Source organism: Salvelinus namaycush, chromosome 23 (genome assembly GCF_016432855.1).
Source record: "Salvelinus namaycush isolate Seneca chromosome 23, SaNama_1.0, whole genome shotgun sequence".
Lineage (NCBI taxonomy): Eukaryota > Metazoa > Chordata > Actinopteri > Salmoniformes > Salmonidae > Salvelinus > Salvelinus namaycush.
Window position 1 is genome coordinate 22,324,442 of NC_052329.1, and position 262,235 is coordinate 22,586,676.

Below are 262,235 nucleotides of genomic sequence, written 5' to 3' on the forward strand. Positions count from 1 at the left end.
TTTTAGACAAACACTATTATCTACACTACTGTGTTCACTGGGCCATACTCTGAGTCTACAGTAAGGTAGGCAGAGGAAGTGTCATCCCTCTAGTGCCTCATATGTTTGATCTTTCAACTGATGGGACTGTCACCTACCATCGACTTTCTTTCAGAGGCTTTTACAGCTTTAGACCTTTGTGAATGTCATTGTTAAAAGTGCCTAGTTGTGTTTGAAATCGACTACATTGCAGTCGGTGACAAAATACTTACTGATCTACAAATCATCTTAAATGACTACTCATTATTAGTAGATGTGCCAGTCTGCTCAGTCATTGATCAGCTACTGAGAAAAATTTATGCTCTCGAACATGGCCTCAGAGAAAAAATGTAGAGTTCATAAGGAAAGAGCTCCATCATCTGGTGCAGTTGCAGAATTGGCAAAACCCTGTGAACTTTGTCCAGCAGTGGATTGGCAGTCATGTTTAACAATGCTAGTTGAGATTGCTTGTGTACAGCTAAATCAGAGATAGGAAGTGACATAGTCTGTCATCAGATCGGAAGTCTCACTCTGGAAGCTGGTAGCTAGAATACCACCTTGTTCTTACTTGACCATACAGACTTTTCTGAATGACAGTCTTTAGAAATGGATACTAATGTAATTGTGGAGAGTAGGACGAATGGGAATGAAAGCTCTTCATATTCATTGACAATATTTGGGAACTGTTTGAGATGTATTCGCAGGTTGATTCCTGTTGACTTCAAAAAAGAAATGATTGAATTATCAACATTGGCTGGGCCTGTGGTAAGAAACATCTTTATTACATTTTTTGTGTCCACAATTAGTTCAAAGTTATATGAAACCGTACATTTCTAGATTCAATTATTATTGTTATTTAGCAGTGTTTCTTATATAATATTGAATTCACTTTAAGGCCACTGGCACACTGGCTAATTATAGGTTACTGGCATCTGGCACACTATAGATGTTTTTTCATTGCTTCATCTATCACCTTGCCTGTTTAACCTGAATTACTTTGAATGACCTCAAACCATACATTTGATGCATGTATAACACTTCAGTGTTAGGCCTATTCACTACACATATTCCTGATAGTATACACAACTACATCAACTGATTTATCAAATGTTGTGGTTGTATCGGCACCAGGTTATGGCTCAGCTCATGGTCTTTCTAGTGAGTTTCGTCAGTACAGTTTTCTGTGGCCATTTGGGGAAGACAGAACTGGCAGGGGTGGCTCTCGCCATAGCTGTAAGTATTGATTGACTTATGAGTTTATTTCGACAATTGTGGGTAATATTATACTGGGTACCAGTATGTTTGTGCCATATGTCACGCCCTGACCATAGATTGCTTTGTATGTTTCTATGTTTTGTTTGGTCAGGGTGTGATGTGGGTGGGCATTCTATGTTGTATGTCTAGGTTGTCTATTTCTCTGTTTGGCCTGGTGTGGTTCCCAATCAGAGGCAGCTGTCTATCATTGTCTCTGATTGAGAGCTATACTTAGGTAGCCTGTTTTCCCATTGTGTGTTGTGGGTGATTGTTTTCTGTTTAGTGTATGTTCACCTGGCAGAACTGTTTCATTTTCGTTTTTCCTCGTTGTTGTTTTGTGTAGTGTTCAGTTTTAATTAAATATGACGAACACTTACCACGCTGCATTTTGGTCCTCCTCTCCTTCCACCAACGAAAATCGTTACACCATAATGTGACTTCTGCCACTTCGTGTCATGCCAAACATGATGGCACAAACAGACTGGTACCTAGCTGTGGTAGTATTGCATAAATGTTGAAATTACAGCACACTATGAAATTTACAGTTTCAACCAATTTCAAAATTTCTCAATCTCTGTTCTGGTCTTCCAGGTGATTAATGTTACAGGTATCTCCATTGGGTCTGGTTTATCATCAGCGTGTGACACACTCATATCTCAGGTAGGTATGAAACCTAGTCCGTTTCCTCCTCCTAATACAGACCACTGTCCCCAAAATGTTACCAATAGCATTGTCATCATAGCTCTGGTCCAGGGGGTCATACACAGCTTGCTATTGCTCAGTATCAGCATGATATCAGCATATCAGTATCAGCATCAGTATCAGCATGTAATCACCACTGGGATTATTCTTATTTGACCCTGTTGGTCATCTATGAACGTTTGAACATCTTGGCCATGTACTGTTATAATCTCCACCCGACACAGCCAGAAGAGGACTGGCCACCCCTCAGAGCCTGGTTCCTCTCTAGGTTTCTTCCTAGGTTCCTGCCTTTCTAGGGAGTTTTTCCTAGCCAGCTTGCTTCTACATCTGCATTGCTTTCTGTTTGGGGTTTTAGGCTGGGTTTCTGTACAGCACTTTGTGACATTGACTGATGTAAAAAGAGCTTTATAAATACATTTGATTGATTGATGTAGCACCCTGGACCAGAGCTACAGTATCCTGCCATTCCACTCAAAGATTAACTTGATTATTTCTCCCTGCAGACCTTTGGGAGCCGCAACCTCCTGAAAGTTGGGGTCATACTACAGAGAGCCATCCTCATTCAACTTCTGGCCTGTTTCCCATGCTGGGCTATTCTCATCAACACAGAACCCATCCTCCTGGCTGTCAAACAGAGCCCAGAGGTCGCCAGGTAGGTCAGACTCCTCCAGTCACTGCACACAGTTACCCCAGATCTAATAGATGTCTAAAATGGCACCCTATTCCTTACATAGTGTGGTACTTTTGACCAGGGCCCATAGGGAATAGGATGATATTTGGGACGCAGGCTATGTCTCTGAATGTGTCTGTTTTCTGTGATTCACAAGTGACATGTAGAGATTGGTTTGTAGAATGTGATTACTGTTTTGGATCATTCTGATAGCGCTCTCTTATGTCACTTTAGGTTGTCTCAGATGTATGTGAAGATTTTTATGCCAGCACTCCCAGTGAGTACATCTATCTACCCAGACACATGTGAACACAGTCGATTAAGCAGTAGTGTAAAATAAAAATACTTTAAAGTACTACTTAAGTAGTTTTTGGGGTATCTGTACATTACTTTACTATTACTATTTTTGACAACTTTTACTTCCTAAAGAAAATAATGTACTTTTTACTCCATACATTTTCCCTGACATGAAAAAGTACTCGTTACACTTTGAAGGCTTAGCAGGACAGGAAAATGGTCAAATTCACGTACTTATCAAGAGAACATCCCTGGTCATCCCTACTGCCGCTGATCTGGCAGAATCACGAAACACAAATGCTTCATTTGTAAATTATTTCCAAGTGTTGGAGTGTGCCCCTGGTTATCTGTAAATGACATAAACCAAGAATATTGTGCCTTCTGGTTTGCGTAATATAAGCAATTTCAAAATAATTATTTACTTTTGATACTGAAGTATATTTAAAACCAAATACTTTTAGGCTTTTTCTCAAGTAATATTTTACTGGGTGACTTTCACTTTTACTTGATTTTCTATTAAGGTATCTTTACTTTTCTTTATCTTTACTTTTACTCAAGTATGACAATTGGGTACTTTTTCCACCACTGCAATTAAGATAATAATGAATTTACCATGTCAAAACTGAAACATGTTCATCATACATTTTTTAACAGGCCACTTTTATTTACCAGCTGGAGGCCAGATATCTACAGAATCAGGTTAGAGCTAACCTAGACCTCAGTCAGTCGCCCTGCAAAGAGAATAATCACCTGACCATTTGATCTGAATGAGACTTTATTGTCCTTCAGGGAATCATATGGCCGCAGGTCATCACAGGTGTGGTGGCTAACCTACTGAATGCCCTCATCAACTACATCTTCCTCTATCTTCTGGACCTGGGTGTAGCGTGAGTGTCATCCCCAAACAGTGATTATTCTCTCATTACCATTGAGGGATATAGGATGGGATGGTAATTGTTAGCACTGAGGGCTATAGGATGTAATGTATGTTGTGGATTGTTTTCGGGTGACAGTGGGTCTGCGTGGGCCAACACCATCTCTCAGCTCTCTCTGGCTGCTATGCTCTATACCTACATCATATGGAAGGAACTCCACAAAGCCACCTGGGCAGGTGAGACATGATTACACTAAAGTAGGTCTTATACCACCAAATCCACAAACTCTTTGAACTATCTGCGACTTGAATGGACCCCATACAAAGTGATGCATTTATTAGTATGCATTTATTGCGGGACAGCAGTGCAATGTCAAACCAAGGGCGCTGTTTTTGGCTTCCTAATGTATTAACACAGCATGGTTTTGGTTCAGACCCAAACACCTTCTGTGAGAACATGAGCATGAACCTTTCGGTGAGGATCCCAGTGTCTGAGCCTTGTGTTCCTTATAGGCTGGTCTTGGGAGTGCCTGGAAGACTGGGACACATACGTCCACCTGGCCATTCCTAGCATGATCATGCTGTGTGTGGAGTGGTGGACCTATGAGATTGGAGGTTTTCTAGCAGGTACGGCAACAGATGGAAGCAGGTCTATTTGGTGTCTGGTTATTTTGTTATTTAGCTATCTGGTTGTTTTGCATTGAAGTCTATGAATGTCATAATGTCTCTCTATTGTTATTTGTTTTATGTGAAATGGTGTTCTAGATTTTACTGTTTGCTTGTGGGTATTTCTACACGTTACACACTGTTTAGCTGTTAGTGTTTCTGCTTTGGTTTGATATCCTGTCTCACTACCTCTCAATGGCAGGTCTGATAAGTGAGGTGGAGCTTGGAGCACAATCAGTCGTCTACGAACTGGCAAACATTTGCTACATGGTAAATATATAGATAAGACTTGAAAAATTTTTTGGGGGCAAATGTTCATCCATACCATATTTTCACACTAGTCACATAGAGCATCTGTGTGTGTGTGTTGTCAGTTCCCTCTAGGGTTCAGTGTGGCAGGCAGTGTGAGGGTGGGCAATGCTCTGGGGGCTGGAGATACAGAGCAGGCCAAGCTGTCTGCCAAGCTGGCCATGTTCTGTGCTGGTACGTGTGTAGACCTCAAATAATATTTAAACGCTTGACAAGAGAAAATAAAGCATTAAAACGATAATTAAATGATACGTTTTACTGAAGAAATGTGTTCAGTCTATGTATGACCTTTTGTCTCTGTCCAGGATCAGTTTCTGTGTGCTTGTCGGTTCTTGTTGGGATACTGAAGGACAAAATCTCCTATGTCTTTACATATGATGAGTGAGTAATGTAGTCTGTGGTAATTTACCACTACAGATTTGCTTCTGTGGCTTTGGGATCTGTTGTTCATCACCATGACTTTGCAGTTTTGTTGTGTTTTAATACAACCCTGGTGTGTTGTAATGTATCTGTGTATGAGCGTGAACATTGATGACCTTTCTTTATGACATAACTAAGTCACTCACTGTAATACAGAAGTACACAGTCATGAACTTTGCTTACATATTCCTTCACACTTTAACTAGGGTGAGATGTCTCTGTCATTGATTTACATAACTGAATGTATTTCTTCCCCCTGAATTTCTACCAACAGGCAGATCAGGGAGAGGGTTGCTCAAGTTATGGCTTTCTACGCCCCTTTTCTTCTGTTAGATGCAATATCGGTAAGGAGTCAATGCTGCTACTGTATCACAACTTATAGCTCCCTTTACTCATCACATTACAGATCCACTCTTTATAATATCAAAGGTACTATTATAACAGGAAAGACTTCTTCCACATTTGTTACATTACAGCCTTATTCTAAAATGTATTATACACTTTTTCCCCTCGTCAATCTATACACAATACCCCATAATGACAGAGCAAAACCAGGTTTACATTTTTTCTCACAAATTTATTAAAAAAAAAATATATATATATATATATATATGACATTTACATAAATATTCAGACCCTTTACTCAGTACTTTGTCGAAGCACCTTTTGGCAGCGATTACAGGCTTGAGTCTTCTTGGGTATGATGCTACAAGCTTGGCACAACTGTATTTGGGGAGTTTCTCCCATTCTTCTCTGCAGAGCCTCTCAAGCTCTGTCAGGTTGGATGGGGAGCGTCGCTGCACAGCTATTTTCAGGTCTCAAGAGATGTTTGATTGGGTTCAAGTCTGGGCTCTGGCTGGGCCACTCAAGGACATTCAGAGACTTGTCCCGAAGCCACTCCTGCATTGTCTTGGCTGTGTGCTTATGGTCATTGTCCTGTTGAAGATGAACCTTCACCCCAGTTTGAGGTCCTGAACGCTGTGGAGGTTTTCATTAAGGATCTCTCTGTAATTTTCTCTGTTCATCTTTCCCTCAATCCTGACTAGTCTCCCAGTCCCTGCCGCTGAAAACCATCCCCACAGCATGATTCTGCCACCACCATGCTTCACCATAGAGATGGTGCCAGGTTTTATCCAGACGTGATGCTTGGCATTCAGGCCAAAGTGTTCAATCTTGGTTTCATCAGACCAGAGAATCTTGTTTCTCATGGTCAGAGCCCTTTGGGTGCCTTTTGGCAAACTCCAAGTGGGCTGTTATGTGCCTTTTACTGAGGAGTTGCTTCCGTCTGGCCACTCTACCATAAAGGCCTGATTGGTGGAGTGGTGCAGAGATGGTTGTCCTTCTTGAAAGTTCTCCCATCTCCACAGAGGAACTCTGGAGCTCTGTCAGAGTGACCATTGGGTAAACTCCCTCTTTACCTCTGTAGTCTGGTCTCCTTCACCACCAGCAGTTACCATACCCGGTCTGCTAGGTGGTTGCTACTTAAAGTCCCCAGGACTTTCACAGTATTAGGCAAGACTGCCTTCTCTTCTTGTGCACCAGACAAATGTTGTATTTTTTTAAATTTCACCTTTATTTAACCAGGTAGGCTAGTTGAGAACAAGTTCTCTGTCACGTTCCTGACCTTATTTCCTTTATTTTGTCTTTGTTTAGTATGGTCAGGGCGTGAGTTGGGGTGGGCATTCTATGTTATGTGTTTCTATGTTGGGTTCAATGTATTAGCCTGATATGGTTCTCAATTAGGGGCAGGTGTTTTACGTTTCCTCTGATTGAGAACCATATTAAGGTAGGCTGTTCTCACTGTTTGTTTGTGGGTGATTGTTCCTGTGTCAGTGTTTGTGCCACACGGGACTGTTTTCGTTCGTTTCGTTTGTTTCATTCGTGTGTTCCTTCCTGTTCGTGCGTTCATGTTATATGTTCACAAGTTCAGGTCTGTTCACGTCGTTTATTGTTTTGTAGTTTGTTTAAGAGTTTTTCCGTCTTCGTTATTATTAATAAACAAATATGTATTCAACCCACGCTGCGTTTTGGTCCGATCCATGCTCCTCTTCAGACGAGGAGGAAAACGACCGTTACATTCTCATTTACAACTGCGACCAGGCCAAGATAAAGCAAAGCAGTGCGACACAAACAACAACACAGAGTTACACATGGAATAAACAAACATACAGTCAAAAACACAATAGAGAAAGTCTATATACATGGAATAATCTACAATCCATGCTTCATCTAGATATGTTAGTGCCACTGAATGAATTTAACATATTGATGGGAGACTCTTAGAGAGGAGTGTAAATGCTTTTTTTTAGGTTGGTGTTGTGTATTGTATTCTTCTATGTTTTAATTCTGTAATGTATTGATTGTTGCTGCCTTCTTTGCCAGGTCTCCTTTGAAAAAGAGACTCTGGGTCTCAATGGGCTTTTCGTGGTGAAATAAAGGTTACATTTAAAAAATTGGTCACCTCCCTGACCAAGGACCTTCTCCCCCGATTGTTCAGTTTGGCCGGACGGCCAGCTCTAGGAAGAGTCTTGGTGGTTCTTCTCACATTTAAGAATGATGGAGGCCACTATGTTCTTGGGGAACTTCAATGCTGCAGAAATGTTTTTTTGGTATCCTTCCCCAGATCTGTGCCTCGACACAATCCTGTCTCAGAGCTCTAAGGACAATTCCTTTGACATCATGGCTTGGTTTTTGCTTTGACATGCACTGTCAACTGTGGGACCTTTACATAGACAGGTGTGTGCCTTTTCGAATCAGGCCCATTCAATTGAATTTGACAGGTGGACTCCAAGTTATAGAAACATCTCAAGGATGATCAATGGGAACAGGATGCACCTGAGATCAATTTCGAGTCTCATAGCAAAGGGTCTGAATAATTATGTAAATAAGGTATTTCTGTTTTTTATTTGTAATACATTTGCAAAAATGTAAAAATCTGTTTTTCGCTTTGTGATTATGGGGTATTGTAACGGTGTTCCTCCTCCTCTTCATCCGAAGAGGAGGAGCATGGATTGAACCAAGGCGCAGCGTTGTGAAATGACATAATTTATTAAACAAGACGAAAAAACGAACTACACTTGAATAATAAACAAAACAAATAAACGACGTAGACAGACCTGGACGACGAACTTACATGAAACACGAAGAACGCAATAACAGGAAAACTGACTACACAAAAACCGAACGAACAAACATACCGAGAACAGTCCCGTGTGGCGTAACATACAGACACTGACATAGGAGACAACCACCCACAACAAACAGTGTGAAAACACCTACCTTAATATGACTCTCAATCAGAGGAAACGACACACACCTGCCTCTAATTGAGAGCCATATTAGGTACCCATTAACCAACATAGAAACAGAAAACATAGACTGCCCACCCAAACTCACGTCCTGACCAACTAACACATACAAAAACTAACAGAAAACAGGTCAGGAACGTGACAGGTATTGTATGTAGATTGAGGATTTTTTAAAATTTGATACATTTTAAAATAAGGCTGTAACATCAAGGGGTCTGAATACTTTCCGAAGAAACTGTATGTACAACAGTAACCGTGTCTCTGTTTCTCCTGGTTCCCCAGGCTGCCTCAGGTAGTATTATAAGGGGTGCAGGTAAGCAGAAGGTTGGGGCGATATGCAACATCCTGGGTTACTATGGGGTTGGCTTTCCTATTGGCGTGTCCCTGATGTTTGCTGCCAAACTAGGAATCATGGGTAAGAACATCTATAAATGTGTTTCGCATTTTGTCCTTTGAATATATGGAGTAATATTTCATTCCTTTTTCAGTCTTTTGATTGCTCCCGTATTGCACCTGGGCGCCTGACTGTTTCGTAATTTAACAACATTACATTGTTGGTTTGTGTGGCAAGGTGACAAGTTGGCTTAAGCAAAGACAAACTGGCTCCAATCTCCCTACTGCTTCCTTCAGTTGTCTTCACTTCTTTGACTGTTACCGTTATGTTTGGTCTCCACCCCCAGGCCTGTGGACCGGTCTGTTTACCTGTGTGTTCCTACAGTCCTCCTTCCTCATCGTCTACCTATCCAGAATGAACTGGAAGAAAGCCACTGTAGAGGTGAGGGAACAAAGGCATAACACTCAAGTATTTATTTAATTTAATGTAAATGCCTTGAAGAGGATCTTAATGGTGTTGGGTTGTTTGCAGGCCCAGATCAGAGCTGAGGTACAGGGGAACTCTACATACATGGGTAAGAAAGTCTCAATTTAATCATTGACCCTTCACTTTACTCATTCATCATCATAACTCTTTACATGGCTTTACAAGTGTATAATTTTATTCTTGTTTATGAAAGAATCAATGCTCTGTCTAATAGGTGTGTTTCTGTGTGACAGACATGGCCCCAGAGGCCCAATCAAATGATATAGCTCCCTGTGAGGGCCACACAGACAGAAATGCCCTGGCTGAGGATGGGGCTGACGGTGAGGTTGGGGACAGGGTGGCCCTCAGCAAGGTGGAGGCCCTTCTGGCACACAGGGCCCTGGTTATGCGGAGGGGCCTGGCTCTGTGTGTCATGTTCTTCATCCTGGCCCTGGGAATCATCATCAACCTACTGCTCACCAACCTCACTTGATGAACACAGAGTGAGTTCCAGAGAGGATGGGTTGCAGAGATAGCTCCACTCAACCAGAGTGGTCAGAGGACCACCTAAGCAACGATACAGAGAAGATAGGACTGGAGAGGGGCTGGCCAAACTATGGTGCCAAATTGTTCCAGTACTGTTGGTCTGTGAGGAGCCTAGGGATTATTTATTCTGGGTCTTTTCATTTCTCATCTGAATGAAATTGTATCACATTGTCTGAGCTGATTACACAAACCAATCAAACCTAATGTTTTCTCATCGTAATAATATAGTGCAAACCAAAAAGTAAAGACAGACTCACACTGTACGATCCAAAATGTTTGTATTCTATAAATTAATTCCAAAAACAGTGGTGTCATACCCATAGGGGGCCCAAAGGCACATACCCCCTCATAATATATTTTTTTAATTAACTACTTAACTTTTTTAAGCCAATGTTTTATCCTAATTATTTATAACAAGATCTGTCAGCGGTATTTTGCGGTGGGGGCACACCGACTGAACCAATACCCCCCCCCCCCCCCCCCCCCATTCTTCCTCGTAAGTGTTTCCTTCCAAGGTGCACAGAGGAAAGATATGCTTAGGCAGGAAGCTAGATACTCTAGTGCGTGCAATATCATCAGTGGAGGATGAGAGAGAGAGTGTAGAGTGACACACACAGCATTTGATTTGATTCTAGCTGCCAGTGATGGGCAGAAGGGTATGTTTGTAAATTAATTTGATCAAGCTGTGTAGCCTATTGATTCCTTCTTGAAGTTGTCTTTAGCTAGCCAGCTAGATAGGTTCCCAATCTCCCAACCTCCCCTTTTTGCCATTTTTGGTTCCAGGTAGAACCCTGGGTTATCTATGTTTTTGTTTACATAGAATTAGGCATGACTATGGCTCTAGATTGAAGAAAAAGGCTGTTTCAGGTGTAATAACAGATTCACTGACACAGCATGTCTATAACAGCACCTCTATTGTCTTGCTACAGGGTCTGTTCTGGGTCCCCCAGGTATTACTCCTAGATGAGAACTGTTAACAGGGTGAGTTCAGGGGGGGAGGTAGTGGTAAAGGTAGTGTTGCTCCAGTCTACACTCAGATTGCTCCATGAGCTGATTGGTAGAGGCAGGAGAAGATGTACACTGGTCCCCACAACCAGGATGACAATGGCAGCCAGTACAGTGAGACCTCTCCTCAGGACCAGCTGGGTGGTGGAGAGCAGTCCACTGGGGCTCCCATCCTCCCTCTTCACCTCTGGGGTCCCATTGCTTCCCCTGAGGTCTTCCTGGCCCTCAGTACTCACTGAAATGTATCCATTCACTGTCTGGGTGTGGACGCAGGCACAATCTGGGTTAGAACAATGTTATTCGCGAGAGTATAGTATAAATAATATAGAACATAGGACTGAGCAACATGTTTCTACTCACCCTTCCACTGTTCTCTGTGTGGTCAGGTGCAACTATATTCCTCATTGACACCATATGTCCAGCCTTTCCAGCTCGTTTCACAGCCTGTCACAAACAGATCAACTCAATGATGCTCTCAACTGACAGCAAACCATTTCCTTCACCTGCCACAAGCCACTACTATGCTTCACAGAAACCATAAAGATAGAGGTATGGGCTGTCAGTCTCTCAATCACCTAAGCCATTGTATGTTCCAGATAGGGAAGTGAAAAGCCACTGGTGACGTACCTTCTCTGTCATTCTCTTCCAGTTGAGCCTGAAGATGACAGTGATGAAGAAGGTGGACTGTAGAATTACACAGATGAACAGGCCTAACCAGAACCCTGTGTAGAGGGGAGGAGAGGAGGTTATACCGGCTTTGACCAAAGACACAGAACATTGTGTCATCTTCAATAAAGAATACTCCCGCAATTCATGATTCTTGAATTGGGAATACTAGTGAAAGCAAAATATTTTCCTGAATTTGATCATGACCATACTTCTGTTGCAAGTATCTGGCATGGCAGTAAGCATGAGCAAAGACTCTGGTCTTGAAAAGAAAGTCTAAAATTGTGTTTGGTTTTCATAGAATTCAGAAATGAGTAAATACCTAGGACCCTGAGGCCAGCTGTGAACATCAAAGAGATGCCCAGTGGAAGGCCCACACAGTAGTAGGTGATAAGATTAGCCATCGCTGCTATCTTCTGTTTGCCCGTGCCCAGAATGATGCCCATGCACACACACTGGGACAGACAGACAAATCTAAGATTAGTGGGTGTTTACAGAGAGAGAGACAAACACTGTTAGCTGGCGGTCAACGTGTTCCAGGATCCTGGAAAATTACATAGACTATCTCCATTATTCCAACATACAGTACCAGTCAAAAGATTGGAAACAGCTACTCATCAAGGGTTTTTCTTTATTTTTGTACTATTTTCTACATTGTAGAATAATAGTGAAGACATTAAAACTATGAAATAACACATATGGAATCATGTAGTAACCAAAATAGTGTTAAATAAATCAAAATATATTTTATATTTGAGATTCAGCAATTCGACCATGAAGGTCTGATTCACGCAGTCTCCTCTGAACAGTTGATGCTGAGATGTGTCTGTTACTTGAACTCTGTGAAGCATTTATTTGGGTTGCAATCTGAGGTGCTGTCACGTTCCTGACCTGTTTTCTGTTGTTTTGTATGTGTTTAGTTGGTCAGGGCGGGAGTTGGGGTGGGTATTCTATGTTGTGTGTCTAGTTCGTCTGTTTCTGTGTTCAGCCTAATATGGTTCTCAATCAGAGACAGCTGTCAATCGTTGTCCCTGATTGAGAATCATATATAGGTGGCTTGTTTTGTGTTGGGGATTGTGGGTGGTTGTTTCCTGTCTCTGTGTTTGTGTTCTGCACCAGATAGGACTGTCTCGGCTTTCACGTTTGTTATTTTGTTAGTTGTTAATGTTCATCGTTTATTGTTAAATTAAACATGTTGAACACTAACTGCGCTGCATTTTGGTCCTCTCCTTCATCCCAGGAAGAAAGCCGTTACAGAACCACCCACCTAACCCGGACCAAGCAGCGTGGCAACGGGCAGCAACGACAGCAGCAGTGGTACAAGGAGGAATGGACATGGGAGGAGATTCTGGACGGAGAAGGACCCTGGGCAGAGCCAGAGGAGTGTCGCCGCCCCAAAGCGGAGCTGGAGGCATCTAAAGCGGAGAGGCGGCATTATGAGGCGCTAGCAAGGCAGAGCGGCTGGAAGCCCGAGAGGCTCACCCAAAAATGTCTTGGGGGGGGGGCTAAAGGGTAGTGTGGCGAAGGCAGGTAGGAAACCTGCGCCCACTTCCCATGCTTACCGTGGAGAGCGGGAGTACGGGCAGACACCGTGTTATGCGGAAGAGCGTACGGTGTCTCCTGTACGTGTGCATAGCCCGGTGCGGGTTATTCCACCTCCCCGCACTGGGCGGGCTAGATTGAGCATTGAGCCAAGTGCCATGAAGCCGGCTCAACATATCTGGCCTCCAGTACGTCTCCTCGGGCCGGTGTACATGGCACCAGCCTTACGAATGGTGTCCCCGGTTCGCCTACACAGCCCAGTGCGGGTTATTCCACCTCCCCGCATTGGACAGGCTACGGGGAGCATTCAACCAGGTAAGGTTGGGCAGGCTCAGTGCTCAAGGGAGCCAGTACGCCTGCACGGCCCGGTATATCCGGCGCCACTTTCCCGCCCCAGCCCAGTACCACCAGTGCCTACACCACGCACCAGGCTTCCAGTGCGTCTCCAGAGCCCTGTTCCTCCTCCACGCACTCTCCCTGTGGTGCGTGTCTCCAGCCCAGTACCACCAGTTCCGGCACCACGCACCAAGCCTCCTGTGCGTCTCCAGAGCCCTGTACGCACTGTTCCTTCTCCCCGCACTCGCCCTGAGGTGCGTGCCCTCAGCCCGGTACCTCCAGTTCCAGTACCACGCACCAGGCCTATAGTGCGCATCGAGAGTCCAGTGTGCCCTGTTCCTTCTCCCCGCACTCGCCCTGAGGTGCGTGTCTCCAGTCCGGTGCCACCAGTTCCGGCACCACGCACCAGGCCTACTGTGCGCCTCAGCAGGTCAGAGTCGGCCGTCTGCCCAACGCCGCCTGTACTGCTCGTCTGCCCAGCACCGTCTGAGCTGCCTGTCTGCCCAGCGCCGTCTGAGCCATCCGTCTGCCCAGCGCCGTCTGAGCCATCCGTCTGCCCAGCGCCGTCTGAGCCATCCGTCTGCCCAGCGCCGTCTGAGCCGCCCGTCTGTCCCGAGCCATTAGAGCCGTCCGTCAGTCAGGAGCCGCCAGAGCCGCCAGCCAGTCAGGAGCCGCCAGAGCCGCCAGCCAGTCAGGAGCCGCCAGAGCCGCCAGCCAGTCAGGAGCCGCCAGAGCCGCCAGCCAGTCAGGAGCCGCCAGAGCCGCCAGCCAGTCAGGAGCCGCCAGAGCCGCCAGCCAGTCAGGAGCCGCCAGAGCCGCCAGCCAGTCAGGAGCCGCCAGAGCCGCCAGCCAGTCAGGAGCCGCCAGAGCCGCCAGCCAGTCAGGAGCCGCCAGAGCCGCCAGCCAGTCAGGAGCCGCCAGAGCCGCCAGCCAGTCAGGAGCCGCCAGAGCCGCCAGCCAGTCAGGAGCCGCCAGAGCCGCCAGCCAGTCAGGAGCCGCCAGAGCCGCCAGCCAGTCAGGAGCCGCCAGAGCCGCCAGCCAGTCAGGAGCCGCCAGAGCCGCCAGCCAGTCAGGAGCCGCCAGAGCCGCCAGCCAGTCAGGAGCCGCCAGAGCCGCCAGCCAGTCAGGAGCCGCCCTTCAGTCAGGAGCTGCCCTTCAGTCATGAGCTGCCCTTCAGTCATGAGCTGCCCTTCAGTCATGAGCTGCCCTACAGTCATGAGCTGCCCTACAGTCATGAGCTGCCCTTCAGTCATGAGCTGCCCTTCAGTCATGAGCTGCCCTTCAGTCATGAGCTGCCCTCCAGTCATGAGCTGCCCTCCAGTCATGAGCTGCCCTCCAGTCATGAGCTGCCACCCAGTCATGAGCTGCCACCCAGTCATGAGCTGCCACCCAGTCCGGAGCTGCCACCCAGTCCGGAGCTGCCACCCAGTCCGGAGCTGCCACCCAGTCCGGAGCTGCCACCCAGTCCGGAGCTGCCACCCAGTCCGGAGCTGCCACTAGTCCAGAGTTGTCCCTCTGTCCTAAGCTACCTCTCTGTCCGGAGCTACCTCTCGGTCCTGAGCTACCTCTCTGTCCTGAGCTACCTCTCGGTCCTGAGTTGTCTCCTCTATTTAGGAGGGGCCTTGGTGAAGGTTCCTGGACCATGGTTGGGGGCGAGGGTCGCCACTCAAAGGACGCTAAGGAGGGGGACAAAGACAGTGGTGGAGTGGTGTCCTCGTCCACCGCCGGAGCCGCCACCGCGGACAGATGCCCACCCAGACCCTCCCCTTGAGTTTTAGGGGTGCGCCCGGAGTTCGCACCTTGAGGGGGGGGGGGTTCTGTCACGTTCCTGACCTGTTTTCTGTTGTTTTGTATGTGTTTAGTTGGTCAGGGCGTGAGTTGGGGTGGGTATTCTATGTTGTGTGTCTAGTTCGTCTGTTTCTGTGTTCAGCCTAATATGGTTCTCAATCAGAGACAGCTGTCAATCGTTGTCCCTGATTGAGAATCATATATAGGTGGCTTGTTTTGTGTTGGGGATTGTGGGTGGTTGTTTCCTGTCTCTGTGTTTGTGTTCTGCACCAGATAGGACTGTCTCGGCTTTCACGTTTGTTATTTTGTTAGTTGTTAATGTTCATCGTTTATTGTTAAATTAAACATGTTGAACACTAACTGCGCTGCATTTTGGTCCTCTCCTTCATCCCAGGAAGAAAGCCGTTACAGGTGCAGTTAATTGCCGATAACTGAGGCTGGTAACTCTAATGAACTTATCCTCTGCAGCAGAGGTAACTCTGGGTCTTCCTTTCCTGTGGCGGTCCTCATGAGAGCCAAATTGTCGAAGACCCCAGCCACCCCAGTCATAGGCTGTTCTCTCTACTACCGCATGGCAAGCGGTACCGGAGTGCCAAGTCTAGGACAAAAAGGCTTCTCAACAGTTTTTACCCCCAAGCCATAAGACTCCTGAACAGGTAATCAAATGGCTACCTGGACTATTTGCATTGTGTGCCCCCCCCCCAACCCCCCCAAACCCTCTTTTTACGCTGCTGCTACTCTCTGTTTATCATATATGCATAGTCACTTTAACTATACATTCATGTACATACTACCTCAATTAGGCCAACCAACCAGTGCTCCCACACATTGGCTTACCGGGCAATCTGCATTGTGTACCGCCACCCACCACCCGCCACCCGCCAAGCCCTCTTTTACGCTACTGCTACTCTCTGTTCATCATATGTATAGTCACTTTAACCATATCTACATGTACATACTACCTCAATCAGCCTGACTAACCGGTGTCTGTATGTAGCCTCGCTACTTTTATAGCCTCGCTACTGTATATAGCCTCGCTACTGTATATAGCCTGTCTTTTACTGTTGTTTTATTTCTTTACTTACCTATTGTTCACCGAACACCTTTTTTGCACTATTGGTAAGTAAGCATTTCACTGTAAGGTCTACACCTGTTGTATTCGGCGCACATGACAAATAAACTTTGATTTGATCATATCATAGCGCTTGATGGTTTTTGCGACTGCGCTTGAAGAAACTTTCAAAGTTCTTGAAATGTTCCCGGATTAACTGACCTTCACATCTTAAAGTAATGATGGACTGTCGTTTCTCTTTGCTTATTTGAGCTGTTCTTGCCACAATATGGACTTGGTCTTTTACCAAATAGGGCTATCTTCTGTATACCACTCCTACCTTGTCACAACACAACTGATTGGCTCAAACGCATTAAGAAGGAAAGAAATTCCACAAATGAACTTTTAACAAGGCACACCTGTTAATTGAAATGCATTCCAGGTGACTGCCTCATGAAGCTCCTTCAAGACTGCCAGGTGAAGCTGGTTGAGAGAATGCCAAGAGTGTGCAAAGCTGTCATCAAGGCAACGGGTGGTTACTTTGAAGAATCTCAAATATAAAATATATTTTGATTTGATTAACACTTTTTGGGTTACTACATGAATCCATATGTGTTATTTAATTGTTTTGATGTCTTCACTATTATTCTACAATGTAGAAAATAGTACAAAAATAAAGGAAAACCCTGGAATGAGTCCAAACTTTTGACTGGTACTGTATATGAATGATTTCTAATTATAGCAGTACTATTGTATAAAATGTTATTAATTTTTTCAATGGTTACAAACCACTTGAGTGCACTTACCACTAGCCCATCAAAGAACTGAAGGACACAGTACACGTTAAGAAGTTGAGAGACCAGATCTATGATCTGACTGAAAAGGAATTAAATAATCGTTATTGAGATGGTCAGGTTACAATTTGGGACGGTGTTGGTTTGAATCATTATGTTGACTATATGTACACCCTACTTACTCATCAGAAGTAAACATGAAGGCGATCACTGTTTTAGTAGAGATCAGCACAATTCCCTGAATTACTGCCATTGAACCTAGGACGTGGAATGGAGGAAAAAGACATGCACTACTTCAAAAACAATGACTAGTTTGTCAAAGTAATTATTATCATTTTAGTTCACCATAGTTCACCGTAGTTGTGATGGTTGAAGTAAGGGCCATATGAGCTAGAGTAAGTGTGTGACTGACCTGAGAGGGCGAGGGACACCTTGCTGGTGAGAATGGCCCCAGCTGTGTCTCCGGCCCCAAGAGCATTCCCCACACGAACACATGCTGCAGCCTGGATCCCCATGGGGAACTTTACCCGCACAACACAGCACGTTATCTAGACGCCTCTTAAACAGCTTGCTGTCTTAGTCTAACCATGCCTCAAACAAAGTTCATGTCTGCTTTTAACTCAGATTTTATCTTGATCTGTAGCCTACATGTACAGTACATTTTGGGTTATTCTTCAGCATATTTGGACTGGATAGCCAGTGCATTGGGCTTCATTTGGTTTCCATGATAGGTGTTAAAGTGGGTGTTTAAAGAGTTCTGTACACATTACCATGTAGTTGATGAAAGCCAGCATCATGACCACATGTTGAGCAGCCAGGTCCACTTCACTCAGCATGCCTGAGAAAGAGAGGGGGAAGAATGCAGAGGTGGATGTTACATAGATATGGTTGTTTTGGCCTTTTGAATGTGACTGTTCATTGGTTCATTGGTGTTAACCTTAAGACCTGAAATGTACCTGCAAGGAATCCCCCAAGCTCATAGATCCACCATTCGAAACATAGCATCAGTGTACTGGGGATGGCTAGTTTCATATAAGAGCCCCACTCCTGCAGCGCTTCTGTGGTCCAACCTGTAGGGGGAGACAATGGCCTGTTTTATCCCAACACAAACCGGTCTATTTCAATAGGTCATTCATTAGGCACAATCAGAGAGATGGACTTTCTCTTACCTCCCCATGTTTTCACATGTAGCTTCTTCCAACAAATGTAAGCAAACAAGAAGGAACATATGTAGAGCTGGGAGAGTGTATTAGCTGCTGCCGACCCTCTAGAAAACAAACACACAAACAAAAACACACACTCCATGAAATGATAATGAGCATTGCATACTTACTGGTACATACTTGATACTCTGACTATGTTAGTGACTGTTAAGAATATGGCACTGTTATCAATGTTTCTGGTGTGAGCACACCTACACAACTCCCAGGTCCATCCAGTAGAGCAGGATATAGTTTGTCACCACGTTGGCGATGTTGGCCGCTGCTGCTGTGTACATCTGAGGCAGTATTATCCCCTGAGCACAGAAACACACTAGTTGATATGATCATCAGATTCACACCTAACCAGGGTTACTGTACTCCAAGATGACAGTTTTACTCTGAAACAGTCAGAGGTCACCAAGTGCAACATAGCTTCAGTGTGTAAATCAGCAAGAAAGATGTGTCGGCATCGAGAAATTGTCTCTGGCCCCCTCCCAGTTAGGGGGAGTGATGAGTGATGAGTGATTGAGTCTCACAACTCAATCGCTAGTTGAAAACTGTTTTCTGGCCCTCCCAAGAGATAGAATTTGTAGATAATTGGCCCTCTTTCTGGGACTCACCCACAAACAGGACCATGCCTGGCCTGCTGAGGAGTGACGGACTCCATCCTAGCTGGAGGGGTGCTCTCATCTTATCTATGAACATAGACAGGGCTATAACTCCTCTAGCTCCACTCACTTCTAGATTAGACTACTGCAGTGCTCTACTTTCCGGCTACCCAGATAAAGCACTAAATTAACTTCAGCTAGTGCTAAACACGGCTGCTAGAATTTTGACTAGAACCCCAAAATTGTATCATATTACTCCAGTAATAGCCTCTCTACACTGGCTTCCTGTTATGGCTAGGGCTGATTTCAAGGTTTTACTGCTAACCTACAAAGCATTACATGGGCTTGCTCCTACCTACCTTTCCGATTTGGTACTGCCATACATACCTACACGTACGGTACGGTCACAATACGCAGGCCTCCTTATTGTCCCTAGAATTTCTAAGCAAACAGCTGGAGGCAGGACTTTCTCCTATATAGCTCCATTTTTATGGAATGGTCTGCCTATCCATGTGAGAGACGCAGACTCAGTCTCGACCTTTAAGTCTATATTAAAGACTCATCTCTTCAGTAGGTCCTATGATTGAGTGTAGTCTGGCCCAAGGGTGTGAAGGTGAACGGGGCCACAGTGTCTCCCGACCCCTCTTGTCTCAGCCTCCAGTATTTATGCTGCAATAGTTTATGTGTTGGGGGGCTAGGATCAGTCTGTTATATCTGGAGTATTTCTCCTGTCTTATCCGGTGTCCTGTGTTAATTTAAGTATTTTCTCTCTCTCTCTCTCTCTCTCTCTCTCTCTCTCTCTCTCTCTCTCTCTCTCTCTCTCTCTCTCTCTCTCTCTCTCTCTCTATCTATCTACCCCACCTGCTGTCTCTAACTCTGAATGATTGGCTATGAAAAGCCAACATTTACTCTTGAGGTGCTGACCTGTTGCACCCTCTACAACCACTGTGATTATTATTATTATTTGACCCTACTGGTCATCTATGAACGTTTGAACATCTTGGCCATGTACTGTTATAATCTCCACCCGGCACAGCCAGAAGAGGTCTCAGAGCCTGGTTCCTCTCAAGGTTTCTTCCTAGGTTCCTGCCTTTCTAGGGAGTTTTTCCTAGCCAGCGTGCTTCTACATCTGCATTGCTTCCTGTTTGGGGTTTTAGGCTGTGTTTCTGTATAGCACTTTGTGACATCGACTGATGAAAAAAGGGCTTTATAAATGCATTTGATTGATTGATTGAACTCAGATAACACAAGAGACTGGGATGAGGATGCCATCATAGAAATAAGAATGAATAGAAAGGTCGTCTCCATTCTAGTCAATGATGGCATAATGGGTGGAATGGCAGCCATGTTGAGTGTACCCATGCCAGGAAGTAAAATCCCGAAGTGTACCCTTCAATCTGTGCTGTGATTTGTTGAGTCAACTCAACTGACATTACAAAAAATACATTCCATTGCATGAGCCACATCAGTTGGCATCATTTGAATGAATATTCTTCATTACCATGGTAATCCAGCATCACTTGATAGAACATTCCCAAATACCATGAAGATGATTGCATCACAATTACCAGGCAGCCATTGCGAGTGTACCTATGAGTTTACCAGTCAATTGTAAGGGTTAAAGCATCCAAGGCCCTTCTAATAATTCTTATTTCTTTAGACGCAATGAGGTGTGAGGAACAAAACAAGTAATTTGTAGCCCAGCAGCACGGTCAATGTACCTGGTTCTGGAGATAAGAAGCCTGAAGTTGATGCAGGAAAATAGCCTGAAAGAAAGAGATACAGAGTAAATTATAAATACAGGGAGGAGAGGATGTTTAATGCAATTAAATGAAAAAACACAAAATGTACTATTCATCTGATAAGAATAGGTTAATGGAGCCATCTAGTTGAAAACTCAGACACAATTGAAGCCACTCTAAAGAAGTGGGTGTTTGATAAAACAGATGACTCACTGGTACTGCAGGTAGGTAGGCGATGACATACAGCTGTGCTATTCTGAAAGACAGAGCATGTATTCGCTGTTAAATCACACACCATTACTACACCTGTTTCCATGTATTTACCCTATACACACCACGTACTGCTAAACTCTATCAATTTACCATTATGTTGTCTGTGAAAATCCCCTATTCAGGCAGCAGTGACAGAATGTTTATTGCATCTAGAAACTAACAGCAATCTGTACATCTCATTGAGTAGGTCAATTGGCTGTGAAAACATTGCTGTCATTTCCACTGAATGGAGTGTTTGGGGAATTGCCAGGGGCCACATTTGATGGCGAGAGCAGTCAGAGATGGTGTTATTGCAGCTAAGAGAATGAGGAGTTCTGTTCTCCCTCAATTAGCATACAAACAAGCATATTATCTTTATCCAGCATCAGAGGCACAATACCATGCATTGGCTGTATCTGTGATGTGTCAGGTCTGAGTCATACAGTGTGAGTAGGACCTCATATTTTTCCCGACCTTGTGACCTGGGAGCTAGTCACAGGGTATAACCAGGGTCAGGAACAACTCTGGAGCTAGTAATATGATATAACCAGGGTCAGAAACAACTCTGGAGCTAGTCACAGGGTATAACCAGGGTCAGGAACAACTCTGGAGCTGGTCACAGGGTATTACCAGGGTCAGGAACAACTCTGAAGCTAGTCACAGGGTATAACCAGGGTCAGGAACAACTCTGGAGCTAGTCACAGGGTATAACCAGGGTCAATAACAACTCTGGAGCTAGTCATAGGGTATAACCAGGGTCAGGAACAACTCTGGAGCTAGTAATATGGTATAACCAGGGTCAGAAACAACTCTGGAGCTAGTCACAGGGTATAACCAGGGTCAGGAACAACTCTGGAGCTAGTCACATGGTATTACCAGGGTCAGGAACAACTCTGGAGCTAGTCACAGGGTATAACCAGGGTCAGGAACAACTCTGGAGCTAGTCACAGGGTATTACCAGAGTCAGGAACAACTCTGAAGCTAGTCACAGGGTATAACCAGGGTCAGGAACAACTCTGGGGCTAGTCACAGGGTATTACCAGGGTCAGGAACAACTCTGGAGCTAGTCACAGGGTATAACCAGGGTCAGTAACAACTCTGGAGCTAGTCACAGGGTATAACCAGGGTCAGGAACAACTCTGGAGCTAGTCACAGGTTATAACCAGGGTCAGGAACAACTCTGGAGCTAGTCACAGGGTATAACCAGGGTCAGGAACAACTCTGGAGCTAGTCACAGGGTATAACCAGGGTCAGGAACAACTCTGGAGCTAGTCACAGGGTATAACCAGGGTCAGGAACAACTCTGGAGCTAGTCACAGGGTATAACCAGGGTCAGGAACAACTCTGGAGCTAGTCACAGGGTATAACCAGGGTCAGGAACAACTCTGGAGCTAGTCTCAGGGTATAACCAGGGTCAGGAACAACTCTGGAGCTAGTCACAGGGTATAACCAGGGTCAGGAACAACTCTGGAGCTAGTCACAGGGTATAACCAGGGTCAGGAACAACTCTGGAGCTAGTCACAGGGTATAACCAGGGTCAGGAACAACTCTGGAGCTAGTCACAGGGTATAACCAGGGTCAGGAACAACTCTGGAGCTAGTCACAGGGTATAACCAAGGTCAGGAACAACTCTGGAGCTAGTCACAGGGTATAACCAGGGTCAGGAACAACTCTGGAGCTAGTCACAGGGTATAACCAGGGTCTAGTATAACCATGCTTTGACGGCTCAGGACAGACGGGCGGCTCTGACGGCTCAGGACAGACGGGCGGCTCAGACGGCGCTGGGCAGACGGGCAGCGCAGGCGGCGCTGGGCAGACGGATAGCACAGGCGGCTCTGGGCAGACGGGCAGTGCAGGCGGCACTGGGCAAACGGATAGCGCAGGTGGCTCTGGGCAGACGGGCAGTGCAGGCGGCACTGGGCAGACGGCAGACTCTGGCCGGCTGAGGCGCACAGTAGGCCTGGTGCGTGGTGCCGGAACTGGTGGTACCGGGCTAAGGACACGCACCTTAAGGCTAGTGCGGGGAGCAGCAACAGGGCGCACAGGGCTCTGGAGACGCACAGGAGGCTTGGTGCGTGGTGCCGGAACTGGTGGTACTGGGCTGGAGACACTCACCACAGGGCGAGTGCGTGGAGGAGGAACAGGGCTCTGGAGACACACTGGAAGCCTGGTGCGTGGTGTTGGCACTGGTGGTACTGGGCTGGGGCGGGGAGGTGGCGCCGGATATACCGGACCGTGCAGGCGTACTGGCTCCCTTGAGCACCGAGCCTGCCCAACCTTACCTGGTTGTATGCTCCCCGTAGCCCGACCAGTGCGGGGAGGTGGAATAACCCGCACTGGGCTGTGTTGGCGAACCGGGGACACCATGCGTAAGGCTGGTGCCATGTATGCCGGCCCGAGGAGACGCACTGGAGACCAGACGCGTTGAGCCGGCTTCATGGCACCTGGCTCAATGCTCAATCTAGCCCTGCCAGTGCGGGGAGGTGGAATAACCCGCACCGGGCTAAGCACACGTACAGGAGACACCGTGCGCTTTACCGCATAACACGGTGTCTGCCCGTACTCTCGCTCTCCACGGTAAGATCGGGAAGTTGGCGCAGGTCTCCTACCTGACTTCGCCACACTACCCTTTAGCCCCCCCCAAGAAATTTTTGGGCTTGACTCACAGGCTTCCAGCCTCGCCTCCGTGCTGCCTCCTCATACCACCGCCTCTCGGCTTTAGCTGCCTCCAGCTCTTCACGAGGGCGGCGATATTCTCCAGGTTGTGCCCAGGGTCCTTTACCGTCCAGTATTTCCTCCCATGTCCAGAAATCCTGCGATCGCTGCTGCTGCTTTTTCCCACGCTGCTTGGTCCTTTGTTGGTGGGTGATTCTGTAACGATTGTTCTCCTCCTCGTATGAGGAGGAGCATGGATCGGACCAAAACGCAGCTTGTGTGGAATACATGATGAATTTATTTAAACAAGACGAACACGAAGCACACTTGATAAATTACAAAATAACAAAAACGACGTAGACCGACCTGGACATGAGAACTTACATAACACGAAGAACGCACGAACAGGAACAGACTAAACAAACGAAACAGTCCCGTGTGGTACATACACAGACACGGAAGACAATCACCCACAAACAAACGGTGTGAACAGCCTACCTTAATATGGTTCTCAATCAGAGGAAACGTCAAACACGTGCCCCTGATTGAGAACCATATAAGGCTAATTAACCAATGAACCTAAACAAGAAACAAATAACATAGACTGCCCACCCAGCTCACGTCCTGACCAACTAAACAAAGCTAAAACAAAGGAAAAACAGGTCAGGAACGTGACACAGGAACAACTCCGGATCTAGTCATAGGGTATAACCAGGGTCAATAACAACTCTGAAGCTAGTCATAGGGTATAACCAGGGTCAATAATCAACTCTGGAGCTAGTCATAGGGTATGACCAGGGTCAATAACAATTCTGGAGCTAATCCCAGTGTTACGGCTGTCGTAATCCTCCTCCTCGGACGAGGAGGAGAGGCGAGAAGGATCAGACGAATATGCAGAGTGGAAAGTGGTCATCTTTTAATTCACGTAGACTGAACACTTAACATACGAAAACAACAAACGTGACAAAACCGCAAACAGTCCCGTGTGGTACTAACACTGACACGAGATACAAACACCCACAAAACACATGTGAAACCCAGGCTGCCTAAGTATGATTCTCAATCAGGGACAACGATTGACAGCTGTCTCTGATTGAGAATCATACCCGGCCGAACACAAACAACCCAACATAGAAAATAACACCTCGACAACCCACCCCAACTCACGCCCTGACCAACTAAATAAACACAAAAGGAAAAACAGGTCAGGAACGTGACATAACCCCCCCCTTAAGGTGCGAACTCCGGGCGCACCAGCATAAAGTCTAGGGGAGGGTCTGGGTGGGCGTCTGTCCACGGTGGCGGCTCTGGCGCTGGTGGGGCTGCCACAGGATCCACCAGGCTGGAGAGACCTACAGGAGGCTTGATGTTAAGAGGCACCTGAAGGACCGGGCTGTGAGGGAGCACTGGAGCTCTGGTGCGCAGCCTTGGCACCACTCCCCCAGGCTGGAATACTACTCCAGCCCGTACCCTCCAGAGTGCAGGCACAGGTTGAACCGGGCTGTGGATGAGCACTGGAGATCTAGTGCCTACTACGCGCACCTCTCCCTTAGGCTCCACTCCCACATTTGCCCGGTACGAGCGGAGCGTAGGCATAGGACGCACTGCACCCTCCCAGCGCCCCCGGAGACACAGCACGCAGAGCCGGCGCAGGATACCCTGGACCGAAACTGCGTACCGGAGACCAGACGCGCTGAGCAGGCACAATCCGCCCCGGCTGGATGCCCATACTCACATGACACTTTCGGGGGGCTGCCCTATAGCGCACCGGGCTATGGGCACTCACTGGCGACACCGTGCGCTTAACCGCATAACACGGTGCCTGACCAGTGACGCGTTGCTTATAATAAGCACGAGGAGTGCGCTCAGGTCTGCTACCTGGCTTAGCCACACTCCTCTCTAGCCCCCCCCCCAAAAAAATTATGGGGCTGCCTCTCGTACCTGTCGCGCTGCCGTGCTGCCTCCTCATATCGCCGCCGCTCAGCTTTCGCTTCCTCCAGCTCAGCTTTGGGGCGGCGATACTCCCCAGCCTGTGCCCAGGGTCCTTCTCTGTTCAGGATCTCCTCCCAAGTCCACGAGTCCTGTGTTTTCTTCCACTGCTGTTGTTGCCCTTCTCCACTCCGCTTGGTCCTTTGGTGGTGGGTGTTTCTGTTACGATCGTCTACTTCGTCCTCCTCCTCAGACGAGGAGAGGCGAGAAGGATCAGAAGACCAATGCGCAGCGTGATACTTTGACATACTGATTTATTTAAATGATAGACGAAACACGAAAACACTTAAACAAACTACCAAAACAAATAAACGATGTAGACAGACCTGGACTTGAGAACTTACAATAAACGAAGAGCGCACGAACAGGAACAGACTACATGAAACACAAACGCAACAGTCCCGTGTGGTAGACATACAGACACGAGATACAAACACCCACAAAACACATGTGAAACCCAGGCTGCCTAAGTATGATTCTCAATCAGGGACAACGATTGACAGCTGTCTCTGATTGAGAATCATACCCGGCCGAACACAAACAACCCAACATAGAAAATAACACCTCGACAACCCACCCCAACTCACGCCCTGACCAACTAAATAAACACAAAAGGAAAAACAGGTCAGGAACGTGACACCCAGGGTATAACCAGGGTCAATAACAAATCTGGAGCTAGTCACAGGGTATAACCAGGGTCAGGAACAACTCTGGAGCTAGTAATATGATATAACCAGGGTCAGAAACAACTCTGGAGCTAGTCACAGGGTATAACCAGGGTCAGGAACAACTCTGGAGCTGGTCACAGGGTATTACCAGGGTCAGGAACAACTCTGAAGCTAGTCACAGGGTATAACCAGGGTCAGGAACAACTCTGGAGCTAGTCACAGGGTATTACCAGGGTCAGGAACAACTCTGAAGCTAGTCACAGGGTATAACCAGGGTCAGGAACAACTCTGGAGCTAGTCACAGGGTATAACCAGGGTCAATAACAACTCTGGAGCTAGTCATAGGGTATAACCAGGGTCAGGAACAACTCTGGAGCTAGTAATATGGTATAACCAGGGTCAGAAACAACTCTGGAGCTAGTCACAGGGTATAACCAGGGTCAGGAACAACTCTGGAGCTAGTCACATGGTATTACCAGGGTCAGGAACAACTCTGGAGCTAGTCACAGGGTATAACCAGGGTCAGGAACAACTCTGGAGCTAGTCTCAGGGTATAACCAGGGTCAGGAACAACTCTGGAGCTAGTCACAGGGTATAACCAGGGTCAGGAACAACTCTGGAGCTAGTCACAGGGTATAACCAGGGTCAGGAACAACTCTGGAGCTAGTCACAGGGTATAACCAGGGTCAGGAACAACTCTGGAGCTAGTCACAGGGTATAACCAGGGTCAGGAACAACTCTGGAGCTAGTCACAGGGTATAACCAAGGTCAGGAACAACTCTGGAGCTAGTCACAGGGTATAACCAGGGTCAGGAACAACTCTGGAGCTAGTCACAGGGTATAACCAGGGTCTAGTATAACCATGCTTTGACGGCTCAGGACAGACGGGCGGCTCTGACGGCTCAGGACAGACGGGCGGCTCAGACGGCGCTGGGCAGACGGGCAGCGCAGGCGGCGCTGGGCAGACGGATAGCACAGGCGGCTCTGGGCAGACGGGCAGTGCAGGCGGCACTGGGCAAACGGATAGCGCAGGTGGCTCTGGGCAGACGGGCAGTGCAGGCGGCACTGGGCAGACGGCAGACTCTGGCCGGCTGAGGCGCACAGTAGGCCTGGTGCGTGGTGCCGGAACTGGTGGTACCGGGCTAAGGACACGCACCTTAAGGCTAGTGCGGGGAGCAGCAACAGGGCGCACAGGGCTCTGGAGACGCACAGGAGGCTTGGTGCGTGGTGCCGGAACTGGTGGTACTGGGCTGGAGACACTCACCACAGGGCGAGTGCGTGGAGGAGGAACAGGGCTCTGGAGACACACTGGAAGCCTGGTGCGTGGTGTTGGCACTGGTGGTACTGGGCTGGGGCGGGGAGGTGGCGCCGGATATACCGGACCGTGCAGGCGTACTGGCTCCCTTGAGCACCGAGCCTGCCCAACCTTACCTGGTTGTATGCTCCCCGTAGCCCGACCAGTGCGGGGAGGTGGAATAACCCGCACTGGGCTGTGTTGGCGAACCGGGGACACCATGCGTAAGGCTGGTGCCATGTATGCCGGCCCGAGGAGACGCACTGGAGACCAGACGCGTTGAGCCGGCTTCATGGCACCTGGCTCAATGCTCAATCTAGCCCTGCCAGTGCGGGGAGGTGGAATAACCCGCACCGGGCTAAGCACACGTACAGGAGACACCGTGCGCTTTACCGCATAACACGGTGTCTGCCCGTACTCTCGCTCTCCACGGTAAGATCGGGAAGTTGGCGCAGGTCTCCTACCTGACTTCGCCACACTACCCTTTAGCCCCCCCCAAGAAATTTTTGGGCTTGACTCACAGGCTTCCAGCCTCGCCTCCGTGCTGCCTCCTCATACCACCGCCTCTCGGCTTTAGCTGCCTCCAGCTCTTCACGAGGGCGGCGATATTCTCCAGGTTGTGCCCAGGGTCCTTTACCGTCCAGTATTTCCTCCCATGTCCAGAAATCCTGCGATCGCTGCTGCTGCTTTTTCCCACGCTGCTTGGTCCTTTGTTGGTGGGTGATTCTGTAACGATTGTTCTCCTCCTCGTATGAGGAGGAGCATGGATCGGACCAAAACGCAGCTTGTGTGGAATACATGATGAATTTATTTAAACAAGACGAACACGAAGCACACTTGATAAATTACAAAATAACAAAAACGACGTAGACCGACCTGGACATGAGAACTTACATAACACGAAGAACGCACGAACAGGAACAGACTAAACAAACGAAACAGTCCCGTGTGGTACATACACAGACACGGAAGACAATCACCCACAAACAAACGGTGTGAACAGCCTACCTTAATATGGTTCTCAATCAGAGGAAACGTCAAACACGTGCCCCTGATTGAGAACCATATAAGGCTAATTAACCAATGAACCTAAACAAGAAACAAATAACATAGACTGCCCACCCAGCTCACGTCCTGACCAACTAAACAAAGCTAAAACAAAGGAAAAACAGGTCAGGAACGTGACACAGGAACAACTCCGGATCTAGTCATAGGGTATAACCAGGGTCAATAACAACTCTGAAGCTAGTCATAGGGTATAACCAGGGTCAATAATCAACTCTGGAGCTAGTCATAGGGTATGACCAGGGTCAATAACAATTCTGGAGCTAATCCCAGTGTTACGGCTGTCGTAATCCTCCTCCTCGGACGAGGAGGAGAGGCGAGAAGGATCAGACGAATATGCAGAGTGGAAAGTGGTCATCTTTTAATTCACGTAGACTGAACACTTAACATACGAAAACAACAAACGTGACAAAACCGCAAACAGTCCCGTGTGGTACTAACACTGACACGAGATACAAACACCCACAAAACACATGTGAAACCCAGGCTGCCTAAGTATGATTCTCAATCAGGGACAACGATTGACAGCTGTCTCTGATTGAGAATCATACCCGGCCGAACACAAACAACCCAACATAGAAAATAACACCTCGACAACCCACCCCAACTCACGCCCTGACCAACTAAATAAACACAAAAGGAAAAACAGGTCAGGAACGTGACATAACCCCCCCCTTAAGGTGCGAACTCCGGGCGCACCAGCATAAAGTCTAGGGGAGGGTCTGGGTGGGCGTCTGTCCACGGTGGCGGCTCTGGCGCTGGTGGGGCTGCCACAGGATCCACCAGGCTGGAGAGACCTACAGGAGGCTTGATGTTAAGAGGCACCTGAAGGACCGGGCTGTGAGGGAGCACTGGAGCTCTGGTGCGCAGCCTTGGCACCACTCCCCCAGGCTGGAATACTACTCCAGCCCGTACCCTCCAGAGTGCAGGCACAGGTTGAACCGGGCTGTGGATGAGCACTGGAGATCTAGTGCCTACTACGCGCACCTCTCCCTTAGGCTCCACTCCCACATTTGCCCGGTACGAGCGGAGCGTAGGCATAGGACGCACTGCACCCTCCCAGCGCCCCCGGAGACACAGCACGCAGAGCCGGCGCAGGATACCCTGGACCGAAACTGCGTACCGGAGACCAGACGCGCTGAGCAGGCACAATCCGCCCCGGCTGGATGCCCACACTCACATGACACTTTCGGGGGGCTGCCCTATAGCGCACCGGGCTATGGGCACTCACTGGCGACACCGTGCGCTTAACCGCATAACACGGTGCCTGACCAGTGACGCGTTGCTTATAATAAGCACGAGGAGTGCGCTCAGGTCTGCTACCTGGCTTAGCCACACTCCTCTCTAGCCCCCCCCCCCAAAAAATTATGGGGCTGCCTCTCGTACCTGTCGCGCTGCCGTGCTGCCTCCTCATATCGCCGCCGCTCAGCTTTCGCTTCCTCCAGCTCAGCTTTGGGGCGGCGATACTCCCCAGCCTGTGCCCAGGGTCCTTCTCTGTTCAGGATCTCCTCCCAAGTCCACGAGTCCTGTGTTTTCTTCCACTGCTGTTGTTGCCCTTCTCCACTCCGCTTGGTCCTTTGGTGGTGGGTGTTTCTGTTACGATCGTCTACTTCGTCCTCCTCCTCAGACGAGGAGAGGCGAGAAGGATCAGAAGACCAATGCGCAGCGTGATACTTTGACATACTGATTTATTTAAATGATAGACGAAACACGAAAACACTTAAACAAACTACCAAAACAAATAAACGATGTAGACAGACCTGGACTTGAGAACTTACAATAAACGAAGAGCGCACGAACAGGAACAGACTACATGAAACACAAACGCAACAGTCCCGTGTGGTAGACATACAGACACGAGATACAAACACCCACAAAACACATGTGAAACCCAGGCTGCCTAAGTATGATTCTCAATCAGGGACAACGATTGACAGCTGTCTCTGATTGAGAATCATACCCGGCCGAACACAAACAACCCAACATAGAAAATAACACCTCGACAACCCACCCCAACTCACGCCCTGACCAACTAAATAAACACAAAAGGAAAAACAGGTCAGGAACGTGACACCCAGGGTATAACCAGGGTCAATAACAAATCTGGAGCTAGTCACAGGGTATAACCAGGGTCAGGAACAACTCTGGAGCTAGTAATATGATATAACCAGGGTCAGAAACAACTCTGGAGCTAGTCACAGGGTATAACCAGGGTCAGGAACAACTCTGGAGCTGGTCACAGGGTATTACCAGGGTCAGGAACAACTCTGAAGCTAGTCACAGGGTATAACCAGGGTCAGGAACAACTCTGGAGCTAGTCACAGGGTATTACCAGGGTCAGGAACAACTCTGAAGCTAGTCACAGGGTATAACCAGGGTCAGGAACAACTCTGGAGCTAGTCACAGGGTATAACCAGGGTCAATAACAACTCTGGAGCTAGTCATAGGGTATAACCAGGGTCAGGAACAACTCTGGAGCTAGTAATATGGTATAACCAGGGTCAGAAACAACTCTGGAGCTAGTCACAGGGTATAACCAGGGTCAGGAACAACTCTGGAGCTAGTCACATGGTATTACCAGGGTCAGGAACAACTCTGGAGCTAGTCACAGGGTATAACCAGGGTCAGGAACAACTCTGGAGCTAGTCACAGGGTATTACCAGAGTCAGGAACAACTCTGAAGCTAGTCACAGGGTATAACCAGGGTCAGGAACAACTCTGGGGCTAGTCACAGGGTATTACCAGGGTCAGGAACAACTCTGGAGCTAGTCACAGGGTATAACCAGGGTCAGTAACAACTCTGGAGCTAGTCACAGGGTATAACCAGGGTCAGGAACAACTCTGGAGCTAGTCACAGGTTATAACCAGGGTCAGGAACAACTCTGGAGCTAGTCACAGGGTATAACCAGGGTCAGGAACAACTCTGGAGCTAGTCACAGGGTATAACCAGGGTCAGGAACAACTCTGGAGCTAGTCACAGGGTATAACCAGGGTCAGGAACAACTCTGGAGCTAGTCACAGGGTATAACCAGGGTCAGGAACAACTCTGGAGCTAGTCACAGGGTATAACCAGGGTCAGGAACAACTCTGGAGCTAGTCACAGGGTATAACCAGGGTCAGGAACAACTCTGGAGCTAGTCACAGGGTATAACCAGGGTCAGGAACAACTCTGGAGCTAGTCACAGGGTATAACCAGGGTCAGGAACAACTCTGGAGCTAGTCACAGGGTATAACCAGGGTCAGGAACAACTCTGGAGCTAGTCACAGGGTATAACCAAGGTCAGGAACAACTCTGGAGCTAGTCACAGGGTATAACCAGGGTCAGGAACAACTCTGGAGCTAGTCACAGGGTATAACCAGGGTCTAGTATAACCATGCTTTGACGGCTCAGGACAGACGGGCGGCTCTGACGGCTCAGGACAGACGGGCGGCTCAGACGGCGCTGGGCAGACGGGCAGCGCAGGCGGCGCTGGGCAGACGGATAGCACAGGCGGCTCTGGGCAGACGGGCAGTGCAGGCGGCACTGGGCAAACGGATAGCGCAGGTGGCTCTGGGCAGACGGGCAGTGCAGGCGGCACTGGGCAGACGGCAGACTCTGGCCGGCTGAGGCGCACAGTAGGCCTGGTGCGTGGTGCCGGAACTGGTGGTACCGGGCTAAGGACACGCACCTTAAGGCTAGTGCGGGGAGCAGCAACAGGGCGCACAGGGCTCTGGAGACGCACAGGAGGCTTGGTGCGTGGTGCCGGAACTGGTGGTACTGGGCTGGAGACACTCACCACAGGGCGAGTGCGTGGAGGAGGAACAGGGCTCTGGAGACACACTGGAAGCCTGGTGCGTGGTGTTGGCACTGGTGGTACTGGGCTGGGGCGGGGAGGTGGCGCCGGATATACCGGACCGTGCAGGCGTACTGGCTCCCTTGAGCACCGAGCCTGCCCAACCTTACCTGGTTGTATGCTCCCCGTAGCCCGACCAGTGCGGGGAGGTGGAATAACCCGCACTGGGCTGTGTTGGCGAACCGGGGACACCATGCGTAAGGCTGGTGCCATGTATGCCGGCCCGAGGAGACGCACTGGAGACCAGACGCGTTGAGCCGGCTTCATGGCACCTGGCTCAATGCTCAATCTAGCCCTGCCAGTGCGGGGAGGTGGAATAACCCGCACCGGGCTAAGCACACGTACAGGAGACACCGTGCGCTTTACCGCATAACACGGTGTCTGCCCGTACTCTCGCTCTCCACGGTAAGATCGGGAAGTTGGCGCAGGTCTCCTACCTGACTTCGCCACACTACCCTTTAGCCCCCCCCAAGAAATTTTTGGGCTTGACTCACAGGCTTCCAGCCTCGCCTCCGTGCTGCCTCCTCATACCACCGCCTCTCGGCTTTAGCTGCCTCCAGCTCTTCACGAGGGCGGCGATATTCTCCAGGTTGTGCCCAGGGTCCTTTACCGTCCAGTATTTCCTCCCATGTCCAGAAATCCTGCGATCGCTGCTGCTGCTTTTTCCCACGCTGCTTGGTCCTTTGTTGGTGGGTGATTCTGTAACGATTGTTCTCCTCCTCGTATGAGGAGGAGCATGGATCGGACCAAAACGCAGCTTGTGTGGAATACATGATGAATTTATTTAAACAAGACGAACACGAAGCACACTTGATAAATTACAAAATAACAAAAACGACGTAGACCGACCTGGACATGAGAACTTACATAACACGAAGAACGCACGAACAGGAACAGACTAAACAAACGAAACAGTCCCGTGTGGTACATACACAGACACGGAAGACAATCACCCACAAACAAACGGTGTGAACAGCCTACCTTAATATGGTTCTCAATCAGAGGAAACGTCAAACACGTGCCCCTGATTGAGAACCATATAAGGCTAATTAACCAATGAACCTAAACAAGAAACAAATAACATAGACTGCCCACCCAGCTCACGTCCTGACCAACTAAACAAAGCTAAAACAAAGGAAAAACAGGTCAGGAACGTGACACAGGAACAACTCCGGATCTAGTCATAGGGTATAACCAGGGTCAATAACAACTCTGAAGCTAGTCATAGGGTATAACCAGGGTCAATAATCAACTCTGGAGCTAGTCATAGGGTATGACCAGGGTCAATAACAATTCTGGAGCTAATCCCAGTGTTACGGCTGTCGTAATCCTCCTCCTCGGACGAGGAGGAGAGGCGAGAAGGATCAGACGAATATGCAGAGTGGAAAGTGGTCATCTTTTAATTCACGTAGACTGAACACTTAACATACGAAAACAACAAACGTGACAAAACCGCAAACAGTCCCGTGTGGTACTAACACTGACACGAGATACAAACACCCACAAAACACATGTGAAACCCAGGCTGCCTAAGTATGATTCTCAATCAGGGACAACGATTGACAGCTGTCTCTGATTGAGAATCATACCCGGCCGAACACAAACAACCCAACATAGAAAATAACACCTCGACAACCCACCCCAACTCACGCCCTGACCAACTAAATAAACACAAAAGGAAAAACAGGTCAGGAACGTGACATAACCCCCCCCTTAAGGTGCGAACTCCGGGCGCACCAGCATAAAGTCTAGGGGAGGGTCTGGGTGGGCGTCTGTCCACGGTGGCGGCTCTGGCGCTGGTGGGGCTGCCACAGGATCCACCAGGCTGGAGAGACCTACAGGAGGCTTGATGTTAAGAGGCACCTGAAGGACCGGGCTGTGAGGGAGCACTGGAGCTCTGGTGCGCAGCCTTGGCACCACTCCCCCAGGCTGGAATACTACTCCAGCCCGTACCCTCCAGAGTGCAGGCACAGGTTGAACCGGGCTGTGGATGAGCACTGGAGATCTAGTGCCTACTACGCGCACCTCTCCCTTAGGCTCCACTCCCACATTTGCCCGGTACGAGCGGAGCGTAGGCATAGGACGCACTGCACCCTCCCAGCGCCCCCGGAGACACAGCACGCAGAGCCGGCGCAGGATACCCTGGACCGAAACTGCGTACCGGAGACCAGACGCGCTGAGCAGGCACAATCCGCCCCGGCTGGATGCCCACACTCACATGACACTTTCGGGGGGCTGCCCTATAGCGCACCGGGCTATGGGCACTCACTGGCGACACCGTGCGCTTAACCGCATAACACGGTGCCTGACCAGTGACGCGTTGCTTATAATAAGCACGAGGAGTGCGCTCAGGTCTGCTACCTGGCTTAGCCACACTCCTCTCTAGCCCCCCCCCCCAAAAAAATTATGGGGCTGCCTCTCGTACCTGTCGCGCTGCCGTGCTGCCTCCTCATATCGCCGCCGCTCAGCTTTCGCTTCCTCCAGCTCAGCTTTGGGGCGGCGATACTCCCCAGCCTGTGCCCAGGGTCCTTCTCTGTTCAGGATCTCCTCCCAAGTCCACGAGTCCTGTGTTTTCTTCCACTGCTGTTGTTGCCCTTCTCCACTCCGCTTGGTCCTTTGGTGGTGGGTGTTTCTGTTACGATCGTCTACTTCGTCCTCCTCCTCAGACGAGGAGAGGCGAGAAGGATCAGAAGACCAATGCGCAGCGTGATACTTTGACATACTGATTTATTTAAATGATAGACGAAACACGAAAACACTTAAACAAACTACGAAAACAAATAAACGATGTAGACAGACCTGGACTTGAGAACTTACAATAAACGAAGAGCGCACGAACAGGAACAGACTACATGAAACACAAACGCAACAGTCCCGTGTGGTAGACATACAGACACGAGATACAAACACCCACAAAACACATGTGAAACCCAGGCTGCCTAAGTATGATTCTCAATCAGGGACAACGATTGACAGCTGTCTCTGATTGAGAATCATACCCGGCCGAACACAAACAACCCAACATAGAAAATAACACCTCGACAACCCACCCCAACTCACGCCCTGACCAACTAAATAAACACAAAAGGAAAAACAGGTCAGGAACGTGACACCCAGGGTATAACCAGGGTCAATAACAAATCTGGAGCTAGTCACAGGGTATAACCAGGGTCAGGAACAACTCTGGAGCTAGTAATATGATATAACCAGGGTCAGAAACAACTCTGGAGCTAGTCACAGGGTATAACCAGGGTCAGGAACAACTCTGGAGCTGGTCACAGGGTATTACCAGGGTCAGGAACAACTCTGAAGCTAGTCACAGGGTATAACCAGGGTCAGGAACAACTCTGGAGCTAGTCACAGGGTATTACCAGGGTCAGGAACAACTCTGAAGCTAGTCACAGGGTATAACCAGGGTCAGGAACAACTCTGGAGCTAGTCACAGGGTATAACCAGGGTCAATAACAACTCTGGAGCTAGTCATAGGGTATAACCAGGGTCAGGAACAACTCTGGAGCTAGTAATATGGTATAACCAGGGTCAGAAACAACTCTGGAGCTAGTCACAGGGTATAACCAGGGTCAGGAACAACTCTGGAGCTAGTCACATGGTATTACCAGGGTCAGGAACAACTCTGGAGCTAGTCACAGGGTATAACCAGGGTCAGGAACAACTCTGGAGCTAGTCACAGGGTATTACCAGAGTCAGGAACAACTCTGAAGCTAGTCACAGGGTATAACCAGGGTCAGGAACAACTCTGGGGCTAGTCACAGGGTATTACCAGGGTCAGGAACAACTCTGGAGCTAGTCACAGGGTATAACCAGGGTCAGTAACAACTCTGGAGCTAGTCACAGGGTATAACCAGGGTCAGGAACAACTCTGGAGCTAGTCACAGGTTATAACCAGGGTCAGGAACAACTCTGGAGCTAGTCACAGGGTATAACCAGGGTCAGGAACAACTCTGGAGCTAGTCACAGGGTATAACCAGGGTCAGGAACAACTCTGGAGCTAGTCACAGGGTATAACCAGGGTCAGGAACAACTCTGGAGCTAGTCACAGGGTATAACCAGGGTCAGGAACAACTCTGGAGCTAGTCACAGGGTATAACCAGGGTCAGGAACAACTCTGGAGCTAGTCTCAGGGTATAACCAGGGTCAGGAACAACTCTGGAGCTAGTCACAGGGTATAACCAGGGTCAGGAACAACTCTGGAGCTAGTCACAGGGTATAACCAGGGTCAGGAACAACTCTGGAGCTAGTCTCAGGGTATAACCAGGGTCAGGAACAACTCTGGAGCTAGTCACAGGGTATAACCAGGGTCAGGAACAACTATGGAGCTAGTCACAGGGTATTACCAGGGTCAGGAACAACTATGGAGCTAGTCACAGGGTATAACCAGGGTCAGGAACAACTCTGGAGCTAGTCACAGGGTATAGCCAGGGTCAGGAACAACTCTGGAGCTAGTCTCAGGGTATAACCAGGGTCAGGAACAACTCTGGAGCTAGTCACAGGGTATAACCAGGGTCAGGAACAACTCTGGAGCTAGTCACAGGGTATTACCAGGGTCAGGAACAACTCTGAAGCTAGTCACAGGGTATAACCAGGGTCAGGAACAACTCTGGAGCTAGTCACAGGGTATAACCAGGGTCAATAACAACTCTGGAGCTAGTCATAGGGTATAACCAGGGTCAGGAACAACTCTGGAGCTAGTAATATGGTATAACCAGGGTCAGAAACAACTCTGGAGCTAGTCACAGGGTATAACCAGGGTCAGAAACAACTCTGGAGCTAGTCACAGGGTATTACCAGGGTCAGGAACAACTCTGGAGCTAGTCACAGGGTATAACCAGGGTCAGGAACAACTCTGGAGCTAGTCACAGGGTATTACCAGAGTCAGGAACAACTCTGAAGCTAGTCACAGGGTATAACCAGGGTCAGGAACAACTCTGGGGCTAGTCACAGGGTATAACCAGGGTCAGGAACAACTCTGGAGCTAGTCACAGGGTATAACCAGGGTCAGTAACAACTCTGGAGCTAGTCACAGGGTATAACCAGGGTCAGGAACAACTCTGGAGCTAGTCACAGGTTATAACCAGGGTCAGGAACAACTCTGGAGCTAGTCACAGGGTATAACCAGGGTCAGGAACAACTCTGGAGCTAGTCACAGGGTATAACCAGGGTCAGGAACAACTCTGGAGCTAGTCACAGGGTATAACCAGGGTCAGGAACAACTCTGGAGCTAGTCACAGGGTATAACCAGGGTCAGGAACAACTCTGGAGCTAGTCACAGGGTATAACCAGGGTCAGGAACAACTCTGGAGCTAGTCTCAGGGTATAACCAGGGTCAGGAACAACTCTGGAGCTAGTCACAGGGTATAACCAGGGTCAGGAACAACTCTGGAGCTAGTCACAGGGTATTATCAGGGTCAGGAACAACTATGGAGCTAGTCACAGGGTATAACCAGGGTCAGGAACAACTCTGGAGCTAGTCACAGGGTATAACCAGGGTCAGGAACAACTCTGGAGCTAGTCATCGGGTATAACCAGGGTCAGGAACAACTCTGGAGCTAGTCACATGGTATAACCAGGGTCAGGAACAACTCTGGAGCTAGTCACAGGGTATAACCAGGGTCAGGAACAACTCTGGAGCTAGTCACAGGGTATAACCAGAACCCAGAGTTTTCGCTGATCACGAAAAACTCCTGGCCCTAATATAAGTGGTAGTGTACTATAGTGTGAGTCAGACTCCAGGCCATCTGACTGTAATAGTCACCACTAGCCAGCCTCCACCCAGTACCCTGCCCTGAACTTAGTCACTGTTACTAGCCGTCTACCACCCAGGACCCTGCCCTGAACTTAGTCACTGTTGCTAGCCAGCTTCCACCCAGTACCCTGCCCTGAACTTAGTCACTGTTACTAGCCGGCTACCACCCAGTACCATGCCCTGAACTTAGTCACTGTTACTAGCCAGCTTCCACCCAGTACCCTGCCCTGAACTTAGTCACTGTTACTAGCCGGCTACCACCCAGGACCATGCCCTGAACTTAGTCACTGTTACTAGCCAGCTTCCACCCAGTACCCTGCCCTGAACTTAGTCACTGTTGCTAGTCAGCTTCCACCCAGTACCCTGCCCTGAATGCCCTATGTAGCCTACATAGTCATTGAACACTGGTCAATAATGTTTGCATACAGTACTGTTTTACCCACTTCATATGTATATTGTGTATTCTAGTCAAGGCTCATCCTATATAACTACTGCTCTGCACACGTTTTCTATTCATATACTGTCTGTAACGGCAGCCTTCCCTCTCTTCACTATAAGAGAGGGTGAAACAGGGATCGGACCAACACGCAGCGTAGCCAGTGCTCAACATGTTTAATTCAACAAAAACAGTGAACACTTACAACGAACAAAATAACAAAATGTGGCAAACCGAAACAGTCCTATCTGGTGCAGAATACAAACACAGAGACAGGAAACAACCACCCACAATCCCCAACACAAAACAAGCCACCTATATATGATTCTCAATCAGGGACAACGATTGACAGCTGTCTCTGATTGAGAACCATATTAGGCTGGACACAGAAACAGACAAACTAGACACACAACATAGAATTCCCACCCAGCTCACGTCCTGACCAACACTAAACAAGCAAAACACATAAGAACTATGGTCAGGACGTGACACTGTCCATACAGTCTATACACACCATCATACGCATACAGTACCAGTCAATGTCAGAGTCCGGAATATAAATATATACAGTACCAGTCAAAAGTTGGGACACACCTACTCATTCAACGGTTTTTCTATATTTTTACTATTTTCTACATTGTAGAATTCTTTTAATATATTTTTTTAATTTCACCTTTATTTAACCAGGTAGGCTAGTTGAGAACACGTTCTCATTTGCAACTGCGACCTGGCCAAGATAAACCATAGCAATTCGACACATACAACAACACAGAGTTACACATGGAATAAACAAAACATACAGTCAATAATACAGTAGAAAAATAAGTCTATATACAATGTGAGCAAATGAGGTGAGATAAGGGAGGTAAAGGCAAAAAAAGGCCATGGTGGCGAGGTAAATACAATATAGCAAGTAAAACACTGGAACGGTAGATTTGCAGTGGAAGAATGTGCAAAGTAGAAATAGAAATAATGGGGTGCAAAGGAGCAAAATAAATAAATACAGTAGGGGAAGAGGTAGTTGTTTGGGCTAAATTATAGATGGGCTATGTACAGGTGCAGTAATCTGTGAGCTGCTCTGACAGCTGGTGCTTAAAGCTAGTGAGGGAGATAAGTGTTTCCAGCTTTAGAGATTTTTGCAGTTCATTCCAGTCATTGGCAGCAGAGAACTGGAAGGAAAGACGACTAAAGGAGTAATTGGCTTTGGGGGTGACCAGTGAGATATACCTGCTGGAGCGCGTGCTACGAGTGGGTGCTGCTATGGTGACCAGTGAGCTGAGATAAGGTGGGGCTTTAACTAGCAGAGACTTGTAGATAACCTGTATGTCACGCCCTGACCTTAGAAAGCCTTGTTTATTCTCTATTTGGTTAGGTCAGGGTGTGACTTGGGTGGGCAAATCTATGTTTCTATTTCTTTGTTGGCCTAGTATGGTTCCCAATCAGAGGCAGCTGTTTCTCGTTGTCTCTGATTGGGGATCATACTTAGGCAGCCTGTTTTCCACCTTAGTTTGTGGGATCTTGTTTTTGCATAGTTGCTGTCTAGCCCTGCAGAACTTTACGTTCGGTTTTGTATTTTGTTGTTTTGTCAGAGTTTAGTATTAAAAATCATGAACACTTTCCACGCTGCGCTTTGGTCTCATTCATTTGACGACGGCCGTAACAGAAGATCCCACCACAAACGGACCAAGCAGCGTGGTCAGGAGGAGAGGACACGACGGAATCCCGAGAGGCAAGGGGCAGATGACGTAGGCGTCGGTGCTGAGGGGTGAGTCCGAGACCGTTTGAGCGAGGAGCGGTTGGCAGTGGAGAGGGACGAAAGAGTTTGTAGGGGTTGAAGTCTGGAGCAAGACAGTCGCTTTGAGGAGCGTGTGACCCTTCAGGCACCATGCTTTGCGGTTACACGTACTGTCTCCAGTACGTATCTACAGCCCGGTGTGCTCTGTGCCAGCTCCCCGCAGTTGCCGGGCTAGGGTGAGCATCCAGCCAGGACGCGTTGTGCCAGCTCTACGCTCCAGACCTCCAGTGCGCCTCCTCGGCCCAGGATATCCTGTGCCAGCTCCACGCACCCGGTCTCCTGTTTGTCTGCCCAGCCTGGTAAGCCATGTGCCAGCTCCACGCACCAGGCCTCCAGTGCGTCTCTCCAGCCCGGTGCGTACTGTGCCAGCTCTATGCACCCGGCCTCCAGTGATGATCCATGGCCCGAAGCCTCCAGTGGTGATCCATGGCCCGAAGCCTCCAGTGATGATCCATGGCCCGAAGCCTCCAGTGATGATCCATGGCCTGGAGCCTCCAGTGATGATCCATGGCCCGAAGCCTCCAGTGGTGATCCATGGCACGAAGCCTCCAGTGATGATCCATGGCCCGAAGCCTCCAGGGATGATCCATGGCCCGGAGCCTGCAGTGATGATCCATGGCACGAAGCCTCCAGTGATGATCCATGGTCCGAAGCCTCCAGGGACGGTCTGCAGTCCAGAGCCTCCAGCGACGGTCTGCAGTCCAGAGCCTTCAGCGACTGTCTGCAGCCTAGAACCTTCAGCGGGGGTTCCCAGTCCAGAGCCGCCTGCGAGGGTTCCCAGTCCGGAGCCTCCAGCGACGGTCCCCAGTCCGGAGCCTCCAGCGACGGTCTCCAGTCCGGAGCCTGCAGCGACGGTCCCCAGTCCGGAGCCTGCAGCGACGGTCCCCAGTCCGGAGCCTGCAGCGACGGTCCCCAGTCCGGAGCCTGCAGCGACGGTACCCAGTCCGGAGCCTCCAGCGACGGTCCCCAGTCCGGAGCTTCCAGAGACGGTCCCCAGTCCGGAGCTTCCAGAGACGGTTCCCAGTCCGGAGTCCACGACGACGATCTACGGTCCGGAGTCCGCAACGACGAGCTACGGTCCGGAGTCCCCGGCGACGAGCCCCGCACCAGAGGCGCCACCAAAGTGGGGGGAGCCTCAAGCAGAGCGGGGTCTGCGTACCGCACCGGAGCCTCCACCGAGATGAGATGCCCACCCGGACCCTCCCCTATAGGTTCAGGTTTGCGGCCGGAGTCCGCACCTTTCGGTGGGGGTACTGTCATGCCCTGACCTTAGGAGAGCCTTGTTTATTCTCTATTTGGTTAGGTCAGGGTGTGACTTGGGTGGGCAAATCTATGTTTCTATTTCTTTGTTGGCCTAGTATGGTTCCCAATCAGAGGCAGCTGTTTCTCGTTGTCTCTGATTGGGGATCATACTTAGGCAGCCTGTTTTCCACCTTAGTTTGTGGGATCTTGTTTTTGCATAGTTGCTGTCTAGCCCTGCAGAACTTTACGTTCGGTTTTGTATTTTGTTGGTTTGTCAGAGTTCAGTATTAAAAATCATTAACACTTTCCACGCTGCGCTTTGGTCTCATTCATTTGACGACGGACGTAACACTGTAGCCAGTGGGTTTGGCGACGAGTATGAAGCGAGAGAGCGTACAGGTCGCAATGGTGGGTAGTGTATGGGGCTTTGGTGACAAAACGGATGGCACTGTGATAGACTGCATCCAGTTTGATGAGTAGAGTGTTGGAGGCTATTTTATAGATGACATCACCGAAGTCTAGGATCGCTAGGATGGTCAGTTTTACGAGGGTATGTTTGGCAGCATCAGTAAAGGATGCTTTGTTGCGATATAGGAAGCCGATTCTAGATTCAATTTTTGATTGGAGATGCTTAATGTGAGTCTGGAAGGAGAGTTTACAGTCTAACCAGACACCTAGGTATTTGTAGTTGTCCACGTATTCTAAGTCAGAGCCGTCCAGAATAAAAGTGAAGACATCAAAACTATGAAATAACACAGCAAAAAAGTGTTAAACAAATCAAAATATATTTTATATTTGAGATTCTTCAAAGTAGCCACCCTTTGCCTTGATGACAGCTTTGCACACTCTTGGCATTCTCTCAACCAGCTTCACATGAAATGCTTTTCCAACAGTCTTGAAGGAGTTCCCACATATGCTGAGCACTTGTTGTCTGCTTTTCCTTTACAATGCGGTCCAACTCATCCCAAACCATCTCAATTGGGTTGAGGTCGGGTGATTCTGGAGGCCAGTTCATCTGATGCAGCACTCCATCACGCTCCTTCTTGGTCAAATAGCCCTTACACAGCCTGGAGGTGTGTTGAGTCATTGTCCTGTTGAAAAACAAATGATAGCTAGACTAAGCCCAAATGAGATGGGATGGCGTGTTGCAGCAGAATGTTGTGGTAGCCATGCTGGTTAAGTGTGCCTTGATTCTAAATAAATCACAGACAGTGTCACCCGCAAAGCACCCCCACATCATCACGCCTCCTCCTCCACGCTTCACGGTAGGAACCACACATGCAGAGATCATCTGTTCACCTACTCTGCGTCTCACAAAGACACGGCGGTTGGAACCAAAATCTCCAATTTGGACTCATCAGACCAAAGGACAGATTTCCACCAGTCTAATGTCCATTGCTTATGTTTCTTGGCCCAAGCAAGTCTCTTCTTCTTATTGGTGTCCTTTAGTAGTGGTTTCTTTGCAGCAATTCGACCATGAAAGTCTGATTCACGCAGTCTCCTCTAAACAGTTGATGTTAAGATGTGTCTGTTACCAGTGGTGTAAAGTACTTTAAGGTACTCCTTAATTAGTTTTGGGGGGTATCTGTACTTTACTATTTATATTTTTGACTACTTTTGCTTTTACTTCACTACATTCCTTAAGAAAATATTGTACTTTTTACTGCATTCATTTTCCTTGACACCCAAAGGTACTTGTTACATTTTGAATGCTTAGCAGGACAGGAAAATAGTGAAATTCACGCACTTATCAACCGAACATCCCTGGTCATCCCTACTGCCTCTGATTTGGCGGACTCACTAAACACAAATGCTTCATTTGTAAATGATGTCTGAATGTTGGAGTGTGCCAGTGGCTTTCCGCAAATAAAAAAAACAAGAAAATGGTGCCTTCTGGATTGCTTAATATAAGGAGTTTGAAATGATTTATACTTTTACTTTTGCTACTTAAGTATATTTTAAACCAAACACTTTTATACACTGGGTGACTTTTACTTTTACTTGAGTCATTTTCTATTAAGGTGTCTTTATTTTTACTCAAGTATGGTTGTTGGGTACTTTTTCCACCACTGTCTGTTACTTTAACTCTGTGAAGCTTTTATTTGTGCTGCAATTTCTGAGGCTGGTAACTCTAATGAACTTATCCTCTGCAGCAGAAGTATCTCTGGGTCTTCCTTTCCTGTGGCGGTCCTCATGAGAGCTAGTTTCATCATAGCGCTTGATGGTTTTTGCAACTGCACTTTTTTCCGGATTGACTGACCTTTATGTCTTAAAGTAATGATGGACTGTCGTTTCTCTTTGCTTATTTGAGCTGATCTTGCCATAATATGGACTTGGTCTTTTACCAAATAGGGCTATGTTCTGTATACCACCCCTATCTTGTCACAACACAACTGATATGCTCAAACGCATTAAGGAAAGAAATTCCACAAATTAACTTTTAACAAGGCACACCTTTCATTGAAATGCATTCCAGGTGACTACCTCATGAAGCTGGTTGAGAGAATGTCAAGAGTGTGCAAAGCTGTTATGGAAAAGGGTGGCTACTTTGAAGAATCTCAAATCTCAAATATATTTTGATTTGTTTAACACTTTTTTGGTTACTACTTGATTCCAAATGTGTTATTTCATAGTTTTGATGTCTTAATTATTATTCTACAATGTAGAAAATAGTAAAAAATAAAGATAAACTGTTGAATAAGTAGGTGTGTCCCAACTTTTTACTGGTACTGTATATATCTATATTCCGGACTCTGACATTGCTTGTACTGATATTTCTTAATTTGTTTCTTTCAATGTTGTGCATTTATGTGTATTGTTTTGTATAGTTAGGTATTACTAAACTGTTGGAGCTAGAAGCATAAGCATTTCGCTGCACCTGCAATAACATTTGCAAAATATGTGTATGCGACCAGTAACATTTGATTTGATTTAGACAGTGTAGTTGTTACCTGGCCACCTCAGGCTCCTGGCCCAGAGCCAGCAGGATAGACTGGGTGTTGAGGAGCATGGCCCAGCAGGGCAGACAGAAGAGCAGCAGGATCAACACACTCCTCTGGAGAATCACCCCCACACGCTGCAGGTTCCTACCACCAAATGTCTGCTCAGACACACACACACACACACACACACACACACACACACACACACACACACACACACACACACACACACACACACACACACACACACACACACACACACACACACACACACACACACACACACACACACACACAAACAAACAGCAGCATGAATGACATGAGACATTATCGCTGGGGTCACAGTCTGTGACTGTTGCATATATTTGAACTGCAACGTATACTTCAACTACTGCATTCAAATATATTTACATACCTGAGATACCAAAGTGTCACATGCTAAGGCAAGTCCACCTCCTGTTGCTGCAGTCGTAACATTAATAGTCTGAAGAAGATGATCATCAAACACATTTACAGCACACAGTTACACACAGATTTACATTTTTACGTTACATAAAAAAAAAAAAAAAGAGAATTGATTATATCATTGCTATCCCCTCCATTGTGGTTCTTCAAATGAACACCAGAATCTGTGAGGACCTTAGGTGATGTTGTCATCTTTCTTACCATTTTCCCGCTCTTCTCTAATCACATGCAGAGGAGCCATTTTCTTATCTAAGCTGATAGACCCCAGCAGTTTACACAACATAGCTAGAGGATTGACTCACCGCGCAGGCCAGGCCATAGCCAGCTAACACTGCATTCCCCAGGCGACCACAGAACATAGTGATGACAAACGGAAGCAGGTAGTTTAGGATTCGAGACAGCAGCTAGGGGAAAAGACATGCATAAACAATAACAAACACCCCATTGGGCAAAACTGGTTGAATTTCCACATCATTTCAACCCAAAGAATGTATGTGATGATGTTGAATCAACGTTAAAAAACGTATTGGATTTGTAAAACGTCATCAACGTAAGGACATTCCACCTCACTTTCAACCTAAGTCCAATGACATAGTGACATTTTTTGTTGATTTCACACTGAATTTACAATAGTTGACAACTCAACCAAATGTAAATCCAAACTAAACGCTGAACTGACATCTCTGCCCAGTGGGAGAGACATTACTTCTAAGTTAATCAAGAGAAATCTACTTTAAACACTAGTTCTGATGGGCTTTAGTGACCCTCGGAGTGTACTTTTAATAAATCATAGAGCCATTAGTATGCACTGCACAGTTCATCCTGTAGCCTAGTATTTCATTCTCACATAGTAGTCTACCTATAACCCTAGCAACAGAGCTATCCACTTCCAAACAGGGCCACACAATAGTTGTGTCCCAAATGGTACCCTATATTCCCTATATAAGGCACTACCTGTTAAAAAGTAGTGTTCTATATAGGGAGTATATGGTGCCATTTGGGAAACCCACAATAACACACAACAGGCTAGGTGGGCAGTGCCAGTCCTTACCAAGGGTCCAGTCATCCGGAGAATGTGGTAGAGCTCCTCTCTATGTGCCAGGGGGATTCTGTGCCTCACCCAGCGATAGCAGAACAGTTTGTCACTAGACTCCTCCATTATAGGTAAATTAGAATTAGAAGTGGGCCCAGATGCCAGTGTCGGCCCAGAGTCTTCCATCCCAGCCTCTGTGTCTGTGTGTGTCCCCTCTCAGTCCTATGTAGTGTTACTGTTGGGACTGTGCTGTAACTCCCCTGTCACTGTCAGCCAGACAGCTCCTCTGCAGCTGTGTAAGCACTGCTCTGGTCAGCAGGTCACCAACGCAAAGTTTCAACATCCCAAAAGGCTTACTCATTGAATAAAAGTGTGAGACATCTCAAGTGCTTTGGCATTGCATAATATAAGGAATCAGATAAATAGATAAGTAGAACAAAAATTCTGCCCAAAAGACATCAACAAGGACCAAGAGATACAGACCAATAAATACCACTATTTATTTTATATTAACAGGTCTTTTAACTGAATGGCTAATACTTGTTGGGTATTTATGCTTTGTTTGTATCTCAGGGATGGGGGTGGAGTTGAGTGAATCATTATGCGTGTGCCAACAGAGAGAAACATAAATAGTTACAATGTGGCATAGATGTAATTAACCTTATCCTCTTCCTCTGTACTCAATGTGAATAGAAATTAGATAGGTGATTAAGAGCATACAATGGTTGTGGATAGTATTTTTATGACAACAAACTTAGCTTATGACCAAGCAATCAACCTCAAACCCAAAGTAAATGTCAGACTATTCAACTAGATGTGTGTTGATCATTAGGAAGGATGTAGCATCAAACATAAACGTGGCTGACAATCTCCCTCGTCAGAGGAGCAAAGATACCCCAGCCAGTACACTGGCCTATTGCAACAGAAGATGCAGCCTGTGGTATTGGCAGGGGAAAGCTTAATTTACCTGGCCATCTGTAACACTGCGACAGCAGACGGCAATGCAAATGGGAAAAATATACTGTATCTTATGGATGGAATACATCCTTATTATATTTTTACCTTTATTTAACTAGGCAAGTCAGTTAAGAACAAATTCTTATTTACAATGACTGCCTACTTGTAAAGCACCCCCCCCCCCCCCCCCCCCCCCCCCCCCGGCCAAATCCTCCCCTAACCCGGACGACGCTGGGCCAATCGTGCACCGCTCTATGGTACTCCCGATCACGGCCGGTTGAGATACAGCCCGGGATCAAACCCGGGTCTGTAGAGACGCCTCTAGCACTGCGATGCAGTGCCTTAAACAGCTGTGCCACACTATGTATTCTCATGACAACTTTATGGAAAGGTGCTGTTGTCTGAAGTTCGTTTATGGAGGAGAATTACAAACCAAAACCAGTAGACACACTCAAAAACTATAAAGACACCCATCAGGTAGAGAGAACTGATGACAGTGACAGGGAGATGTAGTATCTATCTGCACTCCCACTCTCTCAGCACAGGAGGGGGCAACAGGGCTGTAAATACTTGGAGGGATGAAAGCTGTCTAAAATCTCAATAGCTATCAAAAGGTTCCAAAAGGGTTCTTTGGCTGTCCCCATAGGTAAACCTTTTTTGGTTGCAGGTAGAACCATTTTGGGGTCCATTTAAAAGGGTTCTACATGGAACCTTCTACATGGAACCCAAAAGGGATTATTCAAAGGGTTCTGCTATGGGGACAGCCGAAGAACCCTTTGGTTCTAGAAAGCACCTTTTTTTCTAAGAATGTACTGTGTCAGTCTCTGGAATGTCCCAGGCTCTAGCCTGACTGAAACAATCAGGTCACATCAGACATCATGTGCCGTGTCACTTGTCATCTTGTCATCTTGTTGCTTCCCCTCTGATGCCCGTCTGTTATTGTGTTGTTTACAATCTCCTGGACTGATGATGGCACTTCATATCCCTGCTCGCCTTGCCTCTCTCGCTCTGCCTCTCTTGTTTGGACAGCTTAGAAACACAGAGACATGTGAAGAGGAGACACAGTGGGAAAATTGGATGCAGAGCGAGTATTGAACCCTCTGGTCGTTATATAAATGATGTGCTAAGAGCTGGCAGTGTTACCACTTGACCACAGGCACTGCAGAGGGAAGCTTTTTCTGTGAGCTATAACATATTATTGTCCGTTGGCTTCCTCCTCTAGGTCTCCAGCCTTCAGGATGAAAATGAACCCCCTGATAAAAGCCCTTCCCCCGCTTCTCTTCCTGGGCTGTTTGTATCAGCTAGCAGCAGGTCAATAAAAAGAACCCTCCTTTATTTAAAAAATACTCTATCGACATCTACCTCTCTGCCATGAAAACTATCCCCTTTCATCACTAAGATAATGTTTATCCAGCACAGTGAGTACCAGTGCTTGGTGTATAATTAATTGACCCTATTATAGATGTGTATGTGTCATGTCTGAGGTGTGTGCATATAGAGTGTGAAACAGGAAACATTTAAATAAAATAGAACAAAGAGGAATAAAAGCCATGGAGGAAAGCCAACACGAGTCACCCAACCTAATTTCACACGCGGTGTCAAAGTCAGTCGGATGGCATAAATTACAGAAAGAAAGAAATAGCTACTGTAAGTACATTACAAAGATGTATTGTAATCATGTCTGGTGTTTTTATAATGGTACCAAAACTAATCCTATTGTTCTCGTCTTGGATGTGCTGTAGGGGCTCGATTCCAACTTAGAAAATGTTGTTTGGTATTCAGACTAACCTTATGGAGGTGCATAGGGGCATAGCCATGGGAAGATGTTTGGGGGTGGGGGTGCTGCGATTTCTTCTAAGAGGGGATGCAGAATTGTGTTCGTTTTTTCATGCTACATCGGTCTGCTAATACAGGACTAGTAAAGGCCCAGTGCTCTACTTTTGTGAGACAAAATAAATAAATAAATATAATTATTATTTGTGTTTAATTCAGATTTTCCCATGGCTATGGTAATGAGCTTTGCAGGCGTGGTTCCCTTGCAGATGCTGAATACATTTAATTTAACTGCTGAAAATCCTATGAAACCCTCCCACAATGACAGTTTCAGCACCAACTGGTGCCCTTACCTCATTCTAAAACTCTCAGCTACCATGATACATGCTCCTTCTCCTAGTTACTCCTATATTCTACAATAACTACATCAAAGAGCAAATAGACCAGTATTTTGTCTAGAACATAGACACCTTGTTTTGTCTGGGAACAGCACCATGTGTATTTCCCCATTTGTTTTATTACAGTTTATCCTAAACACACTTAAATGTGCAACAGATTAGACAACATGTCACGTCCTGACCATAGTTCTTATGTGTGTTGCTTGTTTTAGTGTTGGTCAGGACGTGAGCTGGGTGGGCATTCTATGTTGTGTGTCTAGTTTGTCTGTTTCTGTGTTCGGCCTAATATGGTTCTCAATCAGAGGCAGCTGTCAATCGTTGTCCCTGATTGAGAATCATATATAGGTGGCTTGTTTTGTGTTGGGGATTTGTGGGTGGTTGTTTCCTGTCTTTGTGTTTTGTCTGCACCAGAAAGGACTGTATCGGTAAGCCACATTTGTTATTTTGTATTTGTTTAGTGTTCAGTATTTACGTAATTAAAATCATGTTGAACACGAGCTACGCTGCGTCTTGGTCCGATCCCTGCTACACCTCCTCTTCTCATGAAGAGAGGGAAGGCTGCCGTTACACAACAGCTGCACAGCAACTGCACATGGAAAGATGGTTATTTGCTGGGTTATCTACAACCTAATTTTGTACAAAATGACCTGCTATCTACAACCTAATTTTGGACAAAATGACCTGCTATCTACAACCTAATTTTGGACAAAATGACCTGCTATCTACAACCTAATTTTGGACAAAATGACCTGCTATCTACAACCTAATTTTGGACAAAATGACCTGGAGGGATTCCTTGAATGGAATGATGCAAAATGGAAGCTACAAATGGAAGAAAACAAACACTAAAGTGACAGTTAATAATACATGTATGTGTGTATTACTGATGTTAGTTCCCGATAGTGGCTAATATTTAACATGATACAAATTGTAAAATAAAATAGAAAAAAGCCCTGGTATTAAATTAAAACATTAAAACATCAACCCTGCAGGTCCAGCCCTATGTATGTATGTTAAATATGTTATATGAAAGTGTTATTTTTATTGTAATTGTAACAAAAATGGGGTCGTGCCATGTGTGATAACAGGTGGGATATTATTAATAAGAAACTCGTTTTCCTACTATAGGTAGTAGGTTGCATAGTGATAGCAACATGGTAACTCTCAGATGCAGGGGTTAAATATAATTTGAGCTTATTTCTTAATCTTCCAATAAATAAGTGGTAAGCCTACTTTTTTGACAGACACAATTATCCTCCATAGATGTCGATATAGCCAAATACACTGTCGCATGCACTGATTAAATACCTCTGTGTCTGGGAAGGGCTTGGTGTGTTTGACTAAAACCAGGGCTCTAATTTGAGTGCGGGTATCACATACCCTGTGTTAAAGAAAAGGGCAAAAAGGATATCTATTGTTTGCTTTATATTTTGAAATAAACACATACAACGTATCCAGATTATATCAAGCGCTTTATAACAATGCTTAACTCTGTGATGCTTTATGGTAGAAACAAGCTCCAAAATGCCCGCGAAAGACGTGACCGATGCATATGGGGATATATTGATTCCTCACTATGACAATCTGAATCTAAACTGCAGCCTATAATATTTGAGGAGATAAAAAAATGTACTTTGCTATTCTGTCCCTATTAATTGGGCTTTTCTCTTCCTGAAAAGAGAAGATGTTTGTTTAAACCCATGCAGCTTTTAGGGAAGCACTTCTGTTGTTGGGTTATACAACGGACGAGTAGCCAGCAGTTTATTGCAGATAATTGTCTTGCCTAGAGCGACTGAATGTCCAGGACCGGCCCTGCCAGGGATCATAAGGAAAAATTATCTAAAACAATTGCTATGTGTATTCCCCTTCTCCAAACGGATTACTCATTTACCTAGCTGTTATCAATAGCTCCTATCAATGTATAAATGACATTGCATGGAGAATGCTGTTATTTCTATCTGAAAAAAAATCTTAGATGCTTTTTCCACTTAGAACCGGCAGGTTCACTCAATCTTATTCATTGTTTCCTTGTGTGAAAATGTGGTGGAATTATGAGGGAATTAATTCAAGGTCAATATACAGCGTATCTGTAGACACCTCCGCCACACATCAATTAATTACTTAGATCTCCACACTAACGAATAGCGGGTGAATATGATTATATTGGCATGCTTAAATTCAAGGTCAGAGTACGGATAGAGAGAAAAGTGCATAAAAGGGAATTATGTTCCATTTACACGTGCGGTCAGAATCGGGGCGGGTGATGTGGGGCACGGAGACGTGGACGTGGAGGGTACAGAAAGGGGGGGCAGGGGGAGGAGGAGCTGCAGTGGTACCAGGCAGGGCTGCAGGTTAGTCTCAGTAAAGGAAGGGAACATGCTAAACTCTAAATCTTATTCTGTTAACAAGTATACGGGTACTTGGAACCAGAAATCTGCTGTGGGATATATTTAAGATACTTTTGGAAGAGGTAGGGTTTCAGATGTTTTCGGAAGATGGGCAGGGACTCTGCTGTCCTAGCTTCAGGGGGAAGCTGGGTCCACCATTGGGGTGCCAGGACAGAGAAGAGTTTGGACTGGGCTGAGCGAGAACTACCCTCCTGTAGGGGTGAGAGGGCCAAGAGACCAGGGGTGGCAGAACGGAGTACTCGAGTTGGAGTGTAGGGTTTGAGCAGAGCCTGAAAGTAGTGAGGGGCAGTTCATCTTGATGATCCATAGACAAGCACCATTGTCTTGTATTGGATGCGAGCTTTGTCTGGAAGCCAGTGAAGTGTGCGGAGGAGCGGGGTGACATGGGAGAACTTGGGAAGGTTGAACATCAGGCGGGCTGCAGCGTTCTGGATAAGTGCAGGGGTTTGATGGCACAAGCGGGGAGACCAGCCGACAGTGAGTTGCAGTAGTCCAGACGGGAGATGACATGTGCCTGGATTAAGACCTGGTGGGTGGTGGGCCGACATATCTGCCAGGCACGCAGAGATGCACGTGTCCACCTGGGTGTCAGAAGAGGGGAAGGAGAAAAGTAGTTTAGTGTCATCCGCATAGCAATGATAGGAGGGAGAGACCATGTGAAGACATGACGGAGTCAAGTGACTTGTTGTGTAAAGAGAAGAGGGGAGGGCCTAGAACTGAGCCCTAAGGGACACCAGTAGTGCGATTACGTGGTGCGTGAATTTGATGGTTCACGGTGTCGAAGGCAGCGGATAGATCGAGGAGGATGAGAACAGAGGAGAGAGAGTCAGTTGTGGCAGTGCGGAGAGCCTCCATGATACAGAGAAGAGCAGTCTCGGTTGAATGACCCGTCTTGAAGCCTGACTGGTTAGGGTCAAGAAGATCGTTCTGAGAGAGATAGCGAGAGAGTTGGTCAGAGACAGCACGCTCAAGTGTTTTGGAAAGACAAGAAAGAGGGGATACCGGTTTGTCGTTTTCAGAGGGGCCGTGTTGTTGTTTTTTAGGATGTGAGCGACTGGCCACCTTGAAGTCAGAGGGGACGCAGACAGTGGTCAGGGATGAGTTGATGAGGGAAGTGAGGAATGGGACAAGGTCTCCAGAGATGGTCTAGAGAAGGGAGGAGAGGATGGGACTGAGTGGGCAGGTTATCGGGCGGCCGGACCACACTAGTCTCAGGATTTAATCTGGAGAAAGAGGGGAGAAGAGGTCAAGGTGTATGGTAGTTCTGTGTGAGGGGGACCAGTGGATGAGTGAATAGGCTGAGTGAATGAGGAGCGGATGTCATCAACCTTTTCAAAGTTGAGGGAGGAGGGATGACACAGCAATCATTTCTACATAAATAATATTGTAGAGATAAGATAATTCTTAATGTACATTTGCAATAGAATTCATAGCATGATAAATGTGTGCATGCCTTAGCACACACTCAATTACATTGGAGAGCCCTATCGATCCCTATCATAGAATATTTGTCTCCTCCTGATCTCTCTATTCCTCTCCTCCTCCTCTTCCTCCTGTTCCTCTCCTTCTGCTGTCCCCCCAAATATGTCAGGGACAGACAATGTGACAGTGGAGGAGTTTAGTGACATGGTGCTGTCCTGTCCCGTCTATGCCAACCCCCCTGTGACGGTGTCGTGGCTGCTGGACGGGGAGGCCCTAGACCTGGTCAGCGGTGGTTACACCCTGTACCAGGACGGCAGAGAGGCCAAGGTCACATCACCAAAGCCCTAAGCGACCTCCAGCCAGGACTCTTCAGCTGTATGGCAACATCCATAAAGTATGGAGACACCACCAAGTTCATCCAGCTCACTGTGGAAGGTTAGAGCTGTTATGGAGAGATCAGAGAGAACTGAATGGTGCTATTATACTGTGGAAAACATATAGTTCAAGTCTGGGTTAAACTGAGATTATTATGCTTTTATATCACGTGAACAATAGGTAATTGCATGAGAGAGGTAGCTTGTGAAATTACTGTCTGTCTGGTTGTTGTAGAATCTAACAATTACAGTGTATACATTTACAGTCTGAAAGAAGATAAAAAGTCTGGGATACTATGACATTATTGTCATAATTTCTATCAGAACAAACAAACAGAACAAACTTACTTTTATGAGAGAGCTAGCTTGTGAAATTACTATGTCTGCTTGTTTTATTGTAAGGCGACAACTGTTGGAATCAGAGTCATATGTACAGTATATACGTAGGGATAAAAGCCGACGTTCTGTATATTACTTTGGAAATAGAGGATGACGCAGCGGGACGAGGCGGACCCAAAGTTAAAAGTTAATCGAGTGTTTTCATGTGCTGAACACATTCAAATACCATACATTTTCAGCCAGCAGCATACCACCCTGCAACCCATTGCTGGCTTGCCTCTGAAGCTAAGCACGGTTGGTCCTGGATGGGAGACCAGATGCTGCTGGAAGTGGTGTTGGTGAGGATGTGGAATTGGAGACAAATGGGAGTGGAGTTGCTGTGCGGGAGATGATGGACAAACATACAAGTAAAAAATAAAGTCAAAATAAAAAGTATGTTTGAATGACACTGAGGAGCAGTGTTTTTACAGCTAATGCCAGTTTGTCTGAGGCTGATGCCGTGCAGGTGTTTGTACACGTGCATATGCACACACATTCAAATAAACACATACAAGAACACACACATACATGTAATAGTGCCAGACATGCACACAAACATATACAGTTGGCATTGCTGTTATGATTTTAGTTGTCCTTGATGTCCTTTGTTTTTTTATATCTATATATATTTTTTGCATTGTTGTTTGCTGTTTTCTTCTGTCTTTTGATTTTTTCTCTTTAGTTCATTCTCTTGGTTGTTGGTGCATTGGGGGGGTTCTCGGGGGTGGGGAATGGAATTAATTGTATTTTTTATTTTTATTTTTATTCTTGGGGGGACTGTGGGAGGGGTCTCAAATGGTTGAGGGACAGCTATTGGGGAACTGTGGGGGGGTTCTTGGAGGGTTCGGGTTCAATTCTTTTGGCCTGGTGGGAGATCTGTCAACGTGCCCTTGACCAGGACATTGACCCTGGATGCTTCTGTGTGTCACTCTGAATGGGAGTCTGTTGGATGACTGGTATTGTCAGAGCTACTAGGAGTACTGGGTGGATGGAGTCAAGCGCAGAGAGCAGGTTTAAAGAACGTGGATTTATTTTCCAATACACAGGGAAAATGATCATGCCCTAAAACACACGGGCGCATGAAAAGACGAGTCCAAAACACCGGACTAAACTGTTCCGAGAAAATCACAAAATCCACTTCACAATCCAGCACCAACATAACAGAAAACAAGCCCGCACAACAGCCAGCGGGCTACCTACCCTTAAATAGCCTACCCACCAAACTAAACTCAAAACAGGTGCACCCAATCAGCCCAAACTAACAGAAACAAAAAGAAAGGAATCGATGGCAGCTAGTAGGCCGGTGACGACGACCGCCGAGCGCCGCCCGAACAGGAAGAGGCACCATCCTCGGCGGGATTCGTGACAGGTATGGTGTAGTTGTTGAGCGGCTTCACTGCAAGTATATTGTATGTTTCGGATATTCAATAATATATATATATTTTTAAATAAATAAATAGTGGTGTTGGTGGGCCAGTAGGTCGTACTTTTTCCTCTGTTGTATTTTTTGAATCCCAGGGCAGGGATTGGGGACATTTCCCTGTGTAGGTTGCTGCCTTTTTGATGGAACATTAAACGGGTGTCTTGACTCTCTGTGGTCACTAAAGATCCCATTGCACTTATAATAAGAGTAGAGGTGTTAACCCCGGTGTCCTGGCTAAATTCCCAATCTGTCCACCTAATCATCCCCAGCTTCCAATTGGCTCATTCATCCCCCCTCCTCTCCCCTGTAACTATTCCCCAGGTTGTTGCTGTGAATGAGAATGTGTTCTCAGTCAACTTACCAGGTAAAAACTAAAATAATTCACAGTGCTGAAAGTAAGAGATACAGTATGTTCTACAACGGTACCTACATAGTTACGGAAATGTTGCAACTAATTGTTTTATTTTGTATAACACCCTGCCGATAAGAAACATCATGTATTTCACCTGAGTAATAAAGAACTGAAGCCTTAAAATACTTTGATTTCTGGTCGATTATAAAAATGAATAAGTGACTGAAGGAACTTATTTTCTATTATATTCTTTGCTTATTGAAGGCTTGTGGCGCAGCGGTCTAAGGCACTACATCTCAGTGCAAGACCCTACATCTCACTACAGTCCCTGGTTCAAATCCAGGCTATATCACATCCAGCCATGACTGGGAGTCCCATAGGGCGGTGCACAATTGACCCAGTGTTGTCTGGGTTTGGCTGGGGTAGGCTGTCAATGTAAATAAGAATTTGTTCTTAACTGACTTGCCTAGTTAAATAAAATCTTACCATGCCTGGACCAGACAAAGATAATGATTCAGCTACATTCTCATGAATGTGATTCTATGACGTTACATATTCATAGGCTACATGCGAAGTGAAAAGACATTTTGGTCATGAGCTCAAATCAGATCAGAGGAGACCATTCAAACTGGCTGTCAAATCCAAAGAAGTAACCAGTGTGGGAATGGTCTGATAAATGACAGTGCCAGTTTTGTGGCTCGGGTGCGTGACCTTTTTCTTCTAAAGGGCATTTATTCAAATCCATTTTAAGGCAATTTCTTTTTTGTCCTCTGAGCTTAAATAGAAAGCAGAGACCAAATGAATTCTATTTCAAAATAGAACATTTACGTTTAGAAAGTCATTTGATGGAAAACACTATATAAGAGTAAGTAAAGAATACATAAAGTCATCTAAAGAATGAATTGCCAATGTAATGCCCTTCTAAGGTGTATTAGCCTTAAACTAATATTAGCCTCTGTAAAGAAAGCACAGCAGTATATGTTTCCCACGCTGGATTGTCAGGGGAAACTTTATCTGTATGGCCTTGCTGGGTTGTCCTTTTTAATTGGGGGAATGTGCTTCATCGGAGTGTGCGGTGTGTGTGAGAGAGAGAGTCTGGCTGGCCCTCAGATTTCTCTCTCTCTCTGTCTGGACTGCACTGGGCTGTTAATCTAAGCAGAGTTTAAAGCATGTCATCCCAGCTGTGTCATCACAGGACAAATTAAGCCTTGGATTGGTGTCCAGGAATAACAATCCCACTGATTCAGCACTGGCATGTGGTGGCATGCTCTGTAACTACCTGCCATAGAGAGGTTAAGTAGAGAGTTGTGCTGGTGCTAAATAATTCTGGCAAAGTATGAGCTGGAATGTTACTGCTGTGCAAGTAGACCTACAGTATGTGTACTGTGAATAACAATTCTGATATACTAGTCAATAATATTTTGCATGACAATGAACAAAACATGATCTGTTGCTGCACGCCTTCTGAGTTCTCCAATCCCCTGTTTGGCTGCTTTAATCTTCTGTTTCACAACCAAGACCTGCACATATTTCCTCAGTCATTATGAGTACTGAAGTGCTGTGCTGCTAGGGGCTATTTCAGTTCACATTCTACAAATCATAACAACCGCTTTCAGTGGGAATCCATAGCGGTCTTGAGACCACTTTCAATCACATACATGGATTACATAACGTGTTACCAAGGTCACCTATTGTATCATACAGTATATTTTTTTATCATTTTTTATTTAGCCTTTATTTAACTAGGCAAGTCAGTTAAGAACAAATTCTTATTTACAATGATGGCCTAGGAACAGTGCCTTGTTCAGGGGCAGAACAACAGATTTTTACCTGGTCAGCTCGGGGATTCGATCTAGCAACCTTTCGGTTACAGGCCCAACGCTCTAACCACTAGGCTACATGACCAAAAGAATGTGGACACCTGCTCGTCGAACATCTCATTCCAAAATCATGGGCATTAATATGGAGTTGGTCCCCCCTTTGCTGCTATAACAGCCTCCACTCTTCTGGGAAGGCTTTCCTCTAGATTTGGAACATTGCTGAAGGGACTTGCTTCCATTCAGCCATAAGAGCGTTAGTGAGGTCGGGCACTGATGCTGGCCGATTATGCCTGGCTCACAGTCGGCGTTCCAATTCATCCCAAAGGTTTTCGATAAGGGTTGAGGTCAGGGCTCTGTGTAGCACAATCAAGTTCTTCTACACCTATTTTGACAAACTTTTTCTGTATGGACCTCGCTTTGTGCATAGGGGAATTGTCATGTTGAAACAGGAAATGGCTTTCCCCAAACTGTTGCCACAAAGTTAGAAGCACAGAATTGTCTACAATGTCATTGTATGCTGTAGCTTTAAGATTTCCATTCACTGGAACTAAGGGCTCTAGCCCGAACCATGAAAAACGGCCCCAGACCATTATTCCTCCACCACCAAACTTTATAGTTTGGGGCAGGTAGCGTTCTCTTGGCATCTGTCAAACCCAGATTTGTCCATCGTATTGCCAGATGGTGAAGCGTGATTTATCACTCTAGAGAACCCTTTTCATCTGCTCCAAAGTCCAATGGTGGCGAGCTTTACACCACTCAAGCCGACGCTTGGCATTTCGCATGGTGATCTTAGGTTTGTGTGCGGCTGCTTGGCCATGGAAACCCATTTCATGAAGCTCTCGTCTAACAGTTATTGTGCTGACGTAAGGCCATTCTACTGCCATGTTTGTCAATGAAGATTGAATGGCTGTGTGCTCGATTTTATACACCTGTCAGCAACAGGTGTGGCTGAAATAGCCGAATCCACTAATTTGAAGGGGTGTCCACATACTTTTGTATATATAGTGTATGTGCTGTGATGAGTGAGTATGTTGTTGTCTTTTCAGTCCCCTCTCTCCCGTTGTGTGAGCCATATTTCAAAGTGATTGCATGATGGCCCTCTGCTGTGCTGTTGACCATTTAAGTGAATAGCTTTGCAGCCAAAGAATTCAAGAGCAGTTAATCAAACTGAATGAGATGGAAGTCACGACTCCTATCAAAGGAACAACCCTGTCAGGTTTCAAAAAGCCTTTAAAACTAAGGGATTTTTTTTATGTGGCTAGAAGAGAGGTAATGGTGGAACTCTAATAAACTATTCAAAATAACAATAGTTACTACATACTGTAGGACTGGTAACTGTGAATGAGGATAAATAGAGTTGCAGTGATCATAATCCCTATACTATAAAGTCTAAAAAGCTTTTGTATTTGATGGACAGGTCAATGTTTGTTTGACTTTGTCATTACCAGTGACAATGAGTACATGCGTCTTATAGGGAAACTGCCTTGTTTCCAGATATTGACCGGCTAGAGGGGCTTGGCAGTATGACAAAATGTGTCAAAAAGTAGGCACTACTTTCTACAGACTTCCTGTGAACTAACTTTTCTCCCTATTTATATATCAAGGACAAATTAGATTCATAACACCACGGATAAGGACACAGGAAGTCAAAATAAGAGTGTGATGGGGAATTGGTTGCCTAGTTTTAAAAACCTAATTAAGCATTTAGGGTAACATTTTACAATGTGGGCTATCTGGTAAAGCTTTCCAAATAGCTGTGGATTAGCATAAATATTAAGAAGAGGTCTGCACAAAGATGTGTGATAATAGGCTTGATGGAGTCATTAGAATGATGGGATAAAGTTCCCAGGACTGATTATTAGAGCTGGAGAATAAGCTGGAGGAGACAGCTCAGTTTATCACAGACATCTCAGGTCACAGTACCAAACCTATTTAGCTCAAAGGTATAGTGTATTTAGCAGCTAGCTTTTCAGTACAGGAATCAAGTACTGAGGGTCTATAAGAGTAGCTTTAAAGAAACAAAAGCATTTGTTTGTGCTCTATCAGATCAGAGTAGCAAAGGAATATACTTGAAGTTCATAGGTATTAGCATCTAGTACTTCACTACAGGAATTAGGTGGCTGTGAATGGCTCTGAATGGTACCTTACTAGCTTTGAAGGTTATTAATAAAGACCAGTGGCAGTCGGTGCCGTTTAAGATGGAGAACAATTATTTTTTCATGAGCATGGCCTTATTTCTATTACAGCATATTGGATGACTGTCGTTCATATTTCATTCACCCAGTTAAATGTAACATCGATAGGTTTAGGCTACTACATGATAGTCAAATTTTCCCTATACCCATCATGAGGTTGCTACAACCTAGCCTATGAATGAAAGTTAACAACATAGGTGCAGACAGGTGGAGAGAAAGATTTGAGGTGACAGACAGTTATACATTCAATACTGCCTTGCACATTCTTGCCTGCGTCTAGCTGATCTAGGGTGTAGTCATTGGTCCAACAGTTGCAAACGAGAGTTTCTATTGGACAAAATCAGGTATGTTTATCACTATTTCATTCTGTTTACTTTCGTTTAAGAAACGTTTTTCAACGGAATTAATACACCCCTGATCACACGCAGTTAACTTCCATAGCTACATACAAACAGTTTGTTGTGTTCCTTCTCGCATCTAAGAGCTCTCCTCCTCTCACCTTTTCCCTTCGCTTGTGGACTTCAATACACAACACATCAGCTGTCTGTGACCAGGCTAAAAAACATTTCCAAGCCAAACCTTCATATCATAACTGCTACACACAGCCTACATCGTTGTTACCATATTAGCTAAAGTAACATCGTAGTCAACATAGCTAATAGAACGTTAGTAAACCCGCTACAATCATGCAGTACAGTGTTCAGTCAGTAAGTTGTTAACAGTTACACAGGCGGCCCCGGTGGCAATAAATTAGTAAAGCTTACCTTGACTTGGAAGAGTTCCAGTGTTGGAGTCATTGCCAGCTACAGTAGCTAACATAGCATCCCTCTGTTTGAGACAGGTGTTTGAATAGGCAAAACTAGCTAGCTCCATTTGCTAGCTAAGTGAAAGTGAAATAAAAATTGACTAAATATATCTAGCTGTCTCTTGCTCCTCCTTCATTTTTGAAGTAATGAATTTGTTCAAAACTGTTCAACTATTGTGTCCAGGAGTGACAGATGAGACACAGGTGTGCGTAATGATGGTTACCAGGTGTGCGTAAAGATGGATTGCCTGGACTGGTGGTTAGTAGACCGGCGACGTTGAGCGCTGGAGAGGGGGTAGACGTGACAGTTTTAATTTATTATTTGGTGACGTGAATATATTTTGTATAGTTTTATCTAAAATGTATAACTTTTTATTTTTATGAAATTCACTGAAGATGATCCATGTAACGGCAGTCTAGCTCTTCCTCCTCCTCGGACGAGGAGAGGCGAGAAGGATCGGAGGACCAATGTGCAGCGTGGTAAGTTTCCATGATTTAATATACACGAAGACAAGACACTATACAAAATAACAAACGTACTAACCGTCACAGTCCCGTGTGGCACAAACACTGACACAGGAAACAACCACCCACAAAATCCCAACACAAAACAAGCCACCTATATATGATTCTCAATCAGGGACAACGATTGACAGCTGCCTCTGATTGAGAACCATATTAGGCCGAACACAGAAACAGACAAACTAGACACACAACATAGAATGCCCACCCAGCTCACGTCCTGACAAACACGAAAACAAGCAAAACACATAAGCACTATGGTCAGGACGTGACAATCCACCCCTTCCTGCTCTGAGGAGCCTCCACTTACACAGACACAGGAGTATTGGAGTTTTAAAACCAAGTTTAGCCTCTGTCTGTGCTCTTTATACATGTATTGTTCCTGTGTTTATGGGTAGACGCTTCTGTTATGTTGTCACGTTCCATGTTAGTTGTTTTATTAAACTTTTCACCTGCTTCTCGACTCTCCGTTACAATACAGGAGCGTCTATAGCGACAGCTGTGAAGGCAATTAATATAGACACAGGAGCATTGGACCAAATTGAGCCTCTGTCTGTGCTCTTTTTCTTTTTATTACTGACAGGATAGTGAGAGATGGTTGAAGTCCAAGAACACAATTACAGGAAACCATATCATATAAACAAATGTTTCCACTACATTAAATCTGAACAAAATGTTCTATTGGATTTCTGCAGCAGTGCAACTCTGACCATATAGTTTACCTAAAGATAGAATAGCATGACAATAAATAAACAAATATCACTTAATTTACATAAATTATGTAAACTATTTAATGGCAATTTATTTTTTCCTTTCACATCAGATTTTATAGGAAACAGGCCAGCTGAAATCAGAATCACTGTAAATGTCTTAGTGTATAACGCCTATGGTAGTGTCGTCGAAAATACATTATCATACAGTGTACAACACATTATATTGATGGGAATGATCAGATGACATTGTCATGATCAAGATACAAATCACAAGTCAAACTGTATATCATACTATCAACAGTATTCACCCAGACCAGGACATTGTTGCTGGTATGTTATTGACATTATTATAGGGATGGAGTTACTGGGACCTTTTTACATTCATGTTTTAAATATAGCTACTGTTCTGTCATTAGTTTAGTAAGCTTAGATACTGTCCCAAAGCTGTGTTTCTCTATGTGGTTAAACAAAATAGGAAAGCGAACAACTCTCTCTCTCTCTCTCTCTCTCTCTCTCTCACTCTCTCTCTCTAAGCTTCTGATTTCAACCAACAGAGATTCTTCTCCAGTCAATGGGTTTGAAACTAAACCCTGAGGCAACGCTAAAGCTCTTGCTCTTTCTTGACAGTTATAAAAACCTTGCCAGTGTAATCGTTGGTGAAACACTCATCTTAAATCTGAACCATACTCCTGCTTTTAACAGGCAACACTGAACAACCTTCTCCTTCCAGAATACATGGTCTTTACTTTCATGTTCAGGAGCATATTGGAGCTCCAGGTATTTACACCATAAATACTTGATTATACAAAAACGTAATACTTAAATATACAGAAACGTACACATAAGCACACGCACACACACACACACACACACACACACACACACACACACACACACACACACACACACACACACACACACACACACACACACACACACACACACACACACAGTGCATACATGAAGCATGACTCCATTCCAGCATATACTTAAAATGTATACAAGACAAAATATCAAGTAGATACAATGTACTTTCTCATGAATGTCAAACTCATACTTTGGTCAAGCAATTAGGTTAGTAACATAATTTTCATAATTCTACACAACAACAAAATACATATTAAGGCAAAAGTAACTATCAGTCACATTAAACAACAAAGTTTAAAAAACACACTTTTAAAATATTTCTGCACACAGTTTTTCATCATAGAAAAATATGTGTGTTGCACAGAGAGGTGAGATCTTTTCCTAACCCACCATAGTACAATGTATGATACGGTGACATGGTATCTCATCAATAGACATGCCCCTTCATTAGTCCCAATGACCCTCACAGTTCAACATGTAGCTTTCCTAAAATGGATGCTAACTATAGCATTCTGAATGATGTTATTTCACCTGACAAGAAAGTTAGGATCTATTGCAAGATGTAACGTTAATAGGACTTATTCTCTTACAACTGTCAGTTCCATGTCTTAGACTTTTGACCGTAACAAAATCAAATAATTGATTTCATCATTCCTCATGAGAGGTCGTCATGACTACTCTGATGTCTGTGTCTATCTCATCACAAACCTGTAAACAATTTCAGTCAATTCAGTACAAGCCTTCCCTCAAACAGCTTTACAAAGCATATCATACAAGCCCAGAAACTCGACAGAGAAGGAGTAAAACATGTAGTTCAACATCTGCGGACAGATATAAGATCACAACAGCAAGCAAATCCCGCTATCGTATCTGAGCCAATAGGAGTAACAGCATTCCACAGGCATTCCACAGAACTACAGCCCACCAAGCACCACGGTATACTGTAGTACTTGTATAGTGCAAGTCAGAGCAACCAGTGGCCATGGACCCCCTACCAGGCTGCTGTCTGAAGCCATGTTCTGCCTCAATGACTGACTGAATGAGAGAGGGAGAGATGGATGGATGGCTATAGGGCTGAGACTGGAGTGGGGTTAGTTTAGGTCAGCCGGGCTGAGGAACATAAGGTTAATGTCCCCAGCGTGAAGCAGCCAGAGGCCACACAGCGCTCCTGGGGATACAGACCATAGAGAGGGACAAGATGTCTGTCCTATTTACATAGAGAATAATTGCAAGAGTCAGTCGGTGTAGCTCTGCCACCTGTCAACACAGCAGGTCAATGAACACACTGTCTGGAACATCTCCTGGTGGTGTATTGCTTGGGCTAGAACATTCCGCCATAGGTTTCAACAGGATCTTCTCTGTTACTCTTCCCAGTGGGGGATGAGAGGGAGTCTTCTGGCATATGACTCTGGTTGCATCTGTGTGTTGATCTAATGTTCTGCAGCAAATGTTTCTGCACCATTTTACAAATGACCAAAGTGTCTCTCTCTCTCGGCTTGACAAAAGATAACACATTGATTCATTAGCACTGCCACTGAAAAAACTTTTGCCACATTGGACATAATTTGAGCTTGAGAGACAGCATTAGAATGAATCCATGGCTGTTTCAAGCATTAGGAGAAAGCTTGAGGAATTTCATCTACTGAGTCCTGGGAGTGGAGAAGGGCAGCTGTTGAAGAAGTGTAGAGGGCCAAGCAGCCAAGCAGGAGGTTAACACAACTGATACCAGCAGAAGATCCAATATAGGTGACGACACTGCCAAAAGAAAGAGAGATTCAGTTCCAATCAAATCCCAAAGCCATATATATATACAGTGCATTCGGAAGGTATTCAGACCCCTTGACTTTATCCAAATTTTGTTACGTTGCAGCTTTATTCTAAAATGGATTAAATTGTTTTTTCCCCTGATCAATCTACACACAATACTCCATAATGACAAAGCAAAAACAGGTTTTTAGAAAATTGTGCTAATGTATACAGTTGAAGTCGGAAGTTTACATACACCTTAGCCAAATACATTTAAACTCAGTTTTTCACAATTCCTGACATTTAATCCTAGTAAAAATTCCCTGTTTTAGGTCAGTTAGGATCACCACTTTATTTTAATAATGTGAAATGTCAGAATAATAGTAGAGGGATGTAACGGCTTTCTTCTGTGGACGAAGGATCGGACCAAAGTGCAGCGTGGTTAGTGTTCATCATGTTTAATTAAAGCCAATAAACGTGAACATTACAAAATACAAAACAACAAAAATGTGAAAAACCGAAACAGTTCTGTCTGGTGCAGACACACGAAGACATGAAGACAACCACCCACAAAACCCAACACAAAACAGGCTACCTAAATATGGTTCCCAATCAGAGACAATGACTAACACCTGCCTCTGATTGAGAACCATATCAGGCCAAACATAGAAACGGGAAAACTAGACACACAACATAGAATGCCCACTCAGCTCACGTCCTGACCAACACTAAAACAAAGAAAACACAAAAGAACTATGGTCAGAACGTGACAAGGGAATGATTTATTTCAGCTTTTATTTCTTTCGTCACGTTCCCAGTGGGTCAGAGGTTTACATACACTCAATTAGTATTTGGTAGCATTGCCTTTAAATTGTTTAACTTGGGTCAAACATTTCGGGCAGCCTTCCACAAGCTTCCCACAATAAGTTGGGTGAATTTTGGCCCATTCCTCCTGACATAGCTGGTGTAACTGAGTCAGGTTTGTAGGCCTCCTTGCTTGCACACGCCTTTTCAGTTCTGCCCACATATTTTCTATAGGATTGAGGTCAGGGCTTTGTGATGGCCACTCCAATACCTTGACTTCGTTGTCCTTAAGCCATTTTGCCACAACTTTGGAAGTATGCTTGTGGTCATTGTCCATTTGGCAGATCCATTTGTGACCAAGCTTTAACTTCCTGACTGATGTCTTGAGATGCTGCTTCAATAAAACCACATAATTTTCCCTCCTTATGATCGCATCTATTTTGTGAAGTGGACTAGTCCCTCCTGCAGCAAAGCACCCCCACAAAATGATCCCCGTGGTTCACGTTGGGATGGTGTTCTTTGGCTTGCAAGCCTCCCCCTTTGTCCTCCAAACATAACGATGGTCATTATGGCCAAACAGTTCTATTTTTGTTTCATTAGACCATAGGACATTTCTCCAAAAAGTACGATCTTTGTCCCCATGTGCAGTTGCAAACCGTAGTCTGGCTTTTTTTTATGGCCAGGCTTCTTCCTGGCTGAGCTGCCTTTCAGGTTATGTCGATATAGGACTCGTTTTACTGTGGATATAGATACTTTTGAACCTGTTTCCTCCAGCATCTTCACAAGGTTCTATGCTGTTAATCTGGGATTGATTTGCACTTTTCACACCAAAGTACGTTCATCTCTAGGAGACAGAACGCGTCTCCTTCCTGAGCGGTAACAAGGCTGCGTGGTCCCATGGTGTTTATACTTGCATACTATCAAGCAAAGGGACACTGAGTTTGAAGGTAGGCCTTGAAAGACATCCACAGGTACACCTCCAATTGACTCAAATTATGTCATTTAGCCTATCAGAAGCTTCTAAAGCCATGACATCATTTTCTGGAATTTTCCAAGCTGTTTAAAGGCACAGTCAATTTAGTGTATGTAAACTTCTGACCCACTGGAATTGTGATACAGTGAATTATAAGTGAAATAATCTGTCTGTAAACAATTGTTGGAAAAATAACTTGTGTCATGCACAAAGTAGATGTCCTACCGACTTGCCAAAACTAGTTTGTTAACAAGAAATGTGTGGAGTGGTTGACAAACGAGTTTTAATGACTCCAACCTAAGTGTATGTAAACTTCCGACTTCAACTGTATATAAAATTTTAAAAAATGAAACATAACACATTTACATAATTTACATAAGATTACAGCCTTGAGTCTTATTGGGTATGACGCTACAAGCTTGGCACACCTTTATTTGGGGAGTTTCTCCCATTCTTCTCTGCAGATCCTCTCAATCTCTGTCAGGTTGGATGGGGAGCGTCGCTGCACAGCTATTTTCAGGTCTCTCCAAAGATGTTCGATCGGGTTTGTCTGGGCTCTGGCTGGGCCACTGAAGGACATTCAGAGACTTGTCCCTAAGCCACTCCTGCATTGTATTGGCAGTGTGCTTAGGGTCGTTGTCCTGTTGGAAGGTGAACCTTCACTCCAGTCTGAGGTCCTGAGAGCTCTGAAGCAGGTTTTCATCAAGGATCTCTCTATACTTTGCTCCGTTCATCTTTCCCTCGATCCCGACTAGTTTCCCAGTCCCTGCCGCTGTAAACATTCCCACAGCATGATGATGCCACCACCATGCTTTACCGTAGAGATGGTGCCAGGTTTCCTCCAGACGTGAAGCTTAGCATTCAGGCCAAAGAGTTTCATTTTGGTTTCATCAGACCAGAGAATCTTGTTTTTCATGATCTGATAGTCCTTTATGTGCCTTTTGGCAAACTCCAAGCGGGCTGTCATGTGCCTTTTACTGAGGAGTGGCTTCCGTCTGGCCACTCTACCATAAATGCCTGATTGGTGGAGTGTTGGAGAGATGGTTGTCCTTCAGGAAGGTTCTCCCATCTCCACAGAGTAACTCTGGAGCTCTGTCAGAGTGACGATCGGGTTCTTGGTCACCTCCCTGACCAAGGCCCTTCTCCCCCGATTGCTCAGTTTGGCCGGGCGGCTAGCTCTAGGAAGAGTCTTGGTTGTTCTAAACTTCTTCCATTCAAGAATGATGGAGGCCACTGTGTACTTTGGGAACTTCAACGCAGCAAAAAAAAATTGGGGACAATTCCTTCGACCTCATGGCTTGGTTTTAGCTCTGACATGCACTGTCAACTATGGGACCTTATATAGAAAGGTGTGTGACTTTCCAAATCATGTCCAATCAATTGAATTTACCACAAGTGGACTCCAATCAAGATGTAGAAACATCTCAAGGATAAAACATTTAAACAGGATGCACCTGAGCTAAATTTTTAGTCTCATGGCAAAGGGTCTGAATACTTATGTAAATAAAGTATTTCTGTTCTTCCATTTCAATACATTTGCTCAAATTTGTAAAAACCTGTTTGCACTTTGTCATTATGGGGTATTGTGTGTAGATTGATGAAGACAAAATTATATTTAATACATTTTAGAATAAGGCTGTAACGTAACAAAATGTGGAAAAAGGGAAGGGGCCTGAATACTTTCCGAATGCACTGTAAGTGAACAGTGAATTATCCTATACACCTGTGCATTACTGTGACCAACGAATGCCAACTATACTGAACAAAAATAAAAACGCAACATGCAACAATTTCTAAGATTTTGCCGAGTTATAGTTCAGATAAGGAAATCAGTCAATTTAAATAAATAAATTAGGCCCTAATCTATGGATTTCCCATGACTATTTTTGTTCAGTGTAGATTAGTTCCTACAGGCCCACTGAAGTGACACAGTACCCATGCTCCAATCTCCTTAATTGCAGAAACACTATTCCCAAATCTAGAAATGAGTGGATTTCGTGCTTGACTAGACACTCCAGTTGTAGCTCATCAGGCCCTCTATTCGGCTCTGTTAAATCGGAAAATAGGAGGCAGTGGGCTTTGAAAATAAAGGAACTGTTCCTAATAATAGCACAGCTACCTCAGGTTCCTGCATGAATATTTATGAGGGAGTATACAGACTGATCTCTGCTCTCTCTCCGTTTCTCTGTGTCTGCTCTCCCCCTATCTCTATATCTTCCTGCCTGCTTTCTTTCTCCATCTCTCGTTCTCCTTCATCTCTCTCCATCTTTCTGACTGCAGACTCTCTCTCCATGTTTCACTTTTTCAGTTGTATCTCTCTCCTGCTCCATCTCTGTCTTCTCTCCCTCTCTGCCCCTCTCTCCTTCTCTCAGACAGTAAAGCTGTTATTATTATGATTTTGTTTAGCTGTATAAATCATAATGTCTGGGCCTCCCAAGTGTCGCAGTGGTCTAAGGCACTGCATCGCAGTTGCTAGCTGTGCCACTAGAGATCCTGGTTCGAGTCCAGGCTCTGTCGCAGCTGGCCGCGACTGGGAGACCCATGGGGCGGCGCACAATCGGCCCAGCGTCGCCTGGGTTAGTGGAGGGTTTGGCTGGCAGGGATGTCCTTGTCACATCGTGCTCTATCGACTCCTGTGGCGGGCCGGGTGCATGCACGCTGACACGGTCGCTAAGTGTACGGTGTTTCCTCTGAATCATTGGTGTGGCTGGTGTCAAGTAGCAGTGCGGCGTGGTTGAGTTGTGTTTCGGAGGAAACATGGCTCTCGACCTTCGCCTCTCCTGAGTCTGAACGAGAGTTGCAGCGATTAGACAAGACTGTAACTACTTATTGAATACCGCGAAATCGGGGAGAAAAAGGGGTAAAGTTTAAAAAAAATCTAATAATTCAAATCAAGCCGTCTGCAGCTCCTATTACAGCTGTGATGACCCATCAAGGTGAACATTTATTGACTGCACTAGAGTAGAATATGAGCAAAGCAAATCAATCTGTGTTGGAGTCAAAGCTTTCCAAAGCCTTATGTTCTCAAAGGCTTAGGCCACAATGCTGAAGAGCCAAAAGTCAACATCTAAATTATTCCAAATGAATAATTTATTCACATTACATAATTGCCAATATGCTGCAGTCTACACAAATTACACAATGGAAGAGGGAACAAGGTATTTTCACAGCCTCAAGTACACCAACACAGAAACAGGTTCTGGGGGGATATTTTCAGTGTGTTGCTATTATAGAGAGATGGTATGATCATATAGTTCTAGGAGTATAATATAGGGCAATTTAAACCATTTAAGTGTGAATGTTCACCTTGACCCTGGACACTGAGACCCCTGTCCTCCTACTCTTCCATCATCCCTCCATCTCTCTCTATCCGTCAGGGTGTCGTGTCCCCACGGTGCATGGAGGCCCGCCCCCAGACACCATAGCCGCCGCCCCCTCCTCCCCCGGGGTCCTGGTCAGACTCTGGTTGGCTCTGGGCCCGCTCAGGCTTGGGGTTGGGGGTGCAGGGAGGATCAGGGTGTTGGACAGACATGGTTCTCCTGAGGTGGGTGCGTTTACACAGGAAGTCAGGTTTGGCAGAGAGGCCGAAGGAGCCTTTCTTCAGGACCATGCGCACTGAGGAAAGCTTCTTGGGTCTGGCCCGGTGGCCAAACTGCAGTGAGGAGAGGTGCACTGCATAGCCATCACTTAGGAACTATGGGAAAGAGTGAGAGTGAGAGTGAGAGAGAGAGAGAGAGAGAGAGAGAGAGAGAGAGAGAGAGAGAGAGAGAGAGAGAGAGAGAGAGAGAGAGAGAGAGAGAGAGAGAGAGAGAGAGAGAGAGAGAGAGAGAGAGAGAGAGAGAGAGAGAGTTAGAGTGGCCATGTTAGATAAAAGAATAGAAGACTAAACAGGTAGATAGAGCTGGAGAGTGACAGGAAAGACAGACCAGAATAGATACATCAAAACACGATCGATAACTATTAGTGAATCAATGCCATTAGCTTGATCGTTAAAGAAAAGTAGAAGAGTGTACAGTCCCCTGATGTCTACCTGACACTGATTCTGGTACTTCTTGGAAGGCCTGCCCACAATATAAATCTGGGAAGGACTCAGACCCAGCATGTTGTACACGGAGATGTCCTTCATGGAGCCATAGGCTGAGTTGATCTTAATGTGACACTGGCAGAGAGAGAGAAGAGAGAGAGAGAGAGAGAGAGAGAGAGAGAGGGAGGGAGAAAGAGAGAGAGAGAAAGAGGGAGAGAGACAAAGAGGGAAAGCGAGAGAGAGAGAGAAAGAAAGAAAGAAAGAAAGAAAGAAAGAAAGAAAGAAAGAAAGAAAGAAAGAAAGAAAGAAAGAAAGAAAGAAAGAAAGAAAGAGAGAGAGAGGGATGGAGGGAGCGAGAGAGAGATAAGAAAGAAAGAGACAGAGAGGGAGGGGGGGTAACACTTGATGATGGGTTTGGCACTTTCATGCAGTGCGACCAGAGGTTATACTGCTGTGCCTACAAAGTCAATGTCAATGTGAGAACCAAAGAAGTGTGCGTGAGAAATAGGGGAGGAAGAGAGAGAGAGAAAAAGAGAGAGAGAGAAAGAGAGAGAAAAAAAGAGAGTGAGAGACATATAGAGGGTGAGAGAGAGAAAGAGAGGAAGAAAAAGAGGAAGAGACATACACAAAGAGAAGGAGTCGAGATAGAAAGATAAAGAGATCCACAGTATTATGAAGGTATTGTACCTCCTGCACTAGGTTCCTGAGGAAGATGGTTTTCTGTCTCAGTGGGTCGTGGACCAGGCCCTCAGAAAAGAAGATCATGCCCTGGGGGAAGTTGTGTTGGGACAGCCATAACACCACACGCTGCTTCTGCATGTCTGGCCTCCCTGTGATGTAGATGATAAGATAGCCCAGGTCCTGCCAGTGTCTGGACACAAAGATAAATAGATACATTGCTCTGAGAATTATCGTTTTCACTGAACATAACGACAGATTGACATCAATAATATTCCTCTGAGATTTATGGTTTATTAAAAATAAAATAAAATATATTTTTAGTGTTTGTTTTCTTCCTTCATGTATTAAAGGGATACTACAGGATTTTTTACAATGAAGCCCTTTATCTACTTCCCCAGAGTCAGGTTAACTTGTGGAGACATTTGCTATGTATCTGTGTCCAGTATGAAGGACGTTAGAGGTAGTTTTGCAAACCAGTGCTAACTAGCATTAGTGCAATGACTAGAAGTCTACAGCTTTTTATGTAGACTTTCAGTCTTTTCGCTAATGCTAGTTAGCAATTGCGCTAATGCTATTTAGCAACTTCCTTCAAACTCCCTTTAATGTGACAAAATAAAAGGATACTATTTTAAGCTGAACAGATGACTTCTTGGCGTTGCAATTTAGTTATCATTTTCATTCCATTAATAATTTCTCTCTGCTTGAACTGCTCCTTAATCAAACAAAAGCTGGAAGGCACATTCACAAACATACACACAAACAATTGTACACACACACACACACACACACACACACACACACACACACACACACACACACACACACACACACACACACACACACACACACACACACACACACACACACACACACACACACACACGGAGGCATCAGTTACCTGACGACGTCCACAGCTCCGGGACGGACTTTAGGGTCGCTGCCCATGATGGAGACGCTAGCAGCGAAGGAGCCATCGATGCTGAAGACCACACACTCCATCCCCCTGGGCAGCACCGTCAGGTAGGCCTCCGCACTCGTCTGATCTCCCCTGGGGAGAGAGAGGAAAAGAGAGGGGGCGAGGGGGAGGATGATTAATAGGTATGGTGGTAATTCACAGCAGCAGCACCTCTGGGGCTCCTTGTTATTCAACAACCTGTGAGTACACTGTTAGAGCTTCACAGCACTTTACCTCCATCACTGATATGTGCCGTAATTGAATTCAGTACTCCTCCACTTTCATGGGAACTCGTCCCAACCCACATCCATTTCATTATTGATAGAACCTCTAACATACTCTAACAAACATACTGTGGTTGCATCTCAATAAGGAATAAAAAAGGAGCTGTTTGATTACTTGACCACCATTTTGATAGGGTAGACCCCGGTGGCCAGCTTCTTGCTCTTGGGGATGGTGTAGACCACTCTGCCACTACTGGTGGTCACCTCTGTGTCAAAGTGGACCCAGCGGCCGGACTGGGGCTGGGTCATCAGGAGAATGTCCACCTGTGAGAGGACAAGATAGATTCATGATAATATTATAAGGTTCAGGGCAGCAATTTAATTCCTTTCAATAAACGTTAGTGTTGACGTCTGTCAAAGCAAACTCCTTTGTCAGACCACTCACTTTAAGAGAAGTATCAATTTAACTTTATTGACACGCAGACACTTTTAAAAGTGTTGCAACTATAGTGTTGTAAATAGTGCAACTAGTGTTTGCAAATTATGCAAAAAGGTTCAGGAGCAAGATCCTTCGTCAGAGCAATATGGGTTAATCTTTATTGACATGCAGACACTTTTAATTAATAATGTTTATTGCTGAGGCATGTTGTGTGGTGTCGTCACCTTCTCTCCAGTCAGAGTCACCATGTCCAAGGGGCCGTACATGAACCGACCAACCAGAGTCTGTGGTCCCTCCTCTGTGGTGATGACATCATTCACCCTGTGGTTGCCAGTCACATTCTGCATGAGGAGAAGCAATTTACTTTCACTTCACTTTGGGTTTGTATGCATCCCAAATGGAACCCTACACTCTTAGAAAAAAGGTGCTATCTAGAACCTAAATGGAGAATCCTTTGAATAACCATTTTTGGTTCCAAGTAGAACCCGTTTGGTTCCCGGTTGAACCCTTTTGGGTTCCATGTATAACCCTTTCCACAGACGGTTCTACATTGAACCAAAAAGGGTTGTACCTGGAACTAAAAAGGGTTCTACCTGGATCCAAAAAGGGTTGTCCTATGGGGAGAGCCGAATAACCTTTTTGCAACCCTTTTTCTAAGAGTATTATCTATATAGTGCACTACTTTGACCAGAGACCATGATCTCTGGTCAAATGTAGTGCACTATAAAGGGAATAGGGTGCCATTTGGGGCTACACATTTGTCTTTCATTACTTTCTGCATCACTCCTCTTCAGACGTAGTGTTTACATCGGCAGAATGGGGTGTCAAAAGAACGATGACAAATAGCCCTACTTTTCAATTTTTCCCTGTTTTGATGCGATTTCATCACATTTGAGACGTATGGCGAATGAGTCTCAGAAGAAATGTGCACTACAGGACCTTACCAAAAGAGGCTGTCAAATCTCCATGAACCCCTGGTTACAGTAGGAGTGTGGTTCTGGTTCCCCTTCACTACATCTCATTTCAAAGAGCAGGATGAATAACCCTAACTGAGCTGAGCTAAGGAGAAATCCTCTAACTCTATGAAGGCATCCCAAAAGGCACCCTATTCAATATGTAGTACACACTACCTTTGACTAGGGCCCATATGGCTAGTCAAAAGTAGTGCACTACATAGAGAATAGCGTGCCATTTGGGACATAAAACAACTTTATTGCTGAGCTGGTGGGATTTTAATAGGAAATGAAAGCAGAGGAGTTTGCAGATGTAATTCCCTGGCTATGTTACAGTGATGCCATGCTGCATTACCTCAGTCATAACCACAGGTGGTTGGTGATAGAGTAATTGGGGACGGGTTTGACTGAAGGAAACTTTCAGGAACACTTAAAGGGCCATTTCTAAGGGTTGTGGTGCAGTAGCGTATGTACATTAAGGGCTCTATTTGAGCAAACCTAATGCAATGGTACATTTTTCGCTGGCGGTAGCATTATAGGTTTGGGGTTGTGTCAGAAATATTTTTGCTATTTTCAAAACCGGAATTATGGGAGCAGTAGCTGGTGGTGCGTAAGGGCTGAGTTTTGATGAATAAACAAGTTGTGGGTGTGTCGAGGCTTGACACCTCACTGGACAATCAGAACGTGCTCCATGGATAAATATATGGTTCCTTCAAGTTATGTATTTACGTATTGTATTGTCACTCCAATTCAATGTTAGGATGAAACAGTCAGAGGTCACCAAGCGCAACATAGCTTCAGCGTGTAAATCAGCTAGAAAGATGTGTCTGCATCGAGTAATTGTCTCTGGCCCCCTCCCAGTTATGGGGAGTGATGAGCTCTACAGCAGAGTCTAACAACTCAATTGTTGGTTGAAAACTGTTTTCTGCCCCTCCCAAAAGATAGAATTTGTAGATAATTGGCCCTCTTTCTGGGACTCACCCACAAACTGGCCTGTTGAGGAGTGACGGACTCCATCCTAGCTGGAGGGGTGCTCTCATCTTATCTACGAACATAGACAGGGCTCTAACTCCCCTAGCTCCACAATGAGATAGGGTGCAGGCAGCAGGCTGTTAGCCAGCCTGCCAGCTTAGTGGAGCCTGCCACTAGCACAGTCAGTGTAGTCAGCTCAGATATCCCCATTTAGACCGTGTCTGTGCCTCGATCTAGGTTGGGCAAAACTAAACATGGCGGTGTTCGCCTTAGCAATCTCATTGGAATAAAGACCTACTCCATTCCTGCCACTATTGAAAGAGATTGTGATATCTCACATCTCAAAATAGGGCTACTTAATGTTAGATCCCTCACTTCAAAGGCAGTTATAGCCAATTAACTAATCACTGATCATAATCTTGATGTGATTGGCCTGACTGAAACATGGCTTAAGCCTGATGAATTTACTGTGTTAAATGAGGCCTCACCTTCTGGTTACACTAGTGACCATATCCCCTGCACATCCCGCAAAGGCGGAGGTGTTGCTAACATTTACAATAGCACATTTCAATTTACAAAAAAACAAAACGACGTTTTCGTCTTTTGAGCTTCTAATCATGTAATCTATGCAGCCTACTCAATGACTTTTTATAGCTACTGTTTACAGGCCTCCTGGGCTCGCTGAGTTCCCTGAATTCCTATCGGACCTTGTCGTCATGGCAGATAATATTCACATTTTTGGTGACTTTAATATTCACATGGAAAAGTCCACAGACCCACTCCAAAAGGCTTTCGGAGTCATCATCGACTCAGTGGGTTTTGTCCAACATGTCTCCGGACCTACTTACTGCCACAGTCGTACTCTGGACCTAGTTTTGTCCCGTGGAATAAATGTTGTGGATCTTAATGTTTTTCCTCATAATCCTGGACTATTGGACTACCATTTTATTACATTTGCAATCACAACAAATAATCTGCTCAGACCCTAACCAAGGATCATCAAAAGCCATGCTATGAATTCTCGGACAACCCAAAGATTCCTAGATGCCCTTCCAGACTCCCTCCACCTACCCAAGGACGTCAGAGTACAAAAATCAGTTAACCATCCAACTGAGGAACTGAATTTAACCTTGCGCAATACCCTAGATGCAGTAACACCCCTAAAAACTAAAAACATTTGTCATAAGAAACTAGCTCCCTGGTATACAGAAAATATCCGAGCTATGAAGCAAGCTTCCAGAAAATTGGAACGGAAATGGCGCTACACCAAACTGGAAGTCTTCCGACTAGCTTGGAAAGACAGTACAGTGCAGTATCGAAGAGCCCTCACTGCTGCTCGATCATCCTATTTTTCCAACTTAATTGAGGAAAATAAGAACAATCCAAAATGTATTTTTAATACAGTCACAAAGCTAACTAAAAAGCAGCATTCCACCAGATGGAATTAATTTCACTTCAGCAGTGATAAATTCATGAACTTCTTTGAAGAAAAGATCATGATCATTAGAAAGCAAAATACGGTTCTTCTTTAAATCTGCGTATTCCTCCAAAGCTCAGTTGTCCTGAGTCTGCACAACTCTGCCAGGACCTAGGATCAAGATAGACACTCAAGTGTTTTTATATATATATCTCTTGACACATTGATGAAAATAACCATGGCCTCTAAACGTTCAAGCTGCATACGGGACCCTATTCCAACTAAACTACTGAAAGAGCTGCTTCCTGTGCTTGGCCCTCCTATGCTGAACATAATAAACAGCTCTCTATCCACCGGATGTGTACCAAACTCACTAAAAGTGGCAGTAATAAAGCCTCTCTTGAAAAAGCCAAACCTTGACACAGAAAATATAAAAAACTATCGGCCTATATCGAATCTCCCATTCCTATCAACAATTTTAGAAAACATTTAGAAAAAGCTGTTGCGCAGCAACTCACTGCCTTCCTGAAGACAAACAATGTATACGAAACACTTCAGTCTGGTTTTAGACCCCATCATAGCACTGAGACTGCACTTGTGAAGGTGGTAAATTACCTTTTAATGGCGTCAGACCGAGGCTCTGCATCTGTCCTCGTGCTACTAGACCTTACAGTCGTCGTCAAATGTTTTGAGAATGACACAAATATTAATTTCCACAAAGTTTGCTGCTTCAGGGTCTTTAGATATTTTTGTCAGATGTTACTATGGAATACTGAAGTATAATTACAAGCATACAAGGCTTTTATTGACAATTACATGAAGTTGATGCAAAGAGTCAATATTTGCAGTGTTGACCCTTCTTTTTCAAGACCTCTGTAATCCGCCCTGGCATGCTGTCAATTAACTTCTGGGCCACATCCTGACTGATGGCAGCCCATTCTTGCATAATCAATGCTTGGAGTTTGTCAGAATTTGTGGGTTTTTGTTTGTCCACCCACCTCTTGAGGATTGACCACAAGTTCTCAATGGGATTAAGGTCTGGGGAGTTTCCTGGCCATGGACCCAAAATATAGATGTTTTGTTCCCCGAGCCACTTAGTTATCACTTTTGCCTTATGGCAAGGTGCTCCATCATGCTGGAAAAGGCATTGTTCATCACCAAACTGTTTCCTGGATGGTTGGGAGAAGTTGCTCTCTTAGCTGTGTTCTTAGGCAAAATTGTGAGTGAGCCCACCTATTTGGCTGAGAAGCAATCCCACACATGAATGGTCTCAGGATGCTTTACTGTTGGCATGACACAGGACTGATGGTAGCGCTCACCTTGTCTTCTCCGGACAAGCTTTTTTTCAGATGCCCCAAACAATCAGAAAGAGGATTCATCAGAGAAAATGACTTGACCCCAGTCCTCAGCAGTCCAATCCCTGTACCTTTTGCAGAATATCAGTCTGTCCCTGATGTTTTTCCTGGAGAGAAGTGGCTTCTTTGCTGCCCTTCTTGACACCAGGCCATCCTCCAAAAGTCTTCGCCTTACTGTGCGTGCAGATGCACTCACACCTGCCTGCTTCCATTCCTGAGCAAGCGCTGTACTGGTGGTGCCCCGATCCCGCAGCTGAATCAACTTAGGAGACGGTCCTGGCACTTGCTGGACTTTCTTGGGCGCCCTGAAGCCTTCTTCACTACAGTTGAACCGCTCTCATTGAAGTTCTTGATGATCTGATAATTGGTTGATTTAGGTGCAATCTTACTGGCAGCAATATCCTTGCCTGTGAAGCCCTTTTTGTTCAAAGCAATGATGACGGCACGTGTTTCCTTGCAGGTAACCATGGTTGACAGAGGAAGAACAATGATTCCAAGCACCACCCTCCTTTTGAAGCTTCCAGTCTGTTATTCGAAATCAATCAGCATGACAGAGTGATCTCCAGCCTTGTCCTCGACAACACTCACACCTGTGTTAACGAGAGAATCACTGACATGATGTCAGCTGGTCCTTTTGTGGCAGGTCTGAAATGCAGTGGAAATGTTTTTGGGGGATTCAGTTCATTTGCATGGCAAAGAGGGACTTTGCAATTAATTGCAATTCATCTGATCACTCTTCATAACATTCTGGAGTATATGCAAATTGCCATCATACAAGTTGAGGCAGCAGGCTTTGTGAAAATTAATATTTGTGTCATTCTCAAAACTTTTGGCCACGACTGTAGTGCTGCTTTTGATACCAGCGATCACCACATTCTTTTGGAGAGATTGGAAACCCAAATTGGTCTATACGGACAAGTTCTGGCCTGGTTCAGATCTTATCTTTTGGAAAGATATCAGTTTGTCTCTGTGGATGGTTTGTCCTCTGACAAATCAACTGTAAATTTCGGTGTTCCTCAAGGCTCCGTTTTAGGACCACTATTGTTTTCACTATATATTTTACCTCTTGGTGATGTCATTCGGAAACATAATGTTAACTTTCACTGCTATGCGGACGACACACAGCTGTGCATTTCGATGAAACATGGTGAAGCCCCAAAATTGCCCTCCCTGTAAGCCTGTGTTTCAGACATAAGGAAGTGGATGGTGGCAAATGTTCTACTTTTAAACTCGGACAAAACAGAGATCCTAGTTCTAGGTCCCAAGAAACAAAGAGATCTTCTGTTGAATCTGACAATTAATCTTGATGGATGTACAGTCGTCTCAAATAAAACTGTAAAGGACCTCGGCGTTATTCTGGACCCTGGTCTCTCATTTGACGAACATATCAAGACTGTTTCAAGGACAGCTTTTTTCCATCTACGTAACATTGCAAAAATCTGAAACTTTCTGTCCAAAAATGACGCAGAAAAATGTATCCATGCTTTTGTCACTTCTAGGTTAGACTACTGCAATGCTCTACTTTCCAGCTACCCGGATAAAGCACTAAATAAACTTCAGTTAGTGCTAAACACGGCTGCTAGAATCTTGACTAGAACCAAAAAATTTGATCATATTACTCCAGTGCTAGCCTCTCTACACTTGCTTCCTGTTAAGGCAAGGGCTGATTTCAAGGTTTTACTGTTAACCTACAAAGCATTACATGGGCTTGGTCCTACCTATCTTTCCTTCATGGGCTATACTCGGCCTTGTCTCAGGATGGTACGTTTGTGGTTGAAGATATCCCTCTAGTGGTGTGGGGGCTGTGCTTTGGCAAAGTGGGTAGGGTTATATCCTGCCTGTTTGGCTCTGTCCGGGGGTATCGTCGGACGGGGCCACAGTGTCTCCCGACCCCTCCTGTCTCAGCCTCCAGTATTTATGCTGCAGTAGTTTATGTGTTAGGGGGTCTAGTATATCTGGAGTATTTCTCATGTCTCATCCAGTGTCCTGTGTGAATTTAAGTATGCTCCCTCTAATTCTCTCTCTCTCTCTCTCTCTCTCTCTCTCTCTCTCTCTCTCTCTCTCTCTCTCTCTCTCTCTCTCTCTCTCTCTCTCTCTCTCTCTCTCTCTCTCTCTCTCTCTCTCTCTCTCTCTCTCTCTCTCTCTCTCTCTCTCTCTCTCTCTCTCTCTCTCTCTCTCTCTCTCTCTCTCTCTCTCTCTCTCTTTTTTTTTTTTCTCCCCGGGGACCTGAGCCCTAGGACCATGCCTCAGGACTACATGGCCTGTTGACTCCTTGCTGTCCCCAGTCCACCTGGTCATGCTGCTGCTCCAGTTTCAACTGTTCTGCCTGCGGATATGGAACCCAGACCTGTTCACCGGATGTGCTACCTGTCCCAGACCTGCTGTTTTCAACTCTCTAGAGACAGCAGGAGCGGTAGAGATACTCTGAATGATCAGCTATGAAAAGCCAACTGACATTTACTCCTGAGGTGCTGACCTGTTGCACCCTCTACAACCACTATGATTATTATTATTTGACCCTGCTGGTCATCTATGAACGTTTGAACATCTTGGCCATGTTCTGTTATAATCTCCATCCGGTACAGCCAGAAGAGGACTGGCCACCCCTCATAGCCTGGTTCCTCTATAGGTTTCTTCCTAGGTTCTGGCCTTTGTAGGGAGTTTTTCCTAGACACCGTGCTTCTACACCTGCATTGCTTGCTGTTTGGGGCTTTAGGCTGGGTTCTGTACAGCACTTTGAGATATCAGCTGATGTAAGAAGGGCTTTATAAATACATTTGATTGATTGATTGAATGTTAGTCTGCTATAGCCTAGTTCCTTAAATAGCCTGCCCCATATTTGCTAAATATGTTGAATATGTTTGTATTCCACATGTTCTAATTGCATTTCTTCAATATGGAATGACACTATTAAACATAGGTTATAGCATGCACACTGATATAAAGGCCTACTGTAAATTGCAGTCTGGACATGGACATGCCACACGTAATTCATAAGCAAGATTAAATTCACTAGGCTTTTGATAAGGCCTAAAAAGAGTATAATTCAAATTTTAAAAAAACAAGAAACAACTTGTTTTAAATAGGCTATGTTTAAATAAAGTTACATGCACCATAATTGCTCCTCGTGGGCTTATAATACAGACAAGGCAATTTAGAATATGGGTTTTACGCACATCCAAACTTTTCACAGGAGCTGGATAAAGATCCAATATAAAGAGAAAGAGGGAATGTAATGTTACACTGCTCCCAATTGTAATGTTTTATAAACATCATGAAACCATCTTACAGATCAGATTTGCATTTATTTGCAGATGAAATTACATTGCATTCGAGCCATGAACGTTTTCTCAACATAAACCCATGGATGGTGAATCTTTCTAGTAAGTTTGATTTTTTATCAAATTAAACGGAAAACAATCAATCTGTTTTTTAAAACAACAATTATTTCTAAATATGATCGGGTCAGAAGCATCATAAATCACATCTCTCGTTACATGAGCATAAGGTAATGTGTGCACACATACACTACCATTCAAAAGTTTGGGGTCACTTAGAAATGTCCTTGTTTTTGAAAGAAAAGCACATTTGTTTCCCATTTAAATAATATCAAATTGATCTGAAGTACAGTGTAGACATTGTTAATGTTGTAAATGACTATTGTAGCTGGAAACGGCTGATTCTTTATGGAATATCTACATAGGCGTACAGAGGCCATTATCAGCAACCATCAGTCCTGTGTTCCAATGGCACGTTGTGTTAGCTAATCCAAGTCAACAGTGAAGAGGCGACTCTGGGATGCTGGCCTTCTAGGCAGAGTTCCTCTGTCCAGTGTTTGTGTTATTTTGCCCATCTTAATCTTTTATTTTTATTGGCCAGTCTGATATATGGCTTTTTCTATGCAACTCTGCCTAGAAGGCCAGCATCCCAGAGTCGCCTTTTCACTGTTGACGTTGAGATTGGTGTTTTGCGGGTACTATTTAATGAAGCTGCCAGTTGAGGACTTGTGAGGCGTCTGTTTCTCAAACTAGACACTCTAATGTACTTGTCCTCTTGCTCAGTTGTGCACTGGGGCCTCCCACTCCTCTTTCTGTTCTGATTAGAGCCAGTTTGCGCTTTTCTGTGAAGGGAGTAGTACACAGCGTTGTATGAGATCTTCAGTTTCTTGAAAATTTCTTGCATGGAATAGCCTTCATTTCTCAGAACAAGAATAGACTGACGAATTTCATAATAAAGTCCTTTGTTTCTGGCCATTTTGAGCCTGTAATCGAACCCACAAATGCTGATGCTCCAGATACTCAACAAGTCTAAAGAAGGCCAGTTTGATTGCTTCTTTAATCAGGACAATAGTTTTCAGCTGTGCTGAAACATAATTGCAAATAATTGCATAATTGCAAAAGGGTTTTCTAATGATCAATGAGCCTTTTTAAATGATAAACTTGGATTAGCTAGCACAACGTGCAATTGGAACACAGGCGTGATGGTTTCTGAAAATGGGCCTCTGTACGCCTATGTAGATAATCCATAAAAAATCTGCCGCTTCCAGCTAAAATAGTAATTTACAACAGTAACAATGTCTACACTGTTCTGATCAATTTGATGTTATTTTAATGGACAAAACATTTGCTTTTCTTTCAAAAACAAGGACATTTCTAAGTGACCCCAAACTTTTGAATGGTGGTGTAGGCCTAAGGGCTCTTTGGCAGGAGGCATGGATGTTTGTCTTATCCATTGAAGATAGTTTATTAAATAGTATACAGTAATCCTATAATAGGCCTAGTTATAACAAACATGTAGCCTATCTACTTTTGTTATTGACTTCAACATGGAAATATTCCACTACACACATTGCATTCACTCTTCGAAAACGCACTGCATGTTCGAGCCATGGACAATTGGACATTGCCCAAATGTTATAATGAGATAAGCCTACCATCGCCATTGATATGGCTTGTTAGTGACTTTGCCACGTGAAAGGTAAACAAACAAACAGGCAAATAGCCTAGGCTACAAGTGGATACAGCACCAAGGACAGTAATCGGAATTCCCGAAATTTGACAGTTCAGTCCAACAGATGAAAATGGAAGATGCAATTTTTTTACAAAATGATAAAGGAAAAACAATAAGCAAGTCTATTGTGATAACTTTATGTTCCTTAACAGACTTCCTACAGTCACTAAAACCTTTCATTCAATGAGTATTGCACATATGACTAATGAAGAACAACCTGCATGGATGTCCAATATAAAGAAAGGAATGCCTGTTGACTGTTATGCTGCTCGTGAAATAATAAAACATTGGTCATAGGCTACTGATTAGGCTACTGTGCGCTTCCACTGACAAAATTGATGTCATAACCAACAGCACCAGAGTTGGAAAATAGCAGAGTGCTGGCTTTTACAAGTTAAAACTGCCGTTAAGGGGGCGCTCTTAACGCAAGCCGTAAATAGAGGCCTAAGTATCTAATGAAACCTATTATGCTTTTTGGGGCATTTCTGAGCATATTCGATGTCACAGAAATACGCAGTGTTACCAAATGGTACATTGTTTATTGTACATAAACTACCACATCATATGCAGCAGAACTGTATAAAGGCTACATAATACTCTTAAAACATAGCTCCATGAGCCTAGTTTGAGCACACTAACCAATGTTGTAGACTGATGTGATGTGTTAGTCTCTGTATCATGAATATTGGGACTCCAGTTATTGTCATCTAATGAAGCAGGTAAACAGATTAAGTTTGTCAATAATTAATCCACACACACACACACACACACACACACACACACACACACACACACACACACACACACACACACACACACACACACACACACACACACACACACACACACACACACACACACACACACACACACACACACACACACACACACACAGAGTTTTACACACTGGCACATTTGCAGCACTGTCTACTGCTGTGAACAGGCTGAAAGGCCAATATCAGGCCAGTAACCACATTCCTCTGCTACAGGTCACTGCTGAATCTCTCTGCATGAATGCCTGTCTTATGGGAAAATAGCAGAACATATCACTATCACACTGGGTGAGTGGTGAGTTCACCTTGCCCTCCAACACACACTGAGAGGAGGAGATGGAGAACTTTGGAGAGGCAGAGCCCCGTTTTACTGGTCACAATGGTGCTCAGGAAAGAGCACAGACAGCGGTGGCCCCAATCCATCAGTGACAAAGAGCCCCTTACTAGGAGAGTGAACTGAAGTCACAGCATCACTGACACCAGGCAGGGCCCTCTGAATGGTATCACTATCCCCTGGATGAGCTGGCAGAGCCCAGATAAAGTCTATACAGGGCACCAGGAGAGTGTATAGCAATACAGCTATACCAGATATCATATTCAGGTCATATTCTCCAAGCTGCTTCTCCTCCAGCTGTCTCTCATCTACCACTTACACAAGAGACAGATCACAGGCTTGGAGGCTGGAGCAGAGCATGTAAGACACAGTCCAAAAATAAAACCTATGGCCGGTTTCCTTAAATGTAGATATGTTCCAGTTGGCCACGCAGTACATAATATAACTGGACAAAAGCCCATTGTTAATTCATTATTTCCTTTGAATATACTGTGAATAAAAGATGGCTCAGAAATAGACTGGGCTGACTTTTCAGCCTGGCAGTAGTCATATTGTCTTTTATGCTGGAGTATCAGTTAATTGTGGTGTTGTGCTAGCATCTTTTTTCTGACATTCAGGACTCAGCCCACACACTGACACACAAGCAACAATTTCACAAGATTGCAGAAGCTCTTCGCCCATTCAGTGTTGGTGTATTTCTTGGTTCAACTAAAAGAGACCAATGCTATTGAGGCAGAAATGATTAAAACTGTGAAAAGATGTGTGACGCTGATGGTAAGAGTGCTTGTGTAACTGTGTGTGTGTGTGTGTGTGTGTGTGTGTGTGTGTGTGTGTGTGTGTGTGTGTGTGTGTGTGTGTGTGTGTGTGTGTGTGTGTGTGTGTGTGTGTGTGTGTGTGTGTGTGTGTGTATGCGCACACGTCCTTATCCCTTTGTTTCTGACTGAGATTCAATTAGAAAACGTTTGAAAGTCTCAAGCAGATTTCAGCTAAAGATTATTAAACATTTATTGGAATTTCTTCATACAGGGATTGAACAGAATATAATCTGTGTCTTTCTCCAGTACATAGAGTAGGGTCTGTCCATATATTGATAAAGGCGCAGGAGGGATGGCTGCCGTTTTATGGGCACCTAACCAACTGTGCTATTTTGTTCGTTTTTTCATATTGTTTGTAACTCATTTTGTACATAATGTTGCTGCTACCGTCTCTTATGACAGAAAAGAGCTTCTGGACATCAGAACGGCGATAACTCACCGTGAACTGGACAAAAAAAATACATGTAACGAGTCCGACGCAAAGGATGTACTGCTTTGTCGAGACACGGCCAAAATCCCTGTCATCCGCGTGAAGAAAAGACAGAGAAAAATGGAGAGGAGGGCGGTGCCTTGTAAGAATTCGCAGACGAGTAGGTAAACCACCACTACCCTCTGTATTATTGGCCAACGTGCAATCATTGGAAAACAAACTGGACGATCTACGATTAAGACTATCCTACCAACGGGACATTAAAAACTGGAATATCTTATGTTTCACGAGACTTGGCTAAACGACAACATGGATAATATAGAACTGGCTGGCTTCTCCATGCATCGGCAGGACAGAGCAGCTACGTCTGGTAAGACCAGGGGTGGGGGAGTGTGTCTATTTGTCAATAACAGCTGGTGTGCAATGTCTAATATTAAAGAAGTCTCAAGATATTGCTCGCCTGAGGTAGAGTACCTTATGATAAGCTGTAGACCACACTATCTACCAAGAGAGTTCTCATCTATATTATTTACCACCACAAACCGATGCTGGGACTAAGAACACACTCAACGAGCTGTATAAGGCCATAAGCAAACAAGAAACTGCTCATCCAGAAGTGGCACTCCTAGAGGCCGAGGACTTTAATGCAGGGAAACTTAAATCCGTTTTACCTCATTTCTACCAGCATGTTAAAAGTGCAACCAGAGGGGAAAAAAATCTAGACCACCTTTACCCCACACACAGAGACGCGTACAAAGCTCTCCCTCACCCTCTATTTGGCAAATCTGACCATAATTATATCCTCCTGATTCCTGGTCAGGTGACGCAGATGCTAAGCCACAGGACTGTTTTGCTAGCACAGACTGGAATATGTTCCGTGATTCTTCCGATGGCATTGAAGAGTACACCACATCAGTCTCTGGCTTCATCAATAAGTGCAACAATGACGTCGTCCCCACAGTGACCATACGTACATACCCCAACCAGAAGCCATGGATTACAGGCAACATCCGCACTGAGCTAAAGGGTAGAGCTGCCGCTTTCAAGGAGCGGGACACTAATTCGGACACTTATAAGAAATCCCGCTATGCCCTGTGATGAACCATCAAACAGGCAAAGCGTCAATACAGGACTAAAGTTGAATCCTACTACAACAACTCTGACGCTCATTGAATGTGGCAGGGTTTGAAAACTATTACAGACTACAAAGGGAAACCCAGCGGCGAGCTGCTCAGTGACGCGAGCCTACCAGATGAGCTAAATGCCTTTGATGCTCGCTTCGTGGCAAGCAACACTGAAGCACGCATGAGAGCACCAGCTGTTCTGGACGACTGCGTGATCACGTTCTCCGTAGCCAATGTGAGCAAATCCTCTAAGCAGGTCAACATTCACAAAGCCGCGGGGCCAGATGCATTACCAGGACGTGTACTCAAAGTATGCGCGGACCAACTGGCAAGTGTCTTCACTGACATTTTCAAACTCTCCCTGACCAAGTCTGTAATACTTTCAAACAGACCACTATAGTCCTTGTGCCCAAGAAAGCGAAAGTAACCTGCCTTAATAATTACCACCCCGTAGCACTCACGTTAGCCATGAAGTGCTTTGAAAGGCTGGTCATGACTCACATCAACACCATCATGCCGGAAACCCTAAACCCACTCCAATTCGCATACTGCCCCAACAGATCCACAGGTGACGCAATCTCAATCGCATACCCTACTTCCCTTTCCCACCTGGACAAAAGGAACACCTATGTGAGAATACTGTTCATTGACTACAGCTCAGCGTTCAACCCCATAGTACCCACGAAGCTCATCACTAAGCTAAGGACCCTGGGACTAAACACCTCCCTCTGCAACTGGATCCTGGACTTCCTGACAGGCCGCCCCAAGGTGGTAAAGGTAGGCAACAACACATCTGTCGTGCTGATCCTCAACACTGGGGCCCCTCAGGGGTGCATGCTTAGTCTCCTCCTGCACTCCCTGTTCACCCACGACTGCGTGGCCAACCACGACTCCAACACCATCATTAAGTTTGCTGACGACACAACAGTGGTAGGCCTGATGACCGACAACGATGAGAGAGCCTAAAGGGAAGAGGGTCAGAGACCTGGCCGTGTGGTGCCAGGACAACAACCTCTCCCTCAATGTGAGCAAGACAAAGGAGCTGATCGTGGACTATAGGAAAAGGAGGGCCGAACAGGCCCCCACTAACATCGATGGGGCTGAATTGGAGCGGGTCGTGAGTTTCAAGTTCCTTGGTGTCCACATCACCAACAAACTATCATGGTCCAAACACACCAAGACAATTGTGAAGAGGGCACGACAACACCTTTTCCCCCTCAGGAGACAAAGATTTGGCATGGGTCCCCAGATCCTCAAAAGGTTATACAGCTGCACCATCGAGAGCATCACCACCTGGTATGGCAACTGCTCGACCTCTGACCGTAAGGCGCAATAGAGGGTAGCGCGTACAGCCCAGTACATCACTGGGGCCAAACTTCCTGACATCCAGGACCTATATACAAGGCCAGGGGTGGGAAATTCCAGTCCTCGAGGGCCTGATAGCTGGGGCAAAACTGTGACACCTAACACACCTGACTCCAATAATCACCGAATCATGATCTTCAGTTTAGAATGCAATTTGATTAACCGGCTGTGTTTGGTAGGGATGGAGAAAAAGTGTGACACCAATCAGGCCCTTGAGGACTGGAGTTGCCCACCCCTGTACTAGGCGGTGTCAGAGGAAGGCCATAAAAATTGTCAAAGACTCCAGTCACCCAAGTCATAGACTGTTCTCTCTGCTACCGCATGGCAAGCGGTACCGGAGTGCCAAGTCTAGGACCATAAGGCTCCTTAACAGCTTCTACCCCCAAGCCATAAGACAACAGAATAATTAATCAAATGGCCACCCGGACTATTTACATTGATCCCCTCCCCCTTTGTTTTTACACTGCTGCTGCTCGCTGTTTAATATCTATGCATAGTCACTTTACAAATTACCTCGACTAACCTGTACACCCGACTCGGTACCGGTACCCCCGTATATAGCCTCGTTATTGTTAGGTAATCTTCTGTTACTTTTTAATTTGATTAGATTTTTTCAACTTTAGTTTATTTAGTAAATATTTTCTTAACTCTATTACTTGAACTGCACTGTTGGTTAAGGGCTTGTAAGTAAGCATTTCACAGTAAAGTCTACACCTGTCGTATTCAGTGCATGTGACAAATAAAGTTTGATTTGATTTGAAATGGCACCCTATTCTCTATATAGTGCACTTATTTTATCCCAGGTCAAAAGTAGTACTGTACACTATATAGTGAATAGGGTGCCATTTAGGACATAGCCATTGAATCCAGTGTGGGGATAAAGGTGATATTGACACTTCCTACTGAACTGTCCTTTATCTTCCATGAATAACTCATCTTGGTTTCCTCACCCTCAGTTTGACAGGCGTCCTCCTGCGAAGCCACTTCTCCCGTGGGCTAGATGGAGAGAAGGGGGCTGAGTCCTTGCTGTCAGCTTCCTGGGTCTTCACACTGTCGCATCGCATGAGCTGCATGAACACACACAAGCATGGACACACACACACGGTTCACTAATCCACCGCCTGCTTAGTCCACTCAGTATGATGGCACTTCTCAAACAGAATCCCTAGTCTACATTTAGGCACCTGATGCACATTTCTCAGTGGAGTGGCATACATACACTAGACAAAACAATTACATGGAATATTCATCCTCTGGTGCTCGAACACACTGGACAGAGAATGAAACTAGGACTGTCATTATCTTTAGTCGTACACTGTCACAGCTGCTAATAGGAGCTCATTTGTCAAGAGGAAGATTCAGGCTTATTAACAGGCTAGCCTTTGGATGATTCGTTATGAAGTGGACCACATGTACATTTCATCTCAGAAGTTGAGAGAAAATAACCTGTCTTTAGCCTAATCAATGTGCTGCCAGGCTAATGAAACAGCCAGGCTAATGATGTGTTTTCAAAGAGGAGAGGAGAGGACAGGACAGGTCGCAATGAGAGAAGGAGTTTAACTCCATGACTGCATTAACGAGATCCTAGTTTAAGGTTCAACCTCTTATTACACAGCAATGATAAGAATAGGTCATTGATTTTACTTAATTCAAACTTGACTAGGCGTTAAGTATGGTACAGTAAGTAAATGAAAAGGGCAGTAAGTTTGTGTGAACCACTGGGAGTAAGTTTGTGTGAACCACTGGGAGTAAGTTTGTGTGAACCACTGGGAGTAAGTTTGTGTGAACCACTGGGAGTAAGTTTGTGTGAACCACTGGGAGTAAGTTTGTGTGAACCACTGGGAGTAAGTTTGTGCGAACCATTTTTTATTTTTTTTAACCTTTATTTAACCAGGTAGGCCATTTGAGAACAAGTTCTCATTTACAACTGCGACCTGGCCAAGATAAAGCAAAGCAGTGCGACAAAAACAACACAGAGTTACACATGGGATAAACAAACGTACAGTCAATAACACAATAGAAAAATATGTATACAGTGTGTGCAAATGAAGTAAGGAGGTAAGGCAATAAATAGGCCATAGTGGCAAAGTAATTACAATTTAGCAATTAACACTGGAGTGATAGCTGTGCAGATGAGGATGTGCCAGTAGAAATACTGGTGTGCAAAAGAGCAGAAAGACAAAAACAAATATGGGGATGAGGTAGGTAGTTGGATGGGCTATTTAAAGATGGGCTGTGTACAGCTGCAGAAGCTGCTCTGACAGCTGACGCTTTAAGTTAGTGAGGGAGATATAGGTCTCCAACTTCAGTGATTTTTGCAATTTGTTCCAGTCATTGGCAGCAGAGAACTGGAAGGAAAGGCGGACAAATGTGGTGTTCGCTTTGGGGATGACCAGTGAAATATACCTGCTGGAGTGCGTGCTACGGGTGGGTGTTGCTATGGTGACCAGTGAGCTGAGATAAGGTGGAGCTTTACCTAGCAAAGACTTATAGATGACCTGGAGCCAGTGGGTTTGGCGCTGAATATGTAGCGAGGACCAGGCAACGAGAGCATACAGGTCGCAGTGGTGGGTAGTATATGGGGCTTTGGTGACAAATCGGATGGCACTGTGATAGACTACATCCAATTTGCTGAGTAGAGTGTTGGAGGCTATTTTGTAAATGACATCGCCGAAGACAAGGATCGGTAGGATAGTCAGTTTTACGAGGGTATGTTTGGCAGCATGAGTGAAGGATGCTTTGTTGCGAAATAGAAAGCCGATTCTAGATTTAATTTTGGATTAGAGATGCTTAATATGAGTCTGAAAGGAGAGTTTACAGTCTAGCCAGACACCTAGGTATTTATAGTTGTCCACATATTCTAAGTCAGAACCGTCCAGAGTAGTGATGCTAGTCGGGCGGGTGCGGGCAGCGATCGGTTGAAGAGCATGCATTTAGTTTTACTAGCATCTAAGAGCAGTTAGAGGCCACGGAAGGAGTGTTGTATGCCATTGAAGCTCGTTTGGAGGTTTGTTAACACAGTGTCCAAAGAAGGGCCAGATGTATACAGAATGGTGTTGTCTGCGTAGAGGTGGATCAAAGAGTCACCCGCAGCAAGAGCGACATCATTGATGTATACAGAGAAAAGAGTCGGCCCGAGAATTGAACCCTGTGGCACTCCCATAGAGACTGCAAGAGGTCTGGACAACAGGCCCTCCAATTTGACACACTGAACTCTATCTGAGAAGTAGTTAGTGAACCAGGCGAGGCAGTCATTTGAGAAACGAAGGCTTTTGAGTCTGCCGATAAGAATACGGTGATTGACAGAGTCGAAAGCCTTGGCCAGGTCAATGAAGACGGCTGCACAGTACTGTCTGGCGGTTTATGATATCGTTTAGGACCTAAAGTGTGGCTGAGGTACGGTGGGATTCGAAATGGTCGGTGATCTGTTTATTAACTTGGCTTTCGAAGATTTTAGAAAGGCAGGGCAGGATGGATATAGGTCTATAACAGTTTGGGTCTAAGGTGTCACCCCCTTTGAAGAAGGGGATGACTGCGGCAGCTTTCCAATCTTTGGGGATCTCAGACGATACTAAAGAGAGGTTGACCAGGCTAGTAATAGGGGTTGCAACAATTTCGGCAGATCATTTTAGAAAGAGAGGGTCCAGATTGTCTAGCCCAGCTGAATTGTAGGGATCCAGATTTTGCAGCTCTTTCAGAACATCAGCTGTTTGGATTTGGGTGAAGGAGAAGCAGGGGGGGGGGGGGTTGGGCAAGTTGCCGCAGGGGTGCTGAGGTGTTGGCCGGGGTAGGGGTAGCCAGGTGGAAAGCACGGCCAGCCGTGATTTTTTTTAAATTGAAAAATAGATTTATCGGTGGTGACAGTGTTTCCTATCCGCAGTGCAGTGGGCAGCTGGGAGGAGGTGCTCTTATTCTCTCTCTTATTAATCTTTTTGGAATTAGTGCTACAGGAAGTATAACCAGCCAGCTGTATGTTGATAGTGTCGTCGTTCAGCCACGACTCCGTGAAGCATAAGATATTAAAGTTTTGAATGTTCCGTTGGTAGTTTAATCTTGTGCGTAGGTCATCGATTTTATTCTCCAAAGATTGCACGTTTGCTAGCAGAATGGAAGGAAGTAGGGGTTTATTCGATCGGCTACGAATTCTCAGAAGGCAGCCTGCCTGTAACGGCTGTCAATGTCGTTCTCCTCCTCAGACGAGGAGGAGCATGGATCGGACCAAGATGCGGATTGGTAAGTATTCATGATTTAATGGCAAACCAACAAACACTACAATTTAACAAAACAACAAACGTGACTAACCTGACACAGTCCTGTGTGGCCCAAACGCTGACACAGGAACAAACACCCACAAAACACAAGTGAAACCCAGGCTGCCTTAGTATGATTCTCAATCAGGGACAACGATAGACACCTGTCTCTGATTGAGAATCATACCAGGCCGAACACAAAATCCCAACATAGAAATAGAAAACATAGACTGCCCACCCAAAACTCACGCCCTGACCAATAAACACATACAAAACAAGAGAAAACAGGTCAGGAACGTGACATAACCCCCCCCTTAAGGTGCGAACTCCGGGCGCACCAGCACAAAGTCTAGGAGAGGGTCTGGGTGGGCATCTGACCACGGTGGTGGCTCAGGCTCTGGGCGAGGTCCCCATCCCACCATAGTCACTCCCCGCTTCCGTATCCCCCTCCCAATGACCACCCTCCAACTAAACCCACCTAAATGAAGGGGCAGCACCGGGATAAGGGGCAGCAGCTCCGGGATAAGGGGCAGCAGCTCCGGGATAAGGGGCAGCGGGTCCTGGCTGAGGGACTCTGGCGGGTCCTGGCTGAGGGACTCTGGCGGGTCCTGGCTGAGGGACTCTGGCGGGTCCTGGCTGAGGGACTCTGGCGGGTCCTGGCTGAGGGACTCTGGCGGGTCCTGGCTGAGGGACTCTGGCGGGTCCTGGCTGAGGGACTCTGGCGGGTCCTGGCTGAGGGACTCTGGCGGGTCCTGGCTGGACGGCTGGCTCTGGCGGATCCTGGCTGGCGGCTGGCTCTGGCGGATCCTGGCTGGCGGCTGGCTCTGGCGGATCCTGGCTGGCGGCTGGCTCTGGCGGATCCTGGCTGGCGGCTGGCTCTGGCGGATCCTGGCTGGCGGCTGGCTCTGGCGGATCCTGGCTGGCGGCTGGCTCTGGCGGATCCTGGCTGGCGGCTGGCTCTGGCGGATCCTGGCTGGCGGCTGGCTCTGGCGGATCCTGGCTGGCGGCTGGCTCTGGCGGATCCTGGCTGGCGGAAGGCTCTGGCGGATCCTGGCTGGCGGAAGGCTCTGGCGGATCCTGGCTGGCTGGCTCCGGCAGCTCCTGACTGGCTGGCAGCTCCTGGCTGGACGGCTCTGGCTGGTCCTGGCTGGACGGCTCTGGCAGGTCCTGGCTGGACGGCTCTGGCAGGTCCTGGCTGGACGGCTCTGGCAGGTCCTGGCTGGACGGCTCTGGCTGGTCCTGGCTGGACGGCTCTGGCTGGTCCTGGCTGGACGGCTCTGGCTGGTCCTGGCTGGACGGCTCTGGCTGGTCCTGGCTGGACGGCTCTGGCTGGTCCTGGCTGGACGACGGCTCTGCAGGCTCAGTCCAGACGGGTAGTTCATGCGGCGTTGGGCAGACGGGCAGTTCAGGCGCCGCTGGGCAGACAGCCAGCTCTGACCGCTCGGGACAGACGGGCAGCTCTGACAGCTCAGGACAGACGGGCAGTTCTGGGCAGACTGGCAGACCTGTAGGGAGGAGACGGAGAGACAGCCTGGTGCGTGGTATAGGCACTGGCTGCGCTGGAGAGGAGGAAAGCTCTGACAGCGCTGGACAGGTGGGAGCAGCTGGAGAGAGAACCCGGAGAGACAGCCTGGTGCGGGGGGCTGCCACCGGTGGACTGGTACTTGGAGGTGGCACCGGGTATACCGGACCGTGAAGGAGGACACGTGCTCTTGAGCACCGAGCCTGCCCAACCCTACCAGGTTGAATGGTGCCCGTAGCCCTGCCAGTGCGGCGAGGTGGAATAGCCCGCACTGGGCTATGCTGGCGAACCGGGGACACCATCTGTAAGGCTGGTGCCATGTATGCCGGCCCGAGGAGACGCACTGGTGGCCAGATGCGTTGGGCCGGCTTCATGACATCCGGCTCGATGCCCAACCTAGCCCTCCCAGTGCGGCAAGGTGGAATAGCCCGCACTGGGCTAAGCACGCGTACTGGGGACACCGTGCGCTTTACCGCATAACACGGTGTCTGACCAGTACGACGCCCTCTCACTCCACGGTAAGCACGGGGAGTTGGCTCAGGTATCCTACCCGGCTTTGCCACACTCCTCGTGTGCCCCCCCCCCAAGAAATTTTTGGGTCTGACTCTCGGGCTCCCAACCGCGTCGCCGCGCTGCCTCCTCATACCAGCTCCTCTCTGCCTTCGCTGCCTCCAGCTCCGCCTTGGGACGGCGATATTCCCCTGGCTGAGCCCAGGGTCCTTTGCCGTCCAGGATCTCCTCCCATGTCCATTCCTCTTCTCTCCATTGCTTTTGTTCCTGCCGTCCTTCTCCAATCCGCTTGGTCCTGGTTTGGTGGGTGTTTCTGTAACGGCTGTCAATGTCGTTCTCCTCCTCAGACGAGGAGGAGCATGGATCGGACCAAGATGCGGATTGGTAAGTATTCATGATTTAATGGCAAACCAACAAACACTACAATTTAACAAAACAACAAACGTGACTAACCTGACACAGTCCTGTGTGGCCCAAACGCTGACACAGGAACAAACACCCACAAAACACAAGTGAAACCCAGGCTGCCTTAGTATGATTCTCAATCAGGGACAACGATAGACACCTGTCTCTGATTGAGAATCATACCAGGCCGAACACAAAATCCCAACATAGAAATAGAAAACATAGACTGCCCACCCAAAACTCACGCCCTGACCAATAAACACATACAAAACAAGAGAAAACAGGTCAGGAACGTGACACTGCCCTACTGCCCCTTTTTCTCTGCCTCCTCTTCACGCAAATCACGGGGATCTGGGCCTGTTCCCGATAAAGCAGTATATCGTTCGCGTCGGGCTCGTCAGACTCGTTAAAGGCAAAAAAGGATTCTGCCAGTCCGCGGTGAGTAATCGCAGTCCTGATGTCCAGAAGTTATTTTTGGTCATAAGAGACGTAGTGGACTATATAGGGAATAAGGTGCCATTTTAGACACTTTGTCACGTTCCTGACCTGTTTTCTCTTGTTTTGTATGTGTTTATTGGTCAGGGCGTGAGTTTTGGGTGGGCAGTCTATGTTTTCTATTTCTATGTTGGGATTTTGTGTTCGGCCTGGTATGATTCTCAATCAGAGACAGGTGTCTATCGTTGTCCCTGATTGAGAATCATACTAAGGCAGCCTGGGTTTCACTTGTGTTTTGTGGGTGTTTGTTTCCTGTGTCAGCGTTTGGGCCACACAGGACTGTGTCAGGTTAGTCACGTTTGTTGTTTTGTTAATTTGTAGTGTTTGTTGGTTTGCCATTAAATCATGAATACTTACCAATCCGCATCTTGGTCCGATCCATGCTCCTCCTCGTCTGAGGAGGAGAACGACATTGACAGCCGTTACAGAAACACCCACCAAACCAGGACCAAGCGGATTGGAGAAGGACGGCAGGAACAAAAGCAATGGAGAGAAGAGGAATGGACATGGGAGGAGATCCTGGACGGCAAAGGACCCTGGGCTCAGCCAGGGGAATATCGCCGTCCCAAGGCGGAGCTGGAGGCAGCGAAGGCAGAGAGGCGCTGGTATGAGGAGGCAGCGCGGCGACGCGGTTGGGAGCCCGAGAGTCAGACCCAAAAATTTCTTGGGGGGGGGGCACACGAGGAGTGTGGCAAAGCTGGGTAGGATACCTGAGCCAACTCCCCGTGCTTACCGTGGAGTGAGAGGGCGTCGTACTGGTCAGACACCGTGTTATGCGGTAAAGCGCACGGTGTCCCCAGTACGCGTGCTTAGCCCAGTGCGGGCTATTCCACCTTGCCGCACTGGGAGGGCTAGGTTGGGCATCGAGCCGGATGTCATGAAGCCGGCCCAACGCATCTGGCCACCAGTGCGTCTCCTCGGGCCGGCATACATGGCACCAGCCTTACAGATGGTGTCCCCGGTTCGCCAGCATAGCCCAGTGCGGGCTATTCCACCTCGCCGCACTGGCAGGGCTACGGGCACCATTCAACCTGGTAGGGTTGGGCAGGCTCGGTGCTCAAGAGCACGTGTCCTCCTTCACGGTCCGGTATACCCGGTGCCACCTCCAAGTACCAGTCCACCGGTGGCAGCCCCCCGCACCAGGCTGTCTCTCCGGGTTCTCTCTCCAGCTGCTCCCACCTGTCCAGCGCTGTCAGAGCTTTCCTCCTCTCCAGCGCAGCCAGTGCCTATACCACGCACCAGGCTGTCTCTCCGTCTCCTCCCTACAGGTCTGCCAGTCTGCCCAGAACTGCCCGTCTGTCCTGAGCTGTCAGAGCTGCCCGTCTGTCCCGAGCGGTCAGAGCTGGCTGTCTGCCCAGCGGCGCCTGAACTGCCCGTCTGCCCAACGCCGCATGAACTGCCCGTCTGGACTGAGCCTGCAGAGCCGTCGTCCAGCCAGGACCAGCCAGAGCCGTCCAGCCAGGACCAGCCAGAGCCGTCCAGCCAGGACCAGCCAGAGCCGTCCAGCCAGGACCAGCCAGAGCCGTCCAGCCAGGACCAGCCAGAGCCGTCCAGCCAGGACCTGCCAGAGCCGTCCAGCCAGGACCTGCCAGAGCCGTCCAGCCAGGACCAGCCAGAGCCGTCCAGCCAGGACCAGCCAGAGCCGTCCAGCCAGGACCAGCCAGAGCCGTCCAGCCAGGACCAGCCAGAGCCGTCCAGCCAGGACCTGCCAGAGCCGTCCAGCCAGGACCTGCCAGAGCCGTCCAGCCAGGACCAGCCAGAGCCGTCCAGCCAGGAGCTGCCAGCCAGTCAGGAGCTGCCGGAGCCAGCCAGCCAGGATCCGCCAGAGCCTTCCGCCAGCCAGGATCCGCCAGAGCCTTCCGCCAGCCAGGATCCGCCAGAGCCAGCCGCCAGCCAGGATCCGCCAGAGCCAGCCGCCAGCCAGGATCCGCCAGAGCCAGCCGCCAGCCAGGATCCGCCAGAGCCAGCCGCCAGCCAGGATCCGCCAGAGCCAGCCGCCAGCCAGGATCCGCCAGAGCCAGCCGCCAGCCAGGATCCGCCAGAGCCAGCCGCCAGCCAGGATCCGCCAGAGCCAGCCGCCAGCCAGGATCCGCCAGAGCCAGCCGCCAGCCAGGACCCGCCAGAGCCAGCCGCCAGCCAGGACCCGCCAGAGCCAGCCGCCAGCCAGGACCCGCCAGAGCCAGCCGCCAGCCAGGACCCGCCAGAGCCAGCCGCCAGCCAGGACCCGCCAGAGTCCCTCAGCCAGGACCCGCCAGAGTCCCTCAGCCAGGACCCGCCAGAGTCCCTCAGCCAGGACCCGCCAGAGTCCCTCAGCCAGGACCCGCCAGAGTCCCTCAGCCAGGACCCGCCAGAGTCCCTCAGCCCGGAGCTGCTGCCCCTTATCCCGGAGCTGCTGCCCCTTATCCCGGAGCTGCTGCCCCTTATCCCGATGCTGCCCCTTCATTTAGGTGGGTTTAGTTGGAGGGTGGTCATTGGGAGGGGGATACGGAAGCGGGGAGTGACTATGGTGGGGTGGGGACCTCGCCCAGAGCCTGAGCCACCACCGTGGTCAGATGCCCACCCAGACCCTCCCCTAGACTTTGTGCTGGTGCGCCCGGAGTTCGCACCTTAAGGGGGGGGTTATGTCACGTTCCTGACCTGTTTTGTATGTGTTTATTGGTCAGGGCGTGAGTTTTGGGTGGGCAGTCTATGTTTTCTATTTCTATGTTGGGATTTTGTGTTCGGCCTGGTATGATTCTCAATCAGAGACAGGTGTCTATCGTTGTCCCTGATTGAGAATCATACTAAGGCAGCCTGGGTTTCACTTGTGTTTTGTGGGTGTTTGTTTCCTGTGTCAGCGTTTGGGCCACACAGGACTGTGTCAGGTTAGTCACGTTTGTTGTTTTGTTAATTTGTAGTGTTTGTTGGTTTGCCATTAAATCATGAATACTTACCAATCCGCATCTTGGTCCGATCCATGCTCCTCCTCGTCTGAGGAGGAGAACGACATTGACAGCCGTTACACACTTACTGTACTGAGTGGCTGCTCTGGTCTCTTCTCATTGCTCTCTAATTACCAAGTTAAAAGGCTGTCAGTGGTCAGGATGGGTTTTAATAGGTAATGACACCCTGGCTAGTTTTAATCACTCTGTGAGGGTCTGAGGACACCACGAGCAGACGCACACACACCTCCTACATACACATAATACAAGCGCACACAAACACCTAGTTACATTTGACATTTTAGTAATTTAGCAGATGCTCTTATCCAGAGTGACTTACAGGAGCAATTAGGGTCAAGTGCCTTGCTCAAGGGCACATGGACAGATTTTTCACCTTGTCAGCTCGGGGATTCAAAACAGCAACCTTTCGGTTACAGGCCAAATCTTTTAACAGATAGGCTACCTGCTGCTCATATGCATGCAAGCACACATAACCACAATCCACAGCACAAATAATAGTATACAAGATCCGAATTCCAGTCTCAATAGTCAGGACACAGACACACATACATATAGTTACCTGTCGGAGCACAAACGCAGCTACATCAGTGGACTCCCAGTAGGAGGCATGGAAGAGATGAGGCAGTGCCACAGTGGGGAAGGAGGTCAGGACGTCTGGACAGTACAGAGAATAGTCCAACCTCTTAGAGCCCCACCAGCTACTGGAAACTGAGGCAGACGCGCAGAGAGAGAGAGAGAGAGAGAGAGAAACACACAGAAGGGAGATAATTAACACATGCATATCAAGATAAGGTTTTCTTGGAGTTATTTAAAGTGATTTGTGGGTACTAATTGGTATTATTCATCTGGTCTTTTAGCCACCACAATATTAGATTAGCAATAGAAGTAGGTTAATGTGAGGTAAAATCTGGAGAGGCAAAGTTGGGTCTCATGAGTCTGGCTATATCTACCCACTGTAGATAATTGATTAAATAATGTACAAAGCGTAGCCCGAATGTGACCTTTTGTTCTGATTGCTAATGAGCAGTCTCCACCCCCTTCTCTCTCTCTCTATGCCCCCCCTCTCTCTCTATGCATCTTTCTCTCTCTTTCCCTCTTGTTCTCTCTCCACCTCTTTCTCTCTCTCTATCTTTCTCCCGTGCCCTCTATCTCTTGCCTTTCTCTCCCTCTCTGCCTGTCTCTCTTTTGTTCTCTCTCCCACTCACTGTTGGTGATGATACTACTCATCCGGCCCACAGAGCAGAAGGACGTCTCACTGTCCATGCTGGACACACTGGCCCTGCGCCCACTTCCTCCCCTCCCACTGTCTGTTTCAGGGGAAGGGGGCACGGTCGGGGCACCAGGACTGGGCTCTGCCTCCAGGAACACCTCTGGGTGGCTCTGGATACCGTCAGCTAGAGAGTGAGAGGGAGAGGGGGGGAGAGAGAGAGAGAGAGAGAGAGAGAGAGAGAGGTAGGTAGAAAGAGTTAGAGAGAGGGAGAGGGAGAGGGAGAGAGAATCCAATTATATAACAATGAACTAGTAACGTTCTCTGTGAATCAATGCTGTTACATGGTCTAATAGGAGAGTATGTGGTATTGGCTTGTTCTGTGTGTCCCAGAGGAAGGCCTTGGACACACACATTGTCAGGTAATTAGGTTGGGCTTGTAGTGATCCAGGGATTGTGACCGATGGTGATGACCAATCAACACACCAACCCCAGGAGCTGAGAGAGAGAGGTCAGTGAGGGAAACTGTTAACAACTACACTACAGCCCAGATGGACCTAGTTACTCATCACCTTTAACCCTGTATGTTTGGATGGATGTGTTTGTTTTGTCCCCCCACTGTACAAGCATTATTTCCTCTGTAGACCTGTAGATGGAAGGAGGAAACTTGTATTTCCCCTGTGATATATATGGTTGTATCAGAGAACATGGAAATAAAGGATAGTCTCTAAGAGACATGGCATAGTAGTAGCAGATCACATAAATAATATAATTCTTAGAGAGACAAGTGACCACTCCTTCTGTTTAATTATACATTTATGTTGAACTTCACAGGAGCCTCTCTGGAATAAAGAAGGAGGGAGGGAGGGAGGGAGGGAGGGAGAGCAAGAGAAAGAGTGATGAAGAGAAAAGAGAGAGACAGATAGACTACAAGGGAAATGTGTCATTTCCAAGACATGTTGAGCCCAATGTATTTTCTCTTCATCCAACTCAACTCAACTGTTCATTCTACTTGTAATTGTTCCTTTCCCCTTATTTTAGCAAGAGTTGTAATCCCTTTTCTTCTATTTCCTTTCCATTCTATATGTCTGTAATAGCTTGACAATATGTTACCCGTTTCAGGAAACTAGGCGTATGTCACGATTCACTACCTCACAGGAGAACCGTTTGAACAGAAACTTTTTTTGATCAAAATGTTTTTTGGGGCAGAAATGCCTTCTCGAACACGTGAACTTTCATGTGCCTTAATAACAAACTTGCATGCCATCTGTAAATACAAATAAAATTGTTAAATAACGAGCTTAGTTGGTTAAGCCACAGAAAAAGCCAGCAAACTTCCTGCTACCCATGATTGGCTGAGATAATGAGTGGGCTGGACAAGCCGAGAGATGAGTTTGGATTGGTCTGCCATATAGCACACTTCTGTCTATTTGAGCTGGTCAGTTTGTGTAGGTAATCCTGTCTAATGCGGCTTTTTTTTAATGTATCGCATAGTAAAATTTAAGAAAAGACTCATCTATGTAAGTATCCATTTCAATAGAACGTCACTGCAACAACTGTTTCAGAGCACTCTTGTCTGAGTGTGCCAGAGCACAGAACAACTGATGAATTTACCAACACTCAACACCGGTTGAATATGGCCGGTGTCAGTAAACGTTGGCAAAAAAGCGTAATTAAATTGTTACCAGGAGCATAGTTACACTATCTATTTCTAGTCATTTGGCTGTACTTTACAATGAATATTTTTGGCAACTTTTACTTCACTACATTCCGAAAGAAAAAAAATGTAATGTACTTTTTACTCCATACATTTTCCCTGACACCCAAAAGTACTCGTTACATTTTGACAGGAAAATTGTCCAATTCACACACTTATCAAGAGAACATCCCTACTGCATCTGATCTGCTGGACTCTCTAAACACAAATGCTTCATTTGTAAATTATTGCATAATATAAGGATTTTGAAATGATGGTTTATACTTTTACTTTTGATACATAAGTACATTTTAGCAATTCCATGTACTTGTGATACCTACTTTTTAAAACCAAACACTTTAAGACTTTTACTCAAGTAGTATTTTACTAGGTGACTTTTACTTGAGTCATTTTCTATTAAGGTATCTTTACTTTTACTCAAGTATGACAATTTAGTACTTTTTCACCACTGGATGTGGCTGGGGGTTATAGCATTTCTTTGGAAAGACAGTACCGTGCAGTATCGAAGAGCCCTCACTGCTGCTCGATCATCCTACTTTTCCAACTTAATTGAGGAAAATAAGAACAATCCAAAATTTATTTTTGATACTGTTGCAAAGCTAACTAAAAAGCAGCATTCCCCAAGTGAGGATGGCTTTCACTTCAGCAGTAATAAATTCATGAACTTCTTTGAGGAAAAGATCATGATCATTAGAAAGCAAATTACGGACTCCTCTTTAAATCTGCGTATTCCTCCAAAGCTTAGCTGTCCTGAGTCTGCACAACTCTGCCAGGACCTAGGATCAAGATAGACACTTAAGTGTTTTAGTACTATATCTCTTGACACAATGATGAAAATAATCATGGCCTCTAAACCTTCAAGCTGCATACTGGAACCATAATCCAACTAAACTACTGAAAGAGCTGCTTCATGTGCTTGGCCCTCCTATGTTGAACATAATAAACGGCTCTCTATCCACCGGATGTGTACCAAACTCACTAAAAGTGGCAGTAATAAAGCCTCTCTTGAAAAGCCAAACCTTGACCCAGAAAATATAAAAAACTAATCGGCCTATATCGAATCTTCCATTCCTCTCAATTTTTTTTGAAAAAGCTGTTGTGCAGCAACTCACTGCCTTCCTGAAGACAAACAATGTATACGAAATGCTTCAGTCTGGTTTTAGACCCCATCATAGCACTGAGACTGCACTTGTGAAGGTGGTAAATTACCTTTTAATGGCGTCAGACCGAGGCTCTGCATCTGTCCTCGTGCTACTAGACCTTAGTGCTGCCTTTGACACCATCGATCAACCCATTCTTTTGGAGAGACTGGAAACCCAAATTGGTCTACACGGACAAGTTCTGGCCTGGTTTAGATCTTATCTGTCGGAAAGATATCAGTTTGTCTCTGTGAATGGTTTGTCCTCTGACAAATCAACTGTACATTTCGGTGTTCCTCAAGGTTCCGTTTTAGGACCACTATTGTTTTCACTATATATTTTACCTCTTGGGGATGTCATTCAAAAACATAATGTTAACTTTCACTGCTATGCGGATGACACAGCTGTACATTTCAATGAAACATGGTGAAGCCCCAAAATTGCCCTCGCTAGAAGCCTGTGTTTCAGACATAAGGAAGTGGATGGCTGAAAATGTCTACTTTTAAACTCGGACAAAACAGAGATGCTTGTTCTAGGTCCCAAGAAACAAAGAGGTCTTCTGTTAAATCTGACAATTAATCTTAAAGGTTGTACAGTCGTCTCAAATAAAACTGTGAAGGACCTCGGCGTTACTCTGGACCCTGATCTCTCATTTGCCGAACATATCAAGACTGTTTCAAGGACAGCTTTTTTCCATCTACGTAACATTGCAAAAATCTGAAACTTTCTGTCCAAAAATGATGCAGAAAAATGTATCCATGCTTTTGTTACTTCTAGGTTAGACTACTGCAATGCTCTACTTTCCGGCTACCCGGACAAAGCACTAAATAAACTTCATTTAGTGCTAAATACGGCTGCTAGAATCCTGACTAGAACCAAGACATTTGATCATATTACTCCAGTGCTAGCTTCCCTACACTGGCTTCCTGTTAAGGCAAGGGCTGATTTCAAGGTTTTACTGTTAACCTATAAAGCGTTACATGGGCTTGCTCCTACCTATCTTTCCGAGTTGTTCCTGCCGTACATACCTACACGTACGCTACGGTCACAAGACGCAGGCCTCCTAATTGTCCCTAGAATTTCTAAGCAAACAGCTGGAGGCAGGGCTTTCTCCTATAGATCTCCATTTTTATGGAATGGTCTGCCTACCCATGTGAGAGACGCAGACTCGGTCTCAACCTTTAACTCTTTACTGAAGACTTACCTCTTCAGTAGGTCATATGATTGAGTGTAGTCTGGCCCAGGAGTGTGAAGGTGAACGGAAAGGCTCTGGAGCAACGAACTACCCTTGCTGTCTCTGCCTGGCCGGTTCCCCTCTCTCCACTTGGATTCTCTGCCTCTAACCCTATTACAGGGGCTGAGTCACTGGCTTACTGGTGCTCTTTCATGCCGTCCCTAGGAGGGGTGCGTCACTTGAGTGGGTTGAGTTACTGACGTGATCTTCCTGTCTGGGTTGGTGCCCCCCCTTGGTTTGTGCTGTGGTGGAGATCTTTGTGGGCTATACTCGGCCTTGTCTCAGGATTGTAAGTTGGTGGTTGAAGGTATCCCTCTAGTGGTGCGGGGGCTGTGCTTTGGCAAAGTGGGTGGGGTTATATCCTTCCTATTTGGCCCGGTCCGGGGGTATCATCGGATGGGGCCACAGTGTCTCCTGACCCCTCCTGTCTCAGCCTCCAGTATTTATGCTGCAGTAGTTTATGTGTCGGGGGGTTAGGGTCAGTTGGTTATATCTGGAGTACTTCTCCTGTCTTATCCGGTGTCCTGTGTGAATTTAAGTATGCTCTCTCTAATTCTCTCCTTCTCTCTTTCTTTCTCTCTCTCGGAGGACCTGAGCCCTAGGACCATGCGTCAGGACTACCGGGCATGATGACTCCTTGCTGTCCCCAGTCCACCTGGCCTTGCTGCTGTTCCAGTTTCAACTGTTCTGCCCGCGGCTATGGAACCCTGACCTGTCCACCGGACGTGCTACCTGTCCCAGACCTGCTGTTTTCAACTCTCTAGAGACCGCAGGAGCGGTAGAGATACTCTTAATGATCGGCTATGAAAAGCCAACTGACATTTACTCCTGATTATTATTTGACCATGCTGGTCATTTATGAACATTTGAACATCTTGGCCATGTTCTGTTATAATCTCCACCCGGCACAGGCAGAAGAGAAGAAGGCCACCCCTCATAGCCTGGTTCCTCTCTAGGTTTCTTCCTAGGTTTTGGCCTTTCTAGGGAGTTTTTCCTAGCCACCGTGCTTCTACACCTGCATTGCTTGCTGTTTGGGGTTTTAGGCTGGGTTTCTGTACAGCACTTCGAGATATTAGCTGATGTACGAAGGGCTATATAAAATAAACTTGATTTGATTTGATTTCACATGACCCATCAATTTAGACAAGTGTGTCTGGGTAAGTGTCATCTAATATTTATAAAATATTTTTATCTGGACACTTTCTGTTTACCTGGAATTTTTCCTTATTGTAGGCTACTACTTTTACCACTTTTAGTCTTAATCTTTACTACACTACTCACTGTTTAGCACATGAGATGGGTGGGGCTGGCTTAAGAGGGTGTGAATAATGCTGAATGGGTGTTGACAAAGGAGAGCTCTCCAGTAGGTACCAAAACATTCAAAGGCCATTTTCTCAAAAGTGAGTTTAAAAGTTTATCAACTTTCAGAGCAGAATTACTTTCCCATTGTTCCTCAAAAATGCAGTGTATGATAACATTTTGTAGCTCTGAGTCTCTACTTTTATCCAATGTAAAAAAAAATGTGGCTACATAAGACCGATTTCAGCCGGTTGGTCACATATGCTCTCTTTCTCTGGCAGTATGATAACTAGGGCTCAGGTCTGGTTGGCATGGTTACAGTTCAGTGTTGTTGTTTATAGTCATACAATCTGTAGTATAGGCTATCTGAGTGCATCAATATTGTTCCAATCAATTCTCCAGCTCTGGCAACATTATCATTAGCCTTCTGTAACAACTATGCTATGGTGTACTGTACTGTAGACAGAAAGAGGGAGGGGAAGGACAAAGACAGTGAATTGAATGTAAAAAAATAAATAAGAAAAATAAGAAGAAAAGCATCGACATAACAATATCCATAAAAGCAAACCAATAACAATATCCAACTTTGTGTCTCCCAAATGGCACCCTATTCACTATATAGTGCACTACTTTTGATCAAGGTCGTGATCAAAAGTAATGCAATATAGGGAATAGGGTCCCATTTGAGATGCAGACACAGTCTGTTGTCGGTCTGTCCTCTGTCTCAGTTATATGTAAGACACTTGCCGTATAGCATGGTAATCTCTCTCATTACATTTAACATTGACTGACTGTTCCTCTGAAAGGAACAGACAGTCTGAGTGTCTGCCTGGGAAACATTCCATTAAGCACAGCCATATTTAAGGGCAGGTCTGTGTGTGTATAATGTATGTGTGTGTCTGTGTGTCTGTCAGAAGATGTGTGCATGCATCTGTCATGCATGTATGTGGATTTTTGTATTTGTATTTTTGTATGTGTGTGTGATTACTGGTTACCGAGCAGTGAAGTACTGGATGCCACAGATGTTGAGGGTGGACCAGACCCTGTTTGATTACATGTTCTCAGCAGGATATGTCCTCTCCGTGTTGAACCAGCGAATCCATCAGTAGTCAGGAATTTCATTTTTACATTATGACAGGGCCAGTAGAACACAAAGGCTGGATGATTTCTATTATGGGCAGCAGGGGGGAGGGGGTGAGGGGGGAACAGTTTGAGAGAGCAGCATGGATGGTAGGATATGGAGATACACAATGAGAGCATGTACCTGTATCAGAATGCTAAACAGGGAGCAGTGCATCTCCACTTCTACTGGTCATCTGTTAGAGGACCCCCGTTTGTATTCCTCTATAAACCAGCTATCTGTGGAGAGGCAATTTGTGTGTTGGATGCTTGTTTTCATGATGCTTCTGTGTTTATGTGTGTGTGTGTATGTATGTATAAGTGTGTATTTACTTTATGTAATTATATTCCTGTGTGTTTGCATGTCTGCATATCAAAATGTGTTATTGGGAGCCATCATCTATCACCTCGGTCCTTAAAGGATGTCTACTTTCAATATGCAATCCATTCCAGTGAGGTTAACTCTTTGTGTGTTGCTGCTGTTGTGATCTTTAGCGGGCGTTTAAACAAAGCATCGGATGCTTCTCCACGCTATCCGGCTGTCAGTCTAATTTCCCCTGTCTGTAAGGGACTGGCAGCCGCAGCGGAATACCAATTCCAGGCCGCTTTCCCAGGCAGGAGTGTGGGGGAATCAGGTGGAGCTAATACAGGCCTGCGGTTATGGTGGCCAAGAAAAACCAACAGTTTGGACTGGTCTTTTTAAAGGCATGGGGAAAGGTGCCATGGATGGTCAAATACATCTTGATAGTGTCACACAGGGCTAAGTAAATGTTGGAAAATAAACAATCAGCATACTAGAGTGTGTGTGTCTATGGGAGAGTGAAAATAGTGTTTTGTTGTATGGCAATTGGTGTAAAAATGTGACTGGGTGTGACAGATATTTTCTTTCATCTGTTGTATCCTTTCACGTGCGCGTACGCAAGCACATGCATGAACACACGTGCGCGCACACACACACACCAGAGTTTCCGTTACATTGTAAAAATTAAATAAAAGCTCATAAATGAAACTGCCACTGGCCAATTGCCCGGAAAAAAAAAAAATCACATTGTAAAATAATGCATTTTATCCTATTCATTGTTGGAAATACCAGTCGATGGAAATACATTTGACCAGTCATCCTTATCTATAGGTTAATTTGCATAATTTAGTAGAATTAAATTGGCGCTTGGTTATTTTTGTTAGTCGTTATGTTTATCACAGGAGCACAGCACACAGATACAGAGCCTACAGTATCCGCAGAGCTGCTGCTACAGCTTCTCAAACAGCTCATGTTGCTGCTGGAGTGAAACATATGCTTTTATAAGCCCAATCATTGCTTAACAGTTCTAAATGCAATCGCGTGTTAAAAACTGTTTCTATAGCCACGATTAAAAAGAGCTACTAAAAATAGCTTTATTTCGCAATTGGTAATTGAAGCGCACTTACCATTCTCCATTCAAGTGCATATAAGAAACGGTAGGGAGGCTTCAGTGCGTCACACACCACTTTGTATTGAGCTGGAGGCAGTTAGCATTTTGAAAACATATACTTAATTGTTTGAAACCTAAATGTTTTACTTTATATTATGAGGCATGTCTTACCTTTCTTCAAAGTTAAATAAGACCAATATGCCATTGAAACCAGGAGCATAATTCTCTCATGTTTTCAAATCATGTCACGATCGTCATCAGGGTGGAAATGACCGGACCAAGGTGCAGCGTGGTGAGCGTACATTTATTTTTATTATGAATGTCGCCAACAAAAACAAGAAACAACAAAAAACAAACGTGAAGCTGACTAGGGCTATACAGGCCACTAACACAGACAACTACCCACCACTAAGGTGGAAAAACAGGCTGCCTAAGTATGATTCCCAATCAGAGACAACGATAGACAGCTGTCCCTGATTGAGAACCATACCCGGCCAAAACATAGAAACAGAAAACATAGAAATAAAGAAACTAGAATGCCCACCCTAGTCACACCCTGGCCTAACCAAAATAGAGAATAAAAGCCTCTCTATGGCCAGGGCGTGACAAATCAACTTGTTTCTTTGTCCAGTAGCCAAAGGCACAATCCTGGTCATATTAGCAACCCATGCTAGTTGTTGCATCTTTAGATCTCCCCTTTTCTAAATTTCATTGCATTCTTGAGTTGCATGTTCTGTTATGAATAACCATAATCTAAATGTGATTTATGTCATTCTGAGCATCGTTACGCACCCAATGCATATGGTCTGGTAAATTTCTCAAATATCCTTTAAATTAAAATGCTGCAAGTAAAAATTTCGGCACCACCTTCTACTAACGCACACACAAACAAAGGGGCGGCAGGTAGCCTAGCGGTTAAAGCGTTGGACTTGTAACCGAAAGGTTGAAAGATCGAATCCCAGAGCTGACAAGGTAAAAATCTGTTGTTCTGCCCCTGAACAAGGCAGTTAACTCCCTGTTTCTAGGCCGTCATTGAAAATAAGAATTTGTTATTTAATTATTTAACTGACTTGCCTAGTTAAATAAAGGTAAACTAAATAAAAAAAAATAAAAACACACACACACAATCAATCATCTGCTATCTTTAATGAGCCCTGTTACTTCTACTCTGTGGAGCCCTCATCCTCTGTCACTTCAGTGTTGTGGGGACTTTGTCTTTCACAGCACACTGCACACAGACAGGGGACACTGACTGTGACGCACTCTCTGTCGAAGGAAAGAAACACCACCAGGATTTTAACGATGTGTGCTGGAGGAGAAACAGAGGTTGAGAGAGTGACAGAGAGAGATGGATGAGAAAGAGAGAGAAAGAGAGAATCTTCTGAATGTTGGTGACTGTCATATAATGCAAAATATAAAATAAAATATTTGAAAGAAAGTAAGACTGTGGGTGAAACAGAGAGGGATAAAGAGGGTCAGATGCTTGAGTTTTATGTTCTGAGAGAGAGAGAGCAAAAGAGATAGAGAAAGATAGAAAGAGAGAGTGAGAGAGGCAGGAGGTAGAGAGAGAGAGAGAGAGAGAGAGAGAGAGAGAGAGAGAGAGAGAAATTGGGAGAAAGATGACAAAATCTGAGGGGGAGGTAATGACAGGGAGGTAGGAGAGGGGTGAGAGGAGAGGACAAGGAGGTAGGAGAGGGGTGAAAGGGGAGGACAGGGGGGTAGGAGAAGGTGAGGGCAGAGGGCAGGGAGGTAGAAGTGGGGTCGGAGATGAGGGCAGGGGGGTAGGAGAGGGGTGAGAGAAGAGAGCAGGGGGTAGGAGAGGGGTGAGACAAGAGGGCAGGTGGTAGGAGAGGGGTGAGACAAGAGGGCAGGGGGTAGGAGAGGGGTGAGACAAGAGGGCAGGGGGTAGGAGAGGGGTGAGAGAAGAGGGCAGGGGGGTAGGAATGGGGTGAGAGAAGAGGGCAGGGGGTAAAAGAGGGGTGAGAGAAGAGGGCAGGGGGGTAGGATAGGGGTGAGAGAAGAGGGCAGGGGGTAAAAGAGGGGTGAGAGAAGAGGGCAGGGGTTTAGGAGAGGGGTGAGAGAAGAGGGCAGGGGGTAAAAGAGGGGTGAGAGAAGAGGACAGGGGATAGGAGAGGGGTGATAGAAGAGGGCAGGTGGGTAGGAGAGGGGTGAGGGCAGAGGGGTAGGAGCTACCAGGAGAACCAGGAGATAGATTAGAAACCACAACACCACTATCAGGAGGGTCTGAGCTATAAATAGGGATTAAGGAGAATGCACCAAGGTTGTGGTGGACAGCATACAGAAGGAGGAGATTTTCATGATTATACTGTGGCCTTCACTACACCCCAGCTTCAAAGGTATACTGTTCTCTCTCTCTGTGTGTGTGTGTGTGTATGTGTGTGCGTGTAACGGTGTTCCTCCTCCTCTTCATACGAAGAGGAGGAGTAGTGATTCGACCAAGGCGCAGCGTTGTGATATGACATGATATTTATTTAAACAAGACGAAAACAAACTATACTTGACTAACTAACAAAACAATAAACGATGTAGACTGACCTGAACGTAAGAACTTACATGTAACACGAAGAACGCACGAACCGGGAAAACAGACTACACAAAAACCATACGAACAAACATACCGAAAACAGTCCCGTGTGGCGCAACATACACAGACACGGAAGACAATCACCCACAAACTAACAGTGTAAAACAGCCTACCTATATATGATTCTCAATCAGAGGAAATGAATAACACCTGTCCCTGATTGAGAACCATATAAGGCTAATTAACCAACACACTCCCACATAGAACAAACAACACAGACTGCCCATCCCAACTCACGCCCTGACCAACTAAACACATACAAAACAAGAGAAAACAGGTCAGGAACGTGACAGTGCGTGTGTGTGTGTGTGTACGTGTGTGCGTGTAGAATATTGCTGCAGTGCAATGCAAGGACTGAACTGTCCCTGTGCGATATGAAAGGCATAACTCCATACAAACCCAGAAGTTGACAGTTCCAAAGCATTAGCTGTTTATCTATTACAGTACCAGATGTTCCTCATTCACATCCAGCTCTAAGCTTAGTCAACAGAAACACAACCAAACAGAAAGCATATTTTCTCTGTATTACTGCCCTTCATCACAATAAAGCCTCCACAATGTGGATGGGTATTGATGGTAGAGCCTTACCCATAGGAGTAGGATTTGATCGCTTCTCCATCTCATCATCGCTTTAACTAATTACCACATTATAGCACCAAGGGAAATGAGTGGGGTGTTTCAGTGTGTGTGTGTGTGTGTGTGTGTGTGTGTGTGTGTGTGTGTGTGTGTGTGTGTGTGTGTGTGTGTGTGTGTGTGTGTGTGTGTGTGTGTGTGTGTGTGTGTGTGTGTGTGTGTGTGTGTGTGTGTGTGTGTGTGTGTGTGTGTGTGTGTGCCTGCATGGGTGTGTTTTCATTTAACTCATAATTTGACAGCCTCTGAGCCTGATCAATAGATTTAGTGGTGTAATTAAAACTCAGTAAAGCTGTGAGAGACTGTGGCTGTGTCCCAAATGGCACCCTATTCCCTATATAGAGCACTGCTTGTGCACTGCTTGTGCTCTATATAGGGAATAGGGTACCATTTGGGAGGGAGACTGTGAGAGTGTGAAAGTGTCTCCTTGCACAACACCAGTCTCTCAAACTACTGATGCACCATGAGACTCCTCCCCTCTAATTAAACATAACGTTTTCTAACTGAGAGGGCACTTCTGAATAGGATGACACATATTGTGAGTAAGCAGTTTCCTAATATGGGGAGTTGCTAACAGCTAATTTGCTGTTGTTGATGTTGCTGTGACATTATTGTAATTATTTGCGGTTACTTCATGAAGTAGGTGTATTTGAACATTTTAAGTCTGTGGCACTCCCTTATGAACCATAAGTAAGCCGTGTCCGAGCCAGAATGTTCCATAGGGCAGGAGCCTTTCTCCTGTTTCGGTAGCGTGAAGCAGCTTGATGTACAGGTTCGCCCCCTTGACAGAACCAGAACGGCTGTAGGTTCCAGTATACTGTACAGCCTTCGTACTACTTCCTCTCAGTGATTTACCTTGAGAGAGGCAGGGGCAGAGGCAAGGTGTTTAAGTCTCAATGTCCCAAAAGGAGGCTAAAAACATTCTTTAAATAAGTCAGGGCTTTATTAGGGTGTTAAAGCCAGCCCTCCTGTCCCCGGTGGGATTATTGTGCTACCTAGAACTTACCTACCCTGACACATCTAGCCCAGTAATACCACACAAACACACACACATAGACACACACACAGGTCTGTACGTGTGCAGTCTAAGGGTAACGTACCACACCAGAGGATGAATTATAATGACTTTGAAACGCAATGCTTCTGCTATGTTTCTGTAAGGCTAACAGACAGTGAGAGCCTCAGTTCCACCACTGTGTGTGTGTGAGAGTGTGTATGTGCACGCATTTGTGTGTGTGTTTCAAAATCTAAGAAATCCTAGCATTACCCCTGCCTTCTCACTACAAAACAAATAAAATGATTCTGTCACATGCACAGAATACAGCAGGTGTACTTTCCTGTGAAATGCTTACTAACGAGCCTTTTCACAACAATGCAGAGTTAAAAAGTAAGAACATTTTGAAAAATAAAAAAAGGAAATAGTAAGACAATAAAATAACAATAACGAGGCTATATACAAGGAGTACCAGTACCGAGTCAATGTGCAGGGGTACGAGTTAGTTGAGGTAATTTAGGTAAAATGTACATGTTAGTAGGGATAAAAGTGACAAGGCAATCACAATAGATAATAAACAGAGTAGCAGCAGCGTATGTGAAGAGTGTGAAGGGAGTGTGAAAGTGTGTCTACGTGTGAGTGTGTGTGGCGTCAATATGCATGTGTGTGTTTTGTGTGTGTGTGTTTTGTGTGTGTGAGCGTATGTAGTGTGTGGGTGTGTGTCGTGTAGGTGTGTGTTGGAGTGTCAGTGTAGTATGTGTGAATGTGTGGGTAGAGTCCAGTGTAGTATGTGTGAATGCCTGGGTAGAGTCCAGTGTAGTATGTGTGAATGTGTGGGTAGAGTCCAGTGTAGTATGTGTGAATGTGTGGGTAGAGTCCAGTGTAGTATGTGTGAATGTGTGGGTAGAGTCCAGTGTAGTATGTGTGAATGTGTGGGTAGAGTTCAGTGTAGTATGTGTGAATGTGTGGGTAGAGTTCAGTGTAGTATGTGTGAATGTGTGGGTAGAGTCCAGTGTAGTATGTGTGAATGTGTGGGTTGAGTCCAGTGTAGTATGTGTGAATGTGTGGGTAGAGTCCAGTGTAGTATGTGTGAATGCCTGGGTAGAGTCCAGTGTAGTATGTGTGAATGTGTGGGTAGAGTCCAGTGTAGTATGTGTGAATGTGTGGGTAGAGTCCAGTGTAGTATGTGTGAATGTGTGGGTAGAGTCCAGTGTAGTATGTGTGAATGTGTGGGTAGTCCAGTGTAGTATGTGTGAATGTGTGGGTAGAGTCCAGTGTAGTATGTGTGAATGTGTGCGTAGAGTCCAGTGAGTGTGTGTGAATGTGTGGGTAGAGTCCAGTGAGTGTGTGTGAATGTGTGGGTAGAGTCCAGTGTAGTATATGTGAATGTGTGGGTAGAGTCCAGTGTAGTATGTGTGCATGTGTGGGTAGAGTCCAGTGTAGTATGTGTGAATGTGTGGGTAGAGTCCAGTGTAGTATGTGTGAATGTGTGCGTAGAGTCCAGTGAGTGTGTGTGAATGTGTGGGTAGAGTCCAGTGTAGTATGTGTGCATGTGTGGGTAGAGTCCAGTGTAGTATGTGTGAATGTGTGGGTAGAGTCCAGTGTAGTATGTGTGAATGTGTGCGTAGAGTCCAGTGAGTGTGTGTGAATGTGTGGGTAGAGTCCAGTGAGTGTGTGTGAATGTGTGGGTAGAGTCCAGTGTAGTATGTGTGAATGTGTGGGTAGAGTCCAGTGTAGTATGTGTGAATGTGTGGGTTGAGTTCAGTGTAGTATGTGTGAATGTGTGGGTAGAGTCCAGTGTAGTATGTGTGAATGTGTGGGTAGAGTCCAGTGTAGTATGTGTGAATGTGTGGGTAGAGTTCAGTGTAGTATGTGTGAATGTGTGGGTAGAGTCCAGTGTAGTATGTGTGAATGTGTGGGTAGAGTCCAGTGTAGTATGTGTGAATGTGTGGGTAGAGTTCAGTGTAGTATGTGTGAATGTGTGGGTAGAGTCCAGTGTAGTATGTGTGAATGTGTGGGTAGAGTCCAGTGAGTGTGTGTGAATGTGTGGGTAGAGTCCAGTGTAGTATGTGTGAATGTGTGGGTAGAGTCCAGTGAGTGTGTGTGAATGTGTGGGTAGTCCAGTGTAGTATGTGTGAATGTGTGGGTAGAGTCCAGTGTAGTATGTGTGAATGCCTGGGTAGAGTCCAGTGTAGTATGTGTGAATGTGTGGGTAGAGTCCAGTGTAGTATGTGTGAATGTGTGGGTAGAGTCCAGTGTAGTATGTGTGAATGTGTGGGTAGAGTCCAGTGTAGTATGTGTGAATGTGTGGGTAGAGTCCAGTGTAGTATGTGTGAATGTGTGGGTAGAGTCCAGTGTAGTATGTGTGAATGTGTGGGTAGAGTCCAGTGAGTGTGTGTGAATGTGTGGGTAGAGTCCAGTGTAGTATGTGTGAATGTGTGGGTAGAGTCCAGTGAGTGTGTGTGAATGTGTGGGTAGTCCAGTGTAGTATGTGTGAATGTGTGGGTAGAGTCCAGTGTAGTATGTGTGAATGCCTGGGTAGAGTCCAGTGTAGTATGTGTGAATGTGTGGGTAGAGTCCAGTGTAGTATGTGTGAATGTGTGGGTAGAGTCCAGTGAGTGTGTGTGAATGTGTGGGTAGAGTCCAGTGTAGTATGTGTGAATGTGTGGGTAGAGTCCAGTGAGTGTGTGTGAATGTGTGGGTAGAGTCCAGTGTAGTATGTGTGAATGTGTGGGTAGAGTTCAGTGTAGTATGTGTGAATGTGTGGGTAGAGTCCAGTGTAGTATGTGTGAATGTGTGGGTAGAGTCCAGTGAGTGTGTGTGAATGTGTAGGTAGAGTCCAGTGTAGTATGTGTGAATGTGTGGGTAGAGTCCAGTGTAGTATGTGTGAATGTGTGGGTAGAGTCCAGTGTAGTATGTGTGAATGTGTGGGTAGAGTCCAGTGTAGTATGTGTGAATGTGTGGGTAGAGTCCAGTGTAGTATGTGTGAATGTGTGGGTTGAGTCCAGTGTAGTATGTGTGAATGTGTGGGTAGAGTCCAGTGTAGTATGTGTGAATGTGTGGGTAGAGTCCAGTGTAGTATGTGTGAATGTGTGGGTAGAGTCCAGTGTAGTATGTGTGAATGTGTGGGTAGAGTCCAGTGTAGTATGTGTGAATGTGTGGGTAGAGTCCAGTGTAGTATGTGTGAATGTGTGGGTAGAGTTCAGTGTAGTATGTGTGAATGTGTGGGTAGAGTCCAGTGTAGTATGTGTGAATGTGTGGGTAGAGTCCAGTGAGTGTGTGTGAATGTGTAGGTAGAGTCCAGTGTAGTATGTGTGAATGTGTGGGTAGAGTCCAGTGTAGTATGTGTGAATGTGTGGGTAGAGTCCAGTGTAGTATGTGTGAATGTGTGGGTAGAGTCCAGTGTAGTATGTGTGAATGTGTGGGTAGAGTCCAGTGTAGTATGTGTGAATGTGTGGGTAGAGTCCAGTGTAGTATGTGTGAATGTGTGGGTTGAGTCCAGTGTAGTATGTGTGAATGTGTGGGTAGAGTCCAGTGTAGTATGTGTGAATGTGTGGGTAGAGTCCAGTGTAGTATGTGTGAATGTGTGGGTAGAGTCCAGTGTAGTATGTGTGAATGTGTGGGTAGAGTCCAGTGTAGTATGTGTGAATGTGTGGGTAGAGTCCAGTGTAGTATGTGTGAATGTGTGGGTAGAGTCCAGTGTAGTATGTGTGAATGTGTGGGTAGAGTCCAGTGTAGTATGTGTGAATGTGTGGGTAGAGTCCAGTGTAGTATGTGTGAATGTGTGGGTAGAGTCCAGTGTAGTATGTGTGAATGTGTGGGTAGAGTCCAGTGTAGTATGTGTGAATGTGTGGGTAGAGTCCAGTGAGTGTGTGTGAATGTGTGGGTAGAGTCCAGTGTAGTATGTGTGAATGTGTGGGTAGAGTCCAGTGAGTGTGTGTGAATGTGTGGGTAGTCCAGTGTAGTATGTGTGAATGTGTGGGTAGAGTCCAGTGTAGTATGTGTGAATGCCTGGGTAGAGTCCAGTGTAGTATGTGTGAATGTGTGGGTAGAGTCCAGTGTAGTATGTGTGAATGTGTGGGTAGAGTCCAGTGAGTGTGTGTGAATGTGTGGGTAGAGTCCAGTGTAGTATGTGTGAATGTGTGGGTAGAGTCCAGTGAGTGTGTGTGAATGTGTGGGTAGAGTCCAGTGTAGTATGTGTGAATGTGTGGGTAGAGTTCAGTGTAGTATGTGTGAATGTGTGGGTAGAGTCCAGTGTAGTATGTGTGAATGTGTGGGTAGAGTCCAGTGAGTGTGTGTGAATGTGTAGGTAGAGTCCAGTGTAGTATGTGTGAATGTGTGGGTAGAGTCCAGTGTAGTATGTGTGAATGTGTGGGTAGAGTCCAGTGTAGTATGTGTGAATGTGTGGGTAGAGTCCAGTGTAGTATGTGTGAATGTGTGGGTAGAGTTCAGTGTAGTATGTGTGAATGTGTGGGTAGAGTCCAGTGTAGTATGTGTGAATGTGTGGGTAGAGTCCAGTGTAGTATGTGTGAATGTGTGGGTAGAGTCCAGTGTAGTATGTGTGAATGTGTGGGTAGAGTCCAGTGTAGTATGTGTGAATGTGTGGGTAGAGTCCAGTGTAGTATGTGTGAATGTGTGGGTAGAGTCCAGTGTAGTATGTGTGAATGTGTGGGTAGAGTCCAGTGTAGTATGTGTGAATGTGTGGGTAGAGTCCAGTGTAGTATGTGTGAATGTGTGGGTAGAGTTCAGTGTAGTATGTGTGAATGTGTGGGTAGAGTCCAGTATAGTATGTGTGAATGTGTGGGTAGAGTCCAGTGTAGTATGTGTGAATGTGTGGGTAGAGTTCAGTGTAGTATGTGTGAATGTGTGGGTAGAGTCCAGTGTAGTATGTGTGAATGCGTGGGTAGAGTCCAGTGTAGTATGTGTGAATGTGTGGGTAGAGTCCAGTGTAGTATGTGTGAATGTGTGGGTAGAGTCCAGTGTAGTATGTGTGAATGTGTGGGTAGAGTCCAGTGTAGTATGTGTGAATGTGTGGGTAGAGTTCAGTGTAGTATGTGTGAATGTGTGGGTAGAGTCCAGTGTAGTATATGTGAATGTGTGGGTAGTCCAGTGTAGTATGTGTGCATGTGTGGGTAGAGTCCAGTGTAGTATGTGTGAATGTGTGGGTAGAGTCCAGTATAGTATGTGTGAATGTGTGGGTAGAGTCCAGTGTAGCGTGTGTGAATGTGTGGGTAGAGTCCAGTGTAGTATGTGTGAATGTGTGGGTAGAGTCCAGTGTAGTATGTGTGAATGTGTGGGTTGAGTCCAGTGTAGTATGTGTGAATGTGTGGGTAGAGTCCAGTGTAGTATGTGTGAATGTGTGGGTAGAGTCCAGTGTAGTATGTGTGAATGTGTGGGTAGAGTCCAGTGTAGTATGTGTGAATGTGTTGTGAATGTGTGGGTAGAGTTCAGTGTAGTATGTGTGAATGTGTGGGTAGAGTCCAGTGTAGTATGTGTGAATGTGTGGGTAGAGTTCAGTGTAGTATGTGTGAATGTGTGGGTAGAGTCCAGTGTAGTATGTGTGAATGTGTGGGTAGAGTCCAGTGTAGTATGTGTGAATGTGTGGGTAGAGTTCAGTGTAGTATGTGTGAATGCCTGGGTAGAGTTCAGTGTAGTATGTGTGAATGTGTGGGTAGAGTCCAGTGTAGTATGTGTGAATGTGTGGGTAGAGTTCAGTGTAGTATGTGTGAATGTGTGGGTAGAGTCCAGTGTAGTATATGTGAATGTGTGGGTAGTCCAGTGTAGTATGTGTGCATGTGTGGGTAGAGTCCAGTGTAGTATGTGTGAATGTGTGGGTAGAGTCCAGTATAGTATGTGTGAATGTGTGGGTAGAGTCCAGTGTAGCGTGTGTGAATGTGTGGGTAGAGTCCAGTGTAGTATGTGTGAATGTGTGGGTAGAGTCCAGTGTAGTATGTGTGAATGTGTGGGTTGAGTCCAGTGTAGTATGTGTGAATGTGTGGGTAGAGTCCAGTGTAGTATGTGTGAATGTGTGGGTAGAGTCCAGTGTAGTATGTGTGAATGTGTGGGTAGAGTCCAGTGTAGTATGTGTGAATGTGTTGTGAATGTGTGGGTAGAGTTCAGTGTAGTATGTGTGAATGTGTGGGTAGAGTCCAGTGTAGTATGTGTGAATGTGTGGGTAGAGTTCAGTGTAGTATGTGTGAATGTGTGGGTAGAGTCCAGTGTAGTATGTGTGAATGTGTGGGTAGAGTCCAGTGTAGTATGTGTGAATGTGTGGGTAGAGTTCAGTGTAGTATGTGTGAATGCCTGGGTAGAGTTCAGTGTAGTATGTGTGAATGTGTGGGTAGAGTCCAGTGTAGTATGTGTGAATGTGTGGGTAGAGTCCAGTGTAGTATGTGTGAATGTGTGGGTAGAGTTCAGTGTAGTATGTGTGAATGTGTGCGTAGAGTCCAGTGTAGTATGTGTGAATGTGTGGGTAGAGTTCAGTGTAGTATGTGTGAATGTGTGGGTAGAGTCCAGTGTAGTATGTGTGAATGTGTGGGTAGAGTCCAGTGTAGTATGTGTGAATGTGTGGGTAGAGTCCAGTGTAGTATGTGTGAATGTGTGGGTAGAGTTCAGTGTAGTATGTGTGAATGTGTGGGTAGAGTCCCGTGTAGTATATGTGAATGTGTGGGTAGTCCAGTGTAGTATGTGTGCATGTGTGGGTAGAGTCCAGTGTAGTATGTGTGAATGTGTGGGTAGAGTCCAGTATAGTATGTGTGAATGTGTGGGTAGAGTCCAGTGTAGCGTGTGTGAATGTGTGGGTAGAGTCCAGTGTAGTATGTGTGAATGTGTGGGTAGAGTCCAGTGTAGTATGTGTGAATGTGTGGGTTGAGTCCAGTGTAGTATGTGTGAATGTGTGGGTAGAGTCCAGTGTAGTATGTGTGAATGTGTGGGTAGAGTCCAGTGTAGTATGTGTGAATGTGTGGGTAGAGTCCAGTGTAGTATGTGTGAATGTGTTGTGAATGTGTGGGTAGAGTTCAGTGTAGTATGTGTGAATGTGTGGGTAGAGTCCAGTGTAGTATGTGTGAATGTGTGGGTAGAGTTCAGTGTAGTATGTGTGAATGTGTGGGTAGAGTCCAGTGTAGTATGTGTGAATGTGTGGGTAGAGTCCAGTGTAGTATGTGTGAATGTGTGGGTAGAGTTCAGTGTAGTATGTGTGAATGCCTGGGTAGAGTTCAGTGTAGTATGTGTGAATGTGTGGGTAGAGTCCAGTGTAGTATGTGTGAATGTGTGGGTAGAGTCCAGTGTAGTATGTGTGAATGTGTGGGTAGAGTTCAGTGTAGTATGTGTGAATGTGTGCGTAGAGTCCAGTGTAGTATGTGTGAATGTGTGGGTAGAGTTCAGTGTAGTATGTGTGAATGTGTGGGTAGAGTCCAGTGTAGTATGTGTGAATGTGTGGGTAGAGTCCAGTGTAGTATGTGTGAATGTGTGGGTAGAGTCCAGTGTAGTATGTGTGAATGTGTGGGTAGAGTCCAGTGTAGTATGTGTGAATGTGTGGGTAGAGTCCAGTGTAGTATGTGTGAATGTGTGGGTAGAGTCCAGTGTAGCGTGTGTGAATGTGTGGGTAGAGTCCAGTGTAGTATGTGTGAATGTGTGGGTAGAGTCCAGTGTAGTATGTGTGAATGTGTGGGTTGAGTCCAGTGTAGTATGTGTGAATGTGTGGGTAGAGTCCAGTGTAGTATGTGTGAATGTGTGGGTAGAGTCCAGTGTAGTATGTGTGAATGTGTGGGTAGAGTCCAGTGTAGTATGTGTGAATGTGTTGTGAATGTGTGGGTAGAGTTCAGTGTAGTATGTGTGAATGTGTGGGTAGAGTCCAGTGTAGTATGTGTGAATGTGTGGGTAGAGTTCAGTGTAGTATGTGTGAATGTGTGGGTAGAGTCCAGTGTAGTATGTGTGAATGTGTGGGTAGAGTCCAGTGTAGTATGTGTGAATGTGTGGGTAGAGTTCAGTGTAGTATGTGTGAATGCCTGGGTAGAGTTCAGTGTAGTATGTGTGAATGTGTGGGTAGAGTCCAGTGTAGTATGTGTGAATGTGTGGGTAGAGTCCAGTGTAGTATGTGTGAATGTGTGGGTAGAGTTCAGTGTAGTATGTGTGAATGTGTGCGTAGAGTCCAGTGTAGTATGTGTGAATGTGTGGGTAGAGTTCAGTGTAGTATGTGTGAATGTGTGGGTAGAGTCCAGTGTAGTATGTGTGAATGTGTGGGTAGAGTCCAGTGTAGTATGTGTGAATGTGTGGGTAGAGTCCAGTGTAGTATGTGTGAATGTGTGGGTAGAGTTCAGTGTAGTATGTGTGAATGTGTGGGTAGAGTCCAGTGTAGTATATGTGAATGTGTGGGTAGTCCAGTGTAGTATGTGTGCATGTGTGGGTAGAGTCCAGTGTAGTATGTGTGAATGTGTGGGTAGAGTCCAGTATAGTATGTGTGAATGTGTGGGTAGAGTCCAGTGTAGCGTGTGTGAATGTGTGGGTAGAGTCCAGTGTAGTATGTGTGAATGTGTGGGTAGAGTCCAGTGTAGTATGTGTGAATGTGTGGGTTGAGTCCAGTGTAGTATGTGTGAATGTGTGGGTAGAGTCCAGTGTAGTATGTGTGAATGTGTGGGTAGAGTCCAGTGTAGTATGTGTGAATGTGTGGGTAGAGTCCAGTGTAGTATGTGTGAATGTGTTGTGAATGTGTGGGTAGAGTTCAGTGTAGTATGTGTGAATGTGTGGGTAGAGTCCAGTGTAGTATGTGTGAATGTGTGGGTAGAGTTCAGTGTAGTATGTGTGAATGTGTGGGTAGAGTCCAGTGTAGTATGTGTGAATGTGTGGGTAGAGTCCAGTGTAGTATGTGTGAATGTGTGGGTAGAGTTCAGTGTAGTATGTGTGAATGCCTGGGTAGAGTTCAGTGTAGTATGTGTGAATGTGTGGGTAGAGTCCAGTGTAGTATGTGTGAATGTGTGGGTAGAGTCCAGTGTAGTATGTGTGAATGTGTGGGTAGAGTTCAGTGTAGTATGTGTGAATGTGTGCGTAGAGTCCAGTGTAGTATGTGTGAATGTGTGGGTAGAGTTCAGTGTAGTATGTGTGAATGTGTGGGTAGAGTCCAGTGTAGTATGTGTGAATGTGTGGGTAGAGTCCAGTGTAGTATGTGTGAATGTGTGGGTAGAGTCCAGTGTAGTATGTGTGAATGTGTGGGTAGAGTCCAGTGTAGTATGTGTGAATGTGTGGGTAGAGTCCAGTGTAGTATGTGTGAATGTGTGGGTAGAGTCCAGTGTAGTATGTGTGCATGTGTGGGTAGAGTCCAGTGTAGTATGTGTGAATGTGTGGGTAGAGTCCAGTGTAGTATGTGTGAATGTATGGGTAGAGTCCAGTGTAGTATGTGTGAATGTGTGGGTAGAGTCCAGTGTAGTATGTGTGCATGTGTGGGTAGAGTCCAGTGTAGTATGTGTGAATGTGTGGGTAGAGTCCAGTGTAGTATGTGTGAATGTGTGGGTTGAGTCCAGTGTAGTATGTGTGAATGTGTGGGTAGAGTCCAGTGTAGTATGTGTGAATGTGTGGGTAGAGTCCAGTGTAGTATGTGTGAATGTGTGGGTAGAGTTCAGTGTAGTATGTGTGAATGTGTGGGTAGAGTTCAGTGTAGTATGTGTGAATGTGTGGGTAGAGTCCAGTGTAGTATGTGTGAATGTGTGGGTAGAGTCCAGTGTAGTATGTGTGAATGTGTGGGTAGAGTTCAGTGTAGTATATGTGAATGTGTGGGTAGAGTCCAGTGTAGTATGTGTGAATGTGTGGGTAGAGTCCAGTGTAGTATGTGTGAATGTGTGGGTAGAGTCCAGTGTAGTATGTGTGAATGTGTGGGTAGAGTCCAGTGTAGTATGTGTGAATGTGTGGGTAGAGTCCAGTGTAGTATGTGTGAATGTGTGGGTAGAGTCCAGTGTAGTATGTGTGAATGTGTGGGTAGAGTCCAGTGTAGTATGTGTGAATGTGTGGGTAGAGTCCAGTGTAGTATGTGTGAATGTGTGGGTAGAGTCCAGTGTAGTATGTGTGAATGTGTGGGTAGAGTTCAGTGTAGTATGTGTGAATGTGTGGGTAGAGTTCAGTGTAGTATGTGTGAATGTGTGGGTAGAGTCCAGTGTAGTATGTGTGAATGTGTGGGTAGAGTCCAGTGTAGTATGTGTGAATGTGTGGGTAGAGTTCAGTGTAGTATGTGTGCATGTGTGGGTAGATTCCAGTGTAGTATGTGTGAATGTGTGGGTAGAGTCCAGTGTAGTATGTGTGAATGTGTGGGTTGAGTCCAGTGTAGTATGTGTGAATGTGTGGGTAGAGTCCAGTGTAGTATGTGTGAATGTGTGGGTAGAGTCCAGTGTAGTATGTGTGAATGTGTGGGTATAGTTCAGTGTAGTATGTGTGAATGTGTGGGTAGAGTCCAGTGTAGTATGTGTGAATGTGTGGGTAGAGTCCAGTGTAGTATGTGTGAATGTGTGGGTAGAGTTAAGTGTAGTATGTGTGAATGCGTGGGTAGAGTCCAGTGTAGTATGTGTGAATGTGTGGGTAGAGTCCAGTGTAGTATGTGTGAATGTGTGGGTAGAGTCCAGTGTAGTATGTGTGAATGTGTGGGTAGAGTCCAGTGTCGTATGGGTGAATGTGTGGGTAGAGTCCAGTGTAGTATGTGTGAATGTGTGGGTAGAGTTCAGTGTAGTTTGTGTGAATGTGTGGGTAGAGTCCAGTGTAGTATGTGTGAATGTGTGGGTAGAGTCCAGTGAGTGTGTGTGAATGTGTGGGTAGAGTCCAGTGTAGTATGTGTGAATGTGTGGGTAGAGTCCAGTGTAGTATGTGTGAATGTGTGGGTAGAGTCCAGTGTAGTATGTGTGAATGTGTGGGTAGAGTCCAGTGTAGTATGTGTGAATGTGTGGGTAGAGTCCAGTGTAGTATGTGTGAAAGTGTGGGTAGAGTCCAGTGTAGTATGTGTGAATGTGTGGGTAGAGTCCAGTGTAGTATGTGTGAATGTGTGGGTAGAGTCCAGTGTAGTATGTGTGAATGTGTGGGTAGAGTTCAGTGTAGTATGTGTGAATGTGTGGGTAGAGTTCAGTGTAGTATGTGTGAATGTGTGGGTAGAGTCCAGTGTAGTATGTGTGAATGTGTGGGTAGAGTCCAGTGTTGTATGGGTGAATGTGTGGGTAGAGTTCAGTGTAGTATGTGTGAATGTGTGGGTAGAGTCCAGTGTAGTATGTGTGAATGTGTGGGTAGAGTCCAGTGTAGTATGTGTGAATGTGTGGGTAGAGTTCAGTGTAGTATGTGTGAATGTGTGGGTAGAGTCCAGTGTAGTATGTGTGAATGTGTGGGTAGAGTCCAGTGTAGTATGTGTGAATGTGTGGGTAGAGTCCAGTGTAGTATGTGTGAATGTGTGGGTAGAGTCCAGTGTAGTATGTGTGAATGTGTGGGTAGAGTCCAGTGTAGTATGTGTGAATGTGTGGGTAGAGTCCAGTGTAGTATGTGTGAATGTGTGGGTAGAGTCCAGTGTAGTATGTGTGAATGTGTGGGTAGAGTCCAGTGTAGTATGTGTGAATGTGTGGGTAGAGTCCAGTGTAGTATGTGTGAATGTGTGGGTAGAGTCCAGTGTAGTATGTGTGAATGTGTGGGTAGAGTCCAGTGTAGTATGTGTGAATGTGTGGGTAGAGTCCAGTGAGTGTGCATAGAGGAAAAAACTAAAATGCAAATAGTCTGGGTGGCCATTTGATTAACTGTTCAGCAGTTTGGGGGTAGAAGCTGTTCAGTTTGGTCCCAGTCTTGGCGCTCCAGTACCACTTGCCGTGTGGTAGCAGAAATAACAGTCTAAGTCAAGATGCTCTCAATGGTGTAGTGTAGAACCAACCTACTTAGAATTATCCAAATATTTCACACTGGCTTTGAAATGCAAAACCCAAAAGCTGATGAATACAGTACGGCGATACAATTATAACAGAAACTACGCTGGTATCTCCTCCATAGTTGAATTGATTTTCTATTAACACTTTCCCTCTGACTCACCTATTAGTGTGCAGCGTCCGTCTCCCAGGGGGTAGCGCTGGTAGCGTGGCATGGGGAAGGGGGGCAGCTTGTGGAAGAGGGGCTCCAGCAGGGGCTCCAGTCTGGAGGCAGAGGGGTCCGAGGGATAGAACAAGTTGAAGATCTGGTTGCAGGCAGGACGGAGTTGGCTTACTGAGGGACACAGGACAGCAGACAGCAGAGATTGGTGTGTGTACAAAATGTGTAATGTGATGTGCAGTGGTGTAAAGTACTTAAGTAAAAATACTTTAAAGTAATACTTAAGACATTTTTGGGGGTATCTGTACTTTACTATTAATATTTTTGCAAACTTTACCTTTTTACTCCATTAATTTTCCTGACACCCTAAAGTACTCGTTACATTTTGACAGGAAAATTGTCCAATTCACACACTTATCAAGAAAACATCCCTGGTCATCCCTACTGCCTCTGATCTGGCGGACTCTCTAAACACAAATGCTTCATTTGTAAATGATGTCTGAGTGTTGGAGTGCCCCTGGCTATCCGCCAATAAAAAAGTAAAAAAATAAAATGATGCCCCGTCTGGTTTGCTTAATATTTTAAATGGTTTATACTTTTACTTTTGATACATAAGTACATTTTAGCAATTCTATTTACTTTTGATACTTAATTATATTTAAAACCAAATACTTTTAGACTTTCACTCAAGTAGTATTTTACTGGGTGACTTTTACTTGAGTCATTTTCTATTAAGGTATCTTTACGTTTACTCAAGTATGACAATAGAGTACTTTTTCCTCCACTGGTGATGTGTGGGAAAGGCAGCCCTCAAAATATATCTATAGTCTTAAAAGGCTCTAAAAAGCTGCATCTGACATAGTGTTATATTCAAGCAAAAGAAGTATGATGATCGATCTGGTCCATCAGCGAGGTAGCTACAAATTATGAGGAAGGTGTTGCATCAGGGTCTGCCTAGACACAGAGGTGTGTGAGAAGTGTGTGTGTGTTTCTCTAACAACACCTACCCTGGACAGCAGGCAGTACTGTACGTCTCATGGCCAGCACCAGGCCCAGTGGACAGCCCAGCAGGAAACATTCGGAGACCTCAAAGTCAAACCTCCCTGGGTTCAAAATCAGACTACTGCTGCTGCCGGGACGCAGTTCCACCCCTTCCTGCATCAGACTGGGAGAATGGGAAGGAGGGAGGGATGGAAGGAGAGAGGGAGATGAAAGAGAAGAGAGAAGTAGAGAGAATTTGTGTTTTATTTTTATAGACCAAATCTACAAATGTTGCAATCCCTGTAGAAAAAGAGGAAAATGGATGGGTATACCAAACAAGAAATATACTACCTCATTCTTAGAGAGACTGACTCAAATTCAAATACTGCATCTCCCCTACTCAGTATAATGGATTTTACTACTCAAGCCACTGTGTGTGTCCTGAGTGGGCATGTAAATAACAGGTGGATGAGCATGTGTGTGGTAAGCACATTTTATCTGGGAGACAAGACTGGGGCCTTAGTAGGCAGAGCAGAGAGATGGATGGGGCTTGTGGATGTTTGAACAGCCAAACTAGCCTTAAACCTACTGCATGGCTATAAACCTACAGACCCTGCAGCTGTAGAAGACCTCTTGACCCTGCAGTTTAACCAAAACGAACACTTCCATCACAAAGGCCAGCATGGAGAGAAGGATTATGGTCTGTGGCCAGCCTAAAAGGGAAAATCAATCTGCCTTGGATTGCCGGCTGCTCTATTTGTCTTTCATCTTCCCACTTCCTGCCTCTCTCACTTGCTCTAACTTCCAAACTACTTTCCTGTCCTCCATCAATTCACCTCTTACTGCTGGGGTCTGAACTAGTGGTGCGTGGGTCAGCTGTTTGTTCACCCACACCCAATTGCTAATAACCTATCTGCAACTGCCTGACTATATGATAAAGTAAAAACATAATTGCAAAAGTGTTTTCTAATGATCAATTAGCCTTTTAAATGATAAACTTGGATTATCTAACACAATGTGCCATTGGAACACAGGAGTGATGGGTGCTGATAATGGGCCTCTGTATGCCTATGTAGACATTCCACAAAAAATCTGCCGTTTCCAGCTACAATGCTCATTTACAATATTATCAATGTCTACACTGTATTTCTGATCAATTTGATGTTATTTTAATGGACAAAAAAAAAGTGCTTTTCTTTCAAAAACAAGGACATTTCTAAGTGACCCCAAACTTTTGAAGTAGTGCATATATAAATTGACAGTTATGACAGAATCCTGGAGGTTTTCTCCAAGGTGTGAAGATATTTCAACAAGTCCAGGCAATAACAGGCTACACTGATAACTCGAGCTTGACTCCCAAGTTTCTAAACCGTACCAAACCATATTTGGTATAGTGTCGCCATAATATTTGAATTGAGGAAGTGTGAACATAATTATATTTTAGCGATCCGCAGTAGAAGACGTCCTAAATGCCCCCAGCCTTCAGATCAGATGTGAGTTTAACAGCTAACTTGCACTTGTTATGCCTTTTTAGGCTATGGATGAGAAAGTGAACTAGTTCCAAACGCGTAGCTCAGTTGAATGCAGCTTTGCGATCTATTGACATCAAGGGTTGCATTAAATAGGCACAATGTTTTTTATGATGCATTTGGCGATGTTCAATTAATTTGCACAAAACGTATAAACAAAAGCATTCACTGTGAAAGTTGATACACGTAGGCCATTCATATATAGGCTATGCGCAGCACTACGTGTTCTTGCTCAAACCTCGAGCAACACCTGTAAAACTCAAGACATTTTCTCTCAAAACACAGGGATGTCGATTCGCACGGGACTAGTATTATCAGAAGTTTGCCAAAAAACTGTAGGTTATTCTGGTTAGATGTCCAGATTTCAGTTTTAATTTAACCCATATTAACAATAGGCTACAGTTCCCTTGACATGCCATAGGCCTATTTGAAGTCCCGTTTTCTGACTGTGGAATTTGTATAGCGACTCACAATCATCACACATAACAGCCGGTGTTGTGCCCAAAATCTCCCCCCTGACATAATCACCCCCCCCCCCCCCACCCCACCCCCCCCCCCCCCTTCGCGTTCTTCATTGCTGCGACTTGCATGCTAGTTGAGATTTCTGCTCTTCACTCCATTGACAGTTTAGCCTACATTTCCCTGATCTTAGTAACAGAAAGCATTTTTGTCTGCAGTTTTCGGTTTGGCTATTTGTTTCAATATGGTGCCCTGGGCGAACCCCCCTTCAGCGCCCGCGCCCTGTCCATGTCGCCCGTACCTAAATCCGCTACTGATTTGTATTAGTCTATAAATAAATATTTTTGTCAAAATTCGTCATCTCTCCAATGTCTTATTCGACTAGTATTTTTGAAAGTGTAAGGATAATAATTCAGCAATAGCTGTTCTGAAATGTTTATTGCTTGCCAACATTTTACTCCCTCTGTGTTTAATATAACACACATACATGAATTATTCATTTCGGTTGATTATCCTGACGTGAAGTTTGTTCTATAGAAAGTATTTGACTCTGTGTGCAACAGAAAGTATTTGAATCTAGCCACAAAAATTAAGGAAAATAGAAGGGGGGGTTCTGGCAGGGGCTGCTATCATCCTCTTTTACCACTTCACCAAATCTTTTCCAAACATGACTTTTCTGTCCCGCCCTTCTCTTTATTTTCAACTCTCCTTTCGCTGCTTTTGTCTTATTGAATTAAACTTCGACAATGTCCGTTTTTCCACCATGTATTGATGTTAACATTTTCTGTGTCACGCCCTGACCGTAGAGAGCTTTTTATGTCTCTATTTTGGTTTGGTCAGGGTGTGATTTGGGTGGGCATTCTATGTTCTTTTTTCTATGTTTTGTATTTCTTTGTTTTGGCCGGGTATGGTTCTCAATCAGGGACAGCTGTCTATCGTTGTCTCTGATTGGGAACCATACTTAGGTAGCTTTTTCCCACATGGTTTTTGTGGGTAGTTAATTTCTGTTTAGTGTTTTCACCTTACAGGACTGTTTCGGTTATTCTCTTGTTTATTTTCGTTATAGTGTTCAGTTTTATAAAACAAGCATGAACACTTACCACGCTGCGCTTTGGTCCGATGATTCCTCTTCTTCATACGACAAATACCGTTACAGAACTACCCACCACAAACGGACCAAGCAGCGTGGTAACGAGGAGCAGAGGGTTCAGGACTCCTGGACTTGGGAGGAGATATTGGACGGACAGGGACCTTGGAGACAGGCTGGGGAATATCGCCGCCCGAAGGAAGAACTAGAGGCAGCTAAAGCTGAGAGGCGGCGATATGAGGCAAGGCAGCGCAGCAGGCATGAGAGGCAGACCCCCAATTTTTTGGGGGGTGGGGGCACACGGGTAGATTGGCAGAGTCAGGCGATAGACCTGAGCCAACTCCCCATGCTTACCGGAAGCAGCGTGGTACTGGTCAGGCACCGTGTTATGCGGTGAAGCGCACGGTGTCTCCAGTGCGCGCTCATAGCCCGGAGCGCTATATGCCAGCCCCCCGCAAGTGCCATGCGAGAGTGGGCATCCAGCCAGGGCGGATTGTGCCAGCTCAGCGCGTTTGGTCTCCGGTGCGCCGTTTCGTTCCAGGGAATCCTGCGCCGGCTCTGTTTACTGTGTCTCCGGGTCGCTGGGAGGGTTCAGTTCGTCCTATGCTTGCGCTCCGCCCGTGCCGGGCAAAAGTGGGCATTGAGCCTAATGGAGAGGTGCGAGTGTTAAGCACCAGATCTCCAGTGCTCCCCCACAGCCCGGTTCGACCTGTGCCTGCACTCTGGAGGGGCCGGGCTAAAGTGGGCATTCAGCCTGGAGGAGTGGTGCCAAGGCTGCGCACCAGAGCTCCAGTGCTCCCCCACAGCCCGGTTCATCCGGTGCCTCCTCTACGCACCAGGTCTCCTGTAGGTCTCCCCAGCCTGGTGGGCCCTGTGGCAGCCCCACGCACCAGGTTGTCTCTGCGTCTTCTCCCTCCAGAGTCGCCCTCCAGTCCGGAGCCTCCAGCGACGCCCTCCAGTCCGGAGCCTCCAGCGTCGCCCTCCAGTCAGGAGCTTCCAGCGACTCCCTCCAGTCCAGAGCCTCCAGTGTTGCCCTTCAGTCCGGAGCTTCCAGAGGCACCCTTCAGTCCGGAGCTTCCAGAGGCGCCCTTCAGTCCGGAGCTTCCAGAGGCGCCCTTCAGTCCGGAGCTTCCAGAGGCGACCTTCAGTCCGGAGCTTCCAGAGGCGCCCTTCAGTCCGGAGCTTCCAGAGGCGCCCTTCAGTCCGGAGCTTCCAGAGGCGCCCTTCAGTCCGGAGCTTCCAGAGGCGCCCTTCAGTCCAGAGCTCCCAACGAGGGTCCCCAGTCCGGGGCCCGCTACGAGGGTCCCCAGTCCGGGGTCGGCGGTGGTGGAGCGGGGTCTACGTCCCTCACCAGAGCCGCCACCGCGGAGAAATGCCCACCCAGACCCTTCCCTATGGGTTCAGGTTTTGCGGCCGGAGTCCGCACCTTTGGGAGGGGGGTACTGTCACGCCCTGACCGTAGAGAGCTTTTTATGTCTCTATTTTGGTTTGGTCAGGGTGTGATTTGGGTGGGCATTCTATGTTCTTTTTTCTATGTTTTGTATTTCTTTGTTTTGGCCGGGTATGGTTCTCAGTCAGGGCAGCTGTCTATCGTTGTCTCTGATTGGGAACCATACTTAGGTAGCTTTTTCCCACATGGTTTTTGTGGGTAGTTAATTTCTGTTTAGTGTTTTCACCTTACAGGACTGTTTCGGTTATTCTCTTGTTTATTTTTGTTATAGTGTTCAGTTTTTATAAAACAAGCATGAACACTTACCACACTGTGCTTTGGTCCGATGATTCCTCTTCTTCAGACGACGAATACCGTTACATTCTGCCCCTTCTCAAAAGCATTATTTGGCGATTGTCTGTGTCGGCAATTTGGCGCGTATACATTTAAGTACTAATACCTGATAGCCTAAAATAATGAAAGAAAAACGTCAACGTAGACTATAAAAATTTCACAATAATGATACATTTACGGATTTTTTAAAGGTATTGTTTCTCTTTATTCAACCCGCCCACCAACCACCCGCCCTTCAGACACGCAATATTTAATTACCCTAAATCCACACTGCAGATATAACTGCAGGGACTGCGGGTAGAGTAAAATCCCCTGGTTTAGGTGAAAAAGGAAGCTTTTGACAGGCAGGTGACCCAGAGATAGGCAGAGGCCCCTGATGAGTGGGCTGATGCCTGGGTATCACAGCTCTAAAAACAGCCTAAACTGAACCAGAGCAGAGCCCTCCCTGTGAGGGGGTGGGGATACCCTGTGGGAAGGGCTGGGGGAACTTTCATAGGGAATAGGGTGTCATTTAGGATTCAGCCTAGGTTGCCAGGGACCTGGCTACTGTAGCCTTAGAAATAAAATGGTATTTCTCTGACTATAACTACGTGAGCCTCACTGGAACATGTGATTTGGAATGGGAACACTGGTTGCTTGGTGCTGGTTAATTGGTAGCATGGTAGTGAGCTGGGAGCTCCCCGTCCAGCCAGCTTTAGCTGCAGTAGTCAGTCTCCTACAGTATTCACACTGGCTATTTATAGCCCTCAGCAGGCCGACAGGGAGTCAGGCAGACAAGCAGACAGGCAAGAAAGCCAGGCAGAAATGCAGACAAGCAGGCAGGTAGACAGGCAGGCAGAAAGGCAGGCAGAAAGGACCATATTGCAGCAAATATTGATGACAGAGTGACACACACAGAAATAAAACATCCCATGACAACCGGGATGAGGGCCAGATAGCTACAGTACATCTGGGTTATCCCATCACACCACAGAGAACATAGCTAGATGGATAGATGTGCACTCATACACACATCATTCAAAATGTCACTAGAAATGTCTGGAATAAACATCGGGTATAGAACTATGTGATAAGAAAACATGTATTCAGATATGATTCTAATGACAGTGGTATATGGCAAGAATGTGATGGTAGGAGTATACTATTATGGGATTTTCCCTAAATCTGAGTATCTACAGTATTTAACCTTTATCTTAATTGAATCGGAATGTCAATAGAGTCCTTGCCAAGAGAGCTAAAAGGCAGAATAATCCCCACTGTGTCTATCACAGTGAGCAAAGGGAAAAGTATACTGTTACTACTGCCTCATAATCCAACCATGGTGCATGAATTGTGCTTTTGTAGGTATTGTCCCCCACTTTTGGAGGACAATAGACATTGAAATTAGAGTTAGGGTTGAGCCAGGTGTGGACATGAAGCGAGGGTTAGGGTTATGGCTAGGGTGGAACCGGGATGTGGACATGAAGCTAGGGTTAGGGTTGTGGTTAGCTTCCATCGGAGAGCTGTTCTCTGTCTACAGTACCTGCTGAAGAAGCTGTGTTGTCCTGTAGATGTGTCTCCATCGTACGAGTCACTCTGTTTCCTGCTGAGGGGCTGTCTGGCCTGGCTGTGTCCATCGCTGGGCATTGCAGAGATATCAATGTTGCTCTTACTCAGCCTCTTACTGGAGCTGAGGCCCAGGCTGGGGCTGTGACAGGGGCTGTCCTCAGGGTTATCCTGCGTGGGAGGAAGAGAGCGAGGGACACAAGCCTTCACGCTTCACTCACACTCAAATACCATAACTGTACACAAACGAGCAGCTCATTGCTAATCCCTCTCTCTCAGCACATATGAGAATGTGGGAGCTGGCTAGCTACCAGACCTGGATTTAAATACATGTGTATTTGAGTATTTCTATTTGAAATACTTATTTTCTGTGTATGAGTATTTTTGTTCAAATTCTTGTTTCTAAATACATTATTTAAAATACCCCTAGGACCAAACAGACCCGAGTTTAAATGCATGGAGTATTTAAATATTTGTATTTAAAAATACACTTGTCTGTGTTTGAGTATTTTTCAAATACAAACCAATACTTTCCATGTGTACAGTATTTCCAAATACATTCTAATATTCAACTACTTACTTTGAAATGTCTCTGAAAGTAATTGAAATACCCTCAAAAGTATTTCAACCCATGTCTGCTAACTCCAGAGAGATTTTGATCCTGTTTTATGTTTGAGGTTACAGGAGAGTAGAAGTGGGCAAAGTAGATTTGAGGTTAGAGAGAGAGAGGGGAAATAGGAGAACAGATATAGAGTGAGCGAGAGAAAGAGAGAGATAGCAGAGAGGGGAGAGAGGAGGGGCTAGGACAGAAAGAGCAGCCCAGGGGATCATGCAATGCTACTGTAACTGGGTGTAAACAAACAGGAAAAGACAGGCCAGCTCAGGATGGAGAGAGAGGACACCGAGTAATTTCAAGGTCTTGGCCGGGATAGCATGGGGTAGGAGAGATTTTCTGAGAGGAAAGCTGTCTGAACAGAGAAGAACTTACACAATTCTAGCTACACGCCATGGGGAGATAGTTGAATAGCACAGAAAGCACAAACTGATATTGTAATGCCTCAATTCAAAATTCTCTTAGGGGCATCCAAAAGTGCAGTTTTACAGAACATGTTAGAGAGCAAGTTGATTGAGTTGTAATGTGTCATGCTCCTACCTTGAGGCTCTCAGTGCTGTTGTTCCTGCTGCTGCTGTGGCTGGGGCTGCTGTGCTGCCTCTGGCTGCTACTACTGCTGCTGCTGAAACATAGGGCGTCGAAGCACAACACACCTCCCACACAGTCGCCCATCACACACACCTGGACGGGAACACACACACACACACATGCACGCACACACAGACGCACATACAGTACACACACACCGTTTTAGAAAACCTTGCTCCACTCAATCAATGTAGGCTGCCAAGCCTTCCCAGCAGGCAGATTTGGGCCCCGTGCCTGTTCAGATCCACAGTTGAATCTGAATGTCAATAGCACACTTCATTAGGACTGACTCAGTCTGAGGGAACAACACAATTTTCTCCTTAATTGGTTTGGCGTGCAACCATTGTACTTGGCTTCCTGACTAAGAATTGCGTTATGACCACAAATCTTGTCAAAGTTATGCAAGGAGAGGAAGTTCAATTTAATAGAGTTTAAACATTGTATGGTTTTGCCAATAATGCGCTCTTTAAAATTACAGTGCTTAATTAGAACACAGGTCCTTATCAGAGAGGGGATTGTCCACAGGTGTGTGAAAGTTAATGGGGTCTGCAGACGGCATGATAAAGCTGCAGGCCTCTGGCGACACTAGTCCCCACAGTGAACACAGAAGATTACCCAGCCCTCTCTATCCCAATCATCACTTCCTCTGGAAATTATTGGCTTCCATTAAATGGACTGCAGCACATTATTGGATTTGGCATGAGAGATTAGAGACAATGAGATCTTCCTTTCTCTCTCTCCTCTTCTCCTCCCTTGTTCCTTACAGTATGACTCATCTCTAGTGAGTCAGTGTGACCCTGTGGGAGCCGAGGGGACACTTTAGAGGATGGACCCACCTCGCCAGTGAAGACCTTTATGGGGGGACACTTTAGGAGGACGGACCCACCTGGCCAGTGAAGCCCTATATTGGGGGACACTTTAGAGGGGTGGACCCACCTGGCCAGTGAAGACCTATATTGGGGGACACTTTAGAGGGACAGACACACCTGGCCAGTGAAGCCCTGTCTGGGGGGGGACACTATAGGACAGACCCACCTGGCCAGTGAGGCCCTGTCTAGGTGGGACACTAGAGGACGGACCCACCTGGCCAGTGAAGCCCTGTCCGTCCTGGGACTCGAGGAAGCTGTGGTAGACCTGGTTGGTGCGGGTGATGAGAGTTGCCACGGCGTCCTGGTAGTTTGGCGCTGCGATGGCAAGGAGCGGGAGGGCAGCCAGGGGCAGGTGGTCAACGCTGCTGGATACACAGCTCTCGTCATAGCTGTACGGGTTCAGACTGGAGGGGATAGGAAGGAGGGAAACACACAACAGGAAGTGAGTCATTTGTGTGCCTTGAATAACAATCAATTCAATTCAAAATCTTATTTATCCCTGAAAAATGACTTGAGTTGCCATAGCTTTGTGTCTTACATGGAAAATGGAATGTGCCTATATGGTGAATGGAGAGCCCTCTGACATTTACAGTATTAACAGGCATTCCTTCATCAAGCGTTTCCACTGCACAAAAATGTCATGGGAAATGGAATTTGGAAAAAGTCTTGTAATTGGCTGTTTCTGATAATCCAAGGTTATTTTGGGAAAAAGAGCGAACAAAATGATTTGTTACCATGGAATGTATAAATATGATGAATGAGCCTGTGGCTATTCACCCCCCCCCCCCCCCCCCCCCACACACTATCTCTCTCACTCTCTCTCTTCCACTCACTCTCTCTTCCACTCTCTTTACAGGTGCAGGCTGGCAGACTCTCCCCTGCTGGCACAACCTCGCCTCCTCTGAATGTCTGATAGCACCCTATGCTCTGTTTATCTGATGTGTGTGCATGTGTGTGTGAATCAGAGTGACAGTGCGCACGCCAGTGTCCAAGATCCATTATCCAACAGTGTGGGGAAACAGTGAACAATAGCCTTGCCCTTGCCAGCACTCCTTGAACAGCTGTACCTATCACCATCCATCAGCAGCTCAGATTACAGGAACTGGCCAAATCTGTGCCAAGGCTGAAATATGGGTGCAGTCATGGATAGGATGGGGTCTGCGTGGTGTGAAGACTCCATCTGTAGAGGAGGTCCCTACCCAGCAGTATCCATTGATGAGACTAGCCAGGAAAGGAGCTTCCCAGGTAAATGGCAAGCTGAAGCTGTGATGTCATGCGCCATGTTCCCCACCCTCTCTCTCTCTCTGTGAACAGATCCCCTGTGTCTGTGGTGGGGAACATGGAGCAAGAAACTGTGACACCACTATAATAAGACACCTACAATATGCAGGTGATAGGAACAGTTTTCTGTTCAGTTATTTCACAGGTATAGGTAGGCAATGTGCTAGGTAAAAACTGCCATTTGACTAGAATGTATCTGACCCCAGAATGGCCGACTGTCTGCTTTTAAAGCTGAGTACTGTAAGTACTTACACTGTAACTGCATTACTGCAGTATATATCAGTGGAGGCTCCTCAGAGGAGGAAGGGGAGGACCATCCTCCTTGGTGAATTTCATAATTATTGAAATTATAAAACATTTTCTTTTTAAAGTTACCCTTTTAAGATAAAACTATACTAAATGTATTCATGTCACCAAATCATTTATTAAAACACACTGTTTTGCAATGAAGGTCTACAGTAGCCTCAGCAGCAATCTGTAGGGTAACACCATGGTGCTAGCTTATGTCTTCCTCTGGTACATTGACTTCAATACAAAACCTAGGAGGCTCATGGTTTTCACCCCCTTCCATAGACTTTCACAGTAATTATGACAACCTCTGGAGGATGTCCTCCAACCTATCAGAACTCTTGCAGCATGAACTGACATGTCTACCCATGTAAAGGTCCTGTGTGTAGCTGGTGTAGAGAATCAGGCGCAGGACAGCAGATATGAGTAATCAACGTACTTTACTGAAAATTTAAAAAATACAAAGCAACATAGCGAGCCCACGAAAACGGACCGATGTACAAAGAACAATCACTCACAAACAAAACATGGGGAACAGAGGGTTAAATAATAAACAAGTAATTGGTTGAGTGAAGCCAGGTGTGAAAGACAAAACAGACAGAACAAATGGAAAATTAAAAGTGGATCGGCGGTGGCTAGAAGGCCGGTGACGTCAACCGCCGAACGTCGCCCGAACAAGGAGAGGGACCGACTTCGGCGGAAGTCGTGACAATCCAATCAAAGGATCAGAGAATGAATCTAGTACTGAAAGCATAAGGGCCATTCCGCCAAATCGGTGCCATTTGAATGTTGAAACTTTTCGAAATTAAACTTCATTCTTTATCTTTTTTCAGCACTGTATCTAATAACACACGTTTAACTATTCAAAATGTGTAATGATCAATCTTAGACAAATGTATGATTTTTTTTTACAAGGCTTCTAAATGGAAGATGGTTGCATTTTTCTCAGTCCTGTTACCAAAACTCTGTTTAAATATCAATTAAAAGTCATGCCCACTAGTTGCTTTGTTTTCCCCTCAATAAAGTGAGTATTTTAAATAAATAATTGGTTACATGTTAAAAAAATATATATATCTGTAGCTAAAAAGTCACAACATATCTTTTTTTAACACAAAGCCATTTTTTTTTTTTAAGGGAGACCCCAACCTCAATTTTATAAAAAATCTATAATGTGATTTATCAAACAATTGTTTAAAGGATAGACCAAACATATTTGAAAAATAAGTGGTTTATCTTTATTTGTTTTAATAAAAAACAATGAAGTAACAGGAATGAGCACTGGGTCACAGGAATGAGCACCTGGTCACAGAAATGAGTGTCTGTGTGTGTGAGAATAACTGGATGTCACAGAACTTCCTTCAATTAAACAAAGATAATACAGAGGTCATTATATTTGGCAAAAAATATCTTAGTCTAAATAGCAACATAAAAGCAGTAACAATTGTGTGTGCGTGTATGTGAGCGTGTGCTTGTGTGTGTGTGTGTGTGTGTGTGTGTGTGTGTGTGTGTGTGTGTGTGTGTGTGTGTGTGTGTGTGTGTGTGTGTGTGTGTGTGTGTGTGCGGGATTGGCGGTGGAGAGAGAGAGAAGGTGTGAGTATTGCTCCTCCCCTGCAGCATGTGTGTCTGGCTCCTGCCTCTGCACAGTATGGGTTCTCCATCTTCCTCTACAAAAGGCAAGAAAGACAACAAATACAAAAAGCTGAGCATATTAAGCAGATCCTCAGATCTCTACATTGACTGCCAGTACCTAATATTAACTTGAAAATACTATTTTCTGCATATAAAACACAACATTCACTTGTAAACACGACATACAATTTTATTTCATATTGAATTGCAATAAATTAATGAACAAAAACTAGCCTTTTCTAAGAAACAATCTCTAGTTTGGCCGTTGTCAGTTTCCATGTAACGAGCTGTGACTTGCCTCGCTGGTGGGATGGTACACAGGATGTCTTGAAACGGGTACCAAAGGATGTCTTCGCGGGCTGGCCAGCAAAACCTGTTGGCCCCAATCCTTTCATACAACGAACCGTGTGTGTTTGTCTGTGATGATGCCAGGGTACAGTTGACCGTCGTACTTCAGCACACACCATTTGCCAACAACCTCAGGACTTTGACATTGATTTTCTGTGGTTGTGGTAGCCTTCTGTCAATTAAATGTGGAGCCTTCTGTCAATTAAATGTGAAATGATTTGCATTAAAGCACTCACAGTTCAGATGTTGTCTTGCTGTGCACAAGCAGCTGACATCCCTGTAGGTCAGCTCTCCATGGCTGTAGGTCACTTAAAAAGTGTTACTGCCTGATGCATCTTCATCGTAGATGGAACTAGTGGCACATCCTTGGGCATCTCTGACACTGCTCTGTCGACTGCTTCCTCTTCCACAAAAACAACTTGATTGCTGTACCTGTCTTGCTCAACACAGAAAACAGCTCTGAAGCATCAGGGATATCTGTCACCTTGCTGACAATAATGTCAGCCATCCTCTTCAGGGCCCTACCACTCCATCCGGGGCACCCTTGCCGTGGCTTGCCTCAAAGAAATTCCACGATCCAGCAGTGAATCCTCTTCTGAACAGCTTAGTACCAAAACAGGAAAATTCCCTCGCTACTTGTGCTGAGTTCAAGGGCCATCACTGTAAAAATGGATAGTGGAGACCTCTGGATGTGCACTCTACACATAATCAAGCACTGGTGACAAGTGCTGCCAGATTGCTGGTGGGCCCTTCTGTCTAGAGGGGCACACTGTGCAGAAGGACACCGGTCGGGGGATTGTATGCACATAAAGCACACCTGTGTGCAATGTTGCCTGCTGGTGTGATGCTCTGAAGTGGACCACCTGTATTTCTGTGCCGTACTTATAGAGGTAATTTTCCGGAAAAGTCAACATGAATTAAGCATTCATGTGCTTTCAAGCCTTGTTTCAGTGCCCTGTAGTGGGTAAACGGATTCTTGATATTGTAAGTGTGCCTCTTAAACTTGCGCAGCATCAGGTTCAGCTGTTCCAGCAGTTGCTCTTGGGTGGTCTGGAACTCTTTTTTGATGGTGGATGTTCTGCCATTGGGGTCATTCTTGTGCTCCTTATCTACAATTGCCCACTGGACATAAGTAACTTCATTCTTATCATTGTATATATTGGCCAGAGACGGGGCAAGAGAGGTCCTTGCACACCGCACATGCACTTCATGCACCGTGTTGCATGTGATGGATTTTAGAAGTTCATCAGGATTGAAAGTGTTGATGATCTTCAGGTGGTGCAGTTTCTGTACGATAAAACTGAGATTTTCGTGCAGCTCGCACATGCAAGTCTCCCGGTCACTTGGGTGAACAACCCAAAAGGGGTGCAGTGAGCAGAAGAGGGCGTATGAGATCGACCCATCATGTTCTGCCAAAAACTTCACATGTAGATTTTTCATTGTGTTCAAAAGGAACCTCTTCTGATTTTTGATTTTCTTCTGGGTGAGGGTCTGCCTCTTCCCAGTCGTAATTCGACTGACATCATCCCTGGTGTAAAAATCTCTTTGTTTATGAAGCCATCTACCACCCTATGGTTTCTCTTCCTTTGGAAGTTTAAGTTGAGTTCTGCATTCTTTGCATTCATCAGCCACCTTTTCTTTGAAAACCCAAATGAACCTTGGGAGAGACATTGCAACCTATATTTTTATGTTTTCCTGTCACTATCTTTGAGATTAGTTGCCTTCCCCTTTCTCCCCGTGAGTTGCTGTACCTCTGTCGGATGTCCTCCACTAAGGCCTCATGGAAGAGAGGGTATTTTGTATTGTAGCTGTCTCATTTGTTTGTCAATTTTTGTATGTGGAGATGGATTATTCTGTTTCATACGCAGAATTTTTTCCTTATACCCCTCCTTTTTTTCGGGTTTGTGTCTGTAGCTGCTTTTGTAGCTTTTCAGTTTGTTTCTGGAGCTTCTGTCTTTCACCTCCTTTTAAGCCCTTCATCTTTTTGCCTAAAACACACAAGTACATCACAATTACAATAGTTAAGCACTTAATCGATTGGCTCCCTGTAAGTAATGTGTTCACATTGTAAAACTGAAAACACCTTCAGTAATTCCAACTGTGAAACTTAAAATCAAGAGAATAGTATTATAATGAATCAATGTATATACCAGATACACATTTAAAATGTCTATTTCATTCAAACTTCTCACTCCTGTTACTCTTATTCAGTCCTGTTACCCTTCATATGAGTAACAGGACTGAAAGTAACAGGACTGAGTTTTTAGTATAGCATTTGCAAGTACATGAAATGTAGCCACATGGCATCAATGCTAATAGCACGAGAACACTTAGCACCTTCAAGTTGTTTACCAAAACTATCTTTAAAAAACAAACATTCTCAATCATACTTACAAAATGATACAAAATACAGAAAAAAGAGTGAGAAAACTTACTTTTGGTCTTCCCATGGCCTTCTGGAGACTCAAATGATGCTACTTCCGGTTGATCATGTGATTTGTCGAATGTCCCACATTTTTAGAGGGGGGAATGTGTCAGGGTAACAGGACTGAGTGAAAACCTGGGGGCATGACTAAAATGTGTATTTTAACTAACATATTATGAATTTCCGATGAGAAAATGTATTTTATGTCTAAATTGGAAATAGTCACACAATAATAAAAAAAAATACGATTTCTGAAGGGTTCTAATCATTATATTTCATGATGAAGTGTAGTGTTAGAGAGTGGGGACGGGCTCAAATCAAATTTTTTCAGTGTTCTAGGTAGTTTTTATTAGGTTTTACATTATGTATCTTCAAATTGCAATTAGGACAAAGAGCAGGACACTTTGCTTGATAATATAATGTATTATACAGATACTTTCATGCATATTTATGCATGTAATGTCCTTGGGACAGAAAAGGCATAGATTTGTTGGAATGGCCCATAAGATACAGCTAGCTAGCACTGCAGTGCATAAAATGTGTGTGAGTAGTTGATTCAAAGAGAGAGAAAGACAATAGTTGAACAGTTTTGAACAAATCAATGTTTTCCAAAATGAAGGAGAAGCAAGAGAGAGCTGGAGAGCGATTTTGTCAATTTTTTTCACTTCAGTATCACTTACTTAGCTAGCAAATTCAGCTAGCTAGTTTAGCCTACTCAAACATCCTGCTCAAACAGAGGGATGCTATGTTAGCTAGCTATGACTATCCAACACAACACTGAAACTCTTCCAAGTCAAAGTAAGCTTTTGGTTTTACAAATGTATTTCCACTGGGGCTCACCGGTGTAAATGCTAAACTGCTAACTGACTATACACTGTTAAGTTACTGCATGATTGTAGCGGGTTACTAACGGGTTACTAGTAATTCTATTAGCTTTTAAAATAGTGCCTTAGACCGCTGCTCCACTGGGGAGATTTGTTGACTATGACGTTACTTTAGTTATGGTGACAACGGCGTAGGCTGTGTGTAGCAGTTATGACATGGTGTCACGAGCGTCGTCTTGAAAATGACCGGACCAAGGTGCAGCATGGTAAGCGTACATTTTTCTTTATTTTTTAAATGTCGTCAACAAAACAATAAACAACAAAAACGAACGTGAAGCTCCGTAAGGCTATACATGCATTAAACGAAGACAACAACCCACAAATGAGAAAAGGAAAAAAGGCTGCCTAAGTATGATTCCCAATCAGAGACAACGATAGACAGCTGTCCCTGATTGAGAATCATACCCGGCCAAAAACAAAGAACCAGAAAGCGTAGACTTTCCCACCCGAGTCACACCCTGACCAAACAAACATAGAGAATAAAAGGATCTCTACGGTCAGGGCGTGACACATGGTTTGGCTTGGAAATGTTTTTTTGCCTGGTCACATACAGCTGATGTGTTGTGCATTGAAGTCCACAAACAAAGTGAAAAGGTGAGAGGAGGAGAGTGCATAGATGCGAGAAGGAATACAACATGGCTGCTTTGAATGTGAACAGTGTTAACGCGTGACCAGGGGTGTATTTATTCTGCCGATTCTGCTGAAAAACATTTCTTAAACGGAAGCAAGTGGAACGAAACAGAGATAACCATACCTGAATTTGTCCAATAGAAACTCGTTTGCAACTGTTGGACTAATGATTACACCCTATATCAGCTAGGTGCATGCAAGAGTGTGCAAGGCGGTATTGAATGTGTCGCAACCTCATGATGGGTATAGGGACAATTTGAGAATAATGTAGTAGCCTAAACCTATCGATGTTACATTGAACTGGGTGAATGAAATATGAATGACAGTCATCCAATATGCTGTAATAGAAATAAGGCCATGCTCATGAAAAAAATAAAAAAAGGTCCTCCCTCATCATAAACGGCACTGACCTCCACTGGTATGTAGGTTATCCATCGGTAGTCACTCTCAAAGGCCTGTGTAATGTACTGCTATAGCTGTACTGTGTCATGCTGTTCCTGTCGTGTTAACAGAGCCCTGTAGAGCCCCCTGCTGCTGGCCAGGACACACACATTACCATAACACACCTGGACAGGCAGTTACATGGCCAAGACCAAGGTCAAAGACCATCTAGACACAACAAGACAACACAAAGCCACCCACCCAGCTTCTCTCATCAGCATGTTCTTTATTTATTTCTAGAGATGGATAATTAGTCATCTACTTATGTTGTTGGTAATACTGTGGGATATTTATTCTTCACCTGATATAGAGTCCAGGTAATGCTTTGTTACTGAGTTTCACTGTAATTGGATGTAGAATATACAGCTCTACCAATCTAATTTCTTGGAAGAACGCAGAAGGTGCTGTTTGTTTTGTAGAGAATCAATACAACGAATTAGAAGTAGAGAGACAGCAACATGTTCTTCCAGGTGTAAAATGATTACTCAACCAGGGGCTCCTTAAGATCTTAATTGCAATAGGAATCAGGTTGGATTCTCCAGATTCTCTCCAGATTCTCAATTAAGACAACATGTTCAGCCTTAAAGATGCTCAAATGAGGCAAAAAAGCTAATGAGGTTGACATAGAACTATCTTTCTCAGTCTGCCACATCAACACCGCAGAGCCTATAGGAGCACAGTGGGTTTCAAGTCTTGACAATGGGTTTCAAGTCACTATGAGAAAGTATCTCTGGTGTGTGAGATGAGACTTTCTCACACACACACAACACACACACAGTCACACACACACGCACGTACACGCACCCACACACACATACATTCTCATTAGGAGAGTGTTCATGCTAGCCGGGGTAGAAGCTGAGGATATACTGTGGTATACCATCAAGGCAGAACAGACCTCCAGAGAGCCTATTTGTAAGAAGACAAGGGCTCCTTGGCTACTCGCTCTCTGCCTCTGTGTAACACTTCTAACAAAAGTAGGCTTACAGTTGTGTTCAACATACAGCAAGCCTGTCAGCCTATTCCTACAGTACATGAATGAACCTCTTCAATAATACAACTAAGAAAATTGTATCAAGGCCATTTACATTGAAGACTGCCGATTAAAACAAAAAACTGTTTGAATCAGATTTGGGTTCCGTCCCAAATGGCACCGTATTCCTTATATACTGCACTACTATTGACCAGAGCCCTATGGGCCCAAGCAGTGCACTACATTTGGGACACAATGTCTATCATCCTTTCTCCCATCCATTTCTGTAGTGTCTGATTCTACAGATTTACATAGTAATGTGCTGATGAAGAGATGTCACGCCCTGACCTGAGTATTCTTTGTTTTTTTTAAATATTTTGGTTAGGTCAGGGTGTGACGAGGGTGGTTTGTGTGTTTTTGTCTCGTCTAGGGTGTTTGTACTGTCTAGTTTTTTTTTTGTAGATTTATGGGGTTGTGTTCATTCTAGGTGTTTATGTAAGTCTATGGTTGCCTAGATTGGTTCTCAATTAGAGGCAGGTGTTTATCGTTATCTCTGATTGGGAACCATATTTAGGCAGCCATGTTCTTTGGGTATTTTGTGGGTGATTGTTTCCTGTGTCAGTGTTTGTGCCACACGGGACGTTTATTGTTTTTGTATTTGTGTTCATGTTCAGTTTTCCCTATAAAAACATGGACACCTACCACGCTGCGTATTGGTCCGATCCTTGCTACACCTCTTCAGAGGAAGAAGAGGAAGACAGCCGTTACAAGAGATGCCTAGCTAGCTGCCATTAACAGGATCTATCCATTAGGAGTGGCGTGGCAAGAGAGAGGAGATAGGGCTGATTGAACAGATATACCCCTAAGCCAGCATCAGCAAGCCAGCATCCCTCCTCAAAGCCAAGAAGGTTACACTATATCATATTCTCTCTCACTTCATCTGATGTCACAGAGCGGGCAAGACTGAAATACGCTCTAACTTCAGAGAGGGTTAGATTCCAGGCTGTATCACAATTGGGAGTCCTATAGGGCGGCGCACAATTGCCCCAGCGTAGTCCGGGTTAGGGTTTGGCCGGGGTAGGCCGTCATTGTAAATACGATTTTGTTCTTAACTGACTTGCCTAGTTAAATAAAAGTTAAATAAAAACAATTTAAATATAAAAAAATTACGGGGCACACAGTTTACAAAGCTAACGAGGGAGAAGCAGAGACATAGACAGAAGGAGAGGCCGAGGGAGGGGCAAATGGAGGGGCAGAGGGAGGGGCAGAGAAAGGGGCAGAGGGAGGGGGAGATGCAGAGGCAAACCACACGGTGAGCTTAATTAGGCAGAGATGTGCGGAGTAGACTGAGAGCTGCTGCTCCCTGGCTGTGTGTGCTGTGAATGAACAGAACATGAGTGGTCTCCTTGTCCTCAGGTCACTGTCAGGTCAAACTCCCTGTCTGTCTCTGTCCTCAGCTAAAGTAATACAAGACCAACACCATCAGGAAAGCCATTTTAGGACATCACATGAGATTGAGTTGTTTATTAGTTTAGCTGTAGACACTGTTTTGTATATCTTCAACTGTCACAGAGGAAATGCGTCTTGTCGCAGGAAAATAAATCAATTGAGGCACTTTATTTGTTGTCACTTGTTAATTGAATGTGAGACGGCGAGGAGTCAGTCTAACTTTCTGTGTTCCAAAAGGGTTCTTCGGCTGTCCCTATAGGATAACTCTTTTTGGGTCCAAACCAGTCACTCTGGCATTCCCTTTTGGGTTCCAGGTAAAAGAACCCTTTTGGGTTCCATGTAGAACCCTGTAGAAAGGTTCTACACGAAACCCAAATTAGTTATACCTAGAACCAAAAAGGGTTATTTTTAGGTTCTAGATAGCATCTTTCTTTCAAAGAGTGTAAATGGAGCAGCAATTGAGAAATGTGGCAATAACTCACACACACACACCCAGTAGAGACCCATAGGATGTTGTTCCTTTCAATATTTCATCCCTGGCCATTGCTGTGCCATGCAGGGAGGCAGGCAGGAAGATGTCAAGCCAGCTGCTGAGGAAACACCACAGCCCTCACATCTATTTAAGCTCTCGCCTCCAGTCATTGTCTCTCACCAACGGCAATCACTGCACCAGACAGACAGACGGATGGAAGTCTCAGGGTGCGTCCCGAACGGCACCCTATTCTCTACTGATCTAAAGTTGTGCACTATGTGGGGAATAAGGTGCCATTTGGGACTCATTCTCAGAACCCAGTCTGCCAGCTCCCAGTCAACACATACCAATTAGTGGAAATATAGACACAAACATTCTCACAGGCATATCAATGGAAAAAGAGCTGTGCAAAACAAAGTGACATTCTACCAAAGACAATATATGCAGCAGGGAGCTGAAAAATGTGTGCATTTGTCTGAAAGGATTCCCCCCGGAAAGACTGGCAGCTTTAAATGCGACATGAAAAGATTAGTCACTGCACAGCCAGCAGCCTGACACATACAGTACTGCCTACAATCACCCGAACAGAACAGAGAGATGCTGCTTCGGGCTCCTCCTCAAAATGGAGCAAAAACTCAAGATAGCCTGCAGATTCCTTTGGTCTTCACCTCGCCAAGGTCTTCATTACTTAACGGATGTGATTTAAAGAAGAGGATTCAAAGAGAGTGAAAGCTTCTTTAAGCTCATGTGTGATTGAAGACTTGCAGGCAGCCATCATCATCTGCTTTCAAGGCAGCCAGCCACAGTAACTACTGTAACTGTAGCTGATTTATTGAACGGGACAACATTGACAAGCGGGCAGCAGCTTATTCTGGAGGTAACAGCTTCCACATACGTCTCATCTTAAATTCAGTTCCCTCTATTCCACAACCAGATAAAGGCACAGAAGCCCAATAATAAACAACAGCCGTTAATTAGGTAAACAGATCATAGTGAGTCATCAAAAATAATTTTCCTTTCCACAACGGCCTGTAAATAGCACCAGAACACTAATGCAATTGAAACCAGTCACTCTGGCATTCTGTTTCATCTTTCATTCTCTGTCCCCTGAATAGAGCTAGGGTCTTCAGGGTTCTTCAGGGGGCTTCAGGGTTCTTCAGGGGGCTTCAGGGGGCTTCAGGGTTCTTCAGGGCGCTTCAGGGGTAGATCAATTAAAACAGTGAGCAGGTTATGAGTTTAGTATTCCACATGCCTCGAAAGGCTGGGAAATGTCAATGGCATGCTAATTAACATCGCAACGTCTGTTTAAAGGCTGCCTGCTCAATATATTTTCCAATTTAACCTTCAACAGAATTGGCAGCCTGGTATCTCTGGCCCGACGTCGCTGTTGATTCATTTGACTCCCGAGACCGAGATCTGTGAATTGGAAATGGTCACTTGGGTATTCTGCCATGCCTCCTTAAAAATGACAAACATGCCTAAACGGTGCACTGTCATTCTGACTGTCAGACTAAATCGCTGGGTGGTGAATTCACCTCAATAGAAATGCTATCAAATAGAGCCCACATATCACAAGCTACTATTGCTTTATAACCATCATGATTCCCCACTGTGCTTCAGCTATACATCTCAGCAACGCTGAGGCAATCTGAAAGGGGTGAAAGGCCAATACAAACTGCTCTTCAATGCCAAACAGAAAGCAAAAATCAAAATTAGAAAATTTAAGAAATGTTACGAATTTCAAGATTTTTACCCCCCTTGACGTGTCGTGTGATTGACTCACTTAGAGACAAGGGAGAAGGCCTCGGCACACACAGCTGGGCAGGCCACTAGCTTGATCATCACATGTTCTGCAGCGGCCTGGAAGTGTGCCCGAGCCACCTTCTCCAGCACAGAGGACAGCGTGGTGGCATCGCCAGCCTTGGTGCCAGGGTCTCCCCCTGCCGTATCCAGGATGTTCCCACCATGCATCACCAGCAGCAACACGTGGGTCTTACACTGGGTCTTCTGTAGAGTGGAGGAGAGGAAGAAGTAACCAATGAGGGGTAGGGAGGTAGAAAAGAGGAGGATGTGAGAGGAGAGGAGAGAGAAGTGGATTAGTGGTATAAGCCACTATAAATAACAGAGACACCTCATGAGCAGCCAGAGTAGTTATGCTGGTTATTTATATATCAGAGTTTATATTGTGATTCTCCTACCTCCATGTCCTCTAATCCATCAATGCTGCTCTGAGGGACACAGCGAGGACGCCCCAGGCGATAAAGGCTCTCTACAGATTTAAGATAGGAGAGATGGAGAGAGAGATAGAGAGAGAGCAAGAGAGGAAAAGAGAGAGAGGGAAAGAGAGAAATATAGATAAAGAAAGAGTGAGGAAGAGAGAGATAAAGATACAGAAAGGAGAGAATGAGAGAGGAAGAGAGTGAGAGCAATAAAGAAAGGAAAGACAGAGGAAGAGAGAGAGAAAGGAGTGAGAGACGATGGCGAGAGAGAGAAAAGTCATTACATAAGCCACTTCACACAGATGCACTGATAACGGAATGATTATTGATCTCAGGAGCTAACCAATTTCAGTATTACTAAAGCCTTAACTTTTCTCTTTATTCCTTCCATAACTGGGAGATGGGCCCCAAATACTGCACGCCTTTAAGCTCAACTCTCCTAAGCACATACTCCAGAAAAGTCAATACTGACTCATCACACAGAATCCTGCCATATCCAGGCATATGGTTCTGTCACGATCACCGTAACTGCCTGGCACTGTCATATTTTGGATCTTGGCTTGTCAGAAACAGTCGAAACAATGCAAATACACCTTGGGATGAGGAAGATGGAGAAAGGACGAATGAGAGTTATGGTTATTTTCCCAACCACCTGTATGGTGTCTTTCTGTGTTCCTGTGTGAAGTGTGGCAAGCCATTGGCTCCTGGCCAAACTCATTATCCTCCCTGAAGCCTCTGCATGCTCTGTCATCTTATTCCTGAGCTCCTCTCTCTCTCTCTCCCCCTCTCCCTCCCTCTCTCTCTCTCTCTCTCTCTCTCTCTTTCTCTCTCTCAGCTCTGTGATTTACTCACTGCTTGTTTATCTGTTCTCCCCCGGCTGGTAGCATCTGCCACGGGAGGCTTTCACACACTCACAGCCTGTCAGTTCCCAGCCCACAGCCTGTCAGTTCCCAGCCCACAGCATGTCAGCTCCCAGCCCACAGACTGTCAGCTCCCAGCCTGTCAGCTCCCAGCCCACAGCCTGTCAGTTCCCAGCCCACAGCCTGTCAGCTCCCAGCCCACAGCCTGTCAGCTCCCAGCCCACAGCCTGTCAGTTCCCAGCTCACAGCCTGTCAGCTCCCAGCCCACAGCCTGTCAGCTCCCAGCCCACAGCCAGTCAGCTCCCAGCCCACAGCCTGTCAGCTCCCAGCCCACAGACTGTCAGCTCCCAGCCTGTCAGCTCCCAGCCCACAGCCTGTCAGTTCCCAGCCCACAGCCTGTCAGCTCCCAGCCCACAGCCTGTCAGCTCCCAGCCCACAGCCTGTCAGTTCCCAGCTCACAGCCTGTCAGCTCCCAGCCCACAGCCTGTCAGCTCCCAGCCCACAGCCAGTCAGCTCCCAGCCCACAGCCTGTCATCTCCCAGCCTGTCAGTTCCCAGCCCACAGCCTGTCAGCTCCCAGCCTGTCAGCTCCCAGCCCACAGCCTGTCAGTTCCCAGCCCACAGCCTGTCAGCTCCCAGCCCACAGCCTGTCAGCTCCCAGCCCACAGCCTGTCAGCTCCCAGCCCACAGCCTGTCAGTTCCCAGCTCACAGCCTGTCAGCTCCCAGCCCACAGACTGTCAGCTCCCAGCCTGTCAGCTCCCAGCCCACAGCCTGTCAGTTCCCAGCCCACAGCCTGTCAGCTCCCAGCCCACAGCCTGTCAGCTCCCAGCCCACAGCCTGTCAGTTCCCAGCTCACAGCCTGTCAGCTCCCAGCCCACAGCCTGTCAGCTCCCAGCCCACAGCCAGTCAGCTCCCAGCCCACAGCCTGTCATCTCCCAGCCTGTCAGTTCCCAGCCCACAGCCTGTCAGCTCCCAGCCCACAGCCTGTCAGTTCCCAGCCCACAGCCTGTCAGCTCCCAGCCCACAGCCTGTCAGCTCCCAGCCCACAGCCTGTCAGCTCCCAGCCCACAGCCTGTCAGTTCCCAGCTCACAGCCTGTCAGCTCCCAGCCCACAGCCAGTCAGCTCCCAGCCCACAGCCTGTCATCTCACAGCCTGTCAGTTCCCAGCCCACAGCCTGTCAGTTCCCAGCCCACAGCCTGTCAGCTCCCAGCCCACAGACTGTCAGCTCCCAGCCTGTCAGCTCCCAGCCCACAGCCTGTCAGTTCCCAGCCCACAGCCTGTCAGCTCCCAGCCCACAGCCTGTCAGCTCCCAGCCCACAGCCTGTCAGTTCCCAGCTCACAGCCTGTCAGCTCCCAGCCCACAGCCTGTCAGCTCCCAGCCCACAGCCAGTCAGCTCCCAGCCCACAGCCTGTCATCTCCCAGCCTGTCAGTTCCCAGCCCACAGCCTGTCAGCTCCCAGCCTGTCAGCTCCCAGCCCACAGCCTGTCAGTTCCCAGCCCACAGCCTGTCAGCTCCCAGCCCACAGCCTGTCAGCTCCCAGCCCACAGCCTGTCAGCTCCCAGCCCACAGCCTGTCAGTTCCCAGCTCACAGCCTGTCAGCTCCCAGCCCACAGCCTGTCAGCTCCCAGCCCACAGCCTGTCAGCTCCCAGCCCACAGCCTGTCATCTCCCAGCCTGTCAGTTCCCAGCCCACAGCCTGTCAGCTCCCAGCCCACAGCCTGTCAGTTCCCAGCCCACAGCCTGTCAGTTCAAAGCCCACAGCGTGTCAGTTCCCAGCCCACAGCCTGTCAGCTCCCAGCCCACAGCCTGTCAGCTCCCAGCCCACAGCCTGTCAGTTCCCAGCCCACAGCCTGTCAGCTCCCAGCCCACAGCCTGTCAGCTCCCAGCCCACAGCCTGTCATCTCCCAGCCTGTCAGTTCCCAGCCCACAGCCTGTCAGCTCCCAGCCCACAGCCTGTCAGCTCCCAGCCCACAGCCTGTCAGCTCTCTGCCCACAGCCTGTCAGCTCTCTGCCCACAGCCTGTCAGCTCCCAGCCCACAGCCTGTCAGTTCCCAGCCCACAACCTGTTAGCTCTCTGCCCACAGCCTGTCAGTTCCCAGCCCACAGCCTGTCAGTTCCCAGCCCACAGCCTGTCAGTTCCCAGCCCACAGCCTGTCCGTTCCCAGCCCACAGCCTGTCAGCTCCCAGCCCACAGCCTGTCCGTTCCCAGCCCACAGCCTGTCAGCTCCCAGCCCACAGCCTGTCCGTTCCCAGCCCACAGCCTGTCAGCTCCCAGCCCACAGCCTGTCCTACTCTGCCTGCCTGTCTGCTTGCCTGCCAGCCACTCTGTCTCCGGCCACTTCTTGCCTCCTGCCTGCCTCCCCCATCCAATTTAACACTCAGGAGACCCACTGCACAATTTTGGTCAAAAGGTTAGCTACAGCAAATCAATTGAGAAGTTTCTTTGTAAGTGGGATGTGGAATAACATTGGACCAGTACAGGGAGCACAGTGCCAGATTAGTCATACATTTAAAATGAATGTGTCATCAGAGGTTCTCTGCATATTTACAAAGAAGTCTTTCTGCTACTTACGTAACATTAATTGCAACCAAAACAAACCTCTCAATTATTGAGTAGTTGTAACATGGAGTAACAGAATGGGTTGAGTGAACCCAACTCACAGTCCCTAGTGATCTTCAATTTGCTTTTAATTGGTGAACAGATTTTCAATTAGGTACAACCCTGAAAGCTATGCTAAAACATAGCCATGGTAGACAGGGGAGACTTTCGTGTAAGCGTCAGTGGAAGCTACATACAGTACAAGCACAGCTGGTTGTAGACAGACAGAAGCCTACTTTACTATAAATAAGACATATTTTTTTAAATGTTGAAGTGCATTGACGTAATCCTATTTGTGACAGGGAAGCGGAGTGGTGAAAAACAGTCTCCTGTGGCCCTCTGTAAGCCTCTCCTGCAGCTTGACAGCCTAGCTAACAGCAGGGGATCCATCCAGGTTACCAAGAGAGTCTAACTCTCCCTCCCTCTTTCTTATACATTTTACCTTTCTTTTTTATCTCTCCCTCACTCTCTCTCACAGCGCCGTCCCTCTCTCGTGTTGTGCCAATCAATATGTGCATTACAAGGCTCAGAGGCACATATGGTCACTGTCTGCCTCTCTCACTAAACTAATGAATTTGCCCAGAAAGCCCTCTCTAGACTCCTCCAAGTCAGGAGCTAAGGGTGCCAGAACTCAGAAGCAATGTCTGTTGTCACCACCACATCTCAACCATACTCTCAAAGCCGTCATATTCACTTCAGTTTCAGACTCTTGAGTCATTTAATAGTGCAGTAAAAAACTGGACATTTGGTTTGTTTGCTAGTACTAAATGTGGACATTTTTCATTTAGTAAAATGCTGTATAATAAATTGAATCATGGAAATTGTGTTCTGTAGGACAACCATAACCAATATTAGTTTAATATTTAATAGTGTGAACAAACTGTAAACAAATAAGAATATTCTGGATAATTGCATATCTATGACCTTTAGAGAGAGAGAGAGAGAGAGAGAGAGAGAAACAGACAGACAGACAGACAGACAGACAGACAGACAGACAGACAGACAGACAGACAGACAGACAGACAGAGACAGACAGACAGACAGACAGACAGACAGACAGACAGACAGACAGACAGACAGACGGGGAGAGGGGAGAGGGGAGAGGGGAGAGAGGAAGCAGTAGAGAAAGAGATCAGCAGGAAGAGAGAAACTGGGAGAGAGAGAAGCAACAAGGAGAAAGGATATTGGCAGTATGTCAGTGCTAGCTAGTGAAGGAAGGGTGAATTATTGATTTGCGTCCTGATCCCTCGGTGCCGTTCTGTCTTGACCACTGTGTCTTAGAATGTCATTCCTCCATAAATTCAATGAAGGCATGTTGTTGTCCTTCCATGTCTCCTGTCCCTGTCAATTGCAGAGTACTCTCTCCCTACAACTACTGCCACACTGACAGATTTCTATCAGCTTAGAGGCAGCAGAGAGAGCGAGCGAGAGAGAGAGAGAGACTCCTAACGTTGCCACGTTGCTGTGAGGCCAAAGACAGAAAGAGTGAGTTTACAGAATACAGATTTCCAATAAAAAGTTGTACACACTCCAAAATATATTTCCCAAAGTATCACCAACAGGGCTATGTAATGTCAGCTCCACTTCGACTGAGGGTTTGTGAATTGTGAGGCTAACTCTTAGAGAGGCCTCACTGGAGAGGTAGACCCTGAGAGAACCTACCCAGAACAACACTTAAAGGTGAGCCCTGTTTGACGACGAAGGCCCCGTGTACACTTAGTGCTGGAGGGAATGTATGAATTCAATGTGACAACTCACTCATCGCATGCCCCCACTGTTTTGTGTAGAGCACTAAGCACCTTAACTACATTCACCTAGCTTGGTCCAGCCAGGGAATGCTAGCTATGTACTAGCCTCCCAATACCACAATAGAATCACAATAGAATCACAATCAATTCTAACAAAGTTAGATCCCTTAACATGATTGCCAGTTTGCCACAGTCAATGAACTAGGTTACGTAATACATTTTCCAGAGCATGTCGTTGTTAATTAACCATATATTGAACGAGTACAAATCATGAAAATGAGTGATGGATAGAAATGGTTAGGAACCAGTCAGGGTCTGCATCAGAAATGGCACCCTATATGCACTGTCTACTCTTGACTATGGCTCGCATAGGACTCTGGTCAAAAGTAGTGCACTATATTGAATAGGGTGCCATTTTGGATGCTGATCCTAATGAAAGTGTCACGCCCTGACCATAGATTGCTTTGTATATTTCTATTTTTTGTTTGGTCAGGGTGTGATGTGGATGGGCATTCTATGTTTGTATGTCTATGTTTTCTATTTCTATTGTGTTTGGCCTGGTATGGTTCCCAATCAGAGGCAGCTGTCAATCGTTGTCTCTGATTGAGAACCATACTTAGGTAGCCTGTTTTCCCACATTGAGTTGTTGGTGGTTATTTTCTGTTTAGTGTTTTTGTTGTACCTTTCAGAACTGTTCGTTTTGTCGGTTTGTTGTTTTTGTACGGGTGTTCATATTTATTAAAAGTATTATGAATACTTATCACGCTGCACTTTGGTGCTCTTCTCCTTCTCCCGACGACAATCGTGACAGAAAGATTGTTTTCAGTATGATCTGACATGGAGCTGTGACCTCTGTGACCTGGCCCTGGAACAGTGGAGGTATGCTAACATCCAGCTTCGTCTGTTCATTAAGGCTGGGAATGGCCATGGACCTCACTCTATGATATTACACGATACATCAAATCAATTCAGATGGTATTGGTCACATACACATGTTTAGCAGATGTTATTGGTCACATACACATGTTTAGCAGATGTTATTGGTCACATACACATGTTTAGCAGATGTTATTGCGAGTGTAGCAAAATGCTTACCTAACTCCAACAGTGCAGTAGTATCTAATAATTCTGCCGATTTGATATACTGTATATTGCGATTCTCACGATTTGATATGTATTGCGATTCTCACGATTTGATATGTATTGCGATTCGATACTGTGATCCAATAGCCCAGATAGCCTAGGCTATAGCTGTCTCCTTCATAAACTATATCGCTTGTTATCATTATCTCTGCTCTGCTCTGCCTTTCTTTTTTGACACACTTTTATTATTCCAGACAGAGAAGGTCTTTGTCTCCCCAGCTCTCATGCTTTGGGTATTTTCTGTTTAAAGAGGGAAATAGCAATAAGGCAAAAATGGAAAAAGTAATTAAACAGGAATTAGCGTAAAAGGGAGATTGTGCCTGCTAGGGTAGCAGTGTATTGAAAACTTGGCTGGCCAGGGGCGAGAATGATGCAATGAGGAGAATACAGATGAGGATAGAGAAGATGCTATTCCCACTACATGTGTACATGTCTGAGAGCAGCTAGCTACAGAGTGTAGATAGGGATAAAGAGAGCAGCTAGCTACAGGGTGTAGGTAGGGCTAGAGAGAGCAGCTAGCTACAGGGTGTAGGTAGGGCTAGAGAGAGCAGCTAGCTACAGGGTGTAGGTAGGGCTAGAGAGAGCAGCTAGCTACAGGGTGTAGGTAGGGCTAGAGAGAGCAGCTAGCTACAGGGTGTAGGTAGGGCTAGAGAGAGCAGCTAGCTACAGGGTGTAGGTAGGGCTAGAGAGAGCAGCTAGCTACAGGGTGTAGGTAGGGCTAGAGAGAGCAGCTAGCTACAGGGTGTAGATAGGGCTAGAGAGAGCAGCTAGTTACAGGGTGTACGTAGGGCTAGAGAGAGCAGCTAGCTACAGGGTGTAGGTAGGGCTAGAGAGAGCAGCTAGCTACAGTAGACAGGGATAGAGAGAGCAGCTAGCTACAGGGTGTAGGTAGGGCTAGAGAGAGCAGCTAGCTACAGTAGACAGGGATAGAGAGAGCAGCTAGCTACAACACTCCTCTCTTTCAGTCCCATCCCAGAACCTCAAATTGGCTGGGGTGATAAATAACATGTGTGGTGCCATCATGAGAAGGGTGTGGACTCTCTGTGGACCATTCAGCTTCCATAATAGTGAAGAAATCAAAACTATGTAATAACACATATGGAATCATGTAGTAACCAGAAAAGTGTTAAACAAATCAAAATATACTTTATATTTGACATTCTTCAAAGTAACAACCCTTTGCCTGGATGACAGCTTTGCACTCTTTTGTGGAGCGATAGGTAACGATGCTTCGAGGGTGACTGTTGTTGATGTGTGCAGAGGGTCCATGGTTCGAGCCCAGGTTGGGGCGAGAGCTGTAAGCAATACTGTTACATTTAGTTATTTTACTTAGTCATCTTAAGTACTTCCTTAGTGCAGTGGTAGAAAAAGTACGCAATTGTCATACTTGAGTAAAAGTAAAGATACTTTAATAGAAAATGACTCAAGTAAAAGTGAAAGTCACCCAGTGAAATACTACGAGAGTAAAAGTAAAAGTATTTGGTTTTAAATATATTTAAGTATCAAAAGTCATTTTAAAAGTATAAATCATTTCAAATTCCTTATATTAAGCAAAGCAGATGGCACCATTTTCTAGTTTTTAACGTTTACCTATAGCCAGGGGCACACTCCAACATCATTTACAAACAATGCATTTGTGTTTAGTGAGTCTTCCAGATCAGAGGCAGTAGAGATGACCACATGTTCTCTTGGTAAGTGCTTGAAATGGACCCTTTTCCTGTCCGGCTAAACATAAAAAAATTCCTTTTGGGTCTCAGAGTAAAAAGTACATGATTTTCTTTAGGAATGTAGCGAAGTAAAAGTTAAAGTTAAAATACAGATACCCCAAACAACTACTTAAGTAGTAATTACTTTACACCACCGCCTTAGTGTTGACACAGTGATGTAAGCTAATGTTTCACAAGCCTGGCAGCACTGAGCCACTGTGACAACAGCCAAATCCCAATCCATTGTTTTCTTGTTTTCCATACACTCCATAATTCCCAAAATATCAGTTATGTAATTACGCTATTTTAGGCTGAGACTATGCATCAATCACAGAGTGAAGTGGAAAAACATAGCGATCTAATGTAGTCACAGCTGCGTTGCAGAAATATGCTGATAAGACTTTGTTTATCCAGGTGGAGAGGTGGATAGGCCTAAAGACATGAGACAGATCTATAATGTTAGAAAGATAGGAGGGCTCTGTTTGTGGCTTCGCTGGGCAGGCTGTGGAGGGGGAACAGAGGACTGCTACAGTACATTAGAAGCAGGGATGCTGCAGGGAAGCCTGTCAGTGCTGTTATCCATTGCTGTGACTCTGTCACGGTAGAGAGCTGAGTGCTGATAGTGGGGGGTTTAAGATGGCTTTATTAATGTAGGAACAGATAGAGAGAGAAAATTAAGAAATCAAGAAAGAGGGAGACTGAGAGAAAAAGACTTGAGAGAGATTAAGAGAGAAATTGAGAGACAGAAACTTTGACAGAGGGACTGAAAGAGCGATAGAGACAGAACATGACTAAGAGAGAGTGAGTTAGTGAAAGAGAAATTGAGAGATAGATACAAAGTAAAGTCAATGCCAGTGCTGGCTGCAGGGCCTGAGAATACTCTATAGCCTCTTGTTTCTCAGGGAGGTTAGTCAGGCTGAGTTTGTGTGGCATAAAGCCTCTGGACTTATATTAAGGGAATGGAGTGTATATTAGTGTAATGGAGGCTGTTGTATTGGATTTACCCTTTGTCCACCATGTCTCCTAAACGTCTGAACCAGGAGTTTGATTTCAGACCATTTCTTACATGAATATGTTACGTTGGTTTGTCTTGCCATCCAGGTCTCCACTTGGTAATATTGTACATATGCATATATTCCATTTTCTGTGAGTACTACGTGCCCATCTCATTGATTTCAATTTATTTGAGGTACGCAAGTTGTTATTGAAATAGGTCACTGTAATTATATCTACAGCCACTGCATGTCCTGGGCTTAATGGTTATATGGGTGGTATTCCAACAGCTTCCAGAGTAAGCTTTTCTACTGTTGCCTAGGTATTAACTAGGACCGATTTGTATGTAAATAATATTTTATGACCATATGTGCCTCTGTGATGAATTATGATTGACTATACGCAAAAGTTGAATATAAATGTTTTCACACCCACCATGTGTCATGTGTGTAATGGTCATGTGAGGTGAAATGTGTATATTTTGGGATGTGAGTTTGACTTGATGAAGATCTGTTTTGGATTGAAACGTTGTCAATAAAGCGGTGAATTGGGAGCAGAAACAGTGTGCGGGCCTTCCTGTTCTTTACAGGAATTGAGGCTGTGACAGATCTTAACTGTTGCACATTACTAGCCCAGGGTAACCATTGTTTTCTCCAAAAGCATACTCCAACCTAGTCCAGTGAATTCACTTAAGCACTTAGCTATCCCTGTTCAGCTCAGTTCCTCATCCCTGCATGGGTAACCAGAATGATCAGCCATTGACACCAATTAAACAGTAATCAAGTGAGTAAGTAAAAGAGCAGAGAGGAGCTGTCAGGTGCCTACCTGGCATTCCCAACATACAAATCAAATCAATTGGTCGCAAACACATATTTAGCAGATGTAATTGCAGGTGTAGCGAAATGATTGTGTTCCTAGCTCCAATAGTGCAGAAGTATCTAACAATATACAACAATACACACAAATCTAAAAGTAAAAGAATGGAATTAAGAAATATAGAAATATTAGGACGAGCAATGTCGGAGTCCGGAGTATAAATAAATAAATAAATATATATATATATATATATATACACAGTACCAGTCAAAAGTTTGTACACACCTACTCATTCAAGGGTTTTTCTTTATTTTTACAATTTTCTACACTGTAGAATAATAGTGAAGACGTCAAAACTATTAAGTAAAACATATGGAATCACGTAGTAACCAAAAAAGTGTTAAACAAATCAAAATATATTTGATATTTGAGATTCTTCAAAGTAGCCACCCTTTTCCTTGATGACAGCTTTGCACACTCTTGGCATTCTCTCAACCAGCTTCATGAGGTAGTCAGTCTTGAACTAGTTCCCACATATGCTGAGCCCTTGTTGGCTGCTTTTCCTTCAGTCTGCGGTCCAATTCATCCCAAACCATCTCAATTGGGTTGAAGTTGGGTGATTGTGGAGGCCAGGTCATCTGATGCAGCACTCCATCACTCTTCTTCTTGGTCAAATAGCCCTTACACAGCCTGGAGGTGTATTGGGTCGTTGTCCTTTTGGAAAACAAATGATAGTCCCACTAAGCGCAAACCAGATGGGATGGCGTATCGCTGCAGGATGCTGTGGTAGCCATGCTGATTAAGTGTGCCCTGAATTATAAATAAATCACTGACACGGTGGGAACCACACATGTGGAGATCATCCGTTCACCTACTCTGCGTCTCACAAAGACACGGCGGTTGGAACCAAAAATCTCAAATTTGGACTCATCAGATCAAAAGACAGATTTCAACCGGTCTAATGTCCATTGCTTGTGTTTTGAGGCTCAAACAAGTCTCTTCTTCTTATTGGTGTACTTTAGTAGTGGTTTCTTTGCAGCAATTCATCCATGAAGGCCTGATTCACACAGTCTCCTCTGAACCGTTGATGTTGAGATGTGTCTGTAACTTGAACTCTGTGAAGCATTTATTTTGGCTGCAATCTGAGGTGCAGTTAACTCTAATGAACTTATGCTCTGCAGCAGAGGTAACTCTGGGTCTTCCTTTCTTGTGGCGGTCCTGTGGTGGATGAATCAGAATTAGTTGGGTAACATAAGTAATTAAGATGTCATATCTGCATAATATTCTTATGTGATATACTTTTTATTAGAATGTATTTCTAATAGACTCTAGTGTTGGCAGTTGCATTTCTTCCCTCAGCTGGGGCTCAGTCACTTGGGGCCCAGAGAGTGGAGAGATCAGGCTTGTCTTTTACATGTCCCTGGTGCTATGCAGAATATCAGAAAGGAAAGAGGACAGGATGGAACATTGTCTTCATATGTGAATGTATCTGTTAACTTCTTAGCGCTAGGGGTCAGAATTGTTTTTAAAATTTTAAATAACGTGCCCAACGTAAACTGACATTTTCTCTGGCCCAGATCGTAGAATATGCATATAATTTACAGATTAGGATAGAAAACACTCCAAAGTTTCCAAAACTGTCAAAATATTGTCTGTGAGAAAAATAATACTTATTCTGCAAGCGAAAACCTGAGAAAAAGTAACCCGGAAGTGATATTTTTTTTTTTTTATCTGTGTTTCCTGGCCCATCTAACCTCCATTTAAAGGGGTATCAACCAGATTCATTTTCCAATGGCTTCCTTAGGCTGTGACCAGGCTTTAGACATAGTTTCAGGCTTTTATTTTGAAAAATGAATGAGTTTTTTCAAAACTAGTCAAGTGTCCTGCGAATATTTCCTGTGCGCGAGAGGGGCACCCCATTTTCCTTTTGTCTCTTAATGAATAGGTTATGCTCCAGTTGAAATATTATCGATTATGTTTGTTAAAGACAACCTGAGGATTGATTATAAAAAACATTTGAAATGTTTCTACGACCATTTCGGATACTTTTTGGGATTTGTCGAACGAAACACGGCTTTTGTTTTCTCAAAATAATGCGCAACCCAAATGGCGTTTTTTTGTGATAAAAGTAATATTTATCGAACAAAAAGAAGATTTGTTGTGTAACTGGGAGTCTCGTGAGTGGAAACACCCGAAGATTATCAAAGGTAAGCGATTCATTTTATTGCTTTTCTTACTTTCGTGACCAAGCTAACCAAGCTAATATAAGGCTAAGCTGTTGTAGCATTGAAAGCTACACTCACAAAAGCTTGGATTTCTTTTGCTGTAAAATATATTTTCAAAATCTGACACGATAGGTGGATTAACAACAAGCTAAGCTGTGTTTTGGTATATTTCACTTGTGATTGCATGATTATAAATATTTTTTGTAATATTTTTTTATCTGATACGTTTGGAAATTTTCATCTTCCTTTCAGGACCGGAACGAGGCTGTAGTTTTCTCATCATAACGCGCAACCCAAATGGCGTTTTTTTGTGATAAAAGTAATATTTATCGAACAAAAATAAGATTTGTTGTGTAACTGGGAGTCTCGTGAGTGGAAACGTCCGAAGATTATCTAAGGTAAGCGATTAATTTTATTGCTTTTCTGACTTTCGTGACCATGCTAATTTGGGGCTAGCTGTTGTAGCATTGAAAACTACACTCACAAAAGCTTGGATTTCTTTCGCTGTAAAATATAAATTCAAAATCTGACACGATAGGTGGATTAACAACAAACTAAGCTGTGTTTTGGTATATTTCACTTGTGATTGCATGATTATAAATATTTTTTGTAATATTTTTGAATTTGGCGCCCTGCAATTCAGCGGTTGTTTAGGAAAGTGAACCCGTATTCGGTATCCGTAGCGCAGTGAAGTTAAACCATGTGAAGGGATGGCGTGATTAATGGGGAACCAATTACTTGTCTCCACAATGTCTGTGTGCAAGTCACTCCCTCCTTTGGCATTGGGAGAGGATTATGGCAGTGTCTGGAACCATTATATGTCCTCTCTGATGTTGTACTTATCCTGGGATAGTGTATGACCTAGAGGCTCACTCCCCTCAGTGAGCTTGTCCAGGAGTGGAGTCAAGAGGGGGTTTACTTGAGATGGGAGTATCTAGAGTTAACATTTGTTATGCCATTGGATGAGGTAATGGTTCTGTGCTATGAAGTACCAGGAACGAGATTAGAACCTCATTTTAGGGACCAAACTGAACGATAATTTATAGTGAATGCTACCTGGATATGGGATACTCCTCTCTCTCAAGTAAAAGTCTTTCTTTGTGAACAGTTCCTAAGATCTGTGGTTCGTCATGTAAGTTGAGAGGGGTGTATCTTGGCTATAAAAGTTCATTAGAGATAGTGCATCATTGAAAGTCAAAGGCTATTGCAAAGCTCGTATTATTAAAGATGTAGTTTAAGTATAACTCTGACTGGTGTGGGAAGTTTGTAACTCTCCTCATTTGGTAAAGCAGAAATATGCCACCACATTTGGCGACGGGGATGGGATGTGAATCTTCACTCGGTGACCGCTCCCGACGATCTGGGCAAATCGTGCACGAGGGATCCCTCAAACTTGGGATCTCAGAGAAACCACACTTCGGGAACGAAGCAGATGGACCCACCTTTGATCTGAGAGGCAGCGAGCCGAGTGGATACCACATCTCGAACTTAGTTTTTTTAAGAAAGAGGTGAGCGAACCACACTTGAAGTCGAGTTTTTAAATAAGCCTCTGTTACGTAGGCTCTGAGTGTGTATTCCTTTGTGAGGGGGGCACCTTGGAGGCGTAAGCAGGGCCGAGTCAGTGGAGGATGAGTTGAGAGTCAGTCAACTCAAAGACACCTATCATTGGTCGGTTGCGGGCGACCTAGAGCCGTCCTGACACTGAATTGATCACAGTGGGTATTGGTGCGGTCTGTGGGGGTGAGGGGCCAGGGTGACTGCGCGTTCTGTGTGAAACACGGTACTTGGTGAAGCCCTATTGGAAGAAGGACCTCGTTCTGAAAGTGTCTGTGTGACTGTCTAAGTGACCCTCAGAGGTGGTGAATTCCAATTATTTTAAATGTGCTAGCCAGGTATGCCCTGGGTTACTCTGTGTGAGTATTTTGTTTTGGGACCACTAGGTATTATTTTGATTACATTATGGGTTTCCCTGTACATATAGACAGGGTGTGAAATCCTGTGTGGGTAATCTTTGAAGGAGCGTTCTGTGTGGGCGCAGTAGGTTGACTCTGTGTGGGTAACCTTTCAATTATGGTCTGATGTTCTGTGTGGACATCTGACCAATCCTGTGTGGGTGATCCTTAAAGTTCTGTGTGAGTACATAAGAATTTCTTATGTTTTATATGGATTCTGTGAATATATGGAAATATGAACAATTGTATTTGTGTATAATCGATTACTAGAGATTTGATAAAGTAATGCTGAGAATATAATTAGATACAATTTAAACCACCCATTCGTAGACGTACGTAGGTTTTGAGTTGGTATCTTTAATGGATAATTTGATAAAGATGATGTTTTAAGCACTATTAAACTGTCTACAAAATCTGGGCAATTGTGCTCTAGAAACTGATTGGAGTGTGTCCACTTTTGGTTAATTTACCGTAACGATGTAACTATAAAGTTCTTATTGGATTATCTCCGTCTGGGTACAACATTTTAAATAAAACTGCCCTTAAAGTCAGATTTTTTTTTTTTTTTTCTTCCCAGTATGAGTGGAGTTGTGGGATTTATTGAATAAACCTTTTCCCATAAAGTTAGAGCGAATTAAGATGGAATCTCGACGTAATTTATAATCTCGTTCAAAGCCTAGGGTATCCATCAAACAAATTATCATTGCGTGATTAATGTGATGTAGTAAAGTAATCAAAATACGTTGCATGAGAAAACATAATCTACTTTTATTAAAATGTGTAAGATCTGTTTCCTAGTCTATGAATGTCGATTTTACTCTTTGACTGCTAATCATTTGGCATGTGAGAATCATCGCTGGAGTAACGCTTGGACCTTTAAATTAGGGTTATTTTCTGGGAATTGTCTCGGTAGTACGTGCCGACTACAGACAATTGTAAAGTGGGTTTATTTGCGGGGAGTCTTAGTCATTTAAATAGCATTGGTGGTTCCATGGTAGAATCCTGCCATGCGGGAGGCCTGGGTTCATTTCCTGGCCAATGCACTGACTAAAATCTGAGTTTCTGATTGTAATTCAACTATTGGTATGTTATGCCTGGAAAGATACGGTCGCTCGTGTTTGTTTAAGATATAAACTGAACGTTTTAATAGCTTGTTTGGTTCAAATTGAAAGACAAATTCATTCAACTTAAATAGCGAGGCGAGTTTGATGTAATACGTTGTCTGTTGCCTGCTGAAATAACATATTGAGAAGAATAGGAGTCGTATTTAAATAACTGAATCAAGGAAGAGACAGTTACCTAAATCTAATGAATAAATTTGGCGTTTTACATGTTATTTTTAAAGTCTTGGACATTTCATAAGTGTGAAGCCGAAAGAGAAGAGAAAGTTGTAAAGTTAGCTTTTAATCTTACGATAGAGGTAAGGCAGAACGTTGTTTGAGTAGGGGTTATATTTTTACCCACTGGTAAAATATAGGAGGGTTGGTTGTGAGCGCTGGGATATGTTGGGCTGTAAGGGATTCAGGTGTGAATAAGGAAACATTTTGTGATAATGTATTCGGATGATTATTGATTCTTGGTTTGATTGTTTAGGTAACACCACTGAATTTGAGCAGGAAGTTAATGTATTCTAACATTATAATCTGTTTCCATTACGTGGAACAATGTCAGGTCATTAAAGTGGATTGCAGTTTGAGTTAATTTTTATTTTTACAGGGACAGTGCACATTAATCACAGTTGTGTGTGTCTAATGGCAGGGTATTCCAGACATGGGAAGCTCTCACACTGAAAGCAGATTGACTAAAGGTGCTTTTCCTTAAGGGAACTATACAGTCATCTCTCATGGCGGATCTTGTGGATCTGCTGCCATAAGGTTTGGGTTTTCTGCTTAACAAAAGTACTGAGTAGAGGGGGAGCCTGGACATTTAGAATCTTAAATACAAGATATGCGTCAGTGTATTGCACAAGATTTTTTCCAACTCAGGAGCATATGCTTTCTATAGCTATTGGGCTTCCTATCAAGCACTTTGAGAGCCTGTTTGTAGACAGACTGAATGGGTTTTATTGTTGAAAAGCAAGCTTGGGCCAAACTAGTCAAGTGGTATGTTAAGTGGGGGAGTATCATAGATTTGAAGTAAAGTTTTGTTACCTCTGTAGTCAAAAAATGTAATATGTTTTGGAAATTAGCTAGGTTGAATTTGATTATTTGAGTTACCTTTTTTATTTGCTTTTTAAAAGAGAGGTTGGAATCAAGTATGATGCCGTGGTACTTAAAATCAGATACCACCTGGAGCTTTTCCCCTGATACATAGACCTCTGTCTCAGGGGCATCAGATACCACCTGGAGCTTTTCCCCTGATACATAGACATCTGTCTCAGGGGCATCAGATACCACCTGGAGCTTTTCCCCTGATACATAGACATCTGTCTCAGGGGCATCAGATACCACCTGGAGCTTTTCCCCTGATACATAGACATCTGTCTCAGGGGCATCAGATACCACCTGGAGCTTTTCCCCTGATACATAGACCTCTGTCTCAGGGCATCAGATACCACCTGGAGCTTTTCCCCTGATACATAGACATCTGTCTCAGGGGCATCAGATACCACCTGGAGCTTTTCCCCTGATACATAGACATCTGTCTCAGGGCATCAGATACCACCTGGAGCTTTTCCCCTGATACATAGACATCTGTCTCAGGGGCATCAGATACCACCTGGAGCTTTTCCTCTGATACATAGACATCTGTCTCAGGGCATCAGATACCACCTGGAGCTTTTCCCCTGATACATAGACATCTGTCTCAGGGCATCAGATACCACCTGGAGCTTTTCCCCTGATACATAGACATCTGTCTCAGGGCATCAGATACCACCTGGAGCTTTTCCCCTGATACATAGACATCTGTCTCAGGGGCATCAGATCCCACCTGGAGCTTTTCCCCTGATACATAGACATCTGTCTCAGGGCATCAGATACCACCTGGAGCTTTTCCCCTGATACATAGACCTCTGTCTCAGGGCATCAGATACCACCTGGAGCTTTTCCCCTGATACATAGACCTCTGTCTCAGGGGCATCAGATACCACCTGGAGCTTTTCCCCTGATACATAGACCTCTGTCTCAGGGGCATCAGATACCACCTGGAGCTTTTCCCCTGATACATAGACCTCTGTCTCAGGGGCATCAGATACCACCTGGAGCTTTTCCCCTGATACATAGACATCTGTCTCAGGGCATCAGATACCACCTGGAGCTTTTCCCCTGATACATAGACATCTGTCTCAGGGGCATCAGATACCACCTGGAGCTTTTCCCCTGATACATAGACATCTGTCTCAGGGGCATCAGATACCACCTGGAGCTTTTCCCCTGATACATAGACATCTGTCTCCGGGCATCAGATACCACCTGGGGCTTTTCCCCTGATACATAGACATCTGTCTCAGGGGCATCAGATACCACCTGGAGCTTTTCCCCTGATACATAGACCTCTGTCTCAGGGGCATCAGTTGTTTTCTTTGAGGGACATGTAGACTGTGTATTTTTATTTTTTATTGAGATGCAAACATGAGTCTCTGAGCAACTTTGTCATCTGAACCATTACAGTAGTGGGTTCTTGTGTAGCTTGTTGTTTGTTATTTGCATGCATTTATCACTGTATCATCTGCATACATTGGAACTTCAGACCCTGTACAGACTGAAGGAAGATCATTAATGTACGAGCTGAACAGTATTGACCTTTGGGGAATGCAAACATTGTAGATATGAGTGGAAAAAAGTTAGTTTTGACTCTTACGCTGATGAGACAGCACCAACTTTTGAAAGATTTTAGATTTGTTAAAAATCAGGTTTGTTTTTACTAAACATATCAACAGGTTGAAATGATTAGATTGCTGGAAAGGGGTTATGGGTTTGTTTATTGTTTATTGTTTACTGTTTAGTGTTTAGTGTTGATTTTAGGTGTTGACTTTGCTTAATTAAACGTTTTATTATCTGATGTGTTTGAATAGGATTCTTAAAGTATGAATAAGTCACCTAAGTATGTATGTTAAAGGAGCCATGTTAGAACACATCTCAAACAACATTTTTATTAAATGCCTGGGATTAAATATCACAGATTCCTTACGCTGAGAAATTTACTACTTTTGCGATAGAGGATAATTGTATCTAAGGGTAGCGCATGTTCAATTAAGCATACATATACATTAATGTAGATTAAAACTAATGATTAATGATTTGAGGGAGTACAGTGGAATTATCATTATTATTAGGTTTTGTTTGCAATTTCCTTTGGGTTTGGTGAGTTTTCCATTTGTTTTAGTGTCTTAAAGGGGCACGCACGCACATGGAATTTTTATACGTTTTTATTTTCTGAGTTTTAATTAAACACGTGAATTCTTTAAACACGTGAACCTGGGATACAACATGTAGGAAATGTTTGGCAATATTTTTAAATTGGTCTAATATAGTAAGAAAAACTTATTTGAAGGGGTGGTGTGACTTTTGACCTCTATCATGACTTTCCGTTGTGGCTTGAAAGCCATTTGGATAATGAATTTAAGGTAATTTGTAATACTGATTTCAAGGTAATTTGTGTAATTGATAATTATTGTGGAGTTCTTTTATAGTTCTTAGCCATATGTAACGATCGTCGTAATCCTCCTCCTCGGACGAGGAGGAGAGGCGAGAAGGATCAGACCAATATGCAGAGTGGTTAGTGTCCATGATTATTTAATGAAAACAGACTGAACACTAAACATACAAAAACAATAACCGTGACAAACCGCAAACAGTCCCGTGTGGTGCGACATACACAGACACGCGATACAACCACCCACAAAACACACGTGAAACCCCGGCTGCCTTAGTATGATTCTCAATCAGGGACAAACGATCTACAGCTGCCTCTGATTGAGAATCATACCAGGCCGAACACAAAACCCCAACATAGAAAAACACACATAGACAACCCACCCCAACTCACGCCCTGACCAACTAAATAAATAAAAGGAAAAAGGAACAATAGGTCAGGAACGTGACACCATATTTGTAATTTGGACCAATGTGAAGAAGGAGAGGGCATTGCCTTTAACTAAGGTTAGGCTGCTTTAAGTCTATTTTCCTATGACCATATGGGTACAATATTTTTTCTTTGTGGAGTTTTTCAGAGTAGTGATTTTAATTTGATTAGGTTATTTGAAATGTTGTTTTATCTTTTGACCAGTAGTAGTGTTGTTTTATACATTACTCTCATGGAGAGTTATGTGCTAAAAATGGGGGAGGATTCAGTTCTTTGAGGTTTTGGATTGAAGATTACACACCTTGAGTGATATGTGAAGGAGTGTATTGTTGTGTTGTTTGTTCTGTTCTATTCCCGATGGGTTATAGGTCTAACTTCCTGATCCTGTGGCTCTGCGATGAAGTTGAAATTGTGATGGGGAGTATAAGCCAATTTGAAAGAATAGTTTCAATAGAATGTGTTGTTATTCTCTTTGAAATATGTTTAGACATTTGTATTAAGAATAATTGGTAAAAGTAATAATTTATCATGTAGTTAATGAACTGAACTAAACTGTTGTTCTGATCTGTTCTTTCGAGGTTATCATGAAAAGTGACATCCAAAGGTATCTTAATGCATGGAAGAGATAATTGGACCGAACAGTGTGTGTACCTCAAAACCCCCTCTAACTGGCTGAAGAAGAGTGACAAAGGCGTTGAATAAGGCCCTGTCTGAACCACTTCTACCGAGAGAAAGGAGCCGAGCCAGAAATCGGTGTACAGTATCCGATCTAAGCTATCAACTGCTTTTCGCTCATGTTTTTCTCAGGAGTGTGAGAGGAGTCCACGTGGAGTGAGCATGGAGAGAAATCTGTTCTAAACTTCTCTTATGTTGCTGGTATACTGGTTGACGAATGGACAAGACATAATGGGTGGTAAAGGTGATGGTGTCTAAGGTGAAACATTGAAAGTGGGACATTATCATGGGCCATCCACTATGAACTGTAAAGCTATCTGAAGAAGTACGAAAAGGACGCCAGAAGAAACAGTGCCTGAATGAGGGGGTTGGTCAACTGTGCCCAAATTCTTTTTAGACTTTTGGGGTATCAGGTTGATTGTAGAGGTCTACACCACGTAAAATTATAGTAATTTAGATTAAGAATGCATTGAGATACTGATCTGTATTATAATCGTGATGAAAATGTTAATAGTAGAATTATGGGATAATTATACTGGATGTTAATATAAATGTACATTCTGCCAATGTCGATGTGTGTTAAATTGAGTTTTTTTACTTTGAGTGATAAGACCAATTTGAATCATTGAGCAATGTCATTCTAAATTTTGGTTGGATAATTAGTTGGGTTTTTAATTATGATTTGGAATATGAATGATTTCCCTGACCTATTCTCTATTCCTGACTACATCTCTGATGGTGAGGACCCCAATTCTGAGCATGAGGACTCAGAGGGATGACTGTCCTTTCTGTTGTGATGAGGCCTGTGTTTAGACACTGGTTGTCCTGTAACTTAGGGAGCATTTATATGTTATGTTTTATTTTTTATTTTCCTCAACAATGTATTATTCTGTGTGATTAAACATGTGCAAGTCTGTCTTGTAGAATAAAGGTTGTACACTTAGTTTCCGAAGGGAGAAAGCTTACATATAAGCTAAAGTACTCGACATTGAAGGGATTTGATTCTTTATTTTATTTAAAATATTGATTATGTAATTTTTTCATTATTCATATTTTTATTTATTTATTTCACCTTTATTTAACCAGGTAGGCAAGTTGAGAACAAGTTCTCATTTACAATTGCGACCTGGCCAAGATAAAGCAAAGCAGTTCGACACATACAACAACACAGAGTTACACATGGAGTAAAACAAACATACAGTCAATAATACAGTAGAAAAATAAGTCTATATACAATGTGAGCAAATGAGGTGAGATAAGGGAGGTAAAGACAAAAAAAGGCCATGGTGGCGAAGTAAATACAATATAGCAAGTAAAACACTGGAATGGTAGATTTGCAGTGGAAGAATGTGCAAAGTAGAGATAGAAATAATGGGGTGCAAAGGAGCAAAATAAATAAATAAATACAGTAGGGGGAGAGGTAGTTGTTTGGGCTAAATTATAGATGGGCTATGTACAGGTGCAGTAATATGTGAGCTGCTCTGACAGCTGGTGCTTAAAGCTAGTGAGGGAGATAAGTGTTTCCAGTTTCAGAGATTTTTGTAGTTCGTTCCAGTCATTGGCAGCAGAGAACTGGAAGGAGAGGCGGCCAAAGGAAGAATTGGTTTTGGGGGTGACCAGAGAGATATACCTGCTGGAGCGCGTGCTACAGGTGGGTGCTGCTATGGTGACCAGCGAGCTGAGATAAGGGGGGACTTTACCTAGCAGGGTCTTGTAGATGACCTGGAGCCAGTGGGTTTGGCGACGAGTATGAAGCGAGGGCCAGCCAACGAGAGCGTACAGGTCACAGTGGTGGGTAGTATATGGGGCTTTGGTAACAAAACGGATGGCACTGTGATAGACTGCATCCAATTTATTGAGTAGGGTATTGGAGGCTATTTTGTAAATGACATCGCCGAAGTCGAGGATCAGTAGGATGGTCAGTTTTACAAGGGTATGTTTGGCAGCATGAGTGAAGGATGCTTTGTTGCGAAATAGGAAGCCGATTCTAGATTTAACTTTGGATTGGAGATGTTTGATGTGAGTCTGGAAGGAGAGTTTACAGTCTAACCAGACACCTAGGTATTTGTAGTTGTCCACATATTCTAAGTCAGAACCGTCCAGAGTAGTGATGTTGGACGGGCGGGCAGGTGCAGGCAGCGATCGGCTGAAGAGCATGCATTTAGTTTTACTTGTATTTAAGAGCAATTGGAGGCCACGGAAGGAGAGTTGTATGGCATTGAAGCTCGTCTGGAGGGTTGCTAACACAGTGTCCAAAGAAGGGCCAGAAGTATACAGAATGGTGTCGTCTGCGTAGAGGTGGATCAGAGACTCACCAGCAGCAAGAGCAACATCATTGATGTATACAGAGAAGAGAGTCGGTCCAAGAATTGAACCCTGTGGCACCCCCATAGAGACTGCCAGAGGCCCAGACAACAGGCCCTCCGATTTGACACACTGAACTCTATCAGAGAAGTAGTTGGTGAACCAGGCGAGGCAATCATTTGAGAAACCAAGGCTATCGAGTCTGCCGATGAGGATGTGGTGATTGACAGAGTCGAAAGCCTTGGCCAGGTCAATGAATACGGCTGCACAGTATTGTTTCTTATCGATGGCGGTTAAGATATCGTTTAGGACCTTGAGCGTGGCTGAGGTGCACCCATGACCAGCTCTGAAACCAGATTGCATAGCGGAGAAGGTATGGTGGGATTCGAAATGGCCGGTAATCTGTTTGTTGACTTGGCTTTCGAAGACCTTAGAAAGGCAGTGTAGGATAGATATAGGTCTGTAGCCGTTAGGGTCAAGAGTTTCCCACCCTTTGAAGAGGGGGATGACCGCAGCTGCTTTCCAATCTTTGGGAATCTCAGACGACACGAAAGAGAGGTTGACCAGGCTAGTAATAGGGGTTGCAACAATTTCGGTAGATAATTTTAGAAAGAAAGGGTCCAGATTGTCTAGCCCGGCTGATTTGTAGGGTTCCAGATTTTGCAGCTCTTTCAGAACATCAGCTGACTGGATTTGGGAGAAGGAGAAATGGGGAAGACTTGGGCGAGTTGCTGTGGGGAGTGCAGTGCTGTTGACCGGGGTAGGGGTAGCCAGGTAGAAAGCATGGCCAGCCGTAGAAAAATGCTTATTGAAATTCTCAATTATAGTGGATTTATCGGTGGTGACAGTGTTTCCTATCCTCAGTGGAGTGGGCAGCTGGGAGGAGGTGTTCTTATTCTCCATGGACTTTACAGTGTCCCAGAACTTTTTTGAGGTTGTGTTGTAGGAAGCAAATTTCTGCTTGAAAAAGCTAGCCTTGGCTTTTCTAACTGCCTGTGTATATTGGTTTCTAGCTTCCCTGAAAAGTTGCATATCACAGGGGCTGTTCGATGCTAATGCAGAAAGCCATAGGATGTTTTTGTGTTGGTTAAGGGCAGTCAGGTCTGGAGAGAAGCAAGGGCTATATCTGTTCCTGGTTCTACATTTCTTGAATGGGGGATGCTTATTTAAGATGGTGAGGAAGGCATTTAAAAAAAATAACCAGGCATCATCTACTGACGGGATGAGATGAATATCCTTCCAGGATACCCCGGCCAGGTCGATTAGAAAGGCCTGCTTGCTGAAGTGTTTCAGGGAGCGTTAGACAGTGATGAGTGGAGGTCGTTTGACCGCTGACCCATTACGGATGCAGGCAATGAGGCAGTGATCGCTGAGATCTTGGTTGAAAACAGCAGAGGTGTATTTATAAGGCAAGTTGGTTATGATGATATCTATGAGGGTGCCCGTGTTTACGGCTTTGGGGTGGTACCTGGTAGGTTCATTGATAATTTGTGTGAGATTGAGGGCATCAAGCTTAGATTGTAGGATGGCTGGGGTGTTAAGCATGTTCCAGTTTAAGTCGCCTAGCAGCACGAGCTCTGAAGATAGATGGGGGGGCAATCAATTCACATATGGTGTCCAGAGTACAGCTGGGGGCAGAGGGTGGTCTATAGCAGTTGGCAACGGTGAGAGACTTGTTTTTAGAGAGGTGGATTTTAAAAGTAGAAGTTCAAATTGTTTGGGTACAGACCTGGATAGTAGGACAGAACTCTGCAGGCTATCTTTGCAGTAGATTGCAACACCGCTCCCTTTGGCCGTTCTATCTTGTCTGAAAATGTTGTAGTTAGGGATGGAGATTTCAGAATTTTTGGTGGTTTTCCTAAGCCAGGATTCAGACACGGCTAGAACATCCGGGTTGGCAGAGTGTGCTAAAGCAGTGAATAAAACAAACTTAGGGAGGATGCTTCTAATGTTAACATGGATGAAACCAAGGCTATTACGGTTACAGAAGTCATCAAAAGAGAGTCCCTGGGGAATAGGAGTGGAGCTAGGCACTGCAGGGCTTGGATTCACCTCTACATCACCAGAGGAACAGAGGAGGAGTAGGATAAGGGTACGGCTAAAAGACGAATTGGTCGTCTAGAACGTCCGGAACAGAGAGTAAAAGGAGGTTTCTGGGGGGCGATAAAATAGCTTCAAGTTATAATGTACAGACAAAGGTATGGTAGGATGTGAATAGAGTGGAGGTAAACCTAGGTATTGAGTGATGATGAGAGAGATATTGTCTCTAGGAACATCATTGAAACCAGGTGATGTCATCGCATGTGTGGGTGGTGGAACTGAAAGGTTGGATAAGGTATAATGAGCAGGGCTAGAGGCTCTACAGTGAAATAAGCCAATAAACACTAACCAGAACAGCAATGGACAAGGCATATTGACATTAAGGAGAGGCATGCTTAGTCGAGTGATCATAAGGGTCCAGTGAGTAGTGAGGTTGGTTGGGGTAACAGCGATTCAGACAGCTAGCCGGGCCATCGGTAGCAAGCTAGCAGAGGATGGAGGTCTGTTTGTAGCCACCTCGTGCGTTTCCGTCGGTAGATTAGTGGGGTTCCGTGTGGTAGAGGGGATCAATCCAATTGGCAAAATAGATATACAGTGGGGCAAAAAATAAGTATTTAGTCAGCCACCAATTGTGCAAGTTCTCCCACTTAAAAAGATGAGAGAGGCCTGTAATTTTCATCATAGGTACACTTCAACTATGACAGACAAAAGGAGAAAGAAAAATCCAGAAAAACACATTGTAGGATTTTTTATGAATTTATTTGCAAATTATGGTGGAAAATAAGTATTTGGTCACCTACAAACAAGCAAGTTTTCTGGCTCTCACAGACCTGTAACTTCTTCTTTAAGAGGCTCCTCTGTCCTCCACTCATTAGCTGTATTAATGGCACCTGTTTGAACTTGTTATCAGTATAAAAGACACCTGTCCACAACCTCAAACAGTCACACTCCAAACTCCACTATGGCCAAGACCAAAGAGCTGTCAAAGGACACCAGAAACAAAATTGTAGACCTGCACCAGGCTGGGAAGACTGAATCTGCAATAGGTAAGCAGCTTGGTTTGAAGAAATCAACTGTAGGAGCAATTATTAGGAAATGGAAGACATACAAGACCACTGATAATCTCCCTCGATCTGGAGCTCCACGCAAGATCTCACCCCGTGGGGTCAAAATGATCACAAGAACGGTGAGCAAAAATCCCAGAACCACACGGGGGGACCTAGTGAATGACCTGCAGAGCTGGGACCAAAGTAACAAAGCCTACCATCAGTAACACACTACGCCGCCAGGGACTCAAATCCTGCAGTGCCAGACGTGTCCCCCTGCTTAAGCCAGTACATGTCCAGGCCCGTCTGAAGTTTGCTAGAGAGCATTTGGATGATCCAGAAGAAGATTGAGAGAATGTCATATGGTCAGATGAAACCAAAATATAACTTTTTGGTAAAAACTCAACTCGTCGTGTTTGGAGGACAAAGAATGCTGAGTTGCATCCAAAGAACACCATACCTACTGTGAAGCATGGGGGTGGAAACATCATGCTTTGGGGCTGTTTTTCTGCAAAGGGACCAGGACGACTGATCCGTGTAAAGGAAAGAATGAATGGGGCCATGTATCGTGAGATTTTGAGTGAAAACCTCCTTCCATCAGCAAGGGCATTGAAGATGAAACGTGGCTGGGTCTTTCAGCATGACAATGATCCCAAACACACCGCCCGGGCAACGAAGGAGTGGCTTCGTAAGAAGCATTTCAAGGTCCTGGAGTGGCCTAGCCAGTCTCCAGATCTCAACCCCATAGAAAATCTTTGGAGGGAGTTGAAAGTCCGTGTTGCCCAGCAACAGCCCCAAAACATCACTGCTCTAGAGGAGATCTGCATGGAGGAATGGGCCAAAATACCAGCAACAGTGTGTGAAAACCTTGTGAAGACTTACAGAAAACGTTTGACCTCTGTCATTGCCAACAAAGGGTATATAACAAAGTATTGAGATAAACTTTTGTTATTGACCAAATACTTATTTTCCACCATAATTTGCAAATAAATTCATAAAAAATCCTACAATGTGATTTTCTGGATTTCTTTTCTCATTTTGTCTGTCATAGTTGAAGTGTACCTATGATGAAAATTACAGGCCTCTCTCATCTTTTTAAGTGGGAGAACTTGCACAAGTGGTGGCTGACTAAATACTTTTTTGCCCCACTGTAGTTATAGTGATCCAAGAAAGATTCTCCGATAGACCTATTCAGATAGCAGCCGATAAGACAGCTAACGATTAGCGGGCCGCAGATGGGCGTTCAGGTAACGTCGCGACGGAGGGGCCAGTTGGATAACTCCCTCGGGCAGATAACGTCGGTAGTCCAGTCGTGAAGGCCCGGTGGGGCTCCGCATCGTCAGTAAAACGGGTCTGGATAGGGGATTGTAGCCCAGGAGTGGCTGATGGAACTCTTCAGCTGGCTAGCTCCCTGAATAATTGATGTTTGCTCCGGGATCGACGTAAGCCAATAGTCACACGGATAGCAGCTAGCTAGCTGTGAGATCCAGGTGTAAATGTCCAGAGCTTGCGGTTGAAATCCGTGGATATGGAGAGAAAATAGGTCCGGTATGCTCTGGTCTGAGTCGCGTTGTACAAAACTGGCGATAGCTTTTCGAGCTAAAGGATAGCTGATGACCACAAACCGTGGTTAGCTGAATACTAACGTTAGCCACTAAACTGGTTAGCTTCTGGTTAGCTTTTGGCTAGCTTCTGGTTAGCTTCTGGCTAGCTTCTGGTTAGCTTCTGGCTAGCTTCTGGCTAGCTTCTGGTTAGTTTCTGGTTAGTTTCTGGCTAACTTCTGGTTAGCTTCTGGCTTGCTTCTGGCTAGCTTCTATTGTGGATTTCAGATTTGAGGTAAATAATACTTTTTTATTTTTTATTGGTGAGGCGGGTTGCAGGAGAGTGTTTTGAAGTTGAGTTTTTGGAAAAGAAAATATATAAAAGATATGCGAAGAAATATGTAAATATATACACTGCTCAAAAAAATAAAGGGAACACTAAAATAACACATCCTAGATCTGAATGAATGAACTATTCTTATTAAATACTTTTTTCTTTACATAGTTGAATGTGCTGACAACAAAATCACACAAAAATTATCAATGGAAATCAAATTTATCAACCCATGGAGGTCTGGATTTGGAGTCACTCAAAATTAAAGTGGAAAACCACACTACAGGCTGATCCAACTTTGATGTAATGTCCTTAAACAAGTCAAAATGAGGCTCAGTAGTGTGTGTGGCCTCCACGTGCCTGTATGACCTCCCTACAACGCCTGGGCATGCTCCTGATGAGGTGGCGGATGGTCTCCTGAGGGATCTCCTCCCAGACCTGGACTAAAGCATCCGCCAACTCCTGGACAGTCTGTGGTGCAACGTGGCGTTGGTGGATGGAGCGAGACATGATGTCCCAGATGTGCTCAATTGGATTCAGGTCTGGGGAACGGGCGGGCCAGTCCATAGCATCAATGCCTTCCTCTTGCAGGAACTGCTGACACACTCCAGCCACATGAGGTTTAGCATTGTCTTGCATTAGGAGGAACCCAGGGCCAACCGCACCAGCATATGGTCTCACAAGGGGTCTGAGGATCTCATCTCGGTACCTAATGGCAGTCAGGCTACCTCTGGCAAGCCCATGGAGGGCTGTGCGGCCCCCCAAAGAAATGCCACCCCACACCATGACTGACCCACCGCCAAACCGGTCATGCTGGAGGATGTTGCAGGCAGCAGGACGTTCTCCACGGCGTCTCCAGACTGTCACGTCTGTCACATGTGCTCAGTGTGAACCTGCTTTCATCTGTGAAGATCACAGGGCGCCAGTGGCGAATTTGCCAATCTTGGTGTTCTCTGGCAAATGCCAAACGTCCTGCACGGTGTTGAGCTGTAAGCACAACCCCCACCTGTGGACGTCGGGCCCTCATACCACCCTCATGGAGTCTGTTTCTGACCGTTTGAGCAGACACATGCACATTTGTGGCCTGCTGGAGGTCATTTTGCAGGGCTCTAGCAGTGCTCCTCCTGCTCCTTCTTGCACAAAGGCGGAGGTAGCGGTCCTGCTGCTGGGTTGTTGCCCTCCTACGGCCTCCTCCACGTCTCCTGATGTACTGGCCTGTCTCCTGGTAGCGCCTCCATGCTCTGGACACTACGCTGACAGACACAGCAAACCTTCTTGCCACAGCTCGCATTGATGTGCCATCCTGGATGAGCTGCACTACCTGAGCCACTTGTGTGGGTTGTAGACTCCGTCTCATACTACCACTAGAGTGAAAGCACCGCCAGCATTCAAAAGTGACCAAAACATCAGCCAGGAAGCATAGGAACTGAGAAGTGGTCTGTGGTCACCACCTGCAGAACCACTCCTTTATTGGGGGTGTCTTGCTAATTGCCTATAATTTCCACCTGTTGTCTATTCCATTTGCACAACAGCATGTGACATTTATTGTCAATCAGTGTTGCTTCCTAAGTGGACAGTTTGATTTCACAGAAGTGTGATTGACTTGGAGTTACATTGTGTTGTTTAAGTGTTCCCTTTATTTTTTTGAGCAGTGTATATACACGGGACACGACAAGACGAGGACAAAGGACGTCTGACTGCTATGCCATCTTGATAAGAATGTACTCTGCAACTACTGTTAGTAAGGTGTAACGTTACTGTTCTGATTCTCCAGAAGGGACGGAGTCCCTTGAGAGGGGAATGTGGTGGATGAATCAGAATTAGTTGGCTAACATAAGTAATTAAGATGTCATATCTGCATAATATTCTTATGTGATAAACGTTTTATTATAATGTATTTCTAATAGACTCTAGTGTTGGCAGTTGCATTTCTTCCCTCAGCTGGGGCTCAGTCACTTGGGGCCCAGAGAGGGGAGAGGTCAGGCTTGTCTTTTACATGTCTCTGGTGCTATGCAGAATATCAGAAAGGGAAGAGGACAGGATGGAACATTGTCTTCATATGTGAATGTATCTGTTAAACCATGTGAAGGGATGGCGTGATTAATGGGGAACCAATTACTTGTCTCCACAATGTCTGTGCGCAAGTCACTCCCTCCTTTGGCATTGGGGGAGGATTATGGCAGTGTCTGGAACCATTATATGTCCTCTCTGATGTACTTATCCTGGGATAGTGTATGACCTAGAGGCTCACTCCCCTCAGTGAGCTTGTCCAGGAGTGGGGTCAACAGGGGGTTTACTTGAGATGGTAGTATCTAGAGTTAACATTTGTTATGCCATTGGATGAGGTAATGGTTCTGTGCTATGAAGTACCAGGAACAAGATTAGAACCTCGTCTTAGGGACCAAACTGAACGATAATTTATAGCGACTGCTATCTGGCTATGGGATACTCCTCTCTCTCAAGTAAAAGTCTTTCTTTGTGAACAGTTCCTAAGATCTGTGGTTCGTCATGTAAGTTGAGAGGGGTGTATCTTGGCTATAAAAGATCTTTGTACTTTTCTGTTGACACTTTCAATGGTTCATTAGAGATAGCGCATCATTGAAAGTCAAAGGCTATTGCAAAGCTCTTATTATTAAAGATGTAGTTTAAGTATAACTCTGACTGGTGTGTGAAGTTTGTAACTCTCCTCATTTGGTAAAGCAGAAATATGCCACTACAGTCCTCATGAGAGCCAGTTTCATCATAGCGCTTGATGGTTTTTGCGACTGAACTGGAAGAAACTTTCAAAGTTCTTGAAGTTTTCCAGATTGACTGACCTTCTTAAAGTAATGATGGACTGTATTTTCTCTTTGCTTATTTGAGCTGTACTTGTCATAATGTGGACTTGTTCTTTTACCAAATAGGGCTATCTTCTGTATACCACCCCTACCATGTCACAACACAACTGATTGGCTCAAACACATTAAGAAGGAAATAAATTCCACTAATTAACTATAAACAAGGCACATCTGTTAATTGAAATGCATTTCAGGTGACTACCTCATGAAGCTGGTTGAGAGAATGCCAATAGTGTGCAAAGCTGTCATCAAGGCAAAGGGTGGTTACTTTGAAGAATCCAAAATATAAAATATATTTTGAATTGTTTAACACTTTTTTGGTTAATACATGATTCCATATGTGTTATTTCATAGTTTTGACGTCTTCTACAATGCAGAAAATAGAAAAAATAAAGAAAAACCCTTGAATGAGTAGGTGTGTCCAAACTTTTGACTGGTACTGCATGTTTTCCTGCATGGTATTGCATTTTATGATGTTATAGCCAACCAAGAAATGTTCTCTGAGTACAATACAGTCAGCGAGATCAATCAGTAAACCTTGAGCTGGCAATGAAGGGTTTCTCAGTGAAGCCTTAGAGAACAGAAAACTAATGAAGAGACTGCAATATCTGTGAATGTGGACTATCTGACTTTGATCCTTCCTCAGACTTCAAAACTCACTCACTAACTTCAGCTCTGAAGTGCTGACAAGATTCACATCCTTTGATTTATCATGTATAATTCATGTGCTGTAATTAGTAATAGTGATGGTTGTATGTCTCGAAAAACCAGTGGCGACCCGTCATTCAGGGCAGGTGGGGCAGGCTTGTGTAACGACTCCCACCGAAGGTGGCTCCCCTCACCGGCCTACTAGCTGCTACTGACTTTTCCTCCCCCTCCCTTTTTGTTTAGTGGTTACACCTGTTTGTGGTTAGGGTGATTAGTGGGGCTTTATTACCCAGCAGCCCGGCCTGCTGGGTGTGCGGGATTGTTGTGTGTACAGTTAGTACATTCTTGTGTGTCACGGTTCGTGTACGTTGTGTCTTGTGATTTCGTGTTCTCACTTTATGTGGTGGAGCATTACTTTTAGAGTAGCGTCGTGTTTCACCCGTGTTGGGAATTAAATTGGAACGCTACTCTGAACTCTCTGTCTCCTGCGTCTGACTCCTTCATCCACTACACCCCGGGCATTACAGCTTGCATGTTATTTTGGCATTAATACGTGTCACATATCAGTTTGCAAACAATGTAAAATATATATATATATATATTAACATTGAGTTAATAAAGTCGCATGGTGGGGCAGCCAGTGGAAAATACGGAGCGTAGGTGTTGGTAATGTTCTCTAGTTGTGGCATGATTAGCTCAGTGTTCTGTCACTCGTGGGGACACTCGTCACCACCAAGTCTAAGGGTAGAACTTGAAAATTCAAGCCCCTTGGGTGCTGCCATAGAGTTACATTAGAAGTGCCCATCCAAGAAGGCTTCAAGGTCATTGGCCACAGATAAAATTACAGTAGCCTTGATTGGACTGATCATGTCAACATCATACTTTCAAAATCTTAGCTAGCAGTCATCTTCACGAATCAAGTTGACAATCTACTGGCAAATGCTTTTTAATCCTTTTCTTATGAAGAGAAATAATGAAGAGAAATTACAGATAAAACATATCGGCGCTCATCGGCGCTGTTGCGCCTTCGTCTGTGTGGGTGGACCATTTCAGTTTGTCCGTGATGAGTACGCTGAGGAACTTAAAACTTTCCACCTTCTCCACTGCTGTCCCGTCGATGTGGATAGGGGTGTGCTCCCTCTGCTGTTTCCTGAAGTCCACGATCATCTCCTTTGTTTTGTTGACGTTGAGTGAGAGGTTGTTTTCCTGACACCACACTCTGAGTGCCCTCACCTCTTCCCTATAGGTTGTCTCGTTATTGTTGGTGATCAAGCCTACTACTGTTGTGTTGTCAAATTTGATGATCGAGTTGGAGGCGTGCATGGCCACGCAGTCATGGGTGAACAGGGAGTACAGGAGGGGGCTGACCGCACTTGTGGGGCCCCAGTGTTGAGGATCAGCGAAGTGGAGGTGTTGTTTCCTACCTTCACCACCTGTGGGCGGCCGTTCAGGAAGTCCAGGACCTATTCGCACAGGGCAGGGTAGAGACCCAGGGCCTCAAGCTTAATTATGAGCTTGGAGGGTACTATGGTGTTGAATGCTGAGCTGTAGTCAATGAACAGCATTCTTACATTGGTATTCCTCTTGTCCAGATGGGATAGGGCAGTGTGCAGTGTGATGGCGATTGCATCATCTGTGGACCTATTGGGGGTAGTATGCAAATTGCAGTGGGTCTAGGGTGACAGGTAAGGTGGAGGTGATAGGATCCTTGACTAGCCTCTCAAAGCACTTCATGATGACAGAAGTGAGTGCTACGGGGCGATAGTCATTCAGTTGTTACCTCTGCCTTCTTGGGTACAGTAACAATAGTGGTCATCTTGAAGCATGTGGGGACAGCAGACTGGGATAGGGAGAGATTGAATATGTCCGTAAACACACCAGCCAGCTGGTCTGCGCATGCTCTGAGGCCATGGCTAGGGATGCCGTCTGGGCCGGCAGCCTTGCAAGGGTTAACACGTCTAAATGTCTTACTCACATCGGCCCCGGAGAAGGAGAGCCCACAGTCCTTGGTAGTGGGCCACGTCAGTGGCACTGTGTTATACTCAAATCGGGTGTTTAGTTTGTCTGGAAGCAAGGCGTCGGTGTCCGTGACGTGACTGATTTTCTTTTTGTATTCCGTGATTGTCTCGTGTCCGAGTCATTGAATTGTGACTCCACTTTGTCCCTACTGACATTTCGCTTGTTTGATTGCCTTGCGGAGGGAATAACTACACTGTTTGTATTCAAACATATTCCCGGTTTTCTTTTTCATGGTTAACTGCGTTGTTTCTCGTTTTCAGTTTTGCGCCAATGCCACCATCTATCCACGGTTTCTGGTTAGGGTAGGTTTTAATAGTCACAGTGGGTACAACATCTCCTATGCACTTCCTTATAAACTCACTCACCGAATCAGCGTATAAATCTATATTATTCTCTGAGGCTACCCGGAACATGTCCCAGTCTGCGTGATCAAAACAATCTTGAAGGGTGGATTCCAATTGGTCAGACCAGTGTTGAATGGTCCTTGTCACTGGTGCATCCTGTTTGAGGGTCTGCCTATAGGAGGGGAGAAGCCAAATGGAGTCGTGGTCAGATTTGCCGAAAGGAGGGCGGGGAAGGGCCTTGTATGCATCGCGGAAGTAAGAGTAGCAGTGATCCAGTATTTTGCCAGCCCGGGTACTACGATCCATATGCTGATAGAATTTAGGTAGCCTTGCTTTCAAGTTTGCTTTGTTAAAATCCCCAGCTACAATAAATGAAGCCTCAGGATATATGGTTTCCAGTTTGCATAGAGTCCAGTGGTGTTCCTTGAGTGCCGTCGTGGTATCGGCTTAAGGGGAGATATACATGGCTGTGACAATAACCGACGAGAATTCTCTTGGGAGAAAATACTATCGGCATTTGATGGTAAGGAATTCTACGTCAGGTGAACAGAAGGACTTGAGTTCCTGTATGTTGTTACAATTACACCATGAATTAATCATGAAACATACACCCCCGCCCTTCTTCTTCCCGGAGAGATGTTTATTCCCGTCGACGCGACGCACAAAGAATCCAGGTGGCTGTACCGACTCCGACTGCATGTCCCCAGAGAGCCATGTTTCCGTGAAACAGAGTATACAATCCAGGATGTCTCTTTGGAAAGCAACCCTTGCCCAAATTTCGTCTACCTTGTTATCTAGAGACTGGACATTAGCGAGTAATATACTCAGAAGCGGTGGGTGGTGTGCGCGCCCTCAAAGTCTGACCAGAAGACCGCTCCGTTTACCTCTTCTGCGTCGACATTGTTTTGGGTCAGCCTCTGGAATCAGTTTGAACGCCTTGGGTGGTTCGAACAAAGGATCCGCTTCGGGAAATTCGTATTCCTGGTCGTAGTGCTGCTGCTGCATACATTATGTAATATGCCAGGGAGGTATGTATACTGTAGCTAAGAAAGTAATACTAAGTGTATGTTGTGTAGTATGCTGTTAGTAGCCCATGTGCCTCACCCTAATAATGTGGTATATTTCCCCATCTTAATGCCGCCTACTGACTTGGTGGTGCACATTTAGCCGAAAAGCTGTTTTAGAAAAATGTAATCATTGAATATTGTAAGAGCTTTCATTGTCTGCTTATATGCCCCCTTTATTTATCCTACGGTTCTGACTTGGTGTACAGGGAGAACACTGTAAGAACGGCCCATGTTCTGAATTCTGTCCCTGTACTTTTCAAAGGCGCTAAACAAATAGTTATATTGACTACGTCCGTCCTAGCTCGCTCATTAATGTCTTGATCTAAATAACGGATTGCCTCTTATCCGCTTGTCATCCCTTTATGCCATAGTCTGTACATCTTAATTGTCATTAGAAACAACATTTGTTTAATTAAGCAAGTCAGACATGTTTTTTTAAAAGGCAGTAAATGAGGTTGAATTAACTGTTTCGCTGCCAGACAAGGCTCCGCTGATAGCCAGGTGTAGCAGTGGTAAGATGTTGAAACTGCTGTTGGGACAGCTTTATGTAAGGCCCTAACAGTTTGTGGGCACCGTTTGTCACCGTTATAGTGAAATAAATGCATTGTTTAGTGTTGTGTTGTGGCTTTGCTGGCATGCATCCCACTTTTTATTTTTTGCCCCACCAAGATTTACATGTTAAAATCGCGACTGCATAAACTCGCAGAAAGTATAATAATGTCTGTATTCAGCAGGAAAAAACAATCCCCAAATAGTTAACATTGATACCCATCTCTCCTTCATCTAACAATGTTTTGGAGATGTTTGATGTGCATATTTTGGCAAGTGAAGTCCCCCCCACCCTTCCCACCTGCACAGTGCGCACAAGGACTGGGGCCAGCCAGAAATTAGGGTATTTCTATATGGTGGCATGGGAGAAAGAGAGGGAGAAACTAGCAGGCATGATGCATGGCCCAGTGATTGCTTCTTCATCACTCTGTAAGGACTGCTTAAGACCTCATTTTCTTAATTCCCCATTGTCTTGCCCAATAGAGAAATTCTGCTGGATTTTCATTGGCTGTTGGGGTAAACACTCAAGTTCTTTCCCAAAAAGCACACTGTTCCTTATGTAATGCACTAGTTTTGACCAGGGGCAATAGGGCTCTAGTCAAAAGTAGTGTACTTCAAAGGGAATAGGGTGCCGTATGGGATGCGTCCTAAGACTATAGACAGGGCTTATTAACTGGGTGGCTCAGTGAGTCATCTGTTTTGAGCCGCTGTTTTCGTTGCAGTCTCTAAACTGAGCTGGTAAACTGGTAATTTTCAGAGAAGGTAGTTGAATTACTGTAGCTGCTTCCAGTAGGCATGCATGGATTTGCCTCTAGAAAAGGGCCTGTCAATCTTCAAAGACCAAAATATTAACCAAGAGAGGGAGTTACTTAAGACTAAATAAATCCCTGGGGTTTGCAAATCAGAGCACTGAGATTAAATAAATAAAAATAAATTAAACAAAAATCAACCATAAGAACAAACTAAATTGTTTGTGGGAGATTGTATTGACCGATAACAAGGAGGAAAATTCTAATTTTACAAATCAATACATGCAGCAGAGCATCAAGCCCTGTCTGATTTCTGTTAAACTAACCGAATGTACAAACACATAAATGGATGTTTGAATTTGTTTTAATTTGAATGATTCAAAGGCCTAATTTGTGTTTTGTTGTGTGAAATTCTTTGTTTAACTGCACAAAACAGTGTGAATGTGTACATGTGAGTTTGCGCTTTTTTGTGTTAGAGCGTGCATGTATGTCTTAGAAAGCGAGCAGCTCCGCAGTACTACAATAGGAGATGGAGAGAGTTGAAAAGATGTTCAGGGGGCATTAGAGCCCTCTCATGCCCCCAGTATACCCTGCGTGTAACATACCTTGTGATTGGTCCATGTGTCCCAGGGTCTCGATCTGCTCCACCAGGTCGTTGGAGTTCCACTGACTCATCCCCAGGAGGATGGCACTCTTCCCATCCAGGACATCTGCTGGGACACACAGACACACAGGGAGGAGGGTTACAATCTGTCTGCTGGAACACAAAGACACACAGGAAGGAGGGTTACAATCTGTCTGCTGGGACACAGACACACAGGGAGGAGGGTTACAATCTGTCTGCTGGGACACACAGACACACAGGGAGGAGGGTTACAATCTGTCTGCTGGAACACAAAGACACACAGGAAGGAGGGTTACAATCTGTCTGCTGGGACACACAGACACACAGGGAGGAGGGTTACAATCTGTCTGCTGGGACACAGACACACAGGAAGGAGGGTTACAATCTGTCTGCTGGGACACACAGACACACAGGGAGGAGGGTTACAATCTGTCTGCTGGGACACACAGACACACAGGGAGGAGGGTTACAATCTGTCTGCTGGGACACAGACACACAGGGAGGAGGGTTACAATCTGTCTGCTGGGACACACAGACACACAGGGAGGAGGGTTACAATCTGTCTGCTGGGACACAGACACACAGGGAGGAGGGTTACAATCTGTCTGCTGGGACACACAGACACACAGGGAGGAGGGTTACAATCTGTCTGCTGGGACACAGACACACAGGGAGGAGGGTTACAATCTGTCTGCTGGGACACACAGACACACAGGGAGGAGGGTTACAATCTGTCTGCTGGGACACACAGACACACAGGGAGGAGGGTTACAATCTGTCTGCTGGGACACACAGACACACAGGGAGGAGGGTTACAATCTGTCTGCTGGGACACACAGACACACAGGAAGGAGGGTTACAATCTGTCTGCTGGGACACACAGACACACAGGAAGGAGGGTTACAATCTGTCTGCTGGGACACACAGACACACAGGGAGGAGGGTTACAATCTGTCTGCTGGGACACACAGACACACAGGGAGGAGGGTTACAATCTGTCTGCTGGGACACACAGACACACAGGAAGGAGGGTTACAATCTGTCTGCTGGGACACACAGACACACAGGGAGGAGGGTTACAATCTGTCTGCTGGGACACACAGACACACAGGGAGGAGGGTTACAATCTGTCTGCTGGGACACACAGACACACAGGGAGGAGGGTTACAATCTGTCTGCTGGGACACACAGACACACAGGGAGGAGGGTTACAATCTGTCTGCTGGGACACACAGACACACAGGGAGGAGGGTTACAATCTGTCTGCTGGGACACACAGACACACAGGGAGGAGGGTTACAATCTGTCTGCTGGGACACACAGACACACAGGGAGGAGGGTTACAATCTGTCTGCTGGGACACACAGACACACAGGGAGGAGGGTTACAATCTGTCTGCTGGGACACACAGACACACAGGGAGGAGGGTTACAATCTGTCTGCTGGGACACACAGGCACACAGGGACAGCAGATAGAATCTACTGGGACACATACACACAGGGACAGCAGATAGAATCTACTGGGACACATACACACAGGGACAGCAGATAGAATCTACTGGGACACAGATACACAGAGAGTGGGGTTAGAAGAACAGTTGCCACAAAAAAATTCCATATTTGATTCTGTCAATACAGACATTTCCATACAGTTTATTTCTGTCCTTTGCTACATTTCCCCTAGTTTAACCAAACCCAGCCACAGCAGGTGTGGAAAGAGACTACATCAGTGACACACGGCGTGTAACTACCAATCAGAGGATTAACAGACTCCCATTGGACCGTCATCAGAGCCAGTTGAAGCACCAGCGTGATGTGCTAATGATGAGCATGCGCCATGGTTGCTCTGGGCTGCTGCAGTCACAGTACCATGGTCAGAGTGGTTGTCTGCTGTGATGGTCGCTACGGGCTGCTGCAGTCACAGTACCATGGTCAGAGTGGCTGTCTGCTGTGACGGTCGCTCTGGGCTGCTGCAGTCACAGTACCATGGTCAGAGTGGTTGTCTGCTGTGACGGTCGCTCTGGGCTGCTGCAGTCACAGTACCATGGTCAGAGTGGTTGTCTGCTGTGATGGTCGCTACGGGCTGCTGCAGTCACAGTACCATGGTCAGAGTGGCTGTCTGCTGTGACGGTCGCTCTGGGCTGCTGCAGTCACAGTACCATGGTCAGAGTGGTTGTCTGCTGTGACGGTCGCTCTGGGCTGCTGCAGTCACAGTACCATGGTCAGAGTGGTTGTCTGCTGTGACGGTCGCTCTGGGCTGCTGCAGTCACAGTACCATGGTCAGAGTGGTTGTCTGCTGTGACGGTCGCTCTGGGCTGCTGCAGTCACAGTACCATGGTCAGATGGTAGTCCTTCATGGGCTGGCTTATAGAGACAGAGTGACACACCATGTCCAATACACTGCTCTCTCTCTCGCTCTCTCACACACACACACTCGTACATGCTTGGCATCTCAGAGTGTCTGTGACACTGTTCTGCCAGGCCTGTCCACTACGATCACACTGGGAGGCCTACTGGTCACTGTCTGTCTCTTCAGCCCTTTATCTTCCTTCTCTTTCTTTCTCTGTCTTTCTCTGTCAACACACACATGCAAATACACAAACATGTGTAGATGCATTTCAAACAAATTTACATAGGTATGCAAATACTGTACATTAACATGTGTAGATGCAGACAACACATACACACACATTTCAGCATCCAGATCCCAACAACACCCTGCAGGAGTTGAGAAAGGCCAGAGTTAAGACAGGAAGAGTTATTTCCCAGAGAGCAGCGCTGATGAGAGCAGCTTACAGCCACAACGGAAGAACACAACTGTGAGGTGGAAACATGTTTAAAGTAGAGAGAAGAACACAACTGTGAGGTGGAAACATGTTTAAAATAGAGAGAAGAACACAACAACTGTGAGGTGGAAACATGTTTAAAATAGAGAGAAGAACACAACGACTGTGAGGTGTGAAACATGTTTAAAGTAGAGAGAAGAACACAACGACTGTGAGGTGGAATCATGTTTAAAGTAGAGAGAAGAACACAACGACTGTGAGGTGTGAAACATGTTTAAAGTAGAGAGAAAAACACAACGACTGTGAGGTGGAAACGTTTAAAGTAGAGAGAAGAACACAACAACTGTGAGGTGGAAACGTGTTTAAAGTAGAGAGAAGAACACAACGACTGTGAGGTGGAATCATGTTTAAAGTAGAGAAGAACACAACGACTGTGAGGTGTGAAACATGTTTAAAGTAGAGAGAAGAACACAATGACTGTGAGGTGGAAACATGTTCAAAGTAGAGAGAAGAACACAATGCCTGTGAGGTGTGAAACATGTTTAAAGTAGAGAGAAGAACCCAACGCCTGTGAGGTGTGAAACATGTTTAAAGTAGAGAGAAGAACACAATGCCTGTGAGGTGTGAGACATGTTTAAAGTAGAGAGAAGAACACAATGCCTGTGAGGTGTGAGACATGTTTAAAGTAGAGAGAAGAACACAACAGAAAGCGTGGTGCTCCGAGCAGAGGAAAGGAGATTTCAGCTATGCAAACAGATCAAATATACAAGCAGCCAGAACCAGATAACACAGACTAACTAAAAGCCTCCACTGCCCTAGCCCAGCACCAAGAGGACCAGAAGGAAAGCCAAAATAAAGCAACATCTGATTCAGAGAAGGAATGAATGAAGGATGAGACTACCCTACAACTGACAGCCCTAGATGAGAAAGAAGAGAGTGGGAGGGATGCAGGAATGTCCTTCAACCAGACAGCACGGAGAGTTAGGGAGAGAAGAAAAGGAAGACATTGATTGTGTAGAGCAGGAGGTATATAGTCAGAACGGATGTAAACTCTGGATGACAATGATCACTATGTCAACAACATCATCCCAACATCATCCCGATGGCTCCCGTGTAGCACAGCGGTCTAAGGCACTACATCTCAGTGCTAGAGGTGTCACTACAGACACCCTGGTTCGAATCCAGGCTGTATCACAACCGGCCGTGATTGGGAGACACATAGGGCGGCTCACAATTGGCCCGGCATCGTCCAGATTTGGCCAGTGTAGGCCGTCATTGTAAAGTTAAAGTTGCCTAGTTAAATAAAGGTTCAATTTTTTTAATATTACATTTAAAAAATCATGGTTGCAAACAGGACAGCACAAAAATACCCACTGCAGCCTAGCTACAGCGTACGATGATGGTTATTTATTTAGTGTGTTTTTTTAGGGGGCAGATAGATTGCAGACAGATTGTGGCTTCCATCAATGTAATTGTCTGCATCAGTTCCAATCCCCCATATACTTTTTTGTAAATACCGTACATACAGCATATATTGTTTTTAATATATGTTCATTTATTATGTTCCCCTACCCTACCATCCCTCCTCTGACTGGAGTAAACTAATGGACAACGACTTAGGCTTCTACTTCCAGCTTATACAGTGCATTCAGAAAGTATTCAGACCCCTTGACTTTTTCCAAATTTTGTTACGTTACAGCCTTATTCTAAAATGGATTACATTTTTTTAAATCCTCATCAATCTACACACAATACCCAATAATGACAAGGCAAAAACAGGTTTTTAGAAATGTGTGTAATGATGATGCTGTTTAATCAGCTTCTTGATATAATACACCTGTCAGGTGGATGGGTTATCTTGGCAAAGGAGAAATGCTGACTAACAGTCTCTTGACCATAGCATGGGTCAAGAGACAACAAACAATTACATGGAAAACCAGTGGCATGGTGTCTGTTGGCTGTGTTTCAATTTCAAGTAAAATATCAAAATATAGAGAGTCGCACACTCCATATATAAACTCCCAGTAATTTATTGAGTATTTACCAACGTTTCGGCATCACTGTGGCTTCTTCAAAACGTTGGTAAATACCCAATAAATTACTGGGAGTTTATATATGGAGTGTGCGACTCTCTATATTTTGATAGTTTACTTGAAATTGAAACACAGCCAACAGACACCATGCCACTGGTTTAATTGTTTGTTGTCTCTTGACCCATGCTATGGTCGAGAGACTGTCAGTCAGCGTTTCCCCTTTGCCAAGATAACCCATCCACCTGGAATGGAGAGCACTCACTCAGAATGATGGGAGATTTTCATAGCTTGTGAAATATACAGAGTCATTGGTAAAGGGGGGGGGGGGGGGGGTTGTATGAAGATGTAAGTTGTCTGGTGTGCAAAGGGTGGAAAAGGTGCATCTCTCTATCGATCAGAGCGAAGTCTATTACACCAATCCATCTTCATAAAGCTGATAGCCAAGCACTGAGCCTTTGTTTATTCCTTTAGATACATTAAAGGGATGAGGTGATGAGGTGAGACCTAGTGACAGCACGTTAAGTCAAAACAGTGGCAGACACAGCCACGCAGAGGCAAAGCATTACATGGGAGAATCCACATTCTATTGAAGGTATATCAAATGAGACAGTCCCATAATAATTTATGTATATTATAGGACAAGTTGATTTACACTATCTTGATTTGACATACTCTAACACACTGTTATTATTCAAATTCAAGTCCTATCAAAGCTGCATTATCATATGAAAAGTGAATGGAATGAGCATTAGTCAACGCTGTGCTTCAGTGAGAGTACTCAATAAACGTAGACTAAAACTGATTCATACATCATGAATAATATAAATAAATTAACTTTAATTTGTTTGGTTTCATCAGGGGTCCTATATCTACTCAGGCCTTCTCAGATAGTTGTAAATCTTGCAAAGCAGATACCAAGCCAACTGGAAAATATATCGCTCTTGCGAAACATATTGGGGAATCTACATCTTCCATTCTCATACCAATCTTCTCTCAATAGAGCAGCCTCGCCGGAGAAGACTGTGGCAGAGACATTGTTTTATGTCAGATAGCATGACGTCTCCATCTGACGTCATGTAGGAGTGACGTCATGTAGGAGTGGCGCCACCTGATTAGAAAACAATGGTGGCAGAGATTTGGGATGCACTGTAGGCATACTTTAGACAAGGGGTATTCAACTCTTACCCCAGGAGGTCCGAAGCATGCTGGGTTTCTGTTCTACATGATAATTCATTACACAAACCTGGTGTCCCAGGTCTAAATCAGTCCCTGATTAGAGAGGAACAATAAGGTCCAGAGTTGAGTTTGAGGGCTGTAAACCATTATAATCAGACACAATTGGGCCTCCTCATTCAGTCTGAAACCTCTAGATCTGAGATAGGTTTTGCTATACAAACAGAGTATGATTTTTTCAGTTTTCTAGAGACTATCATGAATATTCCTACAGGACCTTGGTGGAGCCCACTTGCATTAATTTACCACTGGGTAGAATGGAAAGAATGATATGAAAGCCAGATGAACACAGAGGAGCAGCCAAACACCTCCAGAAGAGAGCTGGCCAGGCAGCCTCTTCAGTGAGTTCACAGATGTGTTCCAAATGTCACCCTATTCCCTACATAGTGCACTACTTTTGACCAGAGCCATGTGAGCCCTGGTCAAAAGTAGTGCACTATATAGTGAATAGGGTGCCATTTTTGACATAACCTATGGGTCATCTCTTTAGCATATCAGAGAAGATATTTCTGACAGTTTAATACAATCTCATGGTATTACTGGCCTGGAGCTTTATGATGTGGGTGACGGCATTAATCATCCAGGAGCTCATCGTGATGGCTTGGGTGGTATAATCCAGTACACTCCCACTCTCTCTCTCTTACTCACTCACTCCCTCTTCATTTCACTCTCAAACATTCTCTTCCCCCATTTCTCTCTATCCTCTCTCTCTTTTTCTCTCTCTCTCTCTCTCTCTCTCTCTCTCTCTCTCTCTCTCTCTCTCTCTCTCTCTCTCTCTCACTGTGTCCCGGGGTTAGATGAACAGTTGCCACAAAAAATTCCATATTTGATTCTGTCAATACAGACATTTCCATACAGTTTATTTCTGTCCTTTGCTACATTTCCCCTAGTTTAACCAAACCCAGACACAGCAGGTGTGGAAAGAGACTACATCAGTGACACACGGCGTGTAACTACCAATCAGAGGATTAACAGACTCCCATTGGACCGTCATCAGAGCCAGTTGAAGCGACAGCGTGATGTGCTAATGATGAGCATGAGCCATGGTTGCCCTGGGCTGCTGCAGTCACAGTACCATGGTCAGAGTGGTTGTCTACTGTGACGGTCGCTCTGGGCTGCTGCAGTCACAGTACCATGGTCAGAGTGGTTGTCTGCTGTGACGGTCGCTCTGGGCTGCTGCAGTCACAGTACCATGGTCAGAGTGGTTGTCTGCTGTGACGGTCGCTCCGGGCTGCTGCAGTCACAGTACCATGGTCAGAGTGGTTGTCTGCTGTGACGGTCGCTCTGGGCTGCTGCAGTCACAGTACCATGGTCAGAGTGGTTGTCTGCTGTGATGGTCGCTCCGGGCTGCTGCAGTCACAGTACCATGGTCAGAGTGGTTGTCTGCTGTGACGGTCGCTCCGGGCTGCTGCAGTCACAGTACCATGGTCAGAGTGGTTGTCTGCTGTGATGGTCGCTCCGGGCTGCTGCAGTCACAGTACCATGGTCAGAGTGGTTGTCTGCTGTGATGGTCGCTCCGGGCTGCTGCAGTCACAGTACCATGGTCAGAGTGGTTGTCTGCTGTGACGGTCGCTCTGGGCTGCTGCAGTCACAGTACCATGGTCAGATGGTAGTCCTTCATGGGCTGGCTTATAGAGACAGAGTGACACACCATGTCCAATACACTGCTCTCTCTCTCGCTCTCTCACACACACACACTCGTACATGCTTGGCATCTCAGAGTGTCTGTGACACTGTTCTGCCAGGCCTGTCCACTACGATCACACTGGGAGGCCTACTGGTCACTGTCTGTCTCTTCAGCCCTTTATCTTCCTTCTCTTTCTTTCTCTGTCTTTCTCTGTCAACACACACATGCAAATACACAAACATGTGTAGATGCATTTCAAACAAATTTACATAGGTATGCAAATACTGTACATTAACATATGTAGATGCAGACAACACATACACACACATTTCAGCATTCAGATCCCAACAACACCCTGCAGGAGTTGAGAAAGGCCAGAGTTAAGACAGGAAGAGTTATTTCCCAGAGAGCAGCGCTGATGAGAGCAGCTTACAGCCACAACGGAAGAACACAACTGTGAGGTGGAAACATGTTTAAAGTAGAGAGAAGAACACAACTGTGAGGTGGAATCATGTTTAAAGTAGAGAGAAGAACACAACGACTGTGAGGTGTGAAACATGTTTAAAGTAGAGAGAAGAACACAACGACTGTGAGGTGGAATCATGTTTAAAGTAGAGAAGAACACAACGACTGTGAGGTGGAATCATGTTTAAAGTAGAGAGAAGAACACAACGACTGTGAGGTGTGAAACATGTTTAAAGTAGAGAGAAGAACACAACAACTGTGAGGTGGAATCATGTTTAAAGTAGAGAGAAGAACACAACGACTGTGAGGTGGAATCATGTTTAAAGTAGAGAAGAACACAACGACTGTGAGGTGTGAAACATGTTTAAAGTAGAGAGAAGAACACAACGACTGTGAGGTGGAATCATGTTTAAAGTAGAGAGAAGAACACAACGACTGTGAGGTGGAATCATGTTTAAAGTAGAGAGAAGAACACAACGACTGTGAGGTGGAAACATTTAAAGTAGAGAGAAGAACACAACAACTGTGAGGTGGAAACGTGTTTAAAATAGAAAGAAGAACACAACGACTGTGAGGTGGAATCATGTTTAAAGTAGAGAAAAGAACACAACGACTGTGAGGTGTGAAACGTTTAAAATAGAGAGAAGAACACAACGACTGTGAGGTGGAATCATGTTTAAAGTAGAGAGAAGAACACAACGCCTGTGAGGTGGAATCATGTTTAAAGTAGAGAGAAGAACACAACGACTGTGAGGTGGAATCATGTTTAAAGTAGAGAGAAGAACACAACGACTGTGAGGTGGAAACGTTTAAAGTAGAGAGAAGAACACAACGACTGTGAGGTGGAATCATGTTTAAAGTAGAGAGAAGAATACAACGCCTGTGAGGTGTGAAACATGTTTAAAATAGAGAGAAGAACACAACGACTGTGAGGTGGAATCATGTTTAAAGTAGAGAGAAGAACACAATGACTGTGAGGTGTGAAACATGTTTAAAGTAGAGAGAAGAACACAACAACTGTGAGGTGTGAAACATGTTTAAAGTAGAGAGAAGAACACAACGACTGTGAGGTGGAAACATTTAAAGTAGAGAGAAGAACACAACTCCTGTGAGGTGTGAAACATGTTTAAAGTAGAGAGAAGTACACAACGACTGTGAGGTGTGAAACATGTTTAAAGTAGAGAGAAGAACCCAACGCCTGTGAGGTGTGAAACATGTTTAAAGTAGAGAGAAGCACACAACGACTGTGAGGTGTGAAGCATGTTTAAAGTAGAGAGAAGAACACAACGACTGTGAGGTGTGAAACATGTTTAAAGTAGAGAGAAGAATACAACGCCTGTGAGGTGGAAACGTGTTTAAAATAGAGAGAAGAACACAACGACTGTGAGGTGTGAAACATGTTTAAAGTAGAGAGAAGAACACAACAACTGTGAGGTGTGAAACATGTTTAAAGTAGAGAGAAGAACACAAAGACTGTGAGGTGGAAACATTTAAAGTAGAGAGAAGAACACAACTCCTATGAGGTGTGAAACATGTTTAAAGTAGAGAGAAGAACACAACGACTGTGAGGTGTGAAACATGTTTAAAGTAGAGAGAAGAACACAACGACTGTGAGGTGTGAAGCATGTTTAAAGTAGAGAGAAGAACCCAACGCCTGTGAGGTGTGAAACATGTTTAAAGTAGAGAGAAGAACCCAACGACTGTGAGGTGTGAAGCATGTTTAAAGTAGAGAGAAGAACACAACGACTGTGAGGTGTGAAACATGTTTAAAGTAGAGAGAAGAACACAACGACTGTGAGGTGGAAACATGTTTAAAGTAGAGAGAAGAATACAACGCCTGTGAGGTGGAAACATGTTTAAAATAGAGAGAAGAACACAACGACTGTGAGGTGTGAAACATGTTTAAAGTAGAGAGAAGAACACAACAACTGTGAGGTGTGAAACATGTTTAAAGTAGAGAGAAGAACACAACGACTGTGAGGTGGAAACATTTAAAGTAGAGAGAAGAACACAACTCCTGTGAGGTGTGAAACATGTTTAAAGTAGAGAGAAGAACACAACGACTGTGAGGTGTGAAACATGTTTAAAGTAGAGAGAAGAACACAACGACTGTGAGGTGTGAAGCATGTTTAAAGTAGAGAGAAGAACCCAACGCCTGTGAGGTGTGAAACATGTTTAAAGTAGAGAGAAGAACACAACGACTGTGAGGTGTGAAGCATGTTTAAAGTAGAGAGAACACAACGACTGTGAGGTGTGAAGCATGTTTAAAGTAGAAAGAAGAACACAACGACTGTGAGGTGGAAACATGTTTAAAGTAGAGAGAAGAACCCAACGCCTGTGAGGTGTGAAACATGTTTAAAGTAGAGAGAAGAACACAACGACTGTGAGGTGTGAAGCATGTTTAAAGTAGAGAGAAGAACACAACGACTGTGAGGTGGAAACATGTTTAAAGTAGAGAGAAGAACCCAACGCCTGTGAGGTGTGAAACATGTTTAAAGTAGAGAGAAAAACCCAACGCCTGTGAGGTGTGAAACATGTTTAAAGTACAGAGAAGAACCCAACGCCTGTGAGGTGTGAAACATGTTTAAAGTAGAGAGAAGAACCCAACGCCTGTGAGGTGGAATCATGTTTAAAGTAGAGAGAAGTACCCAACGACTGTGAGGTGTGAAACATGTTTAAAGTAGAGAGAAGAACCTAACGACTGTGAGGTGTGAAACATGTTCAAAGTAGAGAGAAGAACACAAACTCTCACTGTGTCCCGTATTCACTCACTCCCTCTTTCCCTCTTAATTTCACTCTCAAATGTTCTCTTCCCCCATTTCTCTCTATCCTCTCTCTCGCTGTGTCTCTCTGTCTCTCTGTTTCTGTGTCCTCTTTCTCTCTGTGTCCTCTTTCTCTCTGTGTCCTCTTTCTCTCTGTGTCCTCTTTCTCTCTGTGTCCTCTTTCTCTCTGCCTGTCTCTTACTCCCTCCCTCCCTCCCTCTTCATTTCTCTCTCTCTCCCTCTCCCTAAAAGTAGTACTATGTCAGGAGAAAACAAGTTGTCCTGACATTTAGAAGTACCTGAACAATACCAAATTACATGCTCCAAAGAATATAACTTTTAGAGCCATCCATCCCTCCTGTTAAGAGCAAGCCCATCCCTTTAGTAGCCAGGACATTTTACCACAATTTAATTAGATTGCTCTGGTTTCTTTTTTAGAGATCGCATCCCCAAGAGGGCTTCTCTGCAGGACATCACATCTACATTCTCCAGGTCACCAGAGACTTTTTAACAATTACTCTCCCTCTTGATATTTTCATGAATATACTACACTGATAACGCTGTTATGAACATAAAATATGTTTCAAAATTGTTTTCTGCGTAAGAGGTTTTTCATTGATTGAGATAGGGAAGCTTTCATGTAAGCTTGAAAGGTTTTTCCTGTCACATTTTACTGCTTCAAAAACAACAGGCGGGCAGCCACCAAGTTATTCCAATATTATGCATCAATCAAAGACTACCGGATGAGGCGCGATTGGTGAGCCGCAATGCTGCAAAGCACAGACCAATCAAAAGACTATAATGACATCCAGAGAGGAAAAGCCTCGGAGAACAACTGGCTGGCACTTTCCCCAATTCAACTGACGGCGGGCGCTAACATCTGGACTTTTCATTTAAATCCCCTGTTGTGTGATGGGCCAGAAACCCCTAATTACATATGAATGAGAACTGTGTCTCATGAAAGATTGATGTGGAAACATGCAGGTAAATGAGTGTTACCAGTTCATTCTGCAACTACAATAACATCATACTCATTCTGTTTGCAGAGGGGAAGGGACACAACACATTTCAATAATGCACTGTGAGCGGAGGTTTGTTCAAAAACTATCATACTTCCCATGGAGACAATAATAAATACTGTGTCACTGAAAAAATACCCCCCATAATGATGAGAGAGAAAATTGCTTCAAAATACATATTGGTCCATTTTATCTGGTGCCATTTTCCAAATGGAGCCACCCCCTTCCCTCTTCCCACTGTTTACTCTCCATGTTTTGCAGTAATTAAGCGTCTCTCTAAGCATGGGTATTTCATGCTGCAGTGAGAAATAGTGGCGGGAGAGATATGGGGATGCCAGGGTAAATCTGTTACACTTTATAAGCCATGCTATCTTTACCTTGGTGACTCTGCCAGTCAGATGGAATATATTTCTCAGCCAGCTCTGCTCTGTGACACAGCACAGTGATAAGGGATGCACAGCTCAAACATGACAACCAAATATGTGTGGAGATGTGTGGGTGTGTATAAACAGGTATGTGTGTATGTATACAAGCTGTATACTCCAGTGCACTATTCATTATCGTCAGTCAGATTTGTTCACAGTTTGTCCGTGAATTTTGTTTAATTACACAGGGTGAATTCACACCGCTTAGGGGATAACACACACACACACACACACACACACACACACACACACACACACACACACACACACACACACACACACACACACACACACACACACACACACACACACACACACACAACACACACAACACAGACACAACACACACAGACACAGACACACACAACCCAGACACACACACACACAGAGAGACACACACACACACACACACACACAACACACACAACACAGACACAGACACAGACACAGACACACACAACCCAGACACACACACACACACACACACACACACACACACACACACACACACACACACACACACACACACACACACACACACACACAGACATAGACACACAGACATAGACACACACACTCGCACAAACAACCACACAGACACCCCCAGACACACACACACCCTTGCACACACATAGGCCTTCACAGACACACATGTGAAAAGTCAGTATAAATAAGCAAGCCATTAATCACGTTACCAGTCAAAACAAACATGTGATGTAGGTTGCAGCAGAGACAACATTTGTTTCTGCAACCACTGGCATTCATTAAAACTTCCACTCTCAGCAGGGGAGAACTGGGGCAAGAGAGAGGAAGACTAGGAGTTAGATATGGTCCCTGAGAAGTAGAACTAACCAACTTAAACCTGCTAAATCATGCTCCACTATTCCCTAAACGACAGATATAACCATATGAATTATTGATCAAAAACACGATATGCATGATGATGCATTTCCCTGGCTGTTATATCAACATGCAGGCGACGGCCCATACTACTGATGTGATGCCTCAGTGCTTCATGTGTGTGCATGTTATGCTCCATGAGGATTTCCCTCCCTGGAAAGCCTCTCCTCTCCACAGTGCTTATAATCCTTCACACTTTTAACTACCACCTCTAATGATGATTATCTGCTTAATCACAGGGATATTCTTAGACTACAGACACAGCAGATGGAGACTGCCAGGATGACCTCACTGGTAGAAATACCCTCTGTGCTTTAGAAATGATCAAGAAAACAAAAGGAGCACTGATTAAATTTGTCCCTAGCGTTTCCACATGAAGTATAGTGAGGGTTGTGGGTCACATCCAGGAGAGGATTTATCTTCCTCAGGTTCCATGTATGCATCCCAAATGGCACCCTGTTCCCTATATAGTGCAATACTTTTGACCAGAGCCCTATTTGCCCTGGTCCAAAAGTAGTGTACTACATACACTACCGTTCAAACGTTTGGGGTCACTAAGAAACCTCCTTGTTTTTTAAAGAAAAGCAAAAAAAAAATGTCCATTAAAATAACATCAAATTGTTCAGAAATACAGTGTAAACATTGTTAATGTTGTAAATGACTATTGTAGCTGGCAGCTTCATTAAAGAGTACCCGCAAAACACCAGTCTCAACGTCAACAGTGAAGAGGCGACTCTGGGATGCTGGCATTCCAGGCAGAGTTCCTCTGTCCAGTGTCTGTGTTCTTTTGCCCATTTTAATATTTTATTTTTATTGGCCAGTCTGAGATATGGCTTTTTCTTTGCAACTCTGCCTAGAAGACCAGCATCCCAGAGTCGCCTTTTCACTGTTGACGTTGACACTGATGTTTTGCGGGTACTATTTAATGAAGATGCCAGTTGAGGACTTGTGAGGTGTCTGTTTCTCAATCTAGACACTCTAATGTACTTGTCCTCTTGCTCAGTTATGCACCGGGGCCTCCCACTCCTATTTCTGTTCTGGTTAGAGCCAGTTTGCGCTGTTCTTTGAAGGGAGTAGTACACAGCATTGTACGAGATCTTCAGTTTCTTGGAAATTTCTCGCATGGAATAGCCTTCATTTCTCAGAACAAGAATAGACTGACAAGTTTCAGAAGAAAGTTATTTGTTTCTGGCCCTTTTGAGCCTATAATCGAACCCACAAATGCTGATGCTCCAGATTCTCAACTAGTCTAAAGAAGGCCAGTTTGATTGCTTCTTTAATCAGGACAACAGTTTTCAGCTGTGCTAACATAATTGCAAAAGGGTTTTCTAATGATCAATTAGCCTTTTAAAATGATCAACTTGAATTAGCTAACACAACGTGCCATTGGAACACAGGAGTGATGGTTGCTGATAATGGGCCTCTGTACGCCTATGTAGATATTCCATTAAAAATCATCCGTTTCCAGCTACAATAGTCCTTTACAACATGAACAATGTCTACAATGTATTTCTGATCAATTTCATTTTATTGGACAAAACATTTGCTTTTCTTTCAAAAACAAGGACATTTCAAAGTGACCCCAAACTTTTAAATGGTAGTGTAGGTACAACTAAGGCCTGGAGATGTATTGATCCAGAGAGGGAAATTAGTGAAGAAAGACCATGCAATTGGGTTGGACAAATCTGTCAGGACAGAGCATACAAGCAACATGCAACAGACAGGGTCAACATTCCAGACAGGGACAATAGTTCCAGACCACCTATGATTTTCACCATGAGCTTATTGTGTGAAAGCCTGGTGTTAAGAGCAACAACACACCTGTTACTATGGAATCCACTCTATCTTCCCACCGGGGGTCTAGCATTAGCAATCAGCCTCTCTTCTAACCTGGAGATAGACTTCTCTCCAATCAAAACAGCAATCATGGACCCACCCAATAGCTCCCCTGACCACATCCCAAAGCGCATGCAAATTCCCTGATGACGTGTGATTCTAACGTTACAGTTGGCTTCAAATTATTTCCCCTTTCACTGTTCAAAATACCTGTAAAAGAAATGTCCATGTTAGGAACCCTGAAGATATATCAGCCTGGCCTGACCCATGTGATGGGATAAGGCACTTTTCAGTGTGCTCACAAAGGAAGAGAGATCAGGGGAAGATGAGAGAGGAATAAAGACAGGAGAGAGAGAGAGAGTTGAACTAAGCTCTCTGGGTGTTATCAAAGGAAAATATGAAACTAACCTCTGGCATCGAAAAACTCCTCATCTGAGCTGTCAACGGACTCCTGTGCAATGTCCTGCATCCGCCAGTGGGAGATACTGTGCTTGCGGGAAGCGGCTGAGAGGTAGAAAGAGAAAAACACGTCAATTTCTACTTCAGGAGAAGCGTCTATGTATGTCATCATGTCATTATTCAGAGTATTCAAGGTCAAATTCATTATGTGAATCTATATTTTTTTCCTTTCAGCTTCAAGTGCATTGTCTGTCTATAAAAGGCAGTAGAATAATTGCATTGGCTTTTAGGGCCTTGAGCAGAGAGGCTCTATTGGTCTCCAGTGTCACAGAGCACAAATCAAGCAAACCAGAGCCCTAGATTGAGAAATGTAAGGAGGCACATATAAATATATATAAGGCTCTGAAGCTAACCAATTGAGCTCAGAGGTTAGCCAGCTAATCTTATCTATGAACCATGAAACATTGGAGATGAAGGCTCCATATCTAGGTAGACTACTGTCCCTCAACAACACCCATTACCTGAGATATTGAATCAATCTTTAGTATTACACAGGAGGGTTTGGCCAGGGAGTTCCTGTTACGGGATTTTTGTGTTTAATGACTAAAATATGTATACATTTGACTTAGAATTATAACTCATAAATGTTGAATGTTATGTGTTCCTTGTTAGAAAGAATGGGTTTATCTTCAGACAGGCTAGAATGATGTCTCTACCCAGGGAGGGGAAAAACCTTGAGTTGGTTGTAGATAGTTGAACAGGTGGCAGACAGTAATGAGAACTCGAACTGTATTGCCATTGTATCCGAGAGGAGGTTGGACATTAAAACCTATGACATCATCTTTATTATATAACCTGATGTAAAATGTATTATGATCAGTACTCTTGAGAATAAACGCTATTGATTGATTGATTTTAAGACTGGTATCTGTCCATTTTATGCAGATAATTATCTTACAAATTCTTATTTATGGGCAGAGTGTTTTAATTGAATTGGTTAATAAACAGGAATCAAAATTCCTTTAACAGTTCCTCAAATTCCCATTCTTCAGGACTAGAACGAGGGAGTATTTAGAGAGATCCCTCAAGCTCTGTTCCTCTAAGATCAGTGTTAATAAATTAATGCCAGATAAAGGCAATAACGTTGATTATAAATGACTTTCAGACAACCAACGAGTCTTCCTTTAAGTGCTATTGAATTTAAACAAAATCAATAACAAGTGAAAGTGACCAAGCAAATTGTTCCCTTGCTCTAACCTCCAGAGAACTGCAATTGGAGAGAAAAATATCACCTAATTGAGTTGTGTGGGCTTTCCCGTCCCTACACACAGAGAGCGAGTGTCCCAGAATCTAAGAGCCTTTACTCCACAACAACACCAGACTGCTTGTGTTTGATCTCAGCTCATTTCATCCCTCTATCCCTTCCTCCATTATCCACTTCCAGAGGCATTTGCAGAGTGCCATACTGCATGTTGAAATGCTGAGTTCATGGCTTCCATTACACCATGCCACTTTCTCTGCCCTCACTGTTTTCACTCTCTTCATCTCTTTCTTTCTCTCCTACGGCTCTGCTTCTCCTCATCGCTATACAGGAATTAATTAGCTTTTAATTTCTTACATGACTCCATCAGTTCAAATGTTTTCACTATTAATATCTCATTGAGGAATGGGTGTCTCAACCTTTGGAGTTCTCAATTAGAGTCATGAAATGGAGGATAGGATAGTCCATGAACAGCAGATGTGTTACAAGGCGTTGCTCAACCTCAGCCTGGGGTAGGCCAGCACCGTTCAGGACAGAACCCTGGTATTTCTGTTTGCTTTTTGCACTGTCTATGCACCCTACACACTCGCGCACACTGACACGCCAACACACACACACAAACACCCACTTCATAACACACACACAATATGCACATACATTTATACTGACTCTACTGTACACACACCCACTCACATTCAATCATCATATAGGCTGCTGCTACACTGTTTATCATACATCCTGATGCCTAGTCACCTTACCCCTATACATATCTACCTCGATCACTCCAGTATCCCTGCACATTGTAAATATAGTACTGGAACTGACTGACCTTGTATATAGATTACTTAATTTATTGTGTTGTTCTTATTTCTTATTTCTATGTCTCGTGTGTTTTTGTTCTACCTTATGTTATTTTTACTATGACATTGTTATTGAATACTGCATTGTTGAGTTTAGAGCTTGCAAGAAAAGCATTTCACTGTACTTGTGCACGTGACTTTAAAACTTGAAACTACGGTAAGCAGATCCTAACAGTTGTCATAATATTGAAAATGTGAACTAACACACTGATTCATGGGTTCACCCTGATTAATTTCATTGGACTAGATTTGATTACAGCCAAGTGTATGGAGACACACCATATGGCCCTGGTCAAAAGAAGTGCACAATATAGGGAATAGGGTGCCATTTGGGACACAGTCACAGTGTTCAATATACACTCTCATGATGAAAATGTGAATACTAACTATGTCTTAATGACAAATTGATGATTGCAAACAGGGGCATTAACCAATCACCTGAAATCTATACGCTATTCTGTAATGTATTCTGAGTGATTAACTTTAAATCCAATTTCTCAATACATTCAATACCTCATTTGCACATCCAATGTACACTACCATTCAAAAGTTTGGGTTCACTTAGAAATGTCCTTGTTTTTGAAAGAAAAGCACATTTTTTGTCCATTAAAATAACATGAAATTGATCAGAAATACATTGTAGACATTGTTCATATTGTAAATGACTACTGTAGCTGGAAACGGATGATTTTTAATGGAGTATCCACATAGGCGTACAGAGGCCCATTATCAGCAACCATCACTCCTGTGTTCCAATGGCACGTTGTGTTAGCAATTTATTTTTTTATTTTTTTATTTTTTTATTTCACCTTTATTTAACCAGGTAGGCTAGTTGAGAACAAGTTCTCATTTGCAACTGCGACCTGCCCAAGATAAAGCATAGCAGTGTGAACAGACAACAACACAGAGTTACACATGGAGTAAACAATAAACAAGTCAATAACATGGTAGAAAAAAGAGAATCTATATACAATGTGTGCAAAAGGCATGAGGAGGTAGGCAATAAATTACAATTAATTACAATTTAGCAGATTAACACTGGAGTGATAAATCATCAGATGATCATGTGCAAGTAGAGATACTGGTGTGCAAAAGAGCAGAAAAGTAAATAAATAAAGCAGTATGGGGGGTGAGGTAGGTAAATTGGGTGGGCTATATACTTGGACAAATTGGACAAATATAATCCAAGTTGATCATTTAAAAGGCTAACTAATTATTAGAAAACCCTTTTGCAATTATGTTAGCACAGCTGAAAACTGTTGTCCTGATTAAAGAAGCAATCAAACTGGCCTTCTTTAGACTAGTTGAGAATCTGGAACATCAGCATTTGTGGGTTCGATTATAGGCTCAAAAGGGCCAGAAACAAATAACTTTCTTCTGAAACTCGTCAGTCTATTCTTGTTCTGAGAAATGAAGGCTATTCCATGTGAGAAATTTCCAAGAAACTGAAGATCTCGTACAATGCTGTGTACAATGCTGTCCTTCACAGAACAGCGCAAACTGGCTCTAACCAGAATAGAAATAGGAGTGGGAGGCCCCGGTGCACAACTGAGCAAGAGGACAAGTACATTAGAGTGTCTAGTTTGAGAAACAGACGCCTCACAAGTCCTCAACTGGCATCTTCATTAAATAGTACCCATAAAACACCAGTCCCAACGTCAACAGTGAAGAGGCGACTCTGGGATGCTGGCCTTCTAGGCAGAGTTCCTCTGTCCAGCGTCTGTGTTCTTTTGCCCTTCTTAATCTTTATTTTTATTGGCCAGTCTGAGATATGGCTTTTTCTTTGCAACTCTGCCTAGAATGCCAGCATCCCGGAGTCGCCTCTTCACTGTTGACGTTGAGACTGGTATTTTGCGGGTACTATTTAATGAAGCTGCCAGTTGAGGACTTGTGAGGCGTCTGTATGAAAAATAATTGCCATTTAAACAGGATCTGGAGCATGCTAAAATCAAGCTGCAACAAGAGCGGCTAGAGTTGGTTAGGGAAGGAAAGCTCTAAGGGGAGAGTTTGCTCTGGGAAGGTGACCCAGATTTACCTAGGGGTCGCTCCTCTCTCGGTCATGCCCCGGACTCATTTGATATTGTTGGAAACTTATGGTTGTTGCCTAAATTTAATGTGAAGGACCCTGAGACGTTCTTTTCGTTGGAGCTTGTTGCTGACAGGCTGTCTCGTGTGCCCTATTCCTGAATGTCTACATGACTGACCGTTGTTTATTTTGTTTGGTATTGTCCTGTTCTGTCGCTCCTGTCTGTTCCCTTCTGGTCTTGTTTTCTTCTTTCCTCTTAACGGTTGCTTCCAGTGTGCAAAGGTTGCTGAGGTCTGGGGAGGACGAGGTTGGCTGGGGAACACGTACCCCCTAATGGATTTGGGACGCAGGCTGGGTCATTTGGGATGCAGTGCAGGGTCATTTGGGACACAGACTGGGTCATTTGGGACGCAGGCTGGGTCATTTGGGATGCAGTGCAGGGTCATTTGGGACACAGACTGGGTCATTTGGGACGCAGACTGGGTCATTTGGGATGCAGGGCAGTGTCACTTGGGACGCAGACTGGGTCATTTGGGATGCAGTGCAGGGTCATTTGGGACGCAGACTGGGTCATTTGGGACGCAGAATGGGTCATTGGGATGCAGTGCAGGGTCATTTGGGATGCAGACAGTGTCATTTGGGACGCAACCTGTGTCATTTGGGATGCAGTGCGGGGTCATTTGGGACGCAGGCTGGGTCATTTGCGACGCAGACTGGGTCATTTGGGATGCAGAGCAGGGTCATTTGGGATGCAGAGCAGGGTCATTTGGGACGCAGACTGGTTCATTGGGATGCAGTGCAGGGTCATTTGGGATGCAGACAGTGTCATTTGGGACGCAGAATGGGTCATTGGGATGCAGTGCAGGGTCATTTGGGATGCAGACAGTGTCATTTGGGACGCAATCTGTGTCATTTGGGATGCAGTGCAGGGTCATTTGGGACGCAGGCTGGGTCATTTGGGACACAGATCAGTATTATTTGTTGTTTGTGTGATTGGTGTGGTGTTCCGGGATCCTTGTTGGTTCCCGGTTTATGGACCAGAAATCCAACATGGATGGATAACCTAAGATGTTTCACTGTTTTCCTCTGAGGAAGCACATCAAGAATGACAGGGAGGAGAAATTGCTCAAGTAGTTTTTAAACAAAAGAAATAGCCAAAAGAGTGGCATCATTGAGTTTAAGTAGGCGATGAAGTAATCAAAAAGACTTAACAGCCATCTTAAAGCACTCTAAACATATTCCCTTATCGATAAGTAACCACCAGAATCTGTGGTCAATATTGAAGTCATTTTGAAGATATTTAAGAGAGACTAATATGGGAGTGATAAAAACCCTTCCTCTAAAATATCTCCCTCTCTCCCTACCTCTCCCTCTCTCCCTCTCGCCCACCCACCCGGCCGCCAGCCAGCCAGCCAGCCAGCCAGCTAACTAGCCAGCTTCTGGCTCCTGGTTAGGTAAATAGGCAGCACTCGCCAACCCAGTGCACCCTCATGACAAACGGCCATTCAATTCTAATTAACACTACTTTGCATGCTTGAATAAATAACTGAGGTCAGGGGCTGAATGCATTATCACACGCCTGAGTAGGGTTTAGGGAACACTGTGCTGCTGCCTGTGAAGGGCTTGGCAGCACTGCCGAATAGAGGCCAAACCTAAGATTTCACTTATGACACATAAGATTGTAACATTAGATGATACTCGTCAGTTATTGAAAAATGACAAATGTCTTCATGGCTCAAATATTCCATGGACAATAGGGCTATTTGAGGGCTTACATGAGGTTGCAAAAGATACATAAATAATACATGGAAACAATAATTGTGAAAACTTATCAAAAAGGTAACACAAACTGAAATGTGTTTGGCATTGTAATTTGTCGGTAGAAAGTCAGCCAGGCATATCTATAATTTATCTGGCAAAAATGAATGTAGTGACTGAATTAGCAAACATGAGGGGTTGTGAAACTAACTGAGCTCTCCCTCTGAGGAATGAGAAAGAGCGAGAGAGAGAAAGGCCTACAGCAGCACCTAGATCTTCTGCACAGATTCTGTCAGACAGTGAATCTCAGTAAGACAAAATTAATGGTATTCCAAAAAAGGTCCAGTTGCCAGGACCACGAATACAAATTACATCTAGACACCGTTGCCCTAGAGCACACAAAAAACTATACATACCTCGGCCTAAACATCAGCGCTACAGGTAATATCCACAAAGCTGTGAACAAGCTGAGAGACAAGGCAAGAAGGACCTTCTATGCCATCAAAAGGAACATAAAATTTGACATACCAATTAGGATCTGGCTTAAAAATACTTGAATCAGTTATAGAACCCATTGCCCTTTATGGTTGTGAGGTCTGGGGTCCGCTCACCAACCAAGAATTCACAAAATTGTACAAACACCAAATTAAGATTCTCCATGCAGAATTCTGCAAAAATATCCTCAGTGAGCAATGTAAAACACCAAATAATGCATGCAGAGCAGAATTAGGCCAACACCCGCTAATGATCAAAAACCAGAAAAGAGAGGTTAAATTCTACAACCACCTAAAAGGTAGCGATTTCCAAACCTTGGATAACAAAGCCATCACCTAAAGAGAAATGAGCCTGGAGATGAGTCCCCTAAGCAAGCTGGTCCTGGTCCAGGACAGCAACACAATTAGACCCAACCAAATCATGAGAAAACAAAAAGATAATTAGAATGTACAATAAAACTGAGCAAACTAGAATGCTATTTGGCCCTAAACAGAGAGTCCACAGTGGCAGAATACCTGACCACTGTGACTGACCCAAAATTAAGGAAATCTTTGACTCAGTGAGCATAGCCTTGCTGTTGAGAAAGGCCACCGAAGGAAGACCTGGCTCTCAAGAGAAGACAGGCTATGAGTTGAAAACTGAGCTGCACTTCCTAACCTCCTGCCAAATGTATGACCATATTAGAGACACATATTTCCCTCAGATTACACAGGCCCACAAAGAATTCGAAAACAAATCCAATTTTGATAAACTCCCATATCTACTGGGTAAAATACCACAGTGTACAATCACAGCAGCAAGATTTGTTACCTGTTGCCACAAGAAAAGGGTAACCAGTGAAGAACAAACACCATTGTAAATACAACCCATATTTATATATTTTTATTTTCCCTTTTGTACTTTAACTATTTGCACATCATTACAACACTGTATATAGACATAATATAACATTTGAAATGTCTTTATTCTTTTGGAACTTTTGTGAGTGTAATATTTAATGTTATTTTTTTATTGTTTCTATTTCACTTGCTTTGGCAATGTAAACATATGTTTCCCATGAAAATAAAGCCCTTAAATTGAAATTGAGAATTGAGAGAGAGAGAGTGAGTGTGTATCTAATGTCTGTCACTGCCTCCTCTCATACAGGGCTATTTTTAGCTCTGTGCTGAATTCCGATCATTGTGCAAATTAGGAAGGACACAATCATTTGGGCAGAAACTGAAAAACCCGATTGGAGTTGGCCAATTTGAGACTAATTCAAGTTACATGTTACAGCAACTGCACATAAATAAATAATCTATACTCAGTGAGGACATGATTCCAGCTCCAGGAATTAAGATAATTACAATACAAATATTTTTATAACATCAATTGATCAGCTGCAAGAGGTGCGCCGGCAATAGCCGACAACACCAAAAGCTTGCCTAATGTTGATGGTCATAAGCACAGCAGTGCAGGGTCATTTAATAGTCATTTACTTTCCTTGCGTCTTAGTTTCAAACGTAGTCCAAACTTAAAAGAAAGAATAACGAGGCTGCATTTTCTTCCTTGTTTCAGTTACCTATCAGCCAGTCAGGTGGCAGCTGGTAGCTGTTTGAGAAACTGAAAACAGAGGGATCTCACTAATATCATTCAGCCCATCACACAGCAAAGCTGCCAGAGAAGAATTACAAAAACTATCTACATACATTTATTAAACCGCAATCATTGGTCTTGAGTATTATTCTACAGCAGTCAATTTTGAACTTATCAACAAGCAGAGTTCATTATGTTTAGTATGCTTGAAAATAAATGAAGGAACGAAACTCAGACCATTACAGGTACAATGCCAGCCGAAGCCATTAATGCAGAAAACAATGTTGTCTAGGGAATGTGTTTGTCTGGGTTATTGATTGCACTGCTTACTTTTTCAAATGAATTCTGAGGACAAAGCTGCTTGTCTGCTCAACCCTCAAACTGTATCTGTGATAATCACCATCTCTCCTCTTTAACTTTCACTTTAATAGTGAAATGGTTATTCTGAGTAGTGTTACAAACAGGAATCACAGATGACAAGGACTGTCTGTTGTCTCTGTGCTTATTTGTCTGCAGACTGACAAAAGCCTTTGAGATCCAGACATAATAATCAAATGAAAATGTAAACAATTCAACAGTGCCAGTTCAATTTACAATATCACTTTTGAAATACAATAGATTTCGCCTATCAAAGAAAATTCCACCAAAAATGCATGCAGAGCACACAAAGAGATTGGTACAAAGCTCTCCCTTGCCCTCCATTTGGCCAATCTGACCATAATTCTATCCTCCTGATTCCTGCTTACAAGCAAAAACTAAAGTAGGAAGCACCAGTGACTCTGTGAATAAAAAAGTGGTCAGATGAAGCAGATGCTAAGCTGCAGGACTGTTTTGCTAGCACAGACTGAAATATGTTCCGGGATTCTTCCGATGGCATTGAGGAGTACACCACATCCGTCACTGGCTTCATCAATAAGTGCATCGGTGACGTCGTCCCCACAGTGACTGTACGTACATACCCCAACCAGAAGCTATGGATTACAGGCAACATCCACACTGAGCTAAAGGGTAGAGCTGCCGCTTTCAAGGAGCAGGACTATAACCCAGAAGCTTATAAGAAATCCCGCTATGGCCTCCAACGAACCATCAAACAGGCAAAGCATCAATACAGGACTAAGATCGAATCGTACTACACCGGTTCCGACACTCGTCGGATGTGGCAGGGCTTGAAAACTATTACAGACTACAAAGGGAAGCACAGCCGAGAGCTGCCCAGTGACACAAGCCTACCAGACGAGCTAAATTACTTCTATGTTCGCTTCGAGGCAAGTAACACTGAAACATGCATGAGAGCATCAGCTGTTCTGGACGACTGTGTGATCACGCTCTCCGCAGCCGATGTGAGTAAGACCTTCAAACAGGTGTGAGAAAAGGTGAGAAAAAAGACCTTTTCAACATTCACAAGGTCGCAGGGCCAGACGGATTACCAGGACGTGTACTGCGAGCATGCGCGGACCAACTGGCAAGTGTCTTCATTGAAATTTTCAGCCTCTCCCTGTCTGAGTCTGTAATACCAACATGTTTCAAGCAGACCACCATAGTGCCTGTGACCAAGAACACTAAGGTAACCTGCCTAAATGACTACCGACCCGTAGCACTCACGTCTGTAGCCATGAAGTGCTTTGAAGGCTGGTTATGGCTCACATCAACAACATTATCCCAGAAACCCTAAACCCACTCCAATTTGCATACCGCCCCAACAGATCCACAGATAATGCAATCTCTATTGCACTCCACACTGCCCTTTCACACCTGGACAAAAGGAACACCTATGTGAGAATGCTATTCATAGACTACAGCGTTCAACACCATAATGCCCTCAAAGCCCATCACTAAGCTAAGGACCCTGGGACTGAACACCTCCCTCTGCAAATGGATCCTGGATTTCCTGACGGGCCGCCCCCAGGTGGTAAGGGTAGGTAACAACACATCCGCCACTCTGATCCTCAACACGGGGGGCCCTCAGGGGTGCGCGCTCAGTCCCCTCCTGTACTCCCTGTTCACTCATGACTGCACGACCAGGCACGACTCCAACACCAATATTAAGTTTGATGATGACACAACAGTGGTAGGCCCGATCACCGACAACGACAAGACAGCCTATAGGGAGGAGGTCAGAGACCTGACCGTGTGGTGCAAGGACAACAACCTCTCCCTCAACGTGATCAAGACAAAGGAGATGATTGTGGAGAAGAGGACCGAGTGGAAAAGAGGACCAAGCACGCCCCCATTCTCATCGACGGAGCTGAGGTGGAGCAGGTTGAGAGCTTCAAGTTCCTTGGCATCCACATCACCAACAAACTAACATGGCAAGCGGTACCGAAGCGCCATGTCTAGGTCCAAGAGGCTTCTAAACAGCTTCTACACCCAAGCCATAAGACTCCTGAACATCGAATCAAATGGCTACCCAGACTATTTACACGCCCCCCACACCTTTTTTTACGCTGCTGCTACTCTCTGTTATTATCTATTCAGAGTCACTTTAATAACTCTACCTACTCTGTACCGGTACCCCCTATATATAGCTTCACTATTGTTATTTTACTGCTGCTATTTTATTATTTCTTACTTTTATTTCTAACTTTTTTTTAGGTATTTTTCTTAAACTGAATTGTTGGTTAAGGGCTTGTGAGTAAGCATTCACTGTGAAGTCTACACCTGTTGTATTGGGCACATGTGACAAATAACATCTGATTTTTTTTGAAAAACTATCTTTAGGTATTAGTTTAATTTGCCCATTGTTGATATTGTCTTAAAAAAATGTTGCATGTCAGCAATCAAGATTTGAAGATATATGACTTTCAAAATACAGAAATACAGCAAAATGCATCATACCGGCTGTATTTATATATTTTGAAAGTTATATACAGTTGAAGTCGGAAGTTTACATACACCTTAGCCAAATACAATTAAACTCAGTTTTTCCCAATTCCTGACATTTAATCCTAGTAAAAATTCCCTGTCTTAGGTCAGTTAGGATAACAACTTTATTTTAAGAATGTGAAATGTCAGAATAATAGTAGAGAGAATGATTTATTTCAGCTTTTATTTATTTCATCACATTCCCAGTGGGTCAGAAGATTACATACACTCAATTAGTATTTGATAGCATTGCCTTTAAATTGCTTAACTTGGTTCAAACATTTCGGGTAGCCTTCCACAAGCTTCCCGATTCCTCCTGACAGAGCTGGTGTAACTGAGTCAGGTTTGTAGGCCTCCTTGCTCGCACACGCTTCTTCAGTTCTGCCCACAAATTTTCTATGGGATTGAGGTCAGGGCTTTGTGATGGCCACTCCAATACCTTGACTTTGTTGTCCTCAAGCCATTTTTCCACAACTTTGGAAGTATGCTTGGGGTCATTGTCCATTTGGAAGACCCATTTGCGACCAAGCTTTAACTTCCTGAATGATGTCTTGAGATGTTGCTTCAATATATCCACATCATTTTCTTTCCTCATGATGCTATCTATTTTGTGAAGTGCACCAGTCCCTCCTGCAGCAAAGCACCCACACAACATGATGCTGCTGGTCTTCTTCGGGCTTGCAGGCCTCCCCCTTTCTCCTCCAAACATAACTATGGTCATGATGGCCAAACAGTTCTATTTTTGTTTCATCAGACCAGAGGACATTTCTCCAAAAAGTACGATCTTTGTCCCCAAGTGCAGTTGCAAGCCGTAGTCTGGCTTTTTTATGGCGGTTTTAGAGCAGTGGCTTCTTCCTTGCTGAGCGGCCTTTCAGGTTATGTCGATATAGGTCTCGTTTTACTGTGGATATAGATACTTTTGTACCTGTTTCCTCCAGCATCTTCACAAGGTCCTTTGCTGTTCTTCTGGGATTGATTTGCACTAAAGTACGTTCATCTCTAGAAGACAGAACGTGTCTCCTTCCTGAGCGGTATGACGGCTGCGTGGTCCCATGGTGTTTATACTTGCATACTATTGTTTGTACAGATGAACGTGGTACCTTCAGGCGTTTGGAAATTGCTCCCAAAAATGAACCAGACTTGTGGAGGTCTACACATTTTTTTCTGAGGTCTTGGCTGATTTCTTTTGATTTTCCCATGATGTCAAGCAAAGAGGCACTGAGTTTGAAGGTAGGCCTTGAAATACATCCACAGGTACACCTCCAATTGACTCAAATGATGTCAATTAGCCTATCAGAAGCTTCTAAAGCCATGACATCATTTTCTGGAGTTTTCCAAGCTGTTTAAAGGCACAGTCAACTTAGTGTATGTAAACGTCTGACCCACTGGAATTGTGATACAGTGAATTATAAATGAAATAATCTGCCTGTAAACAATTGTTGGAAAAATGACTTGTGTCATGCACAAAGTAGATGTCCTAACCAACCTGCCAAAACTATAGTTTGTTAACAAGAAATTTGTGGAGTGGTTGAAAAACTAGTTTTAATGACTCCAACCTAAGTGTATGTAAACTTCCGACTTTTTAATTTAATTTTACCTTTATTTAACTAGGCAAGTCAGTTAAGAACAAATTGTTATTTTCAATGACAGCCTAGGATCAGTGGGTTAACTGCCTTGTTTAGGGGCAGAACGACAGATTTTTACCTTGTCAGCTCGGAGATTCAATCTTGTAACCTTTCGGTTTCTAGTCCAACGCTCTAACCACTAGGCTACCTGCCGACTTCAACTGTATCTTGAAAACTTGATTGCTGACATACACAACATTTGTATTAAAGTAGTCAAAGTTTTAGTGTTTGGTCTCATATTCCTAGCACGCAACAATTCCATCATATTGATGACTCTACAAACATGTTGGATGCATTTGCTGTTTGTATTGGTTGTGTTTCAGATTATTCTGTAACCAAACAAAATGAATGGTAAATTATATATTGTGACATTTTGGAGTCACTTTTATTGTAAATAAGAATAGAATATGTTTCTAAACACTACGACATTAATGTGGCTGCTACTATAATTACAGAGAGTCCTGAATGAATCGTGGATAATGATGAGTGAGAAAGTTACAGACGGACAAATATCATACCCCCCAAAAAATGCTTGGGGGTTTGATTTCAAATCCAAAATGGTGGAGTACAGAGCCAAAAAAACAACTAAAAAGACACTGTACATGCCTGAGGTCTACTTCTGTCTCCAACCTAAGGTTTTGATCAAGTAGAAATTGAAGAGTGAAAGACCGCATGTCACCCCTAAACCCCTGATGTTCTTCACTTCAATGAGGAGATCATGTTTTTAGGAGAAGCTGAAACAGAAATACTGTATCATCATGTTCCAAGTACATATGATATGGCATGTTTGGTAGAGCCTCTGCTAAAATCAAAACGGATGTTCCCATCTCCTCTTATCAAAAATGCAATTTCCTTACTCCAGCTGCTTTTTGGTAATGAAATACTTTCTATAGAGAAAAGAGGAAAAGGGTATGTGGCAGAATCCTTAGAGACAAACTAAAAAAAGCTACAGATCCACTGAGAGCAGATCTCAAATAAGGATGAAGCAGATAAGAAAAACGTGTGTAATTATAAGAAAGATTACAATAAAGTCTATATCTAGGCCAAGTTGTTCTCCTGTAAAGAAAGTAAAAGGAGAAAAAATGTCCTATCTACAAACCACAATGACACAGAGATTACACACTACAGTCAAAGGTGCAACAATATTGAAAGAAAACAGATCATGGAGATATGGAAGTAGGAACAGTAACCCTTATACATATTGCAGTTTGCCATCAATCTTGTACCAGTGTGTTCAAGCATTGCAGGGTTCAAATGATCTTCATGAGCAGAACAGCGACCATGGCTGGAATGATGGCTGTGGCCATAGATTTGCCATTAGCTCAGCGAGGGATAATCACTCACATCATATTGTGACTATTATGACAAACTGAAAAAAGGACTGCAGTTACAGCTACTTACAATTCAATTAGTCTGTTAGTTTCAAGGAAATCTATTGTCGATTATAAACTGGGGAGCAATGCTTTCCTCTCAATCATATTACAGCATATCATGAATAATCTGCACTGCACAACTGGTGACAGAGTGAAAAGCTTCCTGCTACAATGTACTGAGGACTCTATTAACCCTCTAAGAACAAGTTTCCCACTGGGCACAAACGTTATTTCAACGTCTAGTTTTGATTTAATTTTGGTTGTGTTGTCAACCAGTCAATTAAACACAAAATCAACAAAACATTTCACCATGTCATTGGATTTAGGCTAAAAGTTGTGTGAAAAAAAAACTAAATTCCATTACGTTGATGGCTTGTTGCAAATTCAATCCGTTTTCCACGTTGATGCAACAACATCACATAGATTTTTTGTTGTTGAAATGACGTGGCAACAACGTCGAATCAATAAGTTTTTGCCCAGTGGGTCATGAGCTCTTGAAATAATCTATCTGTCTGTCTCTCTCTATGTCTGTCTCTCTATCTGTCTCTCTCCCTTCTGTTGCATCTCTCTTTACTCATTGAATCAACTGCTAATTGAGCTGAATCAGTAAATTAGCAGACGCAATTGCGACATGGCTGGCATGTGATCTGGATAGGTTTCTACTATACAGAGCTGAGCTCCCTCTCCTAACACCTGGGCTGGTTCAAAACATACTGCCACTGTGTGTCCCAAATGGCACCCTATTATTTTGGTCAGAGCCCTGGTCAAAGGTAGTGCACTATAAAGGGAATAGAGAGTCATTTGGGACACACTCACTGTATTTCAGTCAGCAGCCAGTGGTATAAGCGCATGTTCCTCTAGGAAAATGTTTTATTCAAGTGCATTGGGTAGTCTCCCTACATGTTTTGTTGTTGTTGGTATTTATAGGATAACATCACATAGCTGTTGTGTACTTATTGTACCCGCCAGGTAGGACATTAGCCTCCCTCCTGTAAGGCAGGTGGTGAGGGAGATTCTTAAAATTGTATTGTTTTCATTATAAAAACTAATTTCAGTTCTACCTAAATTACATTATTGGAAAGCCTGGAAAAAGTAACCTCATCCTCAGGCTCAAATGCGAGAGAGAGCCGGCTGGGTGAACGAGACTAAGTGGTAAGACCATAACTTGGCCTTATTTTATGCAATTGAATTATGTCTCTGGTGTTCAGTTCCTGAGATTATGGTCCAATCATCAGCCAACCAGCAGTGACTGTATAAGACAAATTAGACTAACCTCAATAACTTATGTGACCTTGACTTCATGGTTTTAATTACCTCCATAACAAATTATTGCACCCTATAACAAAATCATCATTGTTGGGCACTGCGAAAAGAGACATTGGGCACCACCAAGAGTCATGCATAATTTGAATACTGCTTGACTGACTGAAACTGGATAATAACGGCCTACAATGGGTATTTTATTATCATTCAGCTCACAAATATGACCAATTTACGTCACGTCTCCAGAGTCGAGTCAAGGTTAAATATATAATGGAACAGTCATGAAATATTAAATCAATTCAAAAAGCATAGCTAACGCCGTTAGAGAAAGCGTTATGATGAATACAAAACTAGGATGGGTCTGACTGGGTCACTCTAAAGAAAACTCACCAGTTGCTCATCAATCTTTTATCACTCTACTTTCAGGAAAGTTGGACAAAATCAGACAGGGTCTACATCCCAAATGGCACCCTATATTCCTTACATAGTGTACTACTTTTGACCAGATCCCCAGTGGCCCTGGTCAAACGTAGTGCACTATTTAGGGAATTGGGTGCCTTTTGTGACACACACCCATGCTGTCCAAAGCCCATTGCTTCATGTGTTGTTGTTGAGGAAGTCACTATAGCACTGGAAAGCACACAATCTGTCATGCGATCGTTATCTAATTAAATTCATTAGACCAAAGATGGGCCCAAGTATTTCACACATAGTCATGTTTTCAAGACACTTTATTGTGTATACCTCAAAAACATTCATTCAACAGCAACATTTACTTAGGATTCCACCATCTCAATCACCTTCCATTGCCCCTTGCCACCTTCTTCCTCACCTACCATAAGACTTATCAAGGTCTTATGGAAGGTATTTAGAAGGTGGAATACTGAATTTCATTATAAAGGTGAACCAAATGTAGTCTACACTGAACTTTTCATATTTCATTAAATCAAATCGAATGTATTTATATAGCCCTTTGTACATCAGCTGATATCTCAAAGTGCTGTACAGAAACCCAGCCTAAAACCCCAAACAGCAAGCAATGCAGGTGTAGAAGCACGGTGGCTAGGAAAAACTCCCTAGAAAGGCCAAAACCTAGGAAGAAACCTAGAGAGGAACCAGGCTATGAGGGGTGGCCAGTCCTCTTCTGGCTGTGCCGGGTGGAGATTATAACAGAACATGGCCAAGATGTTCAAATGTTCATAAATGACCAGCATGGTCAAATAATAATAATCACAGTAGTGATTAAATGCACTGAATCATGAAGAATAGACTATCAATTTCCATAATCAACAGAACACATCTCCCTGGGGAATGCTATATAGTGGCCTTGATACACTGTATTCATTTCAATTGTATCAATGTGTGCATTGGTGTTTTAGTAAGCAGGGGTGGACTGGCCATCTGGCAGGGTCGATGCCAGGGTCGATGTCTGGTCCCAGTCCGCCCCTGTCAGTAAGTTATTGAACCCCATGGTGATCAACTGGATATCAATCAGGTATAATGAAACTGCAGTTAAAACAGTTATAACACCTTCATTACAACATTAATTTAACTGTATCACCTGCATGTTAGCGTTTTTGATAATGAATCTTGTTCTGGAGGCAGCTCTGCAGTGGTCACTAGCTGGCACAACCATAAAGTCATAGAATCTAATTTTAAACATAACCCTAACCACAATGCTAACACTAACGCCTAACCTTAAAATAAGCCCAAAAGGCAATTTTTTTGTTTTCATACATTTTTACAATATAGCCCATTTTGACTTTGCAGCTGGCCTATCTAAGAGGAACTCGCTCAGTTCTGCCTCCAGGACAAGACTAATGACAATAAACGTCGACCTGCGTATCAACTCGTGTGTCGTTTTACTTCTGGAAAGTCCAGTTTTACTTTTATAATACACAAATTCATACGGTTAAATATTTGTGTGGACAACAATAGTCAAACTAATAGCCTACTAATAATAGCCTATCCACTAACAATGTAATTTTCCTTGAATGCATGCTTGTCAACAAAGATTGATGAGCGTTTGAGTCTCTCAGGAACTAAAAAGGGTTTACCCAAATAATTTAATATGCTCAATATATGTGATTAACGAGGCCCAAATCTAAGTTTGGCGCGCGCTTTTTCCCGTCGTTAATGGTCAGGATGACCGTATCACACCTTAAATTTGTCAAAATAATTTACAATAAACGTACTCAGACAACATCGACAAAACACGTCACACCGTTTGACAAACATCTCAGAGGACACGGGTTGCTTTTTATTCGGATAGACTACTGAACGGTAACATCACGCATTCCAACAGATTGGCAAGAGCCAGCGGGCTATTGCGCGCATGCATCGTTTTACATGATTTAGGTTGAGACGTTGACTTATGCGACCTGATAACCTCATAAGCTTTGACACCGGAGGAGACATGGTAGGCTATATACAAAATATTGAACCGAGCACCTTACCTTTCCCTCTCGTTTCCTTCGCCATCCCAACCTCTATGTCTCTACCAAGGTAGGTGCGGAGTCACCGGGGTGTAATTTTGTCAGATAGTTTTAACCGAGTGGGCGCTCCCTCCCTCGTCTCCGCACCTTGACGCCAGCCAGGCAGAAGATAGGTAGCCCTGAGGCAGTGAGGATGCGCTTTTTCTCTCGTCTTGAATTCTGCAGCTGAGATCCTCTGGCTCATCAGTGACAAGACCCACATCCAGTGGATCTGCCTCTTGTACTGAACACACTTTCAGTTTTTGTATCTGTGCAGACTTTGCTACTGCCCTCCCCCCCACTACCGTCACATCAGTAGAACTGTTTCAAGGACCAGTGTTAGACTGCCTCCAGTGGCTCGCTGGTGTGCCACCCAAGGGCGTCCGTTGTATGAATTGGCTCTGCCGCCTGCAGTTGGGATTCCAATAAGATAAATTAGTCGACAGTGACACATTGATGCAAACTGAATTGCATGGGATGCATTTCTAACCATTGACGTGAGGTCTAGAAATAAATATAGCCCAATTGGAAAACGACACATCTACAAAATCGCACTCCTGCCTATTCAATTAGGTAGTTACAACTGTTATGATTGTAGAGTAAAATAATAAAGATAAGATAACCTATAAGCCTATAAACAACAGACTGAGGTTAATGTTTCAGTATGTTGAACCATAAGTATGCTGCACGCAGCAGACATGACAAATAGCTTGACAAAGGCTCTTTATTGACCTAAAAGACATGATGATGATAATGACTGTCTCCAAGCCACAGATGGGGGCCTAAAGGGCAAGGACCGGATCTCACCTTGTCATCACGCTAGCTTTATTTCCTGCAGCCTTGGCTCCTCCACAATGTTAGGTCAGTGACCCAGCTATAAAACATACTGGAACCAGAGTTCAACAGCATAGCATCACAGCACATTCCTCATGGTCCACAGACGGCTCACATCACATCTTAGGCTTTGTGCGGAGTGGACTGTTGCTTTTGAGAGAAACTGTTATTAGCCACATGGATCAGATGCATGCATTAATGGCCTGCATGGTGAGGGATGTAGGGTGAGTCCCAAATGGCACCCTATTCCCTACAAAGTGCACCATAGTGCAATTTTGCTCTCGTCTGGTCAAAAGTAGTGCACTATAAGGGCAAAGGGTGCCATTTCGGATTCTGTCAAACTGTTATTAGACACATGGATAATCAGATAAGTTAATGGATGCATTACCATTAGGGATGTAGCCTATTGTATGTGAAGTGTAGAAACACAGCACAGGGGAGTAAGGCTGGCTGGCTTGCTTCAGACATTCAGTGCCTAATCTATGATGTTTTATAGATTTCCCTGCTCTGACATTGTCAAAAAACATGGGCTAACTCTCACAACAGGCAAACACATCTATCAAACTATACGCTATATTAATTTAGATCACTGTCATATCTATCAAATAATGAGATATGACAGTGATCTAAATGAATATATCTCATTATTTGATAGATATGACAGTGATCTAAATTATTATATCTGTCAAACCAAATCTATTCATTTAGAATAGACCATTTTGAATATGCTGAAACTATGACACCTGCTGTCTATATGTGAAGAGCCCATTCAGATAAACATAGTATCATATTCACCCCTACATGTATAGAAATCGTATTACCAAAGGACACCCATGTTCCCAACCCTTTCAACAGAAAACAAGATATTGTACTATAACACAAAAACCCAAAGTAGATTCCCAACCTGAAAATCTCATTGTAGATTCCCAACCTGAATACAACCTGAAAATCTCATTGTAGATTCCCAACCTGAATACAACCTAAAAAAATCTTTGTAGATTCCCAACCTGAATACAACCTGAAAATCTCATTGTAGATTCCCAACCTGAATACAACCTAAAAAAATCTTTGTAGATTCCCAACCTGAATACAACCTGAAAAACTCATTGTAGATTCCCAACCTGAACCATCTACCAAGCGCAGAGGGAAACATGGGAGAGCAGTGATTGTCTGTTGTTATATAGTATATATATATATAGTTATACCCTCGTTCTATCCTCTAGCTAGCACATGACCACAGAACAGGTCATAACGTGGGATCAGAGCAGCACCAACATCCCTCTATCTGCAGCTCTGCACCCTGGTGCCATTTAATGACTATCGATGGAGCCAAATGCCTGAGGCTGAGCCATCTCCCTCCATTCTGAGTACTGGCCTGGCCACAGACACACTATATTACCCAACCCCATGAGGGCCCAGGCTATTTGAACCAGTCAGGATGACCAATGACAAAATACTTCTGGCTCAAGATACTGTATTGTGATTCCAGCAGGAGAGTGAAAGAAAACAGCCTGCAGGGCCAGGAAGACAGCGAGAGATAGCATTGATTACACCCAATGGGCTCACTCACAAGAAAAAAAAGGTCATTCAATTTAGGCAGAATAACTTTTTTCTTTAGAAGCAATCTCATCCTATGCCAAGGCAGTGTGCCAAGTCTACAGCAGGCTCTACTTTGAGCTGCCCCCCCCTCCCCCACAATCATAAAAAAACAGTTAATTCAAAAACAAATATAAATACATGATAACATTAATTGCCCAACATCAGTGCCTAACCTCACTAATGCTCTTGTGGCTGAATGGAAGCAAGTCCCTGCAGCAATGTCTCAACATCTCGTGGAAAGAATTCCCAGAAGAGTGGAGGCTGTTATGACAGCAAAGGGGGGAACCAACTCCATATTAATGGCCATGATTTTGGAATGAGATGTTCGGCGAGCAGGTGTCCACATACTTTTGGTCATGTAGTGTACATTGAGCGTACAAAACATTAGGAACACCTTTCCATGACATAGACTGACCAGGTGAATCCAGATGAAAGCTATGATCCCTTATTGATGAACCTGTTAAATCCACTTCATTCAGTGTAGATGAAGGGCAGGAGACAGGTTAAAGAAGGTTTTTTAAGCCTCTAGACAACTGAGAAATGGATTGTCTATGTGTGCCATTCAGAGGGTTAACGCCTTTGAACAGGGTATGGTAGTAGGTGCCAGGCGCACCAGTTTAGGTATGTCAAGAACTGCAATGCTGCTGGGTTTTTCCCGCTCAACAGTTCAAGAATGGTCCACCACCCAAAGGACATCCAGCCAACTTGGCACAATTGTGGGAAGCAATGGAGTCAGCATGGGCCAGCATCCCTGTGGAACACTTTCACCACCTTGTACAGTATATGCTCCAACGAATTGAGGCTGTTCTGAGGGCAAAAGGGGTGCAACTCAATATTAGGAAGCTGTTCCTAATGTTATGTACACTCAGTGTATATCCACGTATCCAGATACCTGAGAAAGCACCTGATCTCAGCACTCAGAACCAATTGTCTTTCTGCACTACTGGATTTGTTCCATTTATGTACCAGTCTGTCATAAGAGACATGGGGCTGCTTCAGAGTGAGGGCCAGTGGGTTCTAGCAGAAAAGCAGCCAAGAGATGACCCCATGTGCAGATCGTCTACTAACAACAATGAACTTTGCACCTCAAGTCTGAAATAAGACTCTGGACACAAAGACTTAGCTTTCAATACATCTTAATTCTACTAACCATGAGTCATGACACAGCAAGGATAAGTGTTTCACATTTGATAGCTGCCAATGCTATAAGATTACCCACTGCGTTGTGGGGGAAACAAGTTTGTTTCTCTCTCGTTTCTGAAGCAGAGAATTTATAGGTCAGACTATCTGATGACATCAGGGAGATTACTGCCCAGGGAGGGCACATACTGTACGGATCAATTTCTTAACTGGAGCAGCTGCATTCCTCTCTCATATCCACACCCAGAGCATGGATCTAACTACTACAATCTCTTCAGTAGTTGTTCAGAGAAGGAGAATATCACTGGTTCTGTAAATAGCTAAATATGTCCATGTGGGTACTATAGAGAGAAGATTTGTCTCACTTGGTTGAAGATCATATCCAATTTTCTAAGAATTGTGAAAAGTGCCAGCCATTAGCTGAACTGTCTCTGAGTGAAACCTAAAATGATTCTATCCAGCCTGAATGGGCATCGTTGCCTCAAAATACGTCACTGTGTGTACCACATAATTCATATTACCATGACTACTAGTCAATACTCACGGTCACATGAATTCTGTCTTTGACAAGGATAATTATGCTGGCTAACATACTGTAGGAACAGGCCCTTTTCACCATTAGAACAGTGGAAAAGGAGACACAGCTCTATATCTGATGGCTGTATTGATAAAGCAAGATACATCTCATTTTTTTTAAATGATGTTATAATACTAATATCATTAAGATTATCAAGGTTATCAATACCTCATTTTGACAAAATAAAACAATCTTTACATATTGTACCAGAAAAAAGGCATTACAAAATAAACTTTGGGCATCAGTATCAAACAGTCTGCTATGAATGTGTCATAAAACATCACAAAAATAAATATATCAAAGCACCACAAAACCAATGTCATTGTGTTCTGTGTTATGTGCAAAACAGATCAGAATAGATCATAGACAGATCTTGTTGTTCTGTTTGTTAATTGTGTTGAAAATACATTTCTGTGATGAGTCTGTGTTGGCTGTCTGGGGCGGGAGGTGACACATTCAAAACCTAGGTATCAATAGACAGCATTCAGCACCATGAAAATGAAAAATAATTTGAAATTAGCCACCCTGACTCTCACAGACAAACAATATATTTTTCAATTTCAAGTATTCTTCAATTCAAAAACTCCTATTATAAGGGTGCGATGGCTCCTAGATTCCAATTTGTGCCGAACTCTGTGACGAAACAGAACTGTGAGAGTGAGTCATGTGTACGTGCATAAGCCTGTGTAAACCTGCATGTATTCTGACACCCACACAAAACACAGTTGGCAGAGAGAAAGAGGGTCTGATTCAGAGTGAGCTAATTCACTCAGTCACTCTCTGTCCCCTGTCACAGTCAGTTCCGCTCGGGGCCAACTCAACATCTGGATGTGTCTCTCTCCTCCTTCACAGCTGCTTTCAAGTCTCTCTCCAGGGCCTGAGAACATCCGCCACACCAGTAAAGGCTCCCTCATCCAATGTGCACTCATGATATATGCATTCTTATTGAATTGAAATCACTCATTTGGCAAACATACAGTATTTGGTGCATGCCATGGCAAGTCAATCACACAATTTCAATGAATGCAATATGCTATCCGGATTTCCTATTAAGCAATGAATGGTGCCCTTGGCTTGCTGTATTAATTCACCAAACAATTCATTTAATCCATGTTTCAATGTGGAAATGGAAAGCGTGAGTAATCCTGTGGGAGAGGTTTATATATGGAAAGAGAGGAGACCCTCTGTAATGTCGTAATGTTCTCTCTGAGCTTATCAAAACCAACTTTCCCAGTGAAATTCACCCATCCCTCTGGAAGAATTACAGAATTGAACCTGTGTCACGTTCTGACCATAGTTCTTATGTGTTTTGCTTGTTTTAGTGTTGGTCAGGACGTGAGCTGGGTGGGCATTCTATGTTGTGTGTCTTGTTTGTCCGTTTCTATGTTTGGCCTAATATGGTTCTCAATCAGAGGCAGATGTTTTGTGTTGTCTCTGATTGGGAATCATATATAGGTGGCTTGTTTTGTGTTGGGGATTGTGGGTGGTTGTTTCCTGTCTCTGTGTTTTCTCTGCACCAGCTAGGACTGTATCGGTTTGCCACTTTTTGTTATTTTGTATTTGTAAGTGTTCTCTGTTTATCATTTAATTAAACATGTTGAGCACTGGCTACGCTGCGTGTTGGTCCGATCCCTGCTACACCTCCTCTTCTCTTGAAGAGAAGGAAGGCTGCCGTTACAGAACCACCCACCAATCTCGGACCAAGCAGCGTAGCAACGGGCAGCAGCGACAGCAGCAGCAGCAGCGAGTTCAGGAGTGGACATGGGAGGATGAGCTGGACGGAAAAGGACCCTGGGCAGAGCCAGAGGAATGTAGCCGCCCTAAAGCAGAGCTGGAGGCAGCAAAAGCAGAGAGGCGGCATTATGAGGCGCTAGCAAGGCAGAGCGGCTGGAAGCCCGAGAGGCTCCCCCCAAAATTTCTTGGGGGGGCTAAAGGGGTGTGTAGCTGGGTCAAGTAGGAGACTTGAGCCAACTCCCCCTGCTTACCGTAAGGAGCCAAGGATGGAACCAGAGCCAGTGAGGGCGGTATTGGAGGTGAGCGAAGTAGAGACTGTGAAGGATCTAATGGGGAAATTGGAGGAGAGAGAAATGAGGGATTTGCTGGTTTGGAGCATGAGGCACGACATCCGCCTGACGGAACATGTCGGGGATTTGATGTCACCTGAGTCAGCTCTCCATACTCGTCCTGAGGTGCGGGATAGCCGTCTGGTGAAGACTGTGCCAGCCTCACGCACAAGGCCTCCTGTGCGCCTTCCTAGCCCTGCACGTCCTGTGCCAGCTCAGCGCACCAGCTCTCCTGTGGCAGCCCCATGCACCAGCTCTCCGGTGCCGGCGCCACGTACCAGGCCTCCAGTTCCAGCACCCCGCACTCCCCTTGAGGTGCGTGCCCTCAGCCCAGTACCACCAGTGCCTACACCACGCACCAGGCTTCCAGTGCGTCTCCAGAGCCCTGTTCCTCCTCCACGCACTCTCCCTGTGATGCGTGTCTCCAGCCCAGTACCTCCAGTTCCGGCACCACGCACCAAGCCTCCTGTGCGTCTCCAGACCCCTGTACGCACTGTTCCTTCTCCCCGCACTCTCCCTGAGGTGCGTGCCCTCAGCCCGGTACCACCAGTGCCGGTACCACGCACCAGGCCTATAGTGCGCCTCGAGAGTCCAGTGTGCCCTGTTCCTGCTCCTCGCACTAGCCTTGAGGTGCGTGTCTCCAGTCCGGTACCACCAGTTCCGGCACCACGCACCAAGCCTCCTGTGCGTCTCCAGAGCCCTGTACGTACTGTTCCTTCTCCCCGCACTCGCCCTGAGGTGCATGCCCTCAGCCCGGTACCACCAGTGCCGGTACCACGCACCAGGCCTATAGTGCGCCTCGAGAGTCCAGTGTGCCCTGTTCCTGCTCCCCGCACTAGCCTTGAGGTGCGTGTCTCCAGTCCGGTACCACCAGTTCTGGCACCACGCACCAGGCCTACTGTGCGCCTCAGCAGGTCAGAGCTGCCCGCCTGCCCAGCGCCATCTGAGCTGCCCGCCTGCTCAGCGCCATCTGAGCTGCCCGCCTGCTCAGCGCCATCTGAGCTGCCCGCCTGCTCAGCGCCATCTGAGCTGCCCGCCTGCCCAGCTCCATCTGAGCTGCCCGTCTGCCCAGCGCCGTCTGAGCTGCCCGCCTGCCCAGCGCCGTCTGAGCTGCCTGCCTGCCCAGCGCCGTCTGAGCCGTCCGTCTGCCCAGCGCCATCTGAGCCATCCGTCTGCCCAGCGCCATCTGAGCCATCCGTCTGCCCAGCGCCATCTGAGCCGCCCGTCTGTCCCGAGCCGTCAGAGCCGCCCATCAGTCAGGAGCCGCTAGAGCCGTCCGTCAGTCAGGAGCTGCCAGAGCCGCCAGCCAGTCAGGAGCTGCCAGAGCCGCCCGCCAGTCAGGAGCTGCCAGAGCCGCCCGCCAGTCAGGAGCTGCCAGAGCCGCCCGCCAGTCAGGAGCTGCCAGAGCCGCCCGCCAGTCAGGAGCTGCCAGAGCCGCCCGCCAGTCAGGGGCTGCCAGAGCCGCCCGCCAGTCAGGAGCTGCCAGAGCCGCCCGCCAGTCAGGAGCTGCCAGAGCCGCCCGCCAGTCAGGAGCTGCCAGAGCCGCCCGCCAGTCAGGAGCTGCCAGAGCCGCCCGCCAGTCAGGAGCTGCCCGCCAGTCATGAGCTGCCCGCCAGTCATGAGCTGCCCTCCAGTCATGAGCTGCCCTCCAGTCATGAGCTGCCCTCCAGTCATGAGCTGCCCTCCAGTCATGAGCTGCCCTCCAGTCATGAGCTGCCCTTCAGCCCGGAGCTGCCCCTCAGTCCGGAGCTGCCATTAGTCCGGAGCTGCCCCTCAGTCGGGAGCTGCCCCTCAGTCCGGAGCTGCCCCTCAGTCCGGAGCTGCCCCTCTGTCCTGAGCTGCCCCTCTGTCCTGAGCTGCCCCTCTGTCCTGAGCTACCTCTCTGTCCTGAGCTACCTCTCTGTCCTGAGCTACCTCTCTGTCCTGAGCTACCTCTCTGTCCTGAGCTACCTCTCTGTCCTGAGCTGTCTCCTCAATCTAGTGGGGACCTTGGTGAAGATTCCTAGGCCAAGGTCGGGGGCGAGGGTCGCCACTCAAAGGACGCTAAGGAGGGGGACAAAGACAATGGTGGAGTGGTGGCCTCGTCCTGCGCCGGAGCCGCCACCGCGGACAGATGCCCACCCAGACCCTCCTCTTGAGTTTTAGGGGGTGCGTTCGGAGTCCGCACCTCAGGAGGGGGGTACTGTCACGTTCTGACCATAGTTCTTATATGTTTTGCTTGTTTTAGTGTTGGTCAGGACGTGAGCTGGGTGGGCATTCTATGTTGTGTGTCTTGTTTGTCCGTTTCTATGTTTGGCCTAATATGGTTCTCAATCAGAGGCAGATGTTTTGTGTTGTCTCTGATTGGGAATCATATATAGGTGGCTTGTTTTGTGTTGGGGATTGTGGGTGGTTGTTTCCTGTCTCTGGGTTTTCTCTGCACCAGCTAGGACTGTATCGGTTTGCCACTTTTTGTTATTTTGTATTTGTAAGTGTTCTCTGTTTATCATTTAATTAAACATGTTGAGCACTGGCTACGCTGCGTGTTGGTCCGATCCCTGCTACACCTCCTCTTCTCTTGAAGAGAAGGAAGGCTGCCGTTACAACCTGCCAATTAGGAATAATCTGCATTGCTTTAGTTCCATTCTATTCTGAATCTATTCTGAATGTTGTCAGATCAATGCAATCATGTTGTTTTTCCCCCCAAAATGAACTTGTTTTACATAGTTCTTTCATCGTTTTAGTATTTAGTAAAACCGATGCATCACGCTGTATTTAACACACATAGATACATATATAAACATTAACCCAGTCAAAACTAAAATCTTAGCTGGCTAAACACTGAAGAGTAGGCAAGCTCGTTCTACATCGCCCGATGGCCCAGGTGGGTGGAGTTACCACATTGTTGACAATTCTGTTGGTGCTGAATTGAAATATCCACCTACGCAGTACACCGGGCGATGCAAACCGAACTCGCCCAATGTTCACAAAGAGGAAGAGGTCTATTGGCTGTCTAATGTTGGAACTGAAGCAGGAGGGGATGTGATTGGCTGAAGGAACTCGGAGGTGAAGACAGCCTCTGCATACTCCTCACAGACGCCCTGGAGCTCTGGTGCAACGTCAGCCAGGGCCTCGGACATAAGCTCCTCTGACAGACTGGGAGCAGAAGAAAACATGTAAGAAGTCCCTGAACCCTGTGCTTACCCAAAAAAGTATTGCAAGAGTGCACATCCAAAAAATACAAGTTTGTTCTTGTTTAGTCTTTTAAATCAGACAGAGGGAGGGAGCACACATCAGGGACAACAACACACACTGACTGGTATGGGCAGCTTATTACCAACATCTGACTGATAGACAGGTTACTCTGATGAGTGAGAATAGCAGGATAATTGACGTGACATTTCCCCCCATCTGTCCCTTGATACTGAAGCAATTGGACTGGTCCCCCTGAAACTTCCCTTCCCAAAAAACTGAAAAATATTTGGTTTTTTTCTTTCTGAACATACAAAATTCAGATGCATAGCTCAAGAGGATGGCATATGATTTTATCTCCTGTCATCTCACTCTCTAAAAGTAACGAGGCAACAATAGTAGTTCTCCCTTGGGCTGGTTTTCTTAGCTCACTTTTTTTTGCAACAATTCACACTCCCACACACAGATATGGTGAGAGGAGAGAGAGGCATCTCCAAATGCCAGACCTAAGTATCTGTCCTTTAGTACCGTTAAGAACATTTGCCGTATTATTCAATTACATCTGCTTCTCTTTGAAATGTCTGAATATGATGCGTTTCTGATCTATCACACTCAAATGCAATCAGTATGCTCATAGAGACAAGGGGGATTCTCTGCATTGCACCAAATTGAGAATTATTTTAAATATGCACTCACACGCACCCCACAACTAGTCAAACACTGGACCTAATGTTTGAATAAGCAAAGAGCACTATGTTTGAGGAAGAGTTGTGTAGCCCTGGGCAAGTGAATAATCCATCCTCCTACACACGGTGGCATTCAGGGACTAACTGGGTAGCAAATACATCTGTTGAGATGGCTTAAGGAACAACCAACCGCAGATACAGTTGAAGTCGGAAGTTTACATACACTTAGGTTGGAGTCATTAAAACTAGTTTTTCAAACACTCCACAAATTTCTTGTAAACCTGTTTGGGCTGCAGGGGCAGTATTGATTACCCGGATAAAAGGTGCCCATTTCAAATGACCTCGTACTCAATTCTTGCTCGTACAATATGCATATTATTATTACTATTGGATAGAAAACACTCTCTAGTTTCTAAAACCGTTTGAATTATATCTGTGAGTAAAACAGAACTCATTTTGCAGCAAACTTCCTGATAGGAAGTGGAAAATCTGAAATCGATGCTCTGTTCTAGGGCCTGCCTATAAATGTCCTTGATATATATCAGTATACATGCACTTCATACGTCTTCCACTAGATGTCGACAGGCAGTGAGAGAAGAAATGGAGTGTATAACTTGATCTGGGGTCGAACAAAAGCTCTTTGTATGACGTGTCACCAGTTTCCTGTTTTCTGGAGAGCGCGTGAAGGGACCTGGTTTTGCCTTCTGTACAGCTGTCGTTATAGACGACTAATATCTCCGGCTTTGATTTTATTTGATACATGTGACAATATCATCGTAAAGTATGTTTTTTCAATATAGTTTTATTAGATTATTGAAATTTTTTCGGGACGTTAGGCGTGTTGCGTTGTGTGCCTTTGTTCAGGAAGGAGAGCTTCGCGCCACTTTGCTAGCTTTCCGTGCTAATTGACTGGAGAAGAGGACATTCTAAATCCAAACAACGATTGTTCCCGACAAAGGACCCCTTGTACAACATTCTGATGAAAGATCGTCAAAAGTAGGACCCATTTTATGATGCTATTTCATATATCTGTCAAACATGTGAAATAGTCGTTTGCGCCCAGATTTTGGGTACTCTCTCGCTATACCTAAGCTGGATGTCGTAATGAAGTTATTTTTAGAATTCTAACACGGCGATTGCATTAAGAACTAGTGTATCTATCATTTCCTATACAACATGTATTTTTTAGTAACGTTTATGTATAGTTATTTGGTCAGAATAGTTGAGTGCCATAAAAATATCCGCACATTCTGGGAAAAAGCTGCTACGTTAGCACAATGTATAACCACTAATTTCAGCTCTAAATATGCACATTTTTGAACAAAACATAAGTGTATGTATAACCTGATGTTATAGGACTGTCATCTGATGAAGGTTTATGAAGGTTAGTGAAAATTAATATATTTTGCTGGTTTATTCGCTATCGCTAACGTGCCTATTGCTATCGCTAACGTGCCTTGATGAATGAATGAGGTAGTGTGGTAGGCTATTGTAGTAAGTTAATATAATGCTATATTGTGTTTTCGCTGTAAAACACTTAAAAATCGGAAATATTGGCTGGATTCACAAGATGTTTGTCTTTAATTTGCTATACACCATCGATTTTTCAGAAATGTTTTATGATGAGTATTTAGGTATTTGACGTTGGTGTCTGTAATTACTCTGGCTGCTTCGGTCCTATTTGTGACGGTAGCTGTGATGGTAGCTGCAATGTAAAACTGATTTATACCTCAAATATGCACATTTTTCGAACAAAACATAGATTTATTGTATAACATGTTATAAGACTGTCATCTGATGAAGTTGTTTCTTGGTTAGTTTGGTTGGTTCTTGGTTAGTTAGGTTGGCTTTGTGCATGCTACCTGTGCTGTGAAAAATGTCTGTCCTTTTTTGTATTTGGTGGTGAGCTAACATAAATATATGTGGTGTTTTCGCTGTAAAACATTTTAAAAATCGGACATGTTGGCTGGATTCACAAGATGTTTATCTTTCATATGCTGTATTGGACTTGTTAATGTGTGAAAGTTAAATATTTCTAAAAAATATATTTTGAATTTCGCGCCCTGCACTTGAAGTGGCTGTTGTCATATTGTGCCCGGCTTCGGGCTTGCAGCCCAAAGAAGTTAACAAACTAAAGTTTTGGTAAGTTGGTTAGGACATCTACTTCGTACATGACACAAGTCATTTTTCCAACAATTGTGTACAGACAGATTATTTCACAATTCCAGTGGGTAAGAAGTTTACATACACAAAGTTGACTGCCTTTAAAAAGCTTGGAAAATTCCAGAAAATTATGTCATGGCTTTAGAAGCTTCTGCTAGGCTAATTTACATAATTTGAGTCAATTGGAGGTGTACCTGTGGATGTATTTAAAGGCCTACCTTCAAACTCAGTGCCTCTTTGCTTGACATCATGGGACAATCCAAAGAAATCAGCCAAGACTTCAGGAAAAAAATTGTAGACCTCCACAAGTCTGGTTCATCCTTGGGAGTAATTTCCAAACACCTGAAGGTACCACGTTCATCTGTACAAACAATAGTACGCAAGTACAAACACCATGGGACCACGCAGCCATCATACCGCTCAGGAAGGAGACGCGTTCTGTCTCCTAGAGATGAAAGTACTTTAGTGCGAAAAGTGCAAATCAATCCCAGAACAACAGCAAAGTACCTTGTGAAGATGCTGGAGGAAACAGGTACAAAAGTATCTATATCCACACCAAAACAAGTCCTATATTGACATAACCTGAAAGGCCGCTCAGCAAGGAAGAAGCCACTGCTCTAAAACCTCCTTAAAAAAAGACAGACTATGGTTTGCAACTGCACATGGGGACAAAGATTGTACTTTTGGAGATATGTCCTCTGGTCTGATGAAACAAAAATAGAACTGTTTGGCCATCATGACCATCGTTATGTTTGGAGGAGAAAGGGGGACGCTTGCAAGCCGAAGAACACCATCCCAACCGTGAAGCACGGGGGTGGCAGCATCATGTTGTGGGGGTGCTTTGCTGCAGGAGGGACTGGTGCACTTCACAAAATAGATGGCATCATGAGGAAAGAAAATGATGTGGATATATTGAAGCAACATCTCAAGACATCAGTCAGGAAGTTAAAGCTTGGTCGCAAATGGGTCTTCCAAATGGACAACTACCCCAAGCAAACTTCCAAAGTTGGGGCAAAATGGCTTAAGGACAACAAAGTCAAGATATTGGAGTGGCCATCACAAAGCCCTGACCTCAATCTTATAGAAAATGTGTGGGCAGAACTGAAAAAGCGTGTGCGAGCAAGAGGCCTACAAACCTGACTCAGTTTCACCAGCTCTGTCAAGAGGAATGGGCCAAAATTCACCCAACTTATTGTGGGAAGATTGTGGAAGGCTACCAGTAACGTTTGACCCAGGTGAAACAATTGAAAGGCAATCTACCAAATACTAATTGAGTGTATGTAATCTTCTGACCCACTGGGAATGTGATGAAATAAATAAAAGCTGAAATAAATCATTCTCTCTACTATTATTCTAACATTTCACATTCTTAAAATAAAGTGGTGATCCTAACTGACCTAAGACAGGGAATTTTTACTAGGATTAAATGTCAGGAATTGTGGAAAAACTGAGTTTAAATGTATTTGGCTAAGGTGTATGTGAACTTCCGACTTCAACTGTACATTTGCATTTGGGAAAGTGAAACATTGAAAAGTACTACAGTCCCAAATGGCACTGGTAAGAGTGTACTCATAGGTCCCTGGTCAAAAGTAGTGCCATGTGTTAGTCCCTCTCACCTGTCTGCAATGGCGCAGGGGTTGAAGCTGCCCACAGCCTCGTGGGAAACCAGGCGGAGGTAAACCTCGTGGTCCTGTCTGTACTGCTGGATACTCCTCTGCATGCTGGCTGGCACAGAGAGTCACGTCCCCTCTCTCCTCCTCTCACCTGGGGCTGGGAAGGTGCTGCTGCGGCCAGGTAGACCTGGGGTGTCCTCCTCCCTGATGCTATTCCCAGACAGGACACTGTGGCGAGATGGAGAGACAGACAGGGCGTTCAGGCTGTGGAGTTAGAGAGACAGACAGACAGACAGACAGACAGACAGACAGACAGAGTATGCTTGGGTTCTGGATAGATAAAAACAGACAGACAGAGTATGCTTGGGTTCTGGATAGATAAAAACAGACAGACAGAGTATGCTTGGGTTCTGGATAGATAAAAACAGACAGACAGAGTATGCTTGGGTTCTGGATAGATAAAAACAGACAGACAGAGTATGCTTGGGTTCTGGATAGATAAAAACAGACAGACAGAGTATGCTTGGGTTCTGGATAGATAAAAACAGACAGACAGAGTATGCTTGGGTTCTGGATAGATAAAAACAGACAGACAGAGTATGCTTGGGTTCTGGATAGATAAAAACAGACAGACAGACAGGATGCTCAGGCTGAATACCAGACTGATGGCGCTTCACCCCGTCTTTTCATTACATTGTCCTCATCTCCATTCAGCCTGTTTCAATTAGGTACATATGTCAATGGAAGTGAAAAAGCAGCAGCCTGGAATATAACTGCTATTAATCAAGATAGGGGCCAGAGCGTGCACACGCGAGAGAGAGAGACAGAGAGCTGGTAGTCCCATCCACCAAACTACCAGGTGTGAAACAGGGAAGAGAATCAGGGGGTATGCTAATTTGGCATAGAGCAGACTTAACCCACTCTATTAAATTAGTTAAAACAGGAACATTTTACATTTGACTAATTAATAACGAAATTATCTCAATAGAGAAAAATGTTCTCATGTGTGCTACCTATATCCCCCCAATAGAATCCCCATACTTTAACGATGACAGCTTCTCCATCCTAGAGGGGGAGATCAACAATTTCCAGGCCCAGGGACATGTACTAACAAGTCTGTGGCGACCTAAATGCCAGAACTGGACAAGAACCTGACACCCTCAGCACAAAGGGGGACAAACACCTACCTGGAAGTGACAACATTCCCTCCCCCATATGCCCCCCTAGACACAACTGTGACAACATAACCAACAAAAACGCGTCACAACTCCTGCAGCTCTGTCGGACGCTGGGTATGTACATAGTCAATGGTAGGCTTCGAGGGGACTCCTATGGTAGGTACACCTATAGCTCATCTCTTGCCAGTAGTACTGTAACCTACTTTATCACTGACCTCAACCCAGAGTCTCTTAGAGCATCCACAGTCAGTCCACTGACACTATCAGATCACTGCACTACTTGAACAGAGCTTTGCTCAATCATGAGGCATCAAAGCCAAAGGAGCTGAATAATATTAAGAAATGCTATAGATGGAAGGAGTGTAGTGTGAAAATCTACCAAAAAACAATTACGCAACAACAAATTCAATAACTTCTAGACAATTTCTTGGACAAAATGTTTAACTGTAATAGTGAAGGTGTAAACCTGGCAGTAGAAAATCTAAACAGTATATTTGACCTCACAGCTTCCATATCAAATCTAAAAATTTCAAGCAGACAAAAAAAAGAAAATTAACAACAGTCCAATGACAAATGGTTTGATGAAGAATGCGAAAACCTAAGAAAGAAATTGAGAAACCTATCCAACCAAAAACATAGAGACCCAGAAAACCTGAGCCTACGGCTTCACTATGGTGAATCACTAAAACAATATAGAAATACACTACGGAAAAAGGATCAGCACATCAGAAATCAGCTCAATGTAATTGAAGAATCCATAGAATCTAACCACTTCTGGGAAAATTGGAAAATTCTTAACAAACAACTACACGAAGGGTTATCTATCCAAAACAGAGATGTATGGATAAACCACTTCTCCAATGTTTTTGGCTCTATAACAAAGAACAAACAGCAAAAACATATACATGATGAAATACAAATCTCAGAATCAACTATTAAAGACTACCAGAATCCACTGGATTCTCCAATAACGCTGAATGAACTACAGGACAAAACACAAACCCTCCAACCCAAAAAGGCCTGTGGTGTTGATGGTACCCTACATGAAATTATAAAATATACAGACCACAAATTCCAATTGGCTATACTTAAACTCTTTAACATCATTCTCAGCTCTGAGATCTTCCCCAATATTTGGAACCAAAGACTGATCACCCCATCCACAAAAGTGGAGACAAATTTGAACCAAATAACTACAGTGGGATACGCGTCAAAAGCAACCTTGGGAAAATCCTCTGCATTATCATTAACAGCAGACGCGTACATTTCCTCAGCGAAAACAATGTACTGAGCAAATGTCAAATTGGCTTTTTACCAAATTACTGTACAACAGACCACGTATTCACCCTGCACACCTTAATTGACAAACAAACAAACCAAAACAAAGGAAAAGCCTTTTCATGCTTTGTTGATTTCAAAAAAGCTGTTGACTCAATTTTGCACGAGGGCATGCTTTACAAATTGATGGAAAGTGGTGTTGGGAAAAACATACAACATTATAAAATCCATGTACACAAACAACAAGTGTGCGGTTAAAATTGGCAAAAAACACACACATTTCTTTCAACAGGGCCGGGAAATGAGACAGGGATGCAGCTTAAGCCCCACCCTCTTCAACATATATATCAACGAATTGGCGTGGTCACTAGAACAGTTTGCAGCACTCCTCACTCTACTAGAATCTGAAGTCAAATGCCTACTGTTTGCTGATGATCTGGTGCTTTTGTCCCCTACCAAGGAGGGCCTACAGCAGCACCTAGATCTTCTGCAGATTCTGTCAGACCTGGGCCCTGACAGTAAATCTCAGTAAGACAAAAATAATGGTGTTTCAAAAAAGGTCCAGTTCCCAGGACCACGAATACAAATTCCATCTAGACACCGTTGCCCGAGAGCACACAAAAAACAATATATACCTCGGCCTAAACATCAGCGCCACAAGTTACTTCCACAAAGCTGTGAACAATCTGAGAGACAAGGCAAGAAGGACCTTCTATGCCATCAAAAGGAACATAAAATTTGACATACCAATTAGGATCTGGCTACAAATACTTGAATCAGTTATAGAACCCATTGCACTTTATGGTTGCGAGGTCTGGGATCTGCTTACCAACCAAGAATTCACAAAATGGGACAAACACCAAATTGAGACTCTGCATGCAGAATTCTGCAAAAATATCCTCTGTGTACAACGTAAAACACCAAATAATGCATGCAGAGCAGAATTAGCCGATTCCCGCAAATGATCAAAATCCAGAAAAGAGCCATTCAATTCTACCACCACCTAAAAGGAAGCAATTCCCAAACCTTCCATAACCTACAGAGAAATAAACCTGGAGAAGAGCCCCCTAAGCAAGCTGGTCCTGGTGCTCTGTTCACAAACACAAACAGACCTCACAGAGCCCCAGGACAGCAACACAATTAGACCCAACCAAATCATGAGAAAACAACATTGGAAAGTAATAGCAAATGCTATCTGACCCCAAATGCTATCTGACCCTAAACAAAGAGTACAGTGGCAGAATACCTGACCACTGTGACTGACCCAAAATTAAGGAAATCTTTGACTATGTACAGACTTGCTATTGAGAAAGGCCGCCAAGGGAAACCTAGCTCTCAAGAGAAGACAGGCTATGCACACAGCCCACAAAATAAGTTGGAAACTGAGATGCACTTCCTAACCTCCTGCCAAATGCACACCCTGACCAAACACATATTTCCCTCAGATTACACAGACTGTCACGCCCTGACCTTAGAGAGCCTTTTTATGTCTCTATTTGGTTTAGTCAGGGTGTGATTTGGGGTGGGCATTCTATGTTTTGATTTCTATGTTTTTGTATTTCTATGTGTTGGACGGGTGTGGTTCTCAATCGGGGACAGCTGTCTGTCGTTGTCTCTGATTGGGAATCATAATTAGACAGCCTTTTTCGCTTTTGTCATTGTGGAAGTTATCTTTGTTAGTGGCACTTAGCCCTGTAAGCTTCACGGTTGTTTCTTCGTTTGTTGTTTTGTTGGCGACATTTACTAAAATAAAAGGAAAATGTACGCTCACAACGCTGCACTTTGGTCCACTTCTTTCGACGGCCGTGACACAGACCCACAAAGAATTTGAAAACAAATCCAATTTTGATAAACTCCCAAATCTATTGGGTGAAATATCACAGTGGGGATCACAGCAGCAAGATTTGTGACCTGTTGCCACAAGAAAAGGGCAACCAGTGACACCATTGTAAATACAACCTATATTTATGTTAATTTATTTTCCTTTGGTACTTTAACTATTTGCACATCATTACAACACTGTATATAGATATAATATGACATTTGAAATGTCTTTATTCTTTTATAAGTGTATGTTAACTGTTCATTTTTTTATTGTTTTTTCACTTTTGTTTATTATCTATTTCACTTGCTTTGGCAATGTAAAGATACGTTTCCCATGCCAATAAAGCCCTTAAATTGAAAATTGAATTGTGAGAGAGAGAGAGACAGAGAGAGGTGTGATGCTACATTCTAAAGTCTGTGTGCTCCCCTCACACCCCCACTCTCCTCTGCCCCAAGTGGAGGGTGTCAGCTGGGGGCTCATTTGGGCAATATTTTTTTCTGTGAGCAAATCAGTTCAGCTCTGGCAACAGCTCTGGCTGCTACTATATTTAGAGACAGACACAGCAGTTCCACAAGCAAAGTGCCTCTAATGTTCTCCCCACACACCAACCCAGGTCCAGCCCCATTTGCTCCTCCTGCTCATGGGGTCTGCACATCATGGGGCCAGGCTGTGGGCAGACAGAGACACAGCGAGAAGTGCCAGGGTGGGTATTTCACTGTTAGCCCTGCCAATCCCCTCCATCCCTGGACTACACACAGCGCCCATTTATGCTCTGATAGGTCATTTAAGGGCCATTGAGGCGATAACACAATCATTTCCCTTCTCCCCTTGTGCAAGATTTCCTTTATGTCCACACAAAATGGAATAACACACTTAGATTAAAAGCAGTGTGAAGGCGCCCAAGGGTTATGTGCAACTTTAAGAGTGTGGGCATAAGGGCACCAGTCAGGAAACACCTTTCACAAATTCAAGTGGCAGTACATTTTCACAAAAGAGAAGATTTTCACATTGGTAGGGTTTGAGCATGGTAAGGTGATGTGAATGCTGATGTATACAAGCTGCACTACTCTTTCTCCTGGCTCTACAAGGATGCTTAGAAAGCTTAGAGACACTGAGGACACACTCACTGACACGTGTTAATCGTCAGTGGTGAATATTTTGCGGTCTGTTCACTGTTGTGAGTGTGGGCAGCAGTTGCTGACAGGGGGAGAGGAGAGGGTAGCTGCAGTCTGATCATAGCCTGACAAACCCAGCCCTCTCACATCCACCTACTACAGTAAGGCCTAACACAAACAACTCAAATTGATGAGCAGCCTGAGCCATAAATCCCCACAGCGAGGTGTGTGATATCGACTTCAAATGACTTTCAAGTTAGTTTGTCGTTCTTCTCCAACAACTGCATAAGTCTATCGCCAAGGAAACAGAGAAAGCGGCAAAGCACCAGCTCCATATGTGATATATCAAACAGGAAGCAAACTGAGCTGGGCTTGATTCCGAGAGAGAGAGTGAAAGAGAGAGAGAGTGAAAGAAAGAGAGAGAGAGAGCGATAGAGAGAGAGAGACCCAAATCTGTTTCAGAGATAGTGGGGGGTGATTCAGGGAAGAGGCTGGCTACAGCTCTACCGCTAGAGAAATGGTCCTTAGGTTCTGAGAGCAGAGAAACAAATCAATGCACTAAGAAAACAGGTGGATGGAGAAAACAGTGCAGAGAAAAGAAAGTGAATCATTGCAATGTGGTAGCAACTTTTATTTTCCTTCTGCCTACAACAATAACAGATGGTTCTACCTATCAGGGCCAATCGCAGAGACAGGGGCAGCAGTGGAGTTTCTTGGGAGCTAGAGGTCATGATTAGATGGGCTGGTAACAGCCATCAGCGCACCAAATCTATTGAGAGACCAATCTCCTGTAACAAGGTTATGGCTTAGAAGAGATTGTTCTGAGAGAACAGTACAAGAGAGTGAAGGTTTGAGAGAACATTACAAGAGAGTGACGGTTTGAGAGAACAGTACAAGAGAATGATGGTTTGAGAGAACAGTACAAGAGAGTGAAGGTTTGAGAGAACAGTACAAGAGAGTAATGTTTTGAAAGAAAAAGGAACACACCAGGGACAAAAGCAGGGCTCTCCAACCCTGTTCCTAGAGAGCTATCGTCCTGTAGGCTCTCTCCAACCCTGTTCCTAGAGAGCTATCGTCCCGTAGGCTCTCTCCAACCCTGTTCCTAGAGAGCTATCGTACTGTTTGCTCTCTCCAACCCTGTTCCAAGATAACTATTGTCCTGTAGGCTCTCTCCAAACCTGTTCCTAGAGAGCTATCGTCATGTAGGCTCTCTCCAACCCTAATCTAGGACACCTGATTCTAATAATTAGCTGGTTGAAAATCTGAACCGGGTTAGTTACAACTGGGGTTGGAGCGAAAACCTACAGGAGGGTAGCTCTCCAGGAACAGGGTTGGAAAGCCCCTGACAAAAGACTGGAGATAACAGAAAAACATCAGTCTTCAGACAGTAGCAGAGTGACCAGTCTTTAATCTGACCATTGATTTGTTTGTCTTGGTGGTGGTGGAGCTGTGGTCAGTCAGCATCAGTCAGAGAGGGACCAGTAGGGCGGGTGTCAACCTCCCTCCACTAGGTCTTCTCACCATGGAGACCTCTTATCCTCCGCTCCAATGATGCATGACCTCCCCCTACCCACGTTGCTCTCACCACACACATACTGAGGATTAGACTCTCTACCCACCCATCATCTCCATCATTTTCACCCATCATAAATCACCCACCCCAATTCAACCCAGGTCACAGAGAGAGACGATGATCTACAGCTAGTCTAATGCGTGTTGAAATATTATAATTAAAAGCAATGCATTTGGACTGAGTACTGAGTGTTTCCCAGGGTGTCTGAAGTATCTCCATTAAAGCTCTAGCCTACAGCAGCTAATTCAATTTAAGTTTAACTATTAGTCTAGACTCAATAGCTACAGCGGCTTGCGAAAGTATTCACCCCGTTGGCATTTTTCCTATTTTGTTGACTTACAACCTGGAATTAAAATAGATTTTTGGGGGTTTGTATCATTTGATTTACACAACATGGCTACCACTTTGAAGATGCAAAATATTTTTAATTGTGAAACAGACAAGAAATAAGACAAAAAACTTGAGGGCATAACTATTCACCCCCCCAAAGTCAATACTTTGTAGAGGCACCTTTTGCAGCAATTACAGCTGCAAGTCTCTTGGGGTATGTCTCTATAAGCTTGGCACATCTAGCCACAGGGATTCTTGCCCATTCTTCAAGGCAAAACTGCTCCAGCTCCTTCAAGTTGGATGGGTTCCGCTGGTGTACAGCAATCTTTAAGTCATACCACAGATTCTCAATTGGATTGAGGTCTGGGCTTTGACTAGGCCATTCCAAGACATTTAAATTTTCCCCTTAAACCACTCGAGTGTTGCTTGAGCAGTACGCTTAGGGTCTGCTGGAAGGTGAACCTCCGCACCAGTCTCAAATCTCTGGAAGACAAACAGGTTTCCCTCAAGAATTTCCCTGTATTTAGCGCCATCCATCATTCCTTCAATTCTGACCAGTTTCCCAGTCCCTGCCAATGAAAAACACCCCCACAGCATGATGCTGCCACTACCATGCTTCACTGTGAGGATGGGGTTCTCGGGGTGATGAGAGGTGTTTGCCCCAGACATAGCATTTTCCTTGATGGCCAAAAATCTCAATTTTAGTCTCGTCTGACCAGAGTACCTTCTTCCATATGTTTGGGGAGTCTCCCACATGCCTTTTGGTGAACACCAAACGTGTTTGCTTATTGTTTTCTTTAAGCAATGGCTTTTTTCTGGCCACTCTTCCGTAAAGCCCAGCTCTGTGGACTGTATGGCTTAAAGTGGTCCTATAGACAGATACTCCAATCTCCACTGTGGAGCTTTGCAAGCTCCTTCAGGGTTATCTTTGGTCTATTTGTTGCCTCTCTGATTAATGCCCTCCTTGCCTGGTCCGTGAGTTTTGGTGGGCGACCCTCTCTTGGCAGGTTTGTTGTGGTGTCATATTCTTTCCATTTTTTAATAATGGATTTAATGGTGCTCAGTGGGATGTTCAAAGTTTTTTATATATTTTTTATAACCCAACCCTGATCTGTACTTCTCCACAACTTTGTCCCTGACCTGCTTGGTCTTCATGGTGCCACTTGCTTGGTGGTGCCCTTTGCTTAGTGGTGTTGCAGATTCTGGGGCCTTTCAGAACAGGTGTATATATACTGAGATCATGTGACACTTAAATTGCACACAGGTGGACATTATTTAACTAATTATGTGACTTCTGAAGGTAATTGGTTGCACCAGATCTTATTTAGGGGCTTCATAGCAAAGGGGGTGCACGCAGCAAATACATATGCACGCACCACTTTTCCGTTTTGAATTTTTTGAAACAAGTTTTTTTTTTCATTTCACTTCACCAATTTGGACTATTTTGTGTATGTCCATTACATGAAATCCAAATAAAAATCCATTTAAATTACAGGTTGTAATGCAACAAAATAGGAAAAACACCAATAGGGTGAATACTTTTGCAAGGCACTGTAAGTGGTTCATTGGAGTGAAAGGGGGCTAGATATTTGTAAATGAACTTCCTCATCATCAACTATAACCACATTTTCTAAGGAGAGCTTTGAGCAAATGATACCTTAACAGAAGTGTACATTTGTCAGCGAGATTACTTTCCAACAGCTGTTTCCAAGTGCTGCTCAAACCTACAAGACGATGTTATACCACACACATACACGTGATGATTGGAAAAGGCTGACTATTGGGGAGTGTAGGCTTTTCTCCTACTTAGGTGATCTCAACACAGCACGACACAGGCTTTGTACCTCCCAAAAATGAAAGTTACACTTGATTTAATAATGCAAATAACAAAACACCTAAAAAAAACGGAATGGGGGAGCAATGAGTTCCTATGAATTCCAGAACAAATCAGATGAGAGTTGTGCTTTGAGGATTGTGTACTATAACAACATTGTGTTCTATTCTCAACAGTGGTGGAAAAAGTACCCAATTGTCATACTTGAGTAGATGTAAAGATTCTTTATTAGAAAATGTACTCAAGTAAAAGTGAGAGTCACCCATTAAAATACTACTTGAGTAAAAGTCTAAGTATTTGGTTTTAAATATGCTGTACTTAAGTATCAAAAGTAAATGTAATTGCTAAAATATATATTAAGTAAACCAGACGGCAACATTTTCTTTTTTTCTTTTTAAGGGGCACACTCCAACACTCAGACAGCATTTACAAACGAAGCATGTGTGTTTAGTAAGTCCACCAGATCATCAGTAGGGATGACCAGGGATGTTCTCTTGAATAACTGTGTGAATTGGACCATTTTCCTGACCTGCTAAGCATTCAAAATGTAACGAGTACTTTTGGGTGTCAGGGAAAATGTATGGAGTAAAAAGTACATTATTTTATTTAGGAATGTAGTGAAGTAATAGTCAAAAATATACAGTTGAAGTCGGAAGTTTACATACATCTTAGCCAAATACATTTAAACTCAGTTTTTCACAATTCCTGACATTTAATCCTATAAAAAATTCCCTGTTTTAGGTCAGTTAGGATCACCACTTTATTTTAAGAATGTGAAATGTCAGAATAATAGTAGAGAGAATGATTTATCACATTCCCAGTGGGTCAGAAGTTTACATACACTCAATTAGTATTTGGTAGCATTGCCTTTAAATTGTTTAACTTGGGTCAAATGTTTCGGGTAGCCTTCCACAATAAGTTGGGTGAATTTTGACCCATTCCTCTTGACAGAGCTGGTGTAACTGAGTCAGGTTTGTAGGCCTCCTTGCTCGCACATGCTTTTTCAGTTCTGCCCACACGTTTTCTATAGGATTGAGGTCAGGGCTTTGTGATGGCCACTCCAATACCTTGACTTTGTTCTCCTTAAGCCATTTTGCCACAACTTTGGAAGTATGCTTGGGGTCATTGTCCATTTGGAAGACCCATTTGCGACCAAGCTTTAACTTCCTGACTGATGTCTTGAGATGTTGCTTCAATATATCCACATAATTTTATTTTCTCATGATGCCATCTATTTCGTGAAGTGCACCAGTGCCTCCTGCAGCAAAGCACCCACACAACATGATGCTGCCACCCCCGTGCTTCACGGTGGGGATGGTGTTCTTCGGGCTTGCAGGCCCCCCCCCCCCCCCTTCCCCTCCAAACATAACGATGGTCATAATGGCCAAACAGTTCTATTTTTGTTTCATCAGACCAGAGAACATTTCGCCAAAAAGTACGATCTTTGTCCCCAAGTGCAGTTGCAAACCGTAGTCTGGCTTTTTTCATGGCGGTTTTGGAGCAGTGGCTTCTTCCTTGCTGAGCGGCCTTTCAGGTTATGTCGATATAGGACTCGTTCTGCTGTGGATATAGATACTTTTGTACCTGTTTCCTCCAGCGTCTTCATCTTCACAAGGTCCTTTGCTGTTGTTCTGGGATTGATTTTCACTTTTCGCACCGAAGTACATTAATCTCTAGGAGACAGAACGCGTCTCCTTCCTGAGCCGTATGATGGCTGCGTGGTCCCATGGTGTTTATACTTGCGTACTATTGTTTGTACAGATGAAAGTGGTACCTTCAGGCGTTTGGAAATTGCTCCCAAGTATGAAACAGACTTGTGGAGGTCTACAAAAAAAATTCTGGGGTCTTGGCTGATTTCTTTGGATTTTCCCATGATGTCAAGCAAAGAGGCACTGAGTTTGAAGGTAGGCCTTGAAATACAACCACAGGTACACCTCCAATTGACTCAAATGATGTCAATTAGCCTATCAGAAGTTTCTAACGCCATGACATCATTTTCTGGAATTTTTCAAGCTGTTTAAAGGCACAGTCAACTTAGTGTATGTAAACTTCTGACCCACTGGAATTGTGATACAGTGAATTATAAGTGAAATAATCTGTCTGTAAACAATTGTTGGAAAAGTGACTTGTGTCATGCACAAAGTAGATGTCCTAACCAACTTACCAAAACTATAGTTTGTGGAGTGTTTGAAAAACGAGTTTTAATGACTCCAACCTAAGTGTATGTAAACTTTTGACTACAACTGTACATAGTAAAGTAGATACCCCCCAAAAACGACTTAAGTATACTGAATAAAAATATAAATGCAACATGCAACAATTTCAATGATTTTATTGAGTTACAGTTCATATAAGGAAATCAGTCAATTAAAATAAATAAATTAGGCTTTAATCTATGATCACGTGAATGAGGCCCCAATTCCCGACTGGGCAGGGGCGCAGCCATGGGTGGGCCTGGGAGGGCATAGGACCACCCACTTGGGAGCCAGGTCCACCCATGCATCAGCATTAGTTTTTATCCACAGAAAAACTCCTCAGTTTCATCAGCTGTCTGGGTGGCTGGTCTCAGACAATCCCGCAGGTGAAGAAGCTGGATGTGGAGGTCCTTGGCTGGCATGGTTACACGTGGTCTGCGGTTGTGAGGCCGGTTGGACGTACTACCAAATTCTCTAAAACGATATTGGAGGCAGCTAATGGTAGAGAAATGAACATTCAATTATCTGGCAACAGCACTGGTGGACATTCCTGCAGTCAGCATACCAATTGCACTCTCCCTCAAAACTTGAGACATATGTGACATTGTGTTGTGTGAGAAAACGGCACATTTTAGAATAGCCTTTTATTGGCCCCAGCACAAGGTGCACCTGTGTAATGACCATGCTGTTTAGTCAGCTTCTTGATATGCCACATCTGTCAGGTGGATGGATTATCTTGGCAAATGAGAAATGCTCACTGACAGGGATGTTAACAAATTTGTGCACAACATTTGAGCGAAATATGCCTTTTGTGCGTGAGTGATTGGCATACTGAATGATGTGTGCACTACTTTCATAAGCTATGAGATATGGCTATGCAGCCAATCCCTGGTGTGTGTTTGTGTTGTCTGCAGTGGAGGGGCCTGCTGACTCCCTCTCCCTGTGCTGAGCATTGTTGGTTGTAAACACAGGTAATCACAAGCTTAGACAACACACACAACATATTGAGCTCTCCACACTAATAGGCAGCTGTGCCCACTCTCCGCTTCCCAAACCCACAGCATTAATCACTGTTTTCATACATTCTACACTACAACAACAACTGTCCACACACACACGGATTAGCTATCACTTTCCATTCAGGCCTTATAGAATGACTAGCCCCCTCTAGTGACTGTCTGACATACTAAATGGGATTTCTTCCAAGCGCTTTAAACACACTGTAAATCATCCTGTGGTGAATTGCCCAATAAAAAGAGTGAGAACATAATTTCATTAACCTAATGATAGCAATAACGCTCTCCCTCTCTCTAGATTTATCATCAGTTTACCACTTTTACACTAACAATCCATTACGCAGAAACCTGATGGAGTTTGAACTTCATCACATTAAGTATGCATGAGTAGTAATTGAGCATAACTGTGTCTATAACTAGCCTATAGCTCTCTGCACTGTATTATACTATGGCCCAGAGCTCCACCTCTGTATTTTTTTAATCAAGGAAGTCCCATTGAGGTCAAAAGACCTCTTTTACAAGGGAGACCTGGCCAAATGAATGAATGACATGTGGAGAAGCATAAGGACAACCAGAGACAAAGCACCACAGAGCTATAGATAACTTTGATGATGCAGTACATCATCTAGTTACGTACCATCATCTGGTCCATTATTTCCTTTCACTATCGATTGTGTATTGCCTGGCATCAAAGTGGCCATTATAATATGATGGATAGGCTATATTTCAACCTATAAAATTTCAGTGGCGCTACTTCCTGGAGTTGGGAATGTAATAAAAAATAAATGAGAATACAACACTAGACATATGGGAATAATCTTCATTTTGAAGCTAGGAGCTACACTTTGGTAATAGATTTAGCCTGTGCTCCTGTTCATCTCTTCTGATCTGAGGAGGGAGGGCTGGTTGCAGACAGACAGAAAGCAATCTGAGAAATGTCATTCCTATATGAGCCATCCAACAGGCAATAGTGTGCTCTTGTTATCAGAAGGGCTTCACTTGAGACGGAATAATAATCACCTCCGCTCTGAACAACACTTCTGACATATAAAGAACGGATGTGATCTTGATGAAAAGCGACAACAGGACTACGAGGGCTGACAGAGGACCCTCCAGAGAAATACAGATCATCAAGGCCTACCTTCATTTCAAGGTCATTTGACACCTACAGATCAAATGGCAGTGGTCATTATGGCAGTGGTCACCAACCGGTCGATCGCGACTGATCGATCTTCAAGGTAGTCCTAGTCGATCACCAAACATTTCTGTAGAACAGCCAACGATAAAGGCTTGCACTCCTTTTTTATTATTATACAGGTTGCGCTGTTGGCAGTAGGTGCACTTGATTCAGAAGCCCTGTGCACCGGGTAGGCAAAGTGTTCCCATTTTGAACCATTTCATTTGTCTGAAAAGACAAACTCCGCCGAGAGAGATCTGAGGCTAAACTGGGAGATCTGTCGCTAAATCGAGTACGCCTACTGCGCTGGCCAATTGGATAGCTCAAATCACTACAGCTTCCACAACCCCGGCCACATCGAATTTGATACTAGCCTATGTGAGATTTAATAACTTTCAAAACCATGAGCAGAGACAACAAAGAGCTTCTGTTTTTATGTGCGAGTTCATGTGTTAGTTTTTATTCTGCACTATTACAAAACATAAAACGATCTACTCCCTACTTCCCCTCGCGCTTCAGCTGCAATAAATGAGTAGCTAAATACAGTATATGGATAGCCTTGCGTTTGTATTATTATTAGCAGCTCATCGTGTCTATTTTAATATCAAGGAATATTTCACTTTCTCTGATCATAGGAACAATATGAATTTGTGCACGACGCAGATACGGTTTGACTTGAATTTAGCCATCAGGTAGAAGACGTGTCCCCTCTCTCTGGTCAGTCTCCTACCGGAGGAAAGAAAGAAGAGAACAGGGACCGTGAGAGACGAACCCTCTGCTGCTCTCTACCTCCCTCCCATCGCTGAGACTAATGTGTTCAAAACAACTGGGAACTCGGAAATCTCAGACTTCCAACTTTTTAAAACAACTGGAAACTCAGGGGAAAAACGAGAATTACAAGTCGGAAACTTGGGCATCTTTTTAGAGTTCCGACTTTACGACCGGAAGATCACTGATGTCATGATTTGACCTCGTTTTTTCCAGAGTTCCCAGTTGTCTTGAAAGCACCATGACCATAAAATGCAGGTATCGTCAGTCCAGTAAAAAAAAAAAGCGAATTATTTGCTAATTATTTCAATTTATACTCAGCTGTGCCTTGCAAGTGCTACACCAACAAAAATAAATCTGAGCGGTAGATTTTGGCTTGCATTTTGACTGCGAGGAAAAGGTTGGTTACCACCGCATTATGGAGTCTTAAAGAAGGCCTGGGTTGGTGACCACTGCATTATGGAGTCTTAAAGAAGGCCTGGGTAGGTGACCACTGCATTATGGAGTCTTAAAGAAGGCCTGGGTTGGTGACCACTGCATTATGGAGTCTTAAAGAAGGCCTGGGTTGGTGACCACTGCATTATGGAGTCTTAAAGAAGGCCTAGGTAGGTGACCACTGCATTGTGGAGTCTTAAAGAAGGCCTGGGTAGGTGACCGCTGCATTATGGAGTCTTAAAGAAGGCCTGGGTAGGTGACCACTGCATTATGGAGTCTTAAAGAAGGCCTGGGTAGGTGACCGCTGCATTATGGAGTCTTAAAGAAGGTCTGGGTTGGTGACCACTGCATTATGGAGTCTTAAAAAAGGCCTGGGTTGGTGACCACTGCATTATGGAGTCTTAAAGAAGGCCTGGGTTGGTGACCACTGCATTATGGAGTCTTAAAGAAGGCCTGGGTTGTTGACCGCTGCATTATGGAGTCTTAAAGGAGGCCTGGGTTGTTGACCGCTGCATTATGGAGTCTTAAAGAAGGCCTGGGTAGGTGACCACTGCATTATGGAGTCTTAAAGAAGGCCTGGGTAGGTGACCACTGCATTACAGAGCCTTAAAGGTAAGGCCAAAATTAATTATTTCTCAATTATACTTTTAAATACAAATGTCAAATATATGTAAACAATCTTTCCTCCAAAGGACCATTCTATGGACTACATTTAGTGAAAATTCCACAAATCATAGTCTTTTTTTGTCCTGGTTTTGTATGCAATCAATCTCTATTGGCACCTGTATCTTTGTCAACCCTTTGAAGCTAGCGCTCAGAACACAGGCCTACAGGGAAACATACTGGGACGGAAGGAGGAAGAAAATACTCCCTGTGTGTTGGCACATAAAAATCTATAATTTTCAGCCCTGAGTGTTCGGCTGACTCATTTTCTCCACGTAATCAAGGATAATAGAAAGACTGGAGGGAAGAACTCCTGAACATGCTCTGTGTGTTTGTAGGGGATGAGACAATATCCATGTGGAATTTAGAATCAATCCCTATTGCTTTGCAAATGAGATAGAATGCGATGAAAACTTGCCCGGCATTCTCAGAGACACAACACACAATCATTGTATTGTGCTTTCACACGAGTGCACTCGTCGATACAAAAAAATACCTGGCTTCATATTCGGTCAGACAGTTCCACATTATCTCATTTATACAGCTACTGGGGGCAAAGCAAGGGAAAAACAAGGGAGAGAATTTTCATGACGCACTCTGCTAGCCTTTTTATCGGAATCCTGTCAGAGGCTCAGGCCATTTTCCTTGTCTAACACACCAATGAAATAACCTGCCACTCAGGCAGGGGTGAGAAGTCCCATTGGACTGTGTAATTCACTGGGCCGTGAGAGGGAGGAAGACACAGAGACAGACTTTCCTGGGTGAGTCTAATGCTATCTTCATAGAGGCAGGAGGATACAGGTAGCTAGTATCTACAACACAGGGGTAGAAGTAAAGCTATCTGGCCAATTACTACCAATACAGGAACAAGAAAGCCAAGGTCAGTTAGTTCTGCTAGTATTGTTTTACCCATAAACCATATGAAATAACTAGGCAGAGTCCTAACCTGCGCTATGAATGGAATTTGGGTTGACCACATCTTCCTCCCAACCCACAAAACAGACAGCAAAGAGTTAGTGGTGGTTTAGTTTCTGCTGGTCTTTAGAGACAGAAATAGAAGGTTACAGATGGATAGGTAAAAGCAGACGGACTGAGTGAGAGATGAGTCACAGAAGAGTTGGTCTGAGCCCCTCCAGAAGGTCCAGTTGGACCAGGAACAGTGAACTTCTGACTGTCTTTAATATGCTAATATGTTTCACTGCATCATGCTGGCATGTCCGCTCTGCTCTCAACAACTTACTTCCCCTGTCAGCCGTTGGCTCTCATCTCTCACACTCTCCCCTCCTTCTTCTTCCTTCATTCCTAAGTAATTTAAGCAATGGCAGCTACAGCTAAAGCTCTGGGCAGGGGAGGGAGGCAGAGGCACACTGATGCACTCCCTTTATGTCTTGCCAGAGGGTGGGTGGGCGGGGGGGTTGGGGTTTGAAGGGGGTTAGGTTTGGTCTCATCGCAGCCAGGAGAGATTAGGGGTGGAGAAGAACAGCCAGAATTGAGGCACAACAAAGCAGTGCATTCTGGGAAAGGCATAAACAACGTTTCACCTCTATCCGTTTTGTTGATCGTCTGGAGTGGACGTCAACTGCAAAATAAAGTAATTGACAGTTTTTGGGACAGTGGTTTTGTTGGGCACTTTCTCACCGTCTTACATTTAGGGGATCAATGTTCTGCATCAGTTTTGTCTCGTTATATTGTCCTTTATGAGTTCCTGCCTGATAAGGTGGGAGCAGGTTAAGTGATGTCATACACCATTACCCTCTGTAATTAATTCCCATTTAGTGGAGACTGCAGAGGTCCCATCACCCAGTATAGCATCTCATAACCATTAACTACAATCTGAAACATCAACAAATTATAAATGTATAATTAAGCAATAAGGCATGAGGGGTTGTGGTATATGGCCAATATACCACCGCTAAGGGCTGTTCTTATGCATGACTTAACTCAGAGTGCCTGGATACAGCCCGTAGCTGTGGTATTTTGGCCATATACCACAAACCCCTGAGGTGCCTTAATGCTATTATAAACTGGTTACCAATGTAATTAGAGCCGTAAAAATAAATGATTTGTCATACCCGTTGTATATGGTCTGATATACCACGGCTGTCAGACAAATCAGCATTCAGGGCTCGAACCACCCAGTATATAATGTAATATATTCCTTATTAATATCTATCTGTTTCTCAAACAAGCTGTCCATACATCAACCCATTAAACTCAGACAGTGCTTGAAGCTTTCTCTAAGATGGTGGCTGCAGTATTGCATGGTGATTACTACAAAACAAACACATTAACATACAGATACTGTAACAACACACAATGTTCTATTGAATTCTGTGCATAGGACTATTCACAGGAAAGAGCGCTTTGGCAACACCAGATGAAAAAACACCCGGTCTCCACAGGGCTCTCCAGGACAATGTCAGCCGTGGTGGTGTGTCTCAGTGTTGGCCTGGTGATCCTAACGGGCTGAGGAGAGACTGGCCTGGAGCAGGCCTCTGGGGCCCTGAGAGAGAGATGGGGATGGGAGAAAGAGGGGTGGAAAAGGAGAGCGGAAGAGGGATAGACTTGCTCTCAACTGGCTAAAACAGCACTAACACTATACCTCCACCTGCAGTGCACCAGAGGAACAACAATTCAAACCCTCATGCAAAACTGTGTGGAGGGTGTGTGGAGGAGTTACTTGGTCTGTTTACTCACCAGTTGTGTCCCCTTTGTCCCAGTGGTGAGGGTCTGAGTATGTGATGGTAGCAAAGCGTCTCCTCACAGCTTCCTGGTCTTTCTGCTCAGACACATAGATGATCAAATAAGTATATTATTTAAATACATTTTTCAGCCAAACAATAATACAAATCCAGACAGGACTGGACAGTGTATTCACTGTATCTCCATAGCACAGCTTGACCAAGGCTGTCAAACATCACACAGGCCTTGCATGACAAACTAACTAGCGGTGCCCTTTCAAACTCCCTGTGACCTTTGTGTGGTGGTCTTTCCTTAGGGCAATGCTCAGGGCTCACCTCCATCTCCTCCATGCGCAGCAGCATGCTCTCCAGGGTGGGGGCCTTGAGCTGGCGCTGGGCCAAACCCTCCATCTGTCTGTCTGTCTCCGCCACCCAGGTGGCCCGCACTGCATCGGCCAGCAGCTCCTCTAGCAGGGCCTCACTCAGCACCTCAGCGCATTCTGCAGCCTGGAGAGGGAGGTAGATAGGACAGAGCTCATCACATGCGTTTTATGGAATCACTTCATGGCTGTTTCCCGAAATGGCACCCTATTCCCTATATAGTGCACTACTTTTGACCAAAGCCCTATTTGCATTTGGGACTAAAATGCTGAGAAAAACATAAATATTGATAATATAAGTCAGTATCATTACAATATGACAGGGCTACTCACTCTGTCTGTAGCCTGCTCAGACAGCCGATGCCTCAGTGACGATGTGGCCTTTCTGTCCCGGGTCTGAGAGGCAGCAGCTCCCATCTGCTGGGGTACACAGGTAGGGCAAGCTCAGTACCACACCACTACTGACCTTCTCCTACCTAACACCAACCACTCCTACTCTAACCCAGTCTTTCACTCAGCACATACACAAGGCTGCAGCAGTACACCCTAGGCCTAGCTGTAAATTCCCTATTCATTTCACTGTGGTGGCACAAATCTTGTGGTAAATAGCTGTATGGATTTTTCAATTACAAATTAGTTGTATTGATTTCCCCACTCCTCTGAGGGCAGTGGAATTCCTGAGTGAGGGGAAAGCTTTCCTTGGTCCAGGCTTTTCTTCTGTAACAACAATGTGGTTATTGAGTGACAGCAAAGTTACACACTCAGTTATTTATTCCCCTCCTTGCTGAAAAGCAAGAAAAAACTCAAAAGGATTGTCTATTTTTTGTGTCCATACAACCCTTTATTTTTTTTATGGAGAGTTTAAATGTCTCTTGGGCCTGGTCCAAGAGAGGCTGAAGTCTCCCTCGGGCCTCCCTGCTCAACTCTCTCAGCCCACTGGGTTGGAGAGCCCACCTCAGACCTGACACACACACATGCACAAGCCTGGTGTGACAATATAGTCCTGAATCCTGTCTTCACTAAGTTATTCAAATCAAATCAAACTTTATTCGTCACATGCGCTGAATACAAAAGGAGTAGACCTCACGTGAAATGCTTACTTACAAGCCTTTAATCAACAATGCAGTTCAAGAAAGAGTTAAGAAAATATTTCCAAATAAACGAAAGTAAAAAATTATAAAAAGTAACACAATAAAATAACGAGGCTATATACAGGGGTACCGTACCAAGTCAATGTGCGGGGGTACAGGTTAGTCGAGGTAATTTGTACATGTAGGTAGGGGTAAAGTGACTATGCATAGAAAAAAAACAGCGAGTCCCAGCAGTGTAAAAAAAATGTGTGGGGGGGTTAATGTAAATAGTCCGGGTGGCCATTTGATTAATTGTTCTGCAGTTTTATGGCTTGGGGGTAGAAGCTGTTAAGGAGCCTTTTGGTCCTAGACTTGGCGCTCCGGTACCGCTTGTAGGTGCGGTAGCAGAGAGAACAGTCTATGACTTGGGTGACTGGAGTCTTTGACAATTTTTGGGGCTTTCCTCTGACACCGCCTAGTATATAGGTCCTGGATGGCAGGAAGCTTGGCCCCAGTGATGTACTGGGCCATACGCACAACCCTCTGTAGCGCCTTACGGTCAGAGGGCGAGCAGTTGCCATACCTAGCAGTGATGCGTGATGCAACCGGTCAGGATGCTCTCGATGGTGAAGCTGTAGAACATTTTGAGGATCTGGGGACCCATGCCAAATCTTTTCAGTTTCCTGAGGGGGAAAAGGTGTTGTCGTACCCTCTTCACGACTGTCTTGGTGTGTTTGGACCATGATAGTTTGTTGGTGATGTGGAGACCAAGGAACTTGAAACTTTCGACCCGCTCCACTACAGCCCCATCGATGTTAATGGGGGCCTGTTCGGCCCTCCTTTTCCTGTAGTCCACGATCAGCTCCTTTGTCTTGCTCACACTGAGGGAGAGGTTGTTGTCCTGGCCCAACACTGCCAGGTCTCTGACTTCCTCCCTATAAGCTGTCTCATCGTTTTCGGTGATCAGGCTTACCACTGTTCTGTCGTCAGCAAACCTAATGATGGTGTTGGAGTCGTGTTTGGCCACGCAGTCGAGGGTGAACAGGTGGTATAGGAGGTGACTAAGCACGAATTGGAGTGGGTCTAGGGTATCCGGGATGATGCTGTTGATGTGAGCCATGACCAGCCTTTCAAAGCACTTCATGGCTACCGACGTGAGTGCTACGGGGCGGTAATCATTTCGTCAGGTTACCTTCGCTTCCTTGTGCACAGGAACTATGGTGGTCTGCTTGAAACATGTAGGTATTACAGACTCGGTCAGGGAGAGGTTGAAAATGTCAGTGAAGACAGTTGCCAGTTGGTCCACGCATGCTTGGAGTACACGTCCTGGTAATCCGTCTGGCCCCGCAACTTTGTGAATGTTGACCTGTTTAAAGGTCTTGCTCATATCGTCTACCGAGAGCGTTATAACACAGTCGTCTGGAACAGCTGGTGCTCTCATGCATGCTTCAGTGTTGCTTGCCTCGAAGTGAGCAAAAAAGGCATTTAGCTCATCTGGTAGGCTCACGTCACTGGGCAGCTCTCGGCTGTGCTTCCCTTTGTAGTCTGTAATAGTTTTCAAGCCCTGCCACATCCGACGAGTGTCGGAACCGGTGTAGTACGATTCGATCTTAGTCCTGTATTGATGCTTTGCCTGTTTGATGGTTTGTTGGAGGGCATAGCGGGATTTCTTATAAGCTTCTGGGTTATAGTCCTGCTCCTTGAAAGCGGCAGCTCTACCCTTTAGCTCAGTGTGGATGTTTCCTGTAATCCATAGCTTCTGGTTGGGGTATGTACGTACAGTCACTGCGGGGACGACGTCACCGATGCACTTATTGATGAAGCCAGTGACTGATGTGGTGTACTCCTCAATGCCATCGGAAGAATCCCGGAACATATTTCAGTCTGTGCTAGCAAAACAGTCCTGCAGCTTAGCATCTGCTTCATCTGGGTTTCCCTTTGTAGTCCGTAATAGTTTTCAAGCCCTGCCACATCCGACAAGCGTCAGAGCCGGTGTAGCAGGATTCAATCTTAATCCTGTATTGACGCTTTGACCTTTTTGATGGTTCGTCTGAGGGCATAGCGGGATTTCTTATAAGCATCCGGATTAGTGTCCCGCTCATTGAAAGCGGCAGCTCTAGCCTTTAGCTCCATGCGGATGTTGCCTGTAATCCATCCAATCCGGCCACTGTGGGGACGACGTCGTCAATGCACTGGTGACTGAGGTGGTATACTCCTCAATGCCATTGGATGAATCCCAGAACATATTCCAGTCTGTGCTAACAGAACAGTCCTGTAGCGTAGCATCCGCGTCATCTGACCATTTCCGTATTGAGCGAGTCACTGGTACTTCCTGCTTTAGTTTTTGCTTGTAAGCAGGAATCAGGAGGCTGGAATTATGGTCAGATTTGCCAAATGGAGGGCGAGGGAGAGCTTTGTATGCGTCTCTGTGTGTGGAGTAAAAGTGGTCTAGAGTTTTTTTCCCCTTCTGGTTACACATGTGACATGCTGGTAGAAATGAGGTAAAACGGATTTAATTTTCCCCAAATTAACGTCCTCGGCCACTAGGATCTCCGCTTCTGGATGAGCATTTTCTTGTTTGCTTATGGCCTTATACAGCTTGTTGAGTGCAGTCTTAGTGCCAGCATCGGTTTGTGGTGGTAAATAGACGGCTACAAATAATATAGATGAGAACTCTCTTGGTAGATAGTGTGGTTGTAACGAATCTCTACTTCCTCCTCCTCCTCAGACGAGGAGAGGCGAGAAGGATCAGAGGACCAATGCGCAGCGTGATAGTTTGACATAATGAGTTTTAATAAAGTAAGACGAAACACAAACACTTGGAAAAATTACAAAACAACAAAAACGACGTAGACAGACCTGACTTGAGAACTTACAATAGACGAAGAACGCACGAACAGGAACAGACTACATACATGAACGACAAACGAAACAGTCCCGTGTGGTAGACATACGGACACGGAAGACAACCACCCACAAACAAACAGTGTGAACAACCTACCTAAATATGGTTCTCAATCAGAGGAAACGTAAAACACCTGTCCCTGATTGAGAACCATATCAGGCTAAATGACAATGAACCTAAACATAGAAACACAGAACATAGAATGCCCACCCCAACTCACGCCCTGACCAACTAAACACATACAAAACAAGAGAAAACAGGTCAGGAACGTGACATAACCCCCCCCTCAAGGTGCGAACTCCGGACGCACCACCAAAAGTCTAGGGGAGGGTCTGGGTGGGCATCTGTCCACGGTGGCGGCTCCGGCTCCGGACGCTGTCCCCACACCACCATAGTCACTCCCCGCTTCCGTATCCCCCTCCCAATGATCACCCTCCAACTAAACCCACCTAAATTAAGGGGCATCACCGGGATAAGGGGCATCACCGGGATAAGGGGCATCACCGGGATGAGAGGCAGCTCCGGACTGAGGGACGGCAGCTCCGGACTGAGGGACGGCAGCTCCGGACTGAGGGACGGCAGCTCCGGACTGAGGGACGGCAGCTCCGGACTGGCTGACGGCAGCTCCGGACTGGCTGACGGCAGTGGCTGGTCATGGCTGGCTGACGGCTCTGGCTGGTCATGGCTGGCTGACGGCTCTGGCTGGTCATGGCTGGCTGACGGCTCTGGCTGGTCATGGCTGGCTGACGGCTCTGGCTGGTCATGGCTGGCTGACGGCTCTGGCTGGTCATGGCTGGCTGACGGCTCTGGCTGGTCATGGCTGGCTGACGGCTCTGGCTGGTCATGGCTGGCTGACGGCTCTGGCTGGTCATGGCTGGCTGACGGCTCTGGCTGATCCTGTCTGGCGGAAGGCTCTGGCTGATCCTGTCTGGCGGAAGGCTCTGGCTGATCCTGTCTGGCGGAAGGCTCTGGCTGATCCTGTCTGGCGGAAGGCTCTGGCTGATCCTGTCTGGCGGAAGGCTCTGGCTGATCCTGTCTGGCGGAAGGCTCTGGCTGCTCCTGTCTGGCGGAAGGCTCTAGCGGCTCCTGTCTGGCGGAAGGCTCTAGCGGCTCCTGTCTGGCGGAAGGCTCTAGCGGCTCCTGTCTGGCGGACGGCTCTGAAGGCTCATGGCAGACGGGCGGCTTTGCAGGCTCAGTACAGACGGGCGGCTTTGAAGGCTCGGTACAGACGGGCAGTTCATGCGGCGCTTGGCAGACGGACAGTTCAGACGGCGTTGGGCAGACGGGCAGTTCAGGCGCCGCTGGGCAGACGGCCAGCTCTGACGGCTCGGGACAAACGGGCAGCTCTGACAGCTCGGGACAGACGGGCAGTTCTGGGCAGACTGGCAGTGCAGGCGGCTCTGGGCAGACTGGCACACCTGTAGGGAGGAGACGGAGAGACAGCCTGGTGCGTGGGGCTGCCACAGGACCCACCAGGCTGGAGAGACCTACAGGAGGCTTGATGTTAAAAGGCATCTGAAGGACCGGGCTGTGAGGGAGCACTGGAGCTCTGGTGCGCAGCCTTGGCACCACTCCCCCAGGCTGGAGTACTACTCCAGCCCGTACCCTCCAGAGTGCAGGCACAGGTTGAACCGGGCTCTGGATGAGCACTGGAGATCTAGTGCCTACTACGCGCACCTCTCCCTTAGGCTCCACTCCCACATTTGCCCGGTACGAGCGAAGCGTAGGCATAGGACGCACTGCACCCTCCCAGCGCCCCGGAGACACAGCACGCAGAGCCGGCGCAGGATACCCTGGACCGAAACTGCGTACCGGAGACCAGACGCGCCGAGCAGGCACAATACGCCCCGGCTGGATGCCCACACTCACACGACACTTTCGGGGGGCTGCCCTATAGCGCACCGGGCTATGGGCACGCACTGGCGACACCGTGCGCTTAACCGCATAACACGGTGCCTGACCAGTGACGCGTTGCTTATAATAAGCACGAGGAGTGCGCTCAGGTCTGCTACCTGGCTTAGCCACACTCCTCTCTAGCCACACTCCTCTCTAGCCCCCCCCCCAAAAAAAATTATGGGGCTGCCTCTCGTACCTGTCGCGCTGCCTTGCTGCCTCCTCATATCGCCGCCGCTCAGCTTTCGCTTTCTCCAGCTCAGCTTTGGGGCGGCGATACTCCCCAGCCTGTGCCCAGGGTCCTTCTCCGTTCAAGATCTCCTCCCATGTCCAGGAGTCCTGGGATTTCTGCTGTTGCTGTCGCTGCCCTTCTCCCCGCTGCTTGATCCTGGTTTGGTGGGTGGTTCTGTAACGAATCTCTACTTCGTCCTCCTCCTCAGACGAGGAGAGGCGAGAAGGATCAGAGGACCAATGCGCAGCGTGATAGTTTGACATAATGAGTTTTAATAAAGTAAGACGAAACACAAACACTTGGAAAAATTACAAAACAACAAAAACGACGTAGACAGACCTGACTTGAGAACTTACAATAGACGAAGAACGCACGAACAGGAACAGACTACATACATGAACGACTAACGAAACAGTCCCGTGTGGTAGACATACGGACACGGAAGACAACCACCCACAAACAAACAGTGTGAACAACCTACCTAAATATGGTTCTCAATCAGAGGAAACGTAAAACACCTGTCCCTGATTGAGAACCATATCAGGCTAAATGACAATGAACCTAAACATAGAAACACAGAACATAGAATGCCCACCCCAACTCACGCCCTGACCAACTAAACACATACAAAACAAGAGAAAACAGGTCAGGAACGTGACAGTGGTCTACAGCTTATAATAAGGTACTCTACCTCAGGCGAGCAATACCTCGAGAGTTCTTTAATATTAGACATTGCGCACCAGCTGTTATTGACAAATAGACGTAGCTTCTCTGTCCTGCCGATGCATGGAAAATTCAGCCAGCTCTGTATTATCCGTATCGTCGTTCAGCCACGACTCAGTGAAACATAAGATATTACAGTTTTTAATATCCCGTTGGCAGGATAGTCTTGATCGTATATCATCCATTTTGTTTTCCAATGATTGCATGACGTGAGTGCTATGGGCGGTAATCATTTCGGCAGGTTACCTTTGCTTCCTTGGGCACAGGAACTATGGTGGTGGAGGTTTACTCAGTAGCCTATGAATTCTCAGAAGGCAGCCGGACCTCCGCCCCCTTTTTCTCTGTCTTTTCTTCATGCAAATGACGGGGATTTGGGCCCGTTTTTTTGTACTTAACCTTTATTTAACTGATAAGGAAATTTTTATGTCTAAAGTAATGACTAAAGGATTACTTTGCGTAATTATTATTAAACCCAGGGTCCTACAAACCTCGGGGATTGGTCAAAGCTTAAATAATTGTTTAGTTATCATCATTTGGGATTGAAAATTCTCGTGATAGCAAGTCAGTTAAGAACAAATTCTTATTTACAATGACGGCCTACATCGGCCAAACACGGACGATGCTGGGCCAATTGTACGCCGCCCTATGGGACTCCCAATCACGGCCGGTTGTGATACAGCCTGGATTCGAACCAGGGTGTCTGTAGTGATGCCTCTAGCACTGAGATGCAGTGCCTTAGACTGCTGCGCAACACGGAAGCCCCAGTATATCCTTTGCATCAGACACGTTAAAGAAAAGTCTTTGTCCAGTTTGAGGTAAGTAATCTTTTCGGTCATCAGAGACATTAGCAGCAACATTATGTACAAAATACGTTTAAAAAAAAGTTACAAACAACGCAAAAAAAAAACGAACAAAATAGCACAGCTGGTTAGGAGCCCGTAAAACGGCAGCCATCCCTACCGGCAGCATTTCATTTGAATTTAATTGCTGCACTTCAATTCCCTCTGTCTTGGTCATATTGTTTGTCCATTGATTTCCAGACTCATACTTGTCACAAACCTGAAGGGCTTCAGGGATGTGTTAAGTTGTCATAATTTCACACTGAGGAATTAGTACCTTGACACAACTACTGAACATTTTGACCTTCCACTTTTAGCTTGACAGGGTAGACTAACAGTATATTTGTTCCCAGGCTATGATAGGGAGTGTGTACAGGACGTAGTACTACTCTAGTCTACTGGAGTCTCTGGATGCGTTCTGCTTCATCTTTACTCAGCTGAATTAGGTCCCTCAGTCACTGCATGGTCATTCTGTCAAGCCAGGCTTGGCTGTGCATTCACATAAAGACAACACAAGACAGAACTGTTTCAATTAGAGATCCACATATGTGGATGGCCGGGGTAGGCCATCATTGTAAAATAAGAATTTGTTCTTAACTGACTTGCCTAGTTAAATAAATAAAAATCCAGTGCTAATGTCAGCCACCAAAATCAGGCTGCAGGCATATGATTAATTATAGACCTCAATTGCACTAATTAAGTTTTGATTAGTGTAAAGGGTTGCTGTGCACTTAAATTTAGGGCAGGCAGGCACTGCTATCCATCACGGTGCTTTAAAAAAAAAAAGAATGTCCCCAATCTAACAAGCAAGCGCCTAGATTTAATTTTTTGGAGAAGTTAACTTTGAATTGGAATCAGAGTATTGCTTGCAGCTTTCAGCAAGTGGGGTCTGAGATCAGGGTTTAAAATGATTTAATTACTCAAAATGAGCAAACTCATTAATTAAACTGTTCCCTGGGCAGTTTCCATTGGTTCATTCATTCTGCCAGTCCACACAGCTATAACACATACACACTATTTATACAAAACACCCCTTCCAATTAGTGGATTCAGCCACACCCATTGCTGACAGGTGTATAAAATTGTGCACACAGCCATGCAATCTCCATAGACAAACATTGGCAGTAGAATGGCCTTACTGAGGAACTCAGCGACATTCAACGTGGTCCTTTCATAGGATGCCACCTTTCCAACAAGTCAGTTCGTCAAATTTCTGCCCTGCTAGAGCTGCTCCGGTCAACTGTAAGTGCTGTTATTGTGAAGTAGAAACGTCTAGGAGCAACAATGGCTCAGCCGCGAAATGGTAGGCCACACAAGCTGACAGAACCGGACCGCCGAGTGTGCGTAAAACTCCCCTGTCCTCGGTTGCAACACTCACTACCGAGTTCCAAACTGCCTCTGGAAGCAACGTCAGCACAAGAACAGTTCGCCGGGAGCTTCATGTAATGGGTTTGCATGGCCTAGCAGCCGCACACAAGCCTAAAATCCCCATGCGCAATGCCAAGCGTCGGCTGGAGTGGTGTAAAGCTCGCCTCCATTGGACTCTGGAGCAGTGGAAACGTGTTCTCTGGAGTGATGAATCACGCTTCACCATCTGGCAGTCCGATGGACGAATCTGGGTTTGGCGGCTGCCAAGAGAACTCTACCTGCCCAAATGCATAGTGCCAACTGTAAAGTTTGGTGAAGAAGGAATAGAAAAACAGCTCCGGACTGTTTTTCTTGGTTCAGGCTAGGCCTCTTAGTTCCAATGAAGGTAAATCTTAATGCTACGGCATACAATGACATTGTAGACAATTCTGTGCTTCCAACTTTGTGGCAACAGTTCAGGGAAGGCCCTTTTCTGTTTCATCATGACAATGCCCCCGAGCACAAAGCGAGGTCCATACAGAAAAGGTTTGTCGAGATCGGTGTGGAAGAACTTGATTGGCCTGCACAGAGCCCTGACATCAACCCCATTGAACACCAATGGGATGAATTGGAACGCCAACTGCAAGCCAGGCCTAACCGCCCAACATCAGTGCCCAACCTCACTAATGCTCTTGTGGCTGAATGATGGCAAGTCCCCGCAGCAATGTTTTAACATCTAGTGGAAAGCCTTCCCAGAAGAGTAGAGGCTGTTATAGCAGCGAAGGGGGGACCAACTCCATATTAATGCCCATGATTTTGGAATGAGATGTTCGACAAAGAGATGTACACATACTTTTGGTGATGTAGTGTATTATTAATCAACTAAAACCTCATAAATGAGACTAGTAAGGTACTGTGATGCTAATAAGACACAAGGTTGTTTGCCATGTCCAATGGTTTATGTTTTATGTGTTAAATGAAGATTTCTGCAAATAAAATGCATTATTGTTATTATCAGTGACCTGAAGGCTTCGTTGTGGGCATGTCTCTGTCTATCACAGGTCAGACAATAGTCCTGCTCTGCTGTCACCACACCACTCAGCTGCTGCTCTGAGGGGCCTGAGGAGGGCTTCAGAGGGGAGAAGAGACATCGAGGCTCTGGTCTCTTCTGAGGGGAGCAGGACACATAAAACAAGTGGATTAGAAAAAATGACAATCAAAAGAGAGACTGTAAGAGAGGGAGAGTATGCAGCAAGAGTAAGTTACAAAAGAGAGACTGAGGACAAGAGAGAGTGCTCTCCTCTGATCTCACCACTGTTGTTGTTGTTTAGGAGGAGAGTGAGGTGACGTGGGTATCCAGGGCACAGAGGCCTCCTTCTGTGGGTGCTGACACACTCTCAGCCTGGAAGCCACTGTGGGCTGCTGGAAACCTGCATCCCTCACATGGGCTCCCTGCTTCTGGACAAAGATAATGTTTAAGAGACACAATTGTAGTGCAAATAGTTCAGGCTAGACAGTTATTAATAGACATATTAAAATACATTTAATTGCGTCAAAAATGTACTAATTAAACTCACTGACCTTTGTCCTGTCGGGGTGCAGTGCTCCTCCTTGACTGTCGGGGACCTGTCCCCCACCTTCCCTGAGTTCTCTAAGATGGACCAGGCTCTCCAGGCCAGCCCTGAGCACCTGTCTGCGATCCAGCTGTGGAGGAGGCTCTGTGGCTCTGGGGGGCTGCTGATGCTGAGGGACCGCTCTCCTATTTGCTAACATCACAACGTTGGCTCATCATCAATTCTTATTGAATTGTTGTTTTGAAACACTTGAACAGCTAGGCTATGTGCTCAATCATTTCTATAGGCCCTTACAGATAAGTGTTACAGTGCTTGGCATGACTAATCAAACATTAGTAAAGCCTGTATGGCCCTTAACACCTGCATGCTCCTTTGACAGACTACACAATTATCTGGCCAACTAGCACACAAACAGACACCTGCCTGCTGCTTGTTTGGCAGTGTGGAGAAGGTACAGTAGGGGGTTTGTTCATTGACAGTGAGAACTGTTATTAGTTGCCAAGGAGACCTGCGCATACTATCCAGTTCAAACCCTCTCGTGGTGTGTGGTGGCTGCATCATATCTCCCACAGGGAGACTGTACACAGTAGGAGCCAACAACCCACACAATGAGCTGCCTGCAGGAGACCCATGGCCAGAGAACCGGACCCGCTCTCCCCTCTTTGTGTCAGTCAGCCAGCCCCTCATTAATCCCTGGTGCCGTGATTCAAGCTCGGTGGGAGGCCCAAACACACACAGCACTTAAACCTTCAGGTAATTTCCTGAGCCATGGGAACCATAAGAATCTGCTACCTCATTCACAATGAAAGAACAGGGTAAACAACAAAGACCCGAGACGCTCAAATTAAAAATGCAGTTTCAGGAATCGTTCCACCCACACAATAAATGTTCTATTTTTTGGATCAGATATTTTATTTTAACTGCTGTGTCTGTGTGACTGTGTGTCTGTGTGTCTGTGTGTCTGTGTGACTGTGGTTTCAACCAAAGGAGGGGATGCTGATTTGTCTGACACATTTGCTGTGTTGGTTGTTCCGGGTTTAATGAATTATGAAATTAATTTACATGAGTTATTGATGTTATGAGGATATGGAATAATGAGCCAATAAAAAAAGACTAGATAATTAGGCTATCCTTATTAAAATGCTAATAAAATAGCTTCAGCAGCACAGCTGACTGGGATAATGAGTGTCTCTGAATGCTGAGTCACTCAGCTAGAATTAGAATGAGAACACCTGCTCGTTGCTCACCAGGGAAGGACTTCTTGGGGCCTGCTGCTCTACGAGGTCCTCTGAGACCCCTGGTGGCAGGGCCCCTGGGTGCACGGGGACGGGGAGGAGACGTGCTGCGATGTGGAGACCTGCGGTAGAGTGCAGGGGAGGAACTGGGTGCTTGGGCGTGCCTCCTATGTACTGGACTCTCCTGCTTGCTGAGAGCAGTATCCAGGGTCTGAGAGACACAGAGAGAGACACGAAAATCGAATATATTCTGTATACATTCAAATTAAAGAAGCCAAATAAAATCTAAATGAAATGTACTGTATAATACTTCAGCTCTACCTATGGTTTTGTGGCTCTCCAGCACATTTATTTCCACTTTCTTTAGATTGAATAGCTTAGGTTTTTAAATAGAGTATTGCTTGTATAACCTAATATAGATGTATAAGGAAGCTAATATAGATTTATAAGGAAGCTACTTATCAAAAATGACCAATAGATGTACAGTAGTTGATTTGGGAAATGTTCTGGTGCCCATCTTCTTTGTAATAAGGTGAGAGTGACCTGTAGGTGGATTAAATATATGGATGCATCGCAAGTGGCTTTCTATCTCCTATATAGTGCATTACTTTTGACCAGAGACCTTTGCCCCTGCCCCTGATCAAAAGTACTGCACTATAAAGATAATAAGGAGCCATTTGGGACTCAGACTATGACTGACCCCTAGTTTCAGCAGGATGTCCAGGGCAGTCTCTGGGATGGCTGATCCCTGGCCCACCTCCACCTTGGCCGAGCACAGAGAGAGCTGGCGGATCAGCTGGCCCAGCTCTTTATAATAGGAGGGCATCCTGCCCTCAGACGTGTCAGACAGCTGATTAGTGAACCTCTGCATGGCCCTGATCGCCCCTCTGTGGGCAGCAGCCAACCTGTCCATCGCTCTGGACTGAGAAAAGGAGAGCGAGGGAGATGGGTGTTAGTCTTTGTCATTGTCCTCATCATGAACCTCATCAGAGTATGACAGCTTTGGTTATTAAGTGAGACTTACTTTGTTTGTGTGCTCAATCTTCTGTGAGCGCAGTTTGTCTAAATCCTCTTGGATCTCTTTCGCCTGTTGTTGTAGCATAGATGATGCGTGCAGAGTTGGCTGCCTGTTCCTGTCTGCGGACCTCCACCCTGCGCTGCTCATCAGGCTCCAAGGGCTCTGCAACCATTCGCCCTGGAATGCACAGTATGCCAACAAGGTGCCACTCCAGCTGTGTTACCCATAGAAATATAATCACTACAACAGGTCTAGACCCTCTGACCATGGCGATTTGACTGGTTAACTCATGGGTAACTTTATTTATGTGGAGTTACCTCTGTTTGTGAGCTGATCTAATCTCTGGATGTAGTTGGTCAGCTCTCTCTGCAGCCTGCGGACCTCCTGGCTGAGTGCTGTCTGGGGCTCCTGGCTGGCTGTCTGCCTTGGGCCTGGGTCTCTGGTTGGGGGGGACAGGCCATGATCAGGCCCAGGGGGTACAGAGATGTACTTCTGGGAGGTGTATACAAGCACCTTGGCTGCAGACCGAGTCACTTCTTCTTTGGGGCCGGCTGTCTTTGACCTCCCCTTAAGAAAAACCCTCTTCTGCTTGAAATTGAAAAATTATCAAGGTTGATAATCGATTATAAAGGTTGATGATCGATTAATTGTTCTTGGAGCAGAGTAAAATTGATATAAACTGTACAAGTGAAAGGGGAGTATATTGATGAGCCTTATTTACCTGCTCCACATTGCTCTTGATGGTAGTGGTCTCCTCTGGCTGTGGTCTGATGGGGGAGCTGTTCAATGACTCCTGTCGTCTCTTCCTCAGATCTCTCTTGGCCAGCCTGACTGCAGCCAGCAGACGCTCCTCAGACAGAGCAGAGAAACACAGAGAACTACAGGTGCTATCCAGGTCATCCCGCTTCTCTACCCAGGGCATCAGCTTCTCAATCACAATGGGTGCAGCTGGGCCAACTTGAGTAGCACGGTTATAGGCGTTGGCAGGCATGGCTGCATTGAAGAGTAACTGAAAGAAAACAATAGTGGCACTGGAATCATTCCTGCTGTTGCAATGACAGAGCTACCAATTTAGCTAGCTAGCTAAGTTGACGTTACATCCAGCTGTCCAACTTATGATCTGGCCACATCAACTGGCATTCACAAAGTTATAATGTTATATTTCAATATCCATCATGATGGCATGCTAGTATCATTACTAGTATAAGATGGAGAGAGAGTAGAGAGTACAGTAGTGCTTTATTAATCCCAATTTGGGAAATTGTTTCATCACTTCAGCATCATCAATCAATAAAATTACAAAGACAGGACCCATATCAGTGACAAACACATGATAAAACACATATTATAAACTGGGTGGATCGAGCCCTGAATGCTGATTGGCTGACAGCCGTGGTATACGGGTGTGACAAAACATTTATTTATACTACTCTAATTATGTTGGTAGCCATTTTATAATAGCAATAAGGCACATTGGGGGTTTGTGACATATGGCCAATATACTACGTTGCATCGTACCTAAGAACAGCCCTTAGCTGTGGTATATTGGCCATATATCACACATATATCACATGTATCATTGCTTAAATAAAACACCCACACATTAATAGCCATAAAAGATAGGTAAGAAAGTATGTTGTCTATCCTCCTGGGAAACAGCAACAACTACACAAATAAAAGGCATAACAAATTAGTCATTTGTGATGGCTGTGTGTAAAAAGGACCTTCGGGAAGCTCTCTGTGTAGTGTTTGGGCAGGATGAACCTGCTACTGTGTTGCATTAGAGTGCTGTGGAGTGGCTGTGTGGCATTGTCCATAATCATGTGTGTTTAAGCTTGCAGCCTTTTTATGAACATGTCTTGCATTGACTCGACTGCATCTGATTGTATCACTTTCTTTATGATTTGGTCCAGTCATTCTTCACGAAGTTTCCCTTCCAGCACACAATGGCATAACACAAAACACTAGCCACTACACTGCTGTAAAACATGAGAAGCATTGTGTCTCACACATTAAAATATATTAGCTTCCTTAAAAAGTAGTCTGGATTAGGCTTTTTTATAGATACTCTGGGAATTATCCTTCCGTTTATTGTACACTATAACTCTCAGGACTCTTAATTCCCTGTGATGAGCATCGTCACCTTTCATGATACAACTTGCTATAGCAGAGTCTGAGAATTTCTGCAGGTGGCGCAGTTCATTGTTGTGTGTGAAGTAATTTATGTATTGAGAGGAAACAGGAAAGGTGACAGGGCCGTCCCTTGTGGGGCTAATGTTACCGTGTTTGCGCATATCTGGTCTCATACTGCCTGGTTCAATCTTACGAACTGTGGTCTTATTGGTCAGATAGTTCACAATCCATTTGACCATATGTGGGTTTACATGAATGTCCTTTAGCTAACGTTATCTTACCTGGGTCTGAGAAAGCCGAGTGCTTCGATTTGGACCTAATGTGACCCAGCTTTTCGATTGTCCTAGGTCATCGGGGACTCTAGGTTTGCAGTCATGGCTGTTCCTAAATCCCCTAGCTAACTACCGGTGTATCTACATCAGCTGTAGCCTGTGTACCTAGCTACCTGCCTAGATAGCTAGCTAACGTTAGCTTTGATACATTTTGCAAACCCTTGCCTAACATTTCAGTACGTATCTAGCCATGCAACCAGATGGTACATTATGCTTCGAATATCATCATGTAAAGAACGTGAAAATATTTAGCTAGGATATTATTTGTACGGGATAGACTTCGACAGCTAGCTAGCATGCTAATCACAGCTAAAACTGCTTAAAATGTCGCCATGACAACAAATAATAAGCACCGCCTTCTGTAAAAACAAGTGGGTATTTTTAACCTACGGAAAGCAGAAACCGTCAAAACATAACCAGATGTAGGACATTTAAAATACTAATTTGACTAACATGTGATTACTATTATAAAATAGTTGTTTTTCTAGCTATTTGTGTCCATAATTTTCTGTTTGTTTCGATGAAACAGTCATCAAAAGCATTACACGAATAGGATGATGTTGTACTATCACTTTTATTTTTCATAGACAGGAAGAGGAAGCGTTGTCATGCGTTTTCTGTACTGATAGCAAAGATTATGGATATACTGACAAGATACTTGTTTCTCTGCCCTAACAATGGGAGTCGTTGTCCACAAAGCGGCAAGGCGGGCTGTTTAGCTCCCGCCTATCCTTTCTTTGGATTGGTGGATATCTCATATTGTATTCGATGAGGGTTGTTGACGTCAACCGTCTGTATTCAATGGAGAGATGCTACGCGTACAAGCCTCATATCATGAATATGCATAGCTATCTCGAGATGACTACGGTATAAATGTTTTTTAATCAAAGATGAGGGGAT

At 44.9% G+C, this 262,235-nt stretch overlaps 4 protein-coding genes across 4 annotated transcripts; 1 reads left to right on the forward strand and 3 right to left on the reverse strand.

Moving 5' to 3' along the window:
• Positions 1–558: 558 nt before the first annotated feature.
• On the forward strand, positions 559–10,304 carry LOC120018754 (multidrug and toxin extrusion protein 1-like). Its single transcript, XM_038961959.1, has 17 exons — positions 559–783; positions 1,150–1,251; positions 1,864–1,932; positions 2,478–2,626; positions 2,879–2,921; positions 3,596–3,640; positions 3,731–3,828; positions 3,955–4,052; positions 4,329–4,442; positions 4,684–4,751; positions 4,856–4,964; positions 5,096–5,171; positions 5,485–5,554; positions 8,801–8,933; positions 9,199–9,293; positions 9,384–9,426; positions 9,572–10,304. Exons 1-17 carry the CDS (start codon positions 625–627, stop codon positions 9,808–9,810), a joined length of 1,710 nt encoding a protein of 569 aa, XP_038817887.1. The 5' UTR covers positions 559–624; the 3' UTR covers positions 9,811–10,304.
• A 518-nt stretch (positions 10,305–10,822) lies between these two features.
• On the reverse strand, positions 10,823–46,156 carry LOC120018537 (multidrug and toxin extrusion protein 1-like). Its single transcript, XM_038961757.1, has 16 exons — positions 46,049–46,156; positions 45,300–45,401; positions 44,948–45,016; positions 44,542–44,690; positions 20,811–20,853; positions 20,577–20,621; positions 18,464–18,561; positions 18,215–18,312; positions 18,002–18,115; positions 17,816–17,883; positions 17,458–17,566; positions 17,228–17,303; positions 17,058–17,127; positions 11,857–11,989; positions 11,496–11,590; positions 10,823–11,125 (listed from the first exon to the last, which is right to left on the reverse strand). Exons 1-16 carry the CDS (start codon positions 46,154–46,156, stop codon positions 10,823–10,825), a joined length of 1,680 nt encoding a protein of 559 aa, XP_038817685.1.
• A 23,177-nt stretch (positions 46,157–69,333) lies between these two features.
• Positions 69,334–227,693, reverse strand: LOC120018538 (membrane-associated phosphatidylinositol transfer protein 3-like). The gene is made up of 20 exons (XM_038961758.1): positions 227,590–227,693; positions 223,027–223,088; positions 196,178–196,273; positions 180,664–180,768; positions 144,817–144,887; positions 144,402–144,622; positions 132,013–132,202; positions 130,882–131,022; positions 129,706–129,899; positions 123,352–123,509; positions 122,330–122,518; positions 98,161–98,349; positions 97,515–97,663; positions 87,782–87,898; positions 72,508–72,624; positions 72,020–72,168; positions 71,564–71,713; positions 70,672–70,855; positions 69,991–70,119; positions 69,334–69,654 (listed from the first exon to the last, which is right to left on the reverse strand). Exons 1-20 carry the CDS (start codon positions 227,691–227,693, stop codon positions 69,334–69,336), a joined length of 3,036 nt encoding a protein of 1,011 aa, XP_038817686.1.
• Positions 227,694–245,411: 17,718 nt separating this feature from the next.
• On the reverse strand, positions 245,412–259,861 carry LOC120018539 (protein moonraker-like). Its single transcript, XM_038961759.1, has 12 exons — positions 259,592–259,861; positions 259,188–259,362; positions 258,998–259,047; positions 258,553–258,774; positions 257,865–258,063; positions 256,625–256,809; positions 256,356–256,501; positions 248,078–248,165; positions 246,368–246,454; positions 245,991–246,161; positions 245,671–245,752; positions 245,412–245,476 (listed from the first exon to the last, which is right to left on the reverse strand). The coding sequence occupies exons 1-12, from the start codon at positions 259,859–259,861 to the stop codon at positions 245,412–245,414; spliced, it is 1,740 nt and encodes a 579-aa protein (XP_038817687.1).
• Between the last annotated feature and the right edge of the window lie 2,374 nt (positions 259,862–262,235).

What these genes read in the sequence shown, in the direction of transcription:
- LOC120018538 (XM_038961758.1), bottom strand. Translation starts at nt 227,693, where the DNA reads ATGCAGAGGAGTATCCAGCAGTACAGACAGGACCACGAGGTTTACCTC. An exon ending in CCCTGCGCCATTGCAGACAG is followed by an intron (nt 223,089 to 227,589) that starts GTGAGAGGGACT and finishes TTCTGCTCCCAG; the next exon opens with TCTGTCAGAGGAGCTTATGT. An exon ending in GGACGCCTGTCAAACTGAGG is followed by an intron (nt 72,625 to 87,781) that starts GTGAGGAAACCA and finishes CTCCTCATGCAG; the next exon opens with AATGTGACTGGCAACCACAG.
- LOC120018537 (XM_038961757.1), bottom strand. Translation starts at nt 46,156, where the DNA reads ATGGAGGAGTCTAGTGACAAACTGTTCTGCTATCGCTGGGTGAGGCAC. An exon ending in GCTATGGCCTGGCCTGCGCG is followed by an intron (nt 45,017 to 45,299) that starts GTGAGTCAATCC and finishes CATCTTCTTCAG; the next exon opens with ACTATTAATGTTACGACTGC. An exon ending in TTCATGTTTACTTCTGATGA is followed by an intron (nt 17,128 to 17,227) that starts GTAAGTAGGGTG and finishes ATTCCTTTTCAG; the next exon opens with TCAGATCATAGATCTGGTCT.
- LOC120018539 (XM_038961759.1), bottom strand. Translation starts at nt 259,861, where the DNA reads ATGCCTGCCAACGCCTATAACCGTGCTACTCAAGTTGGCCCAGCTGCA. An exon ending in TCAAGAGCAATGTGGAGCAG is followed by an intron (nt 259,363 to 259,591) that starts GTAAATAAGGCT and finishes TACACCTCCCAG; the next exon opens with AAGTACATCTCTGTACCCCC. An exon ending in TGCACCCCGACAGGACAAAG is followed by an intron (nt 256,502 to 256,624) that starts GTCAGTGAGTTT and finishes ATCTTTGTCCAG; the next exon opens with AAGCAGGGAGCCCATGTGAG.
- LOC120018754 (XM_038961959.1), top strand. Translation starts at nt 625, where the DNA reads ATGGATACTAATGTAATTGTGGAGAGTAGGACGAATGGGAATGAAAGC. An exon ending in TGGCAAACATTTGCTACATG is followed by an intron (nt 4,752 to 4,855) that starts GTAAATATATAG and finishes GTGTGTTGTCAG; the next exon opens with TTCCCTCTAGGGTTCAGTGT. An exon ending in GGAAGAAAGCCACTGTAGAG is followed by an intron (nt 9,294 to 9,383) that starts GTGAGGGAACAA and finishes GGTTGTTTGCAG; the next exon opens with GCCCAGATCAGAGCTGAGGT.